At 40.5% G+C, this 255,232-nt stretch overlaps 8 protein-coding genes across 20 annotated transcripts; 5 read left to right on the top strand and 3 right to left on the bottom strand.

Annotated features, from left to right (window-relative positions):
* Window positions 1-710: 710 nt before the first annotated feature.
* LOC117968930 (homeobox protein Nkx-6.3-like) lies at window positions 711-8,019 on the bottom strand. The gene is made up of 3 exons (XM_034916784.2): window positions 7,400-8,019; window positions 3,464-3,636; window positions 711-2,235 (listed from the first exon to the last, which is right to left on the bottom strand). The coding sequence occupies exons 1-3, from the start codon at window positions 7,806-7,808 to the stop codon at window positions 2,011-2,013; spliced, it is 807 nt and encodes a 268-aa protein (XP_034772675.2). The 5' UTR covers window positions 7,809-8,019; the 3' UTR covers window positions 711-2,010.
* A 17,169-nt stretch (window positions 8,020-25,188) lies between these two features.
* LOC117968925 (5-hydroxytryptamine receptor 7-like) lies at window positions 25,189-50,599 on the top strand. Its single transcript, XM_034916778.2, has 2 exons — window positions 25,189-26,110; window positions 47,277-50,599. The coding sequence occupies exons 1-2, from the start codon at window positions 25,623-25,625 to the stop codon at window positions 48,013-48,015; spliced, it is 1,227 nt and encodes a 408-aa protein (XP_034772669.2). The 5' UTR covers window positions 25,189-25,622; the 3' UTR covers window positions 48,016-50,599.
* A 25,032-nt stretch (window positions 50,600-75,631) lies between these two features.
* Window positions 75,632-84,708, bottom strand: LOC117397724 (outer mitochondrial transmembrane helix translocase). 3 transcript variants are annotated; one of them, XM_033996537.3, is made up of 10 exons: window positions 84,604-84,708; window positions 83,096-83,292; window positions 82,580-82,678; window positions 81,820-81,940; window positions 80,698-80,898; window positions 79,729-79,835; window positions 79,004-79,093; window positions 78,632-78,682; window positions 78,185-78,357; window positions 75,632-77,201 (listed from the first exon to the last, which is right to left on the bottom strand). In XM_033996537.3, exons 2-10 carry the CDS (start codon window positions 83,267-83,269, stop codon window positions 77,075-77,077), a joined length of 1,143 nt encoding a protein of 380 aa, XP_033852428.3. In that variant the 5' UTR covers window positions 83,270-83,292; window positions 84,604-84,708; the 3' UTR covers window positions 75,632-77,074. The 3 variants fall into 3 exon arrangements, with proteins under 3 accessions (XP_033852428.3, XP_034768343.2, XP_058864538.1); XM_034912452.2 differs by lacking the exon at window positions 84,604-84,708 and adding an exon at window positions 84,429-84,597; XM_059008555.1 differs by lacking the exon at window positions 84,604-84,708 and adding an exon at window positions 84,429-84,597 and having other exon boundaries at window positions 83,198-83,292.
* A 791-nt stretch (window positions 84,709-85,499) lies between these two features.
* LOC131706816 (piwi-like protein 2) lies at window positions 85,500-100,175 on the top strand. Of its 2 annotated transcripts, XM_059008618.1 has the most exons (23): window positions 85,500-85,556; window positions 86,677-87,406; window positions 87,950-88,049; window positions 88,205-88,340; window positions 88,623-88,763; window positions 89,251-89,361; window positions 89,706-89,823; window positions 90,653-90,777; window positions 91,042-91,122; window positions 91,435-91,548; window positions 91,632-91,820; window positions 92,298-92,382; window positions 92,943-93,032; window positions 93,351-93,491; window positions 93,899-94,012; window positions 94,386-94,574; window positions 94,965-95,066; window positions 95,439-95,555; window positions 96,559-96,647; window positions 97,650-97,755; window positions 98,245-98,498; window positions 99,410-99,517; window positions 99,989-100,175. In XM_059008618.1, the coding sequence occupies exons 2-23, from the start codon at window positions 86,702-86,704 to the stop codon at window positions 100,143-100,145; spliced, it is 3,372 nt and encodes a 1,123-aa protein (XP_058864601.1). In that variant the 5' UTR covers window positions 85,500-85,556; window positions 86,677-86,701; the 3' UTR covers window positions 100,146-100,175. The 2 variants fall into 2 exon arrangements, with proteins under 2 accessions (XP_058864601.1, XP_058864602.1); XM_059008619.1 differs by lacking the exon at window positions 92,943-93,032.
* Window positions 100,176-107,990: 7,815 nt separating this feature from the next.
* Window positions 107,991-126,637, top strand: LOC117397853 (metal cation symporter ZIP14). 5 transcript variants are annotated; one of them, XM_059008405.1, is made up of 11 exons: window positions 107,992-108,182; window positions 111,089-111,187; window positions 113,186-113,247; window positions 113,715-113,975; window positions 114,092-114,281; window positions 114,845-115,014; window positions 119,018-119,140; window positions 120,111-120,293; window positions 120,830-121,031; window positions 121,735-121,919; window positions 122,560-126,637. In XM_059008405.1, the coding sequence occupies exons 4-11, from the start codon at window positions 113,721-113,723 to the stop codon at window positions 122,704-122,706; spliced, it is 1,455 nt and encodes a 484-aa protein (XP_058864388.1). In that variant the 5' UTR covers window positions 107,992-108,182; window positions 111,089-111,187; window positions 113,186-113,247; window positions 113,715-113,720; the 3' UTR covers window positions 122,707-126,637. The 5 variants fall into 5 exon arrangements, with proteins under 5 accessions (XP_058864390.1, XP_058864388.1, XP_058864389.1 ...); XM_059008406.1 differs by lacking the exon at window positions 114,845-115,014 and adding an exon at window positions 116,685-116,854 and having other exon boundaries at window positions 107,993-108,182; window positions 114,092-114,275; XM_059008403.1 differs by lacking the exon at window positions 114,845-115,014 and adding an exon at window positions 116,685-116,854 and having other exon boundaries at window positions 107,994-108,182.
* Window positions 126,638-128,155: 1,518 nt separating this feature from the next.
* Window positions 128,156-178,923, top strand: LOC117966432 (serine/threonine-protein phosphatase 2B catalytic subunit gamma isoform-like). 5 transcript variants are annotated; one of them, XM_059008634.1, is made up of 15 exons: window positions 128,156-128,754; window positions 143,662-143,859; window positions 148,000-148,124; window positions 156,022-156,133; window positions 158,778-158,923; window positions 159,356-159,495; window positions 161,373-161,450; window positions 161,684-161,778; window positions 163,429-163,554; window positions 164,368-164,445; window positions 166,323-166,349; window positions 170,260-170,344; window positions 171,574-171,671; window positions 174,786-174,803; window positions 178,644-178,923. In XM_059008634.1, the coding sequence occupies exons 1-15, from the start codon at window positions 128,703-128,705 to the stop codon at window positions 178,823-178,825; spliced, it is 1,560 nt and encodes a 519-aa protein (XP_058864617.1). In that variant the 5' UTR covers window positions 128,156-128,702; the 3' UTR covers window positions 178,826-178,923. The 5 variants fall into 5 exon arrangements, with proteins under 5 accessions (XP_058864617.1, XP_058864619.1, XP_058864616.1 ...); XM_059008633.1 differs by having other exon boundaries at window positions 128,157-128,754; window positions 174,777-174,803; XM_059008636.1 differs by lacking the exon at window positions 174,786-174,803.
* Window positions 178,924-181,129: 2,206 nt separating this feature from the next.
* LOC117397834 (zinc metalloproteinase-disintegrin-like crotastatin) lies at window positions 181,130-203,010 on the bottom strand. Of its 2 annotated transcripts, XM_059008631.1 has the most exons (23): window positions 202,860-203,010; window positions 196,695-196,783; window positions 196,386-196,462; window positions 195,947-196,025; window positions 195,510-195,586; window positions 195,170-195,356; window positions 194,207-194,269; window positions 193,789-193,860; window positions 192,935-193,104; window positions 192,745-192,826; window positions 192,479-192,609; window positions 191,946-192,123; window positions 191,012-191,101; window positions 190,169-190,364; window positions 189,571-189,676; window positions 189,316-189,475; window positions 188,733-188,813; window positions 188,393-188,480; window positions 187,492-187,603; window positions 185,508-185,607; window positions 184,656-184,793; window positions 184,140-184,256; window positions 181,130-183,471 (listed from the first exon to the last, which is right to left on the bottom strand). In XM_059008631.1, exons 1-23 carry the CDS (start codon window positions 202,912-202,914, stop codon window positions 183,439-183,441), a joined length of 2,481 nt encoding a protein of 826 aa, XP_058864614.1. In that variant the 5' UTR covers window positions 202,915-203,010; the 3' UTR covers window positions 181,130-183,438. The 2 variants fall into 2 exon arrangements, with proteins under 2 accessions (XP_058864614.1, XP_058864615.1); XM_059008632.1 differs by lacking the exons at window positions 181,130-183,471; window positions 184,140-184,256; window positions 184,656-184,793 and adding an exon at window positions 186,814-186,910.
* Window positions 203,011-235,663: 32,653 nt separating this feature from the next.
* On the top strand, window positions 235,664-236,832 carry LOC117397943 (transcriptional and immune response regulator). The gene has a single exon (XM_033996919.3). It carries the CDS (start codon window positions 235,745-235,747, stop codon window positions 236,048-236,050), a length of 306 nt encoding a protein of 101 aa, XP_033852810.2. The 5' UTR covers window positions 235,664-235,744; the 3' UTR covers window positions 236,051-236,832.
* Window positions 236,833-255,232: the final 18,400 nt, after the last annotated feature.

Raw genomic sequence — 255,232 nt, 5'->3', positions numbered from 1 at the left:
AAATGGTTTTAAAAACGTTTCTTCAGCAGTGTGTTTTAAAGAGGCTGTTGTCGGGACCAGTGCGTCCTGTTGGTCTGAATTCTCTTTAGTGGCCGATGGCTGCTTCACCTTCCCCCGAGGTCAGTGGGCAAGTGTGTGAATAATGCAACCAGAATCTCTTACTGAACTGACTGGTGTCCGTGGAAACTTGGAAATACTGGAAACCCTGGCAAGACACGGCACTAGCTTTACTGACCCTGTCTGCAATGCACTGATTTATTTCCAATTTTAATAATAATAATACAATTTAAATAGATGCAAGTAAAAAAAACAAGCAAGTACAGAAGCGAGCTGATTATTCACATATTTATATTCATATACAAAACGAGAACCTTGAGATTCTGTTGGGAGATGATTGTAGCGCCGTGACATGGTGCTCTGGGTTAAAATCCCATCTACATGTAAATTACCATCAGTAGGATGTGATTACTACTTCAGTCCTACTGCATAAGAGCATGCAGTTCAATCAGCAATACCAGCCCTTCAACGATGAACACTGGTGCAGCCGTGCTGCATCATTACACCTGTATCAGTCTGGCTCCGTGGGGTGCAGCACACAGAAATGACCTTACAATGTAACAGCGTACCGTGTTACAACCTAGTTCACATTTGAAAAGAAATGCATTATCAATATTATTATTATTATTATTATTATTATTATTATTGCCTTGATATGCATTTCATTGCAACCAAATAGGTTTGCTGTTGTATTTTCCATTCCTTGCGTCAATGGGTAAAAGAAATAAAGAAATTGGCTTGATGGGTATCAGTTGTCCATCATTTATTACACAATTAAAATGAGATTAGGTGAACTGCAACATTTCAACACATGCTTAAGAAAAACAGGGGTGTCTGTGTGGCCGTCCACCTTACAGCTTTCTTTTGATGTTGCAGAAAACATTTTTTTATTTATATATAAAAAAAAATACAAATAAATAAATGGCGCACACACACACACACTGGGGGACGACGCCCGGATCTCCCGTGATTTAAATTCAAAGCACGGCTGAAAGATTCTTAAGGCGGTTCTCTCAGTGTGATCTGAATGACAGCAGTGCAGCTCATTTACAAACGTGCTTGAAGATGCCTGTTTAATTTCGTCAGAGGAGCTTGAAGAGTTTATTACATACACAATCTACAGTTTGTTACATTTAAAATCAGAGTTCTCAGTCGGCCGGGTTTTATTGCTTCAGCTGTTTGAATATTCTCATCATTTCGAAACCGGGAAAGCGTCTGTGAAAGCGCCGGGATCATCCCGACGGATAATCAGTATCAATGCAACGTGATCAATCAGCACGCCGGGGGGTCGAAGCAACGCAGGGGCTAGAATGGGTGCGTATTATCCCAGATGTGTCTTTGTCGTGGTCAAATGGGTTTCCTCTTTGACATTCTCAGTTTCATGGTTTTAAATGCACTATATATATTACATACACGTCAACAGAGTGAATGCAAAATTCACAATTAATCAAAAGACTCAATGTTCGGTACTTTGGAAGAAGCTGGTACACGGTGGCTAAAATCGGTAGCTTAAAAACAAATTATATGAAGTCGTAAAGTCTTGAAATCAAAGGTCTTCTATATAAGCAGCAGCTCCAGTTTAAAGTAAGTCATGTTTGATCTCAGCCTGCAGTGTGCAGTGTGTGTTGCTGCAGGAGGCGGAAGAGGATTCAAACACCCAGGCTGATGTAAAGAACTCCGGTCAGATTGGCTGAGGGAGCTGCTCCTTTGGCTCACCTGGTAGTCTTTGGAGCCGGGGGGTTGTGAGTTCAAATCGCTGTCCCCCTGTGCAAGGGTGCAGTAATCAACACCTTACATGTGGTGGCAGCAGTGTGATATCTAACAGAGGTTGCAAGCTGAGTAAAATTACTCTTGAGCAGGGCGGTGGGGGAGTCGAGTCTACCAGGCTTGGGAGTTCAGATCCTGAACATGGGGTTGCAGCAGTGCCCCCCCCCCTGTGGTCCTCAAGGGGGTTCAGAGGTGGTGGGGGCCCAGCCGCAGCACGGAGAAGGCCCCTCGGTGTTTGCGCAGGAGCAGACGGATCTTCTCGTCATCCTCGTCGGGGTCCAGGGGCTTGTTGTACTCGTCGTCCTCCACCTCGTTCTCCGACACCGCCTGGTCCGGCCCAGCCCGCTGCGTGGAGCTCGGTTCGGAGCTGCTCTTCTTGCGCCACTTGGTGCGCCGGTTCTGGAACCACACCTGCAGGGAGATCCCAAAGAGACACATGTTCTGTTTGTGGAATGCAGCAGCTCTTGTTAGAAATCAAACCCATGACACATCACTCGCCGTGCAGAAGGGAAAGCTACCAGGACAGAGGTGTTTTAAAACGGCTGCTTTCACAGAATCCGTGACTAGCTTACTGCACATTGTCATTATTTAGATTTTTATTCCGCGAAAGAAAACAACACATCAAATAAAGTTACCAAAACAATGTAATTATCAAGACATTAAACTGTTCATGTGATTAGACATATCGTTTTGTTTTTTTATATTAAGTCAAACTAATATTTAAAATTTACTCTAAACACAAAAAAAAACTTCTGAATGGGTAAAAATGACTAATGCAATTTGATTTGATGATTTACTAATACCCAATCATTTTAACATTACTATTGACAGGAGGCTCCCGAGTGGTGCATCCAGTAAAGGCGCTCCGTGTGGAGTGCAGGATGCGCCCTATAGCCTGGAGATTGCAGGTTCGAATCCAGGCTATGTCATTTGCCGACCGTGACCAGGAGTTCCCAGGGGGTGGCGCACAATTGGCCGAGCGCCGCCCGGGTAGGGAGGGCTCAGGTCGTCAGGGTAACCCTCGGTTCGCCGCGCATCAGCGACTCCTGTGGTCGGCAGGATGCCTGCGGGTCTGCTGTGGAGCCATTCAGATCTGTGTTGTCCTCCGGCACTATAGGTCTGATGGCTTCGCTGTGGACCTGCAGTACGAAAAAGGCCGGCTTGGCAGGGCATATTTCGGAGGACGCGCGTGTCTGCCGCCGTTTCGCGAAGTGGGGGGTTGCAGCGGTGGACCGAGATCAATTCATACAATTGGCAATTCCAAATTGGGGTAAAAAATTCATTGCCGACGACTAAATAAAAAAATAAAAAAAACATTACTATTGACTATTGGTCACTAAGAATAACTGGCAGAATTACAACGTTCATTGATAAGTAATAATAACAGGGATGGAAATAAGACCCCTATTGCAGTTTCACTCTTTCCAAGTTTTACGACAAGATTGATTAGCCCGTGTATAGGTAACAAGCTCAGGTGTCTTATTAAACTCCTAGTAAAACCAGGAATGGATCAAATCTCTATGCAACGGGAGTCTTGCCTCCATGCTTGTAACGCTTGTTTATTTAAAGGGCTGGTATTTCAAAGCCCTTCTTGTTCTTTGACTGTGCGGGGAGTGGAATCTGAGCTCGGGCCCCTCACCTTGACCTGTGACTCGCTCATGCCCAGTGAGTATGCCAGCCGGGCTCGCTCCGGCCCTGCCAGGTACTTGGTCTGCTCGAAGGTCTTCTCCAGCGCGAAGATCTGGTGCCCGCTGAACGTGGGGCGCGTGTGCTTCTTCCGGCCGGGCATGGCTGTGAGCTGCCCGCTGCCTGCTTTGCAATCACATTCAAGAGCACACTTTTAGTTTCTTACACATTTCCTAATCCGTCCCTTCTATACAAGATATACGATACAGCATTTTTAAAGATAGTCAGATCGGTGCCAACTCTGGGGCAATATAAACCACACCCGACAATAATGTTTTAGTATCGCAATATGTGTGGTATTGCTCATAGATTTCCTAATCTGCTTCCTTCTATACAGGATATATGATACAGCATTTTTAAAGATAGTCAGATCGGTGCCAACTCTGGGGCAATATAAACCACACCCGACAATAATGTTTTAGTATCGCAATATGTGTGGTATTGCTCATAGATTTCCTAATCTGCTTCCTTCTATACAGGATATATGATACAGCATTTTTAAAGATAGTCAGATCGGTGCCAACTCTGGTGCAGCATAAACCACACCCTACAGTAAAGTTTTAATATTGCAATATGTGTGGCATTGCTTATAGATTTCCTAATCTGCTCCCTTCTAAAGATTCACCACAGTAATATTGCTTTACAATGCTTCCATATGCTTTACCATACCTCGCTGTGCTTTACAATGCTTCCCTATGCTTTACCAGACCTATCTGTGCTTTACAATGTTTCCCTATGCTTTACCAGACCTCTCTGTGCTTTACAATGCTTCCCTATGCTTTACCAGACCTCTCTGTGCTTTACAATGCTTCCCTATGCTTTACCAGACCTCTCTGTGCTTTACCATACCTCTCTGTGCTTCACAATGCTTCCCTATGCTTTACCAGACCTCTCTGTGCTTTACAATGCTTCCCTATGCTTTACTATACCTCTCTGTGCTTTACAATGCTTCCCTATGCTTTACCATACCTCTCTGTGCTTTACAATGCTTCCCTATGCTTTACCAGACCTCTCTGTGCTTTACAATGCTTCCCTATGCTTTACCATCCCTCTCTGTGCTTTACAATGCTTCCCTATGCTTTACCAGACCTCTCTGTGCTTTACAATGCTTCCCTATGCTTTACCATACCTCTCTGTGCTTTACAATGCTTCCCTATGCTTTACCAGACCTCTCTGTGCTTTACAATGCTTCCCTATGCTTTACCATACCTCTCTGTGCTTTACAATGCTTCCCTATGCTTTACCAGACCTCTCTGTGCTTTACAATGCTTCCCTATGCTTTACCACACCTCTCTGTGCTTTACAATGCTTCCCTATGCTTTACCATCCCTCTCTGTGCTTTACAATGCTTCCCTATGCTTTACCAGACCTCTCTGTGCTTTACAATGCTTCCCTATGCTTTACCATACCTCTCTGTGCTTTACAATGCTTCCCTATGCTTTACCAGACCTCTCTGTGCTTTACATTGCTTCCCTATGCTTTACCATACCTCTCTGTGCTTTACAATGCTTCCCTATGCTTTACCAGACCTCTCTGTGCTTTACAATGCTTCCCTATGCTTTACCAGACCTCTCTGTGCTTTACAATGCTTCCCTATGCTTTACCACACCTCTCTGTGCTTTACAATGCTTCCCTATGCTTTACCATCCCTCTCTGTGCTTTACAATGCTTCCCTATGCTTTACCAGACCTCTCTGTGCTTTACAATGCTTCCATATGCTTTACCATACCTCTCTGTGCTTTACAATGCTTCCCTATGCTTTACCAGACCTCTCTGTGCTTTACATTGCTTCCCTATGCTTTACCATACCTCTCTGTGCTTTACAATGCTTCCCTATGCTTTACCATACCTCTCTGTGCTTTACAATGCTTCCCTATGCTTTACCAGACCTCTCTGTGCTTTACAATGCTTCCCTATGCTTTACCATACCTCTCTGTGCTTTACAATGCTTCCCTATGCTTTACCAGACCTCTCTGTGCTTTACAATGCTTCCCTATGCTTTACCACACCTCTCTGTGCTTTACAATGCTTCCCTATGCTTTACCATCCCTCTCTGTGCTTTACAATGCTTCCCTATGCTTTACCAGACCTCTCTGTGCTTTACAATGCTTCCCTATGCTTTACCAGACCTCTCTGTGCTTTACAATGCTTCCCTATGCTTTACCAGACCTCTCTGTGCTTTACAATGCTTCCCTATGCTTTACCAGACCTCTCTGTGCTTTACAATGCTTCCCTATGCTTTACCAGACCTCTCTGTGCTTTACAATGCTTCCCTATGCTTTACCAGACCTCTCTGTGCTTTACAATGCTTGCCTATGCTTTACCAGACCTCTCTGTGCTTTACAATGCTTCCCTATGCTTTACCATGCTTTCACTGTGCTTTATTACACTTTGCTAAGCTTTTACCATGGGAAACTTTTATAAGGGGTGTCTTGCTGCAGTGCGATACAGCTACATTTAAACCAAAAGTTTAAGGATTCAAACTAAATCCTAATAACCAGATTTTACATTTTAGTACTAATGTAATTTACACTGCCATGCTTTATTTTGGTAGCACTTTTTGTGTGCATCTGAAGTATATTATTATTATTATTATTATTATTATTATTATTATTATTATTATTATTATTAGTTTATTTAGCAGACACCTTTATCCAAGGCGACTTACAGAGAGCTGATAGAAATATACATTAAGATGTTTTCAAATCGCTGGCGTGGTATTTATGCTGGATTGTTAAACACTGGGTTTTGCAGTGTAATATAGATCTTAGTGGAGGTCGTCTATCTCATATTCTGCGTTTTATTGGATTATTTTCCAACATACATTCTGCACATTGTATTCATTTACAAAACAAAGAAAGTACATCTTAAAAATCTTATTGGAGGGTTTGATTTCTGAACTGTTGCAAAAATACATTAAAGTTTGGAGGACTGAATCTAGTGCAATATTTGTGGGGTTTGTTTCTCAGTAGAGAGAATATCCTGCAATGCATGTCTAAGCATACCAAGTTAATGGCCCTGTCTGTGTTATACTTTACAATGCATACTGTATATGTTGTTCCAAAGTCTTGCCAAGGCAGCTTCTTCTACCTCATATAGAATTCTAAGAATGTCATGAACAATTCTATTAATTGCAATGTAAAAAATGCATGTATTTATGAGATGTATTTATACAGTAAAGAACTGCTGTTGTTTTTTTTATTTTTTTTAGATTAACTGAATAGACTCCTCCATCAATTAATCAGCATTAGTATTAAACATGAATGAATCATCAAAAATATAAAGACAAATCTAGAATTGTATTTGAGAGTTGTTGAAATATTAACATATTTGGTATCAGTATCATTTTCTTTCCCACATAAATTATTATTTAATCATTTTGCCAAACACGGACACAGTCAGTTTTCCCCACAAAGACATCTCAACCATCTTGTACTGTACATTCATCACGGCACTGAATCCAATCCACTTTATAAGCCCAATAAATTAGCTGAAAAACAAAAACTGAGTTATTAAATTCCAACCCTTGTACAGTACCATATATATATATATATATATATATAGATCATAAAAATATGATAATGTGTGACACACAGTGAAATCATTATAAAGCACATCAGGAGGTACTGCAAAAAACACAATACATGCTTTTGCAATTTTGCATACTTAGTGTACAGGTAGTGTACAGGTAAACTAGTGTAATACTGTTTATATACCACAGTGTTCTACCTGTGCAATGTTTACTGTAATGATAATCTCTAAGCTTTTTTATCGGCTCCTTTCACAGACCCCGATCAGTGCTAATCTAAGACCCCTTTTACCTGCTCTAACATTAGGCAGTGCTAACCTGGGAATCCATTTATCAATCATCTTCAAAGACTTCACTTACTGTTGCCACACTGCTCCCTGCCTGCCCTCCAGTCGTAGCCAGCCTCGCTCCAGCAGCCGCCAGTCCTCCCCTTGGCTGGGAACTCGCCTCCGGGTTTGGAGTAGCCCCCCATGGATGGCGCGTAGTCCCGGTTGTAGTAGACCCCCGGGGTGGGGGCGGTCCCAAAGCCCCCCATGTGGGAGTAGCCGGAGAGGAGGGTCCCGCTGGGGCCCCCCATCACCGGCCTGCTCAGGATATCGCTGATGCCATGGGGGGTGCCAGGCTGGAGCTGGCAGTGGAGAGAGGAGGAAGGGTGCAGCTTGTAAAAGGAGTTCTGCACAGAGTACTGGCACACGGGGGCCTTGCTGTCTGTGCTCAGCTGGCTTAGGGTGTTGTTGAACAGAAAGGGTCCCGGAATATTGTGATCCATTTGGTAACGTTAAACTCCAGTGTAATTTAAAATATGTATACAGATATATAGTATACAAAAGATTTTTTGCGTGAAATGAAAGCCCTTTTTTTAAACTGGATTTAAAGTTGTTGTTTTTAAAGAAGTCAAAACTTGATAGATGCCCCCTTTTTAAAACTTTGAAATCCAAAACCAAGAATAAATATTATAAATATGTTTTCAGTTCATTCAAAGCTCGTTTACATTGGTAAAGGCGCAAACCGGGTTGGATACAAATGTTGTTTTTTTTTTTTAAAGCCTTTAAATAAAACACAAAAAGAAAAAAAATATATATTGCAACAATTTCAAAACTTCCAAATTAGAATGGAATTTTCTTTTTAAAAAAACAAAACGTGTGCTTTAAATAAATACTATTTCGGTTGTTTGGTTGTTTTTAAGAGATCCAGTCAGTATGAAGGCAATATATATATATATATTTTCTTCTTTTTTTTTCACCTTCTCTGTCCCATCGCGCTCTCCAAACAGGTAAATCCAAGGTAAACACAGACGACGGTTAATAAAAAAGATACAGTGGCTCCATAAGACAAATGTCTCTCCAGCACTTTACAAGTAGGTAATAAATAAAAAGGAACTTCAGGAGTTGACACCTGACTGATAAAGATGTGTCTCATTAGAATGCCGGGCCGTGATTGGCTGGGGTCGCCGCTGCCTCTTTACTACTGGCTGTCGGTTGACGGGCAGGGCTTTTATTGGGCGGCTGGGGATTAATAGGTTTTTAAACAGACAGAGGGAACAAGTTGCTTTTTGATGAGAAGGAGAGCTGTGAAGCTGCAGTCCACTGCAATGAAGGAGCGGCAGAAAATGCTGTGAGGATCCGCAGCGAGGCGATATTTACTTGGATGTATATTTCTTTATGGAACGTCTTATAGTGCTAGTTTTATTTTAGCTTACCTGTCTGTCTGTCTGTCTGTCTGTGTAGCTGTGTGTGTCTGTCTGTCTGTCTATCTGTGTGTGTGTCTGTCTGTCTGTCTGTCTGTGTAGCTGTGTGTGTGTGTGTGTCTGTCTATCTGTGTGTGTGTGTCTGTCTGTCTGTGTCTGTTTGTCTGTCTGTGTATCTGTGTGTGTCTGTCTGTCTGTGTATCTGTCTGTGTGTGTGTCTGTCTGTGTCTATGTATCTGTGTGTGTGCGTGCCTGTCTATCTGTCTGTCTGTCTGTGTATCTGTGTCTGTCTGTCTGTCTGTGTATCTGTGTGTCTGTCTGTCTGTGTATCTGTCTGTCTTTCTGTCTGTGTATCTGCCTGTGTGTGTCTGTCTGTGTGTGTGTCAGTCTGTCTGTGTATCTGTCTGTGTGTGTGTCTGTCTGTGTCTCTATGTATCTGTGTGTGTGCGTGCCTGTCTATCTGTCTGTCTGTCTGTCTGTGTATCTGTGTATCTGCCTGTGTGTGTCTGTCTGTGTGTGTGTCTGTCTGTCTGTGTGTCTGTCTGTGTATCTGTGTGTGTGTCTGTCTGTCTGTGTATCTGTGTGTGTCTGTCTGTCTCTCTGTGGAGCTGTGTGTGTGTCTGTCTGTCTGTGTATCTGTATATCTGCCTGTCTGTCTCATTATTAGACAAACGTTCTGACTTTTCGAAAAATATATCAGGAAACTTTTTAGAGCGGTGCAACAACACGTTCTCGATGCGTAAAAGCCAGGGACACACTTGAGTGAGCTCTCTGTGGCTTTACGTAGTCATTTAGAAGATCCTTCCTGGATAAGGGGCATCCTCTCTCTAAGAACTACCAACTCTGTATACTCCTGTTCGTTCCTTGAGATCAGAAAATGCAGAACTTCGAGTTGTTCCAGTTTTGCTGTTGTGCTCCTCGTTAGTGGAACTCTCTTCCGGTTGACATGAGGCAGGTTGAGACGCTGGTTTCTGTTAAGTCTAAATTGAAAACATACTTTGTTTGAATGTGCTTTTTATATAATTGGCTGTCGCTGGAGTGTATTGTACACATGAGCTCTCCTTGTTTTTAACTCAGCACTCTGGGATGCCATAGCGTGAAGGGAGCTATAGAAAAATACATTCGTATTATATTGTAAAACCATGCAGTTTATTTAATATCCAAACTCCACTGCTGTTTTGCCATTCTCCCAGCTATATAAAATCGACAGCCCTGAGATCCAGGATTAAAAATGGCCTGTCTTCTCCTGTGTCTGTTTAATATGTCTATTGATCTGCCCATCTATCTGTCTGACTGACTTTCTTTATTTGATGCATATACGTCTTCCAAGGTTAAAACTAAACAAATATTTTTCATCTACACTAACAGTACCGGCACAAGTTATTGAAACAGCAATTGATTTACAGCAAGCCTAGGACTGGGGATTGTATTACCCATGTTCCCTCAATCAGATCCCTTACTTACTAAACACCCTGGTATCTCTGAATAGATAAACTTTAAAAATATGATAAGGATTTTAGATATCTATGTAAGCGGTGTTACACATAGTCAATTCATTGAAAAAAAATAGTTTCTAGTTTTTTTTTGTGCCTAGTCAATTTATGAGGTGGTATTATTAATATTATTATTATTATTATTATTATTATTATTATTATTATTATTATTATTATTATTGAAAAAAAACTACTTCCTTACCTCTTATTTGTAATAGCAGTGTTGTCACCCCGGCCTCCATTTTGTCTGTTGAAGATCTTGCGATATTGTGTGCTGGGAAGATGCGGGTATTTGAAATGTCGAAATATTAAAAAATAAAAAATAAAAATGTCGAAATGCCATGACAAGCTTTTAGGCTGAAAGGCTTTCTCAATATCTTCACTGTAAAAACAACTGCTAACATTTCCACTTGGACTCTTTCTCATTTTCAATCGTACATTTGAAAGACAGCGCGACGGACTTAAACTAGGGGGTCTGTCTTCCGTCTTTAAAACCACAAGGCAATTCTGCGGGTCGAACGCGACTTGCAGCAGTTGGAGGTTATGGAGCAAAACATACATTTAATTTGAACCTATAACCCGCTTCAGCTTCGAACTGAATTGATAAAGCCGTCACATATCTGGCAAATGGTGCTGACTCGTTTGACTCCTGTCATCGTTTTCACTTTCCATCTCCCTCTAGTATTTTGTATTCGGTAATTGATGTGTCTGTCCACCTGTCTTAACTGAGTATTGATCCCAACGGCTATTTGTTATACCGACTCATACATCACACAGGCTGTGCCCTCGCGTCCAAGAGGAAGTTCACATTAATGCTGGACAGTGACCCCAAAGGTTGTTAGAGCCATTAAAAAAAAAAAAAAAATCCCTCTGTGGTCCATTACACTTCACTCAACTCCGCGGATTAGAAGTTACAAGTTCCCATTATTGTTATTGAGGCGATTTGGTGTTGCTTGTCTTTTTAAAGTACATTATAAATAAAAAAGTTAATGTTACTTTTTATATTTTACTGTGTGTGTGTGTGTGTGTGTGTGTGTGTGTGTGTGTGTATGTGTGTGTAATATATATATATATATATATATATATATATATATATATATATATATATATATATATATATATATATATATATATAGTCCATATTAATATCTAAGTAATTAATAATATCTAATGTTTTTAAAAATATTTATGTCCACGTTTTTGTTTTGTTTTTTTAAGTAATGTTATATCATTCTTATTTAAATAAAGAGGGTTCAGTACGGTGTCAGATTTGGGTACAACGGTGCAATAAATTGCTATAGTCATAAGGTTTGTATGCAAATTTAAAGCAAATGCTAAAGTTTATTATTATTATTATTATTATTATTATTATTATTATTATTATTATTATTATTATTATTATTATTATTATTTTGCAAACTTAAATCATTGTACCGTTAGCAGGCCTAAACATTGCTTTACTAAACAGTAATAGAAATGCTTATTTAATGCACCCGTTTCTTCATGGGGAAACCCAGAGGGAGGTCTTGCGTTATTCTGTCCGAGGGAAGCATTCCCTAACTGCAGAATAAACATGCCGTCGCTCCATTTCATTAAATCTGCAGCTGTGAAAAACAAAACCAAAATACTCCCCCTGGCGGTGGCAGATGGTACGGCGACAGCTGTTGTGCATTTTGCAAATACCGTGCGGTGTGTATAAGAATTATGTTGTTGTTTTTTTTTATGAATATCAACACAATATAAGCTTTATTATCTTTCAGTATACATTTTTTTTACATGCAGCAGCTGAAATGCAACGTCAGATTATTTGACAGCTCCAATCGGCTCCTCACAGTCCATAGCATCAGGGCAGTGATTATCTGTGCTCCCGGCCCCCACACGCTCAATGCCTTCATTGGTATTCTTCACCTTGCATCGGTACAACGCCCTTTATCGTGTTCTTCAGTCAAATAGGTGTTTTTCACTGCGGACGGGTGAAGGCTTTAAACGTTTCATTTTGACGGGATAATGATGCGTTAGCATCGGCAGAGGAGCTATAAATAACGACATAATCGATACAACACTGAAAATAAGCAACATAAATTAAATGGTCGGCAACGCCAAGGGGACAGGTACACACAACGCCAAATAAATACATACATACATAAATAAATCTATATAAAAAAACAAAAACAAACAAAAAAACACGAGTGCCTGCTCGCTCTCTCTCTCTCTCTCTCTCTCTCTCTCTCTCTCTCTCTCTCTCTCTCTCTATCTTTCCAAATGTGTGTGGAAGCGATCAAAACATTTCATTTAAAAATAAAAAATGATGATCATTTTAAAATGTTGCATGTATAAAAGCCAAAGCGAGCAGATGCAAGCTCTCAAAGTTCATCTGTGTAAAATACTCTAGTTGCTCGGGTTAATAATGCCCAGGGTCTGGAGTCTGTTTTAACTTAATGTCATTTCCATAATTTTCCACCAGAGGGCAGCAATGGCCTTTTGTATCCAGCCACTTGTTTATCTTATCATGAATTTTGTGGTTCTGATTGACAGCGCTATAGACTGGAGGGAGCACCCTTTCTCTTAGGGGGTTGAGGAAGGGAGCAGTTCAGTCTCCATGTCTCAGGTCCATAATATTGACCCATTGGTGCTGTATAGGACCCATGACATGCAGAATAGGTTTCAAACCTTTCCTTTAATAATGTCAGAGAAAGTCTTGAATCAATACCTAGCTTGTGGCTGGGCGACCTTTTCAGAGCACTAGACAGTGATTCATGTTGAAGAGATCTCTAAATCCAGCCAGTGGAGGAGATAGTGACATTCTCACTTAGCATTCTGTGGGGCCGAACACTGTTATTAAGGCTGGTATGAGGTCAGAGCATGATTGCTGGTGTTTTTAAAATACATTGAACATCGACGCTGCATCCACAGGAATGAGAAACATTTTACAACAGCTCTTCCTTAACAGAGAACTCCACACTCTGCATGATATGTGATATTGCCTATGATGTCCCTTCTAAAAGTTTACTTTCCCATACCTTGCTATTCCTTACAGTGCTTACCCATGCTTCAGCATGCTTTCACTGTGCTTTATTACACTTTGCTGTGCTTTTACTAATGCAAGCCTTTACGAGAGGTCCTGTTTATGGTACACTCAGCACCTTTAGGGTAATTCTTACATTGATTTAGTATTTATTGTCAAACTTTTTTTTTTCAAGTTCAGCATTCAGTTAAAGCGGTGTGCGATGTTTCAGGATACTATAAATAAGTAAACGTTTGGTAAATAAGAAATGCAAGACAATCAGAAACCACAATTTCGTTTAAACGTGTATTATTATTATTTATTTCTTAGCAGACGTCCTTATCCAGGGCAACTTACAATTGTTAGAAGATATCACATTATTTTTACATACAATTACCCATTTATACAGTTGGGTTTTTACTGGAGCAATCTAGGTAAAGTACCTTGCTCAAGGGTACAGCAGCAGTGTCCCTCACCTGGGATTAAACCCACGACCCTCCGGTCAAGAGTCCAGAGCCCTAACCACTACTCCACACTGCTGCCCTAATAAAACACTAGCGGTTTGAATTTCAATATAAACCTTTAGAGCCTTAACATACAGCGCCTAATGCAGATATATAGCTAAATACTGTGCGTGTGTGTGTTTCTACATAAGGTGGTCTGATTCCATTGCAGCTGCCCTTGAACCCCCATATAGAGAGATTCATCCAGGTGTGTTTATTTGTTGCATTGCTGCTTGGTCCTGTACACAGAAATCCTCTTCAGAAACACTAAAAGCACTCCGAATAAAATATGAATGAGGAACAAACCTCTAGTTAACATTTCAGTACTGACAGTGACCATTGAATCCATGAAGCACTCTGTTAGCTGCTAGATTCTAGCTGGACATACATTTAAACACTGCCTCTGGATGAAATACATGTGTTTCTAAAATAGGCAGCACTTTCCAAGTGTCTCGAATTGCTGTGTATTTACATAGTGAATACATGTGTGCGCACACATCATTTCAATGTTGTTATGCATACTTCCAATGTACTTAATGTGCAAATTTTTTTCCACGAAATAGGTAAGTACACAATTGTATCAGAAAAGGGTTCGGGTTAGGTTTATATCATGCACATAGATGTCACACATTAAGTACATTGTAAGTATGCATACCGACATTGTAATTATGTGTAACTATACCTGTAACTACTATTCTGTTGTCATTGCTGGTAATCAGAGTCGCCCCCTTTCCCGGTTTCCCTGAATCATCCCGGTCAGTTATAAAAATGTTAACAAAAACACAATTAGGACTAACTTAAAAAATAACGCAATTGGGACACACTTTATAACACACGGGCAGTGCCGCACATGACTTGATCGATCACAATCTGAATCTCCCTGTCAGTTTGAGTCTGGCCAGAATCTGATCTCATATTGGGCTGATGGGAGGTGTTCGGTTGGTAGGTGCTTCCCCACCCAAGCCTGCCCAACTTACCAATGGAAAATGGATATTTTAGCTGCAGACATCCCCATGCAGTACTGCTTCCCTTAGGGAATTAGAGGCTGGTAATCATTGAGGAATGGTGTACTGTACAGCCCTCAGTGTCAGGAGGCTTATACCCCAGGTGTGTTCTGTAGCACGGCTAGGATGCGCTTTCATGTGCAAATCGCATGAGGAGGCCTTTAATATGCCACGTTCCTTCAGATTTAAGACACAGCCCAGATTTTCCACCCTCAATCTGAGGAAAAAAACAAAACATCAAATAAATCTGCATTTACAAAGATACAACCTCAATTCCGCATATGGAGGCAGTTTGCGGCCGTCTGCTATCACACAGAGTGTTACAGTTATGAGCTGCTTCACATTTCCAGTCGTGATTACTCACGCCTGTTTTTCTCCCAATTTGTGAACTGTGGTATTGCTTGGCATGTCGAAAAAATACGGGGGTCTGATCAGCATTTCCAATCTGTCCAAGCTGGTACTGTTTATTAGAAACGCTGAAATTGTAAAAGCTGCTCTTGGAATTCCTCTTTGAAGAAGCTAATGACGCTGTCTATAGGTCACTGATGATTCCAGGTCGGGCAGTCAGTCACGTTGCTGCTTGTGTACTCAGGTAGTTACGTCTTTTGTTGGCAATTTTAATACATGCATCACTATACTGTATTTGAATTTAAGACGCAGACTATTTTTGACAAGAAAATGGAGACTGAACTGCTCCCTCCCTCACCTTCTAAGAGAAAGGGTGCTCCCTCCAGTCCAGGGCAGGCTTGAGGCATGGAGACTGAACTGCTCCCTCCCTCACCCCTAAGATAAAGGGTGCTCTGTTGATTTATCTTACATGACTAATAATAATAATAATAATAATAATAATAATAATAATAATCATAATAATAATAATAATCAATACATGCACATACAGAGGTTCCTCATAATTGCCTAATAACCGCACAGTACCAGAAAAGTTAAAAATATTTCTGTAAAATGTGATCATATTATAGTCAAACGCAATCCGATACATCTATAGTGGAGGTGAGGAGTATGTGATAGAAGCTTGGTGTAAAATCAAGGCAGTGATGGTGTTCTCCAGTGTGTGACAGACAGGCAGACAGGCAGGCAGATGGACGGACACGGAGCGAGGACCCTAAAAAGGGAAAACACAATAACAGGTATGGAGCCCGGGACTGTATTTATATCTGCCACGGCTTACATCATTAAACCAAGGCTGTGTGCGATCCCCTCTCAAGGAGTTCAGACACAGGCTACACGTCCTTGACCTCCACTGAAGAGAACCCAACAGAGCCGGCGGCACAATGAAACAGATTGGGAACAGCTGTTGGGAGCAGACAGGCATTCCTCTCTCTTTCCCTTCCCTTTATTTTCCTCCAGGGAGCAATGAGACGATTCCGTCTGTCGCAGCGACAAACGACAACGTCAGAGCAGATGAAAAGTTTGGAGAAAAGGCCATTCAGGCCCCCAAGGCTCGTCCCTTGTTAGCACACTCTTCTCCCCTACTGGTGGGGGGAGATCTAATTTAAAAGCATAGAGTCTAGTCTTTTTTTTTAAATGTTCCCAGTGTTTTTAGATCCTACTACTTCACCTGGTAGGCTATTGCATGCATTTATAACTGCAAAAAAAGTGCTTCCTACCTTCTGTTCTAAACTAACTTTTACTCAGCTTCTACTTATGCCCTCTTGTTCTTCTCTCTGTGCTAAATTTGAAGTCATGTCTTGGGTTATCAGTCCAATTAAGGGTCTAGTTAAGTAATTGAGAGCTCAGTTGGAATGAAAACCAGCAGACACAGGGGGTCCCCCGGACCAGGGTTGAGAACCACTGATCTAGACCATTTATGATTTGAAAGAATTGCCAAGAATTGAAACAAGCCCCCTTTTAGTTCTTTTTTCTTGGCTGGAGAGATTTAATTCTTTGAACCTGTCTTCATAGCTCATGTCACGAAGCCCTGGGACCTGCCCCTCATCTCTATCTTCTCGAGTGCAATGATGTCCTTTTCAAGGTGCTGTCTTCTGAACTGATTCTTGCAGGTTAGTGGTTTCCAGTTCCGTCCCTGGAGTAATTAATAAAGATGAATTTAGGATGAGGTCACGACTGGTTAGCAGGTGCTTGTTAAATAACCCAAACTGGCTTATCAAAACATTCCTTAAAAGAAATGCATGCTGGTCCTGCGTTGTCTGGCCAGTTCAGGCTGGTAAATAAACTCTTTTCACTCTTCTGCGAAGTCGGTGTAAGGGGTTCCTTCATTGCATGAAAACACATGCCTTCATGAGAACGGGCTGTGATTGACTGTTTCTAACTGTGTTGACAGCAGGGCTGTATCTGGCTAGCGTCATGCCCACTCCTATTAATATCTAGAGGAGCTGTGGGGCCAAGCCAGCGTTTCCCATCCAAGCGTCTCAGTGTAGCGAAGGACCTAGCCAGGCAGACTTGTTCTACAGAGCCAATGGAGTGTTAGCAGCTCGCCTCTTGATGTTACAGCTTCATCCTCTCATGAGTGAGTCATAATTACACAGCTCCAGAGAGCCCTTGAATCAGTGCCTCTAGTAAGATAGCAGGCAGTCCGGCCGTCTAATGAGCTTAACAAGGGACATCTTGCTTTTGTTTTTTTTTTAAAACTGGCTGGCAAACAGTTTGTAGTTTTTTCCTCCCCTGCTATTTCTTGCACGTACTCGAAGTGCAGGCAGGTTGGCATGTCATTGTATCTATTTGTAGAAATCCCTGTGCCTTTGTATGATGTTTGCAATCACTTGAGTGGTTCTGCATTCTCTGATTGGCTGAAAGATCCCAAGCAATCTATAAAATATTCCATATTTTTCTCTATATCTGTCTTTACCTGACTTTGAGCTGGGCTGGAGAACTGCCAGTCAGTCTTCCTCGTTGCAAGCCACGCGGCAGTGTGACCTTTCAACTCTGCTGGCTTACCAGTACAGGGAGGGTGAGTAGGAAGGACCAGGTGAGAAGCCATTTTGCCACATGACTAGAATGTGTGTTCAGTCCTAAGCTCACAGACATGTAAAGACTAACATGGAGAAACATGATAATAATATGAAAAATATTGACACGTGCTAAAACTGTATGAAAACGATCATCCATCTGCACATCCCATTACTAGGATTACAAGCTGATTTCCCACACAGGCCCACATGGGAGCAATCTTACCAGGCTGGGAGGGATTTTTTATTAGAAAGAGTTTAGCACGCCAGATCTATTTTTATAGTTAAAGCTATAACTAATCTTTTAAGGGAAACAGTCTAGGAGGTCTGCTTGCAATATGAATCACACATATACAATGTCTGGCCACTTTATTAGGATCTGTTACTAATATCGGACTGGGCCACCGCATGCCCTGATCAAAACCCTGTGGCCTGAGTTTCGTGTTATCATTATTTTTTCACACAATTGATGCAGAGAGACAGGCAGAGGAGCTGTTTAGCAGTAAGGTAGTGAAAGGGTATTCTGGCACACACTTTGAAGTCAATATTATTGTTCTGCTGGAAGACGGGAGGTAATTTCTTCTATTCGCTGCTCAAACATTTCTGCCCAGATTGAGCTTTATTAGTGACCGGCGGGCAAGCAGAGAGCCTAGAAAAAAATAAACACCATAAAAATAAAATCCACGAGGCACCAATCTGGCCTTAATTGGGGAGCAGCATTGCAAATCAATAGACTGCCAAGCTGCAGTTTTTTTTATATATACTTTGAAATAACTGTTCATATACCGTGAGCCTCTTTTTTTTTTTTTTTTTGGTTTTGTTTTGGGAATAAAATATGTTATTGTTTTTGAAAATGAATGTTATATTATACAACAGTCATCACTTTAAAACAGTCTTAAATTTTGTATTTGAGTGTATTTAACACAACTGCCTTCTTACAGTAAAGTAAGGCCAACGTCTCATTGATGAAATCCTTTGGCCGCTCCCTTATTCCTGTTCATATAAGTTACAACAATATGTATCTCACCCCTATCAAAATATATCTTACCATATGGCTAAGTCATTAATCTAATGGGTGATCTGTGGTATTTATATTGCTTTTGAACAACATTTTGCAAAGAGATTAAAGCATATCTCATTGGTGGGTGTTCCCCCCCCCCCCCCCCCCCCCCCCCCCCCATCATTACATGGCATTCTGAGGGTCAGTCAGTATATTGCATTCACTTTGTGTGCTGCATAGGGAATCTGCATTCTGCTTATTGTGTTTTCATGATCCTGAACATTCCAAAGGTACCGGATCTGGGATCCAGTGCGATCCGGCACAAACGAGCCCCTGAATCCTTGTTCACCGACTCTAACAAGAACACTGGCTTTGCATCCACCTTCCTCTTCCCTATGCAGCCGCAGGCAGCTATAGCTGCATGTTCACCTGTATTTAGTTTACTGCGAGTCCTTAACTGGCCCTGAACTACCACAGCTGATTGTATCGGCCATTTTTATTGGCTCTTTTATTGGCTCTTTCCCACCGCAACCGATGGGGATGTAGCGATTTTGATTGGCTGAAAACTAGGAAACCTAGGAAACAGCACAGGGTGATCATTGAATTAGTATGAGGTGTGAAAATATATATGTAAACGCGTGAAAGATTAATATCACAGATATTCTATAAATATTACATATATATACAGTACTGTGCAAAAGTTTTAGGCAGGTGTGAAAAAATGCTGTAAAGTAAGAATGCTTTCAAAAATAGACATGTTAATAGTTTATGTTTATCAATTAACAAAATGCAAAGTAAGTGAACAGAAGAAAAATCTACATCAAATCAATATTTGGTGTGACCACCCTTTGCCTTCAAAACAGCATCAATTCTTCTAGGTACACTTGCACACAGTTTTTGAAGGAACTCGGCAGGTAGGTTGGCCCAAACATCTTGGAGAACTAACCACAGTTCTTCTGTGGATTTAGGCAGCCTCAGTTGCTTCTCTTTCTTCATGTAATCCCAGACAGACTTGATGATGTTGAGATCAGGGCTCTGTGGGGGCCATACCATCACTTCCAGGACTCCTTGTTCTTCTTTACGCTGAAGATAGTTCTTAATGACTTTCGCTGTATGTTTGGGGTCGTTGTCATGCTGCAGAATAAATTTGGGGCCAATCAGATGCCTCCCTGATGGTATTGCATGATGGATAAGTATCTGCCTGTACTTCTCAGCATTGAGGAGACCATTAATTCTGACCAAATCCCCAACTCCATTTGCAGAAATGCAGCCCCAAACTTGCAAGGAACCTCCACCATGCTTCACTGTTGCCTGCAGACACTCATTCGTGTACCGCTCTCCAGCCCTTCGGCGAACAAACTGCCTTCTGCTACAGCCAAATATTTCAAATTTTGACTCATCAGTCCAGAGCACCTGCTGCCATTTTTCTGCACCCCAGTTCCTGTGTTTTCATGCATAGTTGAGTCACTTGGCCTTGTTTCCACTTTGGAGGTATGGCTTTTTGGCCGCAAGTCTTCCATGAAGGCCACTTCTGACCAGACTTCTCCGGACAGTAGATGGGTGTACCAGGGTCCCACTGTTTTCTGCCAATTCTGAGCTGATGGCACTGCTGGACATCTTCCGATTGCGAAGGGAAGTAAGCATGATGTGTCTTTCATCTGCTGCAGTAAGTTTCCTTGGCCGACCACTGCGTCTACGGTCCTCAACGTTGCCCGTTTCTTTGTGCTTCTTCAAAAGAGCTTGGACAGCACATCTGTCTGCCTTGAAATTTCTGCCTGGAAGAGACTTTGCTGATGCAGTATAACTACCTTGTGTCTTGTTGCTGTGCTCAGTCTTGCCATGGTGTATAACTTTTGACAGTAAACTGTCTTCAGCAACCTCACCTTGTTAGCTGAGTTTGGCTGTTCCTCACCCAGTTTTATTCCTGCTACACAGCTGTTTCTGTTTCAGTTAATGATTGTGTTTCAATCTACATATTGAATTGATGATCATTAGCACCTGTTTGGTATAATTGTTTAATCATACACCTGACTATATGCCTACAAAATCCCTGACTTTGTGCAAGTGTACCTAGAAGAATTGATGCTGTTTTGAAGGCAAAGGGTGGTCACACCAAATATGGATTTGATTTAGATTTTTCTTCTGTTCACTCACTTTGCATTTAGTTAATTGATAAATATAATCTATTAACATGTCTATTTTTGAAAGCATTCTTACTTTACAGCATTTTTTCACACCTGCCTAAAACTTTTGCACGGTACTGTATATATTTCAGACCTTACATTAATTAATGCAGCACAGCCTTTCACAGTGTCCGTAGTGGTTTTGGTTTTGAGATTAATTACCCAGGGTTCATAATCCGTGTTCTTACATCTCTGTGGCTATCGAATTGGATTTCAAATTATTATTATTATTTTTTTTATTTTTTTTTGCTTTTTTGCTTGTTTCTCTGGAAACAGTACTTTAGTGTTGCAGGGTGGTGATTTGAGACACCATAGCCCTTCTGCTGCTAGTCACAATGTGTTACACGCATTTACAGCCTCGAGCTGTCATCAGGACCCCGCTTCACTGGAGCTGTGCCTACCTTTTTTTTCTGGTGGTGGTTTTCTGTGCACGATTCCAGGAAAATAAATTAAAAAAAACCCTGCAGACTTTCCTTATAGACACTGACAGAGAAGCTGCTTGCACGGGCCTCCACAATCATACCCCTTGTGAAGTCACTGAGAGCCTGAGATTCCCATGCTTGTTGCTGAATAGTTGCACACAACTCTCACACAGCATATACAGGGTCTAGTAGTGAATCACTTGGCATAGCACACAACTGTATTCATTCACATACATTGGGGATCAGAGGATTTTCTCATTCTCTAATTGTTCAGTGTTTCTGTGTTACAATCAGGGATGGAAATAAGACTCCCGTTGCATAGCAGTGTGATCCATTCCTGGTTTTACTATTTAATAAGGCGCACCTATGCACTGTGCCTAATCAAGCTCGTAGTAAACCTTGGAATGGGTAAAACCTAGATAAAATTCTGCCACCATCTTAAAGATAGCCGGGTTCCAAAAATATAGCGTTATGCGTCCCCACGTTTTGCTACAACTGTTTAAATAACATACCTGTCATTTTTCTTTTCATTGTTAACATCCCGACACAGTTTTACGCTTATAACTTTAAAGTCTGTTTCAAAGCTCTTTTCAAAGTGTCTGCTCTAGTGCACTGATAGTGTCAGGATTATTGCTCACATTGTCAAGCACAGCAATAAGGATCCATGATGTGGTACAGAGCAGAAAAGACAGAGCACGCGTTTTTATGCTATTTTGTTTTATTTTTTTATCACTCTTCCAGCAGTTATTTAGAGGACAGATCTCAAACCCCAGTGCACTAGAGCGGACCTTTAGAAAAGAGCTTTGAAACAGACTTTAAAGAGTGAAAAGCTGTCAAGATGTTAACAATGAAAAGAGAAATTACAGGTAAGTTGAAGCAACAAGTGGGGGGGCGTGTCACGCTGTAGTTTTTGGAAACCCGCTGCTTTCTCTTTAACTACACATGGTAGTCTTGCATTATACATAAAAAAAAAAAATTTAAAAAAAAATCCCACGATTTCATTTTTTTTCCTTAATATTCCAATCGCAGCGAGATCGAGTTGCCTTTCCGCTTGTTCTTCTCCCCAATAGAACCCTAAAGTCTAGTTTAATTAGGACGTCTTAACTGGATCTGGAGAATGCCATTTTGAACAGCCTGACAAACACACGCTCTGTTCTGCAGGTGCAATCACACAGATGGGAAGAGGTCAGCGTGAAGTTTATGGTTGCAGTATGCATGCGGTGTGCTTATCCCCGGCTTAGGCTGCGTTTTATTTATTGGATTCGTTTGGCTTTGATTTCCCTTCTGCCAGTGCTTTTCCTTCAGTCCACATTATTATTATTATTATTATGTGTTTCTTAGCAGATGCCCTTATCCAGAGCGACTTACAATTGTTACAAGATATCACATTATACATTATTTCACATTATACAGATATCACATTATTTTTACATACAATTACCCATTTATACAGCTGGGTTTTTACTGGAGCAATCTAGGTAAAGTACCTTGCTCAAGGGTACAGCAGCAGTGTCCCTCACCTGGGATTGAACCCACGACCCTCCAGAGTCCAGAGCCCTAACCACTACTCCACACTGCTGCCTTGACATTAACATAGTGGTTAGGGCTCTGGACTCTTGACCGGAGGGTTGTGGGTTCAATCCCCAGTGGGGGACACTGCTGTTGTACCCTTGAGCAAGGTACTTTACCTAGATTGCTCCAGTAAAAACCCAACTGTATAAATGGGTAATTGTATGTAAAAATAATGTGATATCTGTATAATGTGAAATAATGTATAATGTGATATCTTGTAACAATTGTAAGTCGCCCTGGATAAGGGCGTCTGCTAAGAAATAAATAATAATAATAATAATAATAATAATAATATAGATATGTGTCTTATTTGTTCTGCCCTTTGACCTCTGTGTGCTGCTGCTGAAGTTTGATCCGAACATGTTTCCATTGTGTTGTTTGTACTTTGCTATTGTCCTTGTATTGTTTTCCAGGACCCCCTTGTAAACGAGGCCTGGGTCTCGATGGGTAAATCTTCTGGTTAAATAGATTCTTTTTTTTAATGTGTTATTTGTACATAGGAAGGCACTTCTGTCATAGTGTGGGGGCCGGATACATGCGCTAGAAAATAATGCACACAGAAAGACCGATAAATAATACAGCACTCAATATGTTTTTCCCATGAGAGGGGAGAAAATTAGATATTCTGACCTACAGGTCTGTTATTAAAATATATAAATACAATTTGCTCACTTGAATTTAGAATGCACTATATAAACGGCTTGGAAACCAATTAGCATGAGTGCACTGTGTGCCTTTCCGAGACCATTAATTGTGCAAAATAATGCAAATACAGTGTGGAGGTGTATGTGACTGATTGATAATATTTCTCGTCTTGCATGTATTTCTGCTGCTGTTGTTCCTCGCGTGTGCTGTTAACATATTGGTGTAAAAAAATACCAAAAAACAACCTTATTTGAATTATAAACGAGTTATAATGTATTTCTATATTTTTACTTAATCAGGCAAACAATCAAATTGTTTATATTGCGTCTTTTGTAGCAAGGCCATCTTGCATGAGCGCAGTGTAAACAAAAAAAAAAGCATGCATTTAAATAAATCAATCTACGTATTCAAACACGTGGTTGGTAATTATAATAGGAACCTTTTTTTTAAAGTATTTCTGCAAGTGTATAGTACATAGAATCAAATAACATGCAATACCTCGACTGATGCAAAAACTGTTTTGCCACCCAGCCAGTACACGCTTAAATGAAGTTGCGTGTCTCTGAAGCATGTTCGTCCAATTAGACCCTAAAGACAAGGGAGTGGGTGTTTGTTTACGGCTTTCTTTCTGCGTGTGCACTACGCACACGGTCCAACCTCCTGTAAGCAGGCTGTGTTTATGAATGTGTATGCAGTTTATTTGCTTCTATTACTAGTTGCTGCTGCTGAAAAAAATAAGCTCAAGAAAAGGAAGCACACCTACATCCATGTCTATACATTTATGTATACCAAGCATCTCCATCTCTAAACCTCCCATTAATAAAACACAAGGCTCACAAACTCGGAGTAAACCAATGGAGTGTGGCATTTGCTGATTTTAGCTGCTTGAGAGGGCTCTCTTCTCTCTCTCTCTCTCTCTCTCTCTCTCTCTCTCTCTCTCTCTCTCTCTCTCTATGTATGTATGTATGTATGTATGTGTGTATAACAAGTAACATATATATATATATATATATATATATATATATATATATATATATATATATATATATATATATATATATATATATATATATATACCCTGAAAGATCCTGGAGGGTCTTATTGCGCATAGAAAATGGACAACTGACAAGCTGCTATCCAGTCCAAGAGAGATTAGAATGGCGGCAGTCAGATCCTATTTTATAGCATTCTACACAATAGAATTGTTTTAAATATATATAGTTAAATAACAATTATCCAACAGTATAACTAGTTTTAAGTTTCCACCTGGGACAAAGCAATCTCAGTTAGCTGTATAGCTGTATGACATCAATAGCAGAGTCTGCTGTATTTTAGAATATAAAGGAGCCATGACCCAAACCGTTTATAATAAGGTATGATTTTTTGTTGTTTGTTGTGCGCCTTTAAAAGTGACTAAAACTATATTATATTCTAGTCTCTGCAATGTATTTTAAATAAGGACTGTTTGGAATGTGGATGCATATTCCTTTTACTCGTCAGAAAAGACGATCAACTTGTAAGATACGAGTTTTTAAATAGAATAAAAAGAAGTTATTCGTCTGCGCTGCGTGTATACGAGGTCGGTATAAACGCACACCCTGTGCTTCACACTGTTCTCAAAGAGGAGTGACATCTGGGGAAGTGTTGTATGATTACTCAGAACAACCCATCGTTGCAGGAGTCGGGCTGGGGGAAGCGCTGTTTCTGGTCTACAGTTCAGTAGAACACGCACAGCACACACTGCTTGCCGAAAGGACGCGCGCAGTGTACAATGCATGGTTTTGGTTTTAGATGCGTTTCTTGGAGCTGTGAAGGAATAAACTACCTTGCTGGAGTATACCGGAAGTATTGAACGTCGCCTTGAGGAGATTCCAAATCAGTTGAATCTATTGCATTTTTTTTCCTATATTTGCGCTTCGGCATGAGCAACGCGTCTTGATGCAAATAATACTGAGCAGCCTAGGAAATGGATACTCTCCACCTGCGTGTTGTGTGTGTGTGTGTTTTACCGTGCTATCTTTGGATGTTAAAAAAAACGGCGGCCACAGATTCAGACCCCAACCCGAAAGGGTAATCACAGCACCGGCATGTTCGTGTTTGTTCCAAGAGCGCATTTTTGGAGAGGTCTCTCCAGCCTGAGTCCGTGATGTTTGCCAGCTCTGGCGGGGAGTTCGCTTTGGCATACCTAGACTATGGCTCGCCACCAGCCACCAGCTTCACGACTGAGGCGTCGTACTATTTCTCGAGCAACAGCTCCAGTCCGACACCGGCCCGGGTCCTCAACGGTACCGCCGATATGTGCGGGGAGCAGCCCCTCGAATTTGGCACGGCGGAGAAGGTGATTATCGGGGTGCTGCTGACAGTTATCACCGTGGTGACGGTAATGGGGAACACTCTGGTTGTGATAGCCGTCTGCGTGGTGAAGAAACTCCGACAGCCGTCCAACTACCTGCTCGTGTCCCTAGCTGTGGCGGATCTGTCGGTGGCCGTCGCTGTCATGCCCTTTATGATAGTTACCGACCTCACAGGAGGACACTGGCTCTTCGGGGAGGTTTTCTGTAACATCTTCATCGCCATGGATGTAATGTGTTGCACTGCTTCAATCATGACCCTGTGTGTCATAAGCGTCGACAGGTAAGGCGCAATGGGTTTAGAGCAATGCTTTATTTTACACGGCACATGATCATCCATACGCATTTACCCGTCGATTGAAGTTCGACTGTGTAAAAACGTGCGTTTAAGGGAAATGTTACCATATGACAACGACAGTATAACACAATAGTGTTCCCAATCTTTTACACGGCTGGCTTAATTATTTTAGTGTTTGTTGGAGCGGGGGGAGTAATGCAAGTCTCAACAAACTTGGTCAGCAAGTCAGAAAAGGCTCCCTACGTAAATGGTTTGAATGTATTGGTATGAAGTGGATTCAGTTGTTACTGTTGACTGTTTTTCCAACATGGGTAACGGTACCTTATTATTAGTATTTAACTTAAATGAAAATATGTAGTATGAACGATCTTTTGTCATTGTATTAACAAGGGTACTAGCGGTTTCTGACACCACAATACGACCCATAAGAATGCATACAATCTTTTTCCCCCAATTGTAATAAAACAAAACCAAAAAACAGGGGTAGCAAATTCTGATGGGGTGGCAAATTGTGACATCTATAGCTGTCAAATTTTGCTACCGGTAGCAAATTCTGATGGGGAGGCATATTGTGACGGTACACCGGATTGCATATAATTTGACGGTTTATTAAAGTGGAACTGAATTTCAATAGCCTAAACTGGCAACTGATTTCAGATAAATAGTTATTTGTGCCATTCACAGCGGATTTTATACTTTTGCGCTTAATAATAATAATGCATTATTGTTAACATCAATATGTGTTTTCCCGCAGTTTAAACGATCGCAATCGTTGCTATTCAATAACCAAAATAAACACAAACGTGTGCAGCACAGCATTGATTTTGGTTACTGAAGGACATATTGTAAATCTTTCATCTATATTTGAATGGCATGAAATGAGTCAACAATCTTCAATATAACCACGAAGCTATCACCTAGTATTATCACTTGTGATTTTTAGTGTAGCCTAATATATTGGCTAGCCTATTGATACTCTCTAGAGCCTAGTGCTTATTATATCCAGGGCGACTTACAATTGTTACAAGATATCACATTATTTTTACATACAATTACCCATTTATACAGTTGGGTTTTTACTGGAGCAATCTAGGTAAAGTACCTTGCTCAAGGGTACAGCAGCAGTGTCCCCCACCTGGGATTGAACCCATGACCCTCTGGTCAAGAGTCCAGAGCCCTAACCACTACTCCACACTGCTGCCCCAGTTGTATTGCATAAACCCAGAAAAGTCACATGAAAAGGTTCTATGTTTGAGTCCCACGATTTAAAGGTTTCTGTGGATTTGTAATTACTAGAGGTATTGGTGTGGCAGCCCACACTATTATTATTATTATTAGTTTCCTATAATTAAATGATATAATTTTGTCGTAGGTTATCACACATCAATACCACAATTTTTCTGATCAATACGACTTTGGTATATACAAATTTCATTATACAACAAACAATCGCAGTATACAGCAGTGTGGAGTAGTGGTTAGGGCTCTGGACTCTTGACCGGAGGGTCGTGGGTTCAATCCCAGGTGGGGGGACACTGCTGCTGTACCCTTGAACAAGGTACTTTACCTAGATTGCTCCAGTAAAAACCCAACTGTATAAATGGGTAATTGTAAGTAAAAATAATGTGATATCTTGTAACAATTGTAAGTCGACCTGGATAAGGGCGTCTGCTAAGAAATAAATAATAATATTAATTCCAATTGGCATTTACATTAATACAATATGTTTTATTAAGAATGTTGAACTAACTAAACATCGAGTGTATAATTGTGACAGCCTATTATCCTTAGTAAAGTACACTAAACAAACGTTTGTTGTCCACGAATGAAATATTTTCCCACCATTAGCGAGCTGGTAAAACACCAGGGACAAATCCAAGCGCTCTTAAAAGGTCGTTCATTTTCCATTCCGTTATAATGGTTGATGAGGCGTGTCGGTGTTTCATTTATACTTTTACACCTGTAAACTCTCGCTAATTTGCCGGGACTCTACCGTTTTTTTTAACACGTCTCCTGGACAACTCCCGTGACCAGGGCTGGATTAAAGGATGTGGAGACCCTACGCGAACCCGTATTTTGGGGGGTCATATGCATGGCGAATGGTGTTATTGGCATATTGGTTAATCCGGGCTTGCGCTGGGGACAGAGACTGCGGGGAGCGGACATTTCCCGCCCGCTCTTTCACAGCACTGAAAAGAACTGAGCACGGTTTTATTTTTCGAAATACATGTTCGGCCATGGAGTTTACACGTTTAAAAAAAAAAAAAAAAAAAGGTGACAAATACAGATGCAGTCACTTTACAGTATTTTCCATCATGCCTGGTAAACATTCATTTTCCAGTTTCAAACCAAAATGTGGCACTTTAATGTTTTGCAGACTTCAGAATTGTATTTTTTTAAAAAAAACATTTTTTTTAATTCATTATGGAGGGAGATTATATATATATATATATATATATATATATATATATATATATATATATATATATATATATATATATATAGCGCTGTGAACGCTGGTTACTATATTTTCTGCACTCTTAAGGATAGTGCATCACTGCAGGGTGGTCTGTCAGCCCCACTGAGACTCACTCACTCATGTGTGTTCATGGGTTGCTTTGAGGCTCCCTATCAGATATTCGGATACAAACAAGCCCAGTGTGAAGCTAATTTGATACGAATCACATGCAAAGTAGGTGAGTACACTGTACAACACATCATGGGAACCTTTTAAAAACCTGTTAATTGCAAGATGATATTTCCTTTATTTTTAATGTACCCATTTTTTCAGTACCAATCAGTAATAACGAGGAAGCGTCTTCGAATTGAATTAGATAACTTATCTGAACACTTTATGTAGGTTTTTTTCCTTTGCTGATCATAGCTGGGCATGAGGATTGTTAAACACTTGCCTTTATTGCCTTGTATCATTATTATTATTGTTATTTATTTTTTAGCAGACGCCCTTATCCAGGGCGACTTACAGTCGTAAACAAAAATACATTTCAAGAATCACAGTACAAGTAATAATACAATTAGGAGCAAGATAAAAAATACAATGACTTTGGTTCTAGCAATACAACAGAAATCACATGCGAGTGATAATAATTACATTATTTTAATTGACATGTAACATCCGTGGGAAGATAGAACACAAAATGATGCAATATGGATCACAGTCATAAAAAAAAGCTTCAGTCCCTGGCAGTAACGTGCAGAAGCATTAGCCAGCGCCTGATGTAACATCCACTGCGGTTAATGCGTCAGACGGTTTGTTAGTTTACCAGAAAGTCCAGCAGCTAATATATACAATAGCAGCAGAATGTATTATATATATATATATATATATATATATATATATATATATATATATATATATATATATACACATTATATAAACCAAAACAATGTTTCTTTATTTGTTTGTTTGTTTTTTCCTCAAACCTGTTCGTAGATTCCTTCTAGTTTAACAAAAAAGGGAATTACTTTCCTGTCCTTTTTTTTTGTTGCGAGAGAAACAAACACTTAAACCGTTCTTGCTGGCTGCAGACATCCACCTTTGAATTGCCTTCAGCCCCCCCGCATTGGAGGCCTACATGTTTACCTTTACCCACCTTTTTTTTTTTCTAAAATTCCAACCCCCAAAGGAAAAAGGAAAGCTTCTAAAATTTAAAGAGGCATACTGCGCACATTTGAGACAGAACAGGTTTTTAAATTGGCCCTAAAACTGAAATAAATTAACACATAAACGGAGCCTGAGGTAGAGGTCGTGGGTATTTGGTATTGTACAGAAAGCTGCTTGTGTGGGAGACTCGGAGACCAGGTGTAATTGAGAAAGAAATGCCTAGCCGTCATAAAATAACAAAAATGAACCGAAAACAAGCTTCTGTACACGCGCCTCTCTTCCTGTGTGTGTGGGCCCACCGTCCGCCAGCATGCGGTTTTTATAAAATGTCCCAAACAAACGGCGTAGTTTGCCTATAGGTTAATCCGGCCTTGCCCGGGACAGATTTTCTCCCGTATTTTGCTCAAAACTCTTCTGACCCCTTTGTCAGAAAGATTTTACAGTTACAGTTTTAATTGGTTTGATTATGGTTTGTACATAGGCTCAAATCAGCTTTCTAATGCAAAAACAAGTGTGTTATTATCAGTCCAAGGTCACAGCTGCACTCACTTAATTCTGAAAAGCTAGTATCTCCCTACAAGGCCAGTGCAATACATAAGCAAGAGTTTCAAAAGCCTTACAAGAGTCAAATTCCAATCCCCTGTGCAGAAGTTGCTTTTATTTAGCCAGCTTTTAATTCACTAAATTTGGCTCTATAAGAACATTGCGTAATAGGTTTGGCTCTTTCTGTGTATTTACATAGTAGTTAGTTAGTACATACCGGATTACCACAGCAAACAAGGAACCCGTTTTCATTGCTTTCACTGGGCTAGATAAAAAAAAAAAGCACAGGAACTGGAAACTGAATCATTAAACGACAAGGAAATCCATTAAAACCCATTTCATACCAAAAAGAAAACCTTCCCTTCTAATTTTAGATGTCATAAAAATTCTCTATATTATTTTAAGGTACAGAATGCTCTTTGTCTGAATGAATTGTTTTACAATTTAGAGCAATAACCATATAATAATCGGACGGTTCCTGTTGTAAACAAAACTGGGAAGCGTAAAGGGGGAAACCCTGCATGATCTCCGATTTCCTTATGACTACCAGTGGCAGCAGGAAATGATCTACGGGCCATTTTGACAGTCCCTTTTGTTTACATTCCCCAAATGAGGTTTTACCACCCAAGTACAGTATTGAAATGCTCTGGCATTTCAAAGAGTTTGTCATCTCGCTTAGTCCAATGAGGGTTTATTCTGAAGCAGTTTGTACCCATTCTAGTGATCCCAATATGTGATTACTATGATAAGCAAACTGCAACCGACATGGAAATCTCTGACACGCGTGCGGCCACTTTGTCCCTTTACTTTCTCTTCAAAGCAACACACGAGAGATGACATCAGTTTCCATGCAGCAGAGTCTTCAGACAAAAAACCCCTTCTTCTTTAAGGGACGCTGAACTGGCAGCTAGTATTATATGTTAATACATGCTGGTTTCAAGGAAGGCATTGTGACAGTATTATATTGAAAAACCAGAATTGGCCACGACCCTTCTAAAAGTTTCCCGTGGTATTTGTGCACGCCATTTTAACACTTTTAGCTTGCTTTGCCCATGGTTATACTATGCATTTACCATAGTTTACCCTATGCTTTATTTATTTCTTAGCAGACGCCCTTATCCAGGGCGACTTACAATTGTTACAAGATATCACATTATTTTTACATACAATTACATTATTTTTTTACACATTATTTTTTACATACAATTACCCATTTATACAGTTGGTTTTTTTTGTGTTTTTTTAACTGGAGCAATCTAGGTAAAGTACCTTGCTCAAGGGTACAGCAGCAGTGACCCCCACCTGGGATTGAACCCACGACCCTCCGGTCAAGAGTCTATAGCCCTAACCACTACTCCACACTGCTGCCCTTATGCTTGCTTTATGCTTTACCATACCTCGCTAGTCTCTACAGTGTATGCTTGACCATTCTTTCACTGCTTTATTACACTTTGCTGTGCTGCTTATGCAATGGTAAACTGTTATCAGTGTATGTAGCATTCATGACACAATAGCTTCTTAACACCATGTGCACGATCCTTCAGAATCAACCTAAAAAAGGCATTCACAATAATATTTGTTGCGAACCAAATCTACCTCTAATTTCAGCTCTTTTAATAGCATTTCTGGAGCAGTTATGAGTTTTAGTCTTTGCTTTGTTGTAATTGAGTACGTGGGTGTATTTTATTGTGTTGCGACCTCATGCAGCTTGGGTGGGTCAAGGCATCGCAAACTCTGAAATGGCGTGTTGTAATATGCAGTTGGAAAAATAATAATGGTATCTATTACTTGCACACAAGTATACAAAACATGCTTATACAAAGCCAAGTATTTACCAGCTGATGCAGAAATGTTGTGCTTTGATTGTAAAGATGGTATTCATAGCTGGTGTGAATAAATATGGATTAAGGGTAATAAAGTCACCTGTTGTGTGGTGTAGATTTGGTTCCTATTATCTAGGTAGGAAACCACAAATTTAACCTGGAGTTGAACTTGGCACTGTGCTACTTTGCATTGACAACAATGGAGAGAAATGAATACTCCATTAAGTAAAGCAGTGGTTCTGGCAGGGAACTCGCTTTAACCTCAGATCAAATTACATAAACATCAAGCCTATTTTAGGTGCTTCCCAATACCAGATCAAATTGTCAGCCCAATAGCTAGGATCTTATTCGTCCTTCGGTAAATAATACGTCGAATGATCGTCAAGGAAAGGATTTATATTTGACCTCAGTCCATCGCGTCCCCACTGTGCGTCAGAGTTTCGCCTCCTCCTCCCCAGCCTCCACCTGTTTCCATGGTATTCTAATTGTGTTTAAGGGGTGTTACACAAGCAGAGCCACTGGCAAGCCAAATTAACACCCACCCACATTGGAGTGCGATAGCCAGCCAATCAAATGATCACTCAGCATAGCGGCGACCAATTAGAATGCACGTAGAGTGAGTCATATAAGCGCATTAAATCTAACACTCAATTTTTTTTACTTTGCTTGGAGAATTCTTGTTGCTTGGCCGTTGGCTCTGCTTTCTAATCCAGGAGGCTGTGTGGTCCAGTGGTTAAAGAAAAGGGCTTGTAACCAGGAGGTCCCCGGTTCAAATCCCACCTCAGCCACTGACTCATTGTGTGACCCTGAGCAAGTCACTTAACCTCCTTGTGCTCCGTCTTTCGGGTGAGACGTAATTGTAAGTGACTCTGCAGCTGATGCATAGTTCACACACCCTAGTCTCTGTAAGTCGCCTTGGATAAAGGCGTCTGCTAAATAAACAAATAATAATAATCCCAGAAGAAAAAAGGACATTGTTCCACCTCTTAAACTCCCGATTATCCCAGCAGAGCTCAAAACGTAGATTCTGTTTATTGCAATCTTCCATTGACTTTTTCGTAGCGCTTCGTGTTATCTGAAAGACAGGCCTTATTTGCACTCCTGTTTGTTTATATCCATATTTGACACCTACACACATCAGTGATAGCCATCTGCTGGGATGGAAATAAGGCCCCCATTGCATAGCAGTTTGATCCAATCCTGGTTTTGCTAGGAACATAACAGTACACACCTGAGCTTGTTACCTATACGCAATGTGGCTAATCAAGCTCATAGTAAAACCTGGAATGAGTGAAACTGCTGTGCAACAGGAGTCTTTCAATAACTTTGCAAAATGAAAACTCTTCTATACCTCTATTTTCAGTGTCTTCTATGGAAAAGAAAAGTTATACAAAAACAATATAGTGCTATACGCAAGACCAGTTAACTGGTCTGCTGCGTTGAGTGGATTTATTTTTCCTTGACTCGAGTTATTTTTATAGACCTGTCCAAGTATGGAGATCTTGTTCGATTAATTCACTAATAAATAACAGTATTGAATTTGCATGACCCTGCAACTGGATTTGAATTGCCTGCTTGCTCGCACATTTTCACTTCAAATCTTCATGCTGTCGATTTCATGGCTGATACTGTACACCAAGCGTGATTGACGGCTGCCTGTCACAATGATTGACATGTTTTCTTACCCTTCAGTGACAGAAGGGCAGACACATTAAACGAGCAACCGAGAGAGACAGGAGGGTGCACACAGACTTTAAGCATTCTGCAAAAATATCTCGGTTTGTTGAACTAGTGCCCAGGGAGAGAGTCAGTAACCTTGACACATCAGAGCTTGGTTGACTATTGAGATTACATAAATATGGATTTCAATTGTAAGGTAACCCTATGGCCTTACTACAGTCTTTAATTAACTCCTGTTGTTTTCTACAGTCAGGTAACCTTCATAATCCACGAATACTGCTTATTAAAGGTATCTTTCTGTCTGTCCTTCCATACACCTTTACATGCTTTTACATGTATCTAGAGAAGTGCTAATTCAATTGTGATGCATTTTAATCTGGATGTGTAACAGGGCTGGGTGAGAACCAGCGACCCTGCACACCACAAGCAAGCGTCTTAACCGCTGTGCAAAAGAACCGGGCTCGTCTGCATTGGTGGTTATAGAGCTTTCAGCCTCATCTCACCGACAGGGAACACAATCCGTAACAGCAGTGCAGCACACAGCACTGCCCGTTACAGATGCGCTTCAGCACCAGTTATCGAGAGGATCTGGTTATAGTTTCATGTGCAGACCGTTCATGTCGCCCTACTCTTTTGACGTTACAGGATGTCTCTGAATTTGAATGTACAGCTATGGCGCAGGTTGAACGTCACTGTCAGGCTTGTTTGAGAAGTACTGATGAAGCAGAGATACTGGCTTCCAGTAGATTACAACAGAGGTGCCCGAGCTCTTGGTTAAGTGAGCCATACCGATTGCCAGGGAGAGCTCATAGAGCCCTTCAAACAAAGGCAACACTTTACATTAAGTGTCTCTGATGACTGTGTATTTACGTAGTAGTTGCTGAGTAAATGCATGTGTACTTGCACATAGTTACACTATGGGTTAGGGTTAGGGTTAGGGATACGGTTAGATCGCAGCCCCCCAGTGTTTCTCTGATAGCTTTTTATCAGGGCTGTGAAGTGCACTCCACTGATCTTTATAAGCTACATGGGGCTAGAGAAGCAATGCAGTCATCGCGGGTGCCGTATTGTGCTGGAATTAATCTCAGCTCCTCACTCAGCAGTTCAGCCGCATTTCACTGATTGAAGGACTGACTGAGGCTCTAAATCGCTGCTCTCTTGCAGTAGCTGAGATTTGCTGTTATTCGTTCCTTGCTGGTTTCTCTCAATCAAAATAAAAGGAAAAAAGGAAAGACAGAACGGTCCCATCTGCATCGTGGAGTCGAGCATCCCGGAGTCTGTTATCAAGATTTCCTGCTACCCGTCCCCAACACAACATGTCTTTCTTGATATCATGTGTTAGCCGTTGATTGGCCTGCAAAGTCTCATGATGGGAGCGTTTGCATTGTGCCCTTTCAGAGTGTCAGTGAAACCAGTTAAGCAGGCAGCTTACTCTCCCTGTAGTTCAGTTGCTTGACATAATATTGTATTTATAAACTACTTGGGTTCACAATACTTTTGCAGTGCCTAACGCCAGTCCTGTAAAACATTATTCTAATAACAAACTGGGTGGTAACACTTGACAGTGACTCTAATTAGTAAATCCATGTGTACTTACACATAATTACAAAGCTATTATGCAGAATTACAATGTACTTCATGTGTTTTGCACGATATAAACCTAACCCTAACCCTAACCCTAACCCTTTTCTGATACAATTGTGTACTTATATAAATCATGAAAAAAGGTTTACACATTAAGTACATTGTAACTATGCATAATAACATTGTAAATACACACTAGTTAGAGACACTTAATGTAAAGTGTTACCGACTGGGTTCTAGTGTGTACTATATAAATGTGTAGAATTTTTAGTGAGATTCACTTCCCGGTATTTTGAGGATTTTCATGTCTTCTCAATGACGTACCTGTACGTTCTGTATCACTAACTAAATGGAGAGGGCTGTTTTAGCGCAGCAGAATTAAATTTCCTAATGTTAGCTTTACGAACCCTAAGAAAGGGTCAAGAGCAGGCGGCTTCTGATGTTGTTTTAATTGCTTCTTTGCATTTAATTTCTTAGCAGACGCCCTTATCCAGGGCGACTTACAATTGTTGCAAGATGTCACATTATTTTAACATACAATTACCCAGTTGGGTTTTTACTGGAGCAGTCTAGGTAAAGTACCTTGCTCAAGGGTACAGCAGCAGTGTCCCCCACCTGGGATTGAACCCACAACCCTCCGGTCAAGAGTCCAGAGCCCTAACCACTACTCCACACTGCCTTTACCTGGCTTTCAACCTGCTTCTCTGGAGAATCTAAGGTGCCAGGACTAAACAAACCTTCCTCGCTCCTTTCAGATCACTTGACAGCGTGACCTTTCAACTCATTCAGGCGTCTCATTTCCCTTGTCTTCTAGAGCACAGCGGAAACGTCATCCTGCAGTGCATTCATAGTCCAAGTACACTACTCGACGGACTCTGCTGGGAAATCTAACTTTTTAATATCGTTCAGCCCGCTTGGGATTTGTTGATAATTGTATTGTCCATCGTAAAGCCCCTCATCAACTTATGCTTGATTGTATTTTCTAATCTGTTGATTATTAAAATGAGTTTCAGTAGATTCCAATAAAACTGCAGAGCATTTCTGAGCCTTTTCATGGTGACACCGTTAGTTACAGGGAACCCATCTTCTGTTGTCAGGCTTTATCAGCGCTTGCCTTAAAATTAAATTCAGGGTTAGGAGAAGGAGACTGATAAATCACGCCTAAGGGAAAATGCCAGCGGGTTTTTAAAATCCTGTTAAAGAAGCGATTAGATCCTTATCGATGATGCATTCACTGAAGGGTCTGAAATATAATGGAGAATATATGAATGGCAAGAAAACAGAATCAACTCTAGTTACCTTGAAACAGCGTGCTTGTTCATTTGAGTGCTCTGTCATCCCATATTGCCTTCAGAGAAACTCACAGACCTGTGAAACCCTGTGCTTTTAAAGCACAGCCAAATGAGAGATGCTGGACGAGGTCTTTGAGTGCATTTCCGTCTCATTGGAGCAGCCAGGCAGTGATGTGGTGTCCTGTGTCGCAAGCTGACAGCAGGTTGCAATTACCGGACAACCTCCGGAGTTAAATCCAATCACTCCATGCATACACACTGTGACTAATGCAGCTCCCTTTTATATATATATATATATGTATATATATATATATATATATATATTGTATACAGCAGTGACACATCTAAAATCAGGGATAGCAGCTGTGCTGTTTCATTACAGTTATTTAACTATGTATTTTTAATATTGGTCGTTTGCAGAAGCAGATTTTCACCCCAGTCAAGGAGCCACCTGGCCACTTTATTAGGACCTGTCTACCCGATTGGGTTTGGCATGGCCCTGGTGTGGGGCATGTTCTCCTGGCGTACCCAGGGTCCCTTGACTAGTCTGGGAGTTCCGAACGGTAGTTTGGGTGAGCATTGCTGCACTTGTGCCCAGATGGCTACTGTGAAGGCAACATGTTCATCTCAATGCAGTTGAGCATGTTTGGGATGAACTACAGCGATGCATTAATGATTGTGTAGATTAACATCTCTTGAGACACCTTCCAGCTCCTTGAGGAGTCTTTTCTATGTCAAGGCTGTGTTGAGGGCAAACAGTGACCCAAACCGATATTAGGTGCAAGTCCCAATAAAGTGACTAGACGGCCTTCATTCTGTATGGGACTCACCAGATATTTGTTCTTCACTTTACCCTCAAAAATGTGTTTCCCTGAAAAAAAAAAAAACTTCAGTAGAGAAGTCGAATGGCCTTCGCGTTAGAAGTTGAGCCTCGGATTGTCTTTGATAAGCAGATGCTTCCTTTGTTCTTTGAACTCAAACAATCTCTTTTTATATCTTTGTAGCGATACGTTTTTTTTACAAGCTATAAAAAAAAGCTGGGATTGTCCAGGCATGTCATAACATGCACATAGCACCTGATCCCCGAGCAAACAGGCTGATAAACAATACTGACGGCATTACAACTGTATATGAAATACGAGCCCCGTTTTGCACAGTGCTGTTTGTTCAAGATTAAACAATACCTAATGCGCAGGAAGAAGCTAATCCATCCACTCAAGGACTCCACCTAACAGGTACACCTGAACAATTTTTTTTTTCATTGCTTAATTGTACTGGATAAAAAAAAAGATTACTTCCGCGAACCAGCGCTGTATGACTCACCCTGTACACCACGAGGCTGTGCTTTTACCACGTGAGCAACTCAGGGATCCCTAAATGGTATTTTATTTTGTCTGTAAATTTATATATATTATTTATTATTTGTTTATTTAGCAGACGCCTTTATCCAAGGCGACTTATAGAGACTAGGGTGTGTGAACTATGCATGAGCTGCAGAGTCACTTACAATTACGTCTCACCCGAAAGACGGAGCACAAGGAGGTTAAGTGACTTGCTATGGGTCACACAATGAGTCAGTGGCTGAGGTGGGATTTGAACAGGGGACTTTCTGGTTACAAGCCCTTTTCTTTAACCACTGGACCACACAGCCTCCTATTCTCGCATTCTACCCACAGTGTTATCTATCACGTCTTCTCTGATTCACAAACAATAAACATGAAAATATTCTGCTATATTTCAGTGTTTCGTTCTACATGCAGTTGTAAAGCCAGAGCTGGGTAGTATCTGAGGGGTATTGCGAGGTACACAGTACTGTGGTATTCCACATTTACTGATACTTACCAAAGGAATGTTTACACTCCAGAGCTCCCCCCCCAGCTTTGCATTTATCTGTAACAGGATCTTTTGGGCGATGCTCCTGAGCTTTTGAGGCCTCCTGGTTACAAGCCCCTTTTCTTTAACCACTGGACCACACAGCCTCCTATATATATATATATATATATATATATATATATATATATATATATATATATATATATATATATATATATACACTACTGTCATGCAGGCAGCTTGCAAGCCAGGTTTTATATGAAAAACAACAAATAAATAAAACATTTCCCCCCTTGGCAAAACTGCAGATGGCATCCCATAATACGTCCAACGTGTGTCAGATGGAGCGATTGGTTGTCGGCGATATGATGAATAAGAAAAATAACAGCAAATGTTGGAGGAAAAATAAATGTCACCGAAAGTGCGCTCGTATTACAGTTAGCTCTTAAACTTTTAAAGCGCAAAAACCGGCATGAAACGTCGCAGTTGTCTTTACTAATGTATTCTTCTGGTTGATCACGTTGTATCGTTTTCATTTTGTCATCAGTTCCTGGTGGCTTTATAAAGCAATAGAGCTCTCAGAATCATGTCTAACCTCCGACCTACATCGGGTATACTCTGCAGCCAGCTGGAACTGAAAAGCAGCTCCTGAGCTCACAGTGAAAGCATCCGAACACAAAATTATAAAAAAATAATATAATATATATAAAAAAAAAAAACAGTATTTAAGTAATTGGAATGAGAACCACTCGGAATGATTACAAACGCTAAGAAGAAAAAATAAATAAATAAATAACAGCAACATTTAATTACACTTTATTGGTCAATGATATGCACAATCCAGTATGTACTGTACCTGCGCATTCTATTATTATAATTATTATTTAGTCATTTAGCAGGCGTTTTTATCCAAAGCGACTTACAGAGGCTTGGGGAGAAGTTTGCATCACAGCTGCTGCTGCAGAGTCACTTCCAATAGCACCTCTTTTGTTTGATGTCTCATCCGAAGGAGGGCACACAGGGAGGTTAAGTGACTTGCTCAGGGTCACACACGCGAGTCAGTGTCTGAGCGGGGATTGAACTGGGAACCTCCTGGCTCTTCAACCTCTGGACCACCAGGCCTCTTACAGTACTGCATTCTGTAATTTCGCAATTCTGTGCAAAAGGCTGAAGGTATTAGTTATCGGTATGTGTCTTATAAATAATCAGTCTGCCTGAGAATCAAGTCTAGTTTCTGCTTGTGAACTGTGTGACAGGACGATTTGGGGCACAGTGTAGCTTCACAGTTGGATTATAAGACCAAACAATGTAAAGACAGGCAAACACACAGCTGTATCTAAAACTGACATAGGAAAAACCCAGTTGCAGGAGTAGCTAAAACTGGCACCGTTTTCTTAAATGTACAGAGTTTCTGATTGAACTCTAGACTGTACTATAGGATGTACAGATTACACACACACACCAAAATAACACATACAAAAATGTTCATTTTACTTTTTAAATCTATATTAACCTATTTGTAATAAAACATCAAATAATAAAGCTGAAAAGGTAAAATAAATTCTCATTTGCATGACCACTACCTCGTTAGAAATACTGAAAGACAAACATTTCAATAGCAATGTAATAAATTCAATGACACAGTCTTTCTCAATGTCTTCAATGTAAATTCAATGACAACCGCTTCTCAAAAGCCATTCTGAATGTCTGCACATTACTACAATAATACCTTTAAATAAAACCTGCATTTCAATGATTTGATAAAGTTGGTGTCTGACGTTGGCTTTCATTTTAATAGTCTCTGAATAGGTAGTTATACATTAACTAACCATTATCAAAAAATAAATATGTTTTGTTAACATTAGCAATTGTCAACAGTTAAAGTACCTTTTAAATAATGTCTAATCCAACAAATGCGTGACCTAAGAGCCAATGAACATTACCAAGCTTATGTTTAAACAGTATTACGCCAATGACCTGACAACCTGATAAAAGGCTCTGTTATCCCATATAACGTACATGGCTGCACAACATTACCACGCAACTGCAGGAAAAGTGCAATATAATACAAGGGATGCATATGACAGGATGCCTGAGATAACAGCAACGAATTACAGTACCAGAGGCAGAGAGCGCGCACATTGCAGAATAGCACGAACAGCATCTAGAATGGTTTATCACATTGCATTGCCTGTTGGTAAAGAGAGGAATGTAGTTAGCAGCACTACAGCGATAAGACCAGCACTTTATCATGAGATAACTGACCATAGTCATTATAAAGAATTGAGCGACCGCAGCCCTTAGCAATTGGTATTCTGAGCCAATGCAATGGTCAATCAATCAATCAATCAATCAATCAATCAATATTTATTTTATATAGCGCCTTTCATAGTGGACCACCATCACAAAGCGCTTTACAAGATAGTGAGGAACAATGCATAATACATTAAATACAGTGAAATACAGGGCATAGTACATTAAATACAAACAGTACAAAACAATGCATAATACATTAAATACAGTGAAATACAGGGCATAGAACATTAAATACAAACAGTAAAAAACAATGCAAATACATTAAATACAAGCATAATACATTGAATACAAGGCTAGGATGTGAATTCTAAACATTATGGGTGCGTGTGTCATACAGGATCATATGAATAAGATGGAGTGAAAAAACCTGAAATAGCAATTTAGACAGCAGCTGATAACAGATATCAGGCTTGAAGAGCATGGAAAGCAAGAGAGAACAAGTGGATCTCGAGAGTTGAGTTTTTGAAGCAAGCGACTGTGGGAGTGGCACAGAGAGTCGGGGCCATGAAGCTAAGAGAGCGCTCTCCGAGTGGGGTGTGCTTTTGCTTGGGTATAACAAGCAGGCCAGAGTCAGAGGACCTCAGCTTGCGTGCAGGGACATAGCGGGTCAGCAGGTTGGAGCGATAGGGTGGTGTATTAAGGGGGTGTATTAAGGAGCAACGCCAGCACAAGGGCAGCTACAGTCTCAAGAGTCTGCCATTGATAGAACAGGTCCAGTGGTGTCACAATGTTCTGAACACACAATACACATTGCTAGTGATCCACTGCAGTGTCAGCACCAAACCACTGTACTGTGCACTGTTGTGTTCTGATACCATTGCTGGTAATGCTGTGCTCAGCTAATGGTTCTGCTAGCTGGGTTTTCTTCAGGGTCATACCACTGGGACTGTGATGCGATTATAATGGGATTTTGTTTTTAAACACCTTTTTTCTGTAAGTGTGCACTTTCCTATGATTTTAGTATGGTTTACTTCACTTGGCTATGCTTTCACTAGTTAGGACATTCTCTGGAAATGCAGGTCAGTATTTCTTTAAGGAAGCTACAGTCTGTGGAGCGGCAAGCCGGTTGCTTTCCCTAGATGGGAATGACCTTTAAAGTAAGTGTCATTTGGAATAGTTTGACATGATCGAATAAGGTCTGCCTCTTAGTAACCAGGCTGTTAACTCAAAGCTGGCACAGTGTTTGGGACCATTTTGCAATTGTTTATTTTGTAACTTGTATAGTCTGGGCTGTTGTTCATCTTTTTTTTTTTGGAAACGCATGTTAAATGTACTGTATTAAATGTAATTGTGTTCAATGGGAGCTGTTATAAACACATTAATTTTTGCTTTTCTAAAAGATAAACCAACTAGCAGTCCTCTTGTCGCATTGCTTTTTTTTATAACCCTTTCAGTCTTGACTTATTTTTGTCGAGCTGAAGAAAGTTATAGAATTAAAAAACAAAGTTATAGAATTCAAAAAGGAACTCCTTTATACACGAACACAGGACTAGAAAATATATTTTACATATATATTTTTTTTAAATGGGACTTTGGAGTCCTGTCAGTACTTTATGAACTCTGAACCTCACATATTTAAAAATTAACTTGTGAGATTACAGTGAAGGAATCTTTGGCTTCCCATGTCAAAACATGTTTGCGCTCATTTGTATAACAGTACAGCTGCTCTCATATTTTTCTTACTTGCCATTATATCACTACGATACAGAAACTTCTTTCCTTCTAACAGGCCGTGGTGTTCTTTGAAACTGTCAAGACAAGTTGGGATCTTGTGGTCCCGCCAGGACTGAAAGGGTCAAATAAAAATCTTGAAATGCGATTTCGTTTCAACTGCTTGGGTTTTTAATTGAACTATTGCTGTGTGGCCAATGGGATCAGGGTTTGGACTGTTGTGTATATGTTTTTAACTCTATAATATAGAGGGCACACAGCATGTGCAGGACTTGAACTGCTACGATGTGGCAAAAACTCAAATAAATAAAGTAATAAACGAACTGCTGAAATCCCATCAATGCTTCCAAATGAAGCAGGAATCTGTACTGTATGACCAAGTTAACTTCACTGCAGGCTTGTATAGATTTATTTTTTTAGATTGTTTTCCGTCAGTCAAATAATATCTGTGCACGTGTTTGATAAGATAAAATCAGGTTACAGCTTTAATAAAAAAGAAAAGATTTTTTTTTATCTTGCTCTCTCCAGGTAATACGCTTATACAATATTGCCAAGTGTATTAAAAGCATGAGAACGCAGAGAAAACACTATAGTACTGTATGGATTAGACAAGGTAAAGTCTTTGGCTTGTAGAGCCCTGTTCACAAAATGTTAAGGACTATTTTAAGGAATGTTTCCAAGGACTGTTTTTATCAAAGGTTAAACCGTCCTTTCAAAAATGAGAATACACTCTAAAAACCCTCTCTAAAAAAAAAAGTTTCACTTGTAAAAGTGAGCTTTTAAAAAGAAAACAGTAATTAACAAAACATTCCTTAAAACAAACTTAAAGCGTGAATGGAACTGGAATAGGTACCAAACCTCTAGCACTATTGGATCTGTTATATTTATGTTACCTTGGCTGTTGGATCCTTTTGGAAGGAAATACTATAAAACACATTCTGTTGCAACACCTGTGGCCAGTATTGCACAGGCACAGCAATACAAAGATAAGAGCTGCTTGAGTCATACGCTTGTACCAGCTGTGTGCAGAATACATACCATCACCACAGCCCCATTGTATGAGACCTTGGGTTTCTTTACAGAGTCTGCTGTTGCAACTGACTGTACACAGATTCCGCAGTCACACTATCACGAAAACCGTGTTTAAACAGGTCTGGCCTAACTGTCGTTTCCATAAATACACTGACCTGTATTTCGATACACATTCATAGGCAGATGACTACAAACAGTGTGCCGATACTGTGCTGTAAGTACAGAATTAGAAAGACCTGCCATAGCAGTGTCAATAGGGGGCAGGCACTGACAAGGTTTCAGTATGATTCTGGAGGGATACCCTTCCTTCTCTAAAGCCACATTTCCATCAGTATCATGAAACTGTAAAACCTAATCTAATCTCGTTCCAATATCAAGCTAGGGCTTCCACGTGTCCCATAGCTGCAGTCAACAATCTGTAAATTACTGATGTATGAAGGAGCGCACACAACAAGGATTTATGCCGAATTTAACAGGTTTCCTTTATTGATAGCAATAATCAAAAAGTCACACTTTTACAGCTTAACCATTATTCACTAGACACAATAATGAGGCCACTAGTTATTAACAGGAATGAAACAGTGATATCAGATACTAATTTGTGGAAGAAGCATCGGACACAGTGCTGGTGTGTGTTCATGGAGGATCCTGATGCTTCTCCAATGCACCTCCGAGTGCTGCTGTTTTATACCGTTTTTACACCCCTTGCATGCAAAGCTTAGTTGCTGGCTTATCTCTGTGTGTCAGTAATGCCTTAACCAAGCAACCGTTACTTGCACCAGGTCAGGTGAGGTCAGTTCTGCTCATTTTATTGCCCCTGTCTCAGGCAATAAAGCATTCTAGCAGCAAACACTGCCCACATACAGCTGCAACCTTAATCATAGCTTTGTACTTATAATCTTTTCATTAAATCTTTACGAATCTGCAACCGGACATTACACAAAAGTCCACGATCACCTGTATGCATTTTGTGTATAATTGCGCCTATTAAACTAATTCATCAAGCTCCAACATTTCCCTGATGTTGTAATATTTTGACAGCCCTCGGTTTGATATTTAGAACCCGCCTCATGCATCCTCCTCATTGGACGCTCATGGGTCCCCATTGAAATGGGTTTCATCTCAGATCTGCTGCTGATGGAAACGGACCAGTCTGATTGCAAGCTGCTTTCAAGTCAGTCCCATTGGCAGATGGCAACGTTCCTTCAGTTTGGGTGAAAGTCCCAAAATGTTCTATACAGTTATGAGGGAGATGCCCCTTTTCTATATATAGTGTCACAGATTCGGTTTGATTATCCAATAAGGGGCAGCCCATTTACACAGAAACGGGAAACGTTTTGAATTTGTATTACTGATAGGTGTGGCCAAAAGTTTTGCATCACCTAGAATTTTAGGGTAAAAAATAAAACTATATGAACATAATTTTGATCTTTTATTTAACATCACAAAATCAAAGAAACTATGACATTATATTGCAAAGGTCTACCGGAAGCCATAATAGCAGTACAGTAGTTCATGTCAGATTTTGAAACGTCAACAAGTATAAGGAAAACTACAAAGCGGTGTGCAATTCAATATGTTCATTCTACAGGGTGAATCAAACATTTTCGCCATAGCTGTAGATTCACAGTTGGATTATAAGGCCAGAAAATGTAAAGACAGACAAACACAGAGCTGTATCGAAAACTGACACTGGAAAAACACAGCCGCAGGAATAGCTAAAACGGTCCCAATTCATGATAACCCAACTGTGACCTATTTTAGTGTTTGGAGCGTAACATTATTCAGCAGGCTTCATTCGAATAATGTTTCGTTAACATATTGAATTACATACCACCGCTTTGTAGTTTTCTGTATTCTTCACGAAAAACTGAAAACAATGTAAACATATGTGACATTTCGAAATCTAACATGAAATAGTGTACTACTAGTATTATATCTTCCAGTAGACTTTTGCGACATCTTTTTGTAGTTTCTTTGGTTACATGATGTTAAATAAAAAGATATAACTTCTGTTCATATATATATATATATATATATATATATATATATATATATATAGTAAAAGGTTCACCCTCGCTCGAGTTCGTTGCCCCTTTAAAAATAGACCCGGCACACAGAAATGGATTTTAAGCGCTGGTGCGCTATTTTTAATCAACACAAAAAATCAAACAAAACACACAAAATAAACACCTAGCTCGGTACGAGCACTAACTAACACACAGGAACACCCTGGCTAACACGGGACAGCTACACTGTTTCCCCGTCCTTACAAAACACACTGGCTTTATACAGCACTTACTTTTTAGCTCATGACTGCCAGGAAGCAGAGCACACCTTTCTGCCTCCTTCTCCTCAGCAGCCTTGAGCAGACTAGCTGCCTCTCTTAAATACCCTGCACCTGGTTTTAATTTAACAATAGCTACCAGGTGCAGGGGATAATTAATAATAAAACAATTAACAAATCAATGAAACAATCAACCAAAACAATTAAACTAAACAAATGTGCATTCTGCACATGTTTTCCACTCAGGGAGGCTTTAACCCCCTCCCTGCTGTGTTACACTATATATATATATATATATATATATTTTAAATGATGTCTCAATCCTAAAATTGTAGGTGATGCAAACATTTTTGCTAAAGCTGCACAACAGAGAATATAATGGTGTATATCTTTCAAAGCAAAGTAGTACCTGGCTGTTCAGCTGGTAGTCTGAGTTAAATAAACACATTACTTAAGTGTATAGTAACACATTAGAAAATGCGTAGGGTCTGGAGAGGTTCAGTGTTAGTTCTGCTCTGTAAGTGGCTGGCTAAACTCTCTTTAACCCTGGTAAATATTTAGAAATAACACTGGGTCTATTTACTAAAGCTGTACTGCAAATTTGAGCCTAGTATTTACTTTTATTTCAAACCGAACACAACACGGCAAAAGCAATTTACAGCAGTAATAATACCAAATACAATGCATGGGGTATTTAGTTCATCGAGTAAGGGCAGAGTGTTGCAGGGGGGACAGGTTAATGGTTACACTCTGGTGTACCAGATGTACTTAAAGGTTATCAATGATTCTGAAAGCTAAATTGAGGCCACCAGTTTTTAAAACTTCCATGTGAGGACCGAAGTTTTCCTTGATTTTAAATCAATTCTCTCTTTTTTAGCTTTAGTATAATTTTCAAGACTTCCCTTATGATTGTGTAGTTGAACTTTTTTATTCTATTAATAGGTACAATAATATAGAGCAGCCTTCTATTCCATGTTGGTCCGCACCTATTGGAGTTCCCTGTGTTTTCCTCGCTGTCACTTTCCTCTTAGCAAATGTTTATTTAGCTGATTCATTTGGTCCCCATGCAATATTGAGTGTAATGTAGCTGTGTAAACTTGCTGTGTTCGTATTGCAAAAGATGGGCAGCTGTTCATCACCTTAATATTTCATCATGTTTTCATTCCGAGTCCTAATGCATGTTGAAGGGTTTCACATTTCTGTCAGAGCCACACAGCTTCAGGAAATGTATAAGTAATGCTTGTTTCTGTTTTCTGGGTGTCTGCTGACCTGGAGTTGAACTCCCTTATAAATGCCTCCTTTTCAAATAAAAATCATTGCAATCCTCCTGAAATTCTACTATTACTTGAAAACATTTAAATCCAAGGCCAGAGGAATTTGAATTTGTGTGGTTGTTCTGTGAATCAGCTTGAACTGGCGAGCCTAATTTCCCTTCCGTTCACAAATCTGCATTTGTCTCTCCTAGGTACCTGGGCATCACCCGACCCCTCACCTACCCGGCCAGGCAGAACGGGCAGCTGATGGCGAAGATGATTGCGGGGGTATGGCTGGTGTCGGCTTCCATCTCCTTCCCTCCGTTCTTCGGCTGGGCTCAAAACATCAACAAGGGCGGGGTGTGCCTGATCAGCCAGGACTTCGGCTACACCATCTACTCCACGGCCGTGGCTTTCTACATCCCCATGGCCGTCATGCTCATCATGTACTACAAGATCTTCCGCGCGGCCCGCAAGAGCGTCGCCAAACACCGCTTTGCCGGCTTCCCTCGGAGGAACGATCTGGAGACGGTGACCCAAGAGGGTCTCAAGATGCAGGGGCTGAAACCCCCAGGGGTGGCCGAGGAGTGCGGAGTCCTGTCCCGCTTCCTGGGCCGGGAACGGAAGAACATCTCCATCTTCAAGAGGGAGCAGAAGGCAGCCACCACCCTGGGGGTCATAGTTGGGGTCTTCTCAATCTGTTGGCTGCCCTTCTTCATCCTCACCACCGCTAGGCCCTTCATCTGCGGGGTGCTGTGCAGCTGTATCCCTATCTGGCTGGAACGCATGCTACTTTGGTTTGGTTACACCAACTCTCTGATGAACCCGTTCATCTACGCCTTCTTCAACCGGGGCTTGAGATCCACCTACAAGGACCTCCTACGCTGCCGCTATCGAAACATCAACCGCAGGCTGTCGGCCGTCGGGGTGCACGAGGCGCTGAAAGTTTGACGACTTTAAATCGAGAGTTGGGGGAACATCCTGGCCACCCTGCTATTTTTTGGGAGAGTTGTAATCATTAGATATTTTTTTTTTCTATTGCAAGGAAGTTTTTCTGGGATTTCGGGCACGTATGGGAGATCTTTTTTTCCGAAAGATCCTGGGAAATCAAACAGAAGAAACAAAATGTGGATTTCGGTTGGTGGTTGAATTTAGGGTTCATCAGTGGCCCCTTCTGGTCCATATGGGCTAGACAGCGGGGATAGGGGTGGTCCGACGATCTTCTGTCCTCCTGCTCGCTATTGGGTTAGCATTGTATTTGAAAGTGGGGAGTGTGAAACTGAGCCAAACACTACAGCTTTAAACCAGTACCTGCAGCTACACTGTAACATATTGCACTATTCTATTTGTACGGGAGACGAGCAAATGTGTTTTCATAAGATTCTTCTACCGTGGGGTTTATCGGATTAATGACCACGTCAGACAGTTGATTTGATGTTCACTAACGGGTAAGAAATCTCATGAGCGTAAGATACCCGGGGCAAGCCGTCCGGCTTCTCTGTGCTCAGAGAAAGGAGACTCCTTCATGTGTGTCATTAAGTGGAGGCACGGTTTCCTTTTTACGCTTGAAAAACTCTGCCCCCCCCCTCGAGATCCATTCCACTCCAACGATCAGCAAAACCCAGCAAAAACCTTTTTGGGAAACTTGTAAGGACCAGGGGGTTCTTTCAGCTACTCAGTTTGCTCTAATTGAATTACAGCTGTGAAATTATTTATATGACTTTACCAATCAGGAAACATAAGAAGACCCTGTATAAGTACTGAACTGATCTGTATACAGGTGTGCAGGTGTGCAGGTGCTTAAGTTGTTCCAGAGAGATCCTTCAGCATTCAGGAGACTTAGATTTTATCACAGATCAAATTTAATTTAATTCACTTGGACAGTGAATTCGGGAAGCACCTGCCAAGTGAGCGCCCACTGTCAGCCCTCTATATCTGTCATGACTTCTGTCTGAAACTGTTGTTACAGATGTTTCATAAATAATAACAAATTCCTCAGATACAGTATGTGAGGGGCCGTCCGCAAAAGTGTACATAAATCCCAGTTGTTTACAGATTGTATTTGCCAAATCCTGTTTCTAATGTGCTATGATTAAGATTAATAATACTGCATATTACTGACCGGGTAATAATTACCAAAGTAATTAATAAGGTCATTTTTTTTTTTCATCTGTGCTTGAATTGGTATACACATGATTCATTTCCGGGTCTACTGTTTTGAGTGGAGTTTTCTTTCCGTGGCCTCTGTACGGATCTGCAGTGTTGAAAGAATTATTATTGATCAGGCTGTAATAGCTTGGCATCTCAGCCCATCGAATTGAATAGGGAGGCAAGGGCTGTTCTGCTTACCTCAAAGTTCAGAGACAAACGTCTTACCGTTCAACTACAGAGCAAGCCCTCTGGTCAAGAGGGAAGTAGGGGCTTTATTTTCAAAGTGTATCCTCCATTCTTGAATTAACTGTTTTGTTTTCCAAATTGAGATGCCAAAAACACTGAGGGCGCTTAAAAGGAATTGAAATATATAACTTCGGTTTTTTTTGTTTTAGTTTTGACCTATTTCAGAAAATAGGTGTTAATTAAAGGGGAAATGCTTTGAAAATATGACCCAGCATACTGTAGATTATGCTGATGTCAGTATTATTAACCCATCAGATGCTAGGAGGAGATCGTTGCACGGTACAGCAAGGGCTTAGTGGCAATACAATAGAAGTATTTAAAAATGTAAATTGTATAATAATTGTAATTACAGGAAACTATTATCCTGTGTATATAAGGCATTAAGCATCATGTATATAAGTAAATCTGAGGAAAGGTAAGCCACGTGTACTAAGGCTCCTAGAGTCTTGAATTCAGCTACAGTTCAAGGATGAAAAACATGAAAGGGATTTTCTATAATACCCATCAATATTTCCAGAGTACTTCGATTCCTTTTTGTTCTTTGTATAGTTCTGCTCAGATCATTATTTACCAGGCTCACTAGCTAATGTCCTTTTTCAACATTTCGCATTTTGGTTGCCTCATATTTGAGCCTGTGGCCAACATACAACCGAACGTGCAAGAATAACTTCTCTTTGTATTGTCACATTGAAGCCAATTATTTATTATTAATTTTCTCCCCAATTTGAAATGACCAATTATTTTTAGGCTCAGCTCACCGCTCCCGCCCCTGCGCTGACTCAGGAGCGATGAAGACAAACACACACTGTCCTCCGAAGCGTGTGCCGTCAGCCGACCGCTTTTTTTCACACTGCGGACTCACCATGCAGCCACCCAAGAGCTACAGCGTCGGAGGACAACGCAGTTCTGGGCAGCTTATAGGCAAGCCCGCAGGCGCCCGGCCAGACTACAGGGGTCGCTGGTGCGCGGTGAGCCGACCTAACCCTCCCTCCCCCCGGGCGACGCTCGGCCAATTGAGCGCCGCCCCAACAATTGCTTTTCACTAGATGACCCTGAGTAACACCACTCTGGCTGATCTAGCCTGTGTTATATCTATGACCGAAACTGCTAGGAATGATTGCAAACATTGCAAAAAAGGTACAGGTGTATATATATATATATATATATATATATATATATATATATATATATATATATATATAAATAATGAAATTTGAATCTACAACCAAGCAAAATGACTGTGACTGTGATTGGATTTGGCATCACCCAGGTGTGGGGCATGTTCTCTTGGTATACCCTGGGTCCCTTGATTACGCTGGAAGGCTGGTCGAATGCCATAGTTTACTTATGCATCGTTATTGATTAATTCCACCCAGCAATGCTGCACTTGTCCGCTGATGGCGATGGCTACTATGTACCAGAATTGCTGTGCACCAGAATTGTGCATTAATGGTTTCAAAAGAATGCTGTGAATCAGGGCTAACTGTGGCCCAACCTGATATGAAGTGCAGGTCCTAATAAAGTGGCCAGGCAGTGCATACTGTATTTATGCTGTAATGAAAAGGGTTTTGTGTTATTACATTCATTTAAATAGCATGGGATCCCTTCTGATTTGTCTTTGCAGTTTTGAATCAAATATTGAATCTTGAGCAGAACCAAGCAACGATCAAACAGAAGATTTGTTTTTTTTATTCATGTTTACCCAGGTTGCACGCTGGTTCAACTTCGTTCTCATGATCGTAAATCTGTAACACACACAAGAAGCAAAGGGACAACGCTGCATATCTTCATCTGCAGTGATCGCTTTCTGTATCATACGTTGTACATATATTTGTCATAAAAGATATTTATTAACCAGCTGTGTTTTGTTTTTTTATTCATTGGCTTTTCGTTATGTGGTTTGTTCACTGAATTGTGAGTCTATAAAGTGTGTTTGGGTTCATGCATTTCTTCAACTGTTCTGTAACTCAAATCCAAGTCAGGAATGCTTATTTCCATCTAACGCACGCTTTTGGTGACCCTGCTGAATTTTATTTGACACAGATCGGCTTTTTTTATTCAGTGTAGAAACGCATCAAAAGAGTCCCTGTTCTCCAGACCAGCCGAAGGAAACAAATCTCCATAATTTTGGCGTGTGTTCTCAGATTCGACTTGCGCTCATGGCAGGGGCTGTTTATTTAAGTTTATTTAAGCTGTTTAGTTAAGACTTAATTAAATGCAATTCATTTGAAAATGCTGCTCAGTTTTAACATGTCACATTTTGATATTTAGCCAGTGCAAGTTATTCACAGTTTAATTGTTTCCTCTTTAATTGTTTTTTTTTTCAGTGGAATTCATTGCCATTTTATTTTATTTTACCTCTGGCTTTTCAGGTGGAGTGCGTTATTTGACTTTGGACTCCCTCGTTACTTGAGTTCCATTATTACTGAAGCACAAGCCACAGCAATGCCATTATCACTGTTATACGACAGTCTTTAAAAGCGATTTATTTGCCTCTGTCTGTCTGTAATAATCCTGGTAATCCACTGAGTTTTATTTGCCATTCCATTATTGAGTAGTAAAAAAATGTTGGCCTCCATAGAAAACAATGGGAGAGCAGCGTCCAGTTGTTGTATAAGGGTTGATAATTAGCTTTCATGGCTTTGTTTTGTGGAAGAGCATGAGAACGAGAGAGTATGAAATGTTACACATTAAAATCTACTTCTTAAAGAAATGCCAAGCTCTATTAAATCTCAGTGTCAGATGTGCAGCTTTCCAATCTGTACAGTGACAGTACAGTGACTAAGTTTATTAGCATGCTTTGTTTATTTTGAGTGATTAGCTGTAAGGCAAAACACTTTTCCATATTTAGGCTTGGGGCTCGGCTCCGATTCATCTTGGCAAAAATAGATGCAAAGGGAAAAAAATGATCGCGCAGTAGTGGGAACAGGATTATTGGGCTTACAAAAAGATATTATTATTATTATTTATTTCTTAGCAGACGCCCTTATCCAGGGCAACCTACAATTGTTACAAGATATCACGTTATTTTTACATATAGTTACCCATTTATACAGTTGGGTTTTTACTGGAGCAATCTAGGTAAAGCACCTTATTCAAGGGTACAGCAGCAGTGTCCACCACCTTGGATTGAACCCAGGACCCTCCGGTCAAGAGTCCAGAGCACTAACCACTACTCCACACTGCTGCCCTATTACTCCACACTGCTGCTAATATATAGTAGACCCTGAAACTGATGTGATACAGACATCGGAAATGTCTGTATCAGAAATGATGTCGCATTAAAATCTTTCAACCATTATTTTACTAATTTCAGTGAATGTACAGGTAAATTAAAAACTTCTGATGTAACTTCTATTGACCATGACAATGAGTTATGTTTTAAATTTGAACTGGTAAGCGAGGGTGAAGTATATAACCACTTAACGCAAATTGATGTTACTAAAAAAGCAGGTGCAGATGCGATAGAACCAAAACTCCTTAAGTTTGCTGCTTACACTCTGAAAAGTCCACTTACTGTGTTAATTAATATGTCACTGATGTCTGGCGAAATGCCTCATCAGTTGAAACAAGCTATAATATCTCCCATCTTAAAAAGTGGGACTGTTGCTGTCCCTGGCAATTACAGGCCAGTATCTGTCTTACCAGTTCTATCAAATTAACTAATTATCAATCTGGTTTTAGAGAAGCTCATTCGACAACGACAGCATTGCTGAAATTAACAAATGATATACGCTGGGCTACAGAGAAAAAGAAAATAAATGGTGTTATCTTTATTGACTTCTCTAAGGCCTTTGATGTAGTTAATCATAAAATACTTTTTCATAAGTTAATAAATCTTGGAGTTACAGATACTACACTGTTGTGGTTTAAATTGTATTTATTATTATTTGTTTATTTAGCAGATGCCTTTATCCAAGGCAGCTTACAAAGACTAGGGTGTGTGAACTATGCATCAGCTGCAGAGTCACTTACAACTATGTCTCACAAGGAGGTTAAATGATTTACTCAGGGGCACACAATGAGTCACTGGCTGAGGTGGAATTTGAACCAGGAACCTCCTGGTTCCAAGCCCTTGTCTTTAACCACTGGACCACACAACCCCAAGCTGTTGTCTTTGACTGAAATAAATCTGATTTTATGCCTGTATCCTTAGGTGTCCCTCAGGGATCAATTGGATATCTTATTTTCTATTTTTATTAATGAAGTACCTACTGTCTGCTGAATAAGTTCTGCACACATGTATGTGGGCAACACTGTGGTTTATTACAGCTCTGACAATGTCCAGGATTTAACTGAGACACTACAGAATGATTTTTTTGAACTTCAAGATTGGTTTGTTAAAAATGGTTTGATTTTAAACAAAAAAAAAGACAAATATGTTATCTGGTTCAGAGAAAATGATACAAAACACTAATTCCGATTATATTGTTACTTGTGATACACCTTTGGAGAGAGTTGATGCTTTTAAATGCGTAGGTGTCAATATCGATACAACTCTTTAAAAAACACATAAAAGAAATGTAGTAAAATTGGATTGTTGTATGGCCAGCGTCATTGCTAAAATTTCAGATCAAGGTTTAAATTAGCTAAGCAGCTTTTGTTTTCTATTCTGGATTACAATGATGTGATTTCTAGGACTGCTAGTAAGGAGCCGCTGAAGAAGACTGATACAGTGTTTAACAGGATTTGTAGATTTGTTCTTCAGAGTACTCCTTTAGAACATCACAGTACCTTATATTCCAGATTAAACGTGTTGTCACCTGATAGAAGGACCTTTCAGGGGCGCTTAAAAAACTGCCTGTTTTACTTGAGTAAACAAATCCAGGAGTTTACCTGCGATTACAGCTTACGAAATGTTTGTGGTACCTAATATTTTAAAATACCGTTGGTAAAAAGTGCTACTGGAAGGAAATCTTTTGCTTTTACTGCAGTTTCAGATTGGAATGCATTGCCGATGGGATTTGGATCAGAGACTTCCCATTGGCAATTTAAAAAATATGTTGTTTCATTATCTGAAGAAGCCCTGTGTGTGTATATGACATTGTGTAGAGCTTTAAACGTGTATTCTGTGTGTTTTATGTGATTGTAATTTGCTGCTGTTGGACGTCGTTGTAAACAAGCTAATTATAGCTCATATGGCCTTTTTCCAATAAAAATGTTAAATGAAAATTAGCTGTGCTGTTTAATTAAGTGTTATTTATAACGTAGAGCAGGTGTTTCCTGTTTTTCCAGGAAGCCAGCATGTCATTCTGTGTGTAATCTGGGAATGTTTATATTCCCCTCTCAAGCAGGTCCTATTATTAGAAGTTGTTATTTTTAAATGCTGCTGTTTTTATGATTTATCCCCGGCCTGGGTTCAAATCCGAGCTGTGCTCGCACAAAATAAATTCCATGCCTTGACTGTATTGTTATCTCGCAAAGTAACTGTAGCTATCAAAACAGCTCCAGAACTTCTCTCTACTATGAACATCCATTTATAATATAACTCCTGGTACTACCCAGGGTTAAAGTCATCTCTGTTTGCAAGCCTTGCTTTTAGCCTGTCTTGCACTTCTGGAGGGTCAAATTGTCCCCGCCCCTTCACAGGCTTCTTTCCTGTCAATAACCAATCAGCCGCATGGATTGAATTTACAATTGAATATAAGTTACAGATGGATTTTATAAACACATAACAAAAATAAATAAATAAAAATCTGGGAATTTAGGTATGAAAATATATATCACATTATTTTACATACAATTACATTATTTTTTTTTACATACAATTACCCATTTATACAGTTGGGTTTTTACTGGAGCAATCTAGGTAAAATACCTTGCTCAAGGGTACAGCAGCAGTGTCCCCAATCTGGTATTGAACCAACAACCCTCCAGTCAAGAGTCCAGAGCCCTAACCACTACTCCACACTGCTGCACCAGAATTAAGAATTATTAGAATTAAGAATTGTCATTTGTTAAGGTTTGCGCACACAAGAGTCGTTTCTGGCAGAAATGAGTTGTTCGGGTTTGCAAACTCATCTTACATGAAACTAATTCAAAATGAAAAACACAGCTATGTCTTTTAATGCTCATATTTTGCATGGCCGATAACAGCATTTTCTTGGCACTGATTCTGTGCTTTCTCCAAATCCCTGGTGTAATTTGATTGCGATTGACTGGCTCAGTAGCAGAATGGTTGGTGGGAGGCGGTTGATAATTATGCAGTGTTATCCACTCCGATTCGTGCATTGGCATTTCGGCTTTCATCCTGTCTGTTGATATCAGGCCGTTTGCCAGTCAGGATTTCTGACTTGTCAGCATGCATCACGGTCAAAACCAGAGAAAAACACCACCTGCTGAAACAAGGGAAGTGCCAACCTCTCTCTGATACACAGTCTGGCTGCCAACCATGGGGAGTCATTAGGGGAAGCAGCTGATTGGTCGACGACAGGAAAGAAGGCGTTAAAGGGGAGGAGGCTCAAGTTTGACAGACTACCTGAAAGTAGGGTGTAAAACCTATTATGCCAGATGTCCTGGAAGTGCACACCAGGTAAGGTTTATGGAATCATTTCATTAGATGAAGTGCCTCTAATCCAAACACAATTACTATACCAGCATACAGAACACTGAATCAATACTGTATTACTGTCACAAAACCAGCTATGAGATGCACGGTGAGATGACGGGGGTACTAAATATGGATGCTACCATATTGCGGATTAAACTTTTATCTGTTGAGCCTCCATTCTTAATGCCCACCGCAGCACTCATCAGCACCATGTCTGGATACAGCCCTCGTGTTGATTCATTTCCCGCTGGGGGATCGAATTCAATCTTTCGATTTTAACAACGACTGTGCTGATGAGAAAGAAAAGTCAGAGGGATGGAGTCATAAAACTGCAATACCTTCGAGAGAATGTCTGGTACAAGCAGGGCTACAGAAACATGGAAGGGAACTTCCAGGCTGCATACATTCATTCACACTGATTAGCAGGGCTACTCACAGGAGGGCTCTTGGGCCACAGAACAGGGCTCTATGGTCCCATGTAAGGGTTTGAATGGGCTTTAATCCCCCTTTCTCAAGAACATTTTGCTTTAATCTAATGTAAATGATTAAAATTACATTCAAATCATTCATAGAAAGAGAAAACTACATTGGTGAATCTAAAATGATATAATTTTCAACTTGAATTAAGAACGCATCCATGAACATAATGTTTGTAAGCTGTTCGAGTATAGTTGCTACAGCCAGCTTTTTAGTTGTTGTATTATTTTCTTTTCTTTCTCTGCTGTCCTTCATTCCCTTCTACTACAAAGATTGATGTCAGGATTTAGGTCAGTGCTCTCCGAGATTTTTATGAGAAGATTGTTTTTTTCATCCTTCATTTAAAAACTGGGTCCTCTGTGCTTGCAAATACGCTGGGGGGATTTTGTTCTATTGAAAGGTCATCTCATTACAACATGTCTGGATACTATCACCACAACTTGTTCTATGATCACAGCATGTAATTCAATCAGGGTTTATGAGGTCAATTAATCATCCCTCTTTAGAGCTTACTTAATGTAAACCATCATTATTATTTATTTCTTAGCAGATGCCCTTATCCAGGGCAACTTATAATTGTTACAAAATATCACATTGTTTTTACATACAATTACCCATTTATACAGTTGGGTTTTTACTGGAGCAATCTAGGTAAAGTACCTTGCTCAAGGGTACAGCAGCAGTGTCCCCCCACCTGGGATTGAACCCACAACCCTCTAGTCAAGAATCCAGAGCTCTAACCACTACTCCACACTGTTGCCCGCGCATGCGTTAATGAATCTGCAGAGAAGATTATATTTGTATAGCTTAAAAAAAAAGAGAATGTTTCTCAAAAGCACTAAGCACATTTAAAATAGCCGCTTGTTCTACTTGACCTGATACTGCATACTGCATTCTCGAATGAGGGAATCAAGGGCCACAGGCAGTGAGCGTAGCTGAAAAAACACTTCCATGAAGGAATCGATGAGATTTTAAAGAAACAAAACCCAGAGCCGACCCAGAAGATTGAAAACATCATCAACGATAAGGCAGTAGCTATTCCCCTTTAACTGTAACCTATGACTCTCAGCCACTTCGCACAATATTATACAGAAAGCTCCTTTAAAGCTCAGAATCCGGACCCCCTCCTTCCCTTGGGGGGGCACACATCTGCGGTTGTAGCCCAGAGACAGTCCCTAACTATCTCACAGGCCCTCTCCAGTCCACACGCTTCACTGCATTGCTCTGTTACGACACATCAATTTCAGGGTGCAGTGGTGTGCTGATGTCTGTATTATTCATAGCCCTTCTGCCTTCTAAGAATGACACAGCTCGAGAAAAAATATTCTGTCTCTCTCACTTCTCACCCCTTCGCCAGACTCTCTGAACTGTCAAGTAGTCGGTTCGTTTTGAAGTTTAATATAAAAATAACAGTAAGACAATGTCACACAACTATCAACTTGTGTATAAGAGTATTAAAATAAATCGAATAAATAAAAAAACAAAAACGTTATGTCGAGATCACAAGAACTCGACATTTCGAATTGCTTTATCTAGTGTCCTATGAGCCTCTGTAACCAGCAGTCATTAATCAACTTGTATATAAGAGGATTAAACATACATAAAAAGGGCAGTAGAAACCTTTTTGTCGAGAACACAAGATAAACTGTCTCAGGCTCTACAGCTATGGCCAAAAGTTTTGCATCACCCTATAGAAATCACACGTTTTGCTTCATAAAGCCGTATATAAAACCTGGTGAATAATGTAACATATTGAATTACGCACCGCTTTGTAGTTTTCCATATACTTAACGTGAAATACTGTACTACTATTATGGCTTCCGGTAGACTTTTGTGATATGATTTTGTAGTTTCTTTGATTACATGTTAAATAAAAGATCTAAATCATGTTCATGCAGTTTTTTTTTTAAATAATGCCTAAAATTCTAGGGGATGCAAAACTTGTGGCTATAGCTGTAAGAAAACACAGAACAGCATATTAAACACTTGAAATATTAAGAAAATGTAGCTGCTCTAACATATGCAATACGCTGGTACAGCAATGGGATTGTTAAACCTTTCTTTAAGGCCTGCCATCAAGCAGCTTAATAAACTGTCAGGCATGGAGACTGAATCATACCAATGAGCCGGTCGGCTGAACCCCTGATCTGTAGATCTTCCCTGGCTGTGCTAACCCCATTTACTGCTTGAGCTGCTTCCGTTGTGCTTTGCCAGCCCCAGATCTTAACATTACAGCCTGACTGTGTCAAACATGCTGCTTACAACGTACATCCAATTACCTGGTGCTGTAGAGCACTACAGCTGTAACACCGACTTCAAACTGCCGACTGACAGGGTGCCATTATGTCTCTGAAGCCACATCGAACAGTCTAGCATTATCTCAGCGTGGATAGAAACATCTGTTGCCTGTGTCACACGCTTTTATGTAATCTGCTTGTTGTAACCCTCTAAAAATTCAAATTCGGTAGGTTTTGGGATTCAGGTTCCGGCTCCGTGCACTTGCCAGGAATTCATTCCTGGGTTTAGTGTCTCATTCAAAAACTATTTCGCAGTTAGATTGGCACAAGATGTGTAGTTGAAGTGGGTTAGCGTGTGCTGTTACAGAACCGTTTAAAATATACATGAGTTGAATGGTGGTCCGGTAGTTCCCCTAGCAGGTGTGGCCCCAGGTGATCAAATGCTTAAGTGAGTGTGACAGCGTGGGAGATTCAGCGCTAATATATTTGAAATGCCACCTCAAGCTAAATTAACAATGCTTGCAAAAGCTCCGCTAACAGGGGAGGATTTGTGCAGCGATTAATTATTTGAAATAGAAAGAACCACACACAGAATTTAAAGGCTATTCTCCACAAAGTGCCATAGACTCGGAATTTGCAAAGTCTTGGATATGGAAGGAACTGCTAATTTACTATTGATCTTTATAAGCCACCAATAAAAGGGGTGCTCTCTCCAGTCCAGGGCAGGCTTGAGACATGGAGACTGAACTGCTGCCTCTCTCACCCTAAATCGAGATAACTTTCATGCTTTCCTTTTTGTTCTTTCCCAGCTTCCAGCAGTGCCACAAATGCATTTAATAAACATACATATAAATGATATTTTCTGTTCTGTTTGATTCCGGGAATCTCTTGACAAGACCTTGCCCATAGGGCAAAAATAAAAAATACATGTAATATTGCTTTAGAGATTTGCTCACATTATCTTCTCATCTGCAGAAAAAAAAACAGTAATTGGTTTTAAAAGGAGTGAGAGCTTCACAATGAAAAGCAGTGGGGAGCACACATTATTGCTAAAGCCTGTGGCAGCTCCCTCACATGTAGAAAATTAATACCGTTTTTCTATTGATGATTCATCAGCCATCTACCTTTGTGAACCTTTCAATAACATTGCAACAGAGTTCTGACTGCTGTAAGTGCAGCTAATTAGGGTTCATGTGCAGCGACAAACAGAAACTGGTGCTTTGAGTTTGGGAGCTAATGAAGCCAGTAAAATGTAAAATTCACTGCATCGATCTCACTTTTTTCTTTATGACAAGCAGTCTTCCTACTGGAAAAGGAGCTTGCAGAATCCATTTGCTGGGTCACTTGTAAAATGCAAGGCAGTGTCATTATTGCAGAGTATTTTTGGTGTTTGCTTGTGAATGTAAAGCTATGCAAAGTTTGCTGCAAAAAAATGATCATTGAAGTGACAAGAGAAACTTTGCCATCATCAGCAAACGTCAAGCAGACATCGGGCAAGGAGGTCATTCATGACAACCGTTAACCGGAGGTAGTTACCAATAATATTCAAGTCAGGTACATGCACAGCTACCTCTCTGTGCTGTGTGTTTGAGATAATCTCCTCCTCCCCAAACAAGACTATGAATCAGAATCAAGTAAGTGACCATGCTGTGATACCAGCAGGTATTCTCTAAGAAAATGCTGTTCTTAAAAGATTTGTCCTGACTGAAGGGGGAGAAGAGGGGAGACAAGAAGCTCCTGAGAGTAATATATATAAAACATTTGCTTTGCCCTTTTCTCTTACAAAGAGTCACAATCTAAAAATCACATTAAGCAAAACAGTGGTTCTGGCAGGAAAATGACTTTAACCTTAGATCATATCATGTAAACATATTTTAGGTGCTTCCAATACCAGATCAAATCATCAATCGAATAGCTAGTATCTTATTTGTCCTTCAATAAACGATATGTCCAGTGATCGGCATGGCTTCCCTACGGCCAGCCTCTCCACTTATCTGCGAGCTAATTTGTGGGCAGGGGTACCTCGAAAGGCGAGGGCAAAGGCCAGAGAATGTGGTGTAAAATATATATAATGTAGTCGTGTTGTCCAGTCTGTTTAATACATCATCTATTGCGTAAGTTTCCTGGCTGTACTAACATTTTGAATCGCTACCATTTGTCATTGCTGCTGTAGGTGTTGTAGTATGCCCATTTATAAGCCTTTATAATAGTTATATTCCCCTGCTGCTGGAGACATGGCTTCAAACCCGGCTCAGGTCCCGAATGAAACGAGTTTGATAGTGGCCTCAAATTGACCTCAAAGACTGCGGGAATTCATTAACACTGCTTCATGGCACCAAGACAGCATCAGATTACAATTCCATTCAATCGACTGGTGAACATGATGGGAGTGAGCTGCACAATCCTATTGAGCTTCCATTGAGCAGCCCAGACCACCCCCCCACAGCATTTGCTAGAGTGACAGGCATGCTGTGAATCGGCAGGGTGCTGTATCTTATAGATCAGCTCTGCTTCAGGGGTTTGTGTGATCGGTGCTCACTCGTTCGTAGCGCGGTCTCACGCTGGGTTTTGCCAGGGTTTCCAAAAACAGCCCATTAAAAAAAAAAAAAAGACATGATAATCTCCCTGAACATCGAAATGCGCAAACAGCGACTGGAAACCTTTGATCCCTGCATCACATGGAAGAAGCTCCAGCTCACATCAGACAGACTCCTCAGAAGCACAAGAGCTGCAGTCTGATTCATTTATCATGGTGTTGTGACTGCTGTTCAGTCATTTGCTTTGTTGGAAGCACTTGAAGTGTGTCTAATTACTGTGTAGTTACTTAGTAAATACATGCACACTTACACATAATTGCAATGCTATTATGCACAGTTGCAATATACTTAATGTGTAAATCTTTTTGCATGATATATGCAAGTACACAATTGTGTCAGAAAAGGGTTAGGATTAGTGGGGTTAGGGTTAGGATTAGGTTTATATCTACCAAATAAATGTACACATTAAGTACTGGGAAAGCATTTAAAAAGGAAAGCTTGCACAGACAGTTCATACAGTTCATGTTGCTTGATAACTTATTAGTTAAAATTGGATCTAACTAAAAATCACAGGAACCACATCATAAAACACCAGCTAGTTCACTATGAGAAGTCTTTAATTGGTTCTCACATTATGGCCCCTGCTCCATGCATTGTGTGCTGATATCACCTAGATAAAATTCTGCCTAATAGGCTGAAACCAGCTGTCCTACACAAAAATGTACAAACCCACACCTGCATTAGATGTTTGTTTCTGGTATGGGAACTTCATTGGGTGAGTTTTTCCTTTTGTGAAAAACAAGACTCTAGTTAAGAACGTCTCCCAACTTGAAGGCATTCAGCCCATGAGCTATTGATTTCTGTCAATCTGAACTCAAAGGGAATCTGTTTAAATGAATGTGTGTTAAAGATCTCTGTCTATTACTGAAGGAGGAATCGCAGGTACTGAATCTGGCTCCTGTGCCTGAGAGGCATGCTTACCCTTTCGTAAATGACGGGTGATGGACACGGTGCAAACACACAAGGAAGGTGATGGTGCCACTCGTAGAATTTGAAAGATAGGTTGTGCAGTGCGCTTGCAGTGAGTCAGCTAGGCTTTTATATCAGAGATGAAACAGGTCCTATAGAAGACCATTGAAAACCTTGTGACCTAAAGGGCAGGGCAGGCAATGCCCATACATACAGTGCAATACACATACATACAGAATACAGGGCAATGCACATACATACAGAGCAATGCACATACATACATGGTAATGCACATACATACAGAGCAATGCACATACATGCAGTGCAATGCACATACATACAGAGCAATGCACATACATACATGGCAATGCACATACATACAGTGCAATGCACATACATACAGTGCAATGCAGTTCACTGGCTCTCAAAGACACAGACACACACACACACACACACACAGAGCCACACAATGCATGTGTGCATCAAATATCTGTGTACATTTTACCCTGGCAGCACTGGTAAGATGTTTGCTTTACTAACAATTTGAATAAAAGCAAAGTTTTAAAATACGCTCCAGCAGTGTGGATTGTGTGTTCAGATCATTGGTATGTCAAAAGTTAAAACATTATGGTGTCATTCTACCAATGGCACCCTCCCATTGTAACAGCGCAGTCCCACTGTCTGTCTGTGTCTGCATTGCCATTGTAGTGCCACTGTCTGTCTGCATTGCCATTGTAGTGCCCCTGTCTGTCCTCATTGCCACTGCAGTGCCACTGTCTGTCTGCACTGCCATTGTCATGCCACTGTCTCTCTGTGTCTGCATCGCCATTTCAAATCGTTTAGTAAAGATTGCAATGAAGGAAATAAAATCTGAGCAGTGTGGCTGATGAAGCAGGATTCAAATGAAGTGAATCACAGGCAGATGGCATGTTATTTCCTAGCTGTAGACAGTGATTCATGTACCTACAGTAAGAGGCTTCTTAATCAGTTTGGGTGAAGCCCAACTATGCTGCCACCACGCAATTGATTCACTTCCTGTGCGGCAGGTATTGCGGCCCCCGTATAAGCTGCCTATGTGTTTGTATGTCCTCATTTTGATCACGTAATGTGATTTCGTAAAGTGGTGGGTTTTGGATCGGAGGAATAGCAGGAGCATTTTGATTACACTATGATGTCGATTCTATTAGCCAGTGATTCGATTAAGTGGTATCTGCTATTTAGCACTTGGTATTGCTGAATTTAAAAGTACTCAAAGAATCTCTGTAAATTTCAATGACAAACGATTCGATGGCGTTGAATTTAATAAGTTTCTTTTTCAGTATTTCTGAAACACATCTTCTGCACGGGGGAGTTGAACAGAGTCAAAGTGAAAATAGAAATCTTGCTGATTCACCTTTCCTATTTAAGACCGGCACATTAGAAACTTGTCTTGCATTTCCTGGGTTGTAATTCTGCTTTCTAATTACCGAGGAGTTCCTGTTTGCGGACGAGAGTGAGGGAAAGAGTAGAGGTATCAATGCATTTAGAAATTTCGCATAAGGTTAATTGGTCTCTGCGGAACACTTCAGTGCTTTGTGATGTTTTTTCAAACAACGTTTCTGCTTATTTAGAAGCCTGTAATCATTAATTAATGGTTAAGAATCAACAACCTCTGCTAATTATTTCATCTTAGGCCATTAGTGAATCCTTTTAATGCGGCTGAATTGTATGCTTCTATATTTTTTTTGCTGTGCCTGATGTCAGCTATGCTTTTAACATGAGATGAAAAATCACTTAAAATGTATTTTTCCATTGAATTAATTCAAAGATACCTTAAAAATCATGAGGACCGGCTATCCTTAATTGAAAGTATTGCGCTTTTTTGGAATTAAGATGAAAATGGTGTAAAGAGAAGCCTTAATTAAACACATGTAAAGCATGACTGTAAGAGGTTTAACCCACTTAATAATCTCTTAAAGAACCCCTAATCACAGTTAAGGAATTAAAAGGTAAATGCAGTGTGGCTGTCTGTTCCTGAAATGTCGGTGGCTGATTTTAAGAATCCAATTTATAAATCAAGAAGTTCATATCATCAGTGCAATTTATGACAGGGCATGTGAAACCCCTTCAAGCTCTGATTAAAAAAAAAATCCTCATTTTGTTAATCTTATGTTAAGGGCATGCTAAACTCATCTTCATACATATTCTGATTACTGGGGAGTCTCCATCTGGAAAACTCTTTTGAAATGAACCGTTGAACTGCAGTGGGACTCAGAGAGTGACATCTCATTATCTGTAGCGTACACGGCCAGAGACTATGGCAATTATTTCAAACGAATAGAGAAATCCTGGAGATGTCTTAATATTCCTCAAATGGGCTCATTTTGTCATCTTGTTAGTTGAAGCATGCATGAGGAGATTCAGACTTAAAGGTGTAGCAGACCACAGGGTTTTGTATTAAAACCAGTGTGTTATTTCTTAAGTTGCCTGAAATGTCATTTCATTACCTTTGACTGGGTTACAGTTTCTCCGTGCTTGTAAACTACTCCCCCGCTGAGGTCAAGACATGGCTTCAAATCAATCTAATTTTACTTTATCACGGTTATAGTGCTTCAAAACAGAGTTATCCTGTTTATATAAATTTGTTGGTACCCTTATAGCTCATTGAAATAATGCTTCATTCCTCCTGAAAAGTGATGAAATTAAAAGCTATTTTATCATGTATACTTGCATGCCTTTGGTATGTCATAGAATAAAGCAAAGAAGCTGTGAAAAGAGATGAATTATTGCTTATTCTACAAAGATATTCTAAAATGGCCTGGACACATTTGTTGGTACCCCTTAGAAAAGATAATAAATAATTGGATTATAGTGATATTTCAAACTAATTAGTTTCTTTAATTAGTATCACACATGTCTCCAATCTTGTAATCAGTCATTCAGCCTATTTAAATGGAGAAAAGTAGTCACTGTGCTGTTTGGTATCATTGTGTGCACCACACTTAACATGTACCAGAGAAAGCAAAGGAGAGAGTTGTCAGAGGAGATCAGAAAGCAAATAACAGACAAGCATGGTAAAGGTAAAGGCTACTTGAAATCTCTGCTTGTATGGCTAAATCATTCATCTAACTGGTAATCGCTGGTATGTATGTACTTCATTGGTTTTGACCACCATTTTAAAAAGATTAGGTTTGTTACCATATCCTGTTTTTTTCTAGTCGTATCACTTCTATCAGACGAGTCCACCATTCTGCAACAGAGGGAGGTTTTTGATTATTTCCAGTGACACAAAACTATTTTATTTGCTAATATGAATAGGAATAAGGGAACGGCCAAGAGATTGAATCAATGAGATTATGGATTGGCACTACTGGAAGAAGGCAGCTGTATTATGTACGGTCATATACAACATGTATCAATGGATTGTCGCAATGATTTTTGTGTAATATAATGAACTAATGCATTTATCACTTTTGCTTTGCGCTTGCCTGGAGAATCCTAAATTCCAGAACAACATTCCATTCAAATCATGTGTTAATATGACCTTTCAACGCTGCCATTCCCACGTTCTACTCTCAGAGGAGCTGGCATGTGCATAACCTCCTACTGCTGCAAGTACAGAGTGGCTGGACCGTTCTTATTTGACTCTCAGAGTGGCAAAAAAATAATTTGATAATTTAAATAAATTGGGCAAACAAAGCCTGGTAAACTAAATGCAAAACTAAAGAAGATGTATTCACCCATGAAGTACCAAATATATTTTCTTTGAATCACAACATGTAATTTGTATTTATGTAATTTGATACATTCTAAATCAATATTTCTTCACAGATAATAATGTAGGTCCTTCGTTTTGGCTGCAAACTGCTGGGTCCTATTTTGAGGACAGTCAAGTTTGATGCACCTGTAATCAGACCAGTGAAATTTCGCGCCATTTGTGAAGCTCAACAATTAGAAAATGGAGCTTTATCATCACAGTGGGACAGCAAACACCATGAAATGTATCATTTGTTGGCTTCAGTTTCTTTTTTTTCATAATGAGCTGTCATAAAAGCATCTGAAGGGCTATATTTGCAGAATTAGCAGTTACATTTAGACGTAACTTTTGCGGTTAACAAAATTAGAGTACGATATCATAACAATATAGTTATAGAGAAAATACAGTTCAAAACGCTTCAAAAAATGACAAAGTAGCCTGTCCTCAAATGAGGACAGTGGCACTTAATGGGTTAACCCTACACTTAACTACCAACACTGGAACTAACACAGAAAAATGAATGCTGATCAGTGCGCAAGTTATTTGGCTATTTGTTATAGTGATGGTAATTGGGTGTGGGTTGTGTTTTGGCATCTTGACCTGATTAAGAAGGAGGAATATAATTTAAATCCATCCTAACCTCAAATAAATCTTATCACAGTTCCCCCAGACCTGCTGTAGCAGGCAGTATTTGATCTTCAGGGATGAACCTCACAAACTGAACTAAAATAGCTTTGATCTCGGTTTCCTTTTTACACTTTAAGCAAGACCCTTATCTCAGATTGCTAAGGAAGCTATGCATGTGCAAGGTATTGGTCGTGACAGACTAGATTTTTTCTGTGAATGTTTATGTTCAGTATCTGACAATCTCGTTATTAAGTTATTATGTTGAGGGCATCTCCTGTTGTAATAAGAGATGTCATCCAGAGCAGAGGACTGCAAAGTGCTCAAACTGCAAAATAATTTCTCTGCTAATTAGAGACACCCACACACGACATGTGAATTGCTAATGACAAAGCTTTAACTGTGTGTCGTACGGTCTATATACAGCAGGATATCTGCACACATGATAACACGTCTGGGATGTTTTACAAATCTTTAGCGATTTATATTCCATGAAACAATGGTAACCCTTTACAGGAAGTGTCTCTAATTACTGTGTATTTACATAGTAGTTAATTAGTAAATGCATATCTACTTACACATAATTACAATGTTATTATGCATAGTTACAATGTACTTAATGTATACAGTGTTTTGCATGACATAACCATAACCTTAACCCTAATTCTAAACCTAAGCCTTTTCTGATACAATTGTGTACTTACATATATCATGCAAGAAGATAAGATACACGTTAGGTATATTGTGACTATGCATAATAACATTGTAACTATGTGTAAGTGCACCTGCATTTACTATGTAACCACCATGTAAATACACAGTAATTACAGACACTGATATAATTCATTGATGTCTGTTTACTAGTTTTCATCCAGAGTCCAGCCTTCTGTGCACTCGAATTCCTAAGAAAGGAGACCATTAACTAATGAAGACACATTGAACATTTTTTGTCTACGTTTTGCTTTGTCTTATATGTCTCAGTATTTTGTACAGTGGAGAATGAAATGCATTTGGTATTTTCCACTGCTGCACTATTGGCCCCGCTAATTCTTTCTCTCTTTGCAGCAATGCTGTATAGAAAGAAATTACTTACAAGTTCAAAGTAATCCTCCATTCCCTCCTAGACAATTTCCTCTCCCTGTAAAAGACAGAGAGGACCGATCCTATCTATCAGGAGTCAGGATATATATATATATAATTGGGGTCTGAGACAGAGAGAGAGCGATAGCTCTGTGCAACATTCAAAAGATTTGTTCCTAAGGGTGTCCGCACATGGTGTACAAGGGGAGTCATGCTGACAGTGAGGGCTTGCATCCTGGCTGTGCAGAAGCCATCGGTCTTTGCTGGGAGTATTGCATTGGCTCTGGCATTCCCGCGGGTTAGGGAACGCCCCCTACTGGCCAGGTGCGTGGTGATCTCAAAGCGGACACCTGCAGGACTGGCCTTCATCCTCCAGGGGCTGATAGCTTGCCCACCTCCGCTGTTGAGCTCCTGGATATAAAGAGGCGATCGGAGACCCACTGAAAGTTGGATGTTCTGTATTAGGGAGAAAATAACTGGGCACACAGAATCTATTGAAAACAACATTAAAATAAGCAGCGTATTAATCAGCGTCTAGTTTATCATCTCTGTTGGTCTTTTGCTGAACAGAAACAGCTGCTTAATTGCGAATTCTGATCATGGATGCAATACTAACGAATGTGAAACAAATATTAATCCCTTGAAAACAGGCTCTCTGAGTTAAAGCTTTTTGTCTAGGGCCAATCATCTCAACACCCTTCCAAAACAATCCTACAGATTGCAATAGGAATGCTCTATGATTTTTTCAATGTTCCTATAGCTATACTGGAGATCAAACCCATTTCTATAGATTTCTATAATTTTCCATAGATCTGTGTAACTAATGATTTTTTTTTTTGTAGATTTTCTATAAATACATCTATAGATTTCTATATGTTTTTGTTTTTTTTTTTCTAGGGGGAGCAGGCTCCTGGTGGGGGATGGGGGATGAAGGCTCTCCTGATTTCTGAAGCCTCTCTTTGTGTTCGCCTCCTCAATAGAACAGCCCAGAAAAGCATTTAATAGAAAACTTAATAGCAGCTTTACACCCCAGACAGCTGAAATCTCATTCACTGGATACATGCATTACGCACACAGCGCTCAATGTGACAAAATTGATCTGGATTTCAGAGACTGCTGGGGGAAAAGTTAACCCTTAAAGAGCTTAGTATGGAAATATCAGAGTATCCTAAGCAATGCATTCTTCTTCTTATTTTGAATCCCTTTCTGTTTCAGTCATCAGATCTTTGTGACTTTATTGTTTCAAGTTAAAAGCCGCAGTGCAGCTCGCAAACATGTCCAGCTGGTACACCAGAGTGTAACCATTAACCTGTCCCCCCTTCAGCACTGCCCCATTTGTTCTATGTGTGTCCTACTGATTTCTTACATCAGCTGGGGGCAGACTGTTGCAGGGGGGACAGGTAAATGGTTACACTCTGGTGTACCAGCTGAACTTAGAGAGAAGACATATTTGAGAGCTAATTGGAGGGGCTTTAAACAGCTATCTTAGCTACTTGTTAGTCACCATGGTGTTTTTACAGTGCAGTACATATCAATCTCAAAGCAGCTGGTAAGAAAGACGAATATCAGCACACCACACAGACAAGCCATCTACAGAACTGATCAAATCTACTCAGCAGGTAACAAATCCCGCTGGTCTTTAAACTGGGGCAGCAGCAATCGAACGAAGAAAACATTCTAGAATTAGCTTATTGCTTCTGGTCAAACGCAGTCTCAGGAATCCTCTGCTCCAGACATACAATCATAACCCTGGAGGCCGTTTGTTCAGAACCGCGCATATTACTCGACACACAGACTGCCCCATAACATGAAACGCTGTGCTACTATTATGGCAGCAGGTAGACTTTTGAGATATCATTTTGCAGTTTCTTTGATTATATGATGTTAAATAAAAGATCTAAATTATGTTCATATCATTTTTTGTTTTAAAATGATATCGCAATCCTAAAATTGTAGGTGATGCAAAACTTTTGGCCATAGCTATATAGCCGACAATGATGTTGTGGGGATGTAGTATTTGAATCGTACAGCACCTTATGAAACTGTTTCACCTAACCTCTCGCTCCGTTACTCAAGTGCACTTGTGAGACATTGGGGCCGAAATGATCTTTAGCTCCCCATCAGCCTGACACCTCCAAAGCATCACAGGTGAGGCTTTTCTGACTGTTAGACATCTGCCAAGATCATCGAGAAATGACTCAGCCACAATCCTCCATGTTTAACGAGAAGATTTTAGTTTTTGATGTTATGTGATTTTTTTTAATATAATAATGCTGTACAATACTCGTGATAAGGCATCAAGGTTGCATTGGAATAGCATTGCATTGCACTTTGATTTGAGAATGAGTGCACGGTTTTGGAATGCAAGGGTTTACAAGTAAAATAGCCACTGCAGAGAGAGTGTGGGTGTCTGATTCAGAACAATGCTGGCGACAGCTGGTCTAGTGTTAACAGATGCTGATTCGTGTTTGTTTTGCAGATTTATTTCATTTATATTTGCCTTTGTGCCTTATTAAATAAATAAATAAACCAGAGCTACTTAATGTCTTTTACATTACATTTTTTTTCATAAACAAATTCTACTTGTCAGGTCTTTGCCCAGATCTTCTCCCTTATCCACCTGAATTCGAGGAGCTGCTTTTTAAATATATGATGTTGCTGGCCTTTGCTCTCTGTGCATATTAGCTAAACCTGTTGAGACAGGCAGCCAGAAAAATAGACTGACCTGCTCCCTTCCTCATACCCTACAGGGCAGCAGTGTGGAGTAGTGGTTAGGGCTCTGGACTCTTGACCAGAGGGTCGTGGGTTCAATCCCAGGTGGGGGAGACTGTTGCTATACCCTTGAGCAAGGTACTTTACCTAGATTGCTCCAATAAAAACCTAACTGTGTAATTGTAAATAAATAAGTAGAGGGATTAAATTATAGACCAGCTCAGTAGGTGATCAAAATCATGACCACCTTTTTTATATTCAAGGCATTAATCCAAAACAAAATTGCAGTTCATTAAATCCAACCTAGCTTTCTTGTTCATTCGTGTGAACAGTAATTAGCATTTGATTTGACAGATTGCTCTGCTAAATTCATGCCCGCGCAATTACCTAACCCAGCTTATTAGATGATGAAATATTTGATGCACGAAATTGAGTTACATTATAAACTGCAGTTTTAATCACACAGACAGACAGTTACAAGAATGAGTTTTAAGGACTGTTTTTAATTTTTAGAGTCACATTATCTGACCCACATTATCTTCTTATTGTGTTCCGTCACCACAGCAACTCCCCAGAACAGCTCAGTCGATCTTCTCTTCACATCTAGGAGGTTTATAACGTAAATCAGCGAGCCACCGCCCCCTGGAGGACAGAGGCCAGTCCTGCAGGTGTCCACTTTGAACTGGTCAGGAGGTAACAGAGCACTTAGTTAGTGCTTATAGTTTCTGATGATTTTGACTCCCTAAATCGCGGAGCGCCAGAGATAATCCTCATGGAATCCCCAGTGAAGAATGGCAACTTTGGCACAGCCAGGATGCAAACCTGACTGCTCGACTCACCCAGCACACCGCGCGGTAGAGCCTTTACCAGGTGAGTGATCAAGAAGCTAAGTCTCAACGGTAACAAACTACAGTGCTCAGATCAATTCAGTTCTCTCGCGTGCTGTTTATATTCTGTTACGATTGTTTAAGGAAAAAATGTCCTTTAAAATTACAGGCCATTGGCTTTGGCTAAGACACGGATCACAATCTGGTCAGCTCTGTTCTCAGCACTGTCTAACCATAAATACACAGTGTGTGGCAAAGATATGAACAAAAATAAACATTACAGGATCAGCTTGCTAAATTTACTTTGCTTTTTTTTATTTAATTTGAATCCATAATAACAAAACAATAACATAACTCTTTCGGCACCATTAACATTATCACAGCACCTTTTCCCTGTAGTCTGAAGATGTTTCATAATTCCTTGTACCTGTTGCTTCCTGGTACCTGGTGCAGGAGCTCAAAGTCACTCCAAATTTAGAGCTGCAATTAGACCAGAGCCCTAACCACTACTCCACACTGCTGACCATGCAGCTCACAAAGTTATTGGCAGCAAAACGTTTTTCTTCAAATAATGACCTCATTTGCTGTCTATTGACTTTATAATGCAGCTTGGTTACTGTGTAATGGTTTTCAATCAATAAATATATTTTCTAATTAGTTTTTACAGACTTTTAATGTAAAGGTGTCAATACTTTAGTCATGAAGAAATATTCGAAATTACTGACGTGCTTTTTTTTTAAAATTGTTTTATAAAGACTGCATGTTAAACCACCAGATATTGCGTATTTTGTTCTTCATTGTATCAATGAGTTGCTAGTGCTCCCTAAATGCTTGTACTCGACATGTTTTCTTGAATGATCTTATACTGAAGTGTAGGGTGCCAGTACTTTTGTCCTCGACTGGATCTCTCTATGGTGTTGGATCTGACTATCCTGTATTATTGAAAAATAAATAAAATCAATGAAGAAGGAAATGATCCATCAAACGGAAGGCAGCGGTAATGTTAATAAAACTACTAAGAGGGTTCTGAAATGTAAGCAGGATATTAGTTAGAACATTAAGTTCATAGACACGGGCAGTCTGATCTGAACTGTGCTGTATTTTAATACTGCCCCCCCCAAACTATTTTGACCCTCGTTGTTTTAAAACACCAGCTGGTTTCAATACAATGAAAAATACCCAGGGACAGGGCTCATGGCTAAAGGAAGGATTACAAGTATTTGTTTAGTTAATTAAGATAGATGTCTACATTGCACTGAACAAATATTTAAACAGGCCATACAAACCAGTAGCTTCCTCAGTTATTATTGATGTCGCCCAGCAACTTGTTAAAGGCAGTCTTGTTGGTTTATTTGTAACCGATTCACAGAACGTGTCCCTCGAATGCCAAAATAAAAACCATGCTTGTTTTCACAAGCCAGCGTCATTAACTGGTTGCTGAATCACCCCACGTTGTGTTGCAGGAGGTGGCCCTTTCTCTCTGTGGGATTGCACAGCGTCCACAGAGAGTCAGCGCTTTAGGGCTGGAGAGCTTCAGAGGGTGTCTCCTGCAAACTGCAGCATTCCACACAAAAAAATGAGCATTCCTTTTAATAAAAAAATATATACACTAGATCTGCAACTCAGCAGGGACAGGCAAACCAATCTCTTACATGAATATTTATAAAGTGAAGGCCAATAAAAAGAATCCTATTTCTTTCCAAAATAAAAGCTTTACTGAGCTTCAGTGCAAATTTCCAACTAGATCGCATGGTGTCTATTCAGTCTAAACATCTCGAAATCCATCAATACAAATGCAATGTTTGAACCAGAGAATAATTAGACTGTTTAGTATTGCTTGCCATCTTGTGGTCTTAGTTTTGAGTTTTAGAATCGCACATTGATTTCGGCGCACAGTGTACACTTACAATGAAGAAAGCCGGAAAAAATCAATGCAAGAGCCTCGGAAGACGGGAGATTTTCAGACAAACGTTAAAATACTTCTTTTCGTTTACAGCTGCAATGGTCACGGACGAGTCCTTTTTGAATGTCTGAGTGGTGGTGGTGCTACTGAGATGCGACTCTGCTTAGAGGAGTTGAACAGGCCCTGCTGTGGATCTGTGTATACGATCGGTCCAAGGACACACTAAACACAGTACAGTTCTACTGTTCTCTCTATAAGTTTGCGAGCCCAGCGTAAAATAATAATTAATTAATTAATTAATTAATTAATTAATTAATTAATTAATTAATTAATTAATTAATTAATTAATAAATAAATAAATAAATAAATAAAGAAAGCATTCACGTTAAGAAAGAACCTTTGTCTGGTCAAACAGACACAAAAACAGTAAGAGGGTTAAATAAATCACATTTCACATGTCAGTGCGGAGTAATTATATATATATATATATATATATATATATATATATATATATATATATATATATATATATATATACACACACATACACACAGTACCAGTCAAAAGTTTGAGTACACCAGCTTGAAACCAGGTTTTTCATGATTATCTATGCTTTTAACTGTATAAACTTGTCTATAAACACTTAATATTTCATTATATGATACGTGTGCTTATATAAGCTGATAATCATAAGTGAATTGCATTCAAAAAATTTATTTTTAAATGAAAATGTAAATCTTGTCAATTTCAATGAAATGGTCACCCAAAGCAAGGGGATTTCAGTCTGAAGCCCAAGTCAGTTAAAAGTCTGAAATGTGTACAACACGGTGTTAGAACATTGGCATAGGTATAAAAGTGTCTTTGTTAGATGTTCTCCGAGTTAACTAGCATGTTACCTAATTAACCTTTTGTCACCAATTATTGTTAACAGGTGAGGGTCCATGATTACTATAAATATAGGTAGCATAGGCACAAGTTTGTCATTCCTGAATGTAAGGGAGCAGAAAATGGCAAAATACGCTCAGTTAAGCAAAGAAAAAAGACTGTAATTGCTTTAAGAAATGAAGGTCAATCTTTAAGACAAATCGCAAGGACTTTGCAAGTGTCTGTAACTGCTGTTGCCAAGACCATCAAACGATTTGAAGAAACTGGCACTCATGAGGACCGAACAAGGTCAGGCAGGCCAAGGGTGACCTCAGAATCAGAGAATAAGTTCATTCGAGTCACAAGTCTGCGAAACCGGCGATTAACTGCCCCTGAAATACAAGCTCAGCTAAATGCTACTAGAAGTACAGATGTTTCAACATCAACTGTTCAGAGGAGATTGCGTGAAGCTGGCCTAACTGGAAAAATTGCTGCAAAGAAACCATTGTTAAGAGTGCACAATAAGAGGAAGAGACTTGTCTGAGCTAAAAAACACAGAAACCGGACGTTTGATGAGTGGAAGTCGTTCTTATGGACCGATGAGTCAAAATTTGAAATATTTGGGTCCAACCGCTGAGTATTTGTAAGACGCAGAGCGGGTGAGTGCATGAGTTCTGCATGTGTGGTTCCCACTGTCAAGCATGGAGGAGGCAGTGTCGGGGTCTGGGGTTGCTTTGCTGGTGACAGAGTTGGTGATCTTTACCAAGTCCATGGCAAGCTCAACCAGCATGGCTATCATAGCATACTTCAGAGGCATGCCATTCCATCAGGATTACGGCTAGTTGGGCAGTCCTTCATTCTTCAGCAAGATAATGACCCGAACACACCTCAAAATTGTGCAAGAACTATCTGGCTAAGAAGGAAAGTGAAGGACAACTCAATCTAATGACCTGGCCTGCCCAGTCTCCAGACCTTAATCCCATAGAACTTGTATGGGACGAACTGGACAGAAGAGTCAAAGCAAAGCTACCCACAAGTGCCCTACATCTCTGTGAATTGCTGCAGAAGAGCCGGGAAGACATGTCGGGTGATTTCCTGCTGAAACTTGTTAACCGAATGCCTCGTGTTTGAAAAAAAGTTTCTAGCAAGTGTACTCAAACTTTTGACTGGTACTGTGTGTATGTATGTATGTATGTATGTATGTATGTATGTATGTATATATATATATATATATATATATATATATATATATATACACAATGCATCCTTTTGGAATTGGAACTCCACCTCAGAACTGTATGTCACAGTGTTCTAAGAACGTTTATATGTAAATCTTTCAAACTTCAACATCAGTCCACCCAGCTACTTCTACCATGCTATCTGACCAACGGAGGAAGCCACAACGTTGTAGCTAATTATTAAAATAGCGATCAGTTTATTGATTACTTTTTCTTCTTCAGTTGTGTCTACACCTCCTGTTCTGCAGCACTGTACAGCACTTATAACTTGGGCAGCCTGGCTTGAACTGCAGTGCTATGGGAAACCCTTTGAACTCTTGAGATGGCGTTTGAAGATGTCCTTCATGAATAACCAGGTCTTTTCCCAAGCAGAAGGGTCTGTTAGAACAGGACGAGCAGACAAAGAAACAAAACAGTTTGTGTTTCCTATGGAAGACTTAGTCAAATCACTATTTATGTTAACCAAATGTTAAAGCCAGAAGGGGTTCCAATAATGCTTCAGGATTTGCTCATACAGAGAAATGTAATATTATACATTTAATATGATATAAAATAGGTCATTTAAAGACAGTGGAAGTACAGTTCTGGAGTATTTGGAGATGCGTTTTGACTTTAATGTTTTGAGTTGTGTTACACCTCCATAGAAGAAATTCTCTGCAGATGGAGCTACAGTGACACCTTGTGGTCAGACAGCTGCTTTGCAGGTAATCACACCACACCAGTCACTGGAGTTCCTTTACATTTATTCTTTCAGGGATTGCATTGCTATGGTAACAGTATGTTACCAGGACAGGATGGAAAATAAATAAACAGTCAAAACATGAGGACGGCTTTTTCACTTGATCAAACACACACGTTCTACACTAAGTGGCTATGAATGTGCGATACAAGAAAAAAATGTAACAGTTGTGAAATATCAGTGATCTTACCCAATGCATTCTTCTTATTACTTATTGTATTTTTTTCAGTTTCAGTCATTACAATCCTGGTGACTTTTTTAAAAGTTTAAAACACCCCTGTGGCTCCCAACAGAGCTCATGTCTAACCTGCAAGTTCATTTGCAGCCATGAATCTGCCCCCCCGCAACACACTGCCCCGAGTGGGTGTATGTAATACTGCATCAAATCTAAAGGACAAAACATTAAATAACTGATGATATTTTAGACCCACATCAGATTGCTCTTTAAACACTGCAGGGGTGGAATTACGACTCCTGTTGCATAGCAGTTTTACCCGTTCCAGGTTTTACTAAGAGCTTGATTACCCACAGTGTACAGGTAACAAGCTCGGGTGTGTCTAACTCATAGTAAAACCAGGAATGGGTCAAACTGCTGTGCAATGGGAGTCTCATTTCCATCCATGCATCGCCGAACAGGTTTCTGAACAGAACGGTCGTTATCCAACCAGTAGATGACCGCGATACTGAGCCAATAGTAATTGTAACTCACTGGAACAGCAAACAAATACAAATGTATTCAAAACATTAAAAAAAAAAAAAAAAAAAAAAAAAAATCTTCAAAACAGTTTTTCGGTTCCGATTACCACCAGGGATGGAATTAAGACTCCCACTGCATAGCAGTTTCACTCGTTCCAGGTTTTAACATGTGCTGGACTAGCCCCAGTGTACAGGTAACAAGCTCAGGGGTGTCATTATTAAACTTATAATAAAACCAAGAATGGTTCAAACTGCTATGCAATGGGAGTCTTATTGTCATCCCAGAGTACTAATACCCTCCACAGTTAATCTCCTAGATAACGGACTCCTGTATCCTTCGTAAAAGCTATAAATTATTCAATTTAAAAAAAAAGTTTCAGTGGCTCATTTGTGCGCTGGTGTTTTCCCTGTGGCTGGGTAAGGGCTAGTCCAGAGAGACATCTCTCAGGCTCATCTGATAGGAGGCGGCTGCCTTGGATTCCTTCATCTTCTCCAAGCCGAAGAGCAGGTCCAGCTGGGTCACCGGCCGCAGTCTGTCTTCATCCACAGGCCTGCAAAGCAAAACAAAAAGCACGCCAGCCGTGACAAATCCATACGGAGAGGCTCTGCCTCACAGCTGTCCAACCGTTCTGGCTTTCTAGGAAACCCTAGCCTCCAACAAATCCACTTTAGTATTGTTCTGCTTATTAACCATGTTTAAAACACAATTCTGACTTGCTTCTATTATACCGATTGTCCTTTTCAAACTCAGTAGAGCTCAATATTTTTATATATATATATATATATACACAATGGCTTGAGAGCCATTACTTGGACAGCCCTGGTTTTGATTATTATTATTTATTTATTTATTTCTTAGCAGACCCCCTTATCCAGGGCGACTTACAGTCGTAAACAAAAATACATTTCAAGAATCACAGTGCAATATTATTATTATTATTGATTATTGCTAATATTAATATTATTATTATTATTATTATTATTATTATTTATTTCTTAGCAGACGCCCTTATCCAGGGGCGACTTACAATTGTTACAAGATACCACATTATACTTACTGGAGCAATCTAGGTAAAGTACCTTGCTCAAGGGTACAGCAGCAGTGTCCCCCACCTGGGATTGAACCCACGACCCTCCGGTCAAGAGTCCAGAGCCCTAACCACTACTCCACACTGCTAATAATCGTATAGTTTACACAGAGTTCTCAATGCATGGAATAACCTGCCAGATAAAATCAGTAGCATTTAAGACAATAGGAACTTAACACACAATTGCATTCTGTCCTATTAAATGAAATGGGGATCTAGGAAACAGCAAGCCTGCCCCACAGACCTGTGGTCAATTACAACTGTAATTGTGCAATTCGTAATTAATCTCAATTACAATGTAATTGGAGTTGAACCTGGGCACACCCGTGCAACCGTATCACTGCTCAACTACAGTTCAGTTACGCATTTGTAAGAAGAAAGAATTTGTGTTTCTCTATGAAGTCCTGGGCGGCTCTGTGTATTCTCAGCGGTATAAAGCGCGTTACCTGTCCTCGTCGTCGCTGTCCTGCAGCAGCTGTGTGATCTGCTTCATCTGCTGCTTGCGCACGTAGTCCCGCACGCGGTACATGGCCGCATCGCGACACAGCTCCTTCAGATCGCTGCCCGAGTACCCCTCTGTCTTCTCAGCGATCTCCTTCAGGTTAATGGCGTTGCTCAGCTGCAAGAAACAGGGGGGGGGGGGGGATTAAAGCAACGTCCTGCACAATCAAGACCCTTTTAGCAATGTGCTTCAGTACATCTTTATAGTTTAGTCCTCGGAGCAACAGAGCTTGTTGACAGTCCAGTTTGTTTGAATCGTTCCCCCCTCCCCAAAAAAAACGTTTTAGATGTAGGTCCTCGTCGGCTTTATATACAGGATGTAGGAAGAATGAATTACTGCGATTACAGCGTTTGCACTGCAGTGAAACGACAGACCACAATGAGATACTCACATTTTCACCTGCCAGAATCAGCTTTAAAACATCTTGTCTTTGTTTTTGGGTCTGTAGAAGAAAAAAAACAAAAACAACAACATTACAGATCGATAGATCACGACCATGGCTGAGATTAGTGGTAAACCAGCAGCAGCTACGTCCACAGGTGCATAACCTTACCATGTTATTATAGTTACTTACTTCAACAAAATAAATATGCACCCAGAGAAGGTAATCAATGAGATCCCATTCGCGACTCTATTTAAATGACACACTTGTTTTCTTTACTGGGAACGTCCATCTACCTGTATTGCAGCTCTGAGCTCTGAATAACTCTGACTTTGTTCGACTTCCCTGCGTATTTTGTCTGCGTCCGGATTTCTGACTTACAGGGAAGTTGATCTGGAAGGTTGTCGGCATTCGACGCAAGATAGCTGGGTCCACATCCTGAGGTCTGTTTGAAGCTCCCATCACCATAACCTGAAGAGAGGGGAAAAAAGAAATGAAATCTATTAAAATAAGGTAATGCAAATCCAATGCAAGCCAACCTGTCTCCATTTCCTATTGCTGGTCCGAGAATCACCGCTGGAAGGACAGCCTTACGGGACTCTCTGCTCTATAAGGTAACCGCTGCTGCTGTTAGCAGAACAAAGCTGTGCAAGGCGCATTCCGTGTTCCAAGGTCAGAATGGTGTTGTGGCTTATAGTCATTGCAATCTATTCCAGTCCAGGTCCTTGTTCCAGACTAGGGAAAATAAGCAGTGTTTTATACCAGGTATGTAATTGTTTAACAGGTGTTCAATTAAGTAATTAGGAGGCAAGGTCCTGGTTTGTGATGGACTGAAAGAGCCACAAGCGAGTACTACTGTTTTACTCAGTGCTGACGGCACTCTGTAAAATAGGGATGCATAGCCCCCTCTGTGGTTTTCTAACCCTGCTGTGCAGTGCATTGTGTGCTCACCTATTAAACACCAAGCAGTGCTGAATTTAGAAACATTCAAAGTCTCTTCAATTCAACGGCCAACGTTTCGACTAGAAGTCTTTTTCAATGTCTTCAATTTTTTTTATTTTTTATTTTAGTATAAATGTCTGTATTGTGTCGTCCCCCCCCCATACCTGGCAGTCTGTCTCAGTGTCCAGCCCGTCCCACAGGCTCATGAACTGGGCCTTCATCATAGCAGTGGCTTCGTGGTCCAAACTGGAGCGGTTTCGCAAAAAGGAATCTGGAACAGAACAAGAGATAAGAAAAAAAAATAAAATAAATTTTCCTGCTACAGAACAATCATGTCAAAGCAGGGGTGATCTGGTAAACTACGTGTATAAGCCTTGTATTCATCTCAAAATGTGTAAACAGCTTCATAATGGTGGAGGAACGAAAAAGTCACAGTTATGGATTTTTTTTTGCAAACGGTTTCACTATAATCACCGCCCAAAAAACACCTAACTGTTGAAAGATGATCACACACTGCTGTGACTTCCCATTGTAGTTAGAGATGAATCAAGAAAGGGTTCACACTGTTAATGAAAACTGAATTTAGCAGACAGCAGGAAAAGAGATTTTGCCTGCGTAGCAAAACAACTATATTGAGATCACAGTTTGACATGCGGTTTGACATTTGAGGTGAATGTGAAGTGAGAGTCTGACTGTCTGAAGGGAGTGCACTTTGGCTGAGCTCAAGAACACGCACCCTGCTTACTGCTCTGCTTACTGCTGTTGAAAACAATGAGCAAGTTAACAAGAACCAGCTGACAACAAGCCAAGCTCACAGCTTCATGAAGGCATATAAATTAAGCACAGAAGAGACACCGAGACGCGCTCCATGTCCTCCCTGTGATCTTGACGGTGTGGCCGCCACACTCCCAGAGGAAAAGGTAGTGGAGCTCTACCTTCACTTCTGTAATGACCAGCGCAGAATTATTTTGCATAAAGATAACGTTTAAATATGTGAATACTGGAATCAAATAAAAGGAGCTTTGTTAAATTCTTAATGATTGCTTGGCCATGAATCGCTGTATGTTATAAACACAGCGTTAGTTTGCAGCACTACGTTTAAGCCGAGCAGTTTCTCTGCCATGGAGACGCACCTATTTCATCGATGAAGATGATGCAAGGCTGGATCTTGACGGCCAGGGAGAAGACGGCCGCGGTGAGTTTCTGGGACTCTCCGTACCACTTGTCGGTGAGGATGGAGGGCTGCAGGTTTATAAAGCGACACCCAGAGGCCTTGGCAGTGGCTTTCCCAATCAGGGTCTTTCCACAGCCTGGGGGGCCGTACAGCAGCACCCCTGCACAAGAAACACAGGAAATAAACAAACACAGACCTCGCCGCCATTTAAAAACCATACGACTGCTTATCACTCGTGTTATAAAAAACTCGATAGCAATCAAAAGTAAATCCCAGGAGACCATTTGTTATATCACGTTGATTGATTATCCAAGTCAGCTGAACACACGCTGCAGTCAATTTCTCCTTTCTCCTTAAGGTTAATTAAACTGTTAATATAAAACGTGGTCTGGCTGGTAAGAAGAGGCTGGCGATCATTTAAAGCTAATTGTCATTTTGAACGAGTATCACCTGAATTAGAATTCTCTCAAGTGGAACGGACAGCTTTGTTCCAAATAATACAAAGTACATTGTTCACAACTGAAAAATATCAATAGATTTTATTTATTGGGTGCTAAAGCAATTTGTTTGGTTCAGAATACCACTGACCTCTTATTCAGTGTCTTGGTTCTGGACTCAAGGTGGCATGCCTGTTGCATTGGATGCAAGAGTTTACTCAGGTACCTGAACAATTAAAACAGCTCTTTGCGACTGGTTTCACAGCCCTCGATTAGCACTAATATTGGACTACTAAAATAGCACTAGGCAGTCCAAGCTTTGTGCTAATCGGGGCTGTAAAACCAGCCCTTGCAGTTTGAGCAATGAAATACAATTTAGCAATTGTCTCAAAATGATTACAAAAAAACCCCAAAAGGATTTGCTTAAATGAGTTAAGATGACCTGTGATCCAACAGCTATTGAACTCAGCAGTGGCCCTTCTAGTCCTGGTCTTTGTTCTAAATTGTTTTAACCAATTAAACCTCTATCCAGACCCAGAAGTAGTTAACGATGTTAAACCGGGCATGGAATGACCCTCCAGGACTGGGATTGGACAGCCCTGATGATCCCAATCGGGGTTTGGAAGGAATCCGGGCAGCATTACCTTTGGGTGGCTGGAAGAGTCTGGATCCCTGGAACAGATGTCTTTTCTGGAAGGGCAGAATGACCGTGTCCTGGAGCTCCATGATGACATCATCCAACCCGGCAATATCCCTCCAGGTCACCTGTAACAGCAAAAGGAAGAGGTGAACCAGGGAGAGCCCAAATCAATCCGAAATTCAACCGCAACTCTGAAGAAGAAGTCAGAAACAAATGTTAGTCTGGTCTGCCGTTTTCTCAAAATATTTTGTGTTTGTTTGCTGCAGACGAACATTTTAGCAACCGTTTCATTTAGTGCTTCTTGCGAATAGATCTCTCTTGCATGGGGGCAGCGAGGTCATTAAATAGCTTCTCCTAACTTTCTGTAGGGCTGGGTTCAAACTGGGCTCAGCAAAAGCCTCCCAAATCACATTACCTTTTACAAACGCTAAATGGGTTGATTTGACCGGCCTATTCTCCATTGAGGCAAACCAAAGCTGGATTCAGCATTTTATAGCATGAGAATCCCCCCCTGCATTGCATCAAGCACTAAATTGTACTGGTATTAAAGCCTGGGACAGGTGTTTGATGCAATCCAGGGTGATTCCCCTATTGCTGTAAACTGCTATACAATCAAAAAATAAATCAAGCTGTGACTTAGCCCGACGAGGTGTAGGTTGATCAAATCAGCTTTTAAAGTGAAACCGGACCAGACATTTCAAGCGCGTAGGCTTGCTGGGTTCTGATCCCGTTGACGGTGTCGACAAGCTTTGTTTGTGACCCACCTTCATGCTCCGGGGGTCCACCAGGTGGGACGCGATGTTCATCTCGTACTCCGTCAGCTTGAGTCCCTGCACCCCGATCTGCTTCATCAGCTGCTCTGCCTGCACGCAACAAAGGATCTTAGAAAAGGAGGTGGGGCTGCAGAAGACAAGATGCCTTCTAAACCACCCACCCACGCACGCACACAGAGGCTCCTCACATCTGTTTCTACCCTAAATATAGAGGACGATTATTTTTATTGGATGCCTTGCAATACACCTAGTCTGAGACCCACTGGTCTAATTGCCCTTATATAGGGTGTATACCTTTGCCACTATCGGCAGACCACTACTCTTTCTCCCAGGGGTCTGTCTGACTGAGGTTCACTAAAGGGATGGTAAGAAGAATGGGGGTTTGTGCTTGAACTCTACCAATCCTGGAAGAGGCTGGTAGAGGACAATGTAGTGATGAAGCAGAACTCTACCACTGCTCTACCAAGGAATGCCCCCGTAGTTGCCCCACAGGAGAGATACCCCTACCCTCTTTTTGGCCTGTAGCTTCTGCTGCCGCGTGGGATCCAGGGCGTCCACCACCCATTTGATGCTGAAGTAGGTCGCCGCCCCAAATATGGTCAGACGCACCACCAAGCCTACCACCTCGTTCCGGGTCAAAGGTCGCACAAGAGCATCCCGGGGAATCTCCTTCAGCAGCATTCCCTCCGCTATCGCTTACACACCTGCCAGAAACGAGACAACAACAGGGACGGGAATAAGACTCCCATTGCATAGCAGTCTGATCCACTCCTGGTTTTACTAGGAGTTCAGTAAGACACACCTGAGCTTGTTACCTATACGCTGTGGCTAATCAAGCTTGTAGTAAAACCTGGAGGAATGGGTGAAACTCCCATGCAATAGAATTCTTATTTCCATCCCTGGAATACAATTTGCTGTGTCTTAATGTTGTGATCTCTGGGGTTGCACAAAAGCAGCACGGAAGTCTTTTCCCTGCTGAAAATTTCAGCCACTGTTGGCAAGATGCTCACCAGTTAAGAGTTGGGAATTGAAATAAATATTTATTAACTGGTATATAAAATCCCAGCAAACTGCCAGCTCTGACCAGGAGTTATAGAAAGATATGAAAAGATATGCAAAAACAAATAGTTTTTTCTTTAATGCATGAATCATTAAAATAATGTATTTGTATAATGCTTTTAAATCAAAAAGCAACGCAAGGTTAATGTATTGACTTGAGGTTTAGGGCTTGATCAGATCACACTCGCCCAAACACTTAAACCAATCATAAAAACAGTTAAACAAAAAAATAAAAACATTAAAAATAAAACAGGTTTTATTACAATACATACTTTTCTTTAGAGGTTTTCTGGTGACAAAAAAAAAAATGCAATTTCGTTAATCCATCTCGTTCAGTCTTTTGCAAATTGTACTACAATTCTTTACAAAGAAAAGGCGCACAGTGTGGGTTGCACGGTCGTCAGGTGCGAATGACAGCGATTTTATTTGCACACGTCGCTGCACATATCGCGCGAAGGACGGATTCAACGTTAAATCCTTTTTTTTTTTTTTTTTACCCATGTAGTATTTCATTTACGTTGATAAGAACACACACGGGTAGCGTTTTTACACCTTTTATTAAGGTATTGTTGTTAGGTGTATATGAAACCTAATTAAAATCAGCTGAAAACGCAACCGTGTAAAAATAAAACTACAAATGATCACTCTTTCCTGGTCAATGCATTTTTTTAACCCCTGTTTTAACCCAGTCGGTGTAGTATGCAGAAATAGGGAATTACATCATACGATATTACTGACGCTTCGCTCAAAACAATGTACTATACAATGTAAAAATACATACCATAAATAAATAAAAACAAACATACGACTCGGATCGAATTGGATGCAACCCTCTGTTTTCACGAACGCTGTTCAGTCGATGAAAACACACGTGTCAAACTGAACAACAGTGCGATATTTGAGCAGTTTTTTTTTTTTAACAACAATAACAAGCCAAGGAATTAAAATGCACCTACTGGTGACATCTTCTGCAGCATCCTCTGTGCTACTTGACATAAAGCCCCGGAGGTACAACAAAGACTACCCACCGCATCAGTTCCTACTTGCAAGGCGCACTATTCAAAACAACACGAAAAAGTGTCTTAAGAAACACCTACCACATGTGGCGCACACTTGCGTGGGAATGGGCTGTAGCTCACTTTTTTTTTGTTTGTCTGTTTTTTTTGCAAAGGGCCACCTCTTAAAAAAAAGGTATCCTGCCATTCTGTGGTAATCTGTAACAGCTGTATCTCCCTGTTGCGGGTGTATTCTCGGTTGGCAGGTGCTTCCTCGTCATACACTTTGTTTAATTTAATTTAATAAACCATGTTAAAGTTCACAGACTACAAGTTTGTAGATTTAAACTGTGGCACTGAAGGGTACCCTGCCATCATTATGTTCGCATTGCATTTATTTAGAAACCAAACTTGCATTGCTTGCCAGAGGCACGTGGGCAGATGCATTACCAGACGTGACGATAGGAATCTAATTCGACGCCGAGAGACCGAATGCACCAGTTTGAAAAAAAAAAGACACAAAAAACAGATAATTTATTGTCTAATGGTGTATACAGTATTTTCTACAGCAAGTATGCTCCATGTTATGTTAGAATTAATATAAACATTCCCGGGGCTTTTGCCTAAATGCAATTACCAACCTTTACAAAAAAAACCCCCCAAAAACATCATGTAATATTCAAATTTGTACGGTGTTTTTCGTGGTTTGAAATGTACTGTACTTTGATTGATGTCACGGCTAGCCATTAAAGATTTGCCGCTTGCAACAACGACAAAAAAATTGCTGCGATTATCCAATAGGCGACAAGGGGAGGGGTCTTAAATTGTGTATAAAAGTAGAATCGACAGAGCGGGAGTTATCAGTTAGAACGAGGTTGTCGAAGGAAGCGGGTGAAGTTTCTAGTAGTTAAACAGTAAGAAACGTAGTGTTTTATTTTTTACAACTAGCATAATTACCATTATCAAGTTTTATAAGTGCTACAGTAACAGTTTGACATAAAGTACCGTATATTTAAAGATAATTAGTAAGGAAACTTTTTGAATTTTTAGACATGCGTGCAGTTACGTGTGTTTTTTTTTTCTTCTATTTAATCCGAATATATTTGTTTGAGCTTAACGTTACAGTATACTATTAAGTATAATATACGGATGTTTCCTCAGTCCAGAATAAGTCGTGACCTTGAAAAAACAAATAAATGCAACCAAGAGTATTGCAATTACGTTACGAGAATTTTAAGCTTAAAACTCAAAGGTGCATCGCTAAAATGTTATGTTGTGTTACACAAATCCGGAATTAAAAAATGCCTGTTTTTGACACGAGGGTGTGCCCAGGCAAATCGCTTTTATTTGATATGTGGATCCAGCAATCTTCATATTTTTCTTGTGTGGGTTATTAAAAAATAGGTACATAAGGATATTTTGAAAACAGGCTACAGTGTTACCAAACTGATAACGTATTTAAAGTTGAACATCTCTGATTATTTACTATTACTTATCTGCCGATGCTTTTGCGTTATTTAAATGTTTTGATTTTAGCGGATGGAAAACAAACAAAAAAAGTGCTGTCTATTATGTAGCGATATTAAAAATTGAGTTCGGTTTTCCAAGTGGTTGCACGCTTGTAGCATGAACATAAGTTTATTTATTTATTTTTTTACACTTGAACCCGTGGTAGTTATTACGAAGGCACTTCTGTGTCGAAACGTTGGTGTTTTTTATGAATTAAAAATATTTTGAAGCCCAATTGAGTGTGCAGTTCTCTCTTCATCGATATTGTTATTCACGTAACAGGCTAATACAATATTGCTGAGGTGGGGGAAGCATTGGTAATTAGAACCAAGGTTCTAGAACCAGGATAAGGCTTGGCCCTTGCTAAATGTAATCCTTGCAAAATGATATGTTTGGGTGAACACATCCACTACACATTACACTAAGAGAGAAGCAAGCTGCATTTTCCATCTTCCACCTCCCACCCACCCGACACAGTTCTATGTATTTTTCAATCATTGACATCTTTCTCATTTCTCTTCTCAGACTTTCCCTTTTGTGAGTGAGTAAAATGGATCCTGACAAGACAAGGTTTAGAGGGTTCCCCATTGCGGCTAGAAAGACTGGTACGCAGCAGCAGGCTCCCGGGCTAAAAGATGCTGCGCCCGGACGGTCTGTCTCAATCGGACGGTCCAGGGGGCTACAGCAGCCCGAGAGCCCAGGCGTTGGGCGATCCTGGGGGCTACAGATGGCTGCTGAAGATCAAAGCGTTGGGTGTGCGCGGGGGCTGCAAATACATGAAGACCCTGGTGTGGGGCGTGCCAGGGGGCTGGCACTGCTTGAAGACCCTGGTACAGGACGTGCCAGGGGGCTGGCACTGCTTGAAGACCCTGGTACAGGACGTGCCAGGGGGCTGCCGCTGCTTGAAGACCCTGGTACGAGGCGTGCCAGGGGGCTGGCACTGCTTGAAGACCCTGGTACAGGACGTGCCAGGGGGCTGGCACTGCTTGAAGACCCTGGTACAGGACGTGCCAGGGGGCTGGCACTGCTTGAAGACCCTGGTACAGGACGTGCCAGGGGGCTGGCACTGCTTGAAGACCCTGGTACAGGACGTGCCAGGGGGCTGGCACTGCTTGAAGACCCTGGTACGAGGCGTGCCAGGGGGCTGGTGCTGCTTGAAGACCCGGTCATTGGCCGTGCTCGAGGTCTGCCATCGCTTGAGGAGGCTGTGCCGAGCGTACAGGTGGGAAGGGGTGTGCCAGCCCCTGTGAGGCAGGTAAGTAAATTCTCTTTAATCGAGGGATTACAAAAAAAAAAAAAAGTGGTTGAACTAATTCAGAGGAGAATCCCCAGGTCTGTACAATGCCTACGTTTTTGTTTTGTTTTTTAAATACAGCTGTGGTTTATTCCAGCAGGGTATACTGAATAAAGGTTTCCCCACAGTAAAAGCGCAGCAAAATGTAGTAAAGCACAGCGAAAGCATTGTAAAGCACAGCGAGGGATGGTAAAGCATATCGATAAACACAGCAAACCAGGGTAACTGTGGGCAGTGCAGATTATAACCATGACAGAAACATGGTAAAATGTACAGAAACACACTGGTAAGCTTTTATAAGGGATAGGTTGATCAAACTGCCTCTTGGTGCTTGTGAAAGGTGAGGGACAATGACAAACTGCCAAATGATGTTGTGGTTTTAATGGGGAGTAATACCCGCTGCAAGCTTAGGCTGAGACCACCAGACTCGAGCCACACTGCCAGCTGTGACCCAAGTCCAATGTGAACGCAAGGGAATCTCTCATTGCTCCCTTGTTTTTTCAGGTGGAACGTCCCTCCTCAGCCCCTTCACTGGTGTCTATGTTCAGGGGAATGGGGGTAGAGCCTGCAGCAAAGGCTTGGGGTCGTGGTGCAGAACCAATAGGTAAGTACAGTCTAAAAATTGAAGGGTGATTAATGATTACCCTTCATATTTAAAATACCTTTGTGTGTTTTAGCAGGGGGTTTGTGGGTTTTGTGACTGCTATTGGGAGCCTATCAAACTCTTTAACCTGTGTTTCTCCTCTTGTGCCTCTGCAGTTGGGGCCCCCATGGGGAGAGGTGCCTTTGCAGATGTTGGAGCAGAGCCCAAACCTCACATTCCACAGAGACCTGCCACAGACAGGGGGCCGGCAGGGGACGCCAGTGTGGGGAAGGAGGCAGTGGGACGCAGCAGGTATGGTAGCCTGGGAAGCAACACTGTAGCTAGTCTAGAAAATAGAGGCTAACGATTGGATGTGCTTGGGTAACCAAAAGGGTTTGTCCTACCATGGCAGATTTGATGTGCTTTTGTGTTATCCCTGCTCCATGGATAAATAGAACCACATTTTTACGAGCATCAAAAAGGAATCGCTAAAACTTCGAAAGCATTTTGCATAAATGAATGAAAAAAGAGCACTGTGTGTGAGGAGTGTGTCGTGCTGTCGGTGATCACATGGCGTTTGTTTTCTGTTTGCAGTTTCCTGGGGCGTGGGGAGCCAGCCCCACAGGTGACAGGTGTGGGGAGAGCGACTCCAGCGACTATCAGAGAGGGGCCCCCAAAGCCCTCCCCACCACCCCCAGCTGTGAAACCGGGGGGCGTTCAGAGAGAACAGCCGCAGTAAGTTGTTCTCATCTTTAAGAGGTCAACTATAATACATATATATATATATATATATATATATACAGCCGTGGCCAAAAGTTTTGCGTCACCCTACAGAATGAAATCATTTTACTTCATAAAGTCGAATGAAACCTGCTGATTAATGTTATGTTAACGTATTGAATTACACACCGCTTTGTAGTTTTCTCATATACTTAACGAAAAAACTGACAAATTGAAAAATGTGAAATTTTTCGAAATATAACATGAAATATACTGTACTATTATTATGGCTTCCGGTAGACTTTTGCAATATAATTTTGTAGTTTCTTTGATTACATGATGTTAAATAAAATATCTAAATTATGTTCATAATAGGTTTTTTTTGTGTTATTATTATGTCTCAGTCCTAAAATTATAGGTGATGCAAAACTTTTGGCCACAGCTGTACATGATTGGGAGTTAAAACAAATGTATTTGTTTGCCTTTTGTGTGTGTTTCGTAGCGAGCCACTGCAGAAGAAAGGTTTGAAGGGTAATCCGTTGACTGTGGGATCCAATTACATCACAATCCGCTGTAAAAACGAGGCTGTCTACCAGTACCACGTTACCTTCAGGTGTGTTTCCATTGATTGAAAACTCTTTGTTGTTCCACCCCTGTGAAATTTTGCTGAAGTTGTTGACCTACCTTCTTAAAAGCATGCGTGGTTGTGGCAATACCCAATAAGTATCACGCGGCAAAGACTTTGCCTAATTTATATCCCTTAGTTTATTGTTTTGTACTACAGTAGATCCTGTGATTTAGTGTTCGTAATGGATGAACTGCATATTGCTAAACAGAGACTTTGATTCCGAATGTAATGCATGCAGAAGAGGAGAGTGTGATGCAGGCATGGCTGTCTGGCCACGCTTTTATGTGGGTGTGAAACTGATCAATATTTTTCTGGTCTGTTTTGTCCAGCCCTAACGTGGAGTGCAGAAGCATGCGCTTTGGTATGATGAAGGAACATCGTTCTCTCACCGGAGAAGTCACAGCCTTCGACGGATCAATTCTGTACCTCCCCGTCAAACTGGAAGAGGTCCGCAAAGCCAGTTGTGCTCATGTGGGCTGTACTGGGAGCCCTTTAAACTTCAGCATTCAAAAAAGCTTTTCTTCTGCCGTGAAATTGATTTTTTAATGGAGATACGCTAGGGGCGCAGTTTGACAAACCGCTTCTAGATAACAGTCCACTAATGCCAATTTAATTTTACAGAGGAAAATAAACTGAATAAAAAGGAAAATTTACATTACAATCATTTAGACTGGCTGAGTAAAACTCTTTTCTGTCCTGAAGTGCTGTTCTGTGACTCAAGTGGAAAGAAAATCTGCAAAGATATGTTTGCTGGCAACTACAGCTATGGCCAAAAGTTTTGCATGCCCTAGAATTTTAGAATGAAGACATAATTTGAAAAAACTAAACTAAATGAACATAATTGAGCTATTTTCTTTAACATCATGTAATCAAAGGAACTACAAAATGATATCGCAAAAGTCTACCAGAAGCCATAATAGTAGTACAGTATTTCATGATTTCGAAATGTCAAATTTTTCAATTAGTCAGTTTTTCGTTAAGTATATGGGAAAACTACAAAGCGGTGTGCAATTCAATATCTTAAACTAGCATTATTCAGCAGGTTTCATAAAACTTTATGAAGCAAAATGAGTTAATTCTATAGGGTGATGCAAAACTTTTGGCCATAGCAGTATGTGCTTGAGGTGCTTTGTAAAACTAGCCCCTGGTATTACAAAAGGTGATAAAATATTAATAAACTGCAAAATCAGTCTCAGAGTATTCGATGAATCAGTCAGGGGGTCCGGTGCATTTACACTGGTACATTCGGCTGGTGTATCCTGCTTTTCTATTCCAGGTTGTGAACCTGAAAAGTGAGAGGAAAACAGATGCCGCTGAGATTGATATCAAGATCCAGATGACTAAAATCCTGGAGCCCAACTCAGACCTGTGCATCCCCTTCTACAACGTGGTGCTGAGAAGGTCAGACTGTTCAAAGTAACATCAGTTATACCTGCTCTTGCTGTGTCCCATGCTTTGTTTTTGGGTTCTAATGTTTGTGTTCAGTGTGTTTGTTTTTGTGACCCCTCACCCCCTTGATAATTTATACCCTACTTTTATACTGCATGTAAGAAAAAAATAATAATGTAAAACTTGAAAAGGAACAACTCAGGATCTTGCTCGAGGAATGCTGCAAATAAAAGGACAGAGACCTCTTGAAATAATCGCAAGTGCTTGGTTTGTCAGGGTCATGAAGATCTTGGGTTTGAAACTTGTTGGACGAAATCACTACGACCCCAATAGTGCTGTGGTCCTCGGAAAGCACAGGTAAGAGTGCGTTTGCATCCAGAGCGTTCAACCTTTCGTGCAGTAAAAAGTTTGAGGGGGGATTTGAAAAACTGTCAGCAGCACTCTGCAGTCCTTACTACACAGATTTGTGATGTCAGTGTTTTTTTTAATTAGTTTTAAAAATAATAATGCAAATCCTCAAACTGTACTTTTTTTGTGTCTGACCTAGTCTACACTATATAACCTGTATATGTTACAGTCCAGATGGAGGAGCCCCTGGGTCTCCCAGTGCAGTTTGTTGGTATCTCTTCAGCATGCTCATTGGCTGCTGGGGTAATGCTTATGTTTAAGGTTGCAGGTGTGGCCTGGCTACTCCTCCTGTATCAAGCGCACAGACGGCGGCCTCTTCCTGACTGTCGACGTTTCCCACAAAGTGCTCCGAAACGACTCTGTGCTGGATGTCATGTGAGTGCCTGCCGTGGGGGTTTATTAGTCCAGCCATTGAGAAGTTTTTTCGTGCATCTAACTGTTTCTTACTCGTATTTCAGGAATGTTATTTACCAGCAGAGCAGGGAGAGTTTTCAAGATGAATGCACCAAGGAGCTGATTGGTAGTATCGTCATCACCCACTACAATAACCGCACCTACCGCGTAGATGACATCGACTGGACTAAGTCTCCGAAGGACAAGTTCACCATGGCCGATGGATCTGAGACCACCTTCATTGACTATTACAGGTCTCAGAGGCACAAGTTACAGCTATGGCCAAAAGATTTGCATCATCCTATAGAATGAACAATTGCTGTAATGAAACCTGCTGAATAATGTTACGTTAACATATTGAGTTACATGTCGCTTTGTAGTTTTCCATTTAAAAGCTGACAAAAAAGGAAAAATGTGACATTTCGAAATCCAACATGAAATACTATACTACTGTTCTGGCTTCCGGTAGGCTTTTACGGTATCATTTTGATTACATGATGTTAAGTAAAATATCTGAATTATGTTCAGATAGTTTTTGTTTATAGGGGCACTGTATGGAAAATACGTTAAACCTAAATTAAACAGCAGAATTCGGAGAATATTTCTTTAGGTCATTTCTGCATCTGCTTAGCAAGGTGAGGTCATTTGGAACAGTTCTTTTAACTCAGAGAGTATCAGAGCCCTCTTAAAATATGAGTAGTGTGTGTAATGATTTTTTTTTTGTTTCTCAGCAAAAACTATGGGATTATCATCAAGGAACTGGATCAGCCTCTTCTTGTCCATCGCCCTAAAGAGAGATTGAGACCAGGAGGAAAGGTACATTTTTTTTATAATTATAATTGATCACTGCGATACAGTCAAAAAAATAGTGACAACTAAAACCTTGTTTCCATGCATCATTCATCCTGGGTTGAAAACCCTGCTGCCCCAGATACTGCGTTTCCATGTTCATTTAGACGACCCGCATTGGCTGCCAGTCCGAGCTGCCCCTGATTTTTTTCGGACCCTTTCCCAAAGCGGGATGGGTGGAAGTACGTCACAACACTGACCAATCAAGCGACAAGGGGGTGTAAACATTAAATCCACACCCGGGGTGAGCAGGTTTCGCCGTGCTTCAATATTCTCGTATCGCTTTTTTTTTTTTTTTTGTAGTAACAAAGCTCAAAAGAATTGTTCGGATTGTCGGAAGCAAAGCAATAGCGTTTTGTAACCGCCAACATCCGTCAAACTCGCATTGCATGGAAATTCAGTTCGGGTAGACTGTCAGTGGGGGTTCAGGAGGGGTACGGGACGACCCGGATCAGCTGGGATTGGCGGTCAGTCCGTGCTCATGGATATGAGGTGTAGATGTTGCGCTGTGATTTGTGAATTCACAGGTTCTGACTGGCGAGATCCTGTTGCTTCCAGAGCTGTCCTTCATGACGGGGATCCCAGACAAGATGAGGAAGGATTTCCGAGCCATGAAGGCAAGTCAGCTGGGATTGAACAGGGCTAAAGCATGGCTCATTGAAGCAGAAGCCCTGGAAACACTGCAGTGTCTGTCATGCTGCTATAACCGATATTTTTATCTTAGTTTTAGTTTTGTTTGGTTGCTTCTTATAAGGTGCTATAAATATAGCGGGGCCATAATTAAAAAATGCAATCCCAGACATTGAAATGCACACCGGAAGTACAATTTTGCATTTAATCCTCTCAATACTACCGATTTCCTGCTTTCCCCCCTGTGTATGAAATGAAACAGTGAAGTACAGCAGAATGTTTTGATGTTTTTTTTGCCCTTTTAGGATTTGACCATGCATATCAATGTGAGCGGGGAACAGCACACAAACTCATTGAAACAGCTCCTGAAAAACATCAACACCAGCGAAGATGCCTTGACTGAGCTCGGCCGCTGGGGTCTGGTCATCGGCTCCGAGATCCTGCTGGTCAGTCAGCAGTGCTGTTTGTTTTGGGTACTTAGCTGAGGTTGGCATGTCCACTCAAGATCGTGCACACAACCATCAACACAGTGTGGAATGCAGGGAGCTCTTTGCAAAGCCTCAAAAGCATCTGAGGAAAAAATAGATTCATTCAATAAACTGAGTAAATGTAACATTTAAATAAATAAATAAATAAATAAATAAATAAATAACACATTTGCAGTTGCGCTTGGACATATTATGTGCTGTCCAGCAGGTGGCATTGTTGAAGCACTTTGGTCAAGTTGTTAGTGTGCTTTTAGGGTCCTGGGCTATTTTATTTTTCCTGCGAATATTTCTTAACAGTCTCTTTACTGTAGGTACTATAAAAAAAAAAATACTTGCATGCCAGCTCTCTTTCTATTTGGATACAGTGTGAAGGAAGGACCCTTCCGCTTGAGACGATTAGCTTGCAGTCTGCTTCGTTCGTGACCTCTGCTGATGTCCAGTGGTCCAGGGAAGTTGTGAGGGATGCATCTATTAGCTGTGTAAGTATTATTTTAAAAACGCACAGTCATGAGTACGACTTCAGATGTTGAGTTTGATGCAGACTATTCCATTGCAGGACTTTGTTCCAGCCAGTTCCTTAATTATTCAATTGGCCCTGCTGACGCCTTCCCTCTAGCTTTGGGTATACAAAAGCTGTTTTAATGGACAGAGATGTCCGTGCTAGAAAAAGGCATTTTACATTTTGCAATGTCATTGCAGAGTTTATCCCCTAATATTAATATAAAGAATGTAAAAATGAAAGGCGGAAGCAGTTAAATTATTGCTTTGATTTGTGTGTTGCTAGTTTTGCAACATTGAAATTGTTGGGGGGGGGGGGGGGGGGCGATACTTTGGTTATGTCTCACAACCCAGATCCCTCTGAACTGCTGGGCCATCTTCTACCCACGGCGCTGCTCAGAGCAGGCTGAGGAGCTGGTGGCCACCTTCGGGAAAGTGTCCGGGCCGATGGGCTTGAGGCTTGACCGGCCAATCCGCGTGGAGCTACGGGATGACCGCACCGAGACCTACGTGAAGAGCATCCACTCGCAGCTCACCAGCGAGGTAATACAAAAAACACAGGAGGGTCCCCCCTGTATCCCACTGTAGGGCTCCCACGTGTGCAAATGCAGTTTATAGACATGCTAATGCAGTAAAGATTGTGCCAAAGTCGCAGAGAGAAAGTACAGCTATGGACAAAAGTTTAGCATCGCCTAGAATTTTAGGATTGAGACATAAACTATATGAGCATAATTTAGATATTTTATTTAATCGAAGAAGCTACAAAATGAAATCACAAAAGTCTCCCGGAAGCCATAATAGTAGTTGAGTATTTCCTGTTAGATTTCCAAATGTCAAATTGTTTTCCGTTTTTTCTTAAGTATATGGAAAACTGCAAAGCGGTATGTAATTTATAATACGTGCTTGTTTGATTTTTCTTTTTTTCCTCTCTAGCCGAATGTGCAGCTGGTTGTGTGTATTATCACGGGCAATAGGGATGACCTGTACGGTGCCATTAAAAAGCTATGCAGTGTTCAGTCTCCAGTGCCTTCTCAGGTGATGTGGTTTATTTTAAAAGTTTCAGGTCTCAGTCCCTACAGGATGTTTCTGTTGCTACCATAAACTTGTAGACAAATTCCTTTCTGTGACCGAACAATGCAAATATATCCCCTTCAGTCGCTGCATGCATAACTGTACCACGTTAAGTTTCCTATCTATGTATCTATTTTATAATGCATGTTATGTTTTTTGTTAGAGTTTTGGCAACACATTTTTTTTTTAAAGTACTGTGTGAACAAGCCTAATCACCATTGAACAATGGGTCCTATTGCACACAGGCCTTCATATTTCCAAACAATGTTCCATTATCTGAATGGTGTCTAGCTCTGTTTTATTCTGGTGACCTTCTTTCTGTCTGTGTTGATGTAGGCCATAAATGTCAGGACCATCTCGCAGCCTCAAAAGCTCAGGAGCATCGCCCAAAAGATCCTGTTACAGATAAATGCAAAGCTGGGGGGTGAGCTCTGGAGTGTAAACATTCCTTTGGTAAGTATCAGTAAATGTGGAATACCACAGTACTGTGTACCTCGCAATACCCCTCAGATACTACCCAGCTCTGGCTTTACAACTGCATGTAGAACGAAACACTGAAGTATAGCAGAATATAGCAGAATATTTTCATGTTTATTGTTTGTGGATCAAGAATAGGAGGCTGTGTGGTCCAGTGGTTAAAGAAAAGGGCTTGTAACCAGAAGGTCCTCGGTTCAAATCCCACCTCAGCCACTGACTCATTGTGTGACCCTGAGCAAGTCACTTCACCTCCTTGTGCTCCATCTTTCGGGTGAGACGTAATTGTAAGTGACTCTGCAGCTGATGCATAGTTTATCCACACCTCTGTAAGTCGCCTTGGATAAAGGCGTCTGCTAAATAAACAAATAATAATAATAATAGAATGCACTTTATGTATGTATGTGTGTATCTGTATGTTTGTATATATATGTATAGTGAAAAAAAAATGTGTTGGTGGTTGGCAGGGATAGGGTTAATTTCTGTCCCTGCCAGGTAAATGTGGGTGTAAATATTTGATTTAATTTAATAAGTCACCTGCCTGTAATTAGCAGGGAGCTACATAACAGGAACCAAATGCTTGTACTGAAGGCAAGAGGCTGTCAGTCGGGGCGTGGCGGTAAACGGCATAGCCATCCAGTTATAGTTCATTGAAGAAAGCAAATTATAGTTTGATACTCCATGTGGGAGTTCAGTTTTATTTATCTTTGTTTTGTGACTAATAAGTGCGCCACTGCGCTAAACTTCAATTTCTTTGTCTGGGTTTGCTTAAAAGCAAACGAACAAGTGAAAATGTAAGATATGTATACAAATACACACACCCCTCTGCCTCGCAATGCTTTGCCTGCATGCCAAGCAAAAGCCCAGTTTGTAGATCAATGAAAGTTAGTGATTTTACATTAAAGAGAAGGTACAATTCAGTTATCTTAATTCAGTTTGCAGGGCTCGGGTAACGAGGATGTTTTTGTTTTTCTGACCCCAGAAACAGCTGATGGTGATCGGAGTCGACGTGCATCACGACGCCAGCAGAGGGAACAGATCGGTCATGGGTTTTGTGGCCAGTCTGAACGGGTACATTTCTTTGATTAAAAACGTGCTGCTGTTCTGTAAAGCCCATGTAACACCAGGCAACGTTATCTGTCCACTTTGAACCCCTTAAGATGCACAAGGAAATGTTCTTCACGAGGAGGAAACTGACCATTTGGATGACCAGATCCAACCTGTCAGTACGTTTTAAAACCCTGGTTCGTGCCCCTCATTGCAAAAATAAGAAAGTTAGCATCATTTTTATTTGTGGGTCATGTGTCCCTTGTCCCTTAAAGGGTTAAAACACACTGTTGTAGGTGTGTTTTTAAAAAACTTTTTTTTTTAATGCAGTTTTCAACACGTGAATAGTTCAAGCCTCAGAATCTATAGTATTTTTTACTTTGTAATTCAAGTGTGATCTATGCACTCAACAGCTGGTGTTCCCGATCAGTAAAAGTTCATAAATTGAATGCAAATACCCACAGTGATATTTAGCCGCATTATCACAGAAAACAAATGAAATGGTCACGATGTACCATATTATTACAGTAAAATATTGGGCAGGAGCGAAATGCCCCATCAAATGATCCGTTAAAGAAAGGATAGAAGGGCTCCCAAGTGGTGCATCCAGTAAAAGCACTCTCGTAGAGTGCAGGATGCGCCCTATAGTCTGGACGTCGCCGGTTCGAGTCCAGGCTATTCCTTTGCGACCGAGGACCGGAGCTCCCAGGGGGCGGTGCACAATTGGCCGAGCGCCGCCCGGAGGGAGGGAGGGTTAGGTCGGCCAGGGTGTCCTCGGGTGTCCTCGGCTCACCGCGCACCAGCGACCCCTGTGGTCTGGCCGGGATAGAAATGCTCTTCTGTACTGTACAAGGCTTGTTATTTATTTCAGACCTCATTTATGCATTGGTTTTCTTTTGAATGATATGTCATTCGTACATTGTGTTACATGAACCAGTACGGACATGGTAATGTTTGACACTGAGCCCATTTCAAGCCGTGTTTGTTTGAATATTCCTGCACTCATGTTTGCTGTTTTATGCCCAGCACGCTGACGAGGTGGTATTCCAGAGTGGTGTTCCAGATGCCTAATGAAGAGATTATCAACGGGTTCAGGATCTGCCTGCTAGCTTCTTTGCAGAAGTATTTTGAGGTGAGAATTGAAGCGAGTCCATTGGCAGAACAATAAAACAAAATCTACATTTCCACTGTGGTCTACCGAAAGCCATGGGTTTCTTATTCAATATGGATCTCTAAACGGAGGGCAAGTCTTTTGTCGGCGCTGTTCGTTATCGTGGTTATGCAAAATTAAACATCTGACAGTTCAGGGGAGTTTTTGTGTATAAAGAAAATGACAGTAATATTTAAATGTGATACCATTTAAATCATTTGAATAGCCAACCATCTCCGTGTATCTCCACTTTTTTATTGAATTAAAATACGTAAATATCTGCGAAAACATTCCCAGTTCCGTATCGCAGGGCTATATTGCATTAAATATAGATAAGAAGCAAAATTTGACCCTCAAACCAGCCTCAACCTCGGCTCTTGTGGTTCATCCTGTCACCAGATCCCCTTGATAGTACAAGACCCTTACTATGTACAGCCGGGTGTTCATCGTTTGTTCCGACGCTCTCGTCAGGTTAACCACAACCTGCCCGAGAAGATCGTGGTGTACCGGGACGGCGTGTCGGACGGGCAGCTGAAAGCCGTGGAGGACTTCGAGATTCCGCAGCTGCTCAAGTGCTTTGAGACCTTCCCACGGTACGAGCCCAAGATGGCGTTTATTGTGGTGCAGAAAAGAATCAGCACCACCCTCTACTCTTGCAGTGGAGACCGATTTGGAACCCCTCCGCCTGGGACGATCCTGGATCACACTGTAACCAACAAGGAGTGGTAAGCGATTTAAATAAACAGTGCGCTGTGCCGCAGGCTGGAGGACTCATGCATGACGTTTTTAATGAACTGAATATCTATTTGGTTTTCATAGACAGGTTTGTGTCTGCCAGTTTTGCTGCGTTTTCATGCACTAGGTTTATTTTTTCTTTAATCTCTCCTGTTGGAAAACATGGATTGAGAATTGATTAGCAGTTTGCTACGCATGTGGACTGGCAGAGCTATACTGGTGTTCTTTTCTGAAAAGAAACTAATATTGCAGATAGCAGACTGTTTGGTTCAAATTGCATGTACTGCTAACAATTGATAAGAGACCTTGTTTCTACAAGCTTCTTGTCCAACATTGACTGCAAGCTAACAAGATAACAGTGCTATGGACCAGGAGGGGCTAGGCTCTAAGACTTTTGGGAATACAAAGCATAAAGGAGCTAAAAGGCTCCCAGGGACTGCCGTTGGACCCAAAGGTTCACAGGGAGAGTAAGAGATAATACTACTGGACTTAAAGGGTCTAAGGCAAAACGGAGAGAAGATGACAAAAACCAGATGTATGGACCTTTTTGGGGCACCAGGGGTTTGAGGAATGCACTGAGTTCAGAGGTCGTCACACTAGATCACACACACACACATACACACACTCACACAAAATGAAATATATGTTAACAGGATAATGAGTTGTACCTTTTCTATTGGTTAAGTGTCAGAGAAAGAGGAGGAGAGAGACACCTATGCAGAAGGGTATTTAATGTCATGCAACAATTGTAAGAACGAGTATTCTGTGTCCTGTACCTGGGACCAGACTCCCTGCATATTTCAATAAACCTAACAACTGACTGAAGAAAAGGACTCTGTGCAGTTTCTTGAATCTACTTACTCACCATCCTCTTTTTAAAGTTACATCATCTCCCTTTCAGGGTTGATTTCTATTTGATGGCCCATCATATCCGACAAGGCTGTGGGCTGCCCACCCACTACATCTCCGTCTATAATACCGCCAATCTCAGCCCTGACCATTTGCAGAGGTAAGACGTTTTAGAGGACTTGTTTCTAATCGGGAGTTTTTAAAACTTAAGTAATATGACTAATGTTTAGGCCACATGCTTCTCAGACCGATTACCCAAACTTATTTATGATGTCGGTTGACAGAGAGTGGTCTTAATAGTGAGCAGATCACAAGGAGAAGTTTACTGTATGTTTTTTAGTATCATCCCAGCTCCATTGGACCTCGAAATCCCTTGAAACAAGCTTTTAAAATGATAGTAGCATTACTTGTCCGGGTCATACTCTGTAAGGAGAAAAATTAGGTCATCAAAATGCACGCTTCAGACATGTTCTCACCATGTGTGGATTTTGCATGCACATGACACCTACCTTGAATCACAGGTGGTTTAGGTATCATCATCAACCACAAACGGAGGAAACGTCTCACACAGGATTTGGTCCACTTGTGCTGCAGAGACATATGTTGTAATTTTTTTTTTTTGTTCTTACAGGCTGACCTTTAAGATGTGCCACATGTACTGGAACTGGCCCGGGACCATCAGAGTACCAGCGCCGTGCAAATACGCACACAAACTGGCCTTCCTCTCCGGGCAGGTTCTACACAGCGAGCCAGCCATACAGCTGTCCGACAAGCTGCATTTCCTGTGAATTATAATTAGTATTATTATTATCTGTGATTTTGGGGGGGGGGGGGGGGGTTAGTAATCTGTAGGGGGGGAATGGGGGGGGCAAGCACTTTAAAGCACATAAAAAGGAGAAAAGAGTTTGTAAAGCCAATTTGATTTATGTTTTGTATTCGCCTTTGAATTGTCTTTTTGTTTTGTTCAAATGATCTGTTCCTCTGTACTATGTTGTAGTACAAGCAGTTCAACTGAGCTTGTGCTTGACTACAGTTTTTTTATGTTAAAGTTTACGTACCCTTAAAGTTCAGGATCGTGACAATGAACGGTGGGGGGTGGGGACACAGGACACCGCCACCCCTGTACAACGTATTTAAAGATGTTTACAAGCATACAGTATTCTCATGGCTAGACGTCCTGTGTATCTAGATTTGTTTAGTCTAGAGAGTTCATAAATTGGCTGAATTAACTTTAAAGTATTTGCATTCAATATATTTATATAATTTAAAATAAGTAAATACAAAGTTCGCCAGCGCTTGCCGAATAAAATCCTGCGTTTAAAAAAAACTACAACATTTCTTGTTTTAGGGTGGAGAAAATGAATAGCATCTGAGAAGTAAAAGACCACAATAGATTTAGTTTAGTTTTTCTCTAATCTTGCAAAAACGTCCCACGGAAAATGCTGCTTTCTGCATGTTGCAACACCCCCCTCCCCCCTCACACAAGTGTCTATATTAAGCGGTTAATGCAGTAACACTTGTAAGCAGCTGCTGAGTGGAAAACCATTTACTGCATATTATACACCCATCTGAACCCTGGAGAAGAGATTGCTTTGTCTCTACCTGGACTCAACCTGTATACCTAATCAGCAGGGGCTGCTATAGCACAGTAAGAGAACCAAACCCAGCCTGCGAAAGCGCAAAGGCCAGTACAGCACACCATGTGGGTCCCTAGCCAAGACTGGCAACTTGGCGACACCAGGATTCGATTAGCAGGCCCCAGTGCTCGTGACTCTCCCTGCACTCTGCGCAGCAGTGCGCCTCTGGGGATCGCAAGTGATGTTTGTAGGCTTTACCAGTTTATGGATATGTTTGGTAATCTTGCAGGTAGTACAGCAGACTTGCTAACTTGTACCAAGCGTTATCACATCATTTTTCACTGGCACACGCTTTCTATATGTAACTGCTAACAAGCTCTTACCATATATTTAGTTGTAATAGTTTAACCCTTAAATATGGCCACAACGCAGCATTGTCATTGTTACCGCTTTTGATTATTTTGAATGCAATAGAAATCGATAATGATATTTATTATAATTATAATAAGGGAGTTATTTTTTCCGGACAAAATGATCATATTTATTTTACAATAAAACTATTGTAGGAGGAGGTGATATGGAAATTGCAAAAAGTTTGATTTTTTTTTTTTTTATGTTTGTGTTTGTCACCGAGTTACAGATTACAGAGCCGCTATCTCGTTATATGTGCTTCAGCGAATCAAGGACTTTTAGATAAGATCACAGACTCGCTCACTCGCAGTATGTAGAACATTTCAATCGGAAAGCAGACAGGTCTCGGCTACGGCCAAACAGCAGGAGAACAGAAACCAGATTCCGAATGAAGTCAACGAGCCCTGTCTTGTGCGAGGCTGTCTGTGATGAACCAGTAAGAGTGCCGAGAATAGTTCTTGTTCGGACACTCGGTGGTAATGTCAGGATCACTTTTGTTTTGTCTGCTTACTTTTGATTATGAGGAGAGAATTGTTTCCCTGATCCCTCTATCAGACACGCGGATCCTTCTGGGACTGTTACACGGTGTATTAAGGTTCTGTAATAACAAAAATACAAGGTTATGTTTTTGGTTTTTTTTAGGTGTGTGAATAAATAATAAACCATGTTTCTTCAAGTCTGTCCTACATTCTGTATAGTAGTCTTTATTAGGGTCCGGGATTACTCTTAGTATCTGAAGACTGAAAGGCTTTCCTTGGAGAGTGGATGATAATAACTGGGTTATTTTACAGGATTGAGGCTAAATGACCTATTTAAAAAATAAAAAATAAATTCTCCAGCACTCAATGTTTCAACGTTAAAGACCCTCCTTCCAGGTTCATAGTTGGCTGGCGAATAATAGGTTGTAAATTAAATCAGTTGCTCCACTAATAAAGGTTTAAATGCAGTAGTCATGCCTCGTGTTAGCAGTATTTGTTGAGAGCTCATGCTGTAATAAAAAGGCGTGGAAACTGAACTGCTCCCTTCGTCCCACTAAGGGAAAGGATGATCCCTCCACTGCAGGGCTGGCCTGTGGTGTCCTGTATCAAAAGTTTACCACACTAAAGGCATAGCAAGATCTAATAAAGCACAGTGAAAACATGGTAAAGCATAAGTAAGCATTTTAAAGAATAGCAAGGTTTGGTAAAGCATATTAGAAAAGCATGGCAAACTGGTGAATGCAGAGTGTAAGCATGGGGAAAACAGTCAAACTGCAAAAATACCATGGTGAACTTTAATAAGGGGTATTATGGGGAAGCCTTCATTGTCCATAGTTGTGCTTTTTGGTCTATCTCCCAATACAATAAAACAGACTGTCTAATCTAAAGTCAGCAATCTGATGACACTGCGACTGCTATTTCTGAAGCATGTATTTTTTATTTTTTTTTGTTCAAATTATAAATACCGGTACAGCACTAAAACTGATCATAATCAGGTGCACTGGCATTTTTGGGGGGTTGTGAAAATCCTGAATGACTGGTACGACAGAAACAATTTTTAACGACAATGCTGTTTCATGGATAATGTGCTGTGGGGAGGAGGTGTTGGGTTCACCAACTTGTAAGACAGTGGCTCCCTTATGTTATAATTCAGTTACATTCGCAGTATCCCATAGTCCTGTTCAGGCTTACTCTAAAATGTGATTCACTGGTGTGACACAGAACAACCTAATTGCAAAGAAAACCAACAACAACAAAAAACACCTTAATTACACAGTGCCGAGAACAATAACATTTCAGGTTACGTATATAAATCTTTCAAGAAATTGGCCTTAGGCAGAACAGCCATCATACTAAACATAATTCCATTTGTGAAGTGCTGCGGTACTGTGCTTGTACAGTGACAGGATTGTCTTGTAATTGTACTTAATCTAGCAGTCATTCTCCGAATTTGGATACTGCTGCATCTAAATGTATTTGAACATCATAAAAAAATGATTATTGCAGCTTTGCTCGCTTTCCTTGTCCTGAGTGATGCAGAACTGAGTAGTGGAACTAACAAGCTGTAACACTACTGCCCAGTAAAGATATACAAACCAGTCACACACACACACACTTTGCTCTGAAAAGGGCTCCCCTGTATTATCACTAGTAATTATTATTACATGCTCTAAAACCAATAACCTTTACGCTTAGAGGTGGTGACTTGCCCCTAGACACATTAACATACACCAGAAGGTTATCTATTTAAGTTAAAAATTCCAAGCCGTGTCAAGCAGACACGTTCTGTCTAATGCTTTCATCAGTGTACACTCATATCCGACGAGACCAGTTTAACAGGTCTAGTTAGACCAGTTGTATTAGACACAGCCTTTCTGTGAAAACACCAGTTTCTGTGGAGTAACATAGTTGTTAATATGTGAAATGGCAGCCGTATCAGTCCAACGATGACAAGACAAAGAGAAGGAGAGGTGATACCTTTTATTGGACTAACTAAACAATAATTAATCGCAGGCTTTCGAGACCTCAGAGGTCTCTTACAGGTGAAAGTACATTGCTCTTCTGTACTTTCACCTGAAGAGACCTCTGAGGTCTTGAAAGCCTGCGATTAATTATTGTTTAGTTAGTCCAATAAAAGTTATCGCCTCTCCTCTGTGAAATAACTCGGCTGGGAATTTAATTGCACGCTGCTGGAGAATCTCTGGGAACCGGACAGACATTGCAGAGCCAAGCAGAATCACATGGCTTAAGACGACCACAGTATAAGACCTACAATTACTGATAATAGCGCCACAGGTGGCCAAGTCCCAGTTAAAAGGGATACTGACGTCTAATAAGTGCAGACGTTACCAATTTCAAGAGTCTGCCGAGAATCAAATAGAAAAGTGACAGCTTATCTGGTGTATGAATGACTGTGCTTACATGTATGCCTGCTTGTTTGGTATATAGAGCGCAGGTCGGGTCACTAGAGTTCAGAAGTAAGATTTTCACATGGTTTGGATGGAATGAAGAAATTCTAGGCAGATAAGTTAATCTTAATCTTATAAGGAGGCAGGCAGTGTGGTCCAATGGTTAAAGTCTAGGGCTTGTAACTAGAACGTCACTGGTTCAAATCCCACCTCTGCCACTGACTGACTCACTGTGTGTGACCATGAGCAGGTCACTTAACCTCCTTGTGCTCCATCCTGCGGATGAGGTATTAAATCAGTGTCCTATTGTAAGTGACTCTGAATATAATGCACACTTCACAACCTAACTCTGTAAAGCACTTTGTGATGGTGGACCACTATGAAAGGCTCTATATAAAAATAAAAATATTATATTATTATTAATACAAGCTCAAAGCAAATAAAAAAAACAAGACGCATGTAATGAAAAATGTTTAAATGTCATAGAAAGAAACATCAGGGAAAGGTGAACCAATAAAGACATTTGGAGTTCTTTAAAGGAGTGCTTTAAGATCCCTGTTAACTTTATGGGATATGGCAATATTTCAAATGCAACACCATTGATAATCACCCTGGTACCCTTGTTGTAAGTCGCACCACAGCACAGCATGAAGTGAGCAGGTTCCAATCAGCAGAAGCAGCTTTTATAAATAGTGTTGTCTTTGAACTATCTGCATATTCCTAAATGAAGTATAAAATACAAGCAAAAAATCTTGATTTTCAACAGGAGAATAAGTGGGCTGGAGGTAAGAAGAGGTAAAAGGACTGGTTTTAAAAACCTTGTACAATAGTGTATATAGGCCATTTCACAAACAGTTTTGGGGTCTGGATTTCCTGAAGAACTTTAGCACAGAAGCTGTAACATACCTTTCCTGTTTTCCACAATGTTATCAGCATCTAAACGGAAGCGCTTGAGATTAAAATTGAAAGCGACCTTGAGAAAGTGTCTGAGACAAAGGAATTCATTCTACAAAGAGCTAACATTAACCAATTAGTACTTTCAGATTCATATTAATAATAATAATGATAATAAAAACATTAAACATGTATAACCTGTTGATCTGCTTCAAGTACAGTAGTTGCTAGTCTATTTGTCTCAGCAATCAGTTTCCTATTTGAATAGCAGGTAATAATCACCAATAATGGTGTATGACTGTATATGGGGACTCAAAAGCATACAAATACAACTGAAAACAAGCATGGGATATTACTGTAGATATAAGGAGTCTCCAAAGACGGCACCAGGCAGATTAATCGATTAGTGGATTTTTAATTTAGGTTCATTCAGATATATGATTAATTGTTGCATATCTGCTTGCTGTCTTGTTGTGAGCTGTGTAATCTAACACAAGGAGGGGGGAGATTGTGATGAGAACAAAATCCAATTTCTTCAATCAAGGGGGGCCTCAAGCCAAGAAAGTGAGGAAACTCCCGCATTAAAACCACAGAGCACTGAACTGACACGTGTATAAAAACTCAAAGGGTTGTATCTGACAGGAACATTTAACAAGCTGGTGAGACACAGCAGATTAAAGTAAAGTTAAATAGTGAAGCCTGGTTGAAATTGCAAAGAGAGAGATTAGCTACCAACTGCGCTCTCTCTCTCTCTCTCTCTCTCTCTCTCTCTCTCTCTCTCTCTCTCTCTCTCTCTCTCTCTCTCTCTCTCTCTCTCTCTCTCTCTCTCTCTCCTCTCTCTCTCTCTCTCTCTCTCTCTCTCTCTCTCTCTCTCTCTCTCTCTCTCTCACACACATGCCTAACCAGGTCAGTGCTTATAACTGTTATTGGATCTCTTCAATATCAGTCTCTAATTGAGCTAATTGCCTTCAGTTTCTGTTCCAGTTTCCCACATAAAGGCTTTTTTTTACTCCAGATTAACGAAAAAGCCTTTGATCAGTTCAGCGTTTGAACCAGTAAACCACGGTAAGCAGCAGTCTGAATGGGATTTTCAAATCTCTGACATTAAAGTACAGTACTTGATTAACAGATAAAAAAAAATGCAATTTCCCCCCAGCATTGTTCCGTAATGGAGACAGACCACTCGGTTCTGGCTGAGCACCCTTTCCCAATGCTTATCTGTGTCCTCTCCTGGCCTGTGGCTGGTTCAGTCAGGTGCTCACTGTGGGCATTGCTGCATTCTGTGCAGGCTGAGGGAGCACACAGACTGAAGAAAGAAGGACAGGTGTTCATGGTGGGGCCTGGGGGGGGCACAGTTAAGCTCCTCTTTTGACAGCACTAATTATATATTTCAATTAGTGCTAGTGCAGATGATTCTTTTAATTGTGGGCTTGACTAGCACCTTCATCAGCAGTGATCAAGGAAGTAATGGCACAGGGGGAACAATTGACAATAAAACCAGTTGTTTTTAGTCATCTGTCCCAAGAAGAACCCTATACAGCTTATCGATGAATGCACTAGTCTAATGGTAGATTCTTACCATTGATCCCATTAAACCATATAATGGTTCCTTGTAAGGGTTCCTAAAGTTCACTGAATACCTGGTGTAACAAACCCTGTAATATACTACATGTATTCCTATCACCCCTTTAAGAGTTACCGTGCATTGAAAAAAAAGTAATCAGTTACTCAAGAAAAGTAATCTGATTACAAGTAACTTCTTACTGTCAATGGTCAGTGTAACCTGGATGCCGCATAATCTTAACATTTTAGTGAATTTGCTTGCTACTTTTGGGATGCTGCCTGTGCTGGTTGCAAAACAGGATAAGATGAAAAGTGTGAAGCAAGTTCAAACTGCCAAGCCCAGGAATGCATGCCTTAACGGCTATGCTGTGAGCATTGCATTTTGAGAAGCTAATTTCCTGGGAGGTGGAAGTTGCAGATCCCTATGACAGTCTGCCAGCGTTTTATTCCGACTGAAACCAGAATGTGTAAATACCTCTACAAAGAATCTAGCTACCCACAGAAAATGTGCAGGATATATAACAAACATAAGCAGCGTTTTATACCAAAACTCTGACTGTTATTATTCAGGGTCGTAGTGAAGCACATACTGTCCATATACTGTATAAACGATATGGTTTCAAATGTATGATCTTACAGCGTGCTGTATCTATGATTCAGTTTTCCTATGGGTAAGCAGAGCATCCGTTCAGGGCAAACACTGCAAAAAGCGACACAAGAGTACGGCATATATAACGTCATGTGTAACCCTGGTTGTGTTTTTTTTGTTCTGCAAGCACACGTTGAATATTGAAGCGAACACACTACTCCACATGTATTTTCATACAATCATGTTTAGTTGTATGCAGGAATATGATCCCCGTTTTTTATTTTTAATGATAATAATAAAAACCATGGGGCACTAAATATTTTGAAAACAATAAAAATAAATAACTTGTAAAACTTTACTGTGATTTACCAAAATATACTAAATCTAGAGCTCTATACCAAATAGTGTATCACAAAACTGTAAATATATCTCGGAATATATTCTTTTAATATATGAAACACATGCCCGTGATATATACTACATTTTGGTATATATTAAGCGTGACCAGAAATATATTGAGTCAATATTATGTAAATACTGTAATATAGGTACTGCTTTATTAGTTTGCATCGGCCTAACAAAAACAGCACCTAATTAAAGCAGAATGTCTCAACGGTGCCCATTCCATTCCCACCAACGCATGTTTTTCAGCATTCTCCGGCGTGGTGGTATTTCCCCTTTAAGAGTGGTTGCGGTAGGAGGCGTGGTTTGTGCATGACGTTCCCGGAGGAATGTCCGCCTCTGTTAAGTTACACGTTGATGTACATATTTTATAGAGGCGCTATAAAGACAGAGGGACACTGTGTACTTTGTGACCGGTGGAAAAACACAATGCAACGGGTAGCGAACGCACACAAAGAAAACGGACATCTTCAGCAAAGGACGTTGCATTAAAGACCTCTGGGTGAGTTGGAGGCGAGTATATTATGCTGGTACAGTGATTTGAATTGCTGGTGCTACAATGTGGCCTAGTGTGCTGTCGAGAGTAGTGCCATAGGAAAAAATACACGACCACAAGGGACCAGATATTTCTGTATAATAAACAGAACGTGTGCGTGACGTTGCAATCGATTCATTGTTTAGTAACAATTTTGATAGGCGGCGACGATGCTGTGCGAGTCTTGCTGCACAGATATTAATTATAATTTATTGTGATGAAGTTATCGTGATCTATATTGTTTGGACAATTCGTTGCCCACAACACTGTATATATGTATATTTTATTGCATTTCGTAAGGCTATTTAAATGTATTCCTAAACAGCAAATAATAATACAACTGTTATATATAAACATTTCAACTGTATTCAGAACACATTCGTGTGATGAAAATAAGGTGCTAGTACTGTTGCTAAGTTAGTGCAATAAAACGGCGATGTTGAGTCTGTGTGATCAACTACTGACGACAAAAACGTAGATTTTAAGTAAAAATGTTGCGGAAGAAAGTGTACACACACGCACACACTGTATTTCAGAAAAAAATGATTAGGAACTTTTTCAGGCGTTTCATTGCAAGTACAGTACTAGTTTCTGCATGGCGCACAATGACCAGATTTAACAGCGAGCGTTTCAGGTCACTCCGAACCCCGGCTTAATTTCATTTCTACAATTGTCGTGTTCACTACATGCTGCGTTATAATGAATCCTTTCGATGAAACTTGGTCACAATTGTATTAGTATATTAGGGCAGCTGGCTCTTTGAGATAATATATATATATATATATACATACACACACACACACACCTACGAACATATGCACTAGTAGATGTAAAGTGTGTAAATACATAGACAAACGTAAAAATATAATTAAACATAAGAACACCACATATCCACTAAAAACTAATACCTACTGTAAAAATAGCAATGTTGTTTATGGAATAGCCTGTGAAAAATGTGATGAAATCAAATATGTTGGAGAGACTGGAACTACTTTATATAAAAGAATTCAGAACCACCTTTCATTAATTTGAAATAAAAAAATGAATGAACCAATAGTACAGCACTTCACCAGTCAGGGACATGACATAAATGATGTAAAGTTTGTAGTATTAGAACAGCTCAAATTAGACAATGTGACATATCGAAGAATAAAAGAAAGTAAATGGATAAATAGACTGAACACGATTATGCCAGCGGGACTCAACAGAAAAGAATGAACTAATTAACTTCAATAAATATATAACATTTAAATAAATAAACAAAATTCATTCAAAAGTTGTGCATGCTGATGCGCTGGGGAGGCCAAATCTAGACTGATCCTCAGAGCCAGCATTGCATGATATAATAAAAATATAAGTTTATATAAAGTAGTGTTAATTAGAATTAATACAGATTCAAAGATAGAAGTAAAAATGATGTCACAATATATAGAACACCATTACATCATGTAAGAATAAATCATGGATTTGAATGTAAACAATAACAAGTAGTTGTCATGCCGTCAAAAACCTATAAATACCTCCAATGTTTGGATTCAAACACAGGCTCCCTTGAGAAAGATACAACATATCGAAACGTTGGGCAGCTGGCTCTTTGAGCTAATATATATATATATATATATATATATAATTAATAAACTTGTGTCGGGGATTTAGGTCAAGGTGATACTTTGTAGTCACATTTTTTTTTATTTTTTTTTTATTTCAAACCTTTACAGTGCTGCTCGAGCACATTCCGAAGCCCTGGAGCCTGATTAACATTGTTGTTGTGGATTTACACGCACCTCCAGCTGTACTGTAGTAGGAAAGAATGCGGGAGAATTAGCGGCAGTGTTAATATTTTTTATTTAATTTACGCTGAAACAGAAAGCTTTCAGAATGGCAGCCAAAGTGACCCTTGATGTCGGAGGGACCTTTCCACGCCCTGAGACGAGTCCCATTTGTAATGAACCCACGTTCCCTTCGGACTTCAAACAGACCTGGGGTCGATTATAATTCCAGTCACCGCACAGTTGTTTGCGGACATTGCACTTACAATGCTGTTTTGTTCAGTTACAATTAGCTATGCAGTAGTAATTACAATTTTAATTACAACTGCACAAAAAAATAACAACTGCACACATTAACATGTTTGCTGTATTTATTCTAAATAACCCAGCAATAATCACAGGTACAAATACAGAAACATACTATTTAGCTTTCATTTTTTTCCAAACAAAGGGAGTCACCAGTAGTGGTTGAAAATACAAGAATAATGATTGAATGACAAATAAATGCGTAATTGAACTGTTGTCCATCAGATATATGGTATAATTGCAATTACAGTTACACAGGTGTGCCAAGGCTCAGCTACAAGTGCATTGTGGCAGCAGTGTGGAGTAGTGGTTAGGGATCTGGACTCTTGACCGGAGGGTCGTGGGTTCAATCCCAGGTGGGGGACACTGCTGCTGTACCCGTGAGCAAGGTACTTTACCTAGATTGCTCCAGTAAAAACCCAACTGCATAAATGGGTAATTGTATATAAAAATAATGTGTAAAAAATAATGTAATTGTGTGTAAAAAATAATGTGATATCTTGTAACAGTTGGAAGTTGCCCTGGATAAGGGTGTCTGCTAAGAAATAAATTATATATATTTTAGCTCAATATATATATATATATATATATAATATATATATATATATATATATATATATATATATATGCACACACTGTAAAGGGTATCTGCTAAGAAATAAATAATAATAATAATAATTGTAATTGAAATGAATGATGACGTTTCCAGGGGGGCAGTAATATTGCTCATGGAGCTCCAGAGAGATAAGTCTGTGTATTTAATTCCTCTTGTGTTTGCTTTTGCCTTGCTTCAAACAGAGCCCGGGAAGCTGCAGTCAGCCGATCAGCCACCTCCATAGTCAACAGAGCCAAAAGGAACCACAATCCTGGTATTAGAAGAGACTGAGACAGATCAAGGTACCTGCTAAAACCCAGCGCTCTCTCAAATTCTCATACCAGGAGGATACTTTTTAGACACACCTGGGTGTCGGTGCATGTTTGCTGTGCAGAGCTCAGTCTCAATAATTGAAAAAATACAAAAGGCTTGTTGCGTGTGTTACAGTTTGGAGCACACACACCCTCCTGCATTGTAATGTGGGCTGAAAACTTGGTGGAACACATTTTTTATTATTTATTAGTTTATTTATCAGACGCCTTTATCCAAGGCGACTTACAGAGACTAGGGTGTGTGAACTATGCATCAGCTGCAGAGTCACTTACAATTACGTCTCACCCGAAAGACGGAGCACAAGGAGGTTAAGTGACTTGCTCAGGGTCACACAATGAGTCAGTGGCTGAGGTGGGATTTGAACCAGGTTACAAGCCCTTTTCTTTAACCACTGGACCACACAGCCTTCTATAACGTTATGTAGCCAAAATCTTCCTCAAGGAAAAGTGTCACATTTTACTTAATGTTGCTGTGACTGACATGAGCTGAAATGATCTATCGTGAGCTCCCTTTTGCATTTCAAATGTATTTATTTATTATTATTATTATTATTATTATTATTTATTTCTTAGCAGACGCCCTTATCCAGGGCGACTTACAATCGTAAGCAAAAACATTTCAAGCGTTACAATACAAGTAATACAATAAGAGCAAGAAATACAATAACTTTTGTTCAAGTAAAGTACAAGTTTGACAAACCACAATTCAATAATACAGCAGGTAATAGTGATAGTTACATCAGGATATGATTAAATAGTGATAGTTACATCAGGATGTGATTAAATACAAAGTACTACAGGTTAAAAACTTGGCAGATTACAGTATTCTGAAGTACAGGATTGAATGCAGTAAAATAGGGGCAGAGTGGCAATAATTTAGCCAGTATCTAACCCTCATCTCATTTACAAGGGGGTCCTGGCAGGAGAAGGGGGCAAGACGGAACATTATAAAAACCAATGGCAAAAAGAGACAAATCATTCAAACAGGGCTGAAAACACATCAACCAATCATAGAAACAGAAATACAAAATAAAAGCATAACGAATAGAGCAATTCCTATTTGCACCATCCTGGTCGCAGTCAGTATTTATAGAATTTACAACCCCGGTCAGATTTAAAATACATATTTCTGATTTTAAAAAGATATCGTGAAGAGGTTGTTTGTATGTTTGAAAGCAACGAGTTCCACTCTGCCAGTGTTAAATGAAGGGGCTCTGAGAAACCCAGTGCATTTGAGAAATAAATAACAGACCCAGTAACAGCTTGTAATCATCAGATAGAAATAGCCGTGGTAAAGGACAGGGCCAATGAGAGAGATCAGTCTGGTGTGCTGTTTTGCATCACAGGCAGTCAGGAACACAGCTTTATCTAAAACCTCAATTCAGTGCAGCTTTATAAGGCTCCCATATAAACGATAGACAGTGGCTCAAAACTAGTGTACGTTAATGGCCCTAAGTTTTCTTGGTAATATAACTTTGAAGAAGGCTTGGTGGTCCAGTGTTTTTAAAAAAAAAAAAAAAAAAAAAAAGGCTTGATACCAGTTTCAAATCCCGCTGACTCACTGTGTGTGTGACCCTGAGCAAGTCACTGAACCTCCTTGTGCTCTGTCCTTCGGATGAGACGTAAAACAAATTAGGTCCTATTGGAAGTGACTCTGCAGCAGTAGTTCACCCCCTAGTCTCTGTAAGTCGCTTTGGATAAAAGCGTCCGCTAAATGATGAATTTTAATAATGCAAATTTCCAACACATTCTCTTTGAGTTACACAGCTGTCCTTGGACATGAACACGTGCACGATATTATCAGCAAAACTGACACCCCATTTATATTTCCTTTTTTAGTTCCTTAGCTATCACAGAGTTTCAAATGTCATATGCAGCCATGCTCTAATTATTAGCAGAACCAAGGCTTATTTTGCAGAGTTGTAACCAGTTTACCAACGAATGAAATCTGTGTCTTTCTCGTTTCAGTCCCCACTTTGCCGATAAGCTTCAGAAGGCTAGGGAACAGATTCCCAAGATCCTAGGGCCAGGTAATGTTCATGTTGCACTGAAGGGAAGTTTGTATTACTGCTGCGTTGAAGATGGAACATCGCTGAGATTTAACCTATTTGAATGTTGCAGGAGTGCCAACCACGGTTTTTAACATCCCATATTCTTATTTCTTCTCATCAAGCACCGTTCTCGCTGCGCCCCACCCTTTCTTTTTGCATGTTGTGCATTTCATTTTGCATTCTGCAAATATTTGAAAGGCGTTTGTCTTGCACACACTGATTATTCCATTTTTCTGATTGAGCTCTCCACAGCTGACAATCAGGCGTGGGCCATTGGTGTTGAATGGGATAATTTACCATTCCAAGTAAAACAAGTGAAGAAACAGCTGCTGCTTTTCTTGGACTCTGTGGAGAACAGCAGTCCACAGCAATCCGAGCAGCTGTTTCTTCAGTTGTACACTGCAAAGCAATTTATTGCAAGATTCTGGTTGTGGTCCCTCTTGCAGGTGATCATGAATTGCTGCTCCCTCCATGGCTGTGTCCAGCTGACAGTGACCGCCACACTGCTGCTCCTGCTGGGACAGCTGTCCTGGGGCGCTGAGGGCCCGTCTTCAGCCTCCTTCCTGCAGGACCTGCTGGCTCGCTATGGGGACAACGAAACGCTCACCGTGCACCAGCTCAAAGCGCTGCTCAACCGTCTGGATGTGGGCGTGGGACCGGGGACCAACCGCAACAAAACCCAACCGCAGAGCAAGAATCTAACCAGGGTGAGCAGAGAGTCAGAGGAGAGCTGGCTGAGATGTATCTGACTGCAGAATACAGCCCTGAGGTTCTTCTTTATACTGAACCCCTTTACTGAGCCCTTTCCTCTCCTGCTTCGCAGTGCTTTTCCTCCTCCACTCTCTTCTCCGCTCACAACCTCTCGGAGACGAGCCGGCTGGATGGACACGGCCTTCAGGAGTTCTGCCCCACCATCCTGCAGCAGCTGGAGACCCGGGCTTGCGGGGCGGAGAACCAGGAAAATGAGGAGGATGAGCAGGCCCAAGAGGAGGGGAAGCCAAGCGCAGGTGAAGGTGAGGCAGACGACAGACTCCCTTGTTTCATTTCTCCTGGGATTCATCTGCGCTGGGAAGTGTATTACTTAACCCTTTCTGTGCCGAATACATACTTTACTAGCAGATTGGGCCTGTTGTTTTTTGTGTTGGTGTTATTCTGTGACTGCAGGCTAGAGTCCAAAATGGGATATGATAAGAATATATCTAGTGTAAAGGTTGCCTTGTGTTGCACAAGCCCTGGTCCACATGGTAGCCTGCAAGCCACTAAATTGAATGCTTATGTCTCCCATCAAATGGCTCCTTTTAATTTTCAGAGTTTTGAAAAGTGCATGCTGACATTGATTTTCCACTTGTATAGACATTACTATTGTGGCTAAAACCACTTCCCCCTTTAATTTGTATTGCTGTTAAAGTACAGGAGCCCACAATATATTCTGGCCCAGGGTCGGCATTACAAATTCAACAGTAGTCCAAAAAAATCTACACTGATAGTTTTACAGATTTGCAGGCCTCTGCGCAGCAAGGCTCCTGCCCCCTGGTGGCCTGTGTTTGTAACTGCTGGCATGTGTTTTGTTTGACAGTGTGGGGGTTTGGTTTTCTCAGTGTGACAGTGGTGAACCTGTTCGCCCTGACTGGCGCGCTCCTCATCCCCTGTATGAAGAGAGCATTTATGCGGAGGGTGATGATCTATTTAATCTCCCTCTCGATCGGAACACTCTTCTCCACGGCAGTGTTGCAGCTCATTCCAGAGGTCGAGTACACACATCTTGCACCACCCCTCCCTCCCTCTCCCTCCCTCTCCCTCTCCCTGGGATTTTATAGAAGGGGAGAAGCACAACGACAAACTCACAAATCACCGGGCGGTTTCGGAGGACTCTCCTTTTCTGTTTTCTATTCATTTTTTTCATCTTGTTCCTCCCCTATCCCCTGCAAGAAAAGTTTTCTGTTCACTGCGGTCGCTACAGATCTCCCCAAACTGGCTTCCTCCTGTATTCCGGTTTACATCCACAGTTTATGTGGAGAATGAATCTTATTCCCCCCAAAGTGGGATGAGAAACATGTTGTTATCAATATAGCAACAAAAGCACAGTTCAAGCAGCTTTCACTGTTGCTTCGTCTCATAACTATTTCTGAATGGGCTGCTAGCGGTTTGTTGGTGAACTGTGCTTCCTATAGAAACTCTGCCACTTGCGCAATAAATAGATTTCTGAACAGAAAGCAGATCTTGTTGATCCAGGGGTTAAAAACAAGGTAGGTCTGAAAACTAAACTGGAGATGAAACGCACTGTTAAAATGGTACCCATGCAGGTCACCTAAAAATGCCTAGAATTGTAGCAGTTTTGATAAAATGGACCAGGTTTCAGTGCTGTGATGTAATGGCAGTAACTTTGATAATGTTGCCTTCAGGGAGATTATTTTGGTCATCTTTGTGATCACGCACTGGAAACAGTGTCTCCTTTATATTGAAAAGGATGTTTTTTTGTATTGAGTGACCTGCTGGGAAACCAGTTTGTGTTTCATCTCCGAGTAACGGATAAATCCTGTGCTTTCTTTTCATCTGAACTGAAATGATTGTGTGCCAATGGTATCTGCAATGATCGTTGAACTCATACAGCAGCACGGACATTTCAAAGCAGTGTGACGCGATTTAGCGTTTGTGAAGTGAGGGAACACCAGCAAGATCCTGTTTGGCGCTGTATCAGTCCATTGTGTTGATCCTGGGAGTAATTCATTTCTGTGAGAACTGGGCACTGGAGAGGCTCAATTAACAATGATGTGCAGTTTTTCATTAAAAATGTCATTTCCGAAGGTGCATGTATAAAGGCTACCCCTGCAAGATTTAAACTGAACACCTGAGTATTATTCTTCTTGTTATAATAATAAAAATTGCCCTTTTTATTTAAAGTTAAAGTGTCATTATAAAAATAAATAAAATCCGCTCAGAAAGAACTGTTTTTATGTGGGACCTTGCTTTGTCTGTCTGAGCGATGTGCTCATTGCTTTCAAAACAGGAGCAACAGGTCCTCATATTAACACAACCAAGAGTATAGCTAGACAAGCATAGTGTTGAAATCAAGATCAGATTCTTTAAATTCAGCCAGTAGATTGGATTATTGTATTACATTGACCAGTCTTGATCTAGGATCCTGGTAGGTTTTTTATGAAATAAATACATTATTAAATAAAACCCTGGTGTACCTACGCTGCACCCTCTTCAAACCGAACATTTCAATGAAAAACTGCTTTCTCAGTGATTTTCCCAACCGGCAAAGCAATTGAAGATTATTTCTTTTTTTGTCTTTTCTCCCCTGCCCCCTTTCTTCTAACCCTTCCCTTGGTGTGTGATTTATTGTCTACCCCTCCCTCCCTACCTTCCCTTTGTGTCCTGGGTTGGTGGACCGCCTTTCCATGGGGACACAGTTTGGGGTTACGGTTTCCTGTGCGTCACTGTGATTTCCCTGTGCTCCCTGGTGGGGGCCTGCGTGGTTCCGTTCATGAGGAAAACATTTTACAAGAGGATGCTGCTGTACTTCATAGCTCTGGCTATCGGGACTCTCTACTCCAACGCTCTATTCCAACTCATTCCTGAGGTACTGTGCTGCGTCGATCTGTCTGAAGAGGTCAAACACAAGGCAAATGCCAGGCTTTTTACTGTGTGCCCTGCTGTTGAAGAAACACACAGTACTTGCTTCCTCCAGTACTGATTTTATAGGAGATCGTTAACTGTTTCCATGAATCTTACCCGAAGTGCGCCTTCATTGGCTGTTGCAGATTTGAAGAGTTTTAAAAGAGACACATTTGGCATGCCTGGCTTTTTCAAGGTCGTTTAGGTCCCCCCAGCCCTTCAGCTCCTCCAAGGAAGTGAAACGGTCTGTCTGAAAGTAAGGCATGCAAACTGTGAACTTTTTTAAAAACTTGTACCAGTTTAAAATGGAAATGCATGTTATTTTCAAAGCTGCCCTATTTTGAGACCAGTCCAGCGAATGGACGATCACAGCAGGTAAGGTTTGTGGAATTACCTTGCAAGCGACAGTCCCTTCAATGCGGGTGGACGTACAGTATATGGTAGTTTCCTTGCGTTTAACCTCTGGAAGATTCAGGTAGTCTTCACAGGGCTCTAATGCTGTATTTCCACAAGCCTTTCAGCTACAGAGTCATATCGTACAGCTCTGGCCAAAACCATTGCATCGCCCTATATAATTAACTAATTGTGAAGTCGAATGAAACCTGATTGAATAATGTTACGTTGACATATTGAATTACACACCGCTTTGTGGTTTTCTATACACTTACCGAAAAACTGACAAATTGAAAAATGTGACATTTTGAAATCTAACGTGAAATACTGTACTGCTATTATGGCTTCCGGTAGACTTTTGCGAAATCATTTTGATTACATGATGTTAAGTAAAATATCTAAATTATGTTCATATATATATATATATATATATATATATATTTTTTTTTTTAAATTCTGTCTCAATCCTAAAATTCGAGGTGATGCAAAACTTTTGACCACAGCTGTATAATGCAGTCAAACCCATTCAATAGAATTTGTGTTAAATGCGACCACCGATTTATTCCGATCAAATCCAAACGCAGTAATATTGACATGTATCTAGTCACGTGTGGACCTGAAACGCATGTGGAAGTCCAAGCTTAAGAGACTGGTGTAAATCATGCCACCCTTTCCTGGATTTGAACGATCCCAGTTTCGGCCAAGTTGGCCCGCACAGCCACCCCAAAAGGCAGCACAATAGCCGACCATCTCTTTGCTCGGGTGGGGGAATCTGGGACAGGCCAAATTAAAGAGTGACTTAATCCTGGAATGAAGTATGACAGTTATCTTACCCCATGTGTTCTTCAGCGTGTTAAGGTTCACTATATTCTTTTCTGTTTGTCATAATCTCCCTGTGACCCCCCCCAGCAGAGCTCTCAGAATCATGTCTAACCTCCACGTATATCTGGTGTGCCCAATAACCTGTCCTCCGCGGGTATGAGAAATAACTTCTCTACATCCGCTAGGGGCAGAGTGCTGCAAGGGGACAGGTAAACGGTTACACTCTGGTGTCCCTGATGTTCTTGGAGGTTAGACACGATTTATGACTGAAACGGAAAATAATATGACGTGAACAGAAGAATAGAAAATAAGTTACGATACCTGTGATATAATCCGTGGAAAGTTGCTCTTTAAAAAGATCCTTGTACAATGGTGCTTGTTTAAAGTTTATCAGGGTTAAACAAGACCTGCACTGAGCAGCACTCTGCTGTTACTTCATCATAAAAGATATACAGGCGATCTGCACATACCACTTGAGCAGCATGCAGTTAGCTATAACTAAGGTCTGCTGTAAAGAAGGCACTAGCAGAAACTTCTAGTTGACTTGTAGCTTTCCCCTTGATTGTGTACCAGCGTAAGGCTGGCACCATCACTCTCTTCTCTTTCAAAACCGCTCCAATCGATAGCTGGTTGCATATTACAATTAGACGGTTATTAGCAGAGCACCCAGTACCCCGAGAGATTCTGTTATCGAAATGAAGTGCCAGGAGTCTGCAGAATTCGGCCGCTCCTGATCATTCAGATAATATACTTCATTGAAGGGGGTTGGAGGGGGTGCAGAGTTAGTGCTAGTGGGAGTTTCGAGGCTTATATAAAACAGGCTAGTGTGCAGGTGTAATGATCTGGTGTGCGATGCAGAGGTTTGGTGATAGAGCAAGTTCTTTATAGATCTTTTTTTCTCTCCCTCCCGCAGGCGTTCGGTTTCAACCCCCTGGAGGATTATTATGTGTCCAAGTCGGCCGTGGTGTTTGGGGGTTTCTATCTCTTCTTCTTCACAGAGAAGGTGCTGAAGATGGTGCTGAAACAGAAAGACGGGGTAAGGCTCAGTACTGATTACCTGGCTGTGTTAATCCACGCAGCCGCATGTTAAGGGTGTGTAATCTCCATCAGGTTTCTGGACGTTATGCTTTTATTTTCATTGAATCGGGGGAAGCTCATTTCTCCTGCCACCTCCAGTAGGTGTCAGGAGCCTATCTGAAACCCCTTAAAGTCCTCTATGAGTGTCATGCTTCAGGTGGGGTCTATACCTGCTGCACAGGAAATTGATCTCTTGTTTGGTGGTGGTGGACTGTTAAATAGTCTTCACCAGAGTCTAAAATACAAGGGACTTGCAAGACAGTTGTTTTACAAGAGATAAGAGGTAAGAAAGTGATTTTTGTTATCACCGGTGTTAAAGACAGCTGGTGCTAATAGAGCCTGTCTTCGGATTAAACTGCCAAATATTTGATGAAACTCCTCAATATTTTAGTTAGCCAAATGACTTGCCTGCTACAGTTGAGTGCTGGAGTGTGGCACCCCCTTTGGTGCCCATTCCAAGTAATTGCATGTCAATTCAACAACAGATCAACGCCACCTAAACTTGACAGGACAAAACCTTGACGGGCACAAAACCTTCAAAACGGTTTTGCTGCTTGAATAAGTTTATTTAGTTTTTACTTCGATTTTATAATTGAGGCCTGCATCAAACCAAAATGTATCTGGAGCTACACTTTGGAATGTCATATTTTTGAATAAATGAATGAATCCAGGCCTGGGAGATGTATTTGGATTCATGTTTTAATTGATTGTTAGTTGCAGAAACACAGAGTTAGACCTGGGATGATGTTTGGTACTTTCTTTTTCATATTTCTGATTAAAGCTGAGTGCTCCTAGGCTAGATCTAATTAACATGCAATTACTTGGAATAAACACAAGAGGCGCCAAACACCAGCAGTCAACAGAGCGCGACAGCTGTCTAACCTGCCATGCCGCGGGAGTCCAGTAAGTGTCTTTTCTCTGCTGGGCAGAAGGGTCACGGGCACAGCCACTACCCGGAGGAGAAGTACGCTTCCAAGGTGGAGCTGGAGGATGGCGTGATGGAGAAGCTGCGGAATGGAGAGCTGGATCAGCCCCCCCACCCCTGCGAGGAAGAGGACCAGCGCACGCTGACCGCCGAGGGCACGGTCCTGTCTGCAGCCATGTCCGTACAGGTCAGTGTGGACACTGCAGAGGGACTGGGATACTGCCATACATTGGATGCGTTCTCTATCTCCGGGTTTTAGTTTCGGTTTGCATTCAAGGGGGAGAGGGCGTGCCTGTCTGGTACTTCGGTACGTCTTGTTAAAATTTAAATAATAATAATAATAATACTAATTCTGTGGAGTTTTGCTGGGAGGTGTTGGCTCTTTGGGGAGATAAGAGGCCAGAAAAACTGGCGTACCGAGGAGGCGTGAACTGACTTTTTTCATTGTCGGACGAGAGGAAAATTGCCATCCAAATCTGCTTTTTAAAACACTCAATGCGGAAGTTAGTTGCCATGGGCTGTTGCTCAATCGTAAAGGTGAGGGAAGGACAGCTTTTCTTTTTTTGAAATCAAACAGTCATTGATTGGATGTCCTGCTGATTTTATTTCTTAAAGACAATAATGACTATGGGTAACGGGTTTCTGCACCCCCTCAATAGACGGTAAGCTCGGGCAGTGCGTTGAAAAGGGTGGAAATGACTTTGTGGTGGTGCTCCTGTGCAGGACATGCAGCAGGGGGCGTGCGTCTGGCTGAAGGGCACTCCATACTCGGACATCGGGACCCTGGCCTGGATGATCACGCTCAGCGACGGGCTGCACAACTTCATTGACGGCCTGGCCATCGGAGCCTCCTTCACCGTGTCCGTGTTCCAGGGGGTGAGCACCTCCGTGGCGATCCTGTGCGAGGAGTTTCCACACGAGCTGGGTACGAGTATTGAGTTTGTTTGTTTGTCTTTGCCTCTAAATCTGCCCCTTCCTGGCTTCGCGCCTGTGCCAGGACAGAACGGAACTGCCTTATTCATTCCTTTCAAACCTGCTGACAGTGTGACATAGCCCTCCTTCTATATAGACCGAGAGAGTAGAGAGGGCTGTCGATTTTAGGTCAGTGGTTTCCAACCCTGGTCCTGGGGACCCCCTGTGTCTGCTGGTTTTCATTCCAACTGAGCTCTCAATTACTTAACTGAACCCTTAATTGAACTAATAATTTACTTAATGAGACCTTTTTAATTTTAAACAGCTGCCGATTTAAGTTAACTATACATTTTTAACTTAAAATCTGCAACTTTTTTAGGAACAATTAAAAAGGTCTAATTAAGCAGATTATTAGTTCGATCGAGGGTTTGATTAAGTAGAACTCGGTTGGAATGAAAACCAGAAGACATCGTGTGTCTCGAGGATCAGGATTGGAAACCCCTGGATTAAGTAACATTGTGACATGGTGTGAATGGAATGAGGAAGGCTGTTTGGTCCTGGCACTTAGGATTCTCCAGACGAGCTCAAACCCAGGCAGGTTTAACTCTGGAGCAACAGCAAACGCCGTAAAATAGCAAGGGGGGTTATAAAAAACAGAAAGTTTAATTCTCAGAAAGCTTCCCGTCCCTGGACTGCCTCTCTGTCTCCCTCTGCAGGCGATTTTGTGATCCTGCTCAATGCTGGGATGAGTATCCAGCAGGCTCTCTTCTTTAACTTCATCTCTGCCTGCTGCTGCTACCTGGGGCTGGCGTTCGGCATCCTGGCGGGTAGCCACTTCTCCGCCAACTGGATCTTTGCGCTGGCAGGGGGCATGTTCCTGTACATCGCCCTGGCGGACATGGTGAGTTCCAGCCTGCTGTGCCGGGTCAGTGATGAGAGCACTGACCGTACCCAAAACGCCTCATCTTTGTTAGACGTTTTTCACACTTTTTTTTATTTGATCAAACTTCTGTTCATTGCTCCCTTGTTATAAGGCGAGGTGATGTAATGTACAGCTATGGCCAAAAGTTTTGCATCACCCTATATAATTAACTAGTTTTGCTTCATAAAGTCAAGTGAAACCTGCTGAGTGATTTTACGTTAAGATATTGAATTGCACAACACTTTGTAGTTTTCCATATACTTAAAGAAACTCTGACAACAATGGAAACATTTTGAAATCTAACATGAAATACTGTACTACTATTATGGCTTCCGGTAGACTTTTGCAATATCATTTTGTAGTTTCTTTGATTACGTGATGCTAAAAAGATATATATATATATTTTTTTTTTAAATTCTAGGTGATGCAAAACTTTTGACCATAGCTGTAGAATCGGGAGGCAAAATAAGGTTGCCATTGCATAGCAGCTTGACCCATTCCAGGTTTTAGGAAGGGCTAATTTAAGCTGACAGTAAAACCTGCAATGGCTAAAGCTGCTATGCTGAAGTGTGATTTCCATCTTTGTGTCATGCTAACCTGCTCTCTTGCCTGTCTCCAGTTCCCTGAAATGAACGAAGTCAGTAAAGAGGAGGGCAATGACGGCAACACTCTGGTGGCCTTCGCGATCCAGAATGCAGGGCTGCTCACCGGCTTCTCCATCATGCTGCTGCTCACCATGTTCTCAGGGCAGATCCAGCTGGGATAGGCCAGGCTTCGGCATGTTCCGGGAGGGTGTGATCCGGCTTCTGGGGCACCCCCACCAGCACTGGGGTCTTACAGGGTCTGATAAGGATAGGAAAAGGACATTTTGTGCATTTGCAGTGTGGGAAAAGCATTGAAACGCAGAGCGATGAAGCAGTGAAAATGAACAAACGACAGAAAACATTCTTCCACTCGCAGTTAGGCAGTAAATCTGCTAGTGTTCTTGCACCATGTGATCTTCTGTTGATGTCCATCCCAGCTCCTGTAGCCAGTAGGATAGTAAGGGGGTAGTGACTGGCGAATGTTTATTGAAGTACAGGAATAAGAAGAAATCCTCATGCCAACAGAAAACGAAAGCAGGAATACAAGCCGTCATTCTGCATAACTGGTTTCCCAGCAAAGGTATCTCGATGCTCGACAGCCACAATCCATCTTCAATAGCTCTTTCAGCTAAAGACACTAAAGACTTCTCGTCCTATAATATCTCTGTTCTTTTTGACGGTGGGGCTGTTGGCCTATCAGGAAGCACACAGTTGGCTGGTATGTAGGCTTGTGTTCTCGCCCCATCTAGCCTGAAATGTAGAGTGGTCTTCCTGTGCCGGGACAGAATTAGACCGCCTGTCCCATTCCAAACCAAAAACGAAGCAATTCTAAAAGGACTCAACGCGGCCTTCGTATTCTGTTCCAGAAGCAAGCGATCAAATGAAAACCTTGTTCAAAGACTCCTCTCATTTTTAAAGAAATGTATTTTAGATGAAGCAGAAGCAGGATGGCACAAATACCAGAAGCCCAGGGGAGTTTAACAGACTTGTACAGAAGATTAACACAAGCCTTTCTGGGGCTACAGTTTTAAATAAGAGAGCACCCTGTTTAAACAAGATTGGGATGCCAAGGGAATTATTTTAAGTGTTGACCCACAATTTCTGGTTCCCCCTCCCCGACACCAAAGCACAATGACAGGGGACTGTCTTTGTTTCAAAGGATGTAAGCAAAGGTTTTTTTGAACAATGAGCTGAACATCAACTAGTATAGAATATGTGCTTAGTTGGGTATTTGTAATTTGAAGTCTCAAAAAAAAGTGTAGTAATTTCTGTCTCATTTAAGTCCTTGTCTTATAAGCTAGAAGGAAGTTCCATCAATGTTGTTGTTTTATGTGAATGCTGCATTGTCAGGGATAATTGTACCACACTTGCAGTCTACCTGTACGATACTGGGGTATGCAAGCAAATATTGCAATGGTAGTTATTTATTTTCTGTACTCGGAACATCGTTTCTCAGTTGAGCTATTATTTTCGACGAGTTTTAATGTTTTTCGTTTTAATGAGGAAAAAGCATATTGTCAAACAGATTTGTGTACAAACTGAACATTTTAATGCTAAAATAACAAATCATTTGCATATTCTCCTGTTTCACAGTAGAAATGTTAGTCAAATTTAGCCTGTATACTGTAATACTACAGTATAGATGTACTGTTATTGGGGGCAGGTCAAGTCCAGTTTACTTTCCTAATTAATGTATCTGCTCTGATGGCTCAGTTTAACCATTTTAATTCAGATTTAAAAAACCAGCTGATAGTTCAGGAAACGTTTATTTGAATCAGATACCCTAATATACAGCATATCATGCACTTTGACGCAGGCCAGGGTAGGAGAGTTCAGGCTTCTCGTTGGTTTGAGAGCTGCTGAACTGCGCTACAATCTGCTCCTTTAAATATAATCAATAACGGGTTGGCCTCCGTATGCTACATTTCTAAAACTATTTCTAGTTTCGTCAAAAAAAGAACAAAACTTAACCCTTTGCCCGAATCCTTTAGATGCTGTTCTACGTGCTCTGATCTCTTCTGGTTGCCGCGGCTCATTAAGGAAAGGGGAGCTTTCTTTTGGACCTGCAGTAACGCTGGGATTCCTGTGGGCTCCAGAATGGATTTGCCTGGCTTGTCTGGCTGTTGTTTACACGGTAGTTTAAAACAACTGCTTTGTTATTGTCGTGTTTTTTTTTTTTTCCCCCAAAGACAAGATCAGTGTAGCCGGAGAAGCGCAGGTTTGACAGCTGCATCGTTGCAGACCTATTGGCATACACATAAAGAGTTGAGGCTTTTCAAACGTTTTATTCCTGATACTGTGGGCCAATGTGCATTTTAGAACGTAGAATTTTCACGAGTGACTAAGTTGCTGTTATCATATTGATAACGAGGCGAAGACAATGAGGTATAAATATCTGCAGTTTGTGTGTAGCGGCTGTGAAGTTTGTAGACCATTCGAGAACAAATCCTTTTTTAAATCCTTGAGTCTATCTTAAGCTGCCTATTTATTCAGGGATACCAAGTCATTCTGTATTTATTCATTCGTCTGACCAAATAGTTGTTGGATGGTAGTGCTTTTAAATCATTACCAAGCAAAATGTAGAGCCATTATTGGCGAGAATGTGGGCTGATCATTTTGAATTGTTTTCAAGTTGACAAACCTGATCCATAAAGCCGTAAGTCCTGAGAGTTGCTGCCTTTTGAAGGAATACTTGTATAGTATGTCCACTGTCCTCATTTTTAATTGTGTACCTGCAGATCATTTTCAACCAACCCTGCAAAAGTTTGTTCCCGAAAAGACTCCTCAAGCAAGGCGGGGAAGCATATCTGAGTCGCACAATGCATCACTAATGATCTTCAGTGTACAGCGCAACTGGAATATGCTTCCCCCTCCACCTCACTTCTCAAAAAGAAGCTGTTTTTTGCAGGAATACTTATTTAGTATGGCCAGCAAATAAAGATCTAAATAAAAACAGCAATAGAGAATCTAATACAAGGCCCATAATGCATTAAACTGGTAAGACATTTAACAGCAGTAAAATGTAAGAAGCTATGAAGTTCACTGTTAATATGTAGCTGATCCTTTTTTCTATGCATCATTCACAGTTTTTTTTTGTTTGTTTATTAAAAACATTCATGGTTTTTTTTAGAAGCCATAATTAAAAAATGACAATTAAATGTACCAGGTACAGTGGGTTGCTTTGACTGTATACGGTCCATTTGTCTCGTGCTGTGATCCACATGTTGCTTAGAAGTGTACAGTAAAGGGGCCCCCTTTGCATTGTCTTTGCCCTCCTTATTGAAAGCACCATGGCACCTCAACACTCGCTGTAGGAGAAGCTCATTTTCTGGGTGTAAAATGACAAACTTCTCGCCCACTCGTTCTGCATTGGTAGTAAATTGATTTTTTGGGTACCTTATAAGGTGACTTGCTTATTAAATTAACTGGCATATATTTTAATACATTTATCTAATCGGGGATACCAAGATATTTAGATATGGGTCTACAAAAAAGGCTAATAATAATAATTAAAAAAATTTAAAAATTCCAGGATTTACTGGGATTTGAATTTGAGCATGTTATAGGTTTGCTGTATTAGACTCAAATCTTCCTAATATTTGACCACTAGGGGCTGCTGCAAGCTATGTTCACACTGAAGACCTTTATTGTTTAGTTCCACAACACTATCAATGTACTTCCTGTTTTGCAGGTAATAGTTTTACTTGTGTGTCATGCTACCTGTAGGAAACAATCTGGGGTTAGGTGGGGTCCTTTTACCTGTAACACAGACAGGAAACCAAGTTTTGCACTACATTGTTCAAACTTGTGTGTGTGTGTGTGTGTGTGTGTATATACACCCCCTTTTAAGAGCAAATTATAAGAAATTAGGCGAGCGAGAGAGTTGGTTTCATGCAAACTGGGGGTCTTCTTAAAGCTGTACCAATATTTCAAAATGAATATGATGTATTTAAATATTTATTGCTAAATCAAAGAACTGTCAGATTGTTGGTATCTCTTGCTAAATGGAGGGACCCTATTGCTTCTCAGTGTACAGTCCAGAAACGTTATTTTTGTTTTTGTAAAATGTTGTAACTTTTCTTAAAAAAAAAACAAATAAAGTTTATTGCAGCACGTGCAGTGTTAGTGGTACATGGTTATACAGAAAGCAAATTACATTTTTAATTCAGAGGCTGTGCTTCTAAATAACCATTCCTATTTGACGTTTGTTCCAAACAAAACTGCCCATGGCGTGACTATTTACTGTAATAGTTAATTTGGGGCTAAAGCTTTGGGAACATGAAGCCACTCTGCGGCTTTGTGTTCCCTCAGCTTAAAGGTAGCGTTCAAAGTCATAGAAAGCAACGTTTCCCTTTTAAATATAGCGGCACAGCATGGTCACTCAGGTAGAAAATAACAGAATAGCTGTTTTAGTTTCTATAGTGATTTTATCTGTTAAACCAAACCAACACATGTATTTGCCTGTCCTTATTTAGTTATTTATTTATTTATTTATTTATTTATGTAGAGCATTTTGCATTAGGTTTACTGTTCTGTACACTGGATCCAAAGTGTTTGTGATCAAATGCTGTCAAACCTTCCAGCCACCCTTGTCCTCACCTGCCAGAAGAACCCCAGGACGGAGATCATTTTCAATACAAGTGAAGGGCGGGAGCACCCTGAATACACAGCCACCTGTCTGAAGCAACCACACTTCACCCCTTACCAACACTTGCAATATATTTCTAAAGGAAATAAAATAACGTAAAATAAGTTTACTAAAACTATACAGTGGCTCTGCACACTGAAGAAGGCGTTTAGCCTAGGGTTTGTTTCTTATTTATTAGCAGACACCCTTATCCAGGGTGACTTACAATTGTAAGTCACCAGCAGCAGTGTCCCCCACCTGGGATTGAACCCACGACCTTCCGATCAAGAGTCCAGAGCCCTGACCACTACTCCACACTGCTTATAGTTTTAACTTAGAAGTTATGATTCAGTGTTTGTGTGTGTGTTAAACGTGACATCTATAAACGTAACATCGGTTTATATGCGGCTGTACTTGCCCGCTTCTACCAAAAAGACTATCCCTGAGTCTTTTCAGACGCAGAAGGAGGCACGAATGGCATATTGCACTGCTTAGACAGATCTGTACTAGACACTATAGAGGTAAAAAAAAAAAAAAAAGAAGTAGACTCGGCTGGCAGGTGCTTCTCTATTCAGGACTGTTCAAATTACTGGCGTTTCACAAGAATGCAGATTTCCTGCAATTATTTGATAATTTTCCTGTGCACCTTTCAGATACCTTGTATATATATATATATATCTCAACTGATAAAAACCGTTAAACTTCAATAATTTTCTGAAATTGTAAACCGCTTACTTGAAAAATGGTAACACACGGACACCATTTCCCAAGTCCCCTAGCAGTTCGGTAACGTTTTTTTTTTTTTTTTTACACAGTGCTCTCTGGAAGTCGTAGTTGAAAACATCAACGGTTTCTGACAATCCTGTGTGGAACAAAAAACTACATTACCCAGAACCACCAATCGGTACTCCTCACGGTCGCGCTAAGCTCGGCTTTCTGGGAACTGTAGTTCTCTTGAGGGCCTCGTTCCCACAGTGAAGTCCGCGCCCCTGTCTGTCCAAAAAACTACGCTCCTCAGAATCCATCGCGTCGGTGGCCTTCTTGCCGCCATGTTGTAGGAAATCCGCTTCTAAGAGATTAGAGAGTTTAATCCGAGGGAACGCGAAGAGAGGCTGGAAGATAAAGACAGAAATATAAAAAAAAAAAACAGCAAAAAAAGCAGGCAGGCCCAAGAGGATCAAAATACACAAAAATAGAACAGTAGACAAACACGGTGACATTAAAATAAGATATCGAGTAAAACGGAGAGAGTAATCACCGAATAGCGTTTTTTTAAAACTGATTTTGTTTGTTTGCTGGGTTTATTTTCTCTCTGTGACAGAAACTGACAGCAGTTTGAAAAAAAAAAAAAAACAATAAAAAACAACCAGCATAGAAGACTAAGAATCTTCCAAAGAAAACCAGTACGTTTATAAAAACGGCTCACTTAAATCACCCTAGAAACCGCGGTTTTGGATTTTGCTGCTTGGTCGTTTTTTTTTAAAATTTTTATTCTGAGAGAACAAAGTAAAGGATTTGTATAACGATTTGAAATTGCCGAGGTGAGAAAAGATGTCTGGGAAAGACCAGAAAAAACAATCCACAACCGATCGGCTAGTTAAAGGTAAGGCGAATCGAATCAACATTAATATTGATAATAAAATACATTGGTTTGGGATGCAGGAAATGTAATTTATTTTGTGTTTAATACAGTCTTATATTTGTTTTTTACGCGCTACATTTTTTTGTAGTATGCTGATGCATGCTATATTAATTTACCTGTAACTCGGTACCGTATGTACAATTTTAAACCTCATTATTTGCTGGTATATTCACATTGTCAGTACCCAGGCATATTCTATATTATACAAAAGCTGGTATTATGCTTATGATGCGTAAACGGTATTTGGCAAGCGTGTTGGCGCTGGATAGATTTTCTATGCATCGGTTCATCGGTTGGTATTTAATTGTATCGTGGTTTTGTTCCAAATGACATTTGGGTTGTAACTAAAAAAAAAAAAAACCTTTGCAGGAGTCTGCTGACCGGGATATGTCATTTTCTGTCATTTAACTACTGTATGTAAAATTATTTGGTGTTGGGTTCTTGCAGATCTGCCAGTTCTACATTGTAATTTCTATTAAGCTTCGTGGCAGTGTGTCTTGGGACCCGGGTTAATTAGTTCCCATCTGCTCCAAATGTGACAGGTGAACTAGATCGAATTGATACCCGAAGACTCGATTTTCTGACACAAAAACAGCAACCCTGGCTTTTTTGGTTTTGTTTCACAAGGTGTGCCGCCAACAGTGTGGATTGACACTTCACAGCAGATACCCACACCTATTAGCATACTTTAAAAACAACCTTAATCAGCCTGCAGTTTAAAAATTTAACAGAAACTGACGAGACACTGGCTCGAAGCTAAATACACAGACATGACAATGTGCGACTGACAAACTATTTTCAATGCTGATGACAGCTAGTACACATCCAGCAAACTCCTCCATTGTCAGATTTGTATTTGAAAGCGTGTATATTTATGTAAGGCTTTAAAAAAAAAAAACAAAAAAAAAAAACAAAAAAACATCTTACTGTAGAACCGGTTTACATCCCTAGAGTTGTATGCCAGAAGTATTTAATCTCCTAATTGGTTTATTTGTTTTCATAAACCTGAATAGTGAGTCAGTGATGGGAGAGGCATAGCAAACTGTCAGACCAAACATTGTGACTGAAGAGAGGCTCAAACTGCAGGCATTGCACTATGAATGGGGATATTGGTCCATAATGCAGCTAAAGGCAGCCTCATCTATTTGTGTTTGTATTGCAAATGTAAGTGATGCATATGAGCACAATCTGCAGAATAGCATGCAGTACCTTTTGCATAGCAGTTGGAGTCACTCCAGGTTTTACTATGTGCTCTGATAATCCAGCTCCTACAAAAACCTGCAGTGAGTCTCACTGCTGTGCAATAGGATCTTTATTTCCATCCCTGACTGTAGAAGCCCAGGAGCAGTCGGCATGTATTATTTTGATGTGCAACGCGATACTGCTTATTGGCCAAGCATAACCCAGGTGTGCCCCATCTCCTCTGCATCTGATGTTGGCTCAGTCTTCTTATCACAGCGTCTGTCTTCCTTGGCTGGGATGAGAAACTACAGGGCGACGGTCCTTTTGAAGTTTGTGATCAGACAAGAAGGGGGATATTGCCGTCTCCCTTGTATTATTCTTTGCTGTTTGGAGGAGGCTGGCCAGATGCCCTTGTAAGGGAGAATCCACGGTTTCCTTCTGTAACCTCCTGGCCTCCAGCTTTGGCCTGGCAAGCTCCGCTTCTATGCAAGCTCGAAGCTTGCGTAAGTAACCTCTTAACGCTGAGAGAGAAAAGAAAGAAGCTAGAGCCACAATAAACAATAGGCTTGGCTGGCTGGAACCCTCCCAATCCCTATATGCATATTTGAATGCACTCCAGGGTATACATGTACTTTTAGTCCAGTTAAAGAAACATGTACAGCCAATTTCTCCCTGTACAGTTTTCAAGGACTAAAATCATAAACTCTTGAGGTGTATTGCCTGATAAAGTACCTCAGAGGACTGGAAGGAATGTACAATCTCTTGAGGTAAGAATCAGTTGTCTCCATGCCTCAAGCCTGCCCTGGACTGGAGAAAGCACCCTTTCTCTTAGGGGGGTGTTGGAGGGAGCAGTTTAATCTCTTTAAGCCTTCCCTAGACTGGAGGAAGCACCCTTTCTCTTAGGGGGGTGAGGGAGGGAGCAGTTTAATCTCTTTAAGCCTGCCTGGACTGGAGGGAGCCCCCTTTCTCTTAGTGGGGTGAGGGAGCAGTTTAATCTCTTTAAGCCTGCCTGGACTGGAGGGAGCCCCCTTTCTCTTAGTGGGGTGAGGGAGGGAGCAGTTTAATCTCTTTAAGCCTTCCCTAGACTGGAGGAAGCACCCTTTCTCTTAGTGGGGTGAGGGAGGGAGCAGTCTCCAGTCTCATCCTAGGACTCTTTTTGAAACTGGCCTACGCACAAAATGCAGGGATGGAATTAAGCTTCCCTTTGCACAGCAGTTTGTTTAATTCCTGGTGTTTCTATGAGTTTAATAAGACACACCTGAGCTTGTTACCTAGTGCATACTAATCAAGCTCGTAGTAAAACTCTGGATTGGGTTAAACTGCTGTGCAATAGGAGTCTTATTTTTAGCCCTGAAATGTGGTGTTTATGTGATGTGGATTACATCATTGTCTTCTGAGAAGCTAAGGCCACCAAACTTGTTCAGCTTGACTTAAGAAGCCAGGCTATTGCATTTGCCAGCTGTAGTACTACATTAACCACTGTTCCCTGGCTGCATCTGTTCAGTGTGTGTATCCCAAAGGGGCCTCTTTAGAAATGAACAGCCTCCTGGTATTTTAAATACATTAGCGCTGAAATAAGCAGTCAAACGTGCAAGTACAATATACAGAAGCCAAATTTATAGACAAATCAATAGCTCCCAGGAGCTCCGGACACTAAATGAGTCTGAAGTGCAATATTAATTCATGAAAGTGTTCCATGTCAAATGAAGCAAACCAAGACTTCAAATCAGAAAATGAGACGGTGGCTGAAGAAGCTCAAATTCCTGGTGCCTGCCTGGTCATTTTAAACAAGGGGAGCTCGGAAACCCAGGGCTAGCTGCAGGGCTGAGATCAGTTTCTCACCCTGAGTGTGCCATTTCCCTTTACATTTCACAAGCATAATACATTCACACAATTAGGTCAGGTTAAAGTTGCCGACAGGCTGGGTATTTATGATCTAAACATTAAGGGATCTAAATACCCCCAATCCTAACAATATATTAATTCTGCTGTTTTATATCCCCAAGGATTGAATTGTTGTCCCCCATATTACTGTGGCTGAATGCAGTATAACACTGAGGTGTATGGAGACCTGAGATGGAGCGGTGCCACTATTGAGATCCGTTTTAGATAATTAAAACAGACCCCAAGGTGTTCTCTCTTGATAAGCGTTCTGAAAATTCTTCCCCTGTGTCCTGCAGCTGGCTTTATGTAAAGTTCATGAGGAAGTCTCATAAGATCATAAGAAAGTTTACAAACGAGAGGAGGCCATTCAGCCCATCTTGCTCGTTTGGTTGTTAGTAGCTTATTGATCCCAGAATCTCATCAAGCAGCTTCTTGTTCATTAATGACGGTACTCCATGCTCTGATGCGAGCTGGCTCGTGCTATGATGCACCGGTTGGCCTTTTCATCAGTCCGTGGTGCATTGTTTGTATTGCATTAACATTTCTGTTGTGCTGAGTTTTTTTAAATTTTTTTTAATAACAGGGTTATCATTGCTGTGTTGTTCTCCGCAGGGTCTTTCCATGTTATTGCTAATGCTTGTAATGGTTCCCACATTCCCAATATGCTACTGCATCTCATTTGAACTGTAACTTTGCGTTTATCATTTCTCTATCGGGCCTGTCAATTGGATTTGACATGCTTTTTTTTTTTTTCTAATCTGAAAAGCAATTTTTACCTGATGTTAGATTCGCAGGCTCTCAGCCAAAATGTAAGAGACAGCTTTTTGCTTTTTAAAGATTCTCTGTTCGATGTCACCGTTGTTGCTTTTTTGTTTATTGTGCATCGTATGTAGGGTCTGTGCGCAAGGATGACTTTTGCAACCAAGCGTTGGCTTGATGCGTCCGGGACAAGAGTCTTGGATAAGAGTCTATCCAGGCTAGAGATAAATAATAAAAATAAGGGAAGAGGGCTGCTCTCTTGAACAGTTGCCAATAGAGCTGCTGTTTTAAAAAAGTCGAACTAGTTAAGGGGAGGAAAGTTCCTTTATGATCGCCCTGCACGCCACATGGCCATGCTTTTACCAGGTGAGCCACTCCGAGACCCCAAGTTCTGAACATTAAGGACGAATGTTATAAATATATGGGTGTTGATATATCTGTAGGTTAACACACAAGTGGCAAAATCTGTATATTCCGTTTGAGGATTTCAATATAATTTAGAGAACAAGGGCTGTTCGCATACTGTGGGAGTAGGTTGGTAATGCTGGAGACTTCATTTCTTGTTTATTGGTTAGGGGGATACGTTTTGCTAAAAGTCAACTCTATATCCTACAGAGTCTGTGAGTTGATACTTCACATACTGTGAAAGTACTATGCTGTGAAATCGACGCTTTCGTTCAGCGTTCACACGCTACAAGACACATTTCAGCTACTCTAGTAATTGGTTTCTGATGTGTGTGTGGTTCTTTTTTGCCTTAATATCATGTGTTCTGTTTTTGCTAAACACTTCTGATCAGCTATAAAAATAACCACCTATTGCTGCACTGCCATGGTTTGGGAAGAAACCTTCAAACATCCAAAACGACCACCTGGGGAGTGGACAAACTGGACAGTCAACAAGGTCTGATAAATCGTGCACAGAAGGCGAACGGAAATCCCTAAGGAATTCTATTTTGGTGTTGAATTCAGTTGATCCTCATTTCATTGCAGGACACGGCAGTTTAAATAATGTAGTTGTTTCTGAAGATTCAGTAAAGTACTATTTTTATTTTTGTAATCATATAGTTTTAGTGGTTGAGAGGCTGCAGTATTGCGGTGTACTCTGCACTTGCTCAGTTGCAGTTCAATTCTTTAACCCCTCGAGAAGCGTAGGCAACAGATCTTTTATTTAATACATGCAAATCAGTCTCCTGTTTCCCATGGGGCTTGTCTGCACTGAAACTCGTCTCCAGCTACAGAACACGGCGGCTGTTTATTTCAGCTCTAATTATTCATTAAAATATGGAATATTCCCAAGACCTTCTGAGATGGCAGGATTTAGGTCACAGATCCGATTTCAATCTGTAGCAGCTAACACGAAGTTAAAGTAAAAGCCCTGAAAGTCTGATTTAAAACCTAAGAACAAAATCAATGGAACATGTTACAAGCACTGTACAGCTTAATTGGTTGCTGCAATTCATAGTTGAAATTGGACCCGTTTTGAGACGAGCTTTACTTTGGTGCGATACTATTTGTACCACACTAGGCAGAGAAGCAGAACTATTCCTGAATGTTTCATTTCTCTGCAGGTACTTCACTATATTTGTTGACATAACTCTAAAGAAAACAGTTTTGAATGTGACAATGCAGTTTTTTTTTGTGCTTTAATAAATATTGTGATTAATCGTGAAATAGCTATTTTTATATCTGTGAAATAAACCTTTTTTTTTTTTACAGTGAAAAAAATAAATGTAGCTCTTTGCATAGGTAAGTGCAGAACTGGACCCAGGTATTGGTATGGGCCTGATGCTGCAGCTGCTGTCCAGGCTGACAGCTGAAGTGACAGCCCGGAGGAGTTGCTTGTACTTCTTGCGTTCAGCAGGGCTGTGCATCGCACTTGGGAGAGCTTTTCATCACACTAGGTCAGCCAAATGCCCCCGTGTGCTGATGTGGCAGAAAGATTAAATCAATAGAAAGAAAAGCTGAACGTCGCGTAATAAAAAGCTCTGAGTTTGTTCAGCAAATGGAAAAGAAGAAAAAAATACTGTAAGCTGTAGATCGTGGGTTATGTCATTTTGAGACGGCACTGCAAATACTGCCAGCTGACGCCTCTGACTGGAATGTTGTGCAGTGCATTCTGGGTTACAAAATTTGTGGACATCTTGGTCTAGTGCCGAACTTTCAGCTACGGTTTGCTTCTTGAATAAAATGATAACCCCATGCTGCTGCATGCGTTGGCGTGAGGATGCCTATATTTACTACATGTTGCAAGGAGGTTTCGAGAGGTTTTGAAGCTTGTGCCCCATACAGCTAAAACTGCTTTGGGGGAATCATGGACTCAAACTGTAGTGCCAACAAAGTCTGCAACAGGAACCAAGGAATTCTGCGCCTTAAGTCATTGTACGGCTCAAAGTTAAAACAACATGCAGTAGCCGACAACCTATACAGTACATTGCTTTAATAATAACTAATAGCTTGTTGCATGGAGCATTCTGTTAGATGACTTGAGCCAGCTCTGGGGTCAATTACAAGTGCAACTGTGCAAGCTGTGGCACACCTGCGTAATGTAGTTGAAATTATACCATATATTGATCAGTTAGAGTTCAGTTACACACCTCGCCAAGCTTAATCATTTGCAGTTCCACGTTGTGTTTTACATTGAGCGAACATTATATATTCATCCACTTTTAACCCTGTTTGTTTGAAAAAATAAGTTATTGTTAAAGCTTGGCTACCTCGTGAATCTCTGGCGTTGTTTCCCAGTGAATGCAGTACTTTGAGTGTTCGGGTGTCTTCTGTTGAGAGTTTTTCTCTTTTTGTGGCCCCCTAGTGGCAGTGCATTGATGCATGACGGTTTAAAATAGGTCAGCGTTGCCTATGGCGATCAGGCATTTTGGGACTGACCCAAAAGGCGGTCAAGTGGCCTGCCCCCATGGTCGTGCAGGCAGTGAGTTAGGGCCAGGACTAGGATCTCCTGGGACCTTAGGACCAACACCTGCTTGAAAGACATGGCTTTTAAACCAGGGTCATCAGAAGAGACTCTCTTGACCTTTCCTCTCCTCCTGTTTGTTTTCATCAAAACGTAATCGTCATGAAACCAAAAGTTACCTTTGTTTTTGCTGGTTTGTAAGGACAAAGACATTGATTTTTACTACAAATGTAATGCAAATGCCCCCAGTGCAGCAGTAAGTGGATAGAACTGAACTTGCAGTTTTTTTTTCTTGTCTTGACTTGTTTACCTTCCAGGTTGTGTTTCTGGTTTCAAACACTACCCTTTGTGCATATGTTGCTGTTCCAGTTTACTGTATGTATAAAAAAATAAATTCCAGTTCATGGCTTGTCAAGCATGAAGCCGGTGTGCTGTGCAGTAAACCCAGTTCCTCTTTCTTTACTAAAAAACAAAAACAGCAGTCAGGGTTGGCTTCATCCTCCTGTGCAATACTGTCTGTGTTTTGCAAGAATGCATGAGCTGTTAATCTCTGAATCTTGTAAATTGGAGTGGATGGACACCAAGTCCCACATAGCCAGCATACAGATTGTGACAACATTTGCAGTGTCTGACCTCGAAATCCTGCTACAAATCCAGGGCACATGTTCCTGATTGCAGTGCACAAGGGAATAGACCTGCATCCTCTACATAGGCATGAACTGTAGCTGCACAACCTAAACTGCATGCAGATGAGAGCTGAAATCAATTCTGATTCCACATGTTTTAAGGGTGAAGATCTGTTTCAGCATTCCAGGTGAGAGAGGTAGAAATCTAGACAGAATGGTTCATTGCACACACTTCTTCTAACCAGCTCAATCTATTTCAGTTAATTTAATAAAACCTAGCTTGATCCAACCTGCTGTACAATAGGGATCTAAGCCTATTCTCAAATGTGCCGGTGTATATTTCATTAGGTTTGTACAGTACACTGAAATCATGTCTTTTTTGAGATCTGTCCTGGTCACAGTCAGGGACTCTCTGAACCCACAGGCTAGTATAAGCCTTGTCTAATCTCTCCCTTGTGTCCGTGCACAGTTTACAGATCACACCCCTAGCTAGATTGCTTAGTAGTCCGTGGACTGTTTACAGTTTATTTATACTCTACTAGTATCAAGGGACAGTCCTCCTAATGCAAGACAGATACAGTCAAACCTGACACCTGTGTTGTAGTGAAACAGACCGCGGTGCCACCTAGCCCTTATACACAGTTTTAAATAAAGACCTTGTCATCTAGATGTGTTAGGAATATAGGGCTAGAGTACAAGCCCTGGAGAGCTTAGGTCATTGATCTCAAGTATAAAACAGCATAGAAACTGGACCACTGGACCTAATAAAATGACCTTAATAAAACTACGTATTTAAGTATGCATGGTTTTTAAAAGCAACTGTGCTTTTTATTTTTGATAATACTAATCGAATGCTTCCCTTTACATACAAAACACTTGTTAATATAATTAAGTGACTGACCGACCTGGCAGACCATTAAATCGGATCCCGGTCTTTGAATTTCTCCCTGGAAAAGGGAGAGCCATCTTAACATACTCCTTTAAATACCAAACCGGGCATTAATTAAATTAATGCATTTCATAATAAGAGATGGTGTGTGTGTGTGTACACCATTTGAAAAATACCTTTATCAGAGCCAAGGTTATTTTAACCAGCCAAACTTAGTTTGATTCCTGCTATTGGTGGAGTTGGAAGATGAAGGAGACTTGTATAAGAGTATGCTTTTTTCCAGAAACAACATTAACACGAAAGGAAAGTCTAGAAAGATAGTGTATTGAACACACCTAACAGCACTGTAATAGACGCTTCATGTATTTTACCGTTCACTGACGAATGATCCAGTACTGCTCCTGTCTGCTGTATTGCATTAGCCCTGCCGTTCTAGGATCCAGGTAATATATGTAGACTGCAGTGTCTGCAGACAGTAAGTGGAGCATTTGCATTCATAACCTTCTGCTCTGCAGCCACGTTTACATTGAGGTTGGTCTGAATCCAGCAGCTAGGCCTAATGGTTTCATTTAGGGATGTGCTTTGGCAGACTTTCACTAAAATATGCCATCAAAGCCCCTGCTTTTGCACACTTGAATGATTCAGACTGTCATGTGCTGAGCTTGGGGAAATCCCCTTTGCTTTTGCTGGACATTTGCATTTCCAACTCTTACCCCCTTTTTTGTTATCTTTGGTCTCATATTTGCTATGAATTTATGCATTTACTTTATTGTTACTGGATTTTGAGGAAGGCAAAAAAAAAAGTTTTATTCTCAAGATTGCTGCCTTATTTAGCTCAACAATTTGTCTTATTTACGAAATATATTCATAAGTCCTTTTTTAGTCTTGATTGAAACAGCGTAGTTTGTTAATGTCCCCCTCGCGTTACGTCATCCTTTTATAGAAAGCCAGAAACATTACAACCGAGGCTACCAGTACTGCAGGTCTCCATAAAGAGTGAGTGTACAGTAGCATTGAATGACTGCTTACTGTAACTCATGGTCACAATTTATGACCATGGTATTTGGAGGGGACAGACTATAAACCACAGCGGTCTCTCACCCTGTGACTCACAGGTACAGCTCGGTGCATGAGATCTGCTTTCTCTCGCACAACAGGAGGCTTTTATATTTTAAAAACCAAATAATGTCTGAGCTGCAATCGATCACTAGAGAGTTCTACATTACTGGGTGCAAATCAGCCACTATGCAACCAGGGTACTGTAATAATGTAATTTTACTGCTGAAAAAGGCTAGTTAATCTTTTTTTTTTTAAAGCATGGTTATATCTCTCCTTCCCTTTATAGGATATGTTAACAGTGATACGGACCCAAATGCACTGATCATGCCTGCCTGTCGCACTCTGTTTGGCATGTTGATTCTATGCACGTTTTATATGGTGTGAGATGAAATATTTTAAGAGAAGAAATTTTAAGCAGCGGGATTTCGCATTTCTTGTGATGTCCTGCCCCTGCTTACAGGGATTGGGAAATGGAAGCCTTGTGTTTAGAGAATGGTACTGATCTGTTCGCCTTGGGATCAGTGGGATCTGAAATAACCAATGGATTATTGTCTCTTCTGAAGGACCGCCTACATTACAGCCCTAAGTCAAGTCTTTTACATACTGTACTCTACATAATATCTGTGTGTTGGTCTAGGCAGCTCGTTTTCATGGGGAATCTGTATGCCAGATTTGCTAACACATCTCTTAAAAGCACAGTTAATTACTGTGCCTACACCTCACAAGTTTGTTTTTCCTGTAGCTCCACACAGCTACTGCACACGCAGGAGATTAGAAAGGATGCCTGCTTGTTTGCAGTATCCTTCTTCCTAAGTCATCCTGAGTGCTGGTGCCCAGCTAATGAATGACATGTTATGATTTATAAAAAGTTGCTAATTGATCAATCTTGACGCTAAAAGACATAGAATGTAAACCGCTCTTTTGGCAGTCATCTGGATCTTATTGCCATTATGATTCATGGTGATCTTCCTAAAATCTTAATCAATTTACTTTATCAGAAATCATCATCATTAGGTTTTGATGTCTCAAGAGCTCTATGAAAGGGCGTTTACCAGCGCAGCAGGCTAATTCACTCGCCTCTCGTTCATGCTTCTGCAGGCTCATACACAGTGAAATGAGATGTGTGATCTACGTCACAAAGTAAATCCCACACACACACAGCCCCGCAGTCTCTGCTTGAGAAAGCCCCAGGTCAGGATTAAGCCTACTGTGAGTGAGGAGGAGGAATCTCCGTTAATAAACCATATAGCAAAATATAAAACCAGCTGTCCTAATCAAGTTACGATCTGCCAGGGAGCCCGTTGTAATGCTGCCAATTGGTAATTATCACTGTATCAGTGTCCTTGCAAACAAACTAACTTGTTACGAACGTCTCGTAATGGATCCTGTGCAGATCTTGCAGGACACAGACCCTTGGTTCCTTTATCATATGCCAGTTTAATGTCTAAGGATGTGAATGTTAAATATCTACTATAACCCAGAACATGCTAAGGGGCGGAGAGGGTGTAAAACAACTTCTTTTTATAGCCCTAGTCGGTAACACGATGCACTAGGACGTCTGCAAACAGCTGTTTCCTTCTGTGTGTTTGTGAGAGACGTGGCTCTCTGGTATGCGACATCCCCAACCCCTCCCTACACTTATGGAAGACCATGGTGGATTTGGACCAAGTGGCATGTGGGGAAACCTGCTTTCTCAAAGCAAGGTCTGTTTTGGAGACAGACGCTGCTTTTTATGTAGATTGGGTATATTTTGTATAGTCACTTGAGCCAAGGGAGGGTTTGGATACTATTGTAACGCAGCCGTTGACTCATTGCTGCTATCATGGATGTGTGTCTGAGAAGTGAGTGGGTAGGCAGAGGAGTGTGCCGAGCTATTTTTCCACATTTGGGAAATAAAGTGCGTCTGTTGTATCAATGTAAATATTCGATCCAGTTTGTTCTGTCTTGTTTAATTACTTTGGAAGGTTTATGTTGTGGGAAGTTGTGTGTAGTTTTATTATTTTATTTCCATTTTAAAAATGGTCTCAATCCTAAAATTCTAGGTAATGCAAAACTTTTGGCCACAGCTGTATAGTAAAATGGGGAAACCCAATGAATTAGTGGTGTTTGGAAAGTTCATGCCTGTAAAAAGGAGTAGTGATCTTTAGACTGTTTGTTTCAGTACAGTACATCTGAATTCTTTAGCGCTGCACACTACTGTAGATCAGGTTCATTAAAGCTGCCTGAATTTGAAGGGCTGTGCTTTTTTGGCACTGTCTGACAGGGCAGGGACATGGCACTGTGTTCTCTGGATATCATGCTGCAAGCATTTACAGTCTCTTCAGATATACCTCCCATAGGAAACCTGTTGAGCACTTTGATACTGTAGGCTAATACACAGAGGAGTGCTTATAATGAGAGCTAGTAGAGGGGTGTGTGTGTGTGTGAGGCTGCCTGGAGCAAAACCTTTTTTTTTTTTTTTTTCAAAGCTTAAGCCAGAAAGATCAGTTGGCAGAAAACACAGAGAACTGATCTGTGAAATTTACTACTGAACTCTTCAGTCTCTGGCAGAACTGGTTCCCAGTGGGCAGAAAAGGCAGTTCAGTCAAAACATGGGAGCCCAGCCAGGTACGCAAACTCAAACTGCCCTATCATATGTCAGGATCTGGAAATCACTCAGGCAGGCACAGACTTTGACTCACCTTGCTTAAATAAATATAAAAAAGGCCTTTAGCAGTTGAACCTGTAAACGTCCTTGCTTGGGAAACTGGGACTTGCTTTGGATCCAACCAGTATGGGGTGAATTCGAACAACAAAGCAAGGATTGCTTTTTGACCCACATTATTTCACTGTTCCCTTGTTCTGTTATCAAGCAGCTCCACGGAACTTCACTACCCAAAGCATAACTATTTGAATAGGTTCAGAACTAAAAACTCAAGCCCTGCATGGGAAGAATGTGTCTGAAGGTTGTACACAGCTTTCATTTTGATGACCTATTTCAAGGATCTTCTACAGTACCAAAAAAAAAACAAGGAATGTGCGTAAGTGCAAGAGGTTGAGCAATTCTTGGTGATTTAGCAAGATCAGTAAGTGGTGTTGTTCTTGCTACTGCCTGTAATCGTCTTGATCACAAACTAGACATACAGCACCGTAATACAGAATATGTTGCAGTATAGGATGGTGAGTTTGAGGTTTTCTAACCTGCATCTGGTCTCCTACACTACTAGTTCATCTGACCTTCTATTAACCATTGTCAAAAATAAGCCAGATTTATACAGACGACTGCATATGGAACATGCACGCAATTTTCCTTCCTCTGCTACGCTTCACAGTCATCAAAATCTTAAAGCATTCTTCCTTTGAAATAGGTAGGTTTTCTCTGTAGACAGTTAAGTGAAGGGGTGGGTGAAATACTTAACCAGAACCTTTTAGAAAGAAAATTTATCGCCAACCAATCACTTAAGCTTTGGCTTGCTGGATAACCACACTGCAAATTCCTGCGAATGTGAAAGGCAGCGCTAGCTCCTAAACATGCCGCCACTTGCTTGGCTTGACTTTTACTGCAGATTATTGAAACAGCTATGCACAGTATTTGTGCTTTGTGCATTCAAACTATTTGATTGCATTTTTTCAGAGCATTTTAGTCTCTAATTGCATTCCATGGGTTCCTGTTTGCTTTTTTTTTTTTTTAATATATAAATGTGTTTTGAAAAGTATTCATGGTTTGTCTTATTAAGGTTATGAGCTCAAAGGCTGTAAAATGAGGACCTTAAATCATAGAGTTTTATTACCGTTAAGGACCTTGAATATATACAAATCATGATCCACGTGCCTGTATGATTCTTTATGTGCAAAAACTAATACAGTGAACCTCCTTTTGTGAACTTAAAGTAAAACAGGACTTTGATGTGGGACCAATAGATATGAATCAGTAATTTCCAGTACTATCCAGAGGTCAATACCTCATTAAATCAAGCAGACATAAATTAAGTACTTCTTGTTTGAAAAGTCCTATTCAATGCTATACACAGCCAGCTCTTAAATAAATATACATTTTCTTGGCAAACTGTAGACTACTGTACCAGAAGTCAAAAGTTGTCACAGTTGTTGGAACTGTTCGCACTGTTTTTTGTATTTCCTTGAACTCGCTTCACAGCCTTTAAATGAAAGGGCTGACGGGAGGATGTGGGAAGCAGTGTGGTCACACAAACCCATCCGAGGACTTGAGCAGTGTTTCCACTGCCCAGAATCCTGTTCTGGAAAGCGTTCTCGGTGAGCACTGTGCTGTTTCAGTGACCCCAGCAAGAAGGTTTATTCTGGTCTCTAAGGGGAATGGATATCCTGATCAATGCACACTGAACCTGCATACTGAACTCAAAACAGGAAAAGACGTCACTTTGGAGGTCTCGACCTATCTCTATCCAATGCTACCCAGAGTGATTTCCTTTTCTCTGCACCGGTTTGTAATTCAAAGCAATGTCTGAAATGATCAAACATCAGCAATCTTCTACTAAAAATTATTTTCAGTTATATCCAGCCACCAACATCTTGAAAGTCTCCAATAGCATAGCCGTTTCAGCCATTGAAGCACTGCCAGTGAAATGTAGCAAGAGGTTTGTCTGCAGATCTTTCAATCGATTGATTACCTACTAAACAAGATACAGGCAGACATGGAGAGAATACGGTTAACCTTAAAGCTTAGTTTCTTAGTAACAATAATTTAAAGATTAACAATCTGGAAATACAGTTCAATATATTAATGTTTGTTTAATGCAGTTTTTTAAATCAGTTCAGTGGACTGATCAATAAAACTATTTCACATTATAAGCAGCGTCAGTACTTTACTCTTTTTATTTTTTTTAAACTAAGGATGTTGTGTTTCTGGAATAATGCAATCCGTTTTTACACTGCAGTCTGCAGCTGGATTGAATCAAGGCGTTTGATTTTGGAAAAACGTGTCCTTGTTTTGGCCAGAATCACACTGTGGCTTGACCAGGCTTTACTCTACTGTGGTTTCTCTCAAGCGATGCGTGAGTCCTAATTAGTGTTCAGCAGAAGACACACAAAAGACTCCTTGTGCTCGTTTCAACAGCATGCAAAATGAGTCAACAGTACAGCAACCACCCCTCCAAACCACTGGATACAGGGATTACTTTATGTGCACTTGTATTACATTGCATGACATGACCTCCAGATATACAGCTTAGAGATGCAGCAGTTCATCGATTTATTATTTGCCGTGGCTTTTATTTTGCATCACGTCTCCCTTCGCTAGCCACCCAGTAACACATGCATTCCTTGCAAGATTAAAGCTCTTCCTTTTGGATTCATTGGGTTATGATATCCTGCTTTTTAATGATTGAATTGACAGTTTTTTCAATGCACTAAGTTGCAATTTTACAGTAATACAGACATGTCTGTTTCAGTTGTATTTTAAGGCTTTTGTAAAGAGTCTACACTTTTTTTTTCTGCTTTTGAATCTCAATCTCAATGCATAGATTATTGATGTGTGTTAGGTGATTGCTGATTGCAGCACTTCTGTTTTTCTTCATGGAGCCGATTTCTTCTTGTTTTCCCCACAGCCGTGCCGTTCCCTCCCACTGTCCGGCTCACTATGAAGGAGCTGTTCGAGGACGGCAAGCCCAAGGTGGAGGTGCTCAAAAGCCACCTGGTGAAGGAGGGCCGGCTGGAGGAGGAGGTGGCCCTGAGGATCATCAACGATGGGGCCGCCGTCCTACGCCAGGAGAAGACCATGATCGAGGTGGAGGCTCCCATCACAGGTACTGCTGCTGAGCCGCACCAGCTGTGAACAAGTCCAGCTCAGTTGTAGTGCCTGTCTTTTTAATAACTTCTCTTTCACTCATTACCTTTAGTAGAGGCTCAGGCTGGTGGAATCTTATGTATAGGTTTATAGGGTTGATTGATTCCATTAAATTTCCAAGCCGTCTATTTGAGTGCTCGAATGTGCAACATTGTGGTGTAAAGACTTTGCATACATTTTGAATAACAGCCTTACGCTTCTCACATCCTACTGTATGAACAATAAAGCTGGCCTCTATATCTGACATGCAGGTCTTTTGAAAATGGTTTAAACATGTAGGTATAATTTCAAATTTAACACCTGGAAAATGTTTAATTGGACAGCTCTTCTCTAGAGCAATCGCTGTAGCTACACTGTTTAAAGTATCGATGGCTGCCTGGAAGTGCTGTCCTGTGTGTGTACTGGAAAAACATGTAAATTGAGGACCAAGGTTACTGCTAGTTTCAATGGTCCAGCACTCCTACAGTGTCGGAAATAAGCCCGTCATAGGCGCTTAACGCAGAAAAGATTACAGTTTTCAGATTAGACAGTTAAACGTGCAGCACCTATATTCCAATAAGTTAATTATTTGTGTTTGTTTAACCTCAACACAACAGTGTAATGATCTACCATAAAAAAGCACTATGTTTTAGTATCGTATTTTGAATATGAATACAATATTAAAAAGAAACACGTGTGACTCCATAGTCTTTACAAAATGATTGGGAGAGAAGTGAACGCTGATGCACTAAAATAATGTACTTCACAGCAATTACTTTTGTTTCAAGCATATTGAGCCTCAAGGTCTCTGAAAATCCACGCTTTTGTAATTGATGTTCGGTGTTAAAGCCACCTGTTGCAAATCAAGATTAATATGCTTAAACTGCGGTGAGGAACACAGGAAACAGTCTTGAAAATGTGTTTTAAAAGAACATAGCATAACAACATCCCCCACCTGAAATGCCATGTCAACGATGTAGCCTATAGAAAAAACATTCCCTCCATGGTTACCTGTACGTATCGCCTTCAGAAAATAATCAGTTCAGCTTTTGAGTGGCATGGTATTTTATTAAAATCTTGAAGTATTTTAGAAGCACACATCAAATTATAGTGTAGTCTAATAGAAACACTGCATTGATTTTAAGGTACAGATTTGGACAGCAATGCAGAAATCTGAAGCAGATGGTTTTTACTGCATTGTAGCGCCGGGTTCAGAAGCTGCGCTGTCGGATCCTGATTGCTTACACAAGACAAGTTGTAAGAAAGATCTGCATTTTGAACCCTCCACCATTCAACCTGGTTGGCTATTAAAACCGGGACATCACATGGCCACTCACTGTATTGTAAAGGAACCCAACCTTTCTGTTTACCAGTATACGGAGAGACCTCTGAAAAGATATACAGAACTGATTTAATCACAGTAACATCCCAGCGAGGTGCAGCAAGTGGATTTGTCCAGGTCGTTGCACCAGTGCCTGGGAATACGAAACACATAGTGTTTGACAGGAATGGCACAGATGGTAAATCCCTGGCTCACGCCTAGCTCAAACACTTGGGCTCGTGTTTTTTTCTTTTGAATTAGTTGCTGGAGTTCTGTGCAGCACGCTGTTGTTTATATCTGTTTGACAGATGTTTTGCATGTGTTCCCTCTATGTGTTTTTACCAGTGTATGACACTGAATCTGTGTGGCTTCGAGCCACGGGACCAAAGTACAGTCTTTGTCTTAATGGCCTTGCTGTTCTTTGTTTGTTCTTAAAGCGCCTTTGCTCACAGTCCTTTTGTTCCAGCCCCCATTGCTTCTTGAACTCGGAAAATTTAGATAAGAAAATTGTCGCCTGTGTGCCAAAGCCTGTAAATACGCTTCTTGTCAAATATGATAAAAATACCTTTGATAATCCCCTTTTCTTTCTGTTTAGCTGCTTTAGCAATAACTTCAATCTGTTGTAACCTTCTACATTGACTTTTCTGTAGGGATGCATGTGATGCCAAGTATCTTTGGTCCCAGTAGTTAAAACTGCACCTAATCAACAAGGCTGATAAAAGCGTTTAAAGGCTTGGAACTCCCTCTAGCAGTGCACCCAGTCCTGAGTTTCAAAACTACCCTCAACTAAGTCTATTTAAACGATCAGGAGCCAGGAGGCTGAACAATGCAGCCTTATTAAATACAATGTTATTTTAGCTGCATGAACAACTTCTACGCTACTTACTCATGACTCATGTCAGGATGGGATCAGCTCAGAGAAGATTTAGCAGTGGCTTGATTGCTCAAATTCCTGGCACCTGGTCATTTCAATAATATACCTAAACAAGAAAACAAGAACTGCAAATTTAAGGCAATAATAACATAACTGAAGATTGCACTTTGCATGGATCCCTGGGCTAATAAAAACAGATAAATACAGTAATGTGAATAACACTAGCAGTTGTAGGTCACATTATTGCAGGTAATGAAAAATAAAGAACATAATAAGGCTGGAATTGTTTTAAGGAGATCTGGTGACACTATAAACAATGAGAGCAAGGCTTTAAAATGTTCACAAGAAGACTAAACCTGTAAGATGGTTTTGTTTTTATTAACCACTGCAGGCTTGTGTAATCTTGGAATGGTCTCGCTACTAAGATAATAAGCTCCTGTAGTTTATACAGAGATGTATTATTATTATTATTATTATTATTATTATTATTATTATTATTATTATTATTGTTATTATTATTGTTATATGCTCTACTATTCACAAAGATTGTTTTATTCTACAGCTGTGGCCAAAAGTTTTGCATCACCTAGAATTTTAGGATTGAGACATAATAAAAAATAAAGCTATATATATATATATATATATATATATATATATATATATATATATATTATATATAGATATCTATATATATATATATATATATATATATATATATATATATATAGATATAGATATATATCTATCTATCTCTCAATCAATCAACATAATTTAACCCTTAGCGGTCCATTTATTCAGCGCGTCTCAGGCGCGTCCGGTCCAATTTATTTTCACACCCGCAGTTTATTTTAGATGCGCTGTTTAAAAGTGTTTTTTTTTCAGAGTAAAATAGGTTTAAAAGGCACTGCATATCAACAGGACGCTCAGTACTGCATCTCCAGCCCCGCCCCACCCCTTGTTCGCTGTTTTTTTCACATACCTCTTGATAGGCTGTGTGGTCCAGTGGTTAAAGAAAAGGGCTTGTAACCAGGAGGTCCCCGGTTCAAATCCCACCTCAGCCACTGACTCATTGTGTGACCCCCTCTGAGCAAGTCACTTAACCTCCTTGTGCTCTGTCTTTCGGGTGAGACGTAATTGTAAGTGACTCTGCAGCTGATGCATAGTTCACACACCCTAGTTTCTGTAAGTCGCCTTGGATAAAGGCGTCTGCTAAATAATCAAATAATAATAACAGTAGTGGTAGTGCATACCGATAAATCATCTCCTGATCACTCGTTTTATCACCAAACTCCTCAATAATGCGATCCAAGTCATTATTTTATTACTATAACATCTAAAAAAAGCTCTGTAAATGTCTGTGATATTCTCCGAGCGCTGGATGCAGAAGCAGCTATCTTGTTTGTTTATGTCCGTGTTATCGATGTGATGCCGGGGCTATCTGTATTCATGAGATACGGGCCTGCCTTTTTTTTTTGTTTGTTTTTCCGGCTCCTATCGATCTTACTCTGCCATTAAATGGTTTTCTCTGCTTTTTCCGGAGAAAAAAACGACTAGAGACCTGTTTTTTGCGTCTTTTTGATGATGTCTGACAGGGTCCAACATTGGACCGGAAAGGGAAAATTGCAATGTCGTACCCCGTCCGATATAGGACCGCAAAGGGTTAAATCTTTTATTTAACATCATGTAATCAAATAAACAACAAAATGATATCACAAAAGTCTACCGGAAACCATAGTAGCAGTCCAGTACGGTATGTAATTCAATATGTTAACGTAACATTATTCGGCAGGTTTCATTCGACTTTATGAAGCAACACCTGTTCATTCTATAGGGTGATGCAAAAGTGTTGGCCACAGCTGTACACGCGTGTGTCTTTCATGCCTCCCGCTCCTGGTAGGCTAAATGTCTCTGTGTCCTCCCCGCAGTGTGTGGTGACATTCACGGACAGTTCTTTGACCTGATGAAGCTGTTTGAAGTGGGAGGTTCGCCTAACAACACAAGATACCTCTTCCTGGGCGATTACGTGGACAGGGGCTACTTCAGTATCGAGGTGGGTAAACTGGGTGGGCTTTGAGGAAGATCAGAAGAGCGAATATAAGATGGAAAGGTTAACCCACTACCTATTTCCCTCATTGCCAAACATATATTCAGATATATTTAATAGTTAAACTAAGCGTGCAATGGACACCCATGTCAAAGCATTCAATTTGGAGGGGAATGGGTTGTAAATGCCCATGATTTAATTATACGTACTCTTTTTAAATTCAAAGTACCAGCTTTTAAAAGCGCTAGATCAGATCACGTTGTTACTAAAGTGTTCCATCTGGTTGACAGCTTTTGTTTTTAACATCATCTAGAACCGGCAGCAATGAGAATTGGCCTAAAGTAATTATTTTGCCCAGTATAATGTCTCAGACCAAATGTATGACCAGCCTATGGAAATGCACTATGAATCATCGGTATTTTTTTTTTTTTAATTGTATATGACACTTTCTTTCAGCACCCTAAAGCCTGTCTAATTTAATTGGATTACTAATTACGCATACTTTCAACATGCATCATGTGTTTATACATAACTTGGAGGCACTCTAACCATACAGATTAACAACCAGTCACTGTTGCACTCCACATCAGATCTCCGTGTTTATATTCCAGTCACACTGCTAGAAAGCAATACCAATACTCAAGTGTTCCTGTTTGGCAGAGGGGGTTGAGCTCATTTGAAGGCACTGTTGCCTTTAACCCTTGCCTTGCTGGAATGAGAAGTGGTCTGACTGCAATGCTGCCACCACAACCTATTAGTACAGCTGTTGGACTTGGCTTTAAATGCCAGGTAGTGCATTGGCCATGTCTGGGCACGAGGGATAAGCTAAATGCAAAGCAAATCCAATATTTTCCTCCCCTTTTTGAGGTGCTATTGATTACCTTTGGTAAATGTATTTCCGTCCTTGTTAAAAAACAAAATTGCAGTGATCTAAATTGTACTTTTGTTTTGGTTTAGGGGTTAGATCAGCATGGCTTTGTGCAGCACACAGAAGCAGTAGTATTTTCATCTGGTATTCAGGAAGTGACGAATCAGTTTCTTGGATGATTAGGTCACAGCTTGTGGTCTGCTTTTATTAAAAAAAAAAAAAAAAACCCTTGGACCTTGCTTCCTGCTGTGGCGTAAGGCAGCACCAAAACAGTGTCTCTCTGTGCACAGCAGGCTTTGTACATTTTAATTAACACATTCTGTTTGCAGGTCCATACCTTCCATACCGTACTGTTTGTCTTTGAATGAATAAGCCCTGCAGCAATTATACAAATGATTTGGTTAATCACAAATTCTGCATCCGTCTATCACGCTCCACATGGTGAACATGAACTGCCTGGATTTTGGTCTTCACCAAACCTTTATCATGCTCTCCTTGCCTCCTGTACATGTTTTGGATTGCATCTGGCTCTAATCCGATAAACTCTTAATAAAAATATGAACCTTTCAGGTACTGTGAGATTATTGCTTAATTTATGAGGCCCCTTTTGTGTGTTAATATACAATTAAACTTGAAACGGCAGAGAAAGTAAATGAGATAAAAAATAATAAATAAAAAGGTTAATCTTATATTTATACCAACTCAAAATCACATTTAATCATCGTTGTAGCTATGTAGTGCTTTCGGTCATGGATCATGGTATCTTTTTCAATGCCATAATTCAAAGTAAGCATAGCAGTAATCACTATGATAGTCAAGCAATTTATGAATCATTTCATGCAGCACATGTCTCGATTGATGGCACGCCATGACAGCTTGATCCTGGTAGAGCAGGTTAAATAATGTAAAACGGTTTAAATTAGACCTGAGGTTAAACCGAATGAAAGCTTGTTCCTTGAACACTCAGCTGGAGTCCCGGGGCAAACAAACACCTTTTTCAAAGCACTGAACTCTCAAACAATCGGGAGGTCTTTGATTTCTTCTCCTGGGGACTGATCCAAATGTCATGCATACAACAAAAAGACTACATTAAAGAACGGAAGGTTTTTCTGTTGTAAGAGCTACTCCGGTGATCAAAACATTCCTTTATCTGCTGCTTTTATAAAGAGAGTGTGTGCTCAAAGCCACAGGGCTGAGTATACAGTATTAGCAGTGTTATTGATGACCGCAGTGCCCAGGATTAAAAGTGTATTCAACGTTTTGACCTTGAGTTCTGTAAACTTTGTTGTGTTAAGATGTAATAATTAACTTCTTATTAATGACTTGGTTTGTTTGGTGGTGTGAGGCCAGGAATAGACAGGGAAACTTCTTTTTTTTTCCACTCGCTCAATTCACATGTTAAAATGAGCACGAAAAGGTGATCGCTGGCCAATCTGCTGCCACTCTGCTTGCAATGCATTTAACTAATGTTTTGAAAAAAAAAAAAATATATATATATTTCGTTATGAAAGTATATGAGCAGGATTGTCTTACTGTTTTGCTGTTTTCCACTTTCATGTTCAGTTTTTCTTGGTCGTGGATGGACAGTTTTTAGCGTTGCCACACACAATATTTTCTGCATATCGACGCAGTGAATATACATATTTTACATTTTGAAAATTAACATGTATTGAAAGAAGACTAAACCCCAGCAGCTACAGTGAAGATCCCATCTGTCACTGTACTCTTTTGATTCGCTGGCTAGTGACTTTATTTTTCATCTGCTAGCCATCAATTTAGAGGTACTGCGACGAAAAACATCTTAAGCAAACTTACCTTCATGCCATGTAGGGTGGGCTTTTTCATATTTCATATTTTATGGACACAGTTTTGGCACCAGCCTCAGGTGCTTTAACTTTCGACAGGTACAGACACGTACCGGGAGTCCTTAAAGTCTCACACTAAATTAATATAGGTAAAAAAAAATCTTTATTCTACCCAAATGCAAACCGAAAGGTCAATAGGAGGCTTATTCAGTTCAGTAGCATTTTAGTAAGAACCTGTAGGAATTATAAGCTATTGTTTTAGTGTTAAAGCATAAAAGTAAAGTGTAGGCCATCTGATTTGAAATAATAAATGTCATGGTTGTTGGCTCCGATGAACCTCCCGAACTCGGATGTTTTTCAGTAGACTGGTGAAATCTATAAGGGATTTCGTTGGGTCTTGTGCAATTGTATAATTTATTTTCCATGCAACTCTTGAGTCAATGAGTCATTCCAGTTCCCAGATTATCAGGTTCTCGGGGTTTCATTGACAGGAAACAGGAGGCTGGGGAAATCTGGAAAGCAGCTCCTGTGATGCCCAGCGGTCGGGGGGGCTGGCTTGTTTTATGGGCTGTTACTCTACCTTCTCCAGGAACCAGGAGACAGGATCCACACTGGATACATGAGCTGTATTGACAGAGCAACTTTGTGGGCTATCGTCCGTTAGACTGACGTTCTTTCTAGTACAACCCAACAAAAATATGTACAGTATGAGACCACTTTTTCTGTTACTGTTTGAAAATGAAGCAATAGTAATGTTACACATAGGAGCTAAACCTCTTCACAGGGGTTTGACTCTGCGGTATGTAAGATCTAGGGCAGTTAGTTGGTCAGAAAGTGAATAGAAGTATTTGTTAGGTCTAATTTAGGTTTAAAGCAGTCTCTGACTGCCTCCTCTCACCTTATAGGAAACAGCAGAACCACATAACTTCCTGTAGTTTGTTTTAGATGCTTTTTAAACACCAGTTTTTAATTAAATTGAGAAAGTATATAAGTTTTATTAACAGCAAATGTGGATCATATTTAGGGATACCAAGATATTTAGGGAGAGAAAGTGAATGTCAAATAGGGCATTTATTGCACATTGTGTATACCTAGAAATTACATTAAAACCCAAGTTGAAGAGAATGCTATTATGTATTCATAGACATCAGGGTATTATTGAATGATCAAAGGAGCCTGAATGGGCTGAAAAAAGTAATTCTTCATTTATATTCTACTTTTTGGAGGACGGACCGTCTTCATCCATTGGGCTAACTTTTAAATGAATTCGGTGAATAAATATTCAAAAAAGCCGAAGCCACAGGCCTTTCTTCAGCACCAGGTTCTAGAACTCCTAATTGGTTTGTAAAGATTCTGAAGTGGGCTGCTTACGTAACGCGTTCAGATTCATTTCACCCTAACAAAACTCACAGCTATTGAACGGGTCCCTCGCTTGCGCTGCCGTCTTTATTCCTTTCTCTTTATGATACTAATCAACTCTGAGCACTCGAGAGACCAACAATACAGAGTTCAAATGGCTTTGAAGTGGAACAGTCTGCCGCATGAGCCCTGATTGTCCCCTAACAAGCACACAGTTTTTCTTTTTTTTTTCTCTCCTCTTTTATTCCAGGTGGCACCTGCTGCTCAAGGACCCTGGGCTGTTACGTTTGGAGCTGAGAAGCGTCTTTTTTTCTATTATTCTTTAGTAATTATAACCCCAGTTCTTAGTTATGTGGCCTCACTTCAGTAGCCCTAATTTAATCAATTAGTACATTTTGTCTATTAAATAAATCACAGCGAGGGATACTACTTCCCTTAACAGCTCTGCAAGTGAGGTAAAGCACAACTCAGCACTGACCTGAACACCCTTTAGTGTAGTTACTAAAATATTGCTCTTCAGTTCTAATTATGTGCCGTACATCTCTGTAACATAGGCTGGCTCAGCATTAGATGGTGCTGGCACCCTTACTTTTATTGGCTAATCTAGTCTGTGTTAAACATTTTGGTTGCAGGTAACTGGAACTGATGATCTGCTTCTAACTAGTCAGAGCACCTGAACACAAAGTATTTTAAGAACTTTAAGTAATTTGCCATAAGAACCACTGGTTAGTATCCCTTTTAATTCTAGACAACATTACCGCACAATCACATGCTATGTTATGTTCTCCATGTAAAAGATAAGTTTTAAACAGATTGCAGAATTCAAGGCTTGTCCTTTTTTTATTAAAAATAATAATAATAATAATCTGTATATTTCATTAATCTAGTTTCAGTATCGCTTGCATCCATTATTTCTCCATTGGGAATTGAAGTCACAGTTCGTTACTGTTTTTTTTTTGCTTAGCACAAAAAAGCGACAGAAAAAACTGCATTTTTAAAAAGCAAAGCCGCCTCTGGGGAAACGCATGCAGTAAGTGGCTACTAACTACACACTATACACAAATTATGCAGCTGTAGGTGTACCACCAAAGCTTATACGAGATCTATTTCAGTTTGCCTGGTTTGTCAGAGTGAATATTTTAAAGAATTCAAAGGCGTGCGTGTTTTGAAGCAGATTTTTGCTGTCATTTTGCAGCGGGGTGGCGAGATCAGCTCTTGTATTAAAAATATAATAAGTACTTTTTTTTTTTTTTTAAAGAATATATAAACTTTCATCCCAAGTTAATTGCATTACATTTTCCCAGACTTGTTTTTTTTTTAAACAGTGTCTGAAACCCTTGCAGTCTGCTACAGCGCTGCTTAAGAACAAGTAGCTTTAATTGCTCTTTTTCTTTTTTTTTTTTCTTCAAACAATTGTATGGTGTTTGCACTCATTCCAGTGGGTCTGGGTTCTCTTGCTCCAGTATTGTGTTATCATGAGGAATGGTATCAGTCTGGGCACATAGGATTCTCCAGGCGAGCTCAAAGCCAGGTCAAGGCAGATTTATAGAACAATAGTCATAACTTAACCACACAGAATGCAAGGAAAGGGGCTCCCGAGTGGCGCACCCAGTAAAAGCACTCACGTAGAATGCAGGTTGCACCCTATAGTCTGGACTTCATCGGTTCGAGTCCAGGCTATTCTTTTGCCGACTCAGGACGGGCTCTCCCAGGGGGCGGCACAAAATTGGCCGAGCGTCGCCCGGGGGGAGGGAGGGTTAGGTCGGCCAGGGTGTCCTCGGCTCACCGTGCACCAGCGACCCCTGTGGTCTGGCCGGGCGCCTGCGGGCTTTCCTGTAAGCTGCCCAGAACTGCATTGTCTTCCGACGCTGTAGCTCTTGGGTGGCTGCATGGTGAGTCTGTAGTGTGAAAAAAAGCGTGCGGCTGACAGCACACGCTTCGGAGGACAGCGTGTGCTCGTCTTCGCTGCTCCAGAGTCAGCGAAGGGGTGGTAGCGGTGAGCTGAGCTAAACAAAATAATTGGACATTACTGAATTGGGGAGAAACACAAAAAAACTAATTGGCGACTACTAAATTAAAATATATTAATGGAAATATAAAAAAGCAATTCATGACATTTTGAAGCTAAATATTAGCCAAACAGTCATGAATACATGAATCACTTTGTAGACTGTTGCTGGCTGTGTTTTAACAAACATCTGAAAACAGGCTTTCAAAAAAAGCATTCTACTTTTATTTGAAGTTCTTCATGAAGCACAGATGTTTTAAAACCTACATCATGTCAAGCATGTTTTGTTATTTGGTTAAAGCCAAGCAATTGATTACACAGATAAAAACACAACCAGCCTCTTGCTTGCGTGCACATATTTTTCAGCAAGTTCAATTATTGGCTAATGAATGGAAAGCTGTTTTCTCATCAATTTGGCCATTGTATTGTCACAAAAGGCTGTTTTTAAAAAGCAAAGAAGCGCATTTTCAATTATGTAGATCTGAAATTAGAATTCAGACACTGGCTTTTTATATGTAAATAGTATTTTTTTTTTTTTAATTCAGTGAAATCTGAATTAAAAACATACGACCATTTGTGGCTGCTTATTCAACATTCCTCTCTGGACTAGTATTTAAAATAAATAATAATAATAATCTGTTACTTCACTACTGCTGAATGGAAACGAGACTCCTTTTACATAGCAGTTTCATCCATTCCAGGTTCTACTACAAACTTGATTAGCCACACTGTACAGGTAACAAGCTCAGGTGTGTCTTATTAAACTCATAGTAAAACCAGGAATGGATCAAACCGCTAGCAGACTTATTTCCATCCCTGTACGGAATCTGTAACTACAGTGTTTAGTGTGTATGAACTGGATCCAGGTGTAGACCAGGGACGGCATCTCAGTTATCAGACCAAGCAGAGAAAATCCCCTAATTTAAGTGAGTCGACTACTTCTGAGACCTCTAGCGCGTCCCTCTGCATGGGGAGTGATCATGACACTGCACTCCATTAGTCCACTTCAAGCCGTTGTAACTAATGTGTGTCAGTGTGGAAGCCTGATGGTCTGGGAGTCTGATTTGATTAGCTCTGTACACCAGGGAAACCAAGCTGGGCATACAACGGTTTTGTACAATTTCTTGTGATTATTGAATCCACCCCTGAACGGCTACACAGAACAATTTCAAGTAGCTGCAGTCCTGAGGATGTCTCGATCAGACCTCCACCAAAGATCCTCAAACAGTACATCTTCAATAAAAAGATGCAAAAACCTGTGCCGACACTTTAAAACTTTTACAGTCCAGTGCTGACACCATCATCTTCTGAATGTAGCATATTTAATGATTAATATAGCAAGCCTATGTATATTATTGTTAACCTTCTTGGAAACCAAAAATCACTTCTCAGTATATTTACTTCAGACTAGCATTCAATTGAAATGCAAAGCAGATGTATCCTTTTGAAACTGGTAACAGACCCCCACGTACGTAGTTGTTGTACAAGGGTTGTGACGAGTTTATTTTAGAATCTAAACCCCTTTGATTCCATCGGTTGCATTAGAAATGACAGTGAGTCACCTGGACTTTGGGCAGTACTTTCAGTTTTTCCCCCGCATCCGTTGTACAGTCCGCTTGGTGAATGACAGAATGGGGTGTGTTTTAACCTGAGACCCCCCCTGTATTGCTGAGGGGTGTCTGTGTAAAGTCTTGCACTGTCCTCAGTGATCTGTACTCTGCTCCTGTGTTAATCTGTTCCATCCCCTTGTTTGTTTGTTTTAAAATGAAAGTGATTTGCATGGCTAATGCAGCATTGTTTACTTTTGAATTGAATTGAAAATCGTAAGCCTAAACTAAACAACCCTGTCACATTGTTTTGCAGTGCGTGCTGTTTCTGTGGGTTCTGAAGATCAACCACCCCAACACCCTCTTCCTTCTCAGAGGCAACCATGAGTGCCGGCATCTCACAGAGTACTTCACCTTCAAACAGGAGTGTGAGTGCAGCTCAATACCAGCCTGATGGGGGGGGGGGGGGAGCAGCGCTTCGGATACAGGGGCTGTACCAGGAGAAAGTACATTAGTGCCAACCCCAGATTTAAAAGCCATTTTGTTACTACTTATTAATGCTAGCATCGCTGCAACTGGCACCCCTTTTCTTGTGATGAAGATCCCTTTTTTTTTTTTTTTTTTTAATGCATCAGGATCTTTTAAAAGCTCCTCTCAGGAACTGCCTGTGCTGTACCTCCCAGTTGGCTAGGGACATGTAATCTAGAGCTCAGGAAATGAAACCGTCCCAGGAAACAACAGATTCAAAGTTGCATTTAAAAACATATATCTTAAACCAGGGCAGGGGAGCTGGGATTTGCAGTCTAATGAAGTGGTCTGGACACTCCTTTGATAACAAGGTTAAGTGAAGATGGTGTCCCAATTGATACGTTTTCAGAAAACACACACACACACATAGAAACTACTAACAACTTTGATTTGTGCTGCAGTATCACAAATTACTTCCAGATTTCAGCACATAAGACCCAATTATCAGATCATATTTCTCTAGTCTGTTCTGTACTTCTGTATTTAGAATTTTATAATCAAGTGACAGAAGGCCTCTTAGAACTCTGAAGTTGTTTTGTAACAGTGTGTAAAAAAATTACAGACAAATAAATGTGCTTTGAGAAAGTCTCGTTAAAACGTTTTTTTGAGGGAGGATAGTGAACGAAAAGAACTGTAACTGTACCAACCGTAAATATGTTTAAGCTGGATTAAACCATTTGGCACGGGAACATTCATGTATTTTTATTACATTTTTTTTTTAGTCTATAGTTCTCCCATTTTTTACTCCAATTCTCAGAAGCGCGCTGAATTTTCCATTCTCTTTGGGTAATGTCACAGATTTGTCATGCTGCGTTTCTGTGCTGACGCTATGATTTAATAATCAGATTTTTTTTAAGAGGGTACTTTGAGCAGTTAAGACCCAAACTGTGAGCAGTTAAGACCCAACTCTTGAACTCAGGAGCCCACAAAGCTGACTCAACAACTTTTCAGCTCTTTTCTTGGACCATTTGCAAAACCACGGTCGAGCCTTCCTCTAAAAAGATGAAGGTGAAAACCTTACATCAGTCATCTCTTTGGTCCCCTTAACCACTTAAAAGGATTAATAAGCAAGGCTGTAAAATTCATTTTCATTTCCTCTGATTACCACCAGCAACATCATCATCACAGCCCCCTCTTTCTCTTTTCTTGTGCTCTAATTCTTTTGCTTAAATAAAAAAAATATTTAAAAATAGATGCATCATGTGACCCACAGCACCAGAAGTGATTAGGCGCCACCAGAAAGCAGAAGTTTAAACATTAACAGTATTGAAAAAGGAAAAAAAATAAACAAAGACCCAAATTATCCAGTATCTAAGTCTTGGTTATCAGTCCACCCACTGTAACGTGAATGTGTGGTCAGCCCAAATGCATTGACAGTAAGGGAAGTTGTTCTGATAAGCGAGACTGTGGATGGTCGTTGTAGTAAACAGACTCTGAAGGATTTATATTTTAGTGCGAACAGTGGCACTCGTGACTTCAAAGTTCTTTCGTCCTGCTAAAGGAAAGTTTTAGTAAAAGAAGCCAGTTGTATTGATAGCGATGTGGAGCTGTGATTTTACCTGCTTCTCCAAACCCCTGCTGCTGTTACATTGCTCATCCAAGGTCTTATTTCCATTAAACCTATCTGGGCTGGGTATTAACACTCAAATACGACGCCGACGGCACATGATTAAGAACTATATTTAAACTTGAAATCCTGAGCCTATGAGTTTGGAGAAGTCCTTTGTGCAGATATTTATAACCATCTAAGAGGCAGTGTGTGTGTGTTGTTATTGATACACCCGTAGAAACTTAAGAGGCTGCGCTAAACAAACTCAAATATTGATTGGGTACGGTAACACAAATATAAAGAAAGTAAAATCAGGTTCCATCTGGAGATGCAAAATAAACTAGATCTGGTTTTCCGCAGTGAGAAAGTTACCCATGTAATACATTTACTATGGAGGGGACAGTTTGCCAGCAATTTGCCCATAGTGGTCAATTATAGTCCCCAAAGAAAAATACGTCTTTGGAATGCACTCGTTCAAGTCTGTGTGGCAAGTTTCACTGCTCAAAATGAAAGCTCCCTTTGTCTACAGTGGTAGTTTTTTACGCTGGCCCTGAAGTACCTCCCACCTCTCCAGGTTTTTGTTTAAAGATTTAAAATGGCAGTGTGCTGATGAACACAGACTCTAGAGCAATTATTGTAGCTGCACACAGTGTAAAGTTTCTGAGGCTGAGTGCTGTCTTATGCACACTTGAAAACAGTGAACATTTAAAACAAATATTTAGTTTAAACAAAACCAGGACTTTTGGGGGTACTTGAGGAGTAGAGTTTGAAAAACACTGATCTAATTTTTTTTTTTTTTTTAGTCTACTGCTATGATTGCTCAGTAAAGCACTTTTTAGCTACTTATTTATGATCCAGTACAAAGTGGAACTATTGTTTATTACCAGTATGGAAGAAATGTAATTGCAGGTAAACGCTGTCTATAACGGATGAAGGAGCTTCAACTCCTGCTAGGACCTGTAACCTTTATTGTGATTTTACTGTTTCCCCTCCAGGTAAAATCAAGTATTCGGAGCGGGTATACGACGCATGCATGGATGCCTTTGACTGTCTCCCGCTCGCTGCACTAATGAACCAGCAGTTTCTGTGCGTACACGGGGGGCTGTCGCCAGAGATCAACTGCCTGGATGACATTAGGAAAGTAAGTTGGTATTATTTTTGGTCAGCTTGTCGTGTTCTAACAAACACTTCAAATCTCAGGCCAAGGTTATGCCCATAGAGCCCAGGTTTCAAGTACAATGCTACACAAAAAGGGCTGTCGCTATGGTTATTTTCTGTGAAGGCCGTATTGTCAGCTATCAGTTTAGATTTTTAAAGCCAGCAGTGTGACACGTCATTAAATTAAAGCAAGACGATTCATCTACTCTTGTGAACAGTACACTACACAGTGTTAGCATTTAAGTCGGTGATGAAATGGACATGGCAAAATTAGCTGCAATTAATGTTGATTGATTAAAACACGTGCACCATGCAGACATTTCCATGCTTAGCACAGCAAGTCGTCACGGATGTATTCACGCTCTTGTTTTGTGCCCTGTTCATTCCTGCCTGTCCCCTTTCATGTGTTTTCCAGTTAGACAGATTTAAGGAGCCGCCAGCCTTCGGACCCATGTGTGACCTGCTGTGGTCCGACCCGTCTGAGGATTACGGCAGCGAAAAGTCGTCGGAACACTTCAGCCATAACAGCGTACGAGGCTGCTCCTACTTCTACAGGTACGCACTCAGCACTGGAAAACACTCCAGCGATCAGTTTAGATTTACTGTAGATTGCTCGATTTCCTGACAAGTGTCCGTTTTATTTCTTTTTTTTTTTTAATTTAGTCATTGCCAATTATTTTCTCCCAGTTTGGAATGTCCAATTATTTTTAGGCTCAGCTCACCGCTACCACCCCTGCGCTGACTCGGGAGGGCCAAGACGAACACACGCTGTCCTCCGAAGCGTGTGTCGTCAGCCGACCGCTTTTTTTTCACACTGTGGACTCACCATGCAGCCACCCAAGAGCTACAGCGTCGGAGAACAACGCAGCTCTCGGGCAGCTTATAGGCAAGCCCGCAGGCGCCCGGCCAGACTACAGGGGGCGCTGGTGCGCGGTGAGCCGAGGACACCCTGGCTGACCTAACCCTCCCTCCCCCCGGGCGGCGCTCAGCCAATTGAGCGCCGCCCCCTGGAAGCTCCTGTCCTCGGTCGGCAAAGGAATAGCCTGGACTCGAACTCGCGACGTCCAGACTATAGGTTTTTAATAGCACCCTTCACACCAAAGACGACACGACAAGCGACGTCGCTGCGACACAAATTCCAACGTGAGCGATGAAAAAAAATAAAAAAATAGAACCTGGTCCTATTTTTGCAAATTCGTCGCGTGACAACTACACAACTGAGCAATCTGAGAACAGCTTCATGTCATGTGGTTTGAAATCAAGCCCTGTTTCACTTTCACTCAAAATGGAGGAGAAGATCATACTTGCAGTAATCTAATTTCCCTGACCTATTTGACAAGCGTCAAAGCAATTATAAAAACATAGAAGCCAAAAACGTAATATGGGAGTTGATTTCTAATGATCTGGGCGTGCGCCCAAATCCGGTGCTTTTGACACTTTTGACGTCTGCGGAATAACAGCAGTAATAATAAGAGCTCTTCCTCTTCTCGATCAGCCATTTTCTGTTGCGTTTGTTTGTTAGTAATCATACTTTCTGAAATTTTTAGCTGTCGCGTCGGGTCTGTGATCGCTTCAGGTGTGCATGGTGTTTTCACAGCGAATTCGTCGTGTTGCCCCAGTAGAAATCACGTCGCGTCTGGTGTGTGAAGGCCTTAACCCTGCACACGTGCAAATACAGTAGACACCCCTGTTTTTTTAACTGGAGTAGTTTCAGCCTGTCATTTTCCATCAGACTTTAATCAAATGAAAAAATATATATATAAATGACAGCCTACACGTCTGATGTAGCACAAGCATAGATTATAACTGAGAGTAAAGAATGATCTCCATTCCTGATTGTATTTCTTGTCACACACAGTAAAAGTCTCCTCCAGCTTTTTAATATACCTTCAGTTGTAGCGTAACCAGATGTGGAAGAATCGAAGCGCTTGAAGTCGCTGCTTTGCTTAGAAGGCAGGGACCATGTTGGGAGAGTGAAATCCACTATTTCTTTTGGAAAGCCCATAATTGTAATTGATTTGGCTCGCATTGAAAGATATTTTTTATAGGGCAGTTCGTACCCATTCTCCAGCTGTTTGCAATTCCTACGGTCCTAAATGAATGCAGGTGGTCTCGGCAAATTGCAGATGATGTATAAAAACTGCCAGTCTGCCACATGAAAGAGCAAGTTTGTTTGCGTGTGTTGTGTTTTCACCACCGCATTGATGAAAGCAAATAAGCTGGTAATTACAGATGCACTGACCATGGCAAATTGTAGCTGTACCTCTGCAAACTGCGGAACATGAACCCCTTAAAGAAGGGCTCTACAGTGACTGCAGCTCAGATTCAGATCGATTTTGTAGGGCTGACTTTGAGACCGAATGGCTTGAAGAATATGTGTGTGTGTGTGTGTGTATATATACTGTATTTCTTTTCTCTTTTTTGTTTTTCAGTTATCCAGCAGTTTGTGATTTTTTGCTAAATAATAATTTGTTGTCAGTAATAAGAGCACATGAAGCTCAGGATGCAGGGTAAGGAAACATCTTTTTTTTATTGTATTTTGAGTTTTGATCTCTAGTTTTTTGCATGACAGAATGATAATTTGTACTTGTTATGCATGTATGTTTGTCTGTCTGTGTCCATGTCTGTCTGTTTGTTTGCATCTGTAGGTGACTGTAGGTATCCTCTATGTGTTTCTGTGTCATTTCTATTTGTTCTCTTAATCGGTATAAAAGTTCTAACAGCTTTATTGCTATTTTCCAAGGTACCGAATGTACAGAAAAAGCCAGACGACAGGTTTCCCCTCATTAATTACAATTTTCTCAGCACCAAATTATCTAGATGTCTACAACAACAAAGGTAAGATTTTAAACATAAGAAAATGTTGGGGGACAAGAGGCGGCTGTTTGGTCCATCCAGGCTTGTCCATTTGTAGCACACCATTAGTGGGAATGAATGAATGAATGAATCAATCAGTGAGTCTGTGTTTGTAATCATTGATTTGTATTTAAATTTTACTCTTCCGCATGTATTTGTCCAGTGGTAACATTTCAAAATCTGTCTTACTGCTCAATTTCACCATATTTAAATCAGGACTGTGACATGTTTGCCTTCAGTGTATTCTTCGTTGAAAATTGTGTCACGTGCATCATTGTAATTCGAGGCCGATATTGATTTTGGCACATCCTGCTTCTTGCCCAGTGAAATAGATTCCTGCTTCCCTTTGGGGGGGGGGATCCTGGTTATTAGTCTTTCCTGTTCGATACAGTTTCTTTGATTTGATGTCTTTGCGGTAAATGATACACCAGGGTGGGTTAATTGGGAGGCACCTTGCTTTTGTACATTGTAGAGACAGTAGCACAAAGTTTAATACATCAAACTGTCTCCATGTGACCAGTGCACTAATAAAAGACCTGATCACCATTTCTATTTGCACAATTGTCAAGTATTTTCTTTCACGAGTATTGTCAGAACCTCCGATGCTCGTAAAAGAAATGATTTCTTCTGCCGGTTTTCCAGCTGGTTTGTGATGTGTCTGCGCACCTCCTTTTCTATTTAAACCGTTTTACCTGGGGACCCTTGTTAAATTTTGTTCTAATAGTGGAGCTTCTTCCATATGGCTGGCAGCAGATGCCCTTTGGTAAAAGTGTTTATTTTTCCTTCCTCCCACTCACTCTAAAGGCTAGTGGAGTGACCTCAGACACTTCTGTTTGGTCAGGCAGGGTGTTCCCGTGATGCCCCCACACCGTCTATTTCAGGATTAGTGATGAACAGGGGCATGCTTGTTTAGATCAGGGGTAGGCAACCCTGGTTCTGGAATGCCACGATCCTGCAGGTTTTGTAGGTATTTCTTAATCAATTTCTAAATACCTGGAACACATTGTAATTCTGACCAATTAAGCCAATTGTTCAATCAATTAGAGCTTGGGTAAAACAAAAACCAGAAGTGTCTGTGGCACTCCAGGACCAGGGTTGCCTACCCCTAGTTTAGATCACCTCCAAACCACGATTGTGCTCTCAAAGCATAGCCTCTGGGCCAGATTGTGTACTGGTCCTTGAAATAAAAAGCTGTTTGAATGTATAGCAGTGAACACTATTTATTTTTAATCCAAAATCCAGCTGAAAATGTAGATCTTTTTAAAAACTGGATTCAATTCTAATAGTACCGTCATCCCTACCGCCACAGAGTTATCAACTTTGATTTAATTCAGCACAGTTTTTGGAAAGAGTAATAGTCCTGATTTGGTACCATATGAAACTTCCACAAGCCATGGTAACGGCATGTGTAACAGAGCGGATACCAAGCACACTACAAGCAAGCTCCTTAACCACCCTGCCGAAGGCTCGTCCGGGGGTGTGGTTCTTAAGCTTGTAACCTCATCTCACTGACGGGCTCAGAGTCTGAATCAACCCCACTGTGTTGCAGCTCTAAAAGAAAAAGCCCGGTACTGAGGTGCATGGGAACATCACTGTGTTGAGGAACATGCTTTCTCTCTTGGTGCTCTGCAGCTGCTGTGTTGAAATACGAAAACAATGTGATGAATATCAGACAGTTCAACTGCTCCCCTCACCCGTACTGGCTCCCCAACTTCATGGACGTCTTCACATGGTCCCTGCCCTTCGTCGGGGAGAAAGGTGAGTTGGAGAAATCGGCTGCAGCTTTTACAGGGAAGAAAATAACACTCCTATTGCAGAGCAGATTCCAAGCTTTGTTAGCCGCAGTGTATATATAGGTAACAAGCTCAGGTGTGTCTTATTAAACTCCTAGTAAGACCAGGACTAAGCAAACTGCTATGCAATGGGAGTCTGATTTCCATTCCTGTTTTATCAACTAGAAATGAAGTTATACTTGGGACTGTGTTAGTAAAACTCAATGGGGTTGATTCAGTTGATCTAAACGTAAAAATAATGGGAAACCAACACCTTCAATTGCATGTGTGTGTCTTTAGATTACAGTGTCACGTTTGGAGCTATTATTCACTATTTAAACAATGGGGGTATTTAGATCAGTCAGTGTTTAGACTAATTGTACAGACCCAAGTGTATGCTAACATGTTTTAAATGGCAGTACTTCTATTGCTTTTTGTATATGAATATATTTTATGTATTTATTTTTTTATATGAATATCCTTGGAGAGAGTGTGTTTTTCCCCTTTTAAGAAAAACCACACTACAGTACCACAGACGTCTGTTGCACATTTGCTAGTGTGATATTTGACCACTCTGGAACATTGTTGCATGCCTTGAATCTAATAACCTGGACTAACGCAGCTGTGAAGAATTCCAATGGTGTTGCAGACCACTAGCTAACCCTTAGGATTGGAGGTCAGTAGGTTTGCACTGAGCAGGGTTAAAGGTGGTTAATGAATGGAGGGGTCACCGCCTCGCTGCACAGGGAACCTGTCTGATGCTGATGGCTGACCTGGAATTGTCTGATCTGTATTGCAGTTACAGAGATGCTGGTTAACGTCCTGAACATCTGCTCTGATGATGAGCTCATGTCAGAGGGAGACGATACCTGTGAAGGTAAGAAATCCCAACTCCTGCAGTTAGCCGCAGAAGAGGGGGCGATTTAAAGGGACAGATTTGTAAAGTTTTATCGTACACTTTTTTCTTTTATAAGTTAATACATTGTGCTTTGTAGGGTTTCTCTTATTGTATAAGATATGCAGTTTGGGCAAAGCGATATACCCTCCCCTCAACATATTAATGTATTATACATCACTGAAATGAAGGAACACATCACCTTGAAATTGCTCTGGTATTCTATACAATTACATCTGTACACAGGAGAAGTACTGTAATTATGACATCTGGAACTGTTTTTATAGTTTACATTTTAGAAGAACGCTGTGAGTCTGCTTTGGAAGCATTCCCCCAGGTGATTACAAACTTCGTAGCAAAATATATTTGTGTAAATTAATTTGCAGCAGTACCTAACAGACAAGGCAGTGACAGTAAGGCGTGAGAATGAATAGTGTTTTCTTTAACTTTAATTCAGATGGCACAGTGGTAGACGCATCAATCTGCACATAATCTACACAGTGTGGTAAACAGGCTTTTTACACCAGCCTGACACATTTATAAAAGGCTTTAATGACCCCACTAGTGCTTTGAAAGGGAATAAGCAAAGTGCTAGTACTAGGCACAATCAATGCACACAGGATTAATGCACACAGCATCAATTCACACAAACACTATGAAGCCGTTTCTGGAAATAATGTGCCAGGACCAGATGTTAAGAATGGTGTCCAGGCGCACTGGCAAATTTAGGGCACTGAACCTCCCTGCCCCATTCCCTCTCCCCCACCCCCCACTAAAATGATTAGCTTTTTGATAATGCAGTACATCTGCAAGCAAGCATTTTATGACTTCATGGTGGCTTTGGTTTTGGTTTTTTTAAACTAACCAACATTTCAGGAAACATGCAAAACTAAAAATAAAAATGTGGTTAAGGTTTTGGTTTCAGGCATGTATAAACTTATGTGAAAAATGTACACAGAAATGAAGATCTAAACCAGTCACAGTAGTTTTTGTTGATCCTCTGCATCACAAATGCAATGAATCTGAACCTTCATTCTTGGATGTATGGACAAGACTGATCCACACTTCATTAGAGTAACATTTTATGAGCAACAAGCATTTCAAGCCATGCAGACAAAGCATGGGAAAGATTAAAGAAGTTCCTCACATTGGCCTGTTTATTGTACTCTTGTGATTCTTCCCAACTTTAAATAGCAAAACATTTAAAATCTCAACCTCTAATTTAAATGGATACATGGGATAAACAGCACTATACGGTTCAAATAAAATAAATATGATGTCAGTGGAACTCCGTTATAAAAGTGTCAGTCTAAGTCTTCAGTTTGATATACATTGCATGACATCTCTAATCCAGTACATGTGAGGGTGTGGGGGGCAGCTTGCTTGCAGTTTAGCTCAATCAGCCGTCTGGCAGGGTTTCGAAGTCTTAGCGCCAACAATGAATCAGTCAAGGTCCGGCCTCCCACACAGAAACATTTCAGTTCAGGGCTCCACACTCCTCTCATCTTCCTGTGGACCAGCGAACGGACTGAGCTGTCAAAGCAGTTGGGGCCCACGAGTTAAAACGACTAGACAAGAAGTCCTTGGTGGTTTCCCTCGGACACTTTCACAGATTAAAAAGCAGCAGCAGCACTGTTCTCTATCAGCCTGCAGATGATGTCATTAAATACCTTTTTCTTATTAACCCCCCCAGTCATGTAAATCAAGCCCCTACTTATTTTTCGTATTTGTTTATTTAACATTCTTTGTTCTTTTCAGGTTCTCTGTTCAGCTCGTTGCGCTCACTCTTTTTTTGTCTCTATGTTGCTGTCTCTCCTTCAATGTTTTCTCGTTATTTGCCCTGCCCTCCCTCCCTGAAGACCACCACACACCTATTAGTAAAAAAGGTACCGGTGCAGACTTTAGTGACGGGCGACAGCAGCTGTACACCACAGAACGAGGTGCATTAAAATAGCAGTTTGACTACTTCAAGATTGGGCTTTTAAGACAAGCCTACACGTCGCATCACCACAAAAGCCAAAGTTAAAGTTTTAAAGCTAAAAAGAAACTTGCCTCTAAGTTGTTATTTTTAGATTTATCAAATTGGCACATGCACCACAATCATTTACAGTGCAGCCAATTGATAGTAAAACCTGGCTCAAACTTTCAATGCGTTTTTATTTTATGTGTTTCCTGCAATGTTTTTGGCTGGGTATTTTAATTATGGCACCACAGTTATCATTGTGGTCATCTCTATCATTTGTTTTATTTGATTCTACTTCGAAAAGCCTCTCTTTCAACTCCGAGTAGAACAGAATATGCAGGGTATCCAGTTTGCTAAGCTTTTTCTACAGTGAACATTTGAACCATTGTTTTAAAGAACTTAAAGATGTGTTACATTCAAGACTGTAAGGAACATTTTTGCATTACGTTTACATGTCCTGCAATTTTGTTGTTGATCTTTTCATTTTCCTGCTGGAAGTCAATCTTTTCTGCCGCATCTATGAGTTCACTTCCTCCTTGTGTTACAATAATACCCCCTCCCGAGCCTTACAATTGTGTCCCATGCCTCACAATATATAACTATAGTGGGGTCCTATTACCTGTAACACAAGAAGAAAGGGAATGGAAAATAGGGGGGTGCTCATACTCCTCCTCGTCATTGGCTTTAAGTATTTATCGACAGGTATTGAATAAATCCATTATTTATTTATTTATTTATTTATTTATTTATTTATTTATTTCTTAGCAGACACCCTTATCCAGGGCGACTTAGTCGTAAACAAATACATTTCAAGAATCACAGTACAAGTATTAATACAATTAAGAGCAAGACCAAATACAGTGACTTCAGTTCTAGTAAGTACAAGTATATGACAAAATACGAATCACTATAAGAGCAGATAAGTGTCAGTGACAGTTACATCAGGATACTATTAAATGCAAAATACCACAGATTGAACAACACTAGTGGCAGATTACAGTACTGTAAAGTACAGGATTAAATGCAGTAAAATAGGGAGCAGATAAGTGCAAGTAAAGCCCATTCATCATGTTGATTTCAAAACAAGAAAAGCTGTCCTCCCCTCACCTTTACAATTGAGTACCACGCAACAGCAGTTAACTTCCACATTGAGTTTTAAAAGCTGATTGGAAGCGTGTTTTCCTCTCATTGTCCTGATGTTTTGACTGCCCTATCATTGTCAGTTTACAGCCTCGGTACTGCAGTATGGTGCCCCGGATGAGAGGAGAACATGCTTCCAGTCCTTAATGAATAGATTTATTTATTACCTGCCGATGAAGACTTCTTAAAGGCAATTATGAGTATCTGCACACCCCTAATGGAAACCACGTACATCCATCAAACTTTTATTATAAAAGTAAAAATTTAAGCTTAAAAGCAAATTCATGCACATTTTATTAAAAAAAAAAAGTTTTTTATAAATAAATAAAACTAAAAGGCATGTTATGGTCTAAACAGTGTATTAGTTAGTTTTTGTAGGAAAGAAATGCAAATGATTTTCCACAACTTCCAATATTCTACACATTTTCCAATCTCTCTTGCACACATTCGACCCCAGGCCTCCTTGGAAAAAGAAAATGTGTCGTTCCGGGTTTCTTGCTATGCAGTGAAGTTACACTGAAGAAAGAAGGGGTTAAAACTCAAAAGAGCATGCTTGGTTTCTGTCTAGCACCATCGAAGGAGAGAGAGAGTGTTTCCAAACCGATCAAATCAATTTTTCTATTCGCTCAGTGGCAAGCAGTTGACTTGTGAGAGATGTTGCTCTCCATTTTCGCTTGAGTGATTTAATACAACAGAGTGAACCTCATAACAGAGTAACAGGATGCTGTCGCCCCTCGCTGCTGTCCTCCCAGTTTGTGAAAAGCACGGCGCTGGCATACACTAACCAGCATCACTTTAGTGGGGAGCAAGCTTGCAATTGAAATTCCTACTCTCACTGTGTAATCCACTGTTTGGCCAGTTGAAATGTACAGTATAAGAAAACATAGTATCTCCAAATTCTGTACTGAAAATTAACAAATCGGTAACACAGAAAAAAGTTTTTATTGATAATAAAATCATTGTAATAACAATGAGTATCTAATTTGTAACGAACGTGTTTGCTCTACACTAATTTTCTTGTTCAAACTGAAACGATGTCTTCAAAAAACTTTGCTGATAGTTAACATGCACTGTTTTACTAACCTAGTTGATAATTGGTAGTGTGGTCAGACTGTATTACACCACAGCAGTGTGGAGTAGTGGTTAGGGCTCTGGACTCTTGACCGTAGGGTCGTGGGTTCAATCCCAGGTGGGGGACACTGCTGCTGTACCCTTGAGCAAGGTACTTTACCTAGATTGCTCCAGTAAAAACCCAACTGTATAAATGGGTAATTGTATGTAAAAATAATGTGATATCTTGTAACAATTGTAAGTCGTCCTGGATAAGGAAATCTGCTAAGAAATAAATAATAATAATAATGTCTCATTATAATGGAAAAATCATACAAAACTTAATTAGACAAGCTTGGGGTATTTGAGTTGAATCTTTAATAGAACAGTCTCCCGGGCGGTCTCCATTTTACACTGTTACAGTGAAGAGTATTATTATTGTTATTTATTTATTTGGCAGATGCCTTTATCCAAGTCAACTTACAAGTGTTACATGATAATACAAGGTTACAATGCAAAATCAATATTTAAATACAGTATAGTTTACAGGAAGTGCACATTGTACTACTAAAGTACAGTAGAAGATGTTAGGATTAAAACAATGCTGTCGCCTAAAAATGATAGGAGAGAGGAACAAGTCGAGCTCATCAAGAAAGTGAGCAGGGGCACCAGGGGGGCGATGGAGAACAATAAGAAGCTGATGACAGGGAGAGTGCAGTTCAACGGTGTGGAACTCAAAAGTGCTGACAGAGAGGGAGGAGAGAGCAGAGGGGATCGGAGTTCCAGGATGGAGAAAGTAGGAATCCAGTTCCCCCGCCTCGTCCTAAGGGAGGGTGATCCGTGTTTCTGCAAGTCGAGAGAGGTGGGAGGCGTAGACAGAGATTAAAGCTGCCTTGTTGCAGGCTGATTCCAGAGGGGCGCCAGAGAGAGAACAGGAGGAAGGGGCAGAGGATGGGGGGCAGAGGTTGAGAAGTGCTGGTGAGAGATTCTGTGTGCGAGAGGAGGGGAGCACTGGGATAGCAGAGAAATAGTGGATAGAGTAGACCATGTAGCAGAGGCAGGGAGCAGTGTAACGTACTGTACAGTACGCTGTCAAAGAAGTGCGTGCCAGAATGCAGTGTGTATTCAACTACAGCTTTGCATGTGTGACAGGTTTATTTATAACTAATTAATAACGAGGCATGCAGTGAAATGAAGCATATATTAAAGAAAAGCTTGGTTTAGCCTAATGAGCCATGGGTTATTATAAAATGAGGCGTAGCTAATTAGTTGTAAGCATGATGGTAAACTTATTTAGATGCTAATTTTAAAGAGGGTGGAATAGATTACCGCTCAAGATCTGATAATACATGATTTTAAGGTTAGGCCATGCCGACAGTGATATTGCTAATGCTAGTAAGTAGCTGTCGGTGCTGGTGCACTTTCACTGGTGGGCTATCCATTCACTTCAATACTGTAGATTAAAAATAACAGGAACATTTCTTTTTGAGGAACCGAATGTTTTTTTTATAGGTAGGTGTTGCAAGGTTTCCCTGCTCTACAAATAGAGGAAAATGACGTAAGGTTTTTAAACCTCTTGTCTCTTGCATTAGAAAAGCAGTAGACACTTCAGTGAACCTGCTTGCTTTGTTTCCCCATTGCAGGTGGTACTCCAGCGGTGCGTAAAGAGGTCATCAGAAACAAGATCCGAGCCATTGGCAAGATGGCGAGAGTGTTCTCTGTGCTCAGGTCTGTGAAACAGGGTTTGGCTTGCATTGAGTTAGCATGGTCTGCTGGGGAGTTCACAACAATGTTATCCATTGGTCAGTGATAAAAAAAAAAATTAAAAATCCCCATTCTCTGTATTTTGGGTATTTACTGCCAGCTCAATATGAAATGTGAATGCAGAATGCACTTTTAATGTCATTTAAGCAACCTTTTAAAAGGTCAGACATCCTGAGGAAACAGATTTTTATCACTGAAATGTCAACAGAATTGACCAGAAAAGAGATCACAACTGGTGTGAACTTCATACACTCAGCAAAAAAACAAACCAAGAAAAAAAAAGCGTGGTAGACCACCGATTTTTTAAAATTTGGAGTCCCTGATCTTTCTTTTAGTAAGCGTTTCTGTGTTTAAAAATATTTGTAAACGTGTACGCTAACTGCAGTAAACTTTCCCGGTGACGTTTACAATTGGATACTTATGATTGTGCTTAACTCGCAAAGAACTCCTCTCACAATGAAAAAGACTAGTGAACATTCGGAAAATGTGTGCCTTTTTTTTTTTTTTTTTTTTTTTTTTAATTCTACATTTCTAAAAACAGAACTACCCGATTTTTAATAGCAATACAGATTTTACTAAATTAAACGCCATGAATGAATAACTTACTGAATTTGAATTAGGGTCTGGTTTCTCAAGAGTTTTATCTTTTTACTTCAAACATTTGCCGTTCAATTTCTTAGAGTACATAAAGACCTTTTTATTTTATTGTGTTACATGTTCCCATGTGTTGCTACAACTGTTTACGTAAGGTGTGTGTATTGTTTTAAAATTTTTGTAACTGAGATGGATTTATCATGGTGCAGGATGATGATGGGAAATGTAGTTCTGAGAGGTCCATGCAGGTACATGGGAATCCATCTTGAGGCAGAGAATGCAATTTAAAAGTTTAAATAAGTGATCAAAATGTTAAAAAAAAATATTATAATAATAATAATAATAATAATAATAATAATAATAATAATAATAATAATAATAATAATAATAATTAAAACAATACACACACCTTACGTAAACAGTTGTAGTAACACATGGGAACATGCAACACAATAAAATAAAAAGGTCCTTATGTACCCTTTAAGTTTCATTTTGCATTTGTAAATGTAGCACTGTTGAGTGTTGGATAGTTGTGGATGAGCAGTAAACTACACTGTTAACACGATTAACCCTGACCCTCCTGGAACGTGTCTCCCCAGAGAGGAGAGCGAGAGTGTGTTGCAGCTAAAGGGGCTTACTCCTACTGGAACCCTGCCCCTGGGTGTGCTGTCTGGGGGGAGACAGACCCTGGAAAGCGGTAAGTCCCGTGCCTGTACCCATCCTCTCCTTCTGCTACTGCCACTGCTGCTGTCTGCTTGATGCCTTCCAGAGCCCTGTGTATGCTCCCCCCTGCATCCCAGTGCACTACACACCAGAGTATACCAGAGTTCTCACTGAGCCAGGCTGCGGGCTCAAAATAAAACTTCATGTAGGTTGGTTTTCAGACGATTGCTTCTAACTCGCCAGGATTGCAAACTAGATTAGTCCTGGAGCCAGAACTCAATCGAGTATATTACGGAAAGGAGTCTGGAGTCCGCATTCGGCCCCCCTGTTTTAAATATAGCTGCATCTCCTAATAGGAAACCTGCAGACTCGGATTCCATTGATATGCTTTGATAAGTATGATCAATTCAGAGAAGAGCAGGGACACCTGATTGCTAAAATTCCTTGTCATCTACCTAAACAAGGGGAGTTCTGAAATCCAGTACTAGGTGAGAGGCTAGTGTGAGTTTATAATGCTTTATTCCCATTCACACACACAAAAAAGCACTGCAAACCACAAGTAAGGAAAACAGAATTACTAGGAGGGCTAACTTTCTGATCAGAGAGTATGTCTGGTATCCATGTGCTGCCTTTCAGTGAAACATGTTAGGTCAAAGTAGCAGGCGCTTCCTTGACACCTAAAGGCATTGCTGCCATTTATAACAGGCTACACAGCCCATGACAGCCCATCCCTATTCTTGGTGTCTTATGAAACTTGGGGGTTTATTTTTGTCACAGCCTGACCTGGAACTTAAAGCCCCCAGTGACCTAACCTGATGATGTAATGACTTAGAAGTCCCGGCCAGCCATTTGGTTCTAATTCCATGAGCTTTAACTAAAGCAGTCTGGTCACTGCACTCGCACCACCTTGTCACAATACAGTACGTCCTTTATGACATCGCAAAACAGACTGCAGCCTAAAATCATCAACTGATCTTAAGAATCAAGCAAAATCTCTACGCTAATCAAGGCTTTCAAATCATGCATCATGTAACGATTATTATGAAACTTTCATCCGTGTAAAGAAAATAGAGTACACATTTTTTCATTTGGCGGAATTAATTAACAACGCCCAGAATGAGCCGTTACTAACATGTTTAATTGGCCAATTCTGTTTTGGCTCGTCTGCACCCAGCCCTGGGGTTCAGAACTACTTTCAATGAAGTATTATTTAACTGATCAGGAGCCAGGAGCTTATAGCAGCATGAACAACTCCTGTGACTAACCCTACAGACTCAGCTGTGACTTATTCACGCTGTGATGAGAAGCTCAATCACTTCAGAGCAGATTTACCTGGGGCCTGATTGTTCAAACTTGCACCTGGTCATTTCAATAATATACCTAAACATAGCGATGTTCTGAAACCCAGGACTGGGTGCAGGGAAATTGTGAGTTTTGCAGTATATGGTACAATATTTAACCTTTCTCACAATCTCAAACCCCTTTTATACTGACCACAGTTGTGAAAAAATAAGAAGCAGAATTAGACTTAACACAAGAAGTCTCGAATGAACGTGTTATTAGCAGTTCATTGCAGGTGTTATTAATACATGCTCTATTTCTAGCAGAGATCACAATGTTGCTAATGCATTCGCCCTCTTTCAGTAGAGCATAGCATGTGTTTTGATATTTCCGGTACCATTTTTGTATTGACTCTTCTTTGTGGTGTTCAGTACATCTGGTCATGTATAAAATACTCTGGTGTGTTTGTGTACGAGAGCATCTTGTTGCATCTGAAGTTTCTAGCTCTTGAATTCTGCATTAAATGCACTCTACCTGCCTGTGACTAACACTTTCCTGTGTTTAAATTTTTTTTTTTTTGTCTAGCCACATTCATTTTATTTGAGAGCTTACTGTATTGTAGACCTTTCACAATGATGTCCTCCAGTGTATTAAAGGTACTTGAGTTATGCAGGATGTAAAGCCCCTCTCTAAAGTACTGTAAGTGAAAAGTTCTGTATACAGCCCTTAAACCAAAACCCATGTGTATTCATGTTGTAAGAAAACCACAAATTATTTTTCCAAATGTGATTTGCATAACATTTCATACTAGAAATATATTCAAACCTGGTTCTAAAAAGCCTATAAGGGTTAGGGCTGCACCTTATTGATATAAAAAAGCATGGCACACCTGAGGATAGTTTTAGAATACTGTACACTGTGTATGAGATGTCAAAAAATGACAGAACGTGTTGAAGTTAGCATCCTTAATCTAGAAGCAGTGAAGGGAGAAAGGCTAAACATCAGTGTGCACGTACTCATCTTTGTGGGTCAATGTGTTCAGCCATGCAGCTATAAAAAGACTTCAAAGGATCTCCAGTAAACTGAGTCCTAGTATGAATCTGACTCCCATCAAGTTAGATGCAGATCACTGAAGCCAGTTTTAGCAACTCTGCGTTATAAATAGTGATTAAAAGGTACTCTACAAGGTCACGAAGGGCCTTGGCATATCCCACATCCGTACTCATTAAAACAGTGAATTGACAGTAATAGTCATTTGCTTAAAACAATTATTGCCCCTTTGTTTTTTTTCCCCACATTGACTCAAGTGATGAAACCTGTTTTTCCTGCCACAACACTGAAGTTTACTTTCTTCCTGTGTTGCATGCTATAGGGCCCCACCTGGGCCTTACACTTTTGTTTTCAGTTATCCCAGGAGTCCCCCTCCTATGTGAGGTCAAGAAGGGGGGGGGATTATATCACCCGTAACACAGGAAGGAAGTGAAAAAAAAGTATTGTGTGGTTGCAAGATAAACAACTTGGACATTAAAAGACATTAAAAATTGACAGATTCCAGAAGCAGGGGATTTGAAATTAAACAAACAAGGAAAATTGTCTGTCACAAAAAAATATTTCTTTTATTTTTTTATTTTTTAAAATCTGTATTAACCTGCCAATATTAAACTAAAGTGTTTTTTATAGTGTGTGTTTTTTCTCTGTACGCTTTTTTTAATTTTACCTAACTTTGGCTAACATTGGCACATGTGCAGGGGAAGTTGTGATGGGGTGGGGAGGGGAGGGGATCGCTAGTTGCATTGATAACTTAACTCACTCTTTTTCATTCATTTTTGGCATGGCACTACTACTCACACTTATTCAGCCACCGTAGAGGCAGAGGAGGCACGAGGTATGCAAGTCGTCAGGGGGACCCTGATCAGTGTTTGTGTTGTATTTCAATATATAGTCTCTCTCTCTCTCTCTCTCTCTCTCTCTCTCTCTCTCTCTCTCTCTCTCTCTCTCTCTCTCTCTCTCTCTCTCTCTCTCTCTCTCTCTCTCTCTCTCTCTCTCTCTCTCTCTCTCTCTCTCTCTCTCTCTCTCTCTCTCTCTCTCTCTCTCTCTCTCTCTCTCTCTCTCTCTCTCTCTCTCTCTCATAATGTGGTAATATTCTTAAACGTCCATGTGGAAAATGGATACTCTTGCACCACCAGAGACTGAAAGGCAGAACAGAAGCCCTTCAAAATTTATAGTGTTCAGGGTTTAGAGGAGCAGCGATTTGCAGAATGAACGGATCATCGACCATTATTCTTTATTTTATAATCAATCAATCAAATTATTAAAAAAAAAATTATAATCTGCCGTTCCTTCATAAAACTCTTACGGAGTTGCGCCCACAGCAGACGGGCCGTATACGCAGTTTGACTTCTGGTCACTTCAGACTGCTAGTCTTTATAAACCAAGCAGATCAATGAGACTGCTGGAGTCCCCAGACATAAAATCATTTGAACTGTGACGTTTTTTACTGTAGTTTGTATTTATTGTGGTCAATTAAAATCAACTCAAAATTAAACCAATCAAATAGATCCAGTGCCAGACAGTTAGACTTCACCCTTTAATATATAGTATGACTACCCCATGTGCTGCCTGATTGCAGTATCTACAGTCTATAGTGTTGCATCTTAGGGAACCTAAGTTATTTCCTCAGGTATAACTTTGTGTATGTAGATATAGAAGCATTTTTTTTTTTTTTTTTTTTAAAAGCAGATCCACTTATTCCCTGCCTCTTACAAACAGCTAATGTAGTAGTCCCCTTCTCACCCCTCTGCCAAATGACACATCGGTGCTCAAAAACACACACATCCTGCCCGCTTAACACCTACTCAGAAAGAAATGGCTCTTGTAGCAGGGAGACCACTAGAGCAGCTGCCCCTCTTAACAATACCCTCGAGAACACCAACTCAGATTATCCCCTTTGTCTTCCAGCCCACTCACAGTAAGATCATCTGCATTTAGAGTTATTGAAGCCTGCAATTTTGTTGAGCACATAATTGTTCTACAGTATGTGCAGCACATATATATAATTTTTTTTGTAACCAAGATACCAAGTCATTGTGGTTTTATATGTACATCCTTACAGACTTCTGCTGATCAGCAGCTTTTGTCACGTGTTTAACAGCTTATTTAGCTGTTGAATAAGAGTATTGTTATTCTGAGTAGCTTTCTAGTCAGGTGGCTAACTAAAATGTTACAATGAGTCGATCACAATTTAAATCCAGTTTATAAGTCTTATTTTTATGAAACCAAGAAAATCGCAGCTTAGTTGGCGTTAATGGAATCTTCAATTGCCTATAAACCTGCAGCGTTGCTTTACAAAGATGCTGGATGTATCCAGAATCCCCGGCACTGAAACAAATCCGTCATTGCCATCATGTTGTATTTTCTATTTGTTTCACAGAACATTTAAGTAAAAGTTCAACATTCACAGTTTGTGTTTTTTTCCATAACCAGGTATAACACTTCCCTGTGAAACCTGTCTCCAATTCTGCATGCATCAGTGCAACAAACAAAAGCACTGATGGCCATTAAATGCATGTTAATGCAGCATGGCATTATTGAGACTCTAGCTGGCTGATTATAACTACTGCAGCTACACGGCTCTCTACTCCCAGCGCTTGTGAAATGAGTGCAGTATTCTGGTTGTGCAAGATTAAACAGTTTTTGTTTTGTAATGCCTGCCGTTTATATTGTGGAACTGTCTTAATGTTGTAGTTGACTTGTGTGTGTTGTCACATGGGAAGGTTATGGTGTGTTTCTTTAATTGTTTATAAGAAAAAAAGAAAGTACCTGATCGTTTGCAGAGATTAGGATTTGTTGTGTTTCAAAGTTTAAGCATTTCTAAACCGCAAGTTCAGTAAGTCATAAAAATGCATACCCCATGCATAAGCATGCAACACAATACTATAAACTATTGATAAATGTATACAAAATGCTTCTGTCAAAATAATGTGTTCGAGGCACTGACACAACATGTCTGCTTTCTTGATCTGCCAAAAGCAATGGGAAGATCCACGCAACACAAGAAGCAACCAAGACAGTGTAACTTCCACCCATGCAAGGATGCAAGCACAGGCATGCTTCACATAGTCATGCCAGTGCAACATTAATGCATGTGCTGCTGTAGGCGTTCTTACAAATACCCAGGAACCCGCTGCAGCCGGGCTGCCTGTGTAGAAATTACATTTGGATATTAAAAATAAAAAAAATAAAAATTCCACTCCATACATTTTAATGGTGAACCCTGGATTGTGTAAATCAGGTACTTTTTTCAAACTTTGTGCAGTTGTGTTCATGGGATTATAAACCCGAAGTCCTGTATTCTAGCCGTTTCCAGCTCAGGTTTGGGGTGTTGGTTTAAAGGTGATGAAGAAATGGAGCGACTGACTTTTCTCTCTTCCCCTGACAAAACCTGCCGATAGTGGTGTTAAAACTCTAGTTGACAAAATACATCTCCTGAGGTCAACGTGCATCTTTCACTCTGTCAACACGGTGCAGAGCAGGCTTTGACCCTGTCCGGTGGGGCGGGGGAGTGTGAAGTCGGAAGCTCCATTTATTTCACAGATGCTGCTGGTTTCTTTGTTCCGATACTCAGCGGTAATTCCGTTGCTCTCCGGCTCCTGCTTTTGTAAATCGCAAGGAACAGGATGAGTTTGGAGAAAACTGAGAACATGATTCCTCTTCCACATTTCATTAAAAGGGCAGCGTTACAGAATGACTCTCTTAATCTCATGATTCAGTCTTTGATTATTTTATTATACAGTACAGCTCTTATCACAGAAACTGTGTTAGGTCCTAAACAATCTCCTTCTAAACTAGGATTGAGGATTTTAATCATCGCCAAAAAGGAAATCTGATAGTCTTGCTTTTGAACCCATTCTTAGGCTCTTATTTGAGCTATTATCTAGCTGTAAGTCACACAGAGTTTGTTTGCACACTGCGTTACATGGAAGCGGAATCATCCACCAGCACTGTGACTTCCACACTAACTACTAATCTGTGTGAATATGATAAAAACACTAACCCACTAACCCTGTTGTTCCTCCTGTGCATGTTTAAAATAACATTTTTGTGTGCGTCACTATCCCAAAAAAATATACAGGTAAAATCTGTGTTTCAGGACTGTAAAGACCAGTATAGGGTCAATCCATTTGCTAAAGTACGAGGGGCTCCACCAGTAGGGAGTAAATTTGAGTGATTGTAGCAAACAAAATATTTGATCTGTTGTGCACGTTCATTTGGTTTAAAAGCCTTAAATGTTCATTAACCAACCAGCTGCTTCCCTTATTGACGGACTGCTGTCAGCCAGTAATATTCTTTGACCCAGAAGACACTGCTGTGGGGATATGATCTAGGAAGTACAAGCGTAACAAATTTAGTACCCGATATCACGCGTTAAAATGGAAATAAATGTTTGCAATTCTTTTAGAACTGCACATTTAAGACAAGGTGTATGGAATAATTTTGTCATCTACAATCGCTTAAACAGTAAGACTATTTGACTTCAGAAAAATTGCATTCATTTTGCTGCAGGTTATCATTTTTTAACCCAAAGGTGGTTGTCTAGGACAGGTTTTACCTGTAGGCAGGTTGAGGGATGTACTGGGAGTGGTAGGTGGTGTCCCTTGTGTTTTCCTTGAATTGTGAGAACTGCAATTGCGTGAGTTTTGATTTATTTTTGTACGTCTCTTGACAGCAATCCAAGGCTTCTCCCCTCAGCACAAAATACGCAGTTTCGAAGAGGCTCACGCGCTGGACAGGATAAACGAGAGGATGCCCCCGCGCAGGGACACCCTCACTCAGCCAGACGGGACGGTGAACTCCCTAAATGCAGCCAACTCTCCAGACAAGAACGGGACAGACAACCAGACACAGTAACCTGGCAGAGAGAGGGAATGACAACAGAAATAAAATCGTGGTTTTATTTATTTATTGACATAAAAATAATACAAAAAAAAAAAAAAAGACAACAAAAACGCAAAGCGCTCACGAGAGAAACGCAACATTGTCCAAGTAGAACTGGTCCAACGGCAGTTTCAAATAGTCTTTACATAACGACGACAACGAGAGAGAGACAGACAGACAGACCATTTTGTAAATTTGAATTGATGTACAAGATAAATAACAACACCTTTTTATTATTCAGGAATTATATACGATATAGTTCAACCGAGTGCTTCTGTATTGTGTTTTTGTGTTTGTGAGGGAACATTTAAAAATTATATATATATATATATATATATATATATATATATATATATATATAAATCCAAGTTAGGATTTTTAAACAATAAGTTGGGTGGGGTGCTAAATCAAAATGAGGTACAGTGGCATGTTTGGAATGCATTCACACCAGCCTTTCACACCAACACCAGAGAGAGAGAGAGGAATATGCATGAGAATTATTTGAAGAGCTGCTGTTGACTGTCCAGAAAACAAAATATTGAAATAGCTGTATGCTAGGTTGTGCAATGTAACTCTTGGACAGAAATGTGTAACAGGTGATCAAAACGGATGAATTAATGCTTCCCCTTTGAACTTGTTACGCCATGTAGTTCTATATATATATATATATATATATATATATATATATATATATATATATATATATATATATGATTTTTTTATGTGTTCCCTTATTTAAATGTGAGAGAAGTATTTTCTACCAACAGAAATGGTACTCAGTCTTGGTATATAAAACTAAGCAGTTTCATGTATTATAAAGTAATTCTATTGTAATCTTCCAAAACGGTTCCTAAGAAAAAAAAAAGCATTATTGAATATCTGGTTTTGATTCCAGTATAGTATTTTGAACTGATTTGCATCTTAAGTGAAGACTGACTGAAATTTACAGTGTAGGGATCTGCTAGTCACCACTGCAGAAATGCACAGCAAGTGTGAATATATTGTTGTCCTGGATTGCATAGCATTTTTATTAAATTAAACTGGTTTGTAGGTTCAAAATCTTCTTTTGCATTTAAAAAAAAAACTCTATATTAAGTATGAAATAAAGAAGATATTAAGGCCACAGTTTCTTTTTTTTTTGTTTTTGGGGGGGTTTTGGCCCTTGTTTCTGAGTTCTGTCGTCCATTTTCAAACATATCTTGCAGAATGTACTGAAATATTGTTTATTAATTTCTTATTAGCTGTAAAACATTTTTTTGTCAAGTAATTGTATTGCGAGGCCTCTTTTAAAAAATTTGAGTTCAGTAGTTGTATAACTCCAAAAAAGAAAAAAAAAAAGGAAAAAACATGTCTGTTTTTTTATTTCTGTTAATATTTTACACTTAATCTTGGGGGAGGGAGAAATAGTTTGCTTTAAAATACTATTCTAAAGATTCTTTACATATAAAAAAAAAAACACATCACAATCAGTAATGTTTTTATTATTATATAGCGGTCTGTAAATGCAAAATCGCCCTACAGTATTTATTTTATGAAAGTATTCCTGGAGTGTTTTTTAAAAATTATTATCATCTTTAAAACTGAAAGCGCAAGTGCAATACAACAGCTGGTCACTAGGTGGTGCCAAGTTGGTAACGAATACAAATACTATACAATAAATTCAAACACAAGGCTCGTATATTAAAAAGGAAAACTTGTTATCACACACTGCCTGTGACTATAAAACATTATAAAACATTATAGAGTTTCTCAAACTTTGAGAATGAAAAAGTAAGCAATAAAATGCACTACTATGAAAGTAGATGTTTTAAAAAAAAAACAGAACAGTGAAAAAAGCATAGGATTCTATTAAGACTGCAACATGATCAATGGTCTCACACAGTTGTGCGCAATCTACTCCTGGAACCAGATCCTCTTGACTTTTCACATAGCTGACTAGGGCATGGTAGTTTAATCTGTTATAGTTTTAACAAACATTTCAGAAATCGAAAGCATACTTAGCTTTTTACAGTAAGAAAACAAATTCCAGGATAATGAATGAATAGAGTTAGCGTCTTACATTGAAAATAACTGTTTATTATAATAGCATATATTAAGGAAATATACCTGCATTAACATATTACATTAGTTTACTGATCTGCTGTTTTTTTCTGATGATGAGTCTGCATCTTTGAGTGAAATATTGTTCCCAGTTCTGTATATAGGTCTGCAATAATGACAAAAATGTACAGAGTAAGCTTTAAAAAAAAAAAAAAAAAAGCCAAGACAATCCTCATATTGTTTGAAGTTATTTATTTAGTTTGGTTTCTGCAACATACTGATACAACTTTTCAAAGGTTGGTAATAATAATATAAACAATAGTAAACACTCAATCACAGGTGCTCTAAGACGTCCTGGACATCCTCATCATGTATAAACAATAGCTGCACAGTTGCTATCCCCAATTTATTTGTTACGCATGTAAAGTTGAGGGAACATGAAAGCACTGTGGCTTGGAACTTGATTTCAAGCCACTGCGCGGTACACCGGGGGAGACTCAGGGTTTGATACAGCAAAGTTGCCTCGATTGAGGTCTCTCAGTCGGTCTCCCGTTGATTAGCGTCTGCAAGCGGATCCGAGGGTGCAACCCTAAAGGACTCTTTCCTGGGAGGAGAAAAAAACAGTAATACAGAATAATGCAGTCCAGCTTCTGAGCACTGCAGCCCAGATGCGAGTGAGCTGTAGTGTGGAGAGGAATGCTGTCAGTCCGGATCAGGGCTCTCAGCAGGGCAATGATGGATCAGTGCTGTAGTATCTTTATAATATGGAGCTAGGCAGATACCAGACAGCATTGCAGCAGGAGTCACAGCTTCATACAGTACATAAAAACACATACCGGCTCAGTTTCATGAAGATCTTTACTGCAAATGAAAATAAAATTGAATCACCAGAGAACCACCCCTCTCCTCTCTCCTCCTGTAAAAAACAACAGCTGCATGGAATTAATTAATCAGGATAACATGTTGCAAAACAAAACCTGTCATTATCTTGATCAAATAAACAGTAAATAAAGTGGTCAACAGTGGCAGTCTTGGTTTGGTAAAGGTTTACGCTATATTCTCACAGTACTTTTTTTTTTTAAATGGCCTTGTCTTCAATTAATATTGTTCGATACAATTTCACACTGAGCGCAGTGCTGCAGCATTTTGTCAAAGAACCGCATACTCATGTCTTGTAATCAGATTTTTTTTTTTGGTTGAGGTATAGTCTGTTAAACACAAATTGAACCACGAAATGCCCTGAATACCCAATAAAAACCACGTGTGACTCAATTTCTGTTAGACAGAGTATACCTCTAACGTATTGGACAGTAACACCAGTGTGGACAGTACACGTTATTAAAATGTAACATATTTTACAACATGTATATACAATATTAAAGTGCCCAATCAGTATGTCTACATGCAGGCTCATATTCCATTATTAAACTCTGTTTTCTGAATAAGTAAACCAGTCATGCAAACAAGATATGTGGAGCATTGAGCTATCTTGTGGAACATCAGTGTATTCCAAATGCTTTACCCTGTCCCTGTGGGAGACCCATCCTCTCTGAAATCAGGGACTCAGGAAACTTGTGATTGGTTAACCTGGCTCTGGCCTTAGGGACCCAGTGCCCTGCTAGTAACAGTCCATCTGCGTCACACAGCCTTTGTGTTACCACTGGCTGGAAGAATGCATTATGTAAGCAGGTAGGTAACACAGTATTTGACAGATTGTAATTGAAGGACTTGAAGCTTGTTTACAGTAGATCTCGGGTATTCTATTTCTTTCACGTTTGGGTTTAAAAGAGTTGTTTCGCTTAAATGTTGTCAATCAGATAAACAGCGTGTGTTTCTGGAGGAGACAGGCTGATGCTGCTGTACAAAACAGAAAAGGACTGACTGTTCTAAGTGATGCTACATTCGTGGTGTGTGATCGAAGTCTCCCTCACGGATGTATCTGCCACAGATACTTCAGAAGGAGATGGTTATGAGACAGTTGCCAGTTTACTGGAAGGAAGCTGGGATTGTCTGTGTTCGGTTCACTTATTATAATGAATACATTTAGGACACACGTTCAAAGTACTCCTGTTAAACCAGGCTGGGTTAGTAATTCAGCCTAATGCCTAATGTGTGCAGTACTCCGAATAAGTCATGCATGTAAACATACTGAATGTTATATAAACAGATACATATTGTATGAACAGGTATACAATTAATCAAGACCACCCCCCCAAACACACACACACATTTTCAGTTCATTCCAGGGTGACTGTCAGGCTGATAGTAGGAGCTCAGTTGGTAGGTGCTTCCACGAGTAAGACTTCACCCAATTCCGTTTTGCGATCAACAGTCTCAAATGTGATGACAGCGCTCCATACCCAACTCCCCTTAAGCCATCTAAACACCCAGCAGACCTCCACCCTATTGACAGTGTTATGGCGGGTGTTTCAATTATTTTGTCCAACTTAATAAGTCTCTGGATCATCCCGGTAGGTTAGGTGGTCCAGTCTTAATCAAAGGTGGCGAGCTGAAGTTGTCCTCCTTGCCCGTCTTCCAATCCTGTCCTAGACTCTTGGATTATTCACAGGTTTCAGACCCTATGTTATAAACAAGAGAACCATTTTACAACAGGGTGTTAAAATAAGTTTGGCAGATACAGCGATGTCCAAACGTTTCGCATCACCTAGAATTTTAGGATTGAGAAATAATGAAAAAAAAAAACCCACTATATGAACATGATTTAGGTCTTTTATTCAACATCATGTAATCAAAGAAACTACAAAATGATCTTGCAAAAGTCTACCGGAAGCCATAATAATAGTTCAGTATTTTGTGTTAGATTTTGAAATGTCACATTTTTTCAATTTGTCAGTTTTTCGTTACATGGGAAAACTACAAAGCGGTGTGCAATTCAATATGTTAACATTATTCGGCAGATTTCATTTGACTTTATGAAGCAAAATTAGTTCATTCTACAGGGTGATGCAAAACTGTATCTTGCATTTCACTCAAATCCAACAACAGAATGACGGGGTGAATGCCACTGTTCTAGATTAGCCCACGAGCATTCATGTACCTGCTGTGAACTCAGAGGGTGAAACATCAGCCCTGCTTTTTAAACCTCTTACAGTACTTACTGCCCCAGTTACCTGCAGGCGACAGGCACTTTCACTGATGCCAGCAACTGGCGTCAGGGTTTCGCTTATTTGCACTCTGACGGAAACAGAGTATGGGTTATTAAGAGTCTGCACTGTGTGGTACTTACAGCTCTCACATTAGCGAGGGAGACGGCTGGTTTAGAGCTGGGGATCGGAGGTGCGGTGGGCTTCACATTCACCTGCGCTGTTGGTTTGGCAGCATTAGGGAGAGATGGAGGTGGTCTCTGAGGGAGCAAGGTGAAAAAGAGGAGCTCAGCACCCAGCTGTGCAGTATAATGATCTAGCAACGGAGCCCGAAGAGGCCAGCGCTCTCCAGTTAAATGTCCTACTTTCTCAGTGTAAAGGCTGATGAACTGGCTTTTGGGCTGCGCCGTTTGAAAGGCAGCGTTCAGATATCCTATGTATGATACAAACTGATTGTGCAGCCAGAAAGCTCTGACCTCTTTTGTATATTACAGTACCCAATTCTGATAAAAAAAAAAGTTATTTTACCAAACGCTTGGATTAATAGTCATGCACCTGTATTAAATCTCATACAAGTACTTAATACACACTCATTTAAGATAAAAACATTTTTTTCTTTTTTTTCTGCTAGAACTCAGTAGTAAGCCCTGCATACTCACAGTGTTGAGCACTGGCACTGAGGGAGGGGGGGCAGAGGGTCTGGTGTTCTGGGGTCTGGGGTTTGAGGGGGGGGCTGAAGGGGCGGAGCCTGGTTTAAATGCAGAGGGAGGGGCGGGAGGGGCAGCCCGTGGGGGATACTGAAAAAAAAAAAAAATGCATTTCAGCATTACAGACTATATACACTGTACATATTACACACCTTTAAAAATAACAGCTTGATAATATGTTCTTCTGTAATACAAAGTTAAAAACAAAACAAGAGAGCTTGTGTGTACAGTACACTCCAGCTACAGCCAATTATATAAAAGCGCATTTTAAAAAAAAGGTTTTCAATTTAAAAATCCAATGTTTCAACCTGCCTGATGTCAACCGGAATTGAGTTCCACTAACGAGGAGCACAACAGCAAAAATGTCTGGCTCCAGTTGACTTAAAAGTTCATGTTCACTTTATATATAATTTTCTGTTTCAGTCACCACATCCTCATGACTTTTAAAAAGGTTAAAAGCAGCTCTGTGACCTCTATAGAGCTCTCTGAGTTCAGCTGGTACACCAGAGTGTAGCTATTAAACTGTCCCCCTCAACACTATAGAAACACCACATAGAACGAATGTGATATTTTTTTTTCGTCCACAGGGGGGCAGTGTTGCAGGTTTTTAAAACGCTTTAGCATTTCCATATAATTTCCAGCCTATTGGATTTGTTTTCACATCAGTATATATTCAGATTTTACATTTCATTGCTCTGTTCCCATCAAGTTATTTCCACAACACAAACAGAATGCACAGAAAGTATATATTTCTGATCTTTCATATAACATGCCCTTCCGTATAGTTTCAATGAAGTGACATACCATGCTGCTGTACTGTCCTTGAGACGGTAGCGGTTTCTGATGATGATCTTTTGAAAAGCTTGGGTTGGAAAGTCCTGCTACTTCTCTGCTAGTTGGGGGCCTGAAGATCAAATAAAAGACATCCATAATACACAGAATATAAGCACTCACAACGTCAATCTGCTGCAGAGTCCCATATGTAGCATGCAGTGGGTATGAAGATGAGGACGACCCCTGATTTTTCATCCTCAGACTTGCAGTGTTGTCGGGTAAATAAGCAGCAAATTGATAAGAGAAATCTGAGGCACTGCTGGCAGGTAGATTTACGACGGCAGATCAAGGTATTCTGATTTTAACTGATAAACCCCTCCGGAAAAAAGAGACAAAGAAATAGCTTGGTTTGTGTTCACTCAGTTTAGTGTTATGTGTTGTGATGTTAGTGGATTTGCAAAGTGGTCAGGATGCTTTAACGCATCAATACACCAGAACTTTTAGGTAGCCAATTCATATTTCAGATGGTTTAAAAAAAAAACAGACAGAAAAGCAGAATAAAACATGCACCGACGAAGAGAGAGAGGAGAGTTGCTCATTGAATTTACAAACAGCTGCTCCTCAGAAATTCATTCTTTTCTGCAGCTTTACCTTCGTTCCAGACGATTTTAGGACACTTTCTTCAACTACTAGTCAATGGTTTTATCTGCTAAACACATTTCTTCAGGTCTCATCATCTTCTCATCATCTTCAGTAGCCATGAAGTAACTTATTTGAACTTGTTTCTCTGCTTAACAATACCCTCAAGCCCCATTCCTTTGATCAGTCCCAAATCCCGTTAAAATAATCAACCAATCAATCAATGTTCTTCCATTCTCACCCCTGTCACCATTACCGTTCCAACTAAGGCTGTGCAGAAACTTGAACCCGTAATCGCCTTTGAGAAGTATACATCGGCAGGTATTGAATGAATGCATTCCTTAATGTGCTGAGTTCAAAACAAAGAAAGGCTGTCCTCCCCTCATGTTTACAATCGAGTACCAATCAATGGCAATTAACCTCCGCACTGAGTGTTTAAATAGCCAATTGGAAGAATATTTCCCTCTCATCCGGGGCGCTGACATTGTTACTGTCGTACAGAGGCTGTGAACTGACTTTTCCTCGTCTACTCAATTGTAAACTGGAGGGAGGACAGCTTTTCTTGTTTTGAAACCAACACATTAAGGAATGCATTTATTGAATACCCGCCTTAAAGGCGATTCCGAGTCCGAGTCCGAGTTTGGGCACGCCCCTAGCTTTAACACCTTGATCAGCCGGAATTGGAAAAAGGACTCACCATTGGAGTACTGGAGTATTTGAGCCATTGTCACCTCTTCGATCACTGTTATATTTCTGGGTTTTGGTGGAGCTGTACTAAATTCCAGCCGATATTGCTATTGCACAACAACAGATAAACTTTTATTAAAGCACCCGTCTACCTTGGACTGCGAGGTTGCTAACAACCGCCACCAGAGGGCACTCCTACCATGCTGGCATGCCATTTGCTACTGTTCTGTAACTGAAAAATCATTTATAGTGCATCACTGTGAGTGGAACCCTGCGAGTCCTGAGATACAGTTAAAGTGATTGCAGCTAAAAAAACACTTCTGTAAATCATACCAGTTGTGCATAGCATATGTTACACACTGTGGGTCTCAAATGCAGTTTTGAAAGAAACCACAATGGGAGCCTTTGTGTGTTTATTGAAACCGCACTGTGTCCTGGTATTACTGCCGGATAACAGGATTTGGAATACCGATCAAAGTGAATGGCGGAGAGATCCCACATACGTTTTTGTAGAATTATAGTAATGTTATGGCAACATGTTAGGAACGCTTGGTGCGTGCCGCGTCAGGATCACGCACAAAGTTACAGTGCAGCCTTTGTGAAGGTGTGGTGAGGCTGCATAAGGTCCCATTAAAATAAAGCCTTACTGTAAACGGTTATGAAGCATGAATTGGCAGCAAAGTGTTACCTGTGCAGTCGTGTCTGTTTCTTCTTCCTGATAAAGAGTACCGCTGCGAGTACTCCGATGAAAATGACGAGGAGCAGACAGCAGACAGAGACCGCGATGCCAATAATACTGCCTGAAAAGGATCAAAGGACAAGCAGGGAACTTCGGTTCAGTCAGATTATTTATTAAAACACAGACTAGACAACACGACTACATCAGACATATTTGACACTACATTCTTTGGCCTTCAGCTTTGCCTTTCCAGGTACCCCTGCCCATAAATTCGCTCAGAGAGGCTGGCCGTAGGGAAGCCATGACGAAGCCAAAAAGCAATTTGATCTGGTACTGGAAATGCCTAAAACATGCTTGATGTTTATGTGATTTGATCCAAGGCTAAAGCGAGTTCCCTGCCAGAACCACCACTTTCCTTAGTGGACAGAATCTGCAATATTATAATCTGCTATTGTTCTGTTCTACATTGTAAACTCCACGGGTCGTCTCTGACAACCGATTAGAAAGACAGGTGGATGCCCTTGGAAAGCCAACGTTGACGGTAGATTCTGGAACCTCACTTTCCATGGCTTTAAAAAATGTCCTCCTAGACAAAAACATTTGTTCAATTTATTACAGCATTAACATCCTCCGTAGCGGTCATTTCATGAAGATAACTGAGTTCACAAAGTTCAGCTTCACACACACACACACACACAGTCAGGTAAGATAGATAAGACAGGCACTTGAGAGTGCGAGTGAGTACAAGCGACCTGAATCCTCTCCTGATGACAGACCATCGTCGGACCTGAGTTATCTCCAAGAACATTAGCTAACTGGAAGCGATAAAGGAAAGTTGCAAACACATCAATTGGCACTCATTCACAGACCTCATGAATTTGTTTTCTTACACTGAAGGGAGAAAGCCTACCTTTTGACAGTCCTGTGGGATTTTGAGTGTGGCAACTGGAAGTGAACCATCCTGGTTCACACTGACACTCCAGTTTGTGGTTACATTGCTGGAAACAACGACAACAAGAAAATCATCTAGCTTATATACATTTTAAAAGTTTATGTCGCTTACACTTTTACTAATAAAATGCTCCTCTGAAATCAAAGCTGATTTGGGTGGACGTAAGGTAGGGAGACTAATACGCATCTAAACGTAGCCTTGAGGAGTCTTTTCAGAAGCAGTTTGCTAGAATACCGTCACAGTGACCTAAGCAGATACTGTATAGAGTGTGATTGTGTTTTAACAATGGTATTCTTACCGCGTGTCCTGTACACTTGTCAGAGCAGTTAACAGACTTGTAAACAGCCTGTATATCACTGCATTCACCACCACTGCAAACCTGAAAATGGAAATTACACGCAAACTTAGTTAAAAAAACATTTTTCCCAAGCAGAAAGCTACCAGGGTGACCGGACTACCTTATAAAAGTACCATACCACAGTGCAAGCATAGCAAAGTGTAACAAAGGAGAGTAGAAGCACGGTAAAGCATAGCGAGGTGCGGTAAAGCATATTAATAAACATGGCAAACCAGGGTAAATGCACAGTATAACCATGGGAAACGCATGGGGGAAACTGCGGAAATACTGTGCAAAAATGCCACATCTCTCCTTCAATCCTGGGCTGGAATAGGAAGCTGTCTCCCTGCTCCTCCTTGACCAGGCTAAATTTGCAAGCGCACATGTTTTTCCATCCGGAGGATTTTTTTAACAGTCAAAACCACACAAAATTAAAAGTCAAATGCATTTATTTAAACAGGATATACATCTCATTTTACAAGGGGGTCACTGGCAGAAAAAATGGGCCTCCTGTCCCATCGCATCCCCCCCATGCAACCCCTACCTGTCCATTCCCACATTTGATGCCCTTCTGCACCAGTCCTTTGTCCTCCTCGTCCTTGTCTCTGAAGAAGCTGGCTTTGCAGTTCCAGAACATTAGCCCAGTCCCGGAGCTAGGGCTGTAGTTCCCACCGCTACAAAACAGCTTTCCGCATTTCACATCCCTGTGAATGAACGAATGAAAAAATAAATCAATTCATATATTTCATACAAGTGTTTCTAACATGATTTTGAAAAAAAAAAAATGTGTAGACTTTACTTTTTCTGGCAGCCAACATAATCACCAGCTGGCGTTCGTTTGCAGAATTCATAGTATGTTCCTTGGGTGTTACGATCAAAACATTTATCTTCGCCCACGACAGCACCTGAAAAAAATAAAAACGTGATGCATATTTGTAAACCGTACTTCAAAGGAGCCGGGGAATGGCTTGATGTCAACGTTACTGAATACAGCAGTCCAGCCAACTGCCCATGCCATAAATAAAATAACCATGTGTGATTGTACCGGTTTCATTTTAAATCCCAGGTTGTTTGTTCTCATTACTAACTTTTCTTGCTTCTGAAAAGACTCCTCAATCCACGTTTTTTTGTTGCTGTTGCTGGAGAAGCATATTAGCATTGTGCTGAAACCTCCAAGTGAAGCATTGTGCACTAAAACCTGTGCGACTCTCCACCCGACTTCAGAAAATCAGCTTGTGGAGTCTTTTCAGAGGTATATCTTTGTTTTTCGATCTAAGCATGGTTCGCGATGATCAAAGAACAATCTGATAAGCACAGAGAACACACATAAGAGGATGCAACACGGGTAAGAAATATTATGGCAAAGTATAACAAGATACTTGCACTAATGGCTTTACCTGGTCCCCACAAGCTTCTGCACTGATCCGCTAATGTGGGACAGTCCCCATTGTAGCAGTAGCCTTGCCCGTTCTGGCACGGCGCTCCGTTGACTGTGAACACGTCCTCCGGACACTGGTTAGACTCCCCAGTGCAGAACTCTGGGAGATCGCAGTCGTCTTTGCTTTTCCGGCACTCTATTCCTGCTGACAAGATCTGTACCGGGAACAAGACCATTTAAAGCTGTAACAAGCGGTTGTCAAATTAGCTTTTACGCAAGACAAGAAGTCTGAATAAGCATATGAATGCAGAAAGTGGATTAAACTGTTTGGGTAAAGTTTGTCATTATCAACATATGATTGCATGTACAGCTGTGGCCAAAAGTTTTGCATCATGCTACAGAAGGAACTAATTTTGCTTCATAAAGTCGAATGAAACCTGCTGAATTGTGTTAACATACTGAATTACACACCGCTTCGTAGCTTTCCCATATACTGATAAAAGCGAAAAGCTGATAAAAAGTGAAAAAAATCTAACAAAAAATACTGTACTACTGTTCTGGCTTCCGGTAGATTCTGCGATATCATTTTGTAGTTTCTTTGATTACATGATGTTAAATAAAATATCTAAATTATGTTCATATCACTTAAAAACAAAATGATGCCTCAATCCTAAAATTCTAGGTGATGCAAAACATTTGACCATAGCTGTACACAGAGCTTGCGTCTAATAAACAACTGGCAATGGGTTTATTGAGTTAAAACTATGCAATAACTAAGCGATGACACAGAGCAATATACAAGCTTGCTAATAGCAGGTACACAGGATTATTAAATAAGGATTGATTCCAGTCTCCTGCTTACCTTACAGTTCTCACAGCAAGGACCCTCAGCACACTGGGCTTCTTTCTCTAGCATGCAGGTTTGAGCATCACAGCACGGGTTTGTACACTCCTTAAAAAAAGAAACCATTTGAACACCATGAAATGCACGTATTTTCATTCGAACTCACTTCTGCACACACGAAAAGATACAGAAGTGTGCAAATGCATTAGATCAGCCCATTGCTTCTGTAGTTTTGATTTGTTGTGCAAAAGAAGTCAAACCACTGGAATCTTAGACAATTGTCAAAATAGGCAAATTACTGATGGTCTAATTTAATTGATGACTTTAATAGGCCACACGTGCAATTCATTTAAAATAGTCAGAGAAAAGGAACACAGAGCCACAAATGATAAAATGCAGAAGTTGTTAGAAGTTGTTTAAGATGCATAATTAAAACACAAAGTGGTGTAACATTTTCATACAGGTAGGTATATAAAGGATATCAATGACAGACCTTGATTCGTTCTAATACATTTGCACACTGCTGTATTTTAACATAAAAAATGGTTACTTCACACAGCAAAGCAATGAAACTGGACCCCAAAAGATGAGCACAGAATTCTTGACCATGGGGGGAAAGGACGCGTGTTTGGGGGGTCTGCTATACGAATCACACATTTCAGAATCAGCGATCTCATAGCTTCTGGTGACTTTTTAAACATTTAAAGCACCCCTGTGACCTCAACAGAGCTTTCAAACATGTCTCAGCCATCAGCCTGCAGCACTCTGCCATGAGAGTGAAGGTTTGAAATATACAAGGAAGAAATACCATGAGGAATAGAAGATGTAGTATTTCTTGCATCCACTGGGGGGCAGTGTTGTTCTCGTATTCGTGATAAACAGGAAGCAGAAAACCCTGGTCAAGCTTCAGTTAATGTTTAGTCAGGGAGCAAGCAGTGGGAGACAGGGTTACCTTCACAGTGCCACAATCACACTGCTCTCCGCGCTCGACGAATCCGTTGCCGCACACTGGGTCTGTGTAGAGATCCTTCTTGTCAGGTTTATCCAGCAAACACTCCGGGTTTCTCTGGGTAAGGAAGTCGTGATAGTTCTGGAAACTGCAGCTGCTGAATAATTTTGGAGTGTTGTAACTGCAAAAAACAAGGGGAGAAAACAAAAATCTGTAAAAACACCTTAATATGTTTAGCAAAACAATATTGAAGCGGTTTTAATTTCCTGTATTATACTTTTTCATTTCTTTCCTAATATTTAGTCAGTTTAAAATAACCTGTATGTTAAAACAAGGAAAAACACCAGTTAATTTCACAAAACTACAGCCTTAAACCTCCAGACGTAAGCCTTCTCAAGTAATTTGTTACTCAAAAAAATTAGAGAATTAAATGTTTAGTATATACAACTTCAAAACAGAACAGGACTGGCTGCAGAAAATGGGATGTTCCGTGAGTGCAATTGACCTTAAATCTGAATATTATTACTATGCGGTACCTGAGAGCAGGAGCCATAATGCAAGAGGCTTCACTGCAAACACAGGATGTAGAGTCGTGGCTCATGCCTAAGTTGTGGCCCATCTCGTGGGCCAACGTGGCCCCAACAGCGATTGCACTTGTACTGTGATCCTGGAAGGAGCAGAAAAAAAAACAAAAAATCTCATAAAAAAAAACAAAAAAAAAAAACATGATGGGGTCGCATTTGAGTTTTGGGTGCTTGTGCAAACACATGCAATATAAAAAGTATGAAAGATGCCAGCTTACCTGAATAACCCCAGTGGAGTGTCCTGAACACAACGTTGCTACAAAAGCAAGTCCTACTGTGGCACCCTCGAAATCAATAGCTCTGAAACATGAAAACAGCATGCAATGACTTTCCTGAGACCGTCCTGCTGTCCCTTTAGGACCAGCACAGCGTGCTCCCACACAGCCAGGCAGTGAAACATGCACTCACGTCAGCAGCTGAGCGTTGTCGTGCTTCCTGGTCTTGACCAGCTCATCGTTTCTCCACTTGGTAAATGCATCCAGGGTCTGTCCGGCGGGCGCAGTCACTTGTATCTTGTCAGTGTCGGTCCAGACCTCCAACCCAACCAAAGCCACAAAGGTTCTGAGGGGCTTGTACACCTGGAATCGATAGCGAAACCATTCCAAACATATTAAACTCTGCGACTTGAAGATTTACTCTTGGGCTTTAGCTCAAGGAGACAATGCATTCTGGGTGCTTTATTGCTGCAAGTTTGGACATGCAGTTAGTTAAGCGAGGCTGTTTTTAATTTGTTTATAGCTAGCACTTTCCATGAAGTGTCTCTAATCACTGTGTATTTACATAGTAGTTACTTAGTAAATACATGTGCACTTAAACATAATTACAATGTTATTATGCATAGTTACAATTGTTATTATGCATAGTTACAATGTACTTAACATGTACATCTTTTTGCACGATATATGTAAGTGCACAATTGTATCAGAAAAAGGTTAGGGTTATGTCATGCAAAAAGACTTACACATTAAGTGCATTGTAACATTAATGTATTGGGTTCAAAACGAGAGAAGCCTGGGATGATGACAGATTGACCATGCCTCGGCTTGGCAACGAGCATGTCAGCGCCCCCCGGAGGAGAGAAACATCTGCTTCCAATCGGCTTTTAAAATCACTCAGCGTGGAAGCTAATTGCCGTTGACTGGCACTCGATTGTAAAGGTGAGGGAAGGACGGCGCGTCAGGTTTTGAAATCAGCACAATTCTTTAAGGCATTTACGAGTGCGACGATCAGCACACAGCCCTCTTTTCTAACAAGTCTCTTACCACGTTGATGAAATTGAGTATTTCAAACACACGAGTGCGAACTTCATCAAAGCTGCTTTTCATTTTCTTGTACTGAAAGAGCAAGAGAAGATACTTTTTTAGTCAAATGTGACATAATAGCACACTTATGGGAAAAGCATGGGGAAAACTGCAAAAACACCATGCAAACATATATTGTATAAGGGAACGCACAATTCACGTACTAGGGGTGTGCATCTGGACGCTGTAAAACATGTTCAATTATTAACAAATAAACAAGCAAATAGGATATCAAACATGGTATGACATGTAAACATCTGGCACATGTAAGTGGCTTAAAACCTCTCCTAAAGTTAGCAACGAAATTGACAGAGAAATGACCTTAATATACGTGAAAAGGTAAAGGGGAATAACAATACAAAGTTGCTGCTGTACTTACCTCTAAATTATCAGCAACAATGAACAGCTCAATGTATTTAAAATCTTGTGTAATCGCTCTCCCCTGCAAAATATAATAAAAAAAATACTATTATTAATAATATCAATAATATTAATTATAATATCATTAATACTACTACTACTCTTATTATTATTATTATTATTATTATTATTATTATTATTATTATTATTATTATTATTATTAGTAGTAGTAGTAGTAGTAGTACAAATCTTCCAACTGGATTCCATTATAATCCCATCGTATTAACAAACGGGACTATTAACAGATCACAGCAGTATCAGCAATGGGCACACAACGGATTTGGAACCAATACCTGACAACAGCACCCTGCCTGGTACAGATAAGGTACTGCAGTGAGTTACCTCTATATTCACTAAAAATGTCGTCCAGGTTTTAGTAAGGAACTAGAAAGGTTTACGGAATAAAATAAAATGAACTTGACCGCTGAAAACACATCCAATAAGCAATTGGATTAGGTTAAAAAAGAAAATTCAGTGTCAGTAGTCTGGTGTAACGTACCACAGACATTCAAAACTGCGACAACTGCAATTTGGTAAAAACCTCAGTGATGCATGGTCACAAGTGCTTAACCAGAATTTTTCCAAATGGGAAGTGACATTAAGGCAACCTCAGTGGTCACGCTGGATTTCGAAACTAGATTAAACTGACTGAGGCGAGTCTAAATTCGCGCCCCCTTTCACCTGTGTGGAGACCTGGCTGGATTTGAAACCGATTCAAGTCACAAGTTGGTTCCCAGGTGACACACACCACCGTACAATCTGACACGTTTCAACACGGCTAGCTGTCGGTCTGTGCTTGAGAGAGGTCCAGGTCCGAACGGCAGGCAGCCGGTCTTCAGGACAGGTCAGATCAGGACCGCTTGCAACGCTGCAAGGCACCGTATCAGGCTGCACCCATTTAAATAATATCAAAAACTCTTACCGAGGCTCTGGAGCGCACAGTACTGGTTTTGGGATACGCGTCGTCCCAGGACGTGTTGGTGACTCCACAGACAGCCGGCACCTGCTCCAGACTCTCGTATCGGTACACGGCGTGTTCGTCCGTATCCCCAGCCTGCTCCGATAGAGGTTCGATTAAATATCGCCGGCCGCGAGTCTTGAAGAATCCCCTTTAAAAACAGAGTTGGAAAACAATATGTATGTGCTCAGCCAAATAACTGTGGACTGCCGTCGTGAAAGCACAGCAACACGTACCACAGATAGAAGACATTTGCTGAAAAGTATAAACGTGCTTAAGAGAAGACTGTAAGCCATAGACATACCTGATTCCCGTGCAGGTGCTAATACTCACTGAGGAGCCACTGTCATTGTGTATGCGCCCGTGGTAATAACAGTGATCCTAAATAAACAAAATAAAGGGGGGGTTATTTTAGTCACAATTTGTCATATTCTATTTCTGTAATATCAGATATGTACAGTTGGTCAAGACCTGAAGAAAACTTTCAAAACACGCTATGCACAAGAAGACTCCTTTTTTTAAAAAAAAGATTCCTATATTGTGTTAACAATTCCAATTGTATTCCACAAGACCTGAACTGCCCATCCTGTTTGAAAATCGGGTTGTGTCATTGATTTCTGTCAGGTGTTTAAAACAGAATATAAAGCAAAGCATTAGCTCAATATAAAGATTTAATAAAGAAAAATTAAAAAAGTCCATGAAAACACGTCTAAAAGAATATTAAGATGTAATTTGACCCACCAGGTCCTGAGGGACGGTCGTTAGTTTCTCACCGTCCTTGGTGTAGCGCGTTTCAACGTAGTCCTTGGCGAGTAAATGCCTGATAAGAGACGGACAAAACAACCCTTATACGTGTACACTGGCAAAGGCACAGCAAAGTGTAATAAAGCATATTGAACGCATGGTAAAGCATAGTTAAGCATAGTAAAGAACAGCGAAATGACGATATGTGGCATATTAATAAACATGGCAAAACAGGGTAAAATACGGTAAATGCAAATTCAGTCAGGGCAACTAAAAGCAATATTTTATTAGCTGGAGAATAAAAAGATTTGACATTACTGGCATCACAGCATCACTTGCTCGGCTATTTCAGAAATGCCGTTCTGCTCACAGCCTCACCCCTCCCTCCCCTATTGAGTGAAACACTTTCTAAGCAGGTTTGTAACTTTGCACTTACTCGTTTTTTTCGAGGTGTAACTCGACGTGTTCCCCTTCTACCGTCAGCCCGTACCTGAGAATGCTGGGATGGTGCGTCTGAATAATAATAATAATAATAATAATAATAATAATAATAATAATAATAATAATAATAAAGCAATCATATTAATAATACATTCTCATGCCAACATGACACATATATGCTACGTGCATACGTGCCTGTTTTTTGTTACGGGGGGGGGGGGGGGACGGGACGGGGGGACGGGGGGACATGACTGAAACATGACTGCTCACATGTACCATGGAGAACGTTTTCACTGGAACCCACCTGTGTGTCTCTCTTGTGTAATTCATGCAGCCTGAGCGGCCTCACCACCTCGTAGCGCTCAACTCCTTCCAGACGCACGACAGTGCTCTCTGAAACAACACCAGCGAGCAGGCAATCAGCGAACAATTCAACCATTCAACGACAAACCACCCCAGTGACCAGCAAACTGACATTCAAACCCGCCGACCCGCGACAGTCATTGTACAGCAAGCCGCAATAAATATTATATCATTTTAAATGAACCAGCGCTGTTGTTTTCTTTTTCTTTCATTGATTCTCTAAAGATTTCTGTTTTTTTCACTGTCCCACAGTTGTTTTATGATGTTTCTAGCAACCATTTTACTAGTTTTCAGCTCTTAACAGATGCATATTTCAAGTTAGCTATACTATTTTATAAGTAACTAGAACGCTGCACCTGTTTAAGAGCTGACAACAATTAAAAAAAAGGTCTAATTAAGCAAGCTATCAGTTCAATTAAGGGTCTAGTTAAGTAACTGAGCACAGTTGGAATGAAAACCAGCAGACACAGGGGGACCCCCATGGCAAGAGAAACCACTGATCTATATGGTGCTGGTCCTAGAGGGCTGGTGTCCCTCCTAGTTTTTCTAACTGTACACTAAATTAATTAATAGGACCAATTAAACTTCTAATAAGCACTTAATTGGTCTAATTAAATAATTTCAGATACAGTTAGAATAAAAACCATGAAGGACGGCGGCCCTCCATGACCAGGGTTGAGTAGCCCTGGTCTAGTCTGTCTGCCTAGCTTTTCAGGTCTGTTTGTCTTTCTATGCCTGTCTGTCTGTCTGTTTATATATCAGAGTTATTATTGCAGTACAGTTAGTATACACTTTTGCCATTTTTTTTTTTTTTGCTAATGTTTATAGATTGTTTATAAGCGCTTCAAACCAAAATGTATACAAAGTTGACCGAGTCAAAGTGAAAATATAATCTTGAAAGCAGCAAGGGTTTTGTAAGAATGGAGTCACGCAAATGAGAAACTAAAGTATTTATTTTTTTAATGAGGTTATTATTATCCCATTTAACTGAGGAAGGTCAATGCCAGGACTTGTTCTGTTTTTAAGAATGTGTTCTTCCCAGTATTCTTTTGCATTACTCTCCAGAGTGCAAGTAAATAAGTTAAACAAGACCTGGCTTCTCCTATGCAGATGTTCCTGTACAGAACGTCTTGCGCTGGTATATTTCTGTTTTATCTTGTATCAAAAATTCCATTTGCAAGGGCTTGAACATTTAATACGTGTTAACATAGTTTTAGGTGACATGCACAAACACCTCTCCACTTACAACATTTCTCATTGAAGTATTTTCACAGAGTGATCCACCACTTTAGATCAAGTTTCCTTTTGTTTTGCTGGTAATACACTGCTGTGCCCTAGATGGTGCTGGTAGTTTAGCTGATTTATCCCTACTGGATATATCTATTGCAGGCAACTAGTGCTATGGAGATGGTCACTCAACATTAGCTATGGAGATGGTTGCTCAACATTAGCTATGGAGATGGTTGCTCAACATTAGCTATGGAGATGGTCGCTCAACATTAGCTATGGAGATGGTCACTCAACATTAGCTATGGAGATGGTCACTCAGCATTAGCTATGGAGATGGTCGCTATCGAGATGGCATTAAATGCCTATGGGCAGCAGTGTGCAGTAGTGTTTAGGGCTCTGGACTCTTGACCGGAGGGGAGTGGGTTCAATCCCAGGTGGAGGTCACTGCTGCTGTACCCTTGAGCAAGGTACTTTACCTAGATTGCTCCAGTAAAAACCCAACTGTATGTATATAAAAATAATGTGATATCTTGTAACAACTGTAAGTTACCCTGGATAAGGGCGTCTGCTAATAAATAAATAATAATGTATGGGAATTCTCTCTTATAACACTGTGGTTTTGGCTAACCTTCACTGAAATATCCTGTGCTTTATCATGCTTGCAATGCTGTATTACACATCTTCTGTGCTTTTCCACGTTATATCAGCCGGAACAAGCTTGTTCAATTCGTGTACCGTCAGTGTGTCACAATGCAATTTACACACACATATATGTAGGAATAATTAATTTAATTATACTTTTTTATGCAAAATTGTATCTGATTCGTTCCAATTGAATAAGTTTGTTTAGATCAAGGAATTATAATGAACAATGCAATCCAAGAACAAGCGGATTTAATGATGAGCAGCAGTTTACTGAATAGACCTACAGAATAAAAAAAGATACGAGTCAGAAATAAGTCTAAAATACGAAGTATAGATCAAATCTATTGATTATATCAACCTTAAACATCACAGTCTAAATATACCGGTCTATAATATTTTAAATGTATCACTATCTATGCAAAGTTTAAATGCAACTTAATTAGTTATTCAATTAGTTTTAACATAGTTAAATTGAAAGCAATTAGGTTTCATGTGTAAAAGTGCAGATCAAAGGCCATACTTAACGATCCTTAATACAGCAATTATGATATTGTCAAACATGACTCGTTTTTAACCAAGACCAAGTGTGTTGTACAATATTTAGAAGTGAGGGGTCGCTATTATCTAGAACCCCCCCTCCCCCCCGCCCTCAACACCGCCACGCCCCCTGCCGTCTCCGTTTCTCCATACACTCAACAGAACTGCAGTTTATCTCTCTACAGTAGTTACCCAACGGTTAGTGTATAAATGGGGTCCATCTCAAACTGTTTGAGCGGGGGACTACGAAGCGAAATATCACTTCTTTATACAATTATACACGACCTTCATACAACTTATTAACGATTTTAATCTTGAAATTATTATTATTATTATTATGAATCATATGCGTAACACCCCCCCCCCCCCCCCCCCCATATATATATATATATATAAATATTGAATGGTTTGGTCCAGAATCAGCTTGTCTCACTATCTATCCTGTTGCAGCCGCAGAAGAGACTGAGGTTTTGAAACGGAAGCGTATCATCAGTTTTCAAAATAGATTTTGTACAGATAATGTCATTTGTCCTCTCTCTCTCTCTCTGTGTGTTTGAAATTTTTCACATTTCAAACACAGGACTTTGGTCTTTACACAGACTCTGACCAAACATTTTTGCCTTGTTTAAATACCTACTAATTAAATTAATAAACCAATAACACAAGTAATTAACGCCACCCCTGCCAACCACCACCAACACCCAATAAATCCAACGTTATTTACAGTGTGTGTGTGTATATATATATATATATATATATATATATATATATATATATATATATATATATATATATAATTTATTTCTTAGCAGACACCCTTATCCAGGGCAACTTCCAATTGTTACAAGATATCACATTATTTTTTACACACAATTACATTATTTTTTACACATTATTTTTATATACAATTACCCATTTATACAGTTGGGTTTTTACTGGAGCAATCTAGGTAAAGTACCTTGCTCAAGGGTACAGCAGCAGTGTCCCCCACCTGGGATTGAACCCATGACCCTCCGGTCAAGAGTCCAGAGCCCTGACCACTGACCACTACTCCACACTGCTGCATATATATAATGTCCAATTTTGCTGAAGCATGCTAAGGAGATTGTTTAGTTGTCTTAATGGGGGGGGGGGGGGGTATAAACAGGCTGTCTGTCTGTCTGTACTCTAAGTCAAGGTTACATCTATCTGATGAACAGACCAGGTGCGATGATGAAACTTGGTACGGACATTCCTTAGCTAAACCTACAGTCTCACAATGTGGGAGCGTTAATCTTTATCTGGTCAGTACTATGCATGTAGGTAATGGTGATCAGCTCCAGTTTGGTATTGACACCTGAGTCAGGGGATGTTATTGCTGGAAGTTTGCAAGGATGTTATTGCCAAATATGGTGATTGACTGTGTGAGTATTGTAACAGTGTACCTGAACGCAGGTTCTTCAGATTGTGACTAATGTTTGCCAAGGGTGCTGCAGGTAAAACCGGAATGACACAAGGTGGCTTACTCAGCACAAAACAAACTGGACGTTGCCAAATACCCTCATGCATTGTGTGTATGTGTTTATATTATATTATCCCATGTAGACTGCAAACACCAGTAGAACAAGTGTTTGTTTTGGTATTACACTTCGGTAAATCAAATATAATTATGTACGAGCTAACCTTTGCCCTATTAAATTCATTTAAAGTAGGAAGCAATTTGAGATACATTCAATAGTCACTTTGATGTTTTAATACATGATTCATTTATGATTGTGTGAGGTTTAAGTATGAACCAGTGTTTACTTAATTTGAACTGAAGCAATGCATGATCATATTTGTGTAAGTACATCTGAATTACATTATAAAGTTTTTTTTTAATAATTACCAGCACGAATTAAGAACATAAGAACATAAGAAAGTTTACGAACAAGAGGAGGCCCATCTTGCTTGTTTGGTTGTTAGTAGCTTATTGATCCCAGAATCTCATCAAGCAGCTTCTTGAAGGATCCCAGGGTGTCAGCTTCAACAACATTACTGGGAAGATGGTTCCAGCCCCTCACAATTCTCTGTGTAAAAAAGTGCCTCCTATTTTCTGTTCTGAATGCCACTTTATCTAATCTCCATTTGTGACCCCTGGTCCTTGTTTCTTTTTTCAGGTTAAAAAAGTCCCCTGTGTCGACATTGTCTATACCTTTTAGGATTTTGAATGTTTGAATTAGAGACTCACAGAGACAGAAACTTCAGTGAAGTGCTGTTGTGCACATTTATTAAACAAAAAAGACACAAAGAAAAAGGCACAAGGGCCAAAACAAAAGGTCCACACCAAACAATACAATATAGGCTGGTTCACACACACACGCGCGCACACACACACACACACACACACACAAACACGCATGCATGCACTCACACACACACACACACCACACACACACACACACGCACACTATATCTGATTAAACTGGCTTGAGATCCTGTTGCACTTGCTGGATTAAATACAGTATACGTGAACAGCAGATGCCTGTATCTGTGAGTACTATCTCCAACTCAAACACAGTTCCAGTAATACAAACAGTTTACAAACAGGATCGTTCTAATCCCTAATCCGTACTCAAACAAAAAACAAAAAAATGGTCATAACAACAGCTTTCATTAATGTGACGCTGTCAAACTAGAGTAAAGTGTTTCGAAAACATTCAAAATCAAAATGTGTTCATATTTACAGTATAAAACAAACAGCACCTGATAAAACAGACCCCCCCCCCCCCCCCCACAACCCCCCTTGTCATGCATATGTCTTTTTTAATGTCCTGCTACTGCCAGATACTGTTTTGCCTCGAAGGAGTTACAAGTAGGTCTCAGTAGACATAAACAAACAGGAATGTCAACAGCGGCTGCATTTTCTTTCTTTCTTTCTTTCTTTCTGGTAAAGTAGATTGCCCCGAAGGCACGACAATGAAAGAATGCAGCGTGTTTAAAGTGGATGTTGTCTACGGTAGCTTTAAACAAGACTGATCGTGCTATTGTGCTGATCTGGGATCAGAGAAGTGCATTGGCAGGGGCCCTGTTTTGATGCCTCAGGGACGGGTTGCTGTGCTGAAGTTTGTTTGCATTAATTAAAGCCACAGTGTCTCACATTCATTATTAATTGCACCCAGCAAGAAATCTGCTCGGTGCCTGTGCATGATTTTCTTTCATAGCTCTCTGTGCGTTCTACTTGAGCAGACATGCAGACTGACCACTTTCAATTGCAGCTTCCGGCACGTAATCTTAGTTAAAACCTTAGTTTAAAAAGCTATGCCGTCCATTTTACAGCATTACCTTCCCACTCCCTGTATACAGGTATGAACAAATAACTTACATCAACCATTCTGCAGAATTCTACAATTCCATGTTCACTGTTCCAGGTTTACATTTTTGTTTAAATAAATTATTTCAGGAAGTTTCAGATAAAAGCCCGTCTTGAAACCTTTGCTTGCGCACATACAAAACAACTTTTCATTTTTGTACAGTACACTTAAACCTCCTTTCGAACATATATATGAGATACTTTATATCCTTGAACCAGTAAAACCAGTTAGACACCCTCAGCCAACAGGCAAACAACCACTACTGAACAGGATACAGCACCAATTAAACATTTAAACAAACATTCCTTAACTGAAATGAAATAAATAACCACAGATGATCAATAAAGTAACCAGAAACTTACCAAAGGACTGAGGAAATAATATAAAGATCCATAGGATTGGAGTGAAGCTCCCCATTGTAAGTGTCTAAAGGAGCTCTCTGGCACTGCAAGGACTATTTATATCACCTGTGTGTGTACACAGTGCAACTTCACCACGCACTGAGTGACACTCCTTTATTTTGTCAGTGCTTTAAGCTCTGTTACTCCAGCTTCCTCTTTAGATGAGTGCAGGCTGTGGTTTAGTCTTGCTTCAACATGTAAGAGCTGCACAGACTATAGTAGCCTAAGGAATGTGCCCATGCATATTTCAAAACCTTTGCAGATTTGTACACTGTGAGCATTTTGTAACAGGATGCAATCCGTTGTTGTGTTAGAATTCAAAGTGTTTACTAGAGCGAAAGAAAATAATCGCACTTTCAAGCGAGTTCTTTGGAGTTAATACCGCGTAGTAAGCATCAAAACATTGGGCAAGGCCTTTGCAGAAAGGTGGGGGGGGGGGGGGGGGGGTTAATCCCTGAGCCATTAGCAGACCAGAGCACTGCCAATGGTTTTGAAGCAATGGTAATTGCAATGGTAATAATATTGCTCTGGGCTAAAATGTCAGCCTAAGGGAAGCTACAATGGGACAAGGTTGGTAGAACAGTGGGAATGAGTTCCTATTTTGGAAACAGCACTGGAATCAAACTGGTTTGAACAAGTCACACAAACTGGTAATCTGCTCACTGTATCGTAGCACGACTTCTGGGGTTGTACCATGCGTTGCCATTTACTGTGGTTTGCTAAGGGTTCTGCTAGGGTTTCGTATGCACAGTTCTGCAGAGATTTTCGTTACACACAAAACACAAACCCAAGTCCACAGCGAGTGCTATAGTGCTTGTGAACAACCGGTGCATTGATGTCCGGGTAAGTGCTGGCCTTTAACAACAAACAAACTGGTTCCTTAGACACGACAAAACAAACAAAAAGGTCACGATTACAATACACAAAGGAGCAGATCACCTCACTACGTCCCCTTTTGTAGCGTCAATCGTGTCCCCTTGGTTAACGAGTGCAATCGCTCCTCCAATCCGGGGCTGCCACATCGTTTCCCTTCCGGGTCGATGATTTAGTGTACCGTAGCTCCGCCCTCTTTCTCAATGGTGACTTCCGTCTAACCCTGGGAATGAATTGTCTGGCCATCCAGTCCAGGGCACTGTGCTCCCTTTACACAGCGCCCTCACAGGTGGGGAGGGAGATATATCACCAAGAATCAGTCTCTGTCACAGGGTTTATAAGTTACTACAGTACGTCATGGGTAGGGTGACCCTTGTTGTTATATAAGGAGCCATCTCTTGCAGTTTGGTCTGCTGGCTGCCCAAACTGTACAGAATATTTATTGTTGTAATGTAATTCATTGCAAATAAATCACATGACCCAGGATTGCAGTCAGGAAGTACTGTTGTTTTTTTTACTTGAGAATTTGATCACATGTCATGGCATCTATACACAAGATCAGATGTAATGGGAGTTTGCCATATCCTTAATAGTTATTGATTGATTTCTCAACTACATAATCTTTTTTTTATTAATTATTAACAGCCTGTGCATGAAAACACAGCATGTACTGCTATAAGGAAGTAGGTCTTGACTAAATGCTTGAAAAGGTCAAAGTTACTCGTACTAGACGATCTCAATGCAACTTCGCAAACATGACAAAGTCAGAGAGACACAATCCAGACACAATCCATTACATCCCTGCTGGGTGCCAAAGTTCACCTTCTCCTCCCCAGCCTCCACCTGCTTCTAACAGGCAAGGACAGCTATCCTGCCCCCCTGCCCATGGCTTCCCTTCCTCTCCACTTATCTGCAAGCAGGGGTACTTTGAAAGGCGAGGCCAAAGGCTAACTGCAATGAGAGCCACTCAGGATGATTGCAAACATAATGAAAGTGTACGACAGTAAAAAAAAAAAAAAAGAATGTAATTCGAATTTACTCTTTGAACTCTCTTTGAGGATTGTTTAGCCCCCAGGTCAAGAAGACCTTACAGACCAGGTGTGTAGAGAAGGCTGAACTGCAGCAGAGAGACACAAGAATCCGATTGCATGTGATTGAGGTTCACTGTGTGTCAGCTGTGATAACCTCTCTTTAAAAACACACCGACACGTTTTTAAAAAAAAGTTTACTTATATTTTTTTGAAAGGAGAAACAACACACCAGTTCATTTCACAAAACTAGAATCAAATGATGACATCATGTACTCTGAGATGCCTCAGGAACTCTCAAGGTGTTTGTTGGCTATAATAATGTTAGGTTAACATAATGAATGACATACCGCTTTGTAGTTTTTCATATAGTTAACGAGAAAAACTGACAGAAATTGAAAAATGTGACATTTCGAAATCTAACATGAAATACTGTACTACTGTTCTGGCTTCCGGTAGACTTTTGCAGTATCATTCTGTAGTTTCTTTGATTACAGGATGTTAAATAAAAGATCTAAATTATGTTCATATAGTTTTTTAATTACCGTTATGTCTCAATCTTAAAATTCTAGGGCAGGGGTGGCTAACTCTGGTCCTAGAGCCACAAATCTGCAGATTTTCTGGGTGTCTTTAAACCATCAATGGTTGAAGGCCTGGACATTTTTTTTTTTGCATTGACCAATTAAGAAAATAATAATTGTTTCTTTTAAGTAATTGAAAACTCAGGTGGAACGAAAACCAGAAGACCCTGCGTCTCTCCAGGACCAGGCTGGCCACCCCTGTTCTGGGGGAAGCAAAACTTTTATCCAGAGCTGTAGACTAAACGCTCAGAATATTGTCACATGTCCTATTTTGTTTTCGCTGTTCATCTTGTTCCCAGATAAAAACCTGTTAATCCTGCATGTGAGAACGAAAATAAAGAAGTCTGGGATACGAAACAATCAACAACTAACAATAAAATACTGTGTATAGTTTTATTATGGTGGTAAAATGTTGGTTTTGTTTTGATTTATGGCATCATGTGAATTAGCATGTGAGTAAAGCACTGTGCTGTTCCAGTGACTGCCCTCCCCTCCCTCTGCGAGCAGGTTCATTGAGGTCTGGATGAGAATGGTTAGTAAAGCACTGTGCTGTTCCAGTGACTGCCCTCCCCTCCCTCTGCGAGCAGGTTCATTGAGGTCTGGATGAGAATGGTTAGTAAAGCACTGTGCTGTTCCAGTGACTGCCCTCCCCTTCCTCTGCGCACAGGTTCATTCAGGTCCCAGTATGGAGAATGGATAATAAAGTATTATCAGGGCAGGTTGGATGAGCACACAGCACGACTCACAGCAGCAAAATACATCATCGAAACTGTCTATAAAGCTATAAAACAATTAACCTCATGGAGTTACTGAGATCCAATATGAAGTGTGTGGGAAAAATGTACAAATTTTACTATTGCACAAACGTCAGCTACAAAGGCATTGCTCACAGTTTAAAAAAGGCTGAAGTCATATCACTCTCAAGTGTGACAGTTGCTCATTGGAATTGCATGGCCTTGGAGGTTTGTGTAGGTGATGACAGTAAAGCTGCTGACGTCGTACCCAGACTCTTTTACTCACAGTGATGGTTAAAGGCAATTGCACAACAGATCTATTCCGTCATGTAACATTTTTTAACCAACACAACATGTATCGAATGATTAGTTCCGAAAAATGAACTGTACTATAACAAACACAGGAGATTACAAAAAAGTCTTCTTATTTAATCCCAGGTCCACCAAACGAATCACATTTAATGATTGCATCAAACCTTGAAAACAAACAGAAAGACCAACTTGTATTACAAACTCCTCAACCTCTTATACTGTTCTTTCCATGTAATTAAAAAATGGACACACATTCCTAAAACATATGTACCACAGCCCTGCATTCTTTAGTGGAACGTTAACTGATTAACTACTATTGGAAAACTCTACAGCAATGCCTTTAAAACACAAGAAACATGAATGAGGTGTGCATAACTTAATACAATCTTAATAAGTGTACATAATTACAAGCAACACTGCTAATCAGTGTTCCAATCAAGGACTTTACAGGTGCTGCATTACAGACCTGGTTCTGAATTGAATCAAAATTATGGCGGTGCCATTGACCTTTCATAGCAACACTATGGCACTGCCATAAGCTTTAATTTAATTCAGGTAACAGTCTTGCAAACGAGGTTGGTAACACTTTACATGGTGTCTCTACTGTGTTTTACATAGTAGTAATACATAATTAAAGTTATTATTATTATTATTATTATTATTATTATTATTATTATTATTATTATTTATTTCTTAGCAGACGCCCTTATCCAGGGCGACTTACAATCATAAGTAAATACATTTCAAGTATCACAGTACATGTAATAATACAATTAAGAGCAAGATAAATACAATGACTTTGGTTCAAGCAAGTACAAGTGTGACAAAATACAATTCAATAATACAGCAGATAACAGTGTCAGTGATAGTTACATCAGGATATGATTAAATACAAAATACTACAGATTAAACATGTGGCAGATTACAGTACTCTTGAGTACAGGATTAAATGCAGTAAAATAGGGGGTAGATAAGAGCATTTAAGGAAGGGTAATAAGTATCCCAGGGGAAAAACAGAAGAGTTCTACAGGTGCTGTCTGAAGAGGTGAGTCTTGAGGAGGCGCCGGAATGTGGTCAGGGACTGGGCAGTCCTGACATCTGTAGGAAGGTCATTCCACCACTGCGGAGCGAGGGTGGAGAAGGAGCGGGCTCTGGAGGCAGGGGAGCGTAGAGGAGGTAGAGCCAGTCTTCTAGTGCAGGCGGAGCAGAGGTCGAGTGGGGGTGTAGGGAGAGATGAGGGTCTGGAGGTAGCTGGGTGCAGTCTGGTCAAGGCATCTGTAGGCTAGTACAATAGTCTTGAACTGGATGTGAGCAGTGATCGGGAGCCAGTGGAGTGAGCGGAGTAGTGGAGTTGCGTGGGAGAAACGAGGCAGAGAGAACACCAGGCGGGCAGCGGAGTTCTGGATGAGCTGGAGCGGACGGGTGGCGGAGGAGAATTAGGACAGAGGAGAGAGAGGCAGCTCGGGCAGATTTCAGTGAGTTGGTGACAGACAGGAGGGCGGTTTCAGTGGAGTGAGCAGAGCGGAAGCCAGATTGGAGAGGGTCGAGCAGAGAGTGGTTGGACAGGAAAGCAGAGAGCTGGCGGTGTACAGTCCGCTCGAGGGTTTTGGAGAGGAAGGGTAGGAGGGAGACAGGACGCTCTGGAGGGAGGTGGGGTCGAGGGTAGGTTTTTTGAGGAGGGGAGTGATAGAGGCTTTTTTGAAGGCGGAGGGAAAGAGACCAGAAAGGAGAGAGGTGTTGAGAAGGGAGGAGATGAAGGGAAGTAGAGCAGGAGCAGCAGCTTGAAAGAGGTGAGTGGGGAGGGGGTCCAGGGCACACGTGGTGGGTTTGTGACCCTGGAGCAGGGAGGAGAGGTCAGAGTCTGGGAGGGGCGAGAAGGTGCAGAAGGAGGGTGAGTTAGTAGGGGATGCAGTGGATGTAGGGGTTGGAGCAGAAGGGGGTGCGGGGGAGGGAGAGGTGTTAAAGAGTTTGCGGATATCTGAGATTTTAGAAGAGAAGAAGGAGGCAAAGTCATCAGGGGAGATAGAGGAGGGAGGAGGAGGGGGGAGTTTAGGAGGGAGGAGAAGGTATTGAATAGTTTACGTGGGTTGTTAGTGGAGGCTTGGATTACAGATGGGAAATAAGTACATTTAGCAGAGGAGAGAGTAGAAGAAAAGGAGGAGACGAGAGTGTGGTAAAGGTCTAGGGCAGCAGGGAGTTTGGTTCTCTTCCATTTCTTTTCAGCAGATCGCAGTGTGATTCTTGCTGAGCGGAGTGAAGAGGAGAGCCAGGGTTGGGGAGGAGAGGGGCGAGCAGGTCGGGAGGTGAGGGGACAGAGGGAGTCGAGGGAGGAATTGAGGGAGGAGAAGAGGGTGGAGGTAGTCTACGGAGAGTTGTGAAAAGGAGTCGATATGGGGAGGTGAGAGAGAGCAGTGGAGGCAATGACAGAGGGGGAGAGAGAGCGTAGGTTACGGCGAGAGGTGACAGTGGGGGTAGGAGGAGCAGGGAGAGATGGGAGAGACAGAGAAAAAGAGATGAAATAGAGATCTGAGAGGTCCAGGGGGATGACAGAGAGGGTGGAGGGGCAGCAGGCCCTGGAGAAGGTGAGGTCCAGTTGACGGCCAGCTTTGTGGGCAGGAGGGGATGGAGAGAGACAGAAGTCGAAGGAATGAAGGAGAGGGAGGAATCCAGCAGAGTGGCTGGGGTTGGAGAGATGGATGGGAGAGATGGAGGGAGGAGAGTAGATAGTCGAGTTCATCTAGAAAGTGAGCGAGTGGCCCAGGGGGACGGTACAGTACAATTAGCAGGAGTTGACAGGGAGAGGTTAGTTGGACTGCATGAAATACAAAGGCATTAACAGAGAGTGAGGAGAGATCGGAGGGGACAGAAAAGAGTAAGGAGGGAGAGAGGAGAAGACCAGTCCCACCTCCCCGTCTAGTGAAACGCGGGGTATGGGACAGGACGTAGAGAGAGGACAGGGCAGCAGGAGTTACAGTGTTATCAGGGGACAGCCAGGTTTCAGTGAGAGCAAGGAAATCGAGAGAGAGGTGGGAGGCAAAGGCAGAGATGAAATCTGCTTTGTTAGCAGAAGAGTGACAGTTCCAGAGTGCACCAGAGAGGGGTTGGAGGAGCAGCGGCGGAGAGAGGGCAGAGGACGAGGGCGAGAGGACAGAACAGGGATGTGAGAGACAGTCATGGCAGGACAGGCAAGACAAATAGGCACAGTGAGAGCAGTGGGGTGGAGGGTACAGCCCTGACTAATAGATGGCACCTTCCAGAGCGCTGTTAGGTTCGGATCTATTCGAACAGCGTCTCGGCGCAGGCCTCCCCTTGCTGGACTCCCACAGCTAGACTCTCGGCTCTTTTGTTGAGGCTCTTCTGTTTGCTGGCGCTTCTTGCTGGCGCGGGAATAGGCTGCTTGGTTAATATTACAACTGCGTGGCAAAAGAACCAACTAAACTGTGTGGAAACCAATCAAATAGCAAATCAACTTCTAATCAATTTAACCACTCACCTGGTACTAATCACACACTAACTCAGCTAATTCAATCACCACCTTACAAAGTTACCAAATGTAGTTAACTTAAAATTACTTGAACTTACCTATCTGCCTCGGTCCCTGGTTACCTGTAGACTGACAACTATTAGATACCCACCCTTAAATAGGTTCCACCTCACTTTGCAAGGGAACTGGCACAGCTGCTAACTGCTCTAGAGACAATACTTTCACACACTTCAAAGGGATCACACCACTACAGGAGGCTGTGTGGAGACCAATCCAGATGCAAACAACTCTATTCAAGTTAATTAACCACCCTCCCTGATACAATTACAAATTGCAAATCACCTTATTATTCAAATAACCACACTACCTGGTTTAAAATCACATACACACACTCCTCCCTAAATTGAAACACCAACTAATAATGATACTTAAATAGTTAATTCAAAATTATGCATATTTACAATGTATTTAACGTGTAAATCATTTTGCACGATATATGCAAGTACACAATTGTATCAGAATATGGTTTGGGGTTAGGGTTACAGCATGCAAAAAATATACACATTTAGTACATTGTAACTATGCATAATACCATTGTAATGATGTGTAAGTGCATGTGTATATTACTAAGTAACTACTATGTAAATGCACAGCAATTAGAGACACTTCATGGAAAGTGATACCAAAGAGGTTTGCTGCACATCCCTGTCATACAACAGTCACGGTAAATCTGGATAAACATTCGATTAAAGCTGATCAATGTATCTGTGTGGTCCAGTGGTTAAAGAAAAGGGCTTATAACCAGGAGGTCAAATCCCACCTCAGCCACTGACTCATTGTGTGACCCTGAGCAAATCACTTAACCTCCTTGTGCTCCGTCTTTCAGGTGAGATGTAATTGTAAGTGACTCTGCAGCTGATGCATAGTTCACACACCCTAGTCTCTGTAAGTCGCCTTGGATAAAGGCGTCTGCTAAATAATCAAATAATAATAATGCAGTGCTGTTTCCAGTCACAAAGAAGGCTGGTGGGCGTTTTTAATTTGTTCTATCACAGTTTGTGTTGGCTAGTGAGTTATTGATAAACTGTCTGCATATACACAACATGTAAGGTATTTAAACAAGGGTTATTTTTCATACTGGATATTACACAATGTGGTCACGCTTCCTGGATGAGTCATATACTGAAGAAGTGGCATCATATATGCTTACTTAAGAGTGTCATTGCAGTCTGTGGTGTTACGCACCCCCAGGAAACGGACGTTTCAAATAAAAAAAACACAATGCTTTTCCTGCAAAACTAACTAAAAGATTATAAACATAAAAATGGCCTTGCTTGAGTGAAACAATAAAAATGACATTTGAAGCTTAAAAAAAAAAGTTGTATTTTAAGAACAAGAAGATTCATAGAAATATGACTTCATCCTGCAAAAAACACTATATTGTGACCCACATTTAAAAAAAAAAAATTACAATAACTACACTTGTGAAATAGCTCATAGTACAATCTGGTGACAATCTGTTGACATTTGGACACAGTCATTTCTTTAATACTTTAGTGCAGGGGTTATAATGTAGCTTTGTTCATGCACAAGCTAACGACATCTGTGTATCAAGATATACAAACACCTGGCTGTCTGAAATATTAATGCCTTATCAGTTTATCAGGTACCTTTCTTCTTCATTTCATGTTTACTTTTCTTCCGAAACATCCTGAAATAAATTATTTTTAATCATCGAACCCTTTTGACATCATCAGCTATAAAAATGACCACATGCTACCATGCTCCTCTATACCATAGGAGACTCTGGTTTACATTAAACTAGGATAAAAGTCGTGATTACAAAGCATATGAAAGCTTTCTCTAAGCGTGTACTGTATATGGGACCGGCCACGCTGGAGCAGAGCCTGGAGTAAACCAGGTGCTCAGTGTTGCCCCCACTGTCAGCTCAGTGCATAACATGCCATAGAATGGTGTAAGTGTAGCACTGCAAACACTGTTTTTGCCTGATGTGTGCTCAATAAAATCTAAGCAGAAAAAAAGGCTCTGTCTTGAAAAACTGTATTCGTTTTTTGAAAAGGAGAAACACAAAACAGGATCAGTATGCATGACGGGTCAGACAAAAATCTGAGAATTTATGAGGAAACGCGTAAATAAATCTGGTCAAGGTTTCCGTCACGGATTGATTTACAGTACTTTGACCTTACAAACGACCATCGAGAATGCTTTATTTGCAAGTCTGATGGGTTTATATAAGACTGCACAAAGCAGAAGTATGTCTTACAGGAAACGCTTTTATAAATCCCACTGGATGAACTAAGAAACTGAAACATATTGTCTCTCTGAATGACAATACCCAGAGAAACAAACGACTGCCCTGTTCGAAACCTGTTTTGTGTCATCAGATTCAAATATCACAGAAAAATGTAGCTTAACAGGAAACATTTTTGTCCTAGGTCTTAGTATGGTAAATCTCTTACTGAATTAATCCCAATGGCTATGCTGTTGTAGCCCAAGGGAAGTTATCCTGGGTTGAAGCAGGACGAAGACCAATAGTCACTAAACCCTTTCCAAAGGATCTTCAATGGCAGACGGTAACACTATAGAACCCATCGGTTTAGCATCATAAACAGGTAGCACTATATATTCCAGTATCTCTTGTTACTGTGTATTTCCATAACAGTTCCTTAGCTAATACATGTGAACTTACACAGAATTTTATGATGCGTAGTTACAATGTAGTTAAAGTGTACTTTATTTTTTCTTTTGCAAAGATATAACCCTAATTCCAACCCTAATCATTTTCTGATATAACTGTGGACTTCATTCAAGAAAGATTTGCACGTTAAGTACATCGTAACTATGCACAATAACATGTTAATGATGTGTAAGTGCACATGTGTTTACTCAGTAACTACTATGTAAATACACAGCAATTAGAGAGTATTACCACTTATACAAACCTGTTGTTTAATAACTGAAGGGCCAGCTCTTGAAATTCGATCGAAGCACCTTAACGTGAAACAGCACAACAGAGGAATAATTGCAAACATCAACAAAAGGTATACAAGAAGTAAGAAGCATTCTGCTTTAAATATAAATTAGCATTATATTTTTCCATTCCCCAGAGTAGCGACAATAGGGATTTTCCAGTGTTGTAATAATAACACCACTTCTTTAATGACAATGAAGGAAGCTGCCTCCTTAATTTGCATAACACAGTACAAGGAAGAACCCTAAATACCTTATCCCTCCCCCCAGAAAGAGAAAAACACACCATTTGGAAAACAAGGAGACAATCGGCTTTTGTTTTATCAGGTTTCTACACTTTTGTTTCCTTGAGGGTGTTTTAGAGCTGCTGCTGCAGCAGCTTGAAACAAGAACAAGCCTGCTTGGATCAGAGTGACAGAGCAGCAAGCAAGCTAATAAAACCCCCCCTATCAATCAATGGCATGCACACCCATTCACTGTGCCTCTCTCAAATGTGGAGTTTTGAAAGAAATACACAGCTATGGCCAAACGGTATTGCATCACCCTGTGAAATGAACTAATTTGGCTTCATGAAGTCGAATGAAACCTGCTGAATAATGTTATGTTAACATATTGAATTGCATACCGCTTTGTAGTTTTCCCATATACTTAATGAAAAACTGACAAAAATTTGACACACTGAAATCTAACATGAGATACTACTGTACTACTATTATGGCTTCAGGTAGACTTTAGCAATATCATTTTGTAGTTTTTTTTGAGTACATGATGTTAAATAAAAGATCTAAATTATGTTCATATATATATATATATATATATATATATATATATATATATATATATATATATTGTGAGACAGCAGGGAGGGGGTTAAAACCTCTCTGCAGTAAAAACATGTGCGGAATGTTTTCTGTTAATTGTTTTATTGTTAATTATCACCTGCACCTGGCTATGATTGTAAATTAGAGCCAGGTGCAGGGTTTATAAGGAGAGCAGTCAGTCTGCTCTAGGCTGCTGAGTAGAAGGAGGCAGGAGAGGTGCTCTGTCTCCGAGTAGCCAGAGAAGAAGTAAGTGCGGTGTGACACCAGTGTGTTTTTGTAAGGACGGGAAAACAGCTTAGCTGTCCCGTGTTAGGAAGGGTGTTCCTGGAAGTTGAGTTAGTGCTCCAAGAGGAGCTAGGTGTTTATTTTGCTTTTGTATTTTGTGTGTTTTGTTTACTTTTGTGTTTATTAAAAATAGCGCACTAGCGCTTAAAAATCCATTTCATTGTTCTGGGTCGTATTTTTAAAGGGGCAACGAACCCAAGTGAGTTGTGGATCTTTTACATTTGGGGGCAGAGTGTGTGGGCACCCCTACGACCCAGAAAATGGATTTTAAAGAATTGATCGTAATGATCAATCGTAACACCGCTGCTCAGAAAGAGCAGACAAAGAAGTGGAGACAGGAGTGGGGGCTACCGGATCCGGAGCCGACAGAGCTAGACCTGCTACTCCAAAAGTGGGAGCAAGCAAGAGGTACCCTGCTGACTCCAGCTCCAGAGCCCAGAGAGGAGGAGCTGCCGCTTCCAGAGCCCAGAGGGGAGGAGCCGCCGCTTCCGGAGCCCAGAGGGGAGGAGCCGCCGCTTCCGGAGCCCAGAGGGGAGGAGCCGCCGCTTCCAGAGCCCAGAGGGGAGGAGCCGCCGCTTCCAGAGCCCAGAGGGGAGGAGCCGCCGCTTCCGGAGCCCAGAGGGGAGGAGCCGCCGCTTCCGGAGCCCAGAGGGGAGGAGCCGCCGCTTCCGGAGCCCAGAGGGGAGGAGCCCAGAGGGGAGGAGGTGAAAAGCATACCTCCACCACAGCCCCGACCACCACCCCTACAGTCCAGTTCGGCGCCGCTGCGTCCAGTCCCTCACCCCTTGCTCCTGGACACCCTGCCGGTCTTCCTGGACCTCCCTGTGCTGGACCTGGAGCCCAGGAGTCTGCAGCACTGGCCACAGCTCTGCCCCTGGTTACCTGCTCCGCTCTCCCCGAGCACCCAGACGTCGCTGGGCTGCTGCCAGACGTCGCTGATGCTCCCCCTGTTAGCTGCTTCGCTCCCCCTGGGTGATCGGACATCACTGCGCCAGTTCCCAGGGGAAGACCTGTGTCCACTGCGGCATCCTCCAGTGCCCCGGCCTACGCTTCGGTCGGCCCTGTTAGCCCGGTGGGGTCCCGTGTCGCCGGTTTGCGGTCCCTTCCTGGCAGCGCCGGAAGGACCGACCCATCCTCAAGCCCGCCCGTGGAAGAGGGCGGCAATGGACATTGCTGGACTTGAGGCTGGGTGGTCTTTTAAGGGTGGAGGGAGGTGGCCGTGGCATGGCCGGTGTCTTGAAAAGACATGGGGGGGGATGTGTGAGACAGCAGGGAGGGGGTTAAAACCTCTCTGCAGTAAAAACATGTGCGGAATGTTTTCTGTTAATTGTTTTATTGTTAATTATCACCTGCACCTGGCTATGATTGTAAATTAGAGCCAGGTGCAGGGTTTATAAGGAGAGCAGTCAGTCTGCTCTAGGCTGCTGAGTAGAAGGAGGCAGGAGAGGTGCTCTGTCTCCGAGTAGCCAGAGAAGAAGTAAGTGCGGTGTGACACCAGTGTGTTTTTGTAAGGACGGGAAAACAGCTTAGCTGTCCCGTGTTAGGAAGGGTGTTCCTGGAAGTTGAGTTAGTGCTCCAAGAGGAGCTAGGTGTTTATTTTGCTTTTGTATTTTGTGTGTTTTGTTTACTTTTGTGTTTATTAAAAATAGCGCACTAGCGCTTAAAAATCCATTTCATTGTTCTGGGTCGTATTTTTAAAGGGGCAACGAACCCGAGTGAGTTGTGCTTTGTCACAATATATATATAATTATGTCTCAATACTAAAATTCTAGGTGACAAAAATTTTTAGCCACAGCTGTATGTTTGTCAATTATTCCCACCCCTTCGTGGCTTTTTGTCCTGTCAGTAACCAATCAGTTGCTTCTCTTGATGTCTGGCATGCTTTGCAGCCAGTGAGGTTCTCGACCCAGATGACTGCCGAGGTGAAAGGACCTAGGAATTGCAAGTCTAACAGATTTACTGGCAGGCAAGACAAGCAAACTGTGTGCTTTCTTTTACCGAGTGTAGTACCAGTGAGTTTTAAAATGAAGATATGTGTTTGCGATGTCATATGTGTCTTTTCACCTGTGACCTCTATGGTTAAGGTTTTTGCTAGTGACTGTAAAGGAGGGAGGAAGCTTGTTTGCCTGCAGCTGATAATACATGTAGACACTGTTAACAAACTGCACTATGAAGCAGTGTACCGTGCGCTGATAGAGGAACTAATCAAAACTAATTTCCATTTTACAGTCAGCATCGTAACCAGAGCTAACATTCTACCGAGGTCAAAGTGAGGTTTCAAGCTACAGCTGGCAGTATTTATATGACTGCTTGGCATTATTCAGACTCCAAATATATGTTACATATATGTTATATGAGAAAATGAAGGAGTTGTACTGTACCAGAATTTGTACATGAGCATCAGCATTGATGATGCAAAAAAACAACAGAGGACACAACCTTTACAATGCACGCAGTACTAATGCAAAACATGCCATATCTTGCATTACAGAATGAAAGAAATCATTGTGTGCTATACCTCCTGGTTATTTTACTACTGCAAATGAGATTTGGATTACACCACTGTCCACTGGGGGGGTTGGGTTGAGACCAGGGCATATCTATTAGTGGTACTCCATTCTGGCTCTTGAGATCCAGTGTAGTCCAGTCCAGGTGTTACTACAAGCAGGATCTAAAGAAGTTAATTGAACCTGCTTAGATGAATTAACTAATTTAGGACCTGGTTGGAATGATGACCAGGACTGGATTTAGTGGATCTCAAGGGTCAGAATTGAGTAGCACTGGCATATGTTTTCCACAGTTGGCAACTTGTGGGAACTGCCTACTCAATAGGGAATGTATGATGTGGGCAAAAAAAATAAATAAATAAATCAGGTCCTGCAAAACTGAATTTACTTGTAACCTGAGCCAGATTTGAACCCAGGACTCAAGCGGTGAAAGGCATAAAAAGATTCATTATAAGAGTCACGCTTTGGTTAAACAGATATGTAGTTTGATAAAGGCAGATAATTCAGCTATTATTGTACACAAATAGAATGTGTCCTTGTTGATATAGGCTATTGAAATGACAGTACGGGTATGGAAATCACAAACAGTACTGTGCTGCCGTTGTGACAATTATAAACCACAGGACTCGTTTTATTAGTCCTTAAGAACATAAGAACATAAGAAAGTTTACAAACGAGAGGGTGCCATTCAGCCCATCTTGCTCGTTTGTTTGTTAGTAGCTTATTGATCCCAGAATCTCATCAAGCAGCTTCTTGAAGGATCCCAGGGTGTCGGCTTCAACAACATTACTGGGGAGTTGGTTCCAGACCCTCACAATTCTCTGTGTAAAAAAGTGCTTCCTATTTTCTGTTCTGAATGCCCCTTTATCTAATCTCCATTTGTGACCCCTGGTCCTTGTTTCTTTTTTTAGGTTGACAAAGTCCCTTGGGTCGACATTGTCAATACCTTTTAGAATTCTGAATGTTTGAATCAGATAGCCGCGAGGTCTTCTTTGTTCAAGACTGAATAGATTCAATTCTTTTAGCCTGTCTGCATACGACATGCCTTTTAAACCCGGGATAATTCTGGTTGCTCTTCTTTGCACTCTTTCTAGAGCAGCACTATCCTTTTTGTAACGAGGTGACCAGAACTGAACACAATATTCTAGATGAGGTCTTACTAATGCATTGTAAAGTTTTAACTTTACTTCCCTTGATTTACCATATGTCCGAGCATCTTGTTGGCTTTTTTATAGCTTCCCCACATTGTCTAGTTGAAGACATTTCTGAGTCAACATAAACTCCTAGGTCTTTTTCATAGATTCCTTCTTCAATTTCAGTTCATCCCATATTATATTTATAATGCACATACTCATTGCCTGCGTGCAGTACCTTACGTTTTTCTATATTACATATAATTTGCCATGTGTCTGCCCAGTTCTGAATGCTGTCTAGATCATTTTGAATGACCTTTGCTGCTGCAATAGTGTTTGCCACTCCTCCTATTTTTGTGTCGTCTGCATATTTAACAAGTTTGCTTACTATACCAGAATCTAAGTCATTAATGTAGATTAGGAAGCACAGAGGACCTAATACTGATCTCTGTGGTACACCACTGGTTACCTCACTCCATTTTGAGATTTCTCCTCTAATCAGTACTTTCTGTTTTCTACATGTTAACCACTCCCTAATCCGTCTGCATGCATTTCCTTGAATCCCTACTGTGTTCAGTTTGAGAATTAATCTTTTATGCGGGACTTGCCAAAAGCTTTCTGGAAATCTAAATCATATGCTTTGCAATTATCAATTGTCAGTGTTGCATCCTCAAAAAAAATCAAGCAGGTTAGTTAGACACGATCTCCCTTTCCTAAAACCATGCTGACTGTCTCCCAGGATACTGGTACCATATAGGTAATTTTCCATTTTGGATCTTATTATAGTTTACATAAGTTTACATACAAGCACAATAAGCGAATCACTAATATTGTGAAGGTCTACAAAGGAGGCCAACTTATACAAGTTAAACAAAACACCTTTTTTTAACATGAAGAGTTAATTTAGGGGCTGCTGGCTTTGAACAAAACAGACTGTAAAATGTTTAAAATGTGCTAAAGAGTTGGGCAATAGCAAAAACACTGCAGGCATAATAACAAACCAACGACGCAAGCCACGACGCATGCCAAGTACACGCCCTAACATGTCGTAGGATACACTGAGCTGCAACACGCGTGTGAAAATTGTTAAAACATAGAATGGTGAACAGGAGAGGTCCATGACGATGCTTGCACAGATCGCGGCGGTGTAATGATGATTTCAACCACCAGGGGGCAGCCTGCTCACACGGATGGCTGGAGTGTACATTTGGACCCGCTTAATTATAGCACCTGTAGAGAAAGTTGTATTCCTTTAACTAAACCTGTAATAACCAAGACTTAAGGAAACTTTTTTTTTTTTTTTTAATCTTGTGAGGACCAGAGATGAAATGATTGACAACCGAACCCTGGACTTCGCAAAGGAGAGAGTCGGGTTTGTGTTCAGGTCAGGATGATAACTTGGACAGGAGTGTTTATCCTTAAACCTCCCTCATAAAAGTTTCCCATAGGAAAAGCCCATCAAAGTGTAACGAAGCACAGTGAAAGCATGGGAAAACTTAGATAAGCATTGTGAAGCACAGAGAGGCATGGTAAAGCATATTTAAAACCATGGCAAACTAACCGTTATAAAAGTTTCTCATAGGAAAAGCATAGACAGGTGTAATAAAGCTGAGTGAAAGCATGGTAAAGCATAGGGAAGCATTGTGAAGCACAGAGAGGTAAGGTAACGGACAGGGAAGCATTGTAAAGCACAGAGAGGTCTGGTAAAGCATAGGGAAGCATTGTAAAGCACAGAGAGGTATGGTAAAGCATAGGGAAGCATTGTAAAGCACAGAGAGGTCTGGTAAAGCATAGGGAAGCATTGTAAAGCACAGAGAGGTATGGTAAAGCATAGGGAAGCATTGTAACGCACAGAGGGGTCTGGTAAAGCATTTAAAAACACATAGCAAAGCAGGGTAACCTATGATAAATGTTTTATAAGAGGTATAGGATAAAAAAAAATAAAAAAAACTTAACCTGAGTGAAAATAAAGTTTGAAATAAACCATCTACAGCAAAATTAAACTAATTGAATGTTTGTGTGCTTATGTTAAAGAAGCTGTGATAGCTGTCTTTGTTGTATGTTGTTTGAGTTGTTCTGTCTGTTTTGGTGTCTTCCTGCTAAATTGTATACACAGTATCACTAGAAGAAAGTTCCTGTCAGTCTACAGCAGTCTACGCATCTACAGTCTACAGCAGGGCTTCTCAAACGCGGTCCTGGGGAACCCCTGTGTCTGCTGGTTTTCATTCCAACTGAGCTCTCAATTACTCAACTAGATCCTTGAACTAATAATGTGCTTAATTATAGCTTTGTACTTGTTTCAGCTCTTAAACAGTGGCAATTCAAGTTACTTAATTAATGACCAGTTCAATTAAGGGTCTAGTTAAGTAATTGAGAGCTTGGTTGGAATGAAAACCAGCAGCCACAGGGGGTCCCCAGGACCAAGTTTGAGAAGCCCTGATCTACAGCATTAAGGGGCTTGCTAAGTAAAAAGAAACCACATTCCCTATCATTGGATGACATCATCGCCCAGACATGACAGATCTGAAATAACAGGCCTATGGAGACAGCGCCTGCAGCATTGTCAGCATTGCAGGGCTTCTCTGCTGCATATTTAACACACAGCCTAAAGTTCCATCCATTGAAACAGCAATATTCTCATCCTTGCCTGGTGACGTCTGTACGGGCCTGTCCCAGTGTGGAGAGAGAGAGTCATTTTTTAAAAATTCTGTGGATGATGTCATGATTATGTCAGAATAGAATGTTCATTCCAAGAGGTTCCAAAGTTCCTAGTTTCAAAATACATTCATGTTCCCTTTGTTGCAGAGCTGCGTTTGTTCCACAGCACCGTGATGTCTTCAGCAGTGTGAATATATATATATATATATATATATATATATATATATGCCATTAAGTAACATATTTCAAACAAAAAGTTAGCCATATCAGTCCAGAGATGATAGATAAAGAGAATTGCTCTTTTTTACTTTCACCTGAAGAAGAGACCTTTGAGGTCTTGAAAGCTGATTAATTATTGTTTAGTTAGTCCAATAAAAGGGATCACCTGTCCTTCTCTTTGTCTTCAACAACAACATCAGTCTACCCGGCTATTTCTACCATGCTATCACAAAAAGGCAGAAGCCGAAATGTGGCTAATTATTAAAATAGTGTATTTTGTATGTATATGTGGTTAAAGTCCAGGGCTTGTAACCAGAAGGTCACTGGTTCAAATCCCACCTCTGCCACTGACTGATTCACTGTGTGTGACCCTGAGCAAGTCACTTCACCTCCTTATGCTCCGTCCTGCGGATGAGATGTTAAATCAATGTCCTATTGTAAGTGACTCTGCATATACCTGCTCTTATTGTATTACTTGTATTGTAACACTTGAAATGTATTTGCTTACGATTGTAAGTCGCCCTGGATAAGGGCGTCTGCTAAGAAATAAATAATAATAATATAATGCACAGTTCACAGCCTACCTCTGTAAAGCGCTTTGTGATGGTGGTCCACTATGAAAGGCGCTATATAGATTCTGGTAAATTATGTGTTTTTGTGACTGTGAATAAAAAATAAATATTGTGTTTGGGAGAGAGTTTGAGGAGAGAAGACTGTGTTCTCCTTTAGGTTTTGTTGATTATTACCTGGTTTCTTTTGTACATTTTTTAACTGAGCGTTCACCATTTTGTTATGTTTGTTCATCACTGAGTGTGCCAAAATAAACGTGCGTGAAAGCGCTTTATTCTACCTCTGGTGTCATCGTCTGCCTCTACCAGCACACGTTGGTCCCTACTTAAAGGAAGCAGCTGCTCTACTCACCATCCACTAGGGGCGCACTTCCACACTATATATATATATATATACTTACAGAAGCATCAATGCGGTATAAATGAGGTTACACAGCACTATATCTTTTTTTTTTTTTTTTTATAATATGTAGTTAAGCAAACATCATAGCCAATCTGATACAAACTGTCTGATGCAAAGAGAGCGTCGGGTTCTTGTAAGCCCCTAATACCCGCTACAGGTGCACAATAGGGTTCGTTCAGTTACCCTGACTGGGCTGTTTTGTGTTCAGAATTAAGGAATGCAGTAGCGTGCTGGCGCTGAGAGCGAATAGAAGGCAGAACAGGGCAGGGAAAAGCAGATCATACAACACATCCACGCCGCTCCTCACTCTGTGTGTGAATAAACAGCTTCTGTATTTATGGGGGAATTAACAGGTTATGTGAGGGTTAGGAATTTGTGAAGCAAAAACAAACAAGGACCACAAAGCCGATTGTGTTTGCTGTATTTATCGTTGCTTTAAGAGTAAGAAATGGATCATTAAACAGGGCAGTTACAGCCTGATACCCTCTTGTTGGAAAAAAAAAACCTCTCAGCTCAGAGCAATCAAAGGGCTTGCACGGGGTCATAAAGGATGCTATCAGTTTATTTGTAAATTGTTTTTACTGGGATTTCTTCCAGAGGCTTTCCCTTATTATTCCAATGAAATCACAATTTTTTTTTTCCTTAGAAGTGAACACAAAATACAATAAACTGCGTCACGAACCAGGGAGGAACGAAATAAACATGAAATACAGTGAGCTGCACAACAAACGGAAAAAATGAGTAGTCGTCTCTCGCGTTTTGTTTGTTTCTTTGCATGTTGCCTTAAATCAAACCTTCTTGCTATATCGTATACAGAGCTATGATTGATCACTCGGACTGTGTTGACCTGCGACTTGTGCATAGAAAGATGTGTTTGTTTGTTTTTTGTTTAAAAAAACCAGCATGAGTAAGATGTCCCCAGTGGGAAAGACTTTATACATTGGCTTTCCGCACAGACGTTGTTTCCACTAAACCCCTGACTGGAGACTGACCCCATTGCTCATTGCAATAGCTGCTTGACATCTGTTTACAACATTTGGCTTTGCTGTCTCCAGAAAAACACTTGGCAGTCTTGAACGCCTGCCAAGCCTGAGCACGCTGGATTGCTGTCTCGGTTTCCTTTCTTTCCATTGCAAAACGCAGAATTACAGAGAACTTGAAAGAACAGTGCAGGGGCTCGTCCATGACTAAAGAATTCTAGCAGTTATTTAGTACATTCACTGAAAGAATCCTGTTAAATTTAAGGATCCGACATTGAAAAAGACTTTGAATTCAGCTCTATTGAGTGTTTAATAGTTATGGAGTGTTTTACAGGAAAAAGGCTGTGTTTGAATTAACTAAAGCTAGATACTAAAGTGTTGTGCTTGTCGCAAGCCAGTTGCAAACGAGTCAGAAGTCAAGGGTGAAATGTACTAAACAAGCGCATTGCTGTTGGTTTTTTAGGGAATGCTTTCCGGCAGCAGTTTTTCTTTTACGGTTCAGCCTTAGATGAATATGCAATTATGGGCGTTCCTGCATAAATTCGCAAAAATGGGGTGGAGATAGTGCAAACGAGGGTTCTCAAATATTATAATGAGATGCACTAAAGCTGCCGGCAATTGCGACACTTACAATTGCATTTCCCAGTCCACCTTTTCTCGTCCGTTGCCAGTTGTGCTCAATGCATTTTTGAGGCGAACACCCAAGTACCTATTTTTTCCTAAAAGCATGGTGTACTAACAAGCCTTGAAAACAATTTCTATGACATTTCTGGTTTCCCCAATGTCAGCAATAGACTGCACACATGTGCCACTAACCCCTCCAGCTCATTCTGAGCATCTGTATAGGACCGTGATCTATTGTGTGTTAATTGTCTGGGCTACTAAGTATGCCAAATTAAAAATAATAATAATAATTAAAAAAAAGCTAAAATACTCTGTCACACATTACATTAAGTGTCTCTAATTACTGTGTATTTACATAGTAGTTACTTAGTAACTACATGTGTGCTTACACATCATTACAATGTTATTATGCATAGTTACAATGTACTTAAAGTGTGAATCTTTTTTTATTATCTGTTTATTTAGCAGACGCCTTTATCCAAGGCAACTTACAGAGACTAGAGTGTGTGAACTATGCATCAGCTGCAGCGTCACTTACAACTACATCTCACCCGAAAGACGGAGCACAAGGAGGTTAAGTGGCTTGCTCAGGGTCACACAATGAATAAGTGGCTAAGGTGGGATTTGAACTGGGGACCTCCTGGTTACAAGCCCCTTTCTTTAACCACTGGACCACACAGCCTCCTTTTTGCACGATATATGCAAGACCGAAATGCATTATACTGTATTTTTAAGTTATGAATGATTGACAAAGACTTCCTGTCAGAAATGCTTGTTTTTTATTACTCAGTTTATTTTTTTATTACTAACGGAACGTTTTATGATCGAGAGATAAGAAGTTAAGTGGATTTATTAGACCAGAGTATTGCTTCTGCTTTGATTTGTTGTGCAGATTAAATCAAACCACTGGAACTGAAAATCTTGGAAAATTTGCAAAATAGGAAAATGAATTGATGGCTTTAATAGGCCACACATGCAATTCATTTAAAATAGTAAGAGAAAAGGAAGACATAGCCATAAATGGTCAAATGCATGAGACTTTTTCTGAAGTTGTTTAAGACGTCTGATGTAAAGCACAAAGCGGTCTAACATTTTCACACACGAGAGTCTATTGTTTCTATATCACTGATTACTGAGCGGAAATTGAAATTCTCACACCCAGAGGTTTTCATGCAGGCAGGTATATAAAGGATATAAATGACAAACCTCAAGGTGTTGTATCTCTACATTCGGTCTTTAAAACGTCGTTTTGAATGTTCATACAGTACGCCCCGAGGCTCCAAATAAAGTTGATGTCGGGGGGGTTGCATAATTTCACAAGCTGCTAAAAGAGAGGGCTAATGATCTCAGACTGCTGGTAAACATGGCTTAATTGGACAGAATTAGGAGTTGAAAAAGAGCTTCAAAGAGTTGTGACTCATTACTCGCGTCCTATCTCTGTCACTGAAGCACATACATACACAGATCGTATAAACAGGGACACTGGCATCGTTCTGAGCAGCCTGGTGTTCAGAAATAAAGACGTCTTACCCCATACGGGGGAAAATAATCTAAGAACATGCAGAGGGAGGACAACAAATTGGGAACACATGCAATATGCAGCACATACTTTGGTGTAAGTCCACCATCATCAGTGTGAAGCTAGTAGCTGAAATATGTGGCTGCTGTTTTTATTTTAGAGCATTTTACAGCACCGGAGAATTACTCTGGATTTCATCAACCGCTTTTTAAAATCCTGGGATAACCACGGGTAGGGGGTTGATGAATCAATCAATCAATATTTATTTTATATAGCGCCTTTCATAGTGGACCACCATCACAAAGAGCTTTTGATGCAATCCAGGGCAACGTGTCAGTGCTGTAAAATACTCTAATTAAATAAAGGCTTATCCTAGTGGATGTGCAGATCAAGAACTCCCTGAGACTCTTAAACGTTTCATCTTAGAATCTGCGATGGTGCTTGTGAAGTTATGGTTGATTTATGATCAAATATGTCTCTCCGTGTTGCTATTTCCACCTATAAATCTATCTGTAGCCAATGCAATTGAACATGATGAATTCCCTCCCTCCAGCTTTCGCGAGACATAATTCAAATCAGCAGTGTGTAAGGTAATAGTTTAGTGAAGAGCTCTGACATATTTGCATAAGCACCCCATTTAAAAGACTGAGTTGCATTGTAATTCATACAGTTTGTATTTCAGTAAAAAACAGCTGTGCGGGTGAACAGGTCTTGTTAGCAGTAAACTCAAGGCAGAGCGTCTTTTGGGTTGACCTCATTCCAAATTTTTGGGTGTAAGATTGCGCAGCTCTGGCCAAAAGTTTTGCATCGTCTAAAATTTTAGGATTGAGACATCATTGAAAAGAAAAAAAAAACTATAAAGAACATAATTTAAATCTTTTATTTAAAGCAATCAAAACAATATCGCAGAAGTCTACCGAAAGCCATAATGCTCGTACAGTATTTCATGTTAGATTTCGAACTGTCAATTGCTGTCAGTTTTTCGTTAATTATGTGAGTAATGACAAAGCGGTGTGTAATTCAAGGTGTTAATGTAACATTATTCAGCAGGTTTCATTTGACTTTATGAAGCAAAATTAGGTAGAATTCTATAGGGTGGTGCAACACTTTTGTCCATAGCTGTAGAACAAACATGGTATTTTTTACATTTGCGGCAAGAGTTTGCAGGGGGACCAGTTAATGGTTACACTCTAGTGTACTAGCTTAGAGAGAAGCTGGAACACCAGAGTGTAACCATTAACCCGTCCCCATGCAAAACCCTTTTGAGGCAACAGGTGTGAGTTTAACTTCAGATCTGGACAAAACAAAGTGTGGTTTAAAAAGTCACCAGAAAATGAAACAGAAAATGATCGTAAACAAGAAGAATACGTCCAGTTAAAAAGAACAATGACATGAGGGCAGCAGAATCAATGAATTCATCCTTTAAACTTTAGAAGACCGTGTGGGGGAAAAAAGGCTTTATTAATTGACTCTGATGGTCTTGTCCAATATAATCTATTGTGTCTTCAATACTGCAAAGATAAAAGGCACTTGTTGAAATCGTACATTCATTCCCCTTAACTCTCTCGCTTTGATCCTCTGCCAAGGTTTATGCATGACTCAAAAACAAAACAGGCAGAGGCAAGCTTCCTCATCGAACGCCTGACTGCTGCTGCTTTGATGGATCCAGTTTTAGCTGGTTGTGCTCCACTCAGCTGAACTAGCTTTGGTGCTCCTTACTGTACATGCAAATGCTAAGAGGAGAGCGGTGCAAACAAAGGTCGTCTGGCCTGTTGGTGTAATAAAGAATTCATAGTTCAGTAATCAATAGAGATTGCACGGCATACGACTATGAGTATTATAGTAATGCGATGCCCACTTAGACCGTCTAAATCCTGGTGACTATCAATATTTTGTTATGTCCGGATTTTAAAACTCGTAATGACTATTTCCTTGCAAGGGGGATGGCCATAACCTCCCTCTATAGTGATGACTATTTGCCTTGCATTGCCTTTTCCAGGATATACAACTGAGATGCCACATGTCGTCAACAGAGTGCCCTTGTGTTGCCTTAGTACCAGACTAGATTAAAACTGTCATGAGTTTACATGATTTTGAAAATAATAATAATAATAATAATAATAATAATAATAATAATAATAATAATAATAATAATAATAATAATAATAATAATAATAATAAGAAGAAGAAGAAGAAGAAGAAGAAGAAGAAGAAGAAACTTTGTGACTTAAAAGTTACAGTTCAGTAAAAATTACAGTTCATATACTTGAAGGATTTGTTATGTATGCTTATGGCTTCTTTCATGAATAGCTGCATTCCATTGACCTCCCAAGCAGCCCCTGATCTGTGTTCTAACAGCTGTGCAGTTCTGGATTTCACATCTGTGATGTGGCGCCAGTGGATGGCTTGAGCTTCCTTGATAAGGACAGATCCTGGACTTTGTAGCCACCAAGCAACAGCGCCTGCCTTTGGGCCACTGCCCAGTTTAATGAGGGGATGTCCTGACATTCCCTAGCACGGCGTCAGCAGCAAACCAAGTGGCACTTAGACTTTGGCATCTCAGCCCCAGCCTTCACATACCGCTTCTGAAAACGCAGTCAACAAGCTTTAGTAAATGAATTACTGAGGCTGACGTAGCTTCTCAGACAAAGGGAGCATTAATGATTAGATTATAGAATTTGTTTGTGTGGGCATGTTTTTGCATGTATCATATTCTGCTTACTTACAATGCTCAGCGTGTCTTTCTGCTTGTCTGTGGCACTTGATGTTCAAAAAAAAGACGTGGTCAGTTTATAAAGGAATGTCACTATTTCGTACAGACTCTTGAGAACTCGCTGGGTGTTGTGTTGGCTGTCTGTTGTTCTGTAACTGAGTGATAACTGCTTTAGAGGGTGCGTGGAGGGAACAGCCATCTCCAGGTTTAAACTGGATCAAAGTCTGACAATCTCAAAATGCGCTGACAAACTAACCAAAACCTTAAGCTCAGAAACCAGGACCGGAGAACACACAGCTGGAGATAGACTCAAGACAGAGGGTGGTGAGGGTACGGTTCCCTGGCCATGTTGTTCAATCACTGGGTAGTAGTTGTTTTGCCCCACATTGATTGGTAGGCCTGAATCCACTGGGTAAAGTTAGACCTGTAACCAGAAAAAGAGTGCCCAATCCTGGAGACACAGTCACAGTACAAGGTCGTTTTGTAAGTCTGTAAAATATAAATGAAATTTATGGTATAAAAAAATAAAAAAATTCAAAGAAATCTAAAAATCTAGAAGAATATATTAAATGTACTTGAAAAGTGTCCTTGTTTACTAGCGCTTAAGATTCCCAAATATGATCTTCGATAAAACGTCTTCCTGTCTGTCATACACATAAACTTGGCATTGACTCCACATCTTTCAACCTGTGCCAGCATTTTTATTATTCTAAAATATTTGGCAAGCCAAACTTTATCACTCAATTACATACAGGCAGTTTTATTAAGAACAATATGATCCTGAGCGTAAAACCAGTAAGGTGAACTTTATTCCAACATAGAGTAGGGCACCAACTCATTTCATTTTCAATCTGACTGACTGAACACAGAAGAATCGCAATAGCAGATTTGTATACTTAAAGCAGGAACAAATATTCAGCGAATATTTGTACCCCCAGGGGAAAGAATATTTGTTACTCCACTACATGCATGTTTGTTATGTATCTTATTTGTATGTAAATTATGCATGTATAATGCTAGTAAATGTGTGCATTGTTTGTAGGCTGTTATCATGTATTATTGTAGGTGAGACTGGATGTATTAGAAGGGACTGGATGGTACACGTAAGGTTTTAGTTGAAAGTGCATGGTTATAGATATATATGCAAGAAAGATTACTTTGTTACAAACAAAAAAGGGGGTAGAAATATTCAATGAAAACATATATTTTATGACACTGGCAACAAATACACAGATATTGCACAGTGGTCCTGATACAGCAGCATGCTGTCATGTTTCTTATATAACTGTATGGTACTGCAATCGGATTACGAGTGTGTTTCTTGAGCTCACACCATTGTCAAAATATGAAAATGTTACCACTCTGTACGACTGTACCTATTGCAGTAATAACAATGACTATGATATCCTCAACTAGCTGTCTTTTGAGCCTATTGAGAAGCTCGTGCAAAAAGCACAGAGAAATGTTTAAAGATCAATAAAACAATTGTAACATTTTTCAAGAAACAAATTAGCAAGGAGGATCAATATGTGTACAATAAATGACAAATATATAGCTTCACCACTTGTGCGTGGTCAGGCCATCCTCGCTTGTCTTGTGATGTCATAGCTGCAGAATACCAGCTTGCCTTATTATCGAGTGGGAGGCATTGACGTACATGGAATGCAGTCATCGCCTTTTGGTTTAGCCCTTTTTCAACAAAAGGTGACGGAAGTGACATGTTGTTGTTTGGGTGCTGGTCTTATTCAGTGGAGCTCCAGTGTTGATCTCTCCTTTGTCTCAGTCTGTGAGTCAGCATGTGGAATCCCAGTTATGAGGGATAGGGGATTGCCGAGGCACAGCTGGGATTAGGAAGTCAGGGAAATGTTTGGTCAACCATGATGAAGGCTGTGTAGTACTAAATCTGCGGTGTCTTTTACACTTTGTAAACTGCGAAAAACAGAAGTAATGCTCGATTACACGGTAAAAGAATTTACTAATGAGTAAAGCTAAAGTTGGAGAAAACTTTTTATTTTTTATTTAGAGGTTCCAATTATTTTACCCCTTTAGAATGTCCAATAATTTTTTCCCTCTCACTGCAGATCCCACGCAGGGTGATGGGTCAGCGGGCGTCCTCCGATCCCACGACAAACCCAGCTTCCTCTTCTACCCCCAGGAACTCGAGAGCGGATGTCAGCGAGCTACCAGCCTCTGGAGGAGAAAGGCCAGCCCTGCAGGTGTCCGCCCGAGCTCACCAGCGTGATGAGGAGAAACAGTCCCTGACGATTTTGCCTCCCTAACCCACTGGAGCGCCAGAGAAAATGCAACACTCCCTTCGGAATCCCCAGCTAAAATCCACAACAGCCAGGACGTGAACCTGCGCTCCCCTGACTGTATGACTGTATGTATTTATCAGGTGAGCCACTGGGGCCACCACAAGAAAATCACTTTTATTTAAAAACTGCCTAGTCACTTTTTTCTATTCAATTAAAAGCTGCCCTGACAGAATCAGAGATTCTAATCATCAAACAAACCCAAGGTGATATGCCAGAGCTTGAATACACGGCAATAAAAAACGACTGTGGCTTATCGGAGTATAAGTTTATACCAGCCCTATAGTTTCTTGTATTGTTTTTTTCCCCCTGTTGTAGTAATTGTTTACAACAGCGTTTAACAACTGTAATTCTGACACCTAATGATTTATTAAGCAGTCTGGATAATTCAGCAACTCTACAGGCAGAATCCATTGATCCAGCTTCTTAATCTGACTCTAGTGTAATACACAGGGTTCCATGTACTGCACAGCAGACATAACACAGACTGCCGGGACTGTATTGTTATTTCAAAAAGGTGTGTATTGTGTGCCTGGCAATAGGGCCTCCAATGATAAACATTCATTTATTTTATTAAGCCCTTGAACATGACAGGGCTTGGGCTAGTCAGGCTGGTGAGTCTGTTGCGCAGCTTGCACACCAGCTGGCTCCAAAACAATAGTGCTTTCCTCTCTAGGGCACTGTCTGTCTGCCTGGAGTGAGAACACAGTGCTAAGGAAAAGCCATCTTTAGGAATTGCAGAACAATGGAATGGGGCCTTTACCAGCGCTGTACACGCTGCCAAATTTATCTTCATGCCTTTGTTTTCACTGTTTAGTGCTTCTGGTCTATTGTTCTAGTTGGTATTCCTGTCTGCATGGTTAGGATTTCTGTCTGCACAGTGTAAATGTTTGGAGACAGCATGCCCACTTTGAAAAGGTGGCTCCTGGACATTCTGTCGAGAACTACGTGCTCCCTTTGGGCTTAAAAAAAAATGCTGAAATCTGACCAAATACTTCATCAGAAGAGCGTTTTCTGTAAAAGAGCCCTTTTTGGTTTATAGCGACATGAAACAATAAATTCAGCAACATTGTGTGTGCGTGTTTTTTTTTGTTGTAAAAAATAAAAAGAAGCACGTTTTTAAATGGGATTTTTTTTTAAACACTCAGTCCTGTAGTTCACAGCTTTCCTGTAGAAGATGGGGAAGCCCAGTCATCACTATCTTATCTCTTACATTTCATTTCTGGTAAATGGGAACTGATTGAGTTATTATCTCTGCTCACATCATCAAAGCAATCAACTCCAGCCTCCACAGGATCTGATCTTCTATTAATACTGGCAGCGGTGGTTCCTGGGGAATTCTCTGTAGAAGCTATTTGGACTTGCAGCCATTTCATTTTGGTCATGTAAAGAATCATGACTCAAGATTCCATAGAATGGGTTCAATGAAAAATCTAATTCTGATTCTAGCTTCCCCACATACCCACACCACATATTCAATATGAAATCCAGATAAACGTACAAGGGCATCGTTTTGCTTAAAAATAAATCAAAAATATTTTTTCTGGAAACTTAAATAAAAGTTTTTCTGTTTTCGGTTGGTAATAAAAAAATTAGATTTGGTGATCTCAAAACAAACAAACAAAAAAGACAGAAAAACATGTTTTATTGACATAATTTGTAATTTACTGCAGAACACATTGGATTAGCGGAGATAATGGCATTTATGAGAGCTGTCTGAGTGAGTGGGAGCGAGGAAGCAGGATTTGTGTCAGCATCAACCTCAATAAATAAATCATCCTTGCAAATAACAGAACAGGAAGCTGTGCGGAAGCCCAGGAAGTTAACCACTTTATTAAAACTTGTTTGGTAATAAATTGTTTTAATATGTGTTTACATTTTCATGACTATAAACACCGCAAAACAAAAACTGCATTAAAACAAACAAACAAAACTATAGAGAGTGCAGGCTGGATCACGTGAGTTCATCTCATCTGAACACATATCAAGCAGCAGCGCTTCCCTTTTTCGGGGTTTACTGACGGAGGGGAAAAAAAAGCTTATAAAGCCAAAAATCTATATTTTTCTGCTTACTACGAACCGACTGGCACGCTAGCAACAGAGTCTGAGTTACTGTACAGGAGTCGAGACTAGTTATTATCCCTTTTATCTGCTTCAAACCTCCGAGAATGAGCCTCACGCTGCTCTGCTCAAAAAACAAGGGCTCCTGGGAAAAAGAGAAGCACTGTGTTCTTGTCTTTTGAAAATGATGAAGAATGTAATGTAAGAGAATCGTTACTCTCTCTTAGGACGATAAGGTAATAGACTAAAAGCTGATGATGATGCCAGTGTCGTAAGTGCGTAATTAATAGTTTAGGGCATTATAAGCCCACGTCTGGAGGCAGTGTGGTTCAGTGGTTAAAGTCCAGGGCTTGTAACCAGATGGTCCAATCCCACCTCTGCCACTGACTGACTGACTCACTGTGTGATCCTGAGCAAGTCACTTAACCTCTTTGTGCTCTGTCCTGCGGATGAGATATTAAATCAATGTCCTATTGTAAGTGACTCTGCATATAATGCACAGTTCACAGCCTACCTCTATAAAGCGCTTTGTGATGGTGGTCCACTATGAAAGGCGCTATATAAAATAAAGATATTATTATTATGTAACGCTTGGCCAGTGATGTCAGCTTTTTATTTCCCAGGTGATGCAACCGATTATGCAGCAATGACATCACAATGGAAACAGCCACTTCATGCACCTCAAGGAGTCTGTTCCATTTTATAGGACGTTCACCAAATAGTGGGTTGGGCCACCATTTGAATACAGTGATGTTATGAATTGAATCTATTAAAGAATTGAATCATGCTTGAACAAAGAAGACTATGCGGTGATCTGATTCAAACATTCAAAATCCTAAAAGGTATAGACAATGTCGGCCCAGGGGACTTTTTTGACCTGAAAAAAGAAACAAGGACCAGGGGTCACAAATGGAGATTAGATAAAGGGGCATTCAGAACAGAAAATAGGAGGCACTTTTTTACACAGAGAATTGTGAGGGTCTGGAATCAACTCCCCAGTAATGTTGTTGAAGCTGACACCCTGGGATCCTTCAAGAAGCTGCTTGATGAGATTCTGGGATCAATAAGCTACTAACAACCAAACAAGCAAGATGGGCTGAATGGCTCCTCTCGTTTGTAAACTTTCTTATATTCTTATGTTCTTATTAAATACAGCACTATGGTTCAGTTTCATTTGAGAGAAATGTTTTAAGTGGCTTGTTTATCTATTTATTTTAAGTTTTTTTTTTTTTTTACAATCCTCATTGCATTTCCTGCTCTGTACTTAAATAACATCATGTTATGCCTCTGTATGTCTCTGGGGGCGGAGGACAGTCTCTTGTGGTTTCACTCTGTGAGAAACTATGTCAAAACATAAGCACAGATCCCAATCCCTGCTATATATAGAAACTGTATTGGAACAATTATGAGGTCTGTGGTGGTCTTTTATTGCAAAGGTCAAGAATCTCGACCAAATCTTTTTTTGTATGTCTCATCTTGTCCTAATAATAGCCAACGATTCCAAAAGTGATTTAGGAAAAAAGCTTAAGCTTTAAAAAATGTACATTAATGTACACTGCCTGTTACATTATTTGCACTTATATCTCAGTTACAGTATATGAACATGTTGTTAGTGTATGGATTCCTACCCTCGCAAAATTGTGTGCTAAATGCATGTCCTAAACATCAGTGAATAATGACTACAGTGTAACTTATTGTAGTTAACTTACTTGCATTCTGAAACGTATCCAAATTAACAGGGTCTGTTAAGAAGAACTGCTTAAAAACACATCTCCTGAAAAACATACCTCAGTATTACAATGCAAATGAGCACAGACCAAATCAGGATATATTTTTCTGAACACCAGTCATTTTACAGTAATAGAGCATGAAACAATTAATTCGGCAACACTGTGATACTGTTCCTAAGAACACTGCAAAAAGGGAATTCTTTGAAAATTACCGGAATAGCGGGAATAGCCGGAATTACCGGAATAGCACTAGAGTTTTCCAGGAGAATCACCACTGTTTACTTTATATCTTCCATCTCGTTTCTGGTAATTCCATCTCTTGTGAATTGATTGGGTTATTATCTCTCCTCACATCTTTGAAGTAATCAACTCCAGCCTCATTATTGGAAGTGCCGTGTGGCCTGAACTCAATGAAGTTATGTTATACACAAGAATAGCAAATGTTATATTACTGTATTATAACTAAGATTATTAAAAAATGACTACATGGCAAGTTGAAGGGGTGACATCATCCTTGTGGATAATTGGCCATAATTATTGTGATCATTTAACATTTGTGAAGGTTAAAGCAAGTATTATTTATTTCTTAGCAGACAACCTTATCCAGGGCGACTTACAATTGTTACAAGATATCACATTATTTTTACATACAATTACCCATTTACACGGTTTTTACTGGAGCAGTCTAGGTAAAGTACCTTGCTCAAGGGTACAGCAGCAGTCACTTCATGAGCAACAAGGGGGGTGCACAGTGGGGTTAGCTAAGGTATTATTATTATTATTATTATTATTATTATTATTATGCATTTATTTATTTGACAGATGCTTTTATCCAAGGTTACTTACAGTTGTTACAGGGCAGTACAGGTTTACAATGCAAAAATCTATATTTAAATTCAGTATAATTTACAGCAGTGTCGAGTAGTGGTTAGGGCTCTGGACTCCTGACCGGAGGGTCGTGAGTTCAATCCCAGGCGGGGGGACGCTGCTGCTGTACCCTTGAGCAAGGTACTTTATCTAGATTGCTCCAGTAAAAACCCAGCTGTATAAATGGGAAATTGTATGTAAAAATAATGTGATATCTTGTAATAATTGTAAGTCGCCCTGGATAAGGGCGTCTGCTAAGAAATGTAATAATAATAATAATAATAATAAATTATACTATTAAAATACAATATGAAATAAGATGCAACAAGTTTAGAGCAAGTTATATCTGCAAAGACATGATAGCAGTCACAACATTTTGTGTCATGTATAGATCAGGCAAATCCAGTGCAGAGCAGGAGGGGTGGATCAAGAGATCTACAAGTGCAGTGGATCACATGAGCTGGGTCTTTACTCTCTGTGGAAAACAATGAGAGATGTAAGCATGCTCGGTCCTTTCTGATACAGACAGAAATTGTTAGCAGAATGATGCTATCTCTAAAACCCTCTTTATCTGTCCCTGAAGGTAAGATCAGAATCCCTTTCGTGCAGGAAGCACAGAGAATGCTATTGTTTCATATGTCCCCCTGGCTTCCTATTTCACTCAGCCAGATTGGTATCAAACCTGAACGGTTAGCTATGAGCTATGCAAGACTTTATAGGTGAAAATGGTGTAACTAATAATAGTAAGAACAGTACAGTACAAAACACATTTTTGATAAAACTAGCTTTCCTGAAAATATGCTAAATAAATACATACATAAATAAAAATGAAAATCTAGAAATAGCCAAAGGACAAGATATGAAGACGCACAAAATTGAATTGGGCCAGCCCAGTTTGGGAAAACGTTGAGATAAAAAAAACCACAAAAAAACCACAAAAACCAAAACAAAAAAACAAACAAACAAACATACATTTCTATAATATTATATATAATAATAAAGGAACACATGTATAACGATTAAAAAAAAACAAACTAGAATTTGAGCAAATATATAAAGATTTTGACCTCAAGCTTTTTTGTTGTTGTAAAAGATAGATGTGCTATTTCCTCTAGTTCTATATTGTATTGCATCCATCTTCCATCATTATTTAGTTGATTATTGCAGTATTTTTTAACAATTATTACCGCGAAGATCTGTACATAAAGCGGAATAGCTTGACAATAGGATACATATGAAATAAAACACGTGTTTTGTATAAAAGGCGTTCCCGAGGCAGGCGCTGTGATGTCACCGCTGTGAGCTGAATCGTGCCAGACCCTAGTTCCCATAAATAGCAGCCACTGACAGAGACGATTGCATTACAGCTTTTGCCCGTCTTACTCGTTCAACACCAGAGCAAGACTGTAAAGAATCTGAAGAAAGAAACGAAGGAAACACACATGATGTCTTATGGAAGCACAGACTCGCTCATGGTCAGCCCCTCGGCTCACGGCACCAATAAATTCGACACGGCCCACCGCAAGAAAGCTGTAGCTAACATCTTCGAAAACGTCAACGAAGATTCGGTTCTGAAGCTGTTTCAGAAAACCGGGGACAGCAAAGCACAGGAGAGAACCAAAATCATCTTCTCCCTGGACCAAGAGCCCGAGGAGATGACGAGAGGCTTGATGGCACTGAAACAGAGGAAAAAAGACAAGCTGCTCCGGATTGCAAACTTTATCCGTGCTTCGGTGAAACTGCTTTGAGCTACAAATAAAAAAAAGCCGGTTAAGGACTTGGCTAGCTATTACGACTACTGTAGAACAACTGATGACAACGACTGAAGCAAGACACGGCGCAGAGCCACGAAACGCTGCTCAGTCAAGCGACACGCACTATGATGCACAGAGAATGGCGATTAAATGATGAAAGCGAATACAAGATAACGACATCCCTTTTGTGCACGATAAAGGAGCATGCAAAATTATGAAGACAAAATACAAACACGCACAGGACTTGAGAACACCAGAGACAGTGTGAAATGCGTGACTGAAACAAAAACAAAAGGAAAAGTTCTGAACTACGCATGTTTTAATACGGGTCCTTTGTTTCCAAGCAAAACTAGAAAACGAGACTCTGTATTGGACTGCTGTAATTAATCCACGGTGGTTAATTGATTTGACTTTTTATGCATTTGTTAAAATGCGTCAACATCGCGCCTTACAGGTGCTGTAAGTTCAGCAGATGATGCAACACGTTTGCGAGACTTTGGACAACATTGGACACTTAAAAACTAAACTGAGGAAAGTGTTGCATTGGGTGTGACTGAATTGTTACCTTCTGTACCCGGTCTCTTGTGGCAATAAATGTGATAACTACAATAACCACGTTTATGTTATTTGTATTAGTAATAGTGGTTACCTGTTTTGCCACGCATTTTTTTTTTTTTTGTGATGAGAAATATACATGACACAAAATGTTTTGACTGACCTACTGAGGATGTCATGTAATCAACACAATAAATTATTTATATTCTATTGAAATGAAAGGTTTTTTTTTCTGTCTTTCTTAAAATTGTTATCTTAGATATGTGGGACCAGAACACACACTACATATTTTATAATGAATGGGATGCTGTTTTGAATGAAACAGTAAAGAAAGAGTTTTCATTGCAAGCCAGGAGATAACAAACTCTGCTGCACTCAGGTTCTGTTAACTAGTCTTTCAATCTCTTTTAAAAAAAATGAATTGATGCCTGCAACGTCTGATCCAAAGGTTTCTGGGCCGATTCACCTCATAACATTTTACATCACATAAAGCCTGCTGAATTTACATACAACTAACCCACCATCACCATAGGAAATGGTCATTGCAATGACAATCTGGGTGTTTTATAGAAAGGTCGGTGTATATATTAGCATGTGGCTTCATAGCAATGCATTGAAAAGCACAATGGGATTTCCTGGAGAGCTTTGCTGCTGGAGAATGGTTTGCTTTTCTTTACCCACCTGTGCCTGACCTCCTGACTAAAATATGCATTCCCTGAATAGATTACTGTCCCACCTTCAAATACAGGTAACGGTTTCAATGCTCAGTCTGCCAGCAGTGCCCCAAAGTTGTGTTTTATTTTTTAAAGATAGGATAAGCCCTGCTGGTCCATATGCGAGAAGTACAAGAAATGTGCCTTTACTTTTGGTTTTACTTTGGGTTTTGTGTTCAAGTTAAGCAGCTGCATTTCAAAACAGAAAATTAGTTGATAACGATTAAAAAAACACACACACACAAAGCATTATTTTATATTTGGAAAGACTTTAATGCTCCAGTGTTTCCAGGCAGATTTTTTAATAGTTTCCTTTATGATAAAGAATGCGCTTATCATAATCATAATTCAATATTTGAATTGAGGGATTGTTTTATTAAGCACTGCTCAGGATTATGGCTGTTGGAGCAAACCGGTTTGTGCCTGCAAGATAAGGCATTTGCTGCAAAGGTTATTAACACCAGGACTGGGCACCTATACAAGAATTTCTCAGTCGGTAGCAAAGTGTAACTGAAATCTAGGGGCAATAGCTATCTGTGTTATGCACCTCCCCTGGTTTGAACCTACTGCATCTACCAGATTTGCAATAGGCAACTTCACAGTGACTTGCTTGGGTAAGATAGTGGCTCTATCTCAAACTAACTACACATAGAGAAACGTGGTTACATGCAAGCCTGACAATGGGTTTCTAACCTTATCAGTGAAATCCCACTTCACATTACCATTCTGACCTTACCCTACTTGATACATCATCCTGAACTTCATACACGCAGTCATACGTTCTGAGGTAAGACTTAGTGTAAAAGTCAAGTAAATGTTTCAGAAAACGCTTTCTTTATAGCGTAGTTCTGCTGTGTTGAGGACAATAGCTCTGGTATTGTAAGGTTTTTATCGATCGACTAGATTGAATCATATCGTTTCAAGACGACCGAGGTATATTTTCAGGTGATATTAAGATTGAAATAACTTGGAGCGAGGTGACAGTTTGCCCATGTAGGTAACCCTTGATCTGGTCTAGTGTGCTTTACAAATTGATTTTCTTATTATTTAAAGTTGATCTTAGACAAAGACAGTAAATACTTTTTTTTTTAATTCATGCTGAATTGTTAGGTTTTTTTTAACTTTCTTTAAACTGCTAACTTGTGAAACTCCTTTTTAATACTGTCAAATTTCCCAGCTGTATAATACCTATGTACTTAATGAGTCAGTCAGTATGAGGTTACCCACTGCATTGCTTGCCACAGCAACTGCGCTGTTTCCCTCCGTTTTCTCTTTTGTTATAGCAACAAGACAACACAGAGCTGTGGGGTGGGTGTGTGTAATTTCCTGAACACCTCTTCCTTAAATTCCGGCAGAATCTAGTTCTGACTGACCAGGGCGTGGAATAGAAAGTAAACGTCAGCATCTGGCTCGCCGGAGCCAGCAAACATTCATACAGTGGATTCAGAGACAACCAGCCGTGGCAAAGGATTCTGACCTCAAGCTTTACTTTCTAGTCCCTGGATGTATTGCTCAGAAGTTTAACTTATTAATTAAAAGAAGTAAGAGTAAACCTTTATAAGTTGGGGTATATTTGCACAGTAATTTTGAATCCTGCTTTAACTATACTTAATGCTTACTGTCTTTATTTTATTTTTATTTTTGCTTGCTTTCCCAAATCCCAAAGTTTATGGTGGCCTGTGGCTCCCAGTCACTTTTACTGCACTTTGCTATGCTTTTACCATGGTTTACCACAGTAAACTTTTAGAAGGATGACAACGCCCTAGTCCCTTACATTTTGGCTGCCCCATTTTGTTTTCCAGACTTTTTGGTGCAGTCCATTTTTCTTTGTCCACTTCCTGCGTTGCAGTAATAGGATCTTACCTGAGTCCTGCACTCACTGAAAACCAGTCAACTACACAGTGATCAGGGAAGGAGTGAACATATATACAGCAGTGTGCACATTTATTAGAACAGCCCATAGCTTCTGTTGTTTTGATTTGTTGTGCATATGAATTCAAACCACTGGAACTGGAAAACTGTCAACATAGGCACATTACTGATGGTCTAATTTAATTGATGACTTTTAATAGGACGCACATGCAATTCATTTCAAATAGTAAGAGAAAAGGAACACAGAGGCAGAAACGATAAAATGCAGGAGACTTTTTACAAGTTGTTTAGATGCCTAATTAAAGATGCCTAATTAGAGTGCCTATTGTTTCTATATGACTGATTACTGACCTGAAAATTGAAATTCTTACACCCAGAGGTTTTCATGCAGGTATGTATATAAAGGATATACAGTAAATGACAAATCTTGAGGTGTTCTAATACATTTGCACACTACAGTACTATACTATACTATACTATATATATATACACAGTGCCTTGTATATATATATATATATATATATATACGTCTGCATCAGGTGGCTGTATCGCATCAATATCAGGGTCAACTATATATATATATATATATATCTATATAATAAATAGGAATATATTTCTGTGGATGGTACCTTTCCAATTAACTTCAATGCAATTTAAAACACATGTTTTAATGTAATCCTTATTTGTGATTACTAACGGCAAGGCTGTGTTATCTCTGGGCCACCTTGGGGCAAGCCTACAGCAAACCCAGGCCCCCACAATCCTGTTCCCATAGAGACCCTCCATTATATTGTGTCCCATGAAGGTACTATGTAGGGAGAAAAAAAGAAAAGAAAAAGACTGCCAAGTTCACCTTTCTGTTTCATGGAACTAACGGCTATCTCCTAGAATTCAACGTGTAAGCAAAACCAGGAGTTGTTAGGAAGATTTAGGAGCTTAGGTTATTTATCAAGAACGGTTATTGAAACCTAGATTTTGCACTTTGGATCTCATTTCGACTGCTTTTTTTCATGCATGCATTTTGACACGCAAGCCATAAAGAAAAGCATGAATAACACTGCCCTGGTACAGTATAAAAAGAGAATACAGAATGGGTCTCAGTGATCGGAGAGATCTTTCTTCCACTGCTATATCACTGAGCCTCATAGCCTAACCTCTATTAACAGCTGTCAGAAATCCCCCCACGCTGGTCTGCATTGTGTTTTACGGAGTCTCTTCCTGTAACGCTCTCTGTTCCTGTGGTCTGGCTCCAGTACAGGGTGTGTTTGACATTTACACAGACGGCTTGTCTCTGGAGAGCCAGGCTTGAGGGGTTGGGTGGGGGTATCTTATTGTTCTAGAAGTGCTTGGATCTGTGGAACTGGAGCTATAAATAGAACCCCCACAAATCATATAATAAACGAGTTCACATTAACTAGAATAATCCACCTGGTTTAATACTTAAAGTATAAAACCGCATTAAGCCACATACTGTGCAAGTCACATTTGGGCTTCTTCTGGCCACTTCTAACTTTATAACCATCTGTTTGCAATTGCAAATAGAATAGGTGGGTTCTGTGCTTGCCTGTCAACGTCAGAGCCATTTGCTTGCTTGTGTTTGCAATGTTGAAGCTGGAAAGCTCCATAGAAAAAATAAACAGCCTACCAGTTCACAAATCGTGCGTCGACGCTGGACCCCGTGACCAACTTGTTTAATTTAATTCAGTTCTCTTCTTGTGCATTCAGATGGTCCAAGCCCTGGATCAGATTACCTTATGTAGGGATCCAATGCTTTATACCTGCTATTATAACACATAGAGCAAGCCTCAATTTTCACATTGCACAGCTGCAGTCTCTGAATAGCTGCTCGAACCAACACGTTTCATCTACTTTGGAATACAGCTGCTGTTTGGTTCCAGATGAGGGGTGCTGTGCATGTGATATGAGGTGAACTCTTAACCGCAGTTATAAAGACATTTTCTTATAAATGCTATAGCTACATGTTATTGCTATAGCCTGTTATTATTATCAATGGCGACCGGCTGCCAACCTGCTGTTGTCTCTATGGATCCTTTGTGACGTTTTCTATTGAATCTGCACCGTGTTGTTCTAGCGGATAATAGGAGTTGGAATGCCAATAGAAAGTGACTTGCAGGCAAATTGCACTGGTCATGTCCATGCAGCTGTGGTACTACTGTACACAACAGCATCAGAAGCAGCCCAAGGGCAGTGGCTGGGGTTTTGTTTAGTAACATTAGATCTGTATACACAATCGATTTACAATCCCCGGTAGGTTTCTAATGTAGTGTACTGCTGTAATGATGTGGGTGTTCCATGTGTTACGAAGATATATTTGATTTTAGCTTAGTTTAATTCACTTCTTTTAATCAAATGGATTGTCACGCACATTGTGTCAGCGCGTGTCTTCAGGACAGGAAGAGGACTTAAAGCAGAATAGCTCAGCTGTTTGAAATACAGGTCTTGATTTTGGAGTCTGATAAACAGAAACACGCTGGTTCTGCTCAAAGGTTTAGTGAGTAAAACCATAACTCTGTGTAGCATATTGTAAGTGAACCTCACTTTAAGGCAAATTGCATTTCAGATGAATACTTATTGGTGCTACGCAATGTAAAATGTAACAGATTACAGTGGAGCTGTAAATCCGAGGGACACAAAACCAGATGTATTTCTCCCCACATAACACAGGTGTCGTTGTCCATCAAATCAACAGTACGAAGGTCACTCTTGAAATCAGGACTTAAAGGATGTGTTGCAGGAAGAATCCCTCTGTTAAGAAAGACTAAAAGGCTAAAATATGCACAAAAACACAGAAACTGGACTATGGAACAATGGTCAAAGGTGCTTTGGACTGTTGATGGATGGACAATGACACTTGTGCCTTCTGCCAGTTCTGTTGTCAATTCAACGCCCGTCTTCTTTCTATTCCTTAAGGATATTATCTTCAAGTATTGCACATCCTTGTTAGACAGATTTTTGGGTCTTCCAGTCCTGGGTTTGTCAATTACAGATGCTGTTTTTCTGTACTTGTTGATTATGCTTCGGATACCACACCTTGAAAATCGAGTGATGTAAGCTATTTCACGCAACGTTTTTCTGTTTTTATGCAAGTCAAGGTTGTTATAATAGTAGAAAACACAAGTGAAGGCTTTGATGCTCATAATGCATCAGAGTAGAAAAATGCAACATGTCTAAGACGTTTGCACAGCAGTGTGAGATTATATATATATATTATAGTGATATTTCAAACTAATTAGTTTCTTTAATTAGTATCACACATGTCTCCTTGTAATCAGTCATTCAGCCTATTTAAATGGAGAAAAGTAGTCACTGTGCTGTTTGGTATCATTGTGTGCACCACACTGAACATGGACCAGAGAAAGCAAAGGAGAGAGTTGTCTGAGGAGATCAGAAAGAAAATAATAGACAAGCATGCTAAAGGTAAAGGCTACAAGACCACCTCTAAGCAGATTGATGTTCCTGTGACAACAGTTGCAAATATTATTAAGAAGTTTAAGGTCCATGGAACTGTAGCCAACCTCCCTGGGCGCGGCCGCAAGAGGAAAGTCGACCCCAGATTGAACAGAAGGATAGTGCGAATGGTAGAAAAAGAACCAAGGATAACTGCCAAAGAGATTCAAGCTGAACTCCAAGGTGAAGGTACGACAGTTTCTGATCGCACCATCTGTCGCTTTTTGAGCGAAAGTGGGCCCCATGGAAGAAGACCCAGGAGGACTCCACTTTTGAAAGAAATAAACATAAAAAAGCTAGACTGGAATTTGCTAAAATGCATATTGACAAGCCACAATCCTTCTGGGAGAATGTCCTTTGGACAGATGAGTCAAAACTGGAGCTTTTTTGCAAGTCAAGGAGGTTCGGTTATGTTTTGGGGCTGTTTTGCTGCGCCTGGCACAGGGTGCCTTGAATCTGTGCAGGGCACAATGAAATCTCAAGACTATCAAGGCATTCTGGAGTGAAACGTACTGCCCAGTGTCAGAAAGCTCTGTATCAGTCGCAGGTCATGGGTCCTCCAACAGGATAATGACCCAAAACACACAGCTAAAAGCACCCAAGAATGGATAAGAACAAAACATTGGACTATTCTGAAATGGCCTTCTATGAGTCCTGATCTGAATCCTATCGAACATCTATGGAAAGAGCTGAAACTTGCAGTCTGGAGAAGGCACCCATCAAACCTGAGACAGCTGGAGCAGTTTGCTCAGGAAGAGTGGGCCAAACTACCTGTTAACAGGTGCAGAAGTCTCATTGAGAGCTACAGAAAACGTTTGATTGCAGTGATTGCCTCTAAAGGTTGTGCAACAAAATATTAGGTTAGCGGTCCCATCATTTTTGTCCATGCCATTTTCATTTGTTTTATTATTTACAATATTATGTTGAATAAAAATCAAAAGCAAAGTCTGATTTCTATTAAATATGGAATAACCAATGGTGGATGCCAATTACTTTTGTCAGTTTCAAGTTATTTCAGAGAAAATTGTGCATTCTTCGTTTTTTGTGGAGGGGTACCAACAAATTTGAGCACGTCTGTATATACACACATACATACATACTGAGGGTGGAAGGTGCTCACTTGAAGACCCCAGAGATGTACCCTACTTAGCTCAGTCCAGACGGTTGTCATGCTTATGCGCTGGGGAGGCCGCACTGTGGTTGATCCCCGGAGCCAGCATCGCAGCCGTTGTGTGTGCTGATGCGCCAGGGAGGCAAAAATAAGCTGATCCCTGGAGCCAGCATTACACTTCAGCCATCAACACCAGGCAGAAGGATATCTACATCATCAGATGGAAAGAAACGCAAATGGATGAAGATGCAGATGGATCACATTAGTTTACTGTAAAGCTATGTCTTAGTTGTTGCTTATCTTGGCGAGAGCCCAGTTCAAATCAGCATGAAGTTTTAACATCTACTCTCATGTAATGGAAATCATTATATATATTTCAGCAGTGTGGAGCAGTGGTTGGGACTCTGGACTCTGGACTGGAGGGTCGTGGGTTCAATCCCAGGTGGGGGACGCTGCTGCTGTACCCTTGAGCAAGGAACTTTACCTAGATTGCTCCAGTAAAAACCCAACTGTATAAATGGGTGATTGTATGTAAAAATTAATGTGATATCTTGTAACAATTGTAAGTCACCCTGGATAAGGGCGTCTGCTAAGAAATAAATAATAATAATTATATATATATATGTCTCAATCATAAAATTCTAGGTGATCCAAACCTTTTGGCCATAGCTGTACCTCCCCAACATGAGAAACCTGGCTTGGGTTACAACAATCTTTTTAAGCCATGGCGATGGCAGTCCAATGCACAGCACCCCCAGTTAAACCATGCTTGCTTTTCCACAGTGTGTGCTTCACAGACACCACCCTCCAAGCTCACAGATTAGAATCTGGAGGCAGATTCCAGTTTGCGTAATTGCTGACGTTAGGAGGGGTTTGTTGTCTCACTCAAGCCCCCAGGTCAAACAATGGTGGAAGACAGTTTACGCATTTTGCAGAGTACTGGGGACCTGAGGCCAGCATCAGACGTTATCCAGGGGAAGTGCAAACAGATTCATTCTGAGCTGGGAGCAGTTCCAACTGATACAGTCCTGGGGTTTGCCTTTTCTTTCTCGTAACAGGCTCTTTTATATGTTTATAAATACAAAAACATAATGAGAGGAATTTAATCTCCTCCGCGTTAAGGATTTGTCAGAATTCTCATACATCCTATCCTGTGTACAGATGTCATCCCATGCATAGAACTTACGGCTACTTCTAAACTAAAAACTAAAAACACTGTTTGTGTCCTGGCTGGGCGAAGTCGCCGGTCTTTGTTGGAGATTCCGGAGGGAGCGTCGTATTGGCTCTGGCATTCCCGCGGGTTAGGGAGGCAAAACCGTCAGGGATTGTTTCTACTCATCACGCTACAGCAGACCCTGCCGGAACAGGCTCCCAGTGAACTCAGAGCGGACATCTGCAGGGCTGGCCTTTGCCCTCCAGAGGGCGGTAGCTTGCTGACATCGAGTTCCTGGGTGTAGAAGAGGAAGCTGGCTTGATCGTGGGATCGGAGGATGCCTGCTGAACCTTCAGTTCTCCTGAGTTGTGTGGGGAATTGCTGCGGTGAGGGGGGGGGGGGGGGGAACTGGAAATTTTAAAATGGGGAGAAAATCAGAGGGTAAAATAATTGGGCACTCTAAATTAAAAAAAATAAAACACACTCTGGTTTAATAGTACTGTAGTGCATGAGTACTGTAGTGCGTCTGTTGCTATAACAGAAATAATTTGGCACAGTTAGAGCTGACAGAACCATTATACAGGTATGCATGTGATGACGCATTGTATAATAATACGAGATGCCTGCACACCATCTAATAACTCATACAAGACATATCCACAGAAATTTTAATTTGAAAGTAATTCATTTACAAGGTAGTTTAACCACTGAATTGATTTACAATTGGTAAAAATAACTTTTGATTTAGCGGGTGAGGAACAGATTGGATAGTAACGTTTGTATTCCAGAATAGTAACATTATAGATTCTGTCAAATTCTGTATACGGTTGGCTTGGGTTAGCATGTACTCTAAATAATTCTAAAACTGTTCTAATCAAACATAGTCCATCTATACCTCTACTGGGATTCACTGTCCAGTCAGCTGGACACAATGAACTCCAGGGTAAAAGGGAGAGATGGTCTCTCGGTCAGTTACAGTTACTCTCTTGTAAACATGCTGTTTTAGTAAGAGGATGGGAGCTCTGGTGGTCTTAGCACAGCTCTGAGCGGATATTGGACCAAACACTTCATGCTTGCCACGTTTGCCTACTTCAGTCAGCATACTGTACATTGTACTGTCCAGATTTGTTTTAATATCTCTCTCGTGTTTACTCCTTCTGTTTAGATCATTATTTACCAGGTTTAACTATTCCAGCAGAAAATGTTATTTCTCAATCCCTGCGTCTGCTTCTGAGAAAGCTCCTACTAGATACAATTTTAAAGAGGTAATAAAAAAAAGATCAAAGCAGGAACATGCTTCAGTGCTGCTAATCACGCTTGTAATTTGCAGACGTCCCCTAGACAGGTAGCACTGTGCAAACAAAACACCGCCTGCTTTCTAAATCTGTAGCGATGATATTTATGAATTTGGGTCAGCTGTGTGGCGAGCCGTTTGCTTTAGTTAGATACTGTAGGTCACAACTCCGGTCACCGGAAGGTTCTCAAGAAAAGGACACTCTTGCTTTGTAGCAGTACTTTAAACATGACCCTATTGATTCATTTCATCTAAAAACAGGGCAGATGTCTGAAAATAGAGAGCCTCTTATTAGATTAATCAAACTGCTATCTACAGAACTGGCAGTGATCTCTATAAACATATCAAAAGGATGCAAATGGTTGATTCTGCAACACTTCAGTTTGCTTTGGCACAACTAAAATTGGAAGCACTTTTTAGGTGTACCGGATTCTGCCGAGCCGACCCCCCCGGTTTGAATGTATAGGCAGGTTTTTTTGTTTTTTTTTAGTTTGAACTGCCTAGAAGTAATGGCTCTGTGCATTAATGATTAATGCTCCCTCTGGAATAATGCCTGTGTATTGGAATGTATTTTCTATTGTTTTGGCCAGGTTATAGTATTTGCACTATTTAGATTATTTTATTCATGTTATTAGTTGTTAGAAAGAAAAAAAACAAACGATTCGTTGGCACTCTGTTTTGTACGGCGCCGCTAATGCTACCATAGCTTTAACTGGAAGACCTTACGCACTGTGATGTAGCTGCTGAACTGCAGGGAGTTAGGTTGTGTCTTGGAACTAGGGGGAGAGATCGTTGCCACCGGGTACTTTGAGCAAGTGTCTTTGAGCTCTGTATTCTAATGCTGTAACCAAAAGCTACAAACCCTGTGCCAAGGAAATAAAAAAAATATTGAAGGAGAAATCATTGTTTATACACATCATGAACCCGGCCGGCTCCTCTGAAGGGAACACTTATAAACGCATACAGGCCTGCACCTGTAATTTCGCTCCTGCCTGAGTCAAACTATCTCTTACAAAGAAATATCTGACGGCTGTATCACATCGATATTAGGGTCTGCTTCGGAATATACTTCATAGTCATTTCCTGTTATTTCATTTATCTAATAAGCCTTGACACAATACAAGTATTACAGTTCCCTCAGTAATTCCTCTGTAATTTATTTTATCCCGTAAACAGCTGGCTTGCAGAAGGGAAGTTTTCACAGTTTCATTGAAAGTACAATATTCCAATAGGGGACTGAAGACTTCCCTGAAGAACGGTCACAGCAGCTGCTGTTACACACAAACAAGAGATAAGGGAATTGAGGTTCACAGCCATATATAGTCAAAGAGATGCCAAGTTCGACAGTGCGAGCCGTTTGTTTTTCTGTTATCTGCAGTGTGAGCAGCAGCATTTGCTGCAGAGCAGTAAGATATGTCCCCATATTCAGCCCTATAAGGACTGTTTTAAGAAATGTTTTGTGAAGTACTGTTGTTTCAAAGCCCGTTTTGATTAATAAAACCAGTCTTACAGTTCACACAATCCCCTTTCAACCGTTTTACAGAGGGCTTAGAAGCTTATTATGCTTTTTCAAAAAACTTGTTTAATCAGAGAATCCTTAAATACACTCTTTAAAAAACACATTCCTTAAAACAGGAATTCCTTACAGGGCAGCAGTGTGGAGTAGTGGTTAGGGCTCTGGGCTCTTGACCAGAGGGTTGTGGGTTCAATCCCAGGTGGGAGACACTGCTGCTGTACCCTTGAGCAAGGTACTTTACCTAGATTGTTCCAGTAAAAACCCAGCTGTAAAAATGGGTAATTGTATGTAAAAAAATAATGTGTAAAAAAAGAATGTAATTGTATGCAAAAATAATGTGATATCTTGTAACAATTATAAATCGCCCAGGATAAGGGCGTCTGCTAAGAAATAAATAATAAACAGTCCTTAAATTATGTACGGTATAGAGAACAATAGGGCCCAGCAAAAACATGAATAAATATTATTGAATTAACTGCTTATTGCTGTACGGCCAGTCTTTATTTTAGGAGGCGTTTCCATTCTCAGGTTACCACTGACCCTGTACGCACACATGAGGAGGGTCCTCATAATCTGAGATTACATTAATCTACAAGTTACAAATGTATATAAATCAACAGTTTATCAGCATGAATGCAATCAGAAAAGCCTGTAGGAGAAGTATTATCGTGTTCACCACGTAGGGTGTGACAGACAGACAGACAGCCGGACAGACAGACAGTGAATGGGGTTTCAAACAAGGATACCAATCAACAAAATGCTGCATTTCGGAGCGGATCACTTGAGGAGGGGCATCCATCAGTTCGGTTACGAATGGTTTTCCACAGCAGCAGTGCAAAGTGGCTAACCGACTACAATCACCTTGTTTCAACATCAAAGAGGGACGCTGCAGTGTCAAATCCTGCTGAGATGCTAAGCGAGTGCACTGTAGCTTTTCAGTTTGGCAGGTCAGAAGCCCTCACTATTAGGGAACGTTCCGAGGAGAGGGAGAGCAGCTTCGTGTTGCCCAAATCCAGGGGCATGAATTGGGCAACATTGTGGAAGAAAATTACACATTAGTGTTCAAAAGCAGGTCAGATTGTAACTAATCCAAACCAGTTGGGACCTTGCACAGATCCGTGTTTTTGGGCTAATGAGCAGAATCTGTCCCCGACTCCTTGTCTGTTCTTTGTTTGATGTTTTTGACGCTTAACATTTCATCATAACCTTTTGGTTGATCCAGCTGTACATGTTGCACACACTTCATAGAATGATTTGCAGTTGAGTTAGTTTGTGCTAATCCCTCACCACCCAGTCATATCACAATAGGAAGAGCAGTTCTCCATATTATATACTGTTTGGCAGCTTTATCCAATTGATTTGGGTGCTGTGGTGTGGGGCATGGTACCCTGGCTTACCCTGGGCCTCCTGATTCCTCTGGAAGGAGGAAGGAATGCTATAGTTTTCTTAGGAGCGGATCAGTGGCCTCCAAAGTATCAATAGCTATGAAGTGGCTATCACTAGCTTGTCTCTTGGAAGTTCTTCAAGCATGGTGTAAGTTTACTTTAGGTTCACCATAGGGGTATTTCTAGCATGTTTAAATAGAGTATGCTCGTGGTATACTTACTGTAGGCTAGTTGGTTATTCAGAAATAAACACCGCACTGCACGATCATTCACGGAGTAGTCTTTTTATGTTGGGGAGGAGGGGGGGGCGGAATGTGACAACAGACAGGATCATTTCTACTCGCAGTTCCATTAAAGGCAAAACGACTTCCACAGACTTCCTCGTTTACAAATAATCAAACCCCGCTGTCCCTGGCAACGACTCCACAAACCATTAAAAAGAAGATGTGTCACCTAGAGACAGCGCAGTGCTGATGCGCTTGTGAAATAAGTCTCGGAGGTTAAACAAACAAATCTGAATCTTGTGTAAGAACACGCCAAGCTGAACCGTAGAAAAAGCTGGTCTGACATAACAGAGATGTCTGATTAGCCTTTAAGCTGCTCTGAGGACCAGGACACCCACACCTTGGAACCCACCCAACCCAACAGTTTGGTATTGAAATAATGGAGTGTTGTTTCACAAAACCCAAGGGGTGCATATTTAGTATCATTGCAGTGTAAGCGTAGTTAGTTTTGTTTTGTCCTACAACAGTACTGTGACTTGTTATGAAAGCAAAGTATTTCCCCCAAGTGTTACATTTCAGAATCACTTCAGAATGAAAGCTTGGTTCAGGTGATTTGGAAGGAACTAGACTGGTATTTCGTCTCCTGGAAGGCATGTGGCTTCTTCAACAGCAAATGCATTGCCTGCTCATTTTTCCGCGGTTACCCAACAGCGTAAAGAGTCTTGTAAAGCAACATCAGTATTTTCTAGGGGAACTTCAGAAGAAAAGTGTTGTGTAAGGGAGTTAAATACACTGTTACCAGGATACTTCTGAGACTGCAGTTAAGGACAGATCGCATCTTTTTTGTATATAAATATAAAATTAAAGAACGGTTATTAATCGGGGTTTTGATTTTGATAAAATAATACAAATATTAATGAAGAAAAAAAGTTTGATCTGGCTTATTTCACACAAACAACTTTTTTTTTTTTCTTATTTAACAAATGAAACCGAACCTAACCAGACACGGCAAATTTGAATCACACCTCTATTTAATATTCTCCGGGTTTTATCAATTTGATGAAAGCTGCTTGGAAAATGTCACTGACAACCTGTGGTCTGAAAATTTAGCGGCACAAAGTTGCCTCGTGTTTCATGGGCTGATTCAGTGGTGCTAGCATGAATCAGCACTTTGACTTGCTGAAATCACTGTTACCAAATACTGCTTTTTTGCCAGAGTTCAGAAGTCTTTCTAAGGACAGTGGTTAACTTGCTTCTCCTTACAAAGTCAATTCTTCATGTGCCAATGGCACCCCCTGCTGTACATTTACTGTAATGCAAATGCATAGACACAAAACCCTGACAGAAAACACTACCGACTAACCCTTTACATGAAGTGTCACTAATTACTGTGTATTTACATAGTAGTTACTTAGTAAATACGTGTGAACTTACACATAATTACAATGTTAGCATGCATAGTTACAATGTACTAAATGTGTGACATCTTTCTGCATGATACTGATAGAACCCCTCAAACTCTCACCCCAACCTTTTTCTGATACAATTGTGTACTTACATATATCTTGCAAAAAAGATTATGCCATTCTAGTTCAGCTGCTCCAATGCCCTTGAAGATATTTAGCTAAGTGTGTGTTTAGCTGACACACCACAGTACGGTAATTAAAGGTGGACTTGGCAGTTTTTTTTAAAAAAACATTTTCAAGCGAAAATATTTGTGTAGTTGATGCATATAAAAAGCGGTCAAAAAGTCTGACACACACCCCCCTTTTTCTCACCTGATTCGGAGTCTGCAGCTGGTACATGAAGAGACTGTTTTTATTATTCAACCTTTTCATTCATAAAGCCTCCCTGTGCTGTGTGCTAACGGAACACAGCGCAGCTTTTAGACCAGCTTAAACCTTTCCCACCGGTCTGTTTGGATGAGCAAGGCGCTGGGCCCCAAGTCCAAGAGAAATAATTTCTTCAATGAACCGAAACTAAAATGACTGTTTACTCACCTGCTGCGGTGTTAATTGCATACTGCACACGCCGCACATGTTTAGGTCAGCTACAGTTACTGGGGGAAATAACCAAAAGCAGGCTTAATTCAAAACATGGGACTTCAAGATTTTGTAACACTGTGGCAGTCATTGTCGCTTATTAATAATGCAGCCTTCCTCCTGCAAAGCGTTCCAGTTCACTTCAAATGCTCGTCACTGGCTCCCTCTAGTGGACGGAGTGCTGCATTGACATATATTCTGAATAAAATCCTATTGCAGGGTTGAGGTGCCGACCCAGCAAACTGTGGCAAAGCTGAAGTGATTTTTTATAGTGAAACTTTTTTTGTTCCCAACATTTGGTAAGCATATAGCAGTTGAAAACTACTGCAGTTATATTTGGTGGTGTGGTTTATTAACATATTATATAATATCATCTTGTTACTTATTGTCCTATCAATAAAGGTTAGCACTAAAAGTGAAGACAATTGGGCTCTCTCTCTCTCTCTCTCTCTCTCTCTCTCTCTCTCTCTCTCTCTCTCTCTCTCTCTCTCTCTCTCTCTCTAAACCCCCAGCAACAGTAGAATCTTATTATTGTATTCCGACTGACAACACAAATGCAGTCTAAACAGGTTTTACCCCAATTAAAAGCATTTTCTCCAGAAAAGAAAGAAAACAGTAGCCCATCACACTTTATTCTAATAAAGTTAACAGTGTCACACTGCCAGTGTATATGTTTAAAAACTCACCGTGTACATCATGAATATTAGATTTCATTTAGATTTCACGTCACTATTTTCAGAATTATCGTCGAGTGCTTGCAGTTACAGTCTGTTCATATGTGTGGTTTGCAGAACTATCGTAGTATATTTTCTCAGAAGCAGCGCTGTTAATATCTGTCTACGGGACAATTTCTGGGCGCGCCGTTTCTCTCTCTCTCTCTCTCCACTTTGTTCTTGGATTCTTCTAAGAATTCTTGATTCTTTTCTATAGAGGTTGTTATTTTTTCATTTTCTGTACTGAATGTAGGTCATGTGATCTGCTTCTTTCTGTAGTTTTTAAAAAAATTTTTTTTACTTATACTGATAACAAGTAATGTATTCATATCAAGCATCACTATAAACTGTCTGAAGCTACAGTGTGGTACGTGACAAATATCCTCAGTCTCCACATTAGCTGTTAGCCTAAAAAGCAGAGCAAAGTGTAATAAAGCACAGTCGAAGCACGGCAAAGCCTAGGTAAGCATTGTAAAGCACACAGCGGTACGGTGAATCATATTTGAAAACATGACGAACCACGGTAAACAATGGCAACCATGGGGAAGCATTGGAATACTGAAAACACTGCAAATTTACCAGGGTGCCCTTTTAAAAGAGCCACCTCCTAAACCTATATAGTTTATTAGTGGTATTACAAGATGCTCAGATTGGAAAGGTCCTATTACCTGTGATATTGTAACGGAAGGCAAGAATTGGATTGGGCAAGCACTCCTTTAAAGTACACGAGGAATTGAGCGGTTGTTCAAACTTTTTTTCTTCTTCTTAAAACTATATTCGAGAGTGACTTGAGTTTCACGAGGAGGAAACTGACAGTTTGGATGAGCAGATCCAAACTGTCAGTAAATTTGAAACCCGGTTTCGTGCCCCTCATTGCAAAAATAAGAAAGTTTGCATCATTTTACTTGTGGGACACATATGTCCCCTGTGTCTTAAAGGGTTAAAGGTGGACCTTACTGCACAAGTAAAGAAAATTCACATTGACACACAGACAGTCGCCTCTACAGTATACCCCCCCCCCCCCCCCCACACACAGATTGCAGTGTATCGCTATTTCTCCATTTCTGTGGATGTGTAAGAGCTAAGGAAAAAAGTATCATTTCCTTTCCTTCAGCGAATCTTAAAAACAGACCGTATTTGGAGATTGCAAAAGTGTATCAATGATGTCCATTTCAGCATAGGAAAAAATATACTTAAAGGGCAGTTATGTCAAGGAGGAAATAAATGTTGGTAAAAAAAGGAAGTTTGTTCATCAAAATAATTAATCATATGTTCATAATCAGACAGCAGTCTCTATTAAAACAGCTATTTATTAACTAAAGATTCCCAGCGGGTCAAATTTCTATTTGTTTGCTCATGAATTTAGCTAATTAAACACTCCAGCCCATACAAAGCGTTGAGCGCTGTGACCTATACAGATAGATTACTCCAATTAATTCCAAATGCCTACAACTACACTTGTAATGAATGCGCTTCTTTTAATATTTAAATTAATGGGAAAGCAAATGTGAAAAAGGCAGCTGTTTCCTGGTGGAAACGGATTTGTTTTTGTTAAGAGGGACTCGCTTGCTCAAGCCGTCAGTCATTTACTTGAATCGCAAAAGCAACCGCGGCATGTTGCCAAATCTCACGAGAAAAAAAAGCGGCACAAACCCAAAACAAGCCCAACTCATTTCAGTAGTTCGCTTTTCTTAGTTGAACAGGTGGGGATATGATGATTATAACATTTTAATGACGTGCGTAGACACTGACACCAGTCATTCACACAACCCGCTACTCTCAAAAAAAAAAGAAAAAGCGACCTTTTTATTATAAGCGGACTTGGCAACTGTGAACCGCGGCAAATTGAGTTTTGTGACGGGCAATCGTGTTGATTTAGCATACCGCGCTGAATTTCATTATACAATCAGAGCTAATATATTCTCAGAATCAAATTTGAAACGGACGCCGTAAACTGTCAATATGGGTCAGCACTTTTGAGAATGTTTTATTTATTTTTGTTTCAAAGCAGGAATATGTGCATGATTTCTTACCCGTTTTTTTTTACCCATGTTTTATACAATGCAAATTGAAGGCATAGCCGTATGTGATTTATCAACTATGCTAACCCTGCCTACTCTAGACAGAGAGCAGGTGGGACTGACACACCACGTGTATAGCACCAGCAATAAGGCATTGTTAATACTGAAATCAGAATATATATCCAGAGAATTCAAACAGCAAAACAGCTCTCTCTCCAAGGAGAGGAGAAATAATCCAACAGGATACGCATCAGTCAAAATACTTAATGAAAACAAAAGTAATTGATAAACTGAAAACACACTTCTTTCTTCCTTATATATCACATTATAAGGGGTTACTGTCCTTCTTCATTATTTGGATAGATAGATAGACAGATATAAGAGCTGCTGCTATCTCTGATTATATTGGATCATATTATCAGATCTCCACCTCAGTCCGAAGGCACACAGCTGCTCCCCCGATTAGACCCGGGCTCTTTCAATCTCAGCTCAGGTCAATTCAATCTCCGTTGGAAGGCGGATGGAAGCTGCCCTGTACATTACAGCTAACACAATAGCAAGTGTTCATTACTGCCGCTCTCGTTCCTGCCCCGGTCTAATCTTATACGAAAACCCGGAGCTGTCAAATTTGCTTTCGGAAGAGAAGGGGAGCGGAGTGGAGGGGAGCAACACTGCCTTCAAATTGAATTCTGCTAACCCAAGATGAGATGATCCGCCGCAGCCAGCTAAGAACCACTCAGCCAGAACCGTTAATAACGACTGTAAAATTAGCACTTTAGTGCTGAGGCCAAGATGCACTTTAAGAAGATAAATACTGAATTAGATCCATTCATGCTTGGAATAAATAATTACAAAATCGTGTAAAGCAGCGGTCCTTAGACCTTTTTTTTTTGTTTAGGGGACCCCTTCATTCACCTTCAGTATTCAATGTGGTGAATCAGTTCGGTAATGAAATATATTTAAACCTTCACATATTTATTTTCAAGGAAGCATTTCAGAAACGTTTTCTCTATAAGCAAGAACCTGACCAAAAGAGAAAAAAAAAAAAAAACTGTTTGTTTCTTTTTTACCAATAGGTGGCACTAAAGTGTCATTTTGTTAAAATACAA

This window comes from Acipenser ruthenus, chromosome 37 (genome assembly GCF_902713425.1).
Source record: "Acipenser ruthenus chromosome 37, fAciRut3.2 maternal haplotype, whole genome shotgun sequence".
Taxonomy (NCBI): domain Eukaryota; kingdom Metazoa; phylum Chordata; class Actinopteri; order Acipenseriformes; family Acipenseridae; genus Acipenser; species Acipenser ruthenus.
Note: the sequence above shows the minus strand (reverse complement) of the source record. Positions and strands in the feature narration are given on the sequence as shown.

What these genes read in the sequence shown, in the direction of transcription:
- LOC117968930 (XM_034916784.2), bottom strand. Translation starts at nt 7,808, where the DNA reads ATGGATCACAATATTCCGGGACCCTTTCTGTTCAACAACACCCTAAGC. An exon ending in CAGGGAGCAGTGTGGCAACA is followed by an intron (nt 3,637 to 7,399) that starts GTAAGTGAAGTC and finishes GTGATTGCAAAG; the next exon opens with CAGGCAGCGGGCAGCTCACA. An exon ending in TGAGCGAGTCACAGGTCAAG is followed by an intron (nt 2,236 to 3,463) that starts GTGAGGGGCCCG and finishes ATCTCCCTGCAG; the next exon opens with GTGTGGTTCCAGAACCGGCG.
- LOC117968925 (XM_034916778.2), top strand. Translation starts at nt 25,623, where the DNA reads ATGTTTGCCAGCTCTGGCGGGGAGTTCGCTTTGGCATACCTAGACTAT. An exon ending in TGTGTCATAAGCGTCGACAG is followed by an intron (nt 26,111 to 47,276) that starts GTAAGGCGCAAT and finishes TGTCTCTCCTAG; the next exon opens with GTACCTGGGCATCACCCGAC.
- LOC117397724 (XM_033996537.3), bottom strand. Translation starts at nt 83,269, where the DNA reads ATGCTGCTGAAGGAGATTCCCCGGGATGCTCTTGTGCGACCTTTGACC. An exon ending in TGGACCCCCGGAGCATGAAG is followed by an intron (nt 81,941 to 82,579) that starts GTGGGTCACAAA and finishes TTGCTGTTACAG; the next exon opens with GTGACCTGGAGGGATATTGC. An exon ending in CATCTTCATCGATGAAATAG is followed by an intron (nt 79,836 to 80,697) that starts GTGCGTCTCCAT and finishes GTTCTGTTCCAG; the next exon opens with ATTCCTTTTTGCGAAACCGC.
- LOC131706816 (XM_059008618.1), top strand. Translation starts at nt 86,702, where the DNA reads ATGGATCCTGACAAGACAAGGTTTAGAGGGTTCCCCATTGCGGCTAGA. An exon ending in GGGATGCATCTATTAGCTGT is followed by an intron (nt 94,013 to 94,385) that starts GTAAGTATTATT and finishes CTCACAACCCAG; the next exon opens with ATCCCTCTGAACTGCTGGGC. An exon ending in ACTCGCAGCTCACCAGCGAG is followed by an intron (nt 94,575 to 94,964) that starts GTAATACAAAAA and finishes TTTCCTCTCTAG; the next exon opens with CCGAATGTGCAGCTGGTTGT.
- LOC117397853 (XM_059008405.1), top strand. Translation starts at nt 113,721, where the DNA reads ATGAATTGCTGCTCCCTCCATGGCTGTGTCCAGCTGACAGTGACCGCC. An exon ending in AGAGCAAGAATCTAACCAGG is followed by an intron (nt 113,976 to 114,091) that starts GTGAGCAGAGAG and finishes CCTGCTTCGCAG; the next exon opens with TGCTTTTCCTCCTCCACTCT. An exon ending in GAAGCCAAGCGCAGGTGAAG is followed by an intron (nt 114,282 to 114,844) that starts GTGAGGCAGACG and finishes TTTGTTTGACAG; the next exon opens with TGTGGGGGTTTGGTTTTCTC.
- LOC117966432 (XM_059008633.1), top strand. Translation starts at nt 128,703, where the DNA reads ATGTCTGGGAAAGACCAGAAAAAACAATCCACAACCGATCGGCTAGTT. An exon ending in GAGACAGACCCTGGAAAGCG is followed by an intron (nt 171,672 to 174,776) that starts GTAAGTCCCGTG and finishes ACACTTATTCAG; the next exon opens with CCACCGTAGAGGCAGAGGAG. An exon ending in AGAGGCAGAGGAGGCACGAG is followed by an intron (nt 174,804 to 178,643) that starts GTATGCAAGTCG and finishes GTCTCTTGACAG; the next exon opens with CAATCCAAGGCTTCTCCCCT.
- LOC117397834 (XM_059008631.1), bottom strand. Translation starts at nt 202,914, where the DNA reads ATGGGGAGCTTCACTCCAATCCTATGGATCTTTATATTATTTCCTCAG. An exon ending in TTGTTGCTGATAATTTAGAG is followed by an intron (nt 193,861 to 194,206) that starts GTAAGTACAGCA and finishes TTGCTCTTTCAG; the next exon opens with TACAAGAAAATGAAAAGCAG. An exon ending in CAGTGCCAGTGCTCAACACT is followed by an intron (nt 184,257 to 184,655) that starts GTGAGTATGCAG and finishes TTGCTCCCTCAG; the next exon opens with AGACCACCTCCATCTCTCCC.
- LOC117397943 (XM_033996919.3), top strand. Translation starts at nt 235,745, where the DNA reads ATGATGTCTTATGGAAGCACAGACTCGCTCATGGTCAGCCCCTCGGCT.